The sequence below is a fragment of the Colletes gigas genome, unplaced genomic scaffold (assembly GCF_013123115.1).
Source record: "Colletes gigas isolate AHSC1104 unplaced genomic scaffold, ASM1312311v1 Colletes_gigas_Sc00014, whole genome shotgun sequence".
Taxonomy (NCBI): Eukaryota; Metazoa; Arthropoda; class Insecta; order Hymenoptera; family Colletidae; genus Colletes; species Colletes gigas.
Window position 1 is genome coordinate 6446186 of NW_025106643.1, and position 241855 is coordinate 6688040.

The following is a 241855-nucleotide window of genomic DNA, read 5'->3' on the forward strand; positions in this document are numbered from 1 at the left end:
TCTTGTGTCCTCGGCGCGTCGATATTTTGCGAGAGGACGGCGGAACCTGCGGAAACCAGCGGCACGAGTTCAGCAAGATTTAAGCGCGATCCTTTGTCCGAGGAGTAACGCCCGCGAGTTTCGTGGTCGTGTCGGAGAGTCAGGCGTAGGATCCCCCTTGGCAAGGAAATTCCAAGTCCCCGAATCGCCGTAAGATCGGGACACGTCGTTATGGGTCCGCGCGTTCTCTCTCCCTCTCTCTGTCCCTCTCAGGGTTTGTTTCTCGAGCAGGGACAGAGGCAGGAGCAGCATCAGCATCGGCATCAGCATCGGCATCGGCATCGGTATCGGGGCGGAGGACCCGGTCCACGGGCAGAAGGAGGACGCGGTCGTAAATATTCGGGCGCCAAATAATGCCGGTTCCGAGCGAGAGCAAGCGACCACTACTGCTGCTCGACCCGTAATGAAGGACATCCTCGTTAATTAGTCAATAAATTATCCTTCGCGCTCACGACGTCCGTAGTCTCTCTGCTCTCTCCGTCTCTCTCGGTCGCTCTCGTCCTGTTTGCCCGAGAGAACTCAAGGGCCGCATACTTTACGACACCTATCTCGAGCGACAGCACGATGCATTTCTCACAATCAGGACCCTCGAAGACGGAAACGCGTCTTGTAAGACGATCCACGAGGTGGTCCGCCGTTGGCTTTCAGCCACGATGAATTTTTCAACGACCGTTTCGTCCCGTTTCCTCTCCGTTCCTCGTCCACCCCGTCCACCTCTACTCTTCCACCTCTCTTACCCCCTTAACCGCGCGTCTGATATCGCGGAGCAATAGGAAACGACCAACAAGGTACACGCCGAGAGATTAGCGCGCTTGTTTCCGTTCGATCGTCCCGAAACGCCGACCCTAGGTAACACCGGATGGTTAGCATTTTTATATGAAACCGATCATCCCCCGCCCACTCGTACCTCCGAATCGATCCTTACAAATAGCCATATTCGTATTCGCGGCGAATCGTTGGTGGCCGTTGGTACCGTTCAAAAACCAAAAGGTGTCTCTAAATCGTTGATCGACCGTGTATAAATCGGAACGGCAGGTGGACGCATACGTTGGAATGATCGTCGCCGGAACGTTGTGCACAGGACATAAAGATTCGATGGTATACGCGTTGAAAGTACGTACCGTGCCACGTGACCGTACATCACCTTAACTATTTCCTGACGCAGTACAGGCCTACCGGTTCGCACGACCACGAAGGACGGGGTACCCGACACCGTCGCCATCGACGTCCAAGGCTAACGCATCCGTGCGCTATGTCGTGAGCCCGATGCATCGGAGATAATTCAAGAACGCTCTCACGACCGGCCGTCCCCGTCGATCCGAGGAATATTCGAAAGATGTTGTTACTCTTCGGAGCGAACCAGGTTCCAGGCCTGGATTCCTGGTCGCCGTTCCGACAATTTTAACGCGGACGCGCGCCGTAAATTTGCACTCGCCGGGGCCCCGAGGTAGACGTTCCACGGTCCGGAATCGCGAGGCGAACGGGACGACCAAGAGAGGAAGAAACAATCTCGCGCGAGTTAACTGGCCTTGTCGATGAAAACCGACGGGACGCGCTGAACCTCGAAGATCTTGGAGATGTAGTCGATCGCGTGTCTCGGCGCCGGGAAAACGTCCGGGTGAGTTTCCAACAGATGGGCCCGCAACTCCTTCGAGAAATTCGTACAGAACGGGTTCGCGTTCTTTTCATGGCACACGTCGCACTCGTAGATAGTCTTCCCCGGATGCAGGCTGGTGGACAGGACGTGCTTCCGGAGATTTTCCTGTAACAACCAGAAAAACGACGTCTATAGATTAGTCGAGTCTGTTTACTCTGGTAGGCATAAGGACAATTACGTGTACTGTTTGCGGCTGGAAAGTTGGTTATTCCCCACTATCGAAGCTCTAGGAACGCACAGCTTTTTAGGGATTTTTTTTTTATAAACGAAAGGTATAAGTTTCTTAATTTCGACATCTTGCTGTTTATTTATGTTTCAGGAATGTTCACAATTTTTTTCAAGTAAAAATAATCAAAACTGACTGAAAAGTGCTCTAAGTGTAAAGATATTTTTTTATATTCTGAGGAGCATAGAAAGAAGTTTCATTGGATTAGTAAAAAAGGGGCCGTGTAAGGAAAAGGTTAAGAACCACCGAAGTAGTACAGTTTCTCGAGCTATCAAGCGTTAGACTGTGATCTTTTAGGTTTGCTATTGCATTACAGGAGTATTCAGCACTCAAAGGGTTAGAATGCCCCAATAAAATGAATTTAAAGAGTGTAAACATAATTTTTACATTCTAAGGAACATAGAAAGGAGTATCAGTAGATTGATAAAGGGGGTCGTGTAAGAAAAAGGTTAAGGATCCCCGAAATAACACACTCCCTTGAGCTACCACGCGTCAGACTGTGATTTTTTAGGTTTGCTATTCTATTACAGGAGTATTCAGTACTCAAAGGGTTAAAATATTCGAATAAAATGAATTTAAAAACTGTAAACATAATTTTTATATTCTGAAGAGCATGGAAAGAAGTTTTAGGGGGTTCGTGTAAGAAAAAGGTTAAGAACTACCGAAATAGCACAGTTCCTCGAGGTACCAAGCGACAGACCGTGATCTTTTAGGTTTGGTATTAGTTTTGGTGGTAGAATTATTACTAGATATCGCGTCGGGACGTTCAAGACTGTTGCGAGTTTGTGTTGCAGCGGCCGGGACAGTCGGAATGGGGTTTCGTTGGCATCGCCGGTGAATACCTGCGAGCAGAATCGGTCTGCCGCAAACCGGACGCGTTCATTGGCTATGCCATGGAGCATTTAAAGGCGCTTTACCCTCTCGGGCTAAGTAGCTGGCCGTAGTCGTAAACATCTTCCTACCAGGCGGGCTTATACGAGCCGTTGATGGCAACGGCAACATCAAATTTAATTTCCCATAAGTAAATCTTTCGACGGGCAGTGCTCCGTGACGGTCTCGGAATAAAGACCCGTTCACACCGTGGTCGAACGCGGATCCACGGAAAGCGTACACCGTCACGCGAGTACCGCATTAAACGTTTCGCGGATCCAATCGATTCCGATTTCTTTGGATATAATTTCTCCATACGCATCCCGGGTGTACACTGTGCCCGTGGCGTACGCTACTAGGCCGTGGAATATTCCGTTTTACGAGAGCCTTCATTCTAGGATCTCGAGCCTCGCCGCTTTATCTTCATTCTCGTTTATTTCTTTCCACGGATTCCACTCGGTTAATATTAATTTCTTTCTACCTACCTGTAGGCTACCGTGTCGTAACTTAAACGTAAATGTCCCTCGTAACATGTGTATGAAAATTATCGAAAGCAGCAATAAGTCCGATATTCTCGTACTCGGCCGCGGGGCCGTTGCCGGTTATAAAATTATAAACGCGAAACCGCCTGGGATCCTTAACCCAGATCAAGATTTTATCGATGGGATACCGAATGGGCGAGCGTTTCCACTTTTTACACGATACCGAATAAATTGTCGTGAACGGTCGCTACGCGAGGCATCTCTCAAAAAGTAAATTTCAATTAAAGAAACGAACGTAGAAGTCGAACGTGTATCGACTCCATTCGATCGTACCGCCGCGCACTGGAGACCGGTCGGCAGCCGGAAATTATTAAATCCCTTATTACTGTGACCCGCGAATACTTTACCGCCGATCCGGCCTGGGAAAAAATTGAAGAGGCGGATAAAAAGCGGCAACAGGCAGACGGAAGGGGGAGGGGGGAGGGGGAGAAGGAGAAGATGCGTGGAAACGCGAAGCAGATCCGAAAGTAACTAGCGTTGCCTTCGAGAATTACCGCCAACCTCCAAGAACCGAAGCGTAAGTTTTCCACCCGAGGGGGGCGAGGGGCGGGGGGTAGGCGAGATACCGAGACGGAGAAAGAAAAAAGGCCGAACGGGTAAAAGAAAGAAGCGTGTAACCATCCGAGGTAAATCATAACCTGGATGGAGGAAGGAAGGAAGGAAGAAAGGTGGCGTATGTAATCTCGTTGACGCAAGGCGAGCCGCTCCGCTACGTGGGAGGGAATTTCGTCGTTAAATCGCCTCCGAGGTTGCACGCGCGATCCACCCTTATTAAAGTCTTACCGAGTAAAACGATCGGCTATCGTCGATCCCGATATCCTGTCGGATCAGACCGATACCCGTCCGCCTCGTCGTTTCTTATACCTCTTCCTTACTTTTCTTTTCGCCCCCTGGCGTTACGTACCCTCCCCGAATCGCGAATACGCGATCGTAATCGTTATCTCGGCCGATTGCACGATCGCGTCCGCCGCGGGACGAGGGAAAACGATTAAAGCGAGGCCTGGTAAGGTGTGCGGCGGCGTTTTTCGCCCAGTCTCAATACGGCCTCGGTACGGTTCAGAAGTGCCTACCGTTGTATCATTACCGATGCAAGACGTAACATTCGCAATTCCCCGTGCCGCGAGATTACCACGGCTCAACTTATCCACGGCTGAGAGCCACTGGAATGAGTTTATGTCGCTATCAAAGAGACACGGAGCCCTCGTATGCGAGTCGCATCCTAACTAAAGCTTCAAAGGGCATTAGCATACCGGCCGCTCGGTATGACTGGCCCGTGCGTGTGTGGGCATCCAGTGAGCACAATTAACTCGTTATCTTATCGCGCCTCGGTGGCGGCAGAGGCGGCGGCATGGTCCAAACATTAAGGTGTACTTTGCTTAATTTACGCCACCAAGTCACCGCGGGGACAAAAATTGAACTGCGAGTCAACCTCTGCTCCTGCCGCGTGTGCACGCGGCGATAGAGAAAACGCACCGCACCGATCCTTTCGCGCCGCTAATACTCTCCTAACCTCCTCCTTTCTTTTCCCTCAGTTTTCTTTCGCGACAATCTACCGTCCGAAAACCGACCACGGCAACGTGAATTTTTAATCTTACTTACCAAGTTGTTACTTGCGTAAGGGCAATGCCGGCACTTGTACGGTTTCGTTCCCGTGTGCAACCGCACGTGCCGCTTCAAATGAGAGTTGATTTTCGTTTTAAAATGGCAGCCAGAATGGGGGCAGACGCGCACCTTCGACTTCATGGCTCTCAATGCGTTCTCGTGTTGCCAGCGATGCCTGCAACGAACAAATTACGCTTTTTTTCAGGGAGGAGCAATTGTTGTACAGAGTGTTTTTTTTTTAATGTAAGGGCGCCATTTTTCTCTATAACGTTCGCTGTCGATTGCATTTTGTCTGCCGTGTAACTTGGATATTGACAACTCATTGTTGGGAGGTTGACATCTTCGATAACGTGCTTTAGCGATTAAAACATTTTATAATAACAGATCAATAATAATTCTTTTGCTGAGCCTGCTTGATGACAACGCTGCAAAACAGAAATATGCTTAAATGTTACGAAGTACGTAATCGAAATAGAATACTGTACTCCATAAATAATGCCATTAATTAAACAAACGATACGTAAAAGCAAAATAAATTAAAAATGTTTCGTTTAAAAATTATCCTAAAACAAAGTAATGCCCTTACACGAAAAGACACCCTGTAGTTAAATTAATTTAGCAACCCATGAATTACGTCGTGTGATAAAAATTAGCACGTAGACTTGTTAAAAAATACCTGCTGGTCCACGCGAATTCTACCATTCTTACAATAATTATAATACATTTATTCTTAAGTATACACGATTATCCAACAATAATACGAATAGTCAAGGACAATTTGTCATTTACGACGTGTAATTAAAAAAGTGAAGTTCTTGCGTGTGATCCTAATTCGACGACCATGGACTGTAGAGCGCATTGGTGTTGCAAATTGCTTTTCGTATACAGTAGAACGTCGATTATTGGTATCCCGATTATCCGAATGTTGACTATGCGAACAACCGATTATCGGTATACAAATGGAACACACGTGTGTACCACCACAAGCCCAACTCTAATACCGTTTGTACTTTAAAATCTGTATTTGTCTCGCAAATATTAGACGTAAACAGATAGGTAAGATTACTTGTTTCACTTAGGCTATGCGTAAGACGGAAAAGAATGATGTTGAAATTGGAAAAGAAATTTTGGAGAGAGTCTCTGATTTAGGCGTGTATAATATTCAAAATTATTAAATTATTAGAACTTGGAAAAAAGGTGATCGAAGTAAATAACCATTCCCGGAAGAATGTAAAGGAAGCATGCGTTCTTTCGTCCAATAAACATGACGTTTTACTGCATATCTATACGAAATGATGTTAAAAAGCTACAAAATAAATATAAGAAAATAGAAAGAAAGGAGTCAAGAAGCAAACATACGAGGAACCATAAATAACGAGCAAAAAGAAAAACGTATAACTTGTAAGTCATGTATGGAAGTGTTCGCCGAACGTTTAAATAACGGAAAAGGATCACAAGAAAGTGGACGGTATTACGAAACGAATTAGCGATCCATAAAGATTCGACCTAAATAATTAAATTTGCCATAAAGCGTTCAATTATCTTTACGAGAAAGAGAGTTTTCTGAAATTTTTAGTCGGAATACGAAAGTCCATTTCATGTAGAATATCGGGGCAGGTAATCTACTTATTTATTACTTTATATAACAAGTAGGTCAGCTATACGATGTTGCTCAAGAGTCAATAACCCGTGATCTGTTTGCATGAGATCACAATTATGGCATCATTGTACCATAATTTATAGTTAAAACCTCTCAACATTCTTATGAATTAATCAGTAGAAACTTAGTAACGTAAGACGATTAAATCCAACAGAAATAAATACTAAAATTAATTTGATTCTCAGTATCCACGATAATAACGATGTTTCAATTTTAAACAATTATCTTTTTACAGGATTTATATTATATGATTACAAATTGCGAACGAAGTAAAATTGACTAAAAAACTGGATATGTTTTTATCTATATAATTTTGTTCATAAAATTTTGATTTGTAAAGGTTGTTTTTCATAGTCTTTCAGAACGATTTATTCAAAGCCAAGTTGATACAAACTTTTACAAACTTTCTAACCAGAAATGCTAGTACCTAGATAGAAAGCATTTTCCCAAATATCATTGCTGTTCTTTTATTATTTGTAACGTCAGGATTTGTTGTGTTTTAGCCCATTGTACAACATGGGGCGCATACGTCCCACGCAACGTGGCTGGAAAGCCGCTGAAAATGGTCGGACGGGGAACGCCGTTAACGGTGAATTCGCGGTATGGTAATTGTCGCGCATAATCTGGGCGCAAACAACTGGAAATCAAGCAGCTTTTCGTGAAATCGAGGAAAAAGAAGGGGACCGACAACCAAATATTTCTGCAAGGTAGAAGACGCGGCGGCGACTCTCGGGCGAGTTCATCGTCGCAGCGGGATCGGTGATTATGAACGATGCGATATGCGTGCGCGATATTACGAGGAAGCCATTGGCCATGGCTACGTGTATATCAGGTTCGAAATGCGTGACACGTTTAATTAAAATCCCGCGTGATTTACTCCGCCGCACAGAGTGTAAACGATAGAGACGGAACGAGATACAATGCTGGGAGAAAGAGGGATCGGCGACAGTGCCGTGGACCGATGAAAAAGAGAGCTGAACAGAGATGAAAAGGGGGAAGGAACGAGATAGTCGGAGGGTGCTGGATAGTGGGAGATGTTGGACCCGGGTTGATGGAGGGAGAAAGAGCGCGGAGGCGGGAGAGAAAGAGAACCCCGTGACACTGTGGCTGCGTTGAGTTCGACTCACGTAGTAAGTACTCAATTCGCGATGAAATATCGTGCCGACCATCGCCATGCGGACGATCATAACGGGTTGCCCGCACTTGGCCGGCTGCTGCACGCAACTTCCGCTTTCGACGTACTCTTTCTCTGTTTCACTTTCTCTCTATCGTTCTGTTCCACCCAGCACTCCCGCGCAGTTTGTTTCCCTTTCTCTCTGTCTCTCTCTCTCTCTCTCTCTCTCTATCCCCCTCCCCTCTCCCCTTACGGTCGCACGCGTGGCCGTAATAAAAAACAAAGAAAAAAAAGAAACAACAAACACGCACACGGAACCAAACAAACAAAACAACAAACAGAAAAATGGAAACAGAACGAGGAAAAACAAAACAAAGCGAAACGACAAATCAAACGAGATGAAATTTATTAGCGACCTTCCACGGTACAATGCCTTTAATAAGGCACGATTTAAATCGAACCTCTCGCTTTCGTGCGTGCCGCGCGACAAACGGCCGCTGCATATTTTCCGGTATTAACGTTCCCGTACTCCGCCCGTAACCCCGCCCCTCCCCCCTCTTCACCGCCACACCCCCCCCCTTTTTCCTCTATAGATAATTAAGAATCAATCCATTCGCGGATAAGAAATCCCCGCGCGCGTAATCACTGCGCGGATTCCTCGATTAAAGGAATCGCGCGAGCACTTTCCCATTAAGCACGGTCAACGATTTATCGCTCGGACGAAACAAATTATATCGATAATACTCGAGATTCTTTGACCATTCGCGTCCGAGCGATCGCTTACGCGCGCACCGACTAGCCGCGGCCAACGCAATTAATTCTCTACTTCCTCGAAGACATCGATCATGCATCCTACATACGCGAGCCACGAGCACGATTAATGGCGTAGGATCGTGGCGTTCCCGTCGGGAATCTCGATTAGAATTAATGTCAATAATATCGGTGGTACGGGCAGTCGAGGCCAGAATCAACGTTCCTCCGAGTCGACGCGATCGGGATCGCGTTCGAGCGTAATGCGTTTCACCTTGCTCGACTTTGCCTAACGATCGCGAGACCACACAGTGCACAGTGGTCTGGGCAACCGATAATTTCTAACTAAAATTCAATTTTTCTGTTTAAAAAAAAAACACTTTTTTTAAATATTAATGCGCTTACTGCCGGGTGAAAACAATACAATTCACTGCAAGAGTAAAATTTTGATTTTGGACTATTGTAAACTACACAACCTGAAATTTGTTTTACTTATTTTTGTAAGCTTGCAAAAATTCACAAATCTTATTTAAATTTATTTCCCTCGACGTCTCAACTTGAGAATTAATTTTTCTAATTCCTCCAAGATTTTGTCGTCTCTATATGGATTGACATCAAGCATAAATCGTATGTTTCTAATTTTTTTAATATCAGTGTATCATTTAATCTCTGAAGAACAATTTCCTACGGTTGATATTTAATTTCTACTAATTCGATTCTCAACGAGTTTCTTAGGATCACTGGTATTAATAATGCATAATATTTATATTACAGAAAACAATATTATTGCATTTCATTCCGGATCTACCGGTTGAACGTATCGGTAACGCGTATCTAACAAATCCTATCTTAGACGCGACGCTATTAATCTAATCAAAAGTCTCTAATTACTCGATAGTTTATTAGTATACAATTAGTTCGAACAGACTATTTAAACGATTAATAGCATCGTGTCCAAAGCAGGATGCGCTAAATAAATGTTATCGATGATTCTAACTAGCAGACGTGACAAACTTCAACGTTATTACTGTTTCTGTTCATCTAAACAACAATTAAGTCGCACGAGACTACTCTTTAAAATTTTTAAACAAATAACAAAATACAATAATGCAATAAATGCTTTCAAATGTTCGTCCAAAGAATCAGCATGGTTTTGAATGCGGTTTAAAGGATAGAAAGGATAGAAATTTCGTAACTATATTTCTATTGTAAATTTATGACCCTTGCAAGTAAATTACCTGCGTAATTGTGTTTTCGTTTTGGCCGAGTAGGAGCAATCGGAACACTGGTACTGTCTGTCGGGCGCTTGTTTCTCATGCACCAAGCTTCTGTGCGATTTCAATTCGGAGGCTGTTCGAAGCACCGTTGGACACCCCGGAAGTCCGCACTTGAACTTCTTCCCGGCATGCCGTAACATGTGCTGTCGCAAGGAGTGTCTGAAACGAAAGAGAAGTAAACTAAAGTCACTAAAAATACAAAGTGCATAACCATTTCAACGCACGTAATTCGATATTAAAATTTTCAAGGTTCACAGGCAATATCCTTAAATCGGTGCATTCGCAACGTTCGAACGAATGCAAATTATCTTAAAGAATAGATAAAAATAAATTACAAATTTAAATTAACTGAAATAATAAAGAAAACAACGTCACAATCCTGAAATAAGGATAGCAATTCGTTTACTAATTTTTCTTTTACGTTACATGTGCATTTAACGTTTACTGATTGCAGCACACTCTGTCGAGCGTAGATACAAGTACGAATTCCCAAGGTTTATCCGCCATTTTGTCGGATAATATGAGCAACGCGTTAACTTAATCAGAGTCGGCACTCTTTTAATAGTAAACATTTACGTTTTACCTATTAAATCGAATCACACTTTTTGAAATGCGAAATTATAAAAATCAAATTTTGATAGAATTGCTTTTAAGGTTTAATTATTGTACAAGAAACGAATAATTATTTTTTGTAATTTTAAGTAAAATGAAATATTCGTTCGATTAAAATTGTATATTTATATCTATATTTAAACAATGAAAGCAAGTATTCCTTACATGAAAGCATGGTGGCAAAACTATTTTCTTGCATTTGACTCATTGGAACAAAGCGTTTTGGATACTTATGTAGATATCCCAGTTACTGAACAACCTTAAGTATTTTAATTATTAACATACAGGTTAACAAAGCTTCAAATAGCCTATGTTTATATAACATTTTTTTCTCATTTAGTCTTATAAAATATAGTGATAAGGTTTGACCACCAACACCTTGTATACTTAACGAGTTTCGAGTAAACGAATTGGTCGGTCCCAACGTCCGCATGCTGAAAATACATCACGAGATTCGTCTGATTTTTTGAATACCGGTGTCCGCGGTTCGACGCGCGGTATCGAGAATAATGATTTTGCGGCTTAAAGAACCGCGTTTTCGTTAAATTCAGCGCATAATAAGACAGCACAATGGTCCCACGAATGTATGGTACGCGTGTGACCATCGGCTGTTCGCACGCCGTACGATCCGATCGCAGCTGTTGCATCCTATATCAACCTGCCGGCGAACGCACACAAGAGCTGTACTTTAAATAGTTTCTGTCAAGAGGTGACGATCTATACGGTTACTGAACCCGCTGTTGGCGCGTCGATCTGCTCTCCGAGATCCCCGGCGCTTGCGTTCCTGTTCCACGGTACCGATCTCCTGACTTTTTGCGAAACGTAAGAACTTCGAGGGCGTGACGTGGCGGCGGCTTATGGTCGAACGCGGAAAACTGCTGGTAGGTTGCTCGATTACGAGGAGTAGATGACGCGCGTAACGAGCATGGAAACGGCAGCAAGGACGTCGTACAACGGCCGGCATCCTTCGGCGTGCCTAGTATAAAACTAAACGAAAGCTCGTCGATGTTATCGAAATCGGCAGCAAATTTCCGAGCGTGGTAGCCACGATCTTCGCGTACGTATCTCCCCGGCCCTGTCTTGAGATCTTAGCGTGCTGGTCACCGTGCGGGAAACCTACCGCGGTAGCAGAACCGAAGGACACGGATCGGGATTTTTCGAGATGGCAGCTCGACGATACCGACAGACTCCACGAGCGCGCAACAGACCGGACGAAGAAGTAACCGAGCGAGAACGAAGGACAGGAAATCGAAGAAAAAGAGGATAGAAAAGAAACGAAGGGAAAGGAAAGGACAGAGAGAAGGAACACCGGGACCAGAAGAGGCTACGAGATCTGGGCCGTCCTAGAGGGAGTCCCGGCCTACCCAATTGGCTACGCAAGTGTAACGGCAACTTTTACAATGTCAGGATATACACGCCCTCGCACGAGCTTAGGACGTACCATCTCGTACACCTGCGTCCAGGTAGTCTCTAAGAGTGCACGTTTCCCCGAGTCACCCGTAGACCGTGATACTCGATGATCGTTACTCTCGTTCGAATCCCTCCGCGTCCGTGCGTGGATTTTTTCTGAGCGGGTCAAGAGTAAGATATTTGACCGGGAACTATCATGAAACCACTTTGGATCAGCGTCTCTCAACCTATGGAACCGCGACCTAACAGTGGACCTTGTTAAAAAATTTAAAAAATCATTTTTCAAGTGATTTAACTTATTGGAAAAATATTAACAAATTCAAATTAATCTTCTGAGCAAATATTCCTGAAGATTATTTGAGTAATTAAAACAAATCTGTGCTTGGGCTGCAACCCCCTTAGCCTCACCCTTTCGTTTCTTCTTTAGTATTGGAACTGTTCCCAAATATAAATGTAGTACCGATTTTGAAGGTTTAAATCACATTCTTGCAATGTTATTTATCATGATACCAGTCTAGATCAGCGTCTCTTAACCCAATGGTCCCGCAGACTGATACTCGATCTCGTTAAAAAATAAAAAAAATCATATTTTAAGTGTATCAACTTATTGTAAAAACATTAACAAATCGAAAATAATTTCCTCAGCAAATATTCATGAAGATTGTTTGAGTATTTAAAAAAAATCAAGCCTTGGGTTGCAGCCCCCTTAGCCTCCTCATTTGGCTTCTTCTTTAGCTCGCATTATAATAGTTTCTAAATCCCAATATGGTAACGATTCTGAAGATTTGAATCACGTTTTGTAGCAATGATCAATCAACTTTCTGGTATCTTTAGGCTTCCAATTGCCAATAAGCGTTTATTTACAAACCCAACACAGGGGCTTGTAAAGAATATAAATTACAAATTTAAGAATTTCGTTGCACATGAACCTATATGTATGGTTTCAATTGCTTAATAAAAGAACAAAACATTTAATAACAACGATCCGACTAACGTCACGGCGTGAAACTGTCTGTTTATCAACGGTGACGTTGAAAAATCACGGACTTGAATCGCGGCTATAAAAATCGTGGCTCCGTATCGCGTGCAAATGGGGCTTAATATACGGTCGGTTTCGCGATCGTTCGCACAGGACGAATTCGTGGAAAAACGAGGCTCGTGCACACGTGGGGATATCGAACGCTAATTTGCCTAAAAATCTATCGCGACCACGACGTCGGGCCGTACGGTCAGGAACGCGTCACCGCGGTGAATTATGGCATCGAGAGATCCCGTGTCGGCGTCCCATTCCGAGGGATTGGAATTCCGATAGAACAATATTAATATGGCGGGCCGCAAAAGCGCGTCTCGCGGTCACGACATTGACGAAAGAGAGACGAAACGAAGGAGAGGGACGTGGGAAGAGGAGCGTTCTCCAGTCGTGTGTTTCGGTGGAATGTCGCAGGCGTGACAAGAGACCGTTAAGAAGAGTCTCGGGCCGATTGGGCAAGCGGATGCGGTCACTCCGGATGATTTAGCGCGACGTTCACCGTCATCTCGTGAAATATGTGTCGGAGCCGGGGTTCGGTGTCATTTAAAAGTCTAATCCGCGTCGGTACGATAGTCGTTATAGTCGTCGATAACGGAGGCGATTCGTCGCGACGCGATTTTTTCCGATCAAGCTCGAACGGTCCCGATAACCGATCGAGATTTCCTGCGGGTTTGCCCGCGGGTTTGATGGGCTGTCCTACTCGCGAAAAAAGAATATCGAGAAAGACGATCGACCAGTCTCGCGGGTAAACCTTTGGTAAACATTATTTTTTATCAAGGAGCTATCAAAATTAAGTTCCAAGATTAGATGCTAAAGAAAATAATTCGGAAAGTTTCGTTTTCGTGAACAACGCGTTAAGGGTAGATAGGAATCTGTAAAGCTGTAGAATATTACACTCTCAGGACATACGCAAGTTGTAGATTGCAAAATGGTAATATAGAAGGAATTAATTTAAAAGTACAATTGCACCTTATGAGTGCATCGATGCATTTAAGAAAGAAGTCGTCTCACAGTCTTCGTTTAAGTCATGGCTATAGAAGGATGGAAGATAAACAATGAAAACGTTTAGATTGCAACGAAGAAACGTTCGAATATGTACTTATCGTTATATTAAAAGTAAAATAAAATATCTCTCCGTTATTAATGTCGATTGGAAACGCTTATCGGATAAAACTGGTTTCTTACCAGATTTCACGTATTTTGCCTTTAAGAATGTCGTTTTGCAGGGATAAGTAACGTCAAATAATTAAATTAAATCTCGTAAATTATCCATTCTCAACAATACGAATAAAATGGCTGAGTCACATTAATACTTCTTTATGGATAGCAAAACAACGATTTCAATAGATTCGTGAGGTCTTTCGATGAGTACGAACTCGACCTTCTTCGAATTACTTTTAATTATATTAGTTGAAGCTGTTTGTGAGACATTTCCAAGTATACTCGATTTAAAAAAACCTGGTCGTATTACTATAGATGTACCGGTTGTCGACAGAGAAGTGGATGCAATATTTAAAAATACACTGCTTTTAGGACAGAAATGTCAACCAGTCCACTGGATATTCACAGGTTTATGTATATAAATAGAAACGAAGAAAAAGAAAGAATTCATTTTACTTCTGTCTTTTCGGTTATTTCGTAAAATTACACGGAAAAACATCAAATATTCAGAACCTTGAATACCAAATAAATCACACTATTTTAAATTCTGTTATTGATATTCTTCATCTTGGAGTCACCTTTTCGGATAATCTCTCGTTCGATAAATACATTATCGATATCAGTAGTGTCACATTTAACGCTTTGGACTTTCTAAGCAGAACTTCTACATACTTCAGATCGCCAACGCAATTAAGTATTTCTATGTTTCTCTAATTCTTTCTCAACTTGAAGCTCGGCTATTTGGTCCCTCTGCCGTCTTTATCTATGTATTAAGTAGGTACTTCCACTGAAACACTGAGAGTGAGTGAAATAGAGAGAAACAATCTAATTTTGAGAATTAATTTCTTTAGCACCTTATTAAGTCTAGTTATTAATACAGCGGATACTTTGAATTGGTTGATTTTTGTAGCTCTCTATTTAGAAGCAATCTATTGAATATTTTGTCAAACCTCGTTTAAGTTGTATTTTATTTGCTCGAAAGGATAATTTCTTAACTCGTAAATAAATAAATAATAATAATCGTTTGAACGAGCTGCCTAACGAAGGTGAAATAAACGCCCGGAAGGTAGGATGAAAAGAAGACGCCAGCCGTGGTTAGTTTTCGATGGCGGCTGAAGAACGTCGGTTGTTGGCGATCGACGGGTATAAATCTCGGCGATGATGGCTGATCGACGCGCAGATAAGACACGCAGTCCCCGGCAATCACGAGGCGAAAATTGGTATAATTAAAACGGAGGAGTTAACGGTGGCGGGACTCGTAGTTGGGATAAAATTCGCGATCGAGCGGGGGCAGCGTCGGTCATAGATCGAGCCAGGGAGTATGCGTTCGAAGGTAAAGTCAACCGGAATACAGCGACGTACAGGTTAATATAGCCTCGATCGTTCTGGGATGGGAATGGCGGAGCCGTTGGTGAAGCGATCGTGTACTATCCGAGAGGAGGGAAGCGGATGGGAGCGAGCGAGCACGGGCATTAATTAAAAAGGTTGCGCATTAAAATGATTTGTTTTAATTGGCTGAACGCGCTGAGGTATTTATGGCCTCGCGGTCCTTCGCTCGCTCGGTCGGTCCGTCGGTCTGCGGCCTCTACAACGAACGACGACTCGGACTTCTTCTTCGTCCGTCTCTCCTTCTCTTCGTCCTCCTCCGCCTCGACTTTCCCCCCTTCCTCGGCTTTCTCGTCTCCGTCGTTCTCGTCTCGTCTTCTTCTCCTCGCCTTTCTCGCCTTCCACCGGCCGACATCTTTCCTGCCCCGCGCGCGCTAAGTCCTCTCCGCGCCCTAGTCCCCTCCGCCCCTGACCTCTTCGATTATCTCGAAATCGGACGATCGTTCATTCCGACTAGCCACGAGAGAGCTAAAAGCCGATTCTCTTCTGGCGCGGAGCGACCGAGGGCGATTCATAAATATCGGGCCACGACAAGTGGATCTTTATTACCGCGAATGATTTACAAGCGACTTTGCCGTGCTCTTTCTTCGACTCTGTCACCGACGTATCCTCGTGACTAGCCTCCTTCTCATCCCGAAACAAACAAACTGCTGTTCCCCCATAATTTCACGATTTTTCGTTTTCCACGAGAAATCTACCGTCCACGATCCACGCGAAACCGATCGAAATCTTCCATGCCCAGTAAAGTTTGGCGTCGATCCGGAGAACCGCGGAGGAGCGCGAAAGCGGATTCGAGGCGATACGGAGTCGACCTGGAACGGTTAAAAGGCAAATACTCGGAGAGTCCGAGGCTCGAGTTCATGTAGCCGCGGTGGGTGGAATCAACGTTTCCAGCGGACGATGGCCAAGGTGGGATCGTGATGGGCCGTGATGGTGGTGTGGTCGTGGAACGATGCCAAAGAGGAGGCTGGACCAGAGTGAACCGAAGGTGATGCATGGCCGACGGTTCCTACGGCGGGGCCGCAGACGAAGAAATAAAGAATAAGAAGAATATCCGCTTCGTCGGGTCCAGAGCCGGCCCCCTGGAGCAAACGCTGTCATAACTCAATCCCACCTTCGTCCGTTCGTACGTCCGTACGTCCGTACGTCCTTCCCGCACCGGTGCAGGTTGCACCTGCGTCCCTCTCGCTTTCTCCAGGAGTCTCTTCTCTTACCAACGATTTTCCTTCTCTATCCGTCTTACTCGGAACCCGATCTTGATCATGGCGAAGCACCCTCTCGATCTAGAGTCATCGAGATCTTCTTGCTCGTTAGATTCCATCGAGATTTACCTCTGTTCAACGTTCGAACCCTTTCGCTATTTACGCTGTACGACTCGCGGCAATTTTTTAACTATACTCTCGACGGTTTCGTTAAGCACCGAAAGGGTTGACTCGTGCAACGTCTCGAAGAAAAAAATGGCGACGCGTGTTAATTGAGTCGGGACGCGCCGGTGTTTACGTCAAATTATATCGTACGATCGGAACGAGCGGTCCTCCGCTCGACCCATCGATCGAAATTCCAGGTTTGATTCGATTCCAGTAAACAGCTTTTTGCTCTCACCACGCGAGCACAAGGACGCGCACGGAATCGGGGACCACCGACGTTCCGACCTGTCGCACGGACCAAATTATAATATTATTATACATTTATTTACGGGCAAAGAAATTATCCTTTCGAACAAATGCAGTAGAACGTTAAACGAGGTTTAAATATCCGGTAAATTGCTTCTAAATAGAGAGCTACAAAAGTCAACCGTTTCACAGTATTTGTTTATATTAATAATTAGACGATCGACTCAGTTCAGAGGAAATAGATAAAATTAATTTTCAAAATTACAAGTTGAACAAAATATATCTAAATAGCACTTTTGAATTTTAACGAGGCTGCAAAAATAAGTTCTATGACAAATTATCAGTACACTAGTTTCCAATTATCTAAAAGCAAAGTTTCGTTTTCGTGGACAATTTGAGGGGCTTGGTCCGATAGTCGACGTGTTACATGTCAAAGTATACTTAATTTAAAGAGTTGCAAAATCTCATGGAAGATTACAATATCTAATAAGTATTTGAATCAATCTTTAAAATTGAGCTACCATACGATTATCGCACAATTTTTAAAAGGAACTACATTTAATTTCTACATTTAAATTCACAGAATAAACAAACGTTGAACGTTTCTCTCTATTTCACTCACACTCAGTGTTTCTCATTTTATCGGAGATAAGAGTGGACGATTTCTGGAATAGTACTTCCCTCGATAACGTTCGCGTCACGGGCCCGAGCCAACGAACATTAACGAAGGATCGCTGTAATTATGTTCGTGGAGTGACATTAGACGACCAATTCGATGGGCAACTATACGAAGGAAATGATGTTGCACACTTCCTAACGTATTACAAAGATAAAGATGGTAGAGCTACCAAACAGCCGAGCTTCAAGTTGAAAAAGAACTAGAGAAACATATAAATACTTAATTATACTGGTGTTCTAAAGTAACGATAAATTTTGTCTATTCCAAAAATCTTAAACGCAACAATATTGATATCGATAATGTGTTTTGCGAACAATACAACGACAAACAAAATTATAAGAGGAATATTCACAGCCGTTTCTGACAGAGTTTGATCATTTTTGACATTTTCATAGTTCTGGCGAACAAGGAATGCAAAACCAAGGAATAAAGTATAGCATCGCGTCTTCCAGTTACGTGGATTAAATAAATAATCGTTGGCGATAAAAACCTGTGTCAGGTTTTCTTTTCTGACTCGCGCAGCGCGCCCATAAATATCGAAAGATCTCCCGAACAGTGTCGTGAGCTTAATAAGATTAAAAACTACTGACCCAGATAGTTAAAATAAAATCGAGCATCGTGAATCGTCGCGTTAACGTCGAATTTCGAGTGGAATACGAATTCCGAGCGTGGTTCTTTCGTCAACGATACCGAGATCGTGGCGAGAAAACCGGTTCAACGAATGATTCACGCGTCGTTTAAACGGTATAAATTGCCCGATTCCAACCGAGATAAAAGCTCGAAAGACGAATTCGCGCGTTTAATTATAGATTTCTCCCGATTTTCGGAAAGCAAAGGATAAATCTGGGGAGGGGGAGTGCGCGCGCGATCGGCCATCGAAGAAGTTTGACGCGAGCTGAGAAATCGCGTTCCACGGACTGATCGGCGGCGTTTCCGATCCTCCCGACCCTTCGAGCGATAAATCTTCTCGACGAGAGACCGGGCTCGATCGGCGGGCATCGTTTGGATTGGGCGCGAACGAGAACGCAAATCGGGACAAACGATCGGATGACCGAAAACGTCAGACACTCTAGACCCCGAAAAGCCGGGGGTTTGATTAGTTTGTACGTGACCGCGCGTCAAAATAAGTTGAAATTAACGCGCGAATCCCAATCAAAGGGGGCACTGGCGGGGGCAAACAAAACGGAATTTCGTTTCTGGCCATCTCTGGGGAGTGGTTTGTTAGTCCCGCATTTGGCGCTGATGCTGTAAGTCGGTGGGAGCAAAAGAGAGAGAGAGAGAGAGAGAGAGAGAGAGAGAGAGAGAGAGAGAGAGAGAGAGAGAGTGTTTGTGTGTGCGTGTGGGAGAGAGAGAAAGAGAGGGAGAAACGTCGCGGGTAGCGGAAACGGGAAAGAGCGAGAGATTCTAGCTGCCGCGTCAGGGAGATTAGGGGATCGCAGGGTTGGTTGTTGCCAGTAAAACCAGCGCGGGCGGGGAGCGGGGAGGGGTGGTTAACGCTTCGCAGCCGAGGCTCAGAATAAACAACAATATTATAACGCGAGCTTAATTGCGCCAGAGGGCTCGGTAACGGGCGCATAAATCGGAGCAGCGAGCGCGCGCGCCCTCCAAACTACCCTCACCCGGTCCTTCTCTCTCTTTACCTCCGTCTTCGTCTCTCCGATCCGCCACCCCTGGAACATGTACCAGTCTTCCACGAGCCGTTCCCGGAGTAGGATTCATTTACAATAAACATGTCCTCCGCTAATTTCGTCGGCGGAAAAGGAGGAATCTCCAGAACGGAGGAGCGTCTTAACCGTAACGTACGTCGACGTTTCTGCCTTCTCGTTCAGCGAAGACGATCATTCGTTAGGGGAAGATCGCGAGTTCTTCGTTATCGGGATATCCTCCGCAGGCGGCCGTGCACGGTTACGTACCGAATTTCTGCGCAGAATAGCCGCGCTCGTCCACGGCCATTCGTTACCCTTTCGGGCGCGCGTTTCGCGAGCAGCGCCAGTGACGGCGGGAAAAAATTTTTAATTAAATAAAACAACGTCGGGACTCGCGAGCGCGGCGTCGTATTTTTTATTTCGTTCGCCCTGGGATCCGGCAGCTTTCTTCCCTCGTTACCGCATTCGCCCCGGTGGTGCGGCGCCGTGGACGAGCTTTCCGCTCGCTCGCGAGCGATCGTCTATACACGTACACGTACGCGTACGCGTGTTTCGCGCGTTCCTCGTATCGAGGACGGATTCCAGGAACGCGGCCTGGCCAATAGAAGCGCGCTAGGCGGCGAAAAATTTCACCGAGAGATCTCGAACCGCGCCGCGCGGTTCACGGTGTCTGCGGTTTGGCGACGTTTCAGCGTACGGGAACGGGGGAACTGGAACGGGGCGACCAGGGAACGACGGTAAAGAAACTCGTCGCCGCGAAGAAGGAACGGAGAGACGGTACGGTACGATGCGATACGATACGAGGAGGAACGTGGACCGGGGGATAAAGAGTCGATGATGCGATGCAGGCTAGGTCGGGTTAGGCGGGCGGACACGGAGCCGAAGCAAAAGGTCGGAAAAGAAGATTGCGGAGGGGCAGGGGCGCCGTTGGATGGAAGCAGGGGCTTCGGGGGATACTGGGTTTCGAAAAGAGCCGGTAAAGGGATAGAGAGAAAAGGAGTGGCAGAGAGATATGGGGGGCCGAGGGGGGGTGATGGCGGCCGGGTTAGGTCTGGGTTAGCGGCCGGCGGCTATATCTACGCGTCCTCGACCGCAGGCCTGTTTTATTTTATGAATCGCAATATTTCACGCGACAACTGGACTCGCGGGGCGGTCACCGCTAAACTGTCTGCATACGGGGCCGTGCTTACCGCGTGCCACCATACCAAACCATACCACACCGCGTACCGTCGCTACCGACCACCATTGCCACCACCACCACGGTACGAAGAAAACCCATGGCCGCGTAAGTACGGTTCGAACACACGCGCGTTCTTGCGACACAATGCGCGCACCGGGGAGGACGCCTCACCAATACATTTCAATGCGACGAATGCGGTGCAACAGCGTCGCATTGTTCCTACGGGGCGAGGGGCACGGGACATGCAGAAATCTTTCTTTTCCCCTACGACCAGGCCAGAACAGACCGGAGAGCCCAGGCCGTTTTGCTCTCGGTAGCGCGGACAATCCCCCGCGGGATTCGCCGCTCGGATGTTTAAGGGTGCCTACGGGGTGATCCGTAAAGACGACACCGTGCCTCATTAGCAGCGCCGACCGGAGGTGAGAGAAAACGATACACTCGCGCTGGCTCACACGCACACCGTCCAAGACAATGGCGGCCCGAGACGCGAACGGTCCTACGAACTACCGACGGGCCCCTAAATTTACGATGATCGGAGATTTATGTACCGCTTCAATCCCGTACATGCCTCGCGGTCGAATTAATTGCACCACGGACCCGTATGGTTTTCTCGTTATCTCGAGCCTAGTAGCTCGATTCTTAAAACTGTGTTGCTAGTCTCGAACGTTTCCATCGACGGTCGATCAAAACTTTCGATCTCGATTTCTCCTCGCCGCGATACACCTTTCCTTTCCAAAGAAACGACCGTCGACCTGGCTGCGTTCGATCCAACCTGAGCACCATTTTTCCGATGCTTGACCTCGAATCACCGATCTACGAATACATTTTTATCGAGGATAAACTTCGATAATTCCGTTCGGATAGATGGCACATGCTCGCGGTCTCTATACATATACGCGTGAGAAGACTCTGGAAGGTCCTTGTTATCAGTCTTGTTCACACAACCGTAGCGAGTGGCCATAAAACTAATCGTTTCAGTAAAATTGATTATCTGATTATTCGTTTATATATTAATGTTCTTTTTCTTTGTTGTTTAACTAATCGTTATAAGAGGTGTGTCTCCACTTATTTTTTGAACACATACCCACTAAGAACCTAACAATTTTATTTACTAAATTAGTTTCACATGGGTTTAGCTCCGAATAAATATAAGCAGAACCGACACAGTTGAATCCGAGAATTTTAGTAGCTTCGATAAAGATGGCAAGAACACGTTTACCAAAGAAATTCTTAAACATTGTGTCAGCATGGGTTGAATGTTTTTGTTATTTTCTATATTATTGTCCAGTGCGCTTACAATACACTATATTAGCAACTGAGAGACATATGTTTACGTGGATTCTACTTGAAATCAAATTAAACAGTGAGTCATACTCTGGACAAGGTGAAGAGGGACAATGTTTATCGACACAAAGACTAATTATATCGTTAGATATCGTTACTCTTTTCCTAACGATAACGTCAACAATTTTAATTCTGAACCCAAGATTCAGTACGCTGTTCCAAGACTTAAACTTCGGTTTTATAAATCTGGAATAACGATTTACAGATTCGTACGTCCACTGTAACATATTTCATTCTATAATTAAAATTCTAATTTCTTATTCGATATACGAGGAGAGGTGATAAAAGGCAACGGGGGAAAATAAACGTAAATATTAATTTTTTGGGCTGATACTCAGCATCAGGAGACATCACCTATGGGATAACTTAACGTTTAATAACAATAGAAAAATTGAAACGGTCAAATTTAAGCGATCGGTACTCGGTGGGCAGCTGTTCAGCGGAAAAAGGAGGTTTGCTCGCGGGATGATCGAATAGTATAGGGTACCGTGATCCCGGTCGGATGTCACCGAGCGGCGCGGTAACGCCAATCTCACCCAGTATGCCTATCTTTACGGCGTTTACCTGACCAGCTACGGAGGAGGTGGTCGCGCCATTACTGCTATGGAAGATAAAAGATAGGCGCGCGCCACGCCGCGGTCCATATATGTAAATACCTCTGGGGAACTCGCGTACACATCGTCAGGCAGGAACGAGAGGGTTGCCGGTGAGTAGAACGCTGGAAGGGACCAAGCGGAGGCAGGACGATGAGGAGGAGGAACGAAGGGGCCGGGGGTGGAACGAACGAAACGTACGGTCAGTAGCTCGCGTATGTAACATACTATCTTGAATATGCGCATACATCGAGAATTGCCTGCTTATTCTGAGAATTGGTTAGGCAATCGAATGCGCGGGAGCTGCCCGTCTTCTCGTAATTACCTCCCTTTTCTCTCCTTCCGTCCTTCCTTCCTTTCTTTCTTCTTCTCCCCCCTCCCCCCTGCCGATATCCGTTCTTCTTTTTCGACCGCTCGCATTCCCTACCATTTTTCGACCTTTTCTTCTCCTCTGTCGCCGGGTATCTGCCCAACGTCACGTTTTCGCTCTGTTCTCCATCGAAACGCTGCAGAGGCGTGCGAGCAAAACGGTCCGCACAACGGTCAATGACGAAGGAACGATGTTACGATCAAAGATTAACGAATTTGCAGATACAAACATTGCTACGGTAAACTCAACTTTGGCAGGTGCATGTCTGCCAGAATATTTAATGTATGTACAGTACAGTAGAAAAATCCAAATTAAGGTAGAGATATAATTTTAATAGAAGAGGAGTTAAAATAGTATCTTTTCTATCGCATTTATTGCTTCTCTTAACACGTAACAACCAACGTACACGCGTAGATACTAAAAAGCTCATTATTTGAAGCCACACGGAATTATTAACTCATAAATTCTACTTCTGAAGTGGACCGAAACCGAACGTTCGAAACGTATAACGTTATAAATAACGTAATAACGTTACGTATGCTGTTGCTCTAATTGGCCAATAAAATAAAGAACATTCGTCTCGACTGTTATCTATCGATGTTAAAGAGTAAACAAATCTACAATTACTCGTTTTTACGTTGTTTATTCGATGCATTTACCGTTGCGCCATTCGTTTCGCCTTCGACGATCGGATACGCGAAAATTCGAGAAAAAAAAAACCTCGAAACCGCATCGTCTTCGTTGATTCGGCGAGAAAACGAACCGGAGTTCGAGAACTTCGACATTGTCGACAACTGACGCGCAACCGTGGCCTTCGGTATTTGACGAAAATGGAGCCGGAGAAAGGCCTAATCAAGGTGGCCCGCCAGAAGTTTAAACTGCCTGCGGTCGAAAGATGACGCAGACTTCCAGGTATCTACTTACGTCGGTACGGAGTCATCGGGACAGGAAAGCGAGCGAGTGCTCGTCCTAGACACGGTTATGGAAACTTCGAGGACGGAGGAAACCCGCGGATGAAAATCGAGACAGTCGGTTAGCCACTAAAAGCACGGCTTTTTACACTTTTCCGGCAGCCCGTCGATTTTTCTTCTGAGCCACGAGTTGGCAAACATTCGTGCAAACAGAGCGAAACCTCCGTATTAACCCTTGCATCGATATCCAAAATACAGTAAAAGTACGAATATCCGGCATACTCGGGACTGGGGCAATGCCGGAAAATCAAATATGCCAGATAATTGGGCTATACCTACATATTAAGTGATAAAAACGAAGAATATAATCACAGACGAGGTATACGTGTAGACCTTACATCCAATGTATTTTTTCGGCCCAAACATTATTAACAGGTTACAGAAGTCAATACAAGGGGAAGTGAGACAGAAAATGAAATTACAGAAACATTTCTGGTCACACATCATATTTTCGGTATAGAATTTTTTTCTCGAAACTGGGTGGGATTTCGTGGCTATGTCTATTCACCAAAAATGATTGTAATTGACCCCTGCAACCAAAAATAATTTTTTTAGAACGATTTAAAATTTTTTAATTTTGTCGAAAAATTTCACACATTCTCGAATTTTTTTCTCGAAAGTGGGTAGGATTTCGGTGGTATGTCTATTCACCAAAAATGATTGTAATTGACCCCTGCAATCGAAAATAATTTTTCTAGAACGATTTGAAATTTTTGTGTTTTACCAAAAAATTGAGGCCCGATTTTTCTTAAAAATTTGTTTTTGATTTTTAATTCATTTGTTTGGCGCTGTACGGAAATGTTGTCTAATACTTTTTTGTAGGTATCTATGCGCACTATTTCAGGAAAAAATTTCATTGAAATATATTCACTATTGTAAGAGTTATTGCCGTTTGAAAATTGGACCATTTTTATGGGGTTTTTCTCATTTTCCGGGGTCAAGGAACAATTTTTCGGATATTTTTTACATTTCTACACATTTTTCACCAAATCACGCGTTGTTTACCGTTTGAAACATTGAAATCCTCCAATCCGTTCAGAAGTTATGACATTTTGAAGATAAGCATGAAATTTTTGAGAGACATTTCTGGCTTGAATTTATATTTTTGGTAAGGCATTTTTTTCTCGAAAATGGTTAAGATGACCGGGGGTATGTCTATTCACCAGAAATGATTGTAATCGACCCCTGCAACCGAAAATAATTTTTTCAGAACGATATGAATTTTTTTTTCGCCGAAAAAATTTAGTCACCTACCCGTGTCGATTTTTCTTGAAAATTCGTTTTTCATGTTTAATAAACACAATCAGGGGCTATGTAGTAATACAATTTATTAATAAAAAATAAAATATATAAAACTTCTTTTTTATGTGAAATATAATCCGTAACATTTATCGAAGAATAGTCGAGTTAAATCGGAACTTTACTGTACTCATGGGGTGTTCAAAAACCGGCATAATTGTTTTCTTTCTATATCTTATTGACAACATGAAATTTTTTTGTTTAAATAGAAAGGAAAGTATTTATTGTACTGCTTGCCGAATTCGTCTAAATATTCATCGAACGATACGTGTAAAAAATCTTTTATAAGAAAGCAGTGATCCTAAAAATTTAATATACTCGTCTTGAATATATCCACATTCTCCGAACCATGTTACCCCGACAAAAAACATTTTTAACGGATCGCTGGTAACAGAACAAGTTGAGTTGATTGAGTCAAGTGGTTCGTCCTGTACGTAGCGCGTACGTCAATGGGGTTAATCTCCGACGAATGGAGCAACTACCGAGAATAGTTGGTTTTAGCTAGCGTTCGGATCGAATTTGAAAATCGCGCGTGCGATCGCGGGTGCCCCGGTCGTCTCTGTATCGAAACGTTATCTGGTGGACTGCAGAAAGGATCGTAAGGGTCGGCGGGAACGACGATAGCGGAGCCTAATCCTTCGAAACGGTCGAAATCGTGACATTAAGCGAAACCCTCGGTCGTTTCGGAGCGACGTCGAGACTTCTGACCGGCCATTCGGCTCGAAGACTCCGGTAGTCTGACGTCGAATAGGTAGTGTTACAGAATGTAATGCGTGTACGAGACGGGTAGCTGGAACGGCGGGCGGTTGGGCAGAGAAGGGAAGCGAAAAAGGGAGGAGAAAATCGAGCCGAGCCGGGTCGGGGCCGCGTGGAGGGCGAGCATAGGTGTTAACATTTACTTTACAGTGATCGCTCTCTACGCCCGGGCGATGGTTTAATACTTGAGTCGACGACGTGCTTGGTCGACACGCGAGAGAAACGCCGCGCGTTCTGCCGTGGCGCCTATTTAGTTGCGGGCACCCACGTATGCTCGCCTCCAGTCGGGCGTATTCGCGCCAGAGGAAGCACGGAATACGTATTTCCGTGGCTCGTTTCGAGCATCCGTTAAACGGTTTACCGATCGTTGGCGCCGTTTCGCGATTCCCTCCTCGTCCTCGCTTCGAGAACCTTGGTCGTCGCGCGCGCTGGCCAGCCCTCGGATCAGCGTCGGCGCAGATTCTTTTAAAAAGGACCGAAAACATCGGGACCACGCTGGTAATTTCGACCGTTATATCGGACCATTAGCGCTTGCAGGTTTCTATTTACATACGTTAGTATTAGAGACCTGTAGGACGTATAGTTACACCGGCCATAATGCAGGCCCGTTAAATACTAGAATGACCCGTGGGCTTACAGGCCGCTATGAGATGTTAATACGACCGGCGGAAAACACCGAGGCGACTTCCTCCTCGGTTTACCCGCTCTCTCTAACCCTCTACCTACCGTATCTATCTTTCTCCGTCTATCGTGCAACGCCATCAGGCACCGGTCCATCGAGTTTTCCGTTCCATCTCCGTACTTTCCTCGGACATTCGGTACGAACGAGCTCCTCTTTCTGGCTCTCTCTGCCCCCTCCGACCGGCCCACAGACACGGTCTTTTATTTTATAGTTATGCAGCGAGGACACATTTACTACGGCCGCGGCGAACGTTTCGTGGTTTCAGCCCACGACGCCCGGGCTTTTATTGTCTTACGCTTTTTATCCCTCGAACGCGCCACCCTTTACTTAGGCTGGACGTACAATTCGCAGGATGACGCAACGCACCCCGAGTGTTCTCAGCGCCACGGCGCAACGTGCTTCTAATTGTCCTTGGCGTCCTTTCTAATTCATTTGTACTTAATTCCCGTAAAATGGACGATACGATCCACGATAACTTCTCGTACATAAATTTCACGCGACGCTAATCGATTCCGTATCTTACGCATCTGATCTCGACTTTCCTCACGGCGAATTCTTTTTTTATTTTCCCATATAAATTTACAGTCTGCCTACGAGCAATAAGGAAATTATCTGGTGGTTAATTCGCATCGATTCCATTAATTACGGAATCTGGAGTTTGGAACTTGGCCATTTCAGATTTCACTGTTGGAATTCTCAAGTCCTCTCTTACAATTTCGTTTCGTTCCGAGTAAAAATGGCATAGGTTTGACGCGCTCCGAGCAACGACTCGAGTAGAGATAAACAGGGCCGAGGAAAGGCGCGGAGGCACGAAAAGATCTCCACTTTGTACGCGCGGTCACGGTTCATTCGATGTACCCCGATCCAACGATCGATGCAATATAATTGTACTTACCTAACTGGAAATCCCATGATAAATACGATCCTTTTGTTGGGCCGTATAACGCGGCAAGTTTTCTATGTTAAACCCATTGTCGTCACGATACAATGTTTGCTATACATCAGGCGGCCTATCGAGGGGGCTCCGTACACGAAGAACGTGCCCGGGCAATTACTTTTACGCGCCATTCTCCGGACCGATCGTTTAAAATTATTAATCGCCCGATAATTTTGCTGGAAACTGCTCGCGAGAGAGACAGGGACGGAGCGGTTTCTGTTGGATGCAAGCAATATCGACGGTAGGAATCGTAAAGCCGTAGAACAAATGGTACTCACTTTGTGTAGAAAGCGTGGTTGCACTCGGAACAGGCGAAGTTGCGTTTCCGGCCAGACTCGTCCGACCATACCGACGGAGGCGAACCGCTGCACTCTTTCTGATGGGCGTTCAGGGCTGCTCTTCTCGTGAAAGACAAGAAGCATTTGGCGCACGGAAACGGACGCTCGCCGGTGTGACTTCTGATGTGATTCCGCAACGATACTTTCGCCAGGGTCTTCTTGCAAACGGGACAGGAATATTTCGGCACCGATTTCCCGCCGTTACCCGGTTCGTCGTTATCCCCTCGAACGGCCCCCGAGTGAAGAGCCTCGTGAAAGATGAACTCCGCCCGCGAATCCGTTGAGAAACTACAGCTGCCGCATTTCCATCCGTCTTTGACGCCTGCCGTTTTCGCCGTTTTTAATTTATTATCGCCGCGACAGTTGTTCTCCCTCGTGTGTCTCGTCACGTCTTGCGAGAGGGCGAACAGCATGCCGCACCTCGGACATCTGATGCGAAAAACAAAGAGGAGACCGATTAACCCTAACCCGACCGATATCAGGTCACTCTTCGCCCGACGCTCTAGCCTAGTACAGCAGCAGCACCGTCTATTTATTCTTATCAGTGTAGCATAAGCAACCAAACAAAGTTTACTGAATTAATATTATTACTGTGTTAATATGTTTTACTACAGATGAAATAATTCACTAGTACAAGTATCTTTAACCCCTTGCTATACAATGACGAGTCTGACACAAGTTCTTGATGTCAAGTTTCACAATCACTCGTCATCGTGTCTTACATATGTATTAAAATCAATACATTTTTACATTCACGAGGTATTCGTAAAACAAATCTGTTCTTTCTCATTGTCATTTTTTGTACAAATTATTTAAAATTAAATCGTACGTCAAGGGATTAGTATTATACGTACTGTAACACGTGTATTTAAATATAACAAGAACTATTAGATAATATTTGATTCGTAAAATGTAAATCTGTACATAGTTCCGGTACGGGTGAAACGTGAACCGATATTGGGCCCACCGAGGCCTGTTCGTCGAGTATTAACCAAGGAACCACCTACCTGTGACAAAGCTCCGGGTGACGTTGAAGAAGATGGTTCTTGTATTCCGACAAATTCGATTGCTTCTTCTCGCAATGAGGACACTCCCGAACTGTGCTCACCGACAGACCCTCTGCGCTGCGCTTGCGAGCCTTCACGATTTCCTTGTGACTGGACGTTCTCCGATGCAGGACAGCATCCCGCGCCGTTGCGAACTTCATCGAACAAAACGAGCAGAAATAGGGGACCGTCTGATTCGAGTCGTTTGTCTCTTCTTTGTCGTCGTTTCTCGCCCCGTGACAAGTGAACTGGTGACGCTGAAGGGCAACCAAAGACCTAACAATTTGGGAGCACAGATTGCATTCGATTCGCTGCTGATACGCATCCGTGGCGGTCGGGCTCTCCTTGTGACCGGTTTCCTTGACGTGCAATCGAAGTTGTAAATTATATTGAAATCGGCGATCGCAGCTACCGCAGAGTAACGCCCGTTGACGACCGACCACCACGGGCACCGAACCGTTCATCATCGAGACGACGTCGCGATGGCTCGTACTCGTCAAATGGGAATCCATCCTCTCGTTGTCCTCGCACCAAAAATCGCAAGGGGTGCATTTGTAACTGCCGGCGATCTGGTAAGAAGGATCGATGATAAAAATTCTATGAAAATGTAATACCAACCCTTTGAGTCGTAACGCTTTTTATGCTATTACATTTTATTACGGCACATTTATATGTTTTGCTTTTTATATTCGTACAAGATGCCCAAATTGTAACGATATCCTTCGTATAAATGTTATTTTTTAATTTCATGTCTTCCTGGTGAAAAATGAATGTATGTGTATCTTATAATCTAAAAGAATCGTATGTAAACCTATGATCAAAGATGTTAATGCGACTTAACACTGGAACTACCGACATTTATGGTATATGTATTTGTAACAAAGAAATTGAAACGATAGATACTTGAAAATAAATGTTTATTCGTTCTCTTATAGAAAACCACGGTAAATGTGAAAACATCCAGTCAAGTAAATTTTGTACAATTTTTATTAGAAATGGGTTATTTTGTACACTTCGATAGTTCTAGTGTTGAACGAACAAAGAAGAAAAAGAAGATTTCGCGATTTCTACTCGTTTAATTTTCTTTTTTTTTGATAAGTAGAATAGAAAAATTCGTGACTCAAAAGGTTAATCGAAAGGAACGATACGTGAAATGCAAGGTGTAAGTTTGGCAAAAACAATGATATTCAAAATTGTAAATTTACGGATTTGAGCGATCCGAAACTATTCAATCGCGTCATGTGTGCGTACCTTTTCGAGTGTCTTCGCGTGATGCTCGGAACGCCAATGAAGCAGAAACGATTCCTCCGTGTTGCAATAAAAACGACACGAGGAACACTGAAAAGGGCACTGCCGAACCACATTCGCCATATTTTCCAGTAAAAAGCGACGCGCCCGTGGCCCGTGAGGATTTACGCCCGCGATGCGGCAGTGATAATGAGAGAGCAAATGCTTCCCCATTTGTGCCCTTCTCACTCGTGCATGGCACATTTCGCAACAGAGAATCTCCTTCTCCCTTCTGCGTAAACCCTTCTTGACTTCCTTCGTCTCTGGTGCTTCTTTCGCTCCCTACCGATCACACGATTATCAGTTCTATCGAAGCGAAGAATAACGTTCGAAAATTATTAATATCTGATACTCCGCGAAAAAGAAAACTTTGTAGAACATACGAATCAAAATTGTGCAAAAAATTAAGAAGACTGTGATCTTTACGTGATTGCGGGCCGACATCTTTTTTCCGAGGTGCAGATTCGCGGCACGCGGCAGGCAAAGGACGCCATCGATTTCACGGATGCTCCTCCTGGCGTGCAAATCGGAGAGAAGATGCCTGTTGTAGACCAATCGAGAGGCTAGTTTCCTGCCGCAAGGACTGCACCAATATCCTGACTCGATATCCGTTCGCGCGCCCGGTACCCATTTCCCTCGCGTGTGTCCTGGCGGTGGTTGTCCGGCGTTGCTCTTGGCCTCGTACTCCTCGATTTTCTGCGAAAGAGCCAGACATTTTCGGTTGTTCCTCGACGAACGAAAAGCTGTCTGGACGACTTACCTGCGAGGTCTCAGCGGGCCGCCATTTCCCACCCGTATAAGTCGGCGGCGGATGTTCTTGATGTTCGTCTTCGGGGTCCGCGTCGTCGTCGTCGTGAAGTTGAGACATATTTTGAGGGAGATCCTCCAATTCTGGTTTCCATTTGCCACCGGTATGACCGTGCGGCGGACCTTCCAGATCCTCGGCGTCGTCCGACTCCGAATAGGAGTCTTCATCTCCCAGATCTTCCTCCAATATATCGTCGTCCTCGTCCTCGTCCTGCTGGTATTCGAACTCGTATCTGGGTAAGTCTTTATTTTCGTTGTTCGCCACCAGTTCGGCCAGTATGGTGTCCTCCAGCCACGTCTGGTGAACCTGGTCTATCCTCTGCGCCTCCTCCTGGCGTTTCCTCTCCGTTTGCTTGGACTCGTGAGACGTCATCAGACTCTCCAAAGAGTTTTCCGGTTCGTGCTTCACGGGGAACGCGCTGCTCTCGATGCTGGTCGCGACGTGGCCCATCGATTGGCTTAATTTGTTCCGAGTGGCCGCGACCGAGGGCTTGCTGGACGCGGAAGACACAATATCGGGAAACCCGACCAGGGACGGGATGCAGAGGTCCTCCAACTCCGAATCACCGGGCAGCATACCGTGCAACTTCTCCTTGGACGTTGATTCCTCGCCGTCCGCCTGCGTCTTCTGGCCCTTCTTCCTTTTCTCCTCCTTCTTGAACTTTCTGCTGTCCTCCAGTAACGTGGCCGACCTACGCGGATTCGATTGAAGCTCCAACGAACTGAAAAACGCGTCCGCGTTCAGTATTTCGGGATAGGTGACGGTGGTCGGAGTCGTGGGCGACACGCGAACCACTACGTTCTTGTCGTCCGGTGGCCGACATCCGGACTGACGATGCCGTACGTAGTTCTCGAGACCATGCACCGTCAGGTGACATTTGATGCAGAAGTGAGTGTCGTCGTCGTCCTCGTAACTTTCCATCGATCATTCGTCGTCGGTGACACGACCTGAAAACACGCATGCCGACGCATCTTTCGATCGATGTTGATCTGTTCGAGCGAGCAAAGAAAGATGATAACAGAGGCACGTCGACGTTCTTTGCAAGCGTTGTTATCTCGTAACTGAACTCTGAGGTACACGCAATTTGATCACTCTTGTCTCTCTTTATCAGGAATTTGCTCGTTTTCGAGGAGAAGAACAAATATAATAGCTTCTAAAGAACAAATACTATATTATATTTGTAATATAATTTATTTGAACCTAACCCAGACTCTTATCCGAGGTTCTCTTCAGAAATTTCAGCGAGTACGAACGAACAGTAACGTGTGGAATTTGAGAAATTTAAATACAATAACATTCCGAAGTTAGATTGTGCTCAAAGAGGATAAATTAAGCGTTCATGGTTATTTGTTGCGTTTAGCTATTGTTTTGTGTTTCAGAATATGATAAACGAAAACCAACGCAGCAGCTGAATACAACAAATAATTACGAATACTTATTCATTATTTATTTATTAATTCAGTCACTCGAGTCTTTACATAATGATGTATATATATATGAGTAGAATGGCATAATCTAGGTGCAACTCCGGGGTGGATCAAATAAAACTAATGTATCAAGATAAAATGGTTTTAGTTTTATTAACACTAGATTTACAGATATTCGTTGCACATATTTCTATTGTCGTTGCGTTGACATTCACGTTAAAATGCAGTTTTTCTTTTAATTAGGATCTATAGTCGTATCCTTAATAAATAAATAATGAATCCTCGAATCGATGCGTTCAGTACACACCTAGTGTTAAAATATGTGGAATTGAAAATTCTCCGTACTCATACCATAGAAAAAAATTATTAACGTTATAAAAAGTATTTGTGCGGCGTTGGCTCGACGAGTAGGACGACTGGTCAGTGATCCGAAGATCGCGGGTTCGAAACCCAGCATCACTGGATTATTTTTTACTCAATTCCTACCAAAAGAACACCCTTCCACTACAATTATACAGAAAATGAAAAAAAAACGACTAATTGATAATGGAGATGCAACATCATGGGTGAAACCATGGCTTTTTAAAGGTAAATATCCTCCCTCCGTTCGATGTCAAACTTTCTTAAATTAGTGTATCCGCAAATCGGTTTAATGTCAGATTGAAAAGTTACGTTTAAAATTCGCAACTATCTTTTAATTAGCTATTTTACTCGCAAATATTTTTCTTTCATGAAGATTAAAAAGCTGTATATTAACTTTTGTTTCAGTGGTAAATCAACGAAGATGCATTTCTCCATAATTAATTAGTGTTTCTTTCTTTTTTCATAAATGCAAAAAAAGTGTTCCTTTCGAACTAAACAAGATTATTTTATTCTGGTGTAAAGTTTTTCTTCGATCTCACGAGTTCTACCTAGACTCATAATTCTATTAAAAAGCAACCCCATTGTTGGACGAAATCATATTAGGTATCGTCTGCATCGCGAAAACCCGATCGACGCAAAGTAATTTTCTAACGAAAAAGCAACGGTAGAAAAATTTTACATTTCCACCTCGGTGACCGATCAGTAATTAATGACCGATAACAAAGTGTTGGGGAGAGCTGCGCGACACTGGGAGAAAGAAATATCGCGACACTCGAAAGAATACACTGTACCAAGGTCGAAGCCTTCGACGCGTCTCCGCGAGAATTTTGGCCGCCGCGTCGCGACGGAGAGGAAGGCGGGCCCCATCCGCTTCGGACGGGTTCCTCGCGAAAAAGTTGGCCCGGAACGGGGATCACGGACAACCGTGATCGAAGAAACGATTGACGGGCCGCGGGTATGGATTGCGCGGAAAAGGGCAGTGTACCGCATTAGCGAACCGCACCGGGCAAATTGAAGGTCCGATATTCGCGGAACAGAAGGGAAACAAGTTGACGCTTCGTACGAACTAGGGGTAGGAAGATCGGTCGATGCCGCTTGGCCGTTATTCGGACGACGACACTTCGCCTCCCAGTCCTGGCCGACCCTCCGCCGTCCTCCCCAGCCCGTTACCCACCCCTGCTTACTTCCAACCATCCACCGCCGCCCTCCACCCCTCGACCCCGACGCCACCGCCACCGCTCGCCACCTCACCCCTCCCCCAATGCCGCCCGGACGCCCTCCGCTACCTCTACCCCCGGCCTTGTTGCGCCCTTTCCGTTTCCCCTTTCCGAAGTCTGCGAACCGGCAGCGACCTCGTGGCTCCGTCTCCCTACACCCTGTCTCTCGTCTTTCCTCTCTCCTCTCTTGTCTACCTCTCGTCTTATTAAACGGAGAAAACTACCAAATGAGATTTCCATCCGGCTCGAAACACGCTAACCCGCGACCCGATCGCTTCACGCGCGGATCGTTTACTTTTGACGTGACTCGAAAAGTCGATTCCCAACGAGATAGCGGAACTCGGGAATTATCAGGCAAAATCTGGCCCTTTGACGGAAGCCTTGCCCTTCCTCTTGCCGTTCTCTTCCGTTTCCCCTCCCGTGCTAACTTACAGAAAAAAACGCGGCTATTGCCCCGGACGCTATCTATTCTTCGTACACTTTTAATATCGCCCGAAATTCTTTTCGTAACTGTTGATAATATTATAATTCTCGTTACTGCTCTGTCGTACGCGTCGCGTACCAGACTAGAATCTGATACGTTTCGAGAGTCACCCTTGTCAGGGAACTAACGAAACTAGATTTCATGAAGTTTATTCAAATCTAACGCTTAATTTAATTTTTAAGTTTAAGAAGAGAAATAGTAGAAAATAACTCAAAGAAAATTACTCTTGCATTCAACACATTTGCACAATAATTTTACGAAGTGAGAAAATTTACAAACTTGGGTGTGACTGGCTTAATCCTCGTACAATATATAAATATTTTTCCCTAGTCAGTGACTTAATCTATACGCGTCAGCCATCGTCTCGTTGGTGCTTTTATAGATTTAATATTTATAAATTGATCATTTACTGCACCCCGAACGAAGCGATGCCTGACATCGATATGTTTCTATTCTCCTGTAACGCGTGTGATTAATTACAATTATGTCTGCACTTTCAGTCGGTTCTTCCAACAATCTTCACAAGTACATTGCTTCTCGGCTTCCAATAGGGTCGTGTTCTTTGCTTTCTGGGCTCTCGCCGCTATCATAGTTTGCATTAACCCTTTTTATATTTGAGACAAGGTTCTGTTGTACCACCCAGGTATCTCAACACTATTTTGGCCTCCGTCCAATGATCTCCGTAGCATGAGTCGAATTGGCCAAGCACACTAGCAGCCTAGGCTAAGTCAAGTCGTGTGCAAACTGTTAGGTGCATTAGATAGCCTACCAGTTGTTCGTAAAGTAACCTCGACGACTTATCGCTATCATTTTTGCTCAGTTTCTTTAACGTCTGTGTCCTTCTATTATCTCAAGCTTTCGACAATTCTGTTTGTAACGCGGTGGCAAGTTACGATACATATAGTATTCTCATCCTGGCTAGCACCTTTATTCCATTCGCGATCTTTATTTCCGATGGCGAATGCTGACTCGCCAGGCAATGCCCGCATCCCTTAAATCAGTTTGTAGCAGCTTGGATTTTACCATTTCTCTGGTAAGCTCTATATTTATTTCACGTAACGTCACGACGAGTGGGCCGTATTCCGGAGGCAGACCGCTCAGCATTATCGCTGATAACAATTTATCATCGTGACGCTTTTTTAATATATATTAATTGACACGCGTGGTCACAATATTTTAGAACGATCGATTTCAAGTTGCTCAACTTCGTATTAGAGAGTCGAATCGATAGCTGCAACATCCTCCCGAGACTCTTATCTTGGGAAAGCCTTCTCTAGATTTTCCCAAGCGATACGCGAGGCATCTGCGCTTCGAGCACGCGGGAAAACCTCCTTGACACTGAGACATATTTTTGCCAGTTCCTTCCGTCCCCTCGTCGCGTATAAGATGCGTATTTCCGCGATGAATTTCCAGTCATTGCGATTATTAACATTATCTAGTTTTTCACGTGGTAGCAATTGGAGTATCTATAACACCTCTTTGTATTGGGAACCATTGCTTCGCGAACAAAAATAATGTTTGTTGGTTATAATTGAATCAAATAAGTATAAAAATTTCTTCCCGTTCCGTCTTGGCGGTCAAGCAGACGATTGCTAGGGGGCTCAACGCGTGTATCGTCGGGTATCGACGTATCACGCAAACGGAGTGTTTGTTACGAGCGAGCAAACAAACAGGGACGGTGCTAGACAAACGCGACCCAATTACGCGTAGGACGGTCCCGTAGTAAATTAAATATTTGCGTAGCAGGGACAATCGGTCGGAGCGGCGATATTAATTGTATCGTTTTGTAGGACATGACGGAGGGGGGAACGACGACAAAGGCACGGACGAGCAACGAATAGGAAGAAGAGGACTAAATCGAGCGGACAGATCCGTCGAGATTTACGAGTGTTTGTAGTAAAAACAAGAAAGCCCGTTAATTGGCCAGCAGGCCGTGGACAGCGTCGAGACGTCGATACGTCAATATAATATCCAACTCTGACGTATCGCGGCCGGAGACTTCCAGCTAACCGATGGTCGCGTTAACGTTGATCGACGATCACCGACGACTAATCCCTTATTACCCATCGTGCCACGGAAAAACTATGGCGCACCTGCTACCGTGGTGACCACGTTCTGGCCTATCCCTCCGTTCTCGATCACGAAAAATAACCGGACGACCAAGCGGTAAGCGGCGCGAGGTCACTTCGCGATCTAGCCGCGGTTACGACGAGGAAGGAGAACCGCCGAAGGAAGAGGAGGGACGGCCGGGATACTTGTTGAACGCATGAACTAGACGAATTCCCTCTGTTCCGATGCCATGCGAGGCTAAAACGCGAGAGCGTACGCTGCGAGTAAACCGGACGATGCTCGACAAAAGGATCGATCGTGTCTAAAAAAAAACGAAAAGACTAGAACCAAAGTTTTTAAAATTTCGATCAAACACGCGAATGATATCGCGAAATATTTTTGATCGTCGAAATTGTTTGTACACGTTAGAATTTTGTACGACCGGGATGCTCGTATCCACGACCCTCGATCTCGGAGCGGGATGTTCTCGTCCGCGACAGCCCCGATCAGTGTCGCTAATCCGATCGGAATATGGTCGAGGGTCTCGCGTCCCCTTCGCTCCTCCATATCAACCGCAATTAACGATAATCAGCGCTCTGACCCTCGCGGACGAATTCGAGGTACACCTCCTCTTTGTTCGTGGCTCCCGTCAGAATCAGCTTTCGTTCGAGGAGCAACAACAAATCCGGTTTTAAAGCGAACGATCGACTGACCGAACCCAACGACGACTACGTATTTATTACGATCTCTGGTCCGGATTGCTAGCAATAACGCGCGAGATTACTGTAGCCCCGGCGATCGAGCATCGAACGACGAAGGAACGCGGAAGGATAAGAGGACGATAGCGGAGAGCCGGGAAGTCGAAGACGAGGGGCAAAGAAAAGATTTTTACGAGACTCATCGAACGAAATTAGACGATCCCGATCGAAGGCCGTAAGCACCCACGACTCAATCCCCGTCGTGCTTCTTGACCCGCTTCTCGACCGTTCGGTTCCCGCGAGACCAAGAACGTATACGGGGGTTTGGCTACGGCTCTGCCCGAAATCGAGCGATTCTTTCGAGCAGTAATTTCTTCGGATCGTTTGTTTTTATAATAGCTGGCAGCGATCGAGGACACCTTGGCGGAGCAATTCGAAACGCGCGTAGGTAGGAAAAAGATGGTCGTAGGTGCGTCGCCGGACTTTCGCGAATCGAAGGGTCCGAAGAACCCGTAGGAAGACACGGTGGCCACGGGGCGAGCGTCCGAGATAGGTAGAGCGCGAAGAGGTGGAGGACGGTCTAGAAGGGAGATGGACCGAAGGTAGACGCAGGGGATGCAAGGTCCGGGGAATATTGAGCCGCTCCGTTAATGTTTATAACGACGTTAGACGTTGGTGTCCCCGAGAGTGTGTGTGCGTGTGTAGGTGTGTAGGTGCCACGGGATAGCTAGGTGGCTTCGCCTACCCTCTATCGTAGCCTCTGCTTCCTCCCTTCTCACCCTTTACATCTACGTCTCTCATTCCCCCTTATTATCCCTCGCGCTCGGCCTCTCGGTTCGTCCTTTCGTATCGCCTCCTTTTCCTTCTCGTTCTCTCTTTCTAAGCGGCGTCCCCGTGTGCTCACGCCTCTTTCCCTTTCCGTCTGGCCGTCTGTTTCTGTCCCTCGCTCTCTTTCCCAGCGGTGGCACACAACGGTAGTATGTAGTAACAACGGTAGCAGCAGAGGCAGAAGGAACGACAGGACAGGAACTGACATAAGCGCACGAGTGTGTATGTAGAGCACGTACTCGGGGGCTCTCCAGTTCGACGGAGTAGGTGGAGGCGGGTGGTTGGGTGGTCGTGGGGACCTCTCGGTCGAGAGTATGGGTTGTGGGTGGTGGTCGGGTGGATATAGCGCGGAGGGTGAGTATGTCGGTGGGTCGAGGAAGAGGAGAAGGGGGGAGGGCTGCATCCTAGCAATGGGACGAGGGAGCCTCTGTCTAATCGATGCCGCGGTGGTGCGCGCTCGCCCCGCTGGCTATTACGCACCTTAATGTCCTTTTCCCTCGCCTCCTCCCCGCCCCAACCACCCTCGCCTCTTCCTCCTCTTCCACCTTCGACGCCCGCTATCCCCTCGACTGGTTCGCTCGCCTTGCCACCTTCCTCGTCTCGCACGCCTTTCTTCCTTTTATGCCTCTCTTTCTTACCATGAAACCTCCGCCGCGCGCCCTCCTTCCTTTTCTCCTTTCCACCGCCTTCCTCTCGGCCACGGCCTCCCTCTTTCTCCCGCTACCTCGTTCACTCGAACACCGAGAGGCGGCCATGACACGTGTCAATCTACCGCAGACGCCCGATCGATACCGACGGACCTCGGCTTCTCTCTGCGCTCCTCCACCTCTTTCTTCGCCCTATCGTCGACAACCACCCCATCCTCGTTCGCCTAACCACCCCATACCACCACCTCCCGACACCCCTAGCCACCCACACGGCCCTCCCCTCGCACCGTACCGCGCTCCCTACTTACACCGAACCTTCTACGAATGCTGCCGCTGCTATACGCATTGACGCCAACCCTCGACCCATACTCGTCTCTCCGCCACCCGTGCCGAAACAATCGCGCCTATTCCAACTTCGAAGGAGGTTTCGTTTTCGTGGCTCGGACAGCCGCCCGCCGTACGTCGCGTCCGGCGACGAGTTGCCTCGCGAACGCGTTTTCTCGGACGCTCCGCTGTCTCCGTTAACCGTGCCCCGGCCACCTTATCCTCCGCCTCTAGCTTCTCTGCAACTTTTCACAACCCTTCGCTACCCTTACGCCAAGTACAAATCCAACAGAACAGACAGAACTTATTCCCTGCACGAATTTTAATTTTACTCGGAAACGAAATATGTATCTTTAACGATGCCAATACACGATTTTCATCGTTTCCGAGGTTTTGCATTTAGGACGAACGCCCTAAAGTGTCAAATATCGGGACTAACGCACACTATAATACACGGTATCTAACATTTCCAGAGCATTTAGGTTTTTGATCAAATATTGCCAGAATAAGTTAAAAGTGCATACGTTAACCCAGACGTAATCCAGACCTAACATTTTTAACATAAACATCGTTGTAACATAGTGAAATATATTCGATATTGTGTATATTATCAAACGGTTGAAATTGTTGTCGATAACATGCCCAGAGACAATGAAAACAAATGGAAACGACAACGAATTAATAATTAACACAGTGACTGCCACGTTAGTTTTCCTTCTCTATCCTCGACATTCTACGATACCGAAACAAAATCAAAAACTGAAAAATGTCTTCGCGGTGAAGCATATTCTGGTTGGCCATGGTGACTAATGAAAAGAGAAGCTAATATAATTCGCCGTGAAACAAAAAAGGGGTCCAAGAATGTCGGTTTCAAAACTTGCTGGAGTGGTTGCTGATAGTTTTGGGAAACGAGTAAATCCTAAATTATGTCGAAGAATTCTCCAAGAAAGTGTCCCTCGGGATCAAATTATAGAGTAAACCAGTGAACAGAATAAAATTTTGTCCTAAAAGTGTGATATTTCTTGCAATGGATGTAAATCTAATATTGGGTCAGACGAACGTAATATAATTTAAAAGAAAGTGAATATAGAATTCGGAAGTGTATTGGAGCCGATGACATTTTGAATCGCGTAATTATTCATTGGATTTTATATAAATTCAAAATACATTCGTGTTTGAAGTAGGTTGTAAAATAGCCTCATTCACCGAACCTTACCCTTTCATCTTACTTCACGTACTTCCTTTGTGTTCGTTGCTTTGTTTCATTTAGCGAGTAAAGTCGTTAAATAAAAATAAAAAATAAATATAGATGTCTATTTACTTTGAGCACAAAGTAAGAAAGAGGAAATATCGAACCACCGTGCTCGCTAAAAATACAAAGGTAAAGAAAACTCGGAAACATACAATCTCTGCGCAATACATATCTGTTCGTCATAAATTTACTTTTGTACCGATTTAAAATATTTATTCGATCATTGTGAAATATTTTTCTATACTTCAAATTTTAATTTTCATATAACGATCAACGTCGTTCGAAATTTTTATTTAAATCAGAATTTTGCTCGTCAAATACAGTTTTCTCGTATTCCATTTTTCTTTTCATTGAGCAATACGTATTGTGCAGAGACGGTAAGATACTACTTCTAGATCACATCCACAAGTAAATCGTGTGACGACGAAGCACGGAACCAGTGTGGTCGCTAAAAAATTAAAGGTGGGGATGTCTGGAAGGGATTAGGCGAAGTAAGTGACTTCTTACCTCTGTACCGAAAAGTTTGTGGATACTCGACAACTTACGATCTCTGCTCGGTACATATTATGAAACTTCCTAGGAAATTGACATGGCTTCTATAAATTTTTCATTAAAAAGGAAAAGGAATTATCGAATATTGTTCGCAACAATTTAGTAGAATCAATTACGCTGGCTCAGTTTCTGATGAATTACAAAATTTAAAAAATGGTTACAAGTTGGAAACAAGCTCAAACAGAACGCATGGTTGTAGGAATTTTTTTCATTCCTTTTGTATAACCAAACCACGGCGGTTCTCCCACATTATGGTGCACCCTGTATGCATTATAAATGTCCTGCGAAAATGCTGGCACACGCGAAGTCGCTAGTTTGTTTCCCCGATGCACGATCTTCCGCATGATTCGCTGTTAATTCCTGCCGAGTACACTAAAGCTAGCCACAAGTTTCTCTGTCGATGCTGGGATAAAATTCGTACCGCGAAAATTAGTCGAACGTTGTACAAGCTGAAAGCAAACATTTTCTTCGAACCGATAAAACACGTACGACGAAATAGCGTTGACGTCTCTGTCAAAGAGAAATAATTTATTTCGACTAATATGGCGGCACTATACACTGCGCGTAATATAGCCTAATAAAACGAGATATATCGTCGGAAAATTTATGTTCCTAAGGTTGTACTTGTCGTTGTGAAAATGCGCCGCGTAAAACTGCGAACGCGTGGCGTACTTTTGGAACGACGACCATGGACGCTCGATCACCAAAATTATCAAATGATTTCAAACCGTGCTTTTAAATGCGGCGCGCGATTTCGATCGTTTCCGTTTGTTCCCGAGACTAACAGAGATTACGAACTCGAGGATTCGTTACAGTGTCCCAGATAATATTGCACAGTTTTAGTCGCGTTGCTTCCTGGTATTTTTTGTTAGAATCGAGTCGGAGACGGAATAGGCCGAACGCCGAATTTGTTGTGTTTATATACAATCTGTAGATCATACTCTCTCTCTCGTTCTCGGGCTGGGCCCCCTCCTTTCAAACACGTATATACATCGTACGCATAGGTATAACGCTTGCTACATTTTAAACTGTCTATCGCAGGATAGTACACGTATTGATACATTATTAAGAAGTTTGTTCCGTACTGATTACGAAAACGTATCTTGCACGTGTTTCCGTTCTCAATGATCGATTCGTTTATTTTAAAAATACAACATGGAAAAATCAAGGTTCTGTACCGAAAGCAACCGATAAAAATATTATTACAGGCCGAGTATAGTAATTTTTAGTTTTCATTTTCATTTTCGAAACGTGTCGATGCGTTTCTATTTGTACTTCAGCGGCTATCAACGTCGCGATTCTTGTAGCAGATGCGGAACCTAGCAGGTACGATAGTAAACGAGGATTTTTTGCGGACGTTATGGTCGGGCAGGTTACCTGCCATGACCCGCGCAATAGTGACCGCGCAGGTAAACCTTACCCTGACAAAGCTAAGCCGTGACGACAGGCGAGCGACGCCATATTGAAAAGATTGGGAGGCCCGGAGTTAGCGATCGTGGGATTATCTAGATGACGGTAAATCCTGTCACCGATCTCGATCGAATAGCAAAAAGAAGAAGGTACTGTTGGTACCAGCAGTTGTTTAGAAAAAGGACTACGAGATTCCCCTTGTAATGTCGTCTCTGGAGACGAGGAAATCCCTCGTTAAAATTACTAAGTGTGGATGTTATTCGAATAAAATTGTCTCCATCTCTGCCTATACCACGCATTATTATCATTTTATTAATCAAGAAGTGTGAGACCTTATAAGGTTATGAAACGTACAAGTAAAATAGAAAAATTAAATATATCCTTGAAATTAATAACGTTGACGAAGGTACGATTTAGAGCGATGGAAATGCGTGCTATGAAGACGTATTATATTTATTATATTGTCTAAGAAACAAAGTTTGTGGTCGCTGTAGAAGGTTCGGGAGATTTGACGGTTACGTGGGCGTTCGTCGAGGGAATCCCGACGCCTTCGATATCCGATAATTCACGAATCGCGCCAAAATCATTTCGTTATGTTAGAAACGCGGGAAGTTTATCGAGGTCGTAAAGTTTGAACAAGCGCGAAAATATGCGAGCGGTACGAGGAAAGAACGTTAAAGTACGATCGCGCAAGAACGCGCCCCGCGACGCCAGACGTTGATGGTTTAGATCAGAGATACCGACTGATGTATCCCCCGCGCTCGAAATATAATGCATCGGCGGCCATCACGGGTCCGTGGACTTTGATCGGTATGAAAAAACCAGGTCCTGGTAAACGCGCGATAATTCGATAAACCGCGGGGGGTCGTCTGCTATTCGTCCACGCCAAAACGCCGGAGAAATTCTTTTCAAACAAGTACGAGTCTGTTTGGCGGGACTTCTCATCCGGTCTCGAATTCTAGTCGTCGACTACCGAGGCTCGAGCTATTTTTGAGACCGCAAAGGCTACATCGAAAACTCCAAAATTGAATATACATCGGTTATATAGCCAGCCAACCTAATCAAACATAAACAGACGATAGAAAGTATACAAAAGAAATTCCTCCGTTTTATTGCATTTAAAGAACATTCTAAACTTACTATCACTGATTTATTTTTCTGTACTATATTATACGTATACTTGAACGAGGTTAACCGTACAATAGATTATCATTATCGTTATCATCATCGTTAAAATTCTTTTAGAAGTTCTATTAACAGGGCCTTTACATACGATGACTCTCGGGAACGTTATAATGTTCATTTCCCATATCGTTCGCTTTCATTAAGATTTAGCTCCATGTTTTAGTTTTAGTCTTGGTTTTAATGTTCGCTTTAATAATTAGTGTATTATTCTCGTACCTACATCTTGTACATTCTTGTGTACAATTGAGCTCTCGTACAAACCGTACAATAATAATAAAAATGTAAAGTTATCGAGCATCCCTTTTACGTGGGATTTTGGTCGTCTCTTTACCCTCCCTGTCACTAAAAATATAATTCTTCCCTTTTATAATATTGCCCTTTATTCTAAGACATTAGTAATGCACGTATAAAATTTCACGGTTGTTCCTTAAGCGGTGAGTTTTGGCCAAGTTTACCCCATTTTAGTGGATTGTGCGTCATCTCGAGCTGGGCTCGTCCCGAATTACATCCTCGAACGCAGATCTCCCCTGTCCATTCTCCCTACCCTTTTGCTCGAATCTTTCTTGCCAATCGACGTACGCGCGGAATCAGAATTTCCGGATAGAATCTCTACCGACCATCATTTTTTATTCGTCGCTCGAAATCTTAGTCGCTGGTCATCCAACTTGTTTCGAAAATGAGCGAAAACCGATGAACCAGCGAAGCTCCGTGATGGAGGGAAACAGTAATGGCGCACCGATGAAACAATAAATGCAAAAAGCCACCCGGGCACCGTACGGCTGCAGACGCGATTCAATTCGACAGTGAACGAGAAATATTTAACGAAAGCCAATCGATGCTCGAAAAACTATTTTGTATACGCGATTTTTCGTTACGAATTTATGGGAACACGAACGCGGGAAACGAAACGTCGATAGTGGATCTATTTTCAAGCGTCTGCATTTCGCTTGCCCGTTGTAGCAAATGTTCCGCGCGTAGCCTTACGATCGACCGTTTTTATCCAGATACGCGATTTCGAGTGTAAAAAATCAGTTGAACAATTTCTTTTTTTTTCGCTTCGTCAATGTTTCGTTACGAATTTTATGCTCGGTCTTCGATTGCGTGGGCGGCGATATGAACTCTGCGTCTTGCAAATTCGACTCACAGATTTTTTCCATGATTTTTACGCTTCACGGAAATAACGCTTTTCGCGAGGAATTCTAAACTTGGAAATACGAAACGTAGGAAGGGAAGAGTCGCTTTTATATTTCTTGTTAATTTTGGAAGAAATGACAGACACTTTTTATTAAGAGCAAATTAATCCGTCGTAAATATTTTAACGACGCTGTCTGGTTATTTAATTTGTTCGTCGTTTTGAAGACGGTTTAGGCATACCCAACTCTCGGCAGCTCTCCCCTATTTAAATTACAAGTCTCCGTAACCGAATGTAGTATGATAATCTCTCGAATAGGGGTTCACAAACTTTTGAAACGTTGTACCCCATAAATAAAGTTGAAGATTTTATGCACCGTCGTAAAAATGTTTCGTGGAATCTGTGTAGTCGATGTAACACGTTTATAGTCTTGGATAAAACAGAATCAATCACTTTATATTAAAACAGTACGATTTGTATTCAAGTAATACATAATAAATTAAAAATTGTTAAAAGCATTTAATATCAATGGGGAAGGGGTTAAATAATTAAAAGTATACAAAAATATACTTTTAAACCTTCTTTTGCGTTTATGGATCGTAATGTAATATTAACAATAAATATATTCATTTTAGATTCGATAACTGTTGGTGGAAGGGGCCACCTTCCTTGAATCTACCTCTGATGGATGGGGTTGATTCGTTGGGACTAACTTTGATGCATCGTTACTTTTACGCGTAAGTGAAACTCAGATTGCAAACGTTTCCTATATTTATATCTAATTCCTAACATGCTTAAAAACGTAGCCTTTACTTAGCATACCGTTTCCTCGTTACCGATCATTTAAGACTAATCTAATCAACCGAGATCCCCTTGCAAGAATTTGTAAGCAAGCAAACTCTATACGCCGTACCATTAACTCTTTCGAAGTAGTTATTCATTTAAACGTTCTGTAATCTCAGCACTCCGTTTATTGCAAAACTTCATGTACGTTATCTTCTTCCTGACTCCCATTTTGCTCTTTCTTATAATTAGAATTTATCATTGACCGTCACTGTGTTACGTAAATCAAATAAAAACTAAATTTTTCTCCGAAACAAACGAGGAATTTACTTTTTCATTTTACGCGCGTATAAATTAGAGCATCGTAATTTTGATAATTATTAACCCGTAACGTTACGATTTAATTTGCGACTCCATGTCGTATTTACTTAATACGCGCTTAATTTCACGTACACCGAAACGAACATCCAAACCGTCATTGGCGGTTTGCTCACAAGATCGCGGAATTGTGACGAGAAAGTTTAAAAAATTAATTGTTTTAAAGGAACACCAAGCGGCGAGCAATAAAACAGCATGCAATTAATTTTACTACGAGGTTGCTCATTTTCATCCTGTCCGGGTCATAATTTATATCACGAATGCAACTCGTGTTTGCCATGTTTGACCGGTAGTATGCACGAGACTGACTCGATATTATCAGGCAAGGAATTAATATAAACGGTAGCCTTTGATAGGGTAAGAAACAATGTTAAAATAAAGAAAAAAAAAAAAAATAATAACGGAGCACACTATGACGAAAGATACAAGCCAAGGAATAAATGTTGGGAGGCGGTCGTATAACCAAATTAGAGTAAACGGTGTTAACGACAGATGGTCTGAAAGGGTCGTAGGAAGGATCGATGTAGTTAGAAAATTTGTTACCATTAATACAGAAACCGGTCTGGCAAATATTTATTCATAACTAACGAATACAAATTTTAGATTGACTCGTTAACTGGCTTTCCTCGTAACTTCGCTCGCCTGAATTTCAATTTAAAATAACCGCTAATGGATTCTAATTTGCGAATTAATTTACAAACGTTCGATATAAAATACGAGAAATATGTAAGTTTCCGATTAGAACATAGAACTTAATGTATTCTGAAATATCGGGACACGTAATATGGTAGTTAATTAATTTGTAGAGTGCCACTAGTGTTACGTGCAAGTCGTAGAGATCCTGTTCCGGAGCGTACGCAAAAAACTAATTTCATAAGGCGATGTTTAGAAAGGAACCGATGGTTACTGCGACAACGTTACGCGGAAAAGGGGGAGACGTGCGTTTTGGCGGACGTATAAGCAAATTTTTGAACGTCATGGAATCGTACGTAAGATCGATGGTGGCACCGCAATAGATAGCCGGGAAAAGCGGTGTGCAGTACTTTATTTTACGAGCTGCACTTATTTCGGGTTCCGCGGGGAGCTGACGGTACAAAACGAGCAAACGTACACAGTGGACTTGTGCACTGACCCACATTGTCGTTGCATAACGGGACGTCTTTCGAAATATTCGCAAGTTTAATGCCTCCGGTCTCGTCCGCCGACGACGGGAACGCTCGTAAAAGGAACCCCCGCAGTTACCCAGAGACACAAACGCAACTGACGCGTACCACGCGCGTGCAACGCCGTTTTTCGATTCTTTTAACTCTCCCCGATGGCTCTTCCTTCGTGGAAAAAAGTTATTTTCCGACAACCGTTCGGCCAGCATCGCCAAAAAATAGGGAACGCGCCGAATCGATCGGAACCGTCGCGAGAAATCCGAGATTATTTAATCCATGATCTCTTTTAAATCACCGATCCGATCGTTTATCTCGATCAGAATAAAGCGTAACCGACGAGGAATTCCATTAGTTTCGGTGTAATTAATTCGTGTACGGTAAAGTTGTCGGTCCACTTTCGTTTTTCGCGTTCTTAATTAATGCAATATTTTATAGGCACACTTTGTGACGGAACGTTTTCTTTGATCCGCAACCGCGACGCCAAAATTCTGTCGAAACCTCCGCGATGTAACGTTCTCGATGGCGCGTCGCGATAAGTTGGAATCATCTTTAACGTGGTTTCTAGAAAAGGGGAGAAGATCCAGCTCCCGGCAAAACCACTCGATGGGAACGTCACCTAATAAACGATCTCGTAAACGTCGGGCCGCGAATGTCGCCGACGTTGAATTGGCCTGACGCGCGTAGAAACGACACGATCACTTCGCGACCCCAGAACAAAAACGGCACCGCAATCGTCGAAATAAAATACTCTTTATGACAGTCGCCTCCGCCGCTACGAATCCCCAGCACCATTGGCGTAAAACTCGGGCGTGACGATCGCCAAGGATACGGCCCGGCGTACCGTAGAAATTTCTTTCGAAGGAGACGTTCCTCGTCGACTCGAAATTGAAAGACGAACGAAAATAATGGCTGTCTTCGGTCGTGTCCGAGAATTAAAAATATGCAAATGAAAGATCGTCTCGTCGATAACTGGTCGCCACCCAGTAGTCGATCGTTTTCACAAAAATATTTTCAAAACACGAACAGTTGCGTTTCTAGTGAGCAATTTTTCTTATAGGATTTAAATTGTTATATTATTGTACAATAATGGTAGCTAAAGGACTTTAAAAGATGTCCCGATCCTGTTGCGTTCGAGCGAGAAATCTGTGGTAAAATATAGAATGTAATGTATTCGTATCTTTCTTCGACATTTATCATTCGTCCCGCTCGCGAAGAGCGTAAACGTTGGAATAATTGAAACGATAAATAAAGTACAACTAGATTTAAAAACTACATCGTGTTTGTTCACCGATGTCCTACAGTCCAGTGAGTTATCCAATCCGATGAATCATCGGCGTGTCTGAACGAATCAACTACTATCCATTGGTCTTTACAAATTGAATCATTTATTTCAACGATTTGATGGCAGACGTTGCTGAAGCCGATCCGCTGGCGCGTCGGAAACGGATCATTGTTTTTCGACGAAAACGGACAGATGCGTTTTAATCGATGCTTCTTTGAACTTTGTTCGACAGATTTGCCGCGCGATGTGACCTTATAGAATCCACGAACGAAATAATTTATTGTACGATAATCGTGTTTCGAGTCGAAACGATAATCGCCAGCACCATATTGCAACCCAACACGATAATTATTATATTTGTGATTTCCATTATGGATCAAAGAAATAACGAAATTCAAACTAATTTAACGCATTCGTTGTCACGCAGGTCACGAGATTTCCTGATACTCTATTTTTTTTTACAAATAAATCTTCAATTTTCTAGTACCTAAATACTGATTTTTGCTCGTAACGATCGATAGTAACACGTTAATCGAACGAAGAGATTAAGTCGAGATCGAATGTGGTCCAATGCCAGGCGTTGTTACGCGTTGACTACCGCCTACGTGTTAACTCGATGCTGACAACCTGTCACCTGATGCCGCCTACGAGTTATCTCGCGAAATCGGACTTATTTCTAGCCCGCATATAACCGTGATAAATAGGGGTGAGCAATAGATAGTGGAAGAGAAATAAAAGTCGGTATGCAACAGAGAACTAGGCGTTTATTCGTAAAAAGGTCAACAAAAACTGATCGAAAAATAGAATTAAACCTTCGCAAATAATGTAACTAGTGTAATATAATAACCAAAACACGTTGAACAATGATAATATCTCTCACGACAATTTCTATCTTTTGGATACACTCGATGTGGTTTTTAGACATATTTATTGATATTAAAAATATTTATGTTTTTGAAAACGGAATAAGGGAAATTCAAACGAGGAGCACTTGACTCATTACCAAGAGAATTGCAGTGTCTGATGTGTCGGTTATCTAAATCGTACGCCTTCAATTTCTCTATTGCTACCGACCAGGTTGATCGTAGAAAATTTTAAATTATAAATTGTAATTATTATCAAGATTAAATAGATATATTTTGCAACGGATATCACAATTTTTAAATTGTACTCCCACAAGATATCTCAAATAGTACAAGCACAATTTATGAACCCGTACTTAACACGTCCGTTGCCACGCATCTACCGTCGTATCATTTAAATTATGCGACACGCGTTTAGCTTATCATATTATTTATGCAACAATTTGCTTCTCGTTTCAATCCGCCGTCACGGATGCGTAACAACGATAAAGTGTCGTTCTCTATGAGCGATTGGAATCTATTTAATACTGCAAAATAAAAAAAATACATCATTTTTAGCGAGAAGAAGCTTCGACTATAAAAAGAAACATGCCTATCGATAAAATACCCAAAAAAAGGCCCGACTATTGTTTCGAGCGTCTTACGTTCAAGATATTTCGTAGACAGCGATCGTAGGAGGTTTTGCGACGGTCAAACGTGTTAATCTAAAAGCGTATCGAACCTTGAGCCGCGAGTTCGGTGAAACTTGAGAAAAAAGTAGAGAGCAAAACGTTTCCACGAGGCCATTAATATCGGAGCTGCAAAATCCACCGGGGGAGGGATCTCACGAAGGACGAACAGTGAGCTGGCAGTAAATCGGGCGTCGGTGCAGTTTTAATTGACAGGAATGTTTAGCGGTAATGAACGCAAGGTGGAAGGAGCCGGATAAGTACGAGGTAGGAGTAGAACAGCCACGGCGACCACGATGCCAACGCCAACGACAACGGCGACCGACAACGGTAGCGGCGGCGGCGGCGGCGGCGGTGGCAGCATCGGTAGCAGCAACGGCAGAAGAGGAACAGCGCAGCGCCGGGGCCGCGACTAGATAGAGACACAGCGGCAAAAGCATAAACATCCCGGCGGCGGCAGTGGTGGTGGCGGCGGCGGCGGTGGCGACAGTGGCGGGCGGTGGTGACGGAGGCAGCGACGGCGGGGGCAGCGCGCACGTTCCACACCGTGGGCGTCGCCACCGAGTTCCTACTACGACGGCAGGGGTGTTCTATGACGCTATAGATCATGCGGGCTCCGCCTGGTAGGCGGGCACAACCTGGTAGTTGGTACGCCAGTGCTCTTTTCCCCTCGACTCCACCAGCCTTGCCAGCGCCGCCACCGGTGCCCGCCAAAACGAGCTCCGTTCACCGACTACCTACGCCGAACTGGCAAACTCGTATCCTTCGACCTCTATCCGATTCTTTTCCGACTCGAATCTCCGGCCCGAATTCTCGTAAAACAGTCTGTCCCCCCCTGGCCACGAAGACGAACCAAAAAATCTGCCGCTAGAGGTTTGGATGTTTTCGAAATCGCTGACAGATCCTCGTCGTCGATGCTCGGACCTTCGACTTTTCGAAGCATGATGTACTTTTAAATTACGAATCGGAGTCATTGAAGACGATGTAAAAGACTACTCTGAACGTCTGTTCGCGAAGATAATCGTGTGTTTCGAATCGATACGACGGGGAATCCCTTTTGGCGCTTACGACCTCGTCCTCTGAGGAATTCAAGAGTTTCTTCATTTCAGAGAGCAAGAGCGGAACAGAAATCGAGAGAGCGAACCTATTCTTCGGAAAGATACGATCGCAATCACGGATACGACGTGTACTGCGAGCGCACCGTTACTGGGTTCGGCTTAGAAAGGAATTACAACGCGTACGTTAAGATCGCATTGCGTAAAGGATATCTACCGTACCTAGGCTCTTTCTATCGTTCGTCGATTCAATAGTTACTGTAGAAGGAGTCGTTGGAAGGAAAGCTTCCGTAAACGGTGCGAAAGAATGTAAGAAAAGTTGCAACAACGAAAACACGAATTTTGAGGTTATCTTCTAATTTCGCTCGATATCGAGCCCGTTGAGTGCACGGGCGTGTTCACAACGATGCCACGCGTTTCTCGATGAGAGACAAGTTCGATGGTTGACTTACCCAAGCTCGTGGGACGTTGGTTGGCCTTGCAGGAGTGAAAATGTCGAGAAACTCGTAGATGTAGCTCCGTGACGCCGTAGTACGGTGGAACGATATCGCCGTGCGGCAGCGCTCCACGCGGCGGAAAGTAGAGTTAGTCGAACGGAGCGACTTCCCCCTTCATGCTCGATGAAGCTGGGCCGATGTGGTTAGGGGCCCCGCCTCCTTTTTCGACCACCTCTTGCGCTCGCGAGAGCAATGTCAGTCCCTCGGGCCCATCGGCGAACTTTCGTCGCACTTTTTCGGCCTCGTTGCTCTTCGCGGTTCATTCTTTTTTACGAGATCTAGCAGCGGCGCGAGCGACGATGAAGGGTAACGCGTGCGCGCGTACCACGATGCAATCGCGTTGAAACGGGCAGTGGAGTGGCTGGCATTGCGCCGCCGCTATCTTCGCTACCAACCCCCTCGAATACTCGAAGAAAACCGACAGTCGCGGAGAACGGTTCTCTGACGCGCGAATTCGTCCATGCCTCTACCTCGCTTGTTCCCGTTTCGCCCGGTGACACCCTACCTCCTCTCCCCCCGCCCATATTCCGTCGCGTTCGCTGTCCGCTCCCCACCCGCGATTTTCGGGGACCGATTCGCTTCGTTTTCGCCAAGTGACCGGCTCTCGGTACGCGTCGGGAACGCGTACGCGAACGCGAGTGGAAGAAGGAACGGGCCGAGAAGATAGAAAGAGCGCGGTAGAGGCAGAGCGGAGCAAGGAAGAAGCGGACAAGCGAGGAAACGAGAACGAGCGGAGGAGTCGAGAGGGAAAGAGGACTACTACTCCTGGGTCCCCCCACCACGCGGCCTGCCGCCGCGACGCCAGTCCGTAGTCAGTCAGCGCTGGACCGCCGCCCGCTCGATTTCGCGATCCACGAACGACGGTAGCCACCACTTCCACCTCCACCTCCTCCTCCATCTCCGCTTCTTTTCTCTATACCTTGTTCAAGTTCTCGTTCTCTCGGCCCCTGCCCCAACCTTTATTTTTTCTCTTTCTCTCTCTCTTTCTCTCTCTCTCTCTCTCTCTCTCTCTCTCTCTCTCTCTCTCTCTCTCCGTCGCTCCCTCTCTCCCTTCGTATCTATCCGTCTATCGGTCTATCAGCCTCTCTCTTTCTCGATCTCTTTTGTACCAACTCAGTTCCCGTTCACCCTTGCGCGTTTCAATCGGTGTCCCAGGTATACGCGTACATAGACGTGGTCGCGCACCGCTCCCACCCCCCTTCTAACCTCCCTTTTTCACTCGCTTTCTTCCATTTTCCTTCTCTCGAGCGAGCTTTCGGTAGCTCCGTACGTACGCACGTAAGTACGTACGGCGGAGTGTCGTGCGCGCGTCTCGAGTGGATGCAAGGCGTCGTTGAGAGGCACGCGTCCCAGACGGACAAGTTATCGCGCGATTATCGGGATCCTCGATCCTCGGTCCTCGGAAGAGGATCGGATCCTCCAGATCAGCGATTCGTTCCTCCATCTTCGTGGGTATACAATCGAGTGTCGCGTGATCTAGATCCACCGGCCACCACCACGAAAGTGCGCTTCATTTCGTTCGAAAAGTGTCGAGAATCGAGATCCGTGCCGCGGGACTTGGATCATCCAACCCCCCCAGCTTACGCGCGCTAGGAGGAACGAACTGCCTCTGGAGCGTGTCGGTGTCCCCCTCGCGACGCGCGAATTTCATTTAAATAAGAAAAAAATAATACCACGCGGGTACGCGTTTCTCACGTTTTCTCTTGAATCATCCGTAGGTGCAGCATACCCGATGCAAACGATGTTCGTCCGAGCGGGCCTGCGTTTCTACGTTTCCAAACAGTGAAGCGTTCACGCAAACCTGCATACCGTGCCTCGAAAGATACAAAAGTGATACGCATTACGTATATAAATATATATATATAAATATATTGGTGATTATATCGTCCGAGAGTGAGTTGTACACACGACCCGTGCGTGGATCACGAAAACTGGAGAATTCTAGCGACCGTTTAAAGTGCGATCAGTGCGATACCGGCAAAATCTAATCTCGATCGTCGAGAAAACCGCGAAACCTTCTGCCCGATTCTGTATACGATAGCCTGTAATAGTGTTTTCACGGTTAGTTGACGCGCGTGCACCGATGTAGGTGCAGCTCTCCTACCAGAGAAACAAGAACGACGATAACGACGATGGCTGGAACACCGACGACATACCGATCCCCCGTGGTCGCGATGAGGTAGTGCTCGTCGGACACGTGCAAGTGGGTGACTGTTGTGCGCGGAGGTGGGAAACTGCGAAACGGTTTCCCGCGGAAGATCTGACGCAGGATCTTCGACCGAGAATTTTCGACACACGACCGTCACATGTTTCGGATCCGTTCTAAAGCTGCGTCTAAGGAGAGAAGACCTGGAGGCCACACAGATAATCGAGCATCCCCGAAGGACGCAGATGCCCCGAAGGAAACAGCACGCTCCGCAACGTATGAAATGTGAGTCGAAACAAGCAACATTTATCGCTGTTATCGAGGTGAAAATCGTCCTCCGACCGATTTAACGGTAACGTCGCGTTTTAATATTTTCACGCGATAGTCGAAACGAAAAAGAAAAAAAATAGATGTCAAACTGTTTACAATCCTACGCGTTTGGCACCTCGTTGGTACGGGACGTTGACCTTCCATCGTTGTTGTTTTTGCCGACTGCATAACGTGCCGGGACCACGTGTATAGCACGGCGCTCGATGGCCACGCTTCATTTTCCGAATAATTCTAACGAATTTTACGAGTACGCGTCCGTACGACCGACGAAACGGCATTTTCAACGCGCACCAACTTCGCTAAGAGATAAATTTCATCGATTCCCGGACGCGTCTACGCTAGTCTAGTTGCTCGCGATCGACAACAACATTATTTATTCCCGCGACGCGGTTCAAAGGATTTCAGCGGGTACACAAGTTATCCGCGACGCGCCGTGTTAAACTCTCTTACGCGTTGGTTAAACTAACGCAACTTCCATCGAGTTTGTAGGAAATTTCAACGATCTTGCGAAATGCTGTTCGCTGAAATTATCGCGATAAACTGCCTCTCGTATCCGTGGAACAAGGAGGGAGCTTTGGATGTATTTGTGCGGAAACGACATAAATTGTTATCGAACGATGGGGATTGGGAAAAATTGTTGGACACGCGTCTTGAAAATTTTCGACTTTATTTCAAATTTATTAGTTACGCGTTCGAATATTAACGAATATTGCTTGCGCAACAGACGTGATTATTCAATTAATTCGCTGAGATTGTAAAGAAACGAAAGGGAATGTAAAAGAAAAAAAATTGATTGGTTCGTTACGAGATTTTTGACGATCGAAAAACGTTTTGAAACGTTCTGTGGGAAAACGTGGTCGACGGGGAGAATTTCGTGACGGGTAACAGAAAAACAGCCGTCGAACGGCAAGATGATTCGGTGCGTTTGAAAGTTTGATGCGCGCCATGCTGCTTTTCCCACGTGGGGAAGCCATGAGGCGTAAACAAACTCGGCCCTGGTAGAGGACGCCATCTTGGTGAAGTTCTGCCGGAAACATTTACAATTCACTCAACTTGCCCTACCGAAACTCGGCCAAGCGCCGATAAATCTCGTTGTGCGCGCGCGCGGATGCCCGCCGCGTACATAAATCCACGGCAGTCTACGGAGTTTCGGCGCCGTAAACGCCACAGTTTTTCGCCAGCTTCCGCGGTGGTAGACCAGCCGGAGCTTCCGAACGAATTCGGCCTCCACGATCTCGTTTTTACTGCGAAAATCAACGCGAGACTTCGCGTTTCTCGATCGCGCGAACGTTTTCTTCTTCATTTAATTATCCGGAGCACGTCAACGATCGTCGATAGTTACAGAAATTGTCCAAGTACTCTTAAAACTCTAGGCTTTGTTCGGAAAGCGATCGTGACTCGAAAAATTTTCAAGTATTTTGGTATATTTTGTAGGACGTTACATTTACTTCATTCAGGAAATATGTTTACAGTTTGAGCATCTCGATAGTGTACTCATCCGTGTGAGATAAATAGTATTTATCTATGTTTAATTTTTACCGAATACCTACCCATTTTGGTCGATATTTGTTTAAATAGATTGTACAGGGTGTTTTATAATTTTTATACATTTATGGTTGTGTTCCAATTGCGATTGAACTATTATGTGGCCGTCTTGCCATCTCCGCCGGACTTAATTCTATAGAATTGATCCGATTTACCGAGAAAAGAGTACAACAGTGATATTTGTGATATGTCAACCCATTCGTATGAGCAGAATTATGGCTTTGTCGGAGCAAAACTGAGAATCAATACGCTTGGGCACGGAAAAGCAACCTCGGACCTAATCTTTCGATATGTTGGGTCGTCCTATAAGTTTGTGCCGCTCGACCTTCTCAAATTGACGAGAATAAAATTCGTAATTTAGTAGGAAACAAACGAAATTTGTCAGTTCAAGGGATTTCCAATATTTTACACAATTCATAGAAATTTCAAACAAATATAAATATTTTTGTTAACGTATAATAAAACCGAACCTTCCCTAATCTGCTTAATAACTGGAAATAAGAAATGATGCGTATACAACGATCTCCAGGCTTATTAGTGAGTAAAGAATTTGAAAATGTCAGCGTTTTAAGGGCCAGCATTGAACTACATTTTAATACAAAATCAAAGAAGTTTTGTACCGATGTTATAATCATGATATCTTTGCCAAAAGAAAAGGAGAGAGTTATCAAACGAGGAAGACTACTGTTTTTCATCATATTCCATAATATGTTTGAAACATTGCTTCAAATTGTAGTACAAAACTCGGCATGAACATATGGGACGACCAAATATTTCGATTAATTAATCGGTTGTACCTAATTCAATTTTATACACAGCTCCATAATAACACAAATTTAAATTGAATATAGCAAAATATGTACACATGATATTGCGTATATAATCAAGTAATTGTAATATCGAGAAAGAAATAATACGATTAATTGAATCATCGGATCCATACTTTTATAATTTAGACAGTGGAAAATTGAATTTCTTCTAAGGTATCTAAATGGCAACCGAAGATTAACGAGGCTTATTAAAATGTTTAAATGGCAGGGTCATTTGTTCCGAGCTGCTTGGGTAGATTCTTCTTTTATTCCAAGCTATCATAGCGATCTTAGTCGTGATCAAAGCATGGACTTCTTTTCAGTTTCTAAAGCGGAGCATTAATCGAAGTTATTTCTATTAATTGTAATAATAATAACGTTTTCGTGTGTACCAAATTAACCCTTAACTGGTACGATACTTTACTGTGACCTTTCACCCACACACTATAATTGTAACATTATTGCGTAAATTGTACTATTGCAAATAAAATGAAAATTATATTCTCTTCAACATTAGATTTACGGACGTTAATTGGACATATTTTAATTGAAAGCCGTCACGCTGACGGTTAGATTTAAATGTGTGCCTTTTTTTAATTAGCATATAGGTTCGTATCGTTGCATCAATTAAATTCAACGTAAATTGTCAACAAATAATATCTACGGCTTCTGTAACTTTCGAGTATGGAATCTAAACCCCGTCTAAATCTGGCGTTACAACACAAGTTTAATTACAGTAAAATTGGAGTAATCATACGATACCTAAAAATTTATCTCGGGTGAATTTTCATCCCTGGTGCCTATCGACGGTTAAGAAAATTTTACTTACGTACAACGGATGACAAATTTCAGCTTTCGCCCGCGATTTCGTTGGTTTAAAAATCCGCCAGTAAATTCTAGTTTACGAATACATAAAACATACACGCGAATTGGCTCACGAACAATTCTAAAATTTGTATTGGTTGATAAATTTTTCCCCCTGGACTGTAGCATGCGTCGCGTTTCTAAATGAAATAAATATATAAAAGCGACGCGCGATGAAGCCATCAGCGAAAGTAGACGCGAATAGGTCGCGGATCAACAACCTACGCTTTGCGAATCGAGCAGCGCGGCTTGGGCTAATTTCTCTGTTTAATTTATGATGTCTCGGTGAAAGGATCCGAGAAACACGCCGATTCGCACGAATCGATCTCTCGTCTATCGAGGATACGTTCGTGCTGTGATTGCTACCTCGAGGAAGTTAATTAGCAATATATTACCGGGAAAAGATTGCCGTTGGAGGCTGATCCTACCCGTAGCTAAAAAATTCTTGGATAAAACGTCGAATTCGATTCGATCCGTGCGCGAATGGAAAACGTTAACCCGCCGGGATCCCTGGGTAACCGCGCAGCATTAATTTACGTCCTGTTTGGATAACGCGGACCGAACGTGATTCGTCGAAAGAATCGAATTTCGGACGGCGGGAATTATTTATCGTTCGTCCTATCGAGTCGAGGAACGACGGGCGATTTCGAGATCGCGTTAGTCTAACGCGCGGACTATTTATCAGAAAATTCGTAGCCGTGGCGCAACAGGTGCAGTTTGGTGGTATCTTCGCCGGGCCGATATCCGAAAAATCAAACTCGTCTGTAACTCGATCTCGCGTATCTCGTCGATCGGAGGCCGCGGTCGGGGCTGTCGCGTTCCTGCATACGTTCTCCGGCACGATAAGGAGAAAGCAGCGACGCCGTGGCCGCCACGTACGGGCGGGAGATTTGCCTGGTGGATCGTCGATAACACGGACACCGGAACTATAGGTTGCTGTTCGATTACTTTCGAAGGGAAGCGAATTTACTGTTCGAAACGGGACCAGAGAGCTCGATACCGGCGCGCTAATTATAAAACATCGCTGGAATAGCCGCGGAGGACACGATCGGGGGTTGGCCACCGTTTCGCCGTTGCGTTTATCCGCGACTACGTGATCCACGGCTCCATTCATAAACCAGAAAGAGTACTTTGAGCCCGCGCACGCGTGTCCAAATGGTCGTCGTCCGTCTTTGCTACCAGATATTTTCGGCGGTCCGGAATTATAAAGCCAGCGCCTCCGCCGCGTCGCCGCGTCCGCGAACGTCGCGACTATTCGGCAAAACCGGGATAACCGGATGACGGAAATGATTGATTCGTCGACAGACGAGTCTCATTTATTCAATGCCAAAGTTCTCCGGTTTCGATTATATTTAGAACGCGATTTCAGCGCGAGAATCGATGTTTATACCACTCCGTTCTGCGGTTTTATTTATTTGTTCGGGAGGGACGGGTAGTAACCCTATTGTTTCGAAACATTTTAATTAACTGGAGACAAAGATAACTATAATTCCTAGTTTTGTATTAAAACTTATCCCTCTTAACACTAGGGTACGCCTTTTAATACATTCGTTTTTAATTGCTTCGCGTCAAACGTTGACTTGTTTTTATGTAATTTCTATAGGAAAAAGTTCAGCAATGCAATTAAAATAATTTCACAGATATAAATTGGAAAATATAAAAATTTTATTTTTGTCCGTATATTTACATTAGTATTTCATTCTAGGGATGAAAGATTTTTCCTCTTTTGTCCTGGCTAATTGGGTTTGTTCCCGAAGTCATTTGTTTATAAAAGGAATCATCAAAAAAGAATAAAAAATACAATTGTTATACTAGATTGTGTTTTCGAGGGGAATATTGGAACTGTAGTTCATACATTCATGAAGGCTGGTGATAAGAAATATGTTCCTATAAAAATGTTTTCATTTTGATTTTGATTGGTAGCCTTCTCAAATATAAATACGAGTGCAAAGGGTTAATAATGTTACGCCTTTTAATACATTCATTTTTAATTGCTTTGCATCAAAAGATTCAGCAATCCAATTAAAATAATTTTATAGTCATAAATTGGAAAATATAAACATTTTATATTTGTTTAGTCGGTGATTCGTTCGTAATTGCGTCATTATTGATCACAAATTATAGATAATCTCCTCGTCGAAGCAGTTCTAGGAATCCGTAGGAATGACACCGCGAACAATATCGAGGGAAAGAGTAGCGAACATTAGCGAGGGACCACTGTACTTCCGATCCCAGAATAAGCATTACGATATATCCCTTACAGTATAATCTAGATAAGTTAAACAATTTTATCGACAGACATTACTGTAAGTTAGAAGTGTTAAACGTGTTAACATATTTAATTTGTTGTGGGAGCGAAATTATATTCGCGTATTCTAGAACGAGTAAACGTATGGAGGAGTTGTTAAAGCTAAAGGATTTTTTTTAAGTCAAAGCAAAGGTGCTTGATTGAATCGGGTGACGTGATCGAAATGGTAACAATATGTGTAATGTGTAGAGCGATAGAAAATTTATTATCCTAGGTTACGCCTAGATCGTAGATAATGTAGATAAATTTTAATGGTGTATTATTGAATGTATAAGAGTAATTACATGTAGCGTATCGAATGCAAGTGATCCTCGTGGCATTTAGAAATGTTAGGATCGAGCCTATTGATTGCGCACCATATTGCGAATCTATTATTGTCGCATAAAGTGGATGGTTAACACTGACTAGATTACCTAAAAACATCATTTACTTTATAATTCAAATTAGTAAAAACAATGGCGTAAATTGGAGGCCAAATAGTTTAGTCGAACTATTTATCCAATTCCGTTTTGTTTTAAGGTTTCTTGTGAAACAAAAATTTTGCAAATCGAAAAACATCCAGTTGTCGATCAGTTCGTTAAAATAGTTTTCAAAATAAGGTCTGATATCACGTATCAACAGTTAAATAAAAAAAAGAGATGGAGGCATACGATACCACGGATATTAATTAACAATTAATTTCACAATGACCGTACAATACTTTTTAAACTTCTTACACTTCTTGCAGGATCCGTTACATTTATAGTAGTATAGTAGATCGCAATATCGTTGGAACCCTACTAGTTTTAATTTTAAAGATTAATTATTTTTTTTAGACCAACAACGCAAGGATTTGTTTATTGGATATGAGAGGTAGTCGAAATAACTTTCTCCCACAAAATCGTATATCTCAAGCTCTCTGCATGCTCGTGTACAGCCATAAGAGATAATATTATACAACAATAATATTATCCACCCCTTATTTAGTCACAAAAACGTCATTCGGAGTGAAATAAAAGCGTTCGAAAGCATAAGCGCCCAAATCGTTAAAAATTAAAACGAAACCACTATTTAACAGTTTCGCGATCAGTTTCAATGCTACAAAAAATGAAATGTTGTCCAGCTTATCAGCGATTCGGAACACCGTGCGTCATTTCCCGTAAAATTTGCAACTTTTAGGAGACCCTTGACGTCGAGATCGCGAACGATCTGTCAGGGTCCAGGACGCCGAGAAGCATTAAATCGTTCGGTTTAACCGTGACGATTGTTTTCCAAAGAGACCTCGAACGAACACGAAACTGGAAACACGTTTTTTCCTTCGGTTTTACCTGACAGGAGATCCTACAAAAAATTTACAGCTCCTTGCGTCGTTCGAGAAAGGACGCTGCAGGACGCGCAGCCCGATGGATACCTGCTCTACTGGCAAAGAGAAATTTCGCTGGCAATCATAGTAAAAACCTTTTGGTGACCCGTGGCGAGCAAACACCCATTGCGCAAAACTTTCACCTCAAACAATGCCGACGCATTTTTGGGTCTCGAAGGCTCGCTCTCCCACCGCCATAAATCCTTCAACCCCGTGGAAAAAGCGACGCGACCTTCGGACGCAAGCTTCGGGACACGAAACACGGAGTGCCTGAATATGCTCGAACAACGAGAACCGTCCAGGATGGTTCTCACTAGCGAACGATCTCCGAGATGTGCCCCGAGCACGAAAAGAAAATCGTTCTGTCACGGGTGACGGCTGGGAGGAAAAAAAAATATTTCCACGGAACCGGTGATAGATGGACGACAAATGTAAAATCGCCTTCGACGCGTAACAAATTATTCATGCGTGAAAGATTCGGGGCCGAGGTTTCCGCGTTATGCTCGCTGTACATCGAATCAGCTTTCTAATCGGCTTCCATTATTTCCGGTGACCATGATTTACACGCGATATCGCATCGACGAGCAAATATGCCAAAAGCAGTATATCTGAAGATAAATGAGACTTCGCGGACGAACCTCGACGTGTACGTTTTGTAATCTTTTGCCGCAACGATATTTCTCGACTAACATTCGAATTCGCTCGTATGCAAATGGTAAGCATGATAGATGCCGTGGGTCTAGGAGAATACGTATTGCAGAAATAGATATTTTACAAGTTTCATTGCATCGCGCGGCGTAGGGTCACTGGAACGCCGCGGATACTTGACGTTTCTAACGTTCGTCGAGGCTGTCTCACGACCGTGGACGATGGATGGATTTGTTCCAGACCTTTCAATTCCTCGATTATACGTGTGCGTGTATATGGGACAGAGTTGGGCAATTTTTACAAATAAAGAATATAAATTTGAGTCATTAGTAAACTAGCTTTTGCTCCTGGCTCGCTCGCCTGGATATCGATTTTAAAAATCCGCTAATGGATTCTGGTTTACGAACGAAACGTAAAACGAAAGTTTGTTGACGAACGGATCTAACATTTTTATTCATTATCCCGTAAATAAAATTTGCCCAACTCTGATACAGACCATCGAGTACGTACTAGAGTATTTACTGGAGCAAGGACGACCTGGATCTTTAATTACGAGACAAGTAAGTTGGATCTGGTACAAAATACTCTTCCTGTACGTCTTTGTCGTTTGAAATATGTATCTATATCCATGATTAAAGAAACTGCTAAAATCTTAAGGCGAGAGCGGGGAATTTATATCTTTTTAAAAATTGAGGCACTAGCAAACGATATTTTACTCTACGGTTTAACAAGAGGAACGACAACAATGGTCAGATCGGCAAGATTAGTACTTTGAAGCATTTTAACGTGGAACGTTAAAATTTAAAACGTTCAAGCTGCATCGTTGAAATGCTGGAACCGACTTTTACTTCGGCGCAAGCATTAATACTCATAATTTTTAATACTGTGCTTTAAAAATGCCTTTTTAACTTTAACCATTTCCACTCCGAGCACGCCTTTCACGGCCAGTTAATCTTTTACAATTTACGCAAAGTATGCCTGTCATACCCGCCAAAGAGTATACTAATATTGCCAATTTATTTTCTTACACTTTGTAAGAAATGACAGGTATTTATTCGCATTCTAATATCCTTGTAGTTCACATCCGCAGCACAGAAATAAGTAGAAGTCGTTGGTCGACTGTCAAGCAGAAAAGTCAGTGTGCAAATTAATTAAAAGACACGCCGTTTGAGCACCGTGTAGGGAAGTTGAACGAATAATCGGCCATGCCTCGGTGATCTGATGTAAAGTTTTTCCATAATACATATTACGAAGATAGAAGACAGTGTAGCTTCTTCGCGTCCAACCATTGTTTCGTACCCGGAATAAATAGTTTCTATCAAGTTTTCGAGTCTGTCCTTTTAAAAATAAACAAAGTTTACAAAGCGACTCTAATATAATAACATATGATAGAGCTAAATTGTGCAAACGTACGAAATACACCGACAGAACAATTAACTCTGAACTGTGTTAACCTTTAATGGGCACCATGGGTGAAAATTCACCAGAGAGAAATTTCATTTCTTTGTCGTGACGTGAGAAACTTGCATATATTTTTTTAAACTTATGTTTTAATTAAATATTTTTCAATTTAAAAAATTGTTCTATAACCTTATTTTGTATTGTAATTTTAATGAGTACCGTGTATCGTTTTATTGGTTGAATTTTGTTGTCTTCAATTTTTCTACAGATGAAATTGTGTTTTAAATAGAGTATAATTTTCATTTTATTTCCAATATTACATCTATAGAGCGTGGGTGAATATTCGTCTATAGTACCATTAGTTTAACAGTAAAGTACCAGTTATGAGTCAAATACAAACCAGACGCTTCCCGTGCCGGTAATCTGAAAGATTTTTTCAAACTAAAATTTACAGCTGACAAAATGAACGATGCATAATATTTGAAAAAGATAGAATATTTATTGGTACGAAAATCTTGTCGTCTTCCCGGACGTTCGAGTAGTATTCGTAATTCGAAATACAGTCGACGCGTTAACATCAAAATATACATCAATGCCAGAGAAAATAAACAAGTGCAGGGGTTCAAAAAGATAAAATAGAATCGTGCAACAAAGTGTCCACTAAAATGTAGCACGAATGGAAACATCGATCTACGCTAAAATAATCTACGTATATTTATTAAAAACAGAGGGGCATTCAAAAATAGTATTTGTCACTGTACAACTGGTGGTTGCGCAAAGTGGTCCCAGTAGCAACGCGCGAATTGCAACAATATGAATAAATTGCTGTTGAAAAGAGAAAGTGAACACGGCGAGGAATAATGCTCGAAAGATTGCTGCCTCGGAGACGAATCATCGGTCGAATATTTCAGTGACTCAGAATTAACGGAAAGACTGGTCGACAACCTACGACGACGAAAAGAATCAGGTTTTTTCAACGATTCCTCTTTAATGTTCGCTGGTTCAGGATCCGCGACGCGAACATTATCGAGGGAGGCACTGTTTCCGAAATCTTTTCATTTCGTTTCACACATTTCCTTAAGAGTCTCTCTCGAGGTTTTAATAGATTATTATTATGGAAAATAACGTTATGAATTTTTTGTATACAACCATTTTTTATATTTGTATTATAGTATTAACTTTTGTTTCCTTTTATTGGTATTTCTAGCGAGTGTATGTATGGGACTCGTTTGGTATCATTTTGCAGGAAGTTTGGTTAGTCTTATGTAGGAACATTTAATCACCAGACCAAAATAAGAATGGCGATTTCTTAACACTTTGCACTGGTATGCCGCCATATAGTCGCCATCCTACATTTTATTATTATATACATATTTACATTAGTATTTCATTCTAGGGGTGAAAGATTTTTGCTCCTTTGTCCTGGCTAAATGGTTTTGTTCCCGAAGTCATTTGTTTATAAAAGAAATCATCAAAAAAGAATAAAAAATACAATTGTTATACAAGATTGTGTTTTCGAGGAGAATATTGGAACTGTATTTCATACATTCATGAAGGCTGGTAATAACAAATATACTGAAGCCTCATATTTTATGTAGAACAGTTCCTGTGTGTCCTATGTATTCCTTCAAATTTAGAAATCAGTTTTATTTATTTTGTAAATGTTTCGAAAAATCAAAATTTATATACGCATATTATATAGATTTTCACTGTCCAAGAGGGGGTGAGATGCAGAGTAAATTTGTGTATTTTTCTAATTTTTTCTACTAAACCGTCAAGTTAAATTGTAATATGTTCCTATAAAAATGTTTTCATTTTGATTTTGATTGGTAGCCTTCTCAAATATAAATACGAGTACAAAGGGTTAATAATGTTACGCCTTTTAATACATTCATTTTTAATTGCTTTGCATCAAACGTCTTGTTTGGTACAATTTCTCTTGGAAAAAATTCAGCGATCCGATTAAAATAAATTTATAGTCATAAATAGGAAAATATAAACATTTTATTTTTGTTTAGTCGGTGATTCGTTCGTAATTGCATCCTTAATGATCACGAATTATAGATAATTGCCTCGTCGAAGCAGTTTTTGGAATTGGGGACGTAGATCGGGGACGACTCCGCGAACGTTATCGAGGGACCCGGTGTGACCGGAGGTGGGATCGCGTCGATTTAGCGGAAACGTCAAAGCATCGTCGAGTACGCGGGCCTCGTATTCGCATATTCGCGCACGAAATGAATGATTTAACGGGAAGGGAGTACATAGTTTTCATCGCGTTAGAGGCGAGCACGGGCGCGCATCGCTCGACTCCGCGTCCTCTCACCCTATTTTCGATGCTCGTAAAACCGGCGTCGCTGTATCCGACTGATCCGTCTCCCGATTTATACACGGGAGACGAGGCGGCCCGTCGGTGCACGGAACCTAGCGCCTGCTGCCGGATCTTTCTCCGCGCCATTCTCTAAGCGGCGCTAATAAATTAACCGGGGAAAAAGACAGCGGGTACGACAGATGCCCGATGGCTGCCATAAAGGAACAGGCTAGAGAGGTTAGCGGGCGGTGGCAGCACATCAAAGCGTATCCGTACCGTCTACTCGATGCGGTACCGTTGTTTTATGTTTACCAGGACCCGTCGGAAGGGGGGGAATTTGTTGCTCCACGGCGCGTTCGGCTGACAAACAGTCGAGTGAGATATATATCGCGGGTCCATACTCCGAAATAAATCCGCGCCGCGCGGCTATTCTTATAGAGAGATACCGCTGACTCGATGCTCGCTGGCGAAATAAATCAGCCGAAATAGCAGCTAAGACGGTTGTTCGCGTCGAGCGTGTGGCGATCCCCGAATATCGACGCGGATCCGCCCGGATTTATATTCCCCGCGGGCAGGGTTGGCGGCGAGAGGCTGTGGTTAAAGGGAGAAAAGAAGCGTCGTCGTTGCGGACTCGCGGGGGCTGCGAGACGAGATCGGAATCGTTCGCCGCGGTGGAAGAGCCGGGTGGCTTTTTTTTACGAATTCCTTTTTCGATTTTCTTTCCGCCACGGCGTTGATCGGGCCGTTGGAGAACGCGCAACGGCGTGTCCTCGCGGCGGCGACACGTCGTGCCACTCGAAAACGAACTACCGCCGCGCCGCGCGGCGTCGAACGTGCCGGCACGCTTAAGTGACTTTCGGTGTTTGGCCTTTGCGCGCGGCGAGAGCCTTTTGCCTTTGCGACAACGCTCGCTTTGCGGCCACGCTCGCGGGACAACCGGGCGGAGGCGGTAGTGCGTTTGACCTCTTCCTCCTCCTCCTCCTCCCACGAACGTTCTCTATCTCTCTCTCCCTCTCTCTTTCTCTCTCGACCATTCCCTGCACGCACCGGGCAAACCCCGACCGTCCTACGCCGGGTCTTGCTTTTCTTCCCTTCCACGGACCTCCTTCGGGATATCTGCTTACCTGTGTAACCGCCGCGAGTTCTCCGACCGTGCGGATAACTAAATCGCTAACACGAACGCGACGCCAAAGCACGAAACGCGAACGACGCAAACCTCGGGGTCGGCCGGGTGAAAGGGCGAAGATAGGTTCGCCCGAGGGTGCGGCGAACGAAGACGTACTCGAAGAAGGAAGGTGGGGGAGGCGGACGACACAGTCCGTGGCTCGCTCTAAGCGGGAGCCGCGAACGCCGCTGTTCGTCGCTGGCCGCCGCGAGGTAAACTCGATGGACCGGGCACGATGGCCACCTCGCATTGGATTTCACCCACGATACGACGCGCACCGACCAAACACGGTCCCTACGTTTCTTTCCGGAATGTTTTTTCGTCCGGAGGACTCGCGACGTGTTGAATATTCATGAGGAAAGGATTGTCCCGCGCATCGAAGCCGGAGGTTGTCCATCGCGACACGCTCCGTGCGTCAAAAGTGACGCACGGGGAATAAGAACAATTTACGGTGGAACGAGATAACGGAACGCGTTATTGTACAGTCGATATGGGAGAAAAATTGGGGCTAGAAGTTCCGATTTTGAGAAAACATAAAAAATGACTAGGAAATAATGTAATTACTTTTTTCATTCCTGACTAATAAATTGTTTAAACTTAATATATTGCGACAAGCTTTTCATAGAAACTCGTTTTTTTGTGATTAGTCGAAGCAGAACTTCTTACCCCGTCTTGGGGCAAATTGTTACTAAGCAATAAGTGTTAGTTTCTAATGAGACATTTCATTCTACCGGAGATGGTCAAAATGAATTATAATTTTGAATAAAAATAGTAAAAAATTTATTCGACAGGATTTTTGAAAATTTACCATAGTTTTGCATGAGGGAACGAATAAACATTTATTTCCATTGCATTATACATTTCTTCAAGTATCTATCCTTCTAATATTTTTGGTACAAATAAATACACCATAATTATCGGTAGTTTTACTGTTAACGAACGTAGAATAAAAATGACAGAAATTATAAAATTCATGAATTCTATTTAAATTTATTGCCTTTAACATTTCGAGTCGAGATTTAATTGCTTTGATTCAATAATGAAAAAAACTGTAGCACTCAAAGTGTTAATATTTCGATTGAAATTTAGCGATCCATGACTCCGTCAATGAAATGCAAAGAACCCACTCCAGCTGCACTCGTGCAACCCCACTCTAATACGAAGTTTCCGCCGTGTTTCACCGTGCGTCGCAAATTCTCCTTTTTTCCCCAAATTATAAAATGTCAATAAACGTTGTTTTTAATGCCGAATAGTTGGAAAATACTTCCGTCCGTAAAAATTACTTTTTAATCTATTCTTCAAACTCCCAAGAATTCGATTAATTCATCGTCTTTTTGTGTTAAAATTGACTGCTGAACAAATATACAATGTTTTCTTTCAAATTCGAATACTTTCTACATCGACTGCACATTCACTAGTTTATCAGTCGAAGTGTACGCATAAGTAAATTGAGCTTAAAAATTTAAAAGCAAAAATTTAACTTATAGTATTGGTATCGTGTTACAAAATCAAAAAAAATATTATTTTATTCTTTTAACCGTAGCACACGTTATGGAAAATAAAATATTTTATTCGAATTACTGACATTAAAAAGAAGGGTCGGAAGTAAAAATTATAAAACGAAATTCTTTGGATCGCGTCTTATAAACAGACGATATTTTAGTTTCATGATTTGTGTTTGAAATTAACGCAAGTTAGACAATATACTTTATTGCTTCGTAAACATTCGGTGTTTACACTTCTGCCGTGTTTTATAGCTCCTTTAGTACTGCGTTAAAGCGACATATTTACATAGGAAGAAGCAGATCTTATACGTGCTAATTTTCTGGAATCGTTTCGTACTGTATTGGTTAATTTATATATCATCCAATCAATTACAAAATCTCATTTGTAGAGTACAGTTTAATATTGGGTTCTTCAATAAGTTCATACCGTCTATTAATATCAACGAATTATGTATTATTTTAAAAAATGAGGTACAAGTATGAATTATATAGTCCTTTTTGCCGTTTCCAACCCCTTTTCAACTTAATTCACGGGTTGTTTGACGAAGATCCTGTAAAATTAATGCTTGCAACTAATCTTCGTTAAACGCGGACGGTCGTCCTGAACGTGGCTCGTCAGAGACATCAAAACTGCCGTCCTGGAAACGCGCAAACCATTTTCGAGCTGTTCTCTTTGCAATGGAATCTTCTCCATAAACGGTACATATGTTTCGAGTAGCTTGGGGCGCGGTACAACCTCGATTAAACTTGCATAACAGAAGGTATCGAGAATGTTTGCGTTTATAAACCAGGCATTCCATAGTTTTGAATTTAAAAAAAAATCTAAAGAAAATTCAAACTTACAGGATTTATAATAAAACGAACATTCAATTTTTTTCTGACTTCAACTATCCATGAGAAAAGAAATTGCAAAAACTTATTCAACAACCCATCAGTAACTGTATCGCACGTTCGGTTACAAATTATGTCCAAACTTCTGTAAGCCTCAAGTACAAGGTATCAATAAGCTCCTTCAGAGATTAATTTGCTAACGTTAATCTTCGATAAACTGATCGAGCAATGGATGATTGCGCTGGTTTTCAGTTTTTTCAAAATAAACAAACATTTTTATTCGTTAATTTTATACTCGTTCGATCTTTTGCACACAACGATTTCGTATTGAAATATAAATCGTTATTAACCCCTTTCCGTTGCACGATAGTCTGATGATGTATGAAAGTAAATTTTTTATTAAATACACAAATAGAAAGTATAGTGGTCTGATCTCATGTCCGATATATTATTGAACAGTTGTGTGCTTGAGGGTTAATAAATAAATGAAGGTGGTAGCGAGCATTGTCGTATCGAGGATCGGTTGACCAGGTTTGGACGCTTCGATATAGGCCCATGGCTTTAACCACCTTGAAACTGTCGTGTGACGGAAAGTCGATGGTACGTCGCAGGCTGCGAGGGAGAGTCTCGAAAAATGTCAGACCGATCGTAACGGTCCGAATCGTCGGAACGGACGAACGCGTCTCTCATTAAGAAGAATAATCGTCCTCGTAAAAGTTGTCCAAAGCACCGTGAGTTCCGGGTTGCAAGACAGAAGTTTGCCTAGTCTTCGATAGAAGGTTGGACGGAGCAGCGAGCCAAAACTCGTAAACGCACACGCGTGCATAACCGCGTTCGAAGGGTGAGACGGACGAGGGCGAAGCATAAGACGCACACGAGCGCGTCGTTCCACGTATAGGAGCAGCCACACGGATGTGCGAAAAGTACGGCAGTAGGAAGGGAAGCACGGTATCGCGGTACAGTGGCCAAGCTATTCGGCCGTGCACGTACAATCTAGGTACTGTTTCGCAACGAGAGGGCCCCGGAGGGGAAGTAAGCAGTATCTCTCGAGTTTCCCTCGTGGCCCCTCGGACCACCGTCCTCCGTCCTCCGGTCGCCGCGATCTTCCTACATCCTCTCCCCCGAGTCTACTACAGCTCGCCGCTTCATCCACCCCGACGCCGCGACCCTCCACGAGACTCCTGGGTAGAAGGGAAGTTCGGAGAGTGGGGTCTTCTCCGTTCGTCTGTCCGTCTGTCCGCCCGACCGTTTCGTCTCGTCTCGTCTCGTCTCGTCTCGACTCGACTCGTCTCGCGTGACGGCCTCGTCAGCCGTCAGCCAAGCTCCGTCCGGATCGATACGCTTGCCACCCTTACGACCCCAACTTCCTCCACCTTCTCCTGTGAAAAGCAATGCACCTACCATCCGCACCCCTCGCCATCGCCATCACCTACCCACCCTGCTCTCTATCCCTGCCTCTCGTCTCCTCCGCGAACCTTCCTTTTCCCCTGACCCCCGCGCGTCCCTCCCCGAGCCACCCACCTTCTCCTCCTCTTGCTCCTTCTCCGGCTGCTGCCTCCTGCCAGCAACCAGAGTCTAGTTGAGTCGAGTAGAGCCACCGGCCGGGTCAGAAGACGTCTGCTGCCCGGGCGAGCGACAGCTACCACCCACCCCATTCAAACACCCACCTCCAACCTCCCCCATTTTACCACCTCTTCCACCTTCGACCGTCCACCCACCCCTCGACCTACTCCACGACTCCATTCTACCGCGACGTGCCGCGAGATGGACAGCTTCGCCTCACCGTCGAATCCGCACTCCAAACTCGCTCACCCCTCTGTATCGTTCACGTAAACGGTCCCGCTGGCTGTATTGGTGAACGCCACCGTCCTCTTCGTCACCACTACCAGTTCTTGGCTACTACCACCGATGCCAACTCCACCTCCTCCTCCTTCCTTCTCCTTCTCCATCTCTCGTGCTTGTATTGCTGCTGCCTCCGCCGCCGCCGCCGCCGCTGCTGCTGCACCATATCCTACCCCTTCGCGACACCGTATCTCCAGTCCACACTTTTCGTGAGTATTCTCCCGCATCGAACGACAGGGACCGTCCTCCTGTCATCAATAAGTATACACCGTACGCTGGACACCAACGAGACACCGTCTGTCTCCCATTTCTGCGACGAAACGCTGTCTCTGCTCTACCCCTAACGGCTCTCGTGCTTCCTACGTTTGTCCACCAGAAGAGAGAAATCGAAAAATAATTTGTACTTTCGTCCGAATAAGCACCCATTATCGAGCAGCCCTGCTCGAACCTCGCGGACGTAACAAGTCACGACGATTACCTGGCTCTATCCTTCTCCCTTATTCGCGTCGAGTGCCTCTCCGGCGTACGCGGCCGAAGATCCTCGGTAATGAATCATTAGTAGTCGAGAGTCAATCGAAGATTAATTAATCGTTTGGATTCGAGAACCAATTAAAGTTTCCTCGACAACAAATCCGTCTGGCCGCGAGCACCGTTAAAGATTCCGATTTGTTTTCTCTCTGATTTCCTCGAATCTCGGCGTTCGAGAAGCGTCGTTCGCGTCCGCGTCGTTTGCTTCGTTACCGAATTCGAGCACGAGTTTCCGCCCCGCCGCCATTCTTTGTCCATCTTTCGTTTGTTCCATCGCCTGGCGCGGATCTTTGTCCAACGACACCGTGTTTTCGTGTCTCGAATCTGTCGAACGACACCGATCGGTCGCCATTTAATTTTTCAAAACGAATCTGGTCTCTGTCAGTTTATAATTGTCACCATAATTCGTCTCTTCGAATCGTTTAGTCTCGATTTGGTTTGCAATGTTCATAATTTAATTGAAGAAAAAAATCCGCGTTGTCGAAGAACCTAGTGTACTTAGAGTTCGTTTTGTTTCTTAGTCAAGACTTAATTTTCCTTATTAAGCGTTTGAAACCATAAGTACATGTGCTTTACAACGGGGGGAAAAACGAAGCTCTTAAATTTATAATTTACATTCTTCGAGAAGGGAGAAAATAATTTTACAAGCCTTTATGTTACGTTTTTAAATTTACTTTTCTCTCAAATTGAAAATTAATTTTCCTAGTTCCATAATGGAAAATTCTGTCACCCACATATGGTTCGCGTGGCAGTCAAAGTGTTAATCAATTCTTTTGTCACGACTACGAATAAGATCGAAACTAAAAGAACGTTTCGACGGTAGGGGCGCATTTTAGATCGAGGCCTCGATATCGAGAGGATCGATACGGGCGAGCAGAGTCGCGTAATAAAATAAACAAGCAAACGCAAAAGTTTGGCGCGTTAGCGCCGCGTAAGTTTGATGGCCTGGTGACTCACAATCAACCTAGGAGAAGCGAATAAGCGAGCGAGCAAAACTAGCGAACCGCGGAGGACGGAAAGAAGGACAGCCATAGGGAAGAATGGAAGATATTTGGCACGGTGTCAGTTCGCCGCGCTCGTCGCTCTTCTTGTTAGAACGAAAGTGGACGCTCCGGGATGAACGAAGAAAAGGGGAAGGAAAAAGGAAGGAAACGGGAAGTGGTGGATCAGCGAGTGTCTGGGACGACGATAACGACAGGTCGACGTCGTGATCCGGTCTGCATAGGTGCGTACGTGTACCCACGATCGTTCTGATTGCGCGTTGATTATCGCGCCGGACGCGGAGGATCAACGATCGACGGTCGATCGTCGCAAGTTCTACGAGATTTCCCGCGTTACGTCGGTTGGACTAAAGTTTCGCCGTCCAGGGAGTTTGCTCGTCGTTTCTCGGGAGTCGCGTTGATTTCCCGGCGATTTAAGGGAAGACGAAGCCACGCTGGTCCAGGCTGGAGCTCGATTCTCGATCTTGGTTCGCGTTTTCGACGCGTTCGAAACGCGAGCGGAAGAGAACGGCAGGGTCAACAGGAATGTTCTCGCGATCCTTCGGAACCGTGCCCAGTTTTTTTTTCTTCTCCCGTCGTGACATACGGTGAAAATTATTGCCGTCGTCCATGCTCCCCTCTGGTCCTCCTCCTTTCTCTCTCTCTTTTGCTCGGTTCGTCCGTCTCGCTCCCCCGCCTTCTTGCGCATCGGACGAGTCGGAGTCGGAGGCGATCCCTGCCTCCCACGATACGGCACTGACGCCATCGTAGATGGGTGCCAGCTATCTAAGGGGTGATTTCTAATTTATGAGACTGGGGCGATGTGATGAACAGACGTCATAAAGCATGTCGCGCCCCGCGTCTGCAGCCTGCCACTCCTCCTCTGCTTCCTACCTATGCCTCTGCCTCTGCTTCTGCCTCCACCTCTTACTTCGCCCCCGTTCCCAACCCGGTTACGCCACCCTGCCCCGTCACCCGACCAACCGTCCACCCGTCCACCCGTCCACCCCCCTGTTATCGCTGCCTCCGACCTCTCCGGCCCTCTTCCACCTTCCGACGAACCCTACTTCCAACGCCCCACACTACCGTTCCGTGATTTGTGGCCTCTCGAATTCTCTTCGCGGGCTTCTCCTTCCCGAAACTTTGCCCCTCTCTCTATCTTTCTCTCTCGTTCTCACGTACACCGACGCACACACGCTACTCGACGCCCCTTTTCTCTTCTTTGCCTCTCGCTTCCCCCCACAGGTCTATTATCTCTCGCTTTCCATCTATCTATCTCTCTATCCGAGGCTCCAGCGTCGCTCGTCTATCCACAACTTCGTTGAATTCTTCATAAGGGTAGACAACACGAACGTTCTTGGAAACGATTCTATCGTCCCTGTACAATGGTCGAGTTATTAATTAGTTTTGTACGCTCGTGCATCGGTTCCTCTGTACTTCTTTACGGGCCCGAACGCTGAAAGCGAGAGAACGCCTCTTTGCGTGATGCGCGTTTCGTACACGGGACATACATACTACTTAAAACGAATTCTAGAAATTTTATTTTCCGTGTCTCGAATGCACGACTCGTACACACTCGTCCTAAGGGACACTTAACTTTATTTGTAGATTATAAACTAAATATCAACTCGCGGTAAACTCCCCAAAAACGTTTATTTTCAATTCGAAAAACACCACTGTCCCATAAATGGCGATACCTGTCGCGCAACTATGGTTGCAACTTGCAGTACGACTCGTCGTCGAATAAATCATGATATCCATGGACCTTGTAACAAGTTAAAATCATAAAGCGAGGAAATAAGTCCTCGTAATCTCCGATAATCCCCTGTTTTCCTACCGCAAGCAGCGAATAGACGCGGACGGATAACTTACACTAACGAAACAGAAAATCTGTGTTTACTTTGAAAGGATTTATCCGAGGACTAATGTTGACCGAGCGTTTAGTATGCAATAAAACACGCGTTACAGCGACCGCGGAAAGATGTAATTCGCTGTTCAACGACACACCGTGTATGTCGTTTGAAAGTTGATCGTGGATATGGATGATTATTTTTTTTTTTAAAGCAACCTTTTTTGGATAAACGCCAGACGTCGTTTCATTTCTCGTCTCAATTCTCCGTCGATTTGTCACGCCGCGGATATTTCTACCGATTGACCTTAATATGCTTCGCTTCGTATATAGATGCACCGATACACCGTCGATCACCGTTGACCCGCGATCAAAAACTGCTGCATCTCATAAATCCGTAATCGGCGCGGGGCAGAAGCTAAACATGTCTAACCATTCAGACAGTCTGGAAATTATTATCCGCGAACTTAAATAGACTACAGATGGACACAAACAAACGAACCGTCTTGCAAATGTTTAAACGGTTGCACGGTACAATTATAACAGCGTTCCAGGATGTGAGTTCCGAAGAAAAGAAAGAAATCGCGGGGTCGGGGGGGATTAAAGGGCGGAACCTTGGAAAGCTTTCCAAAAGACAAATTCAATTGGAACTTCAACGTCAAAGGGTACATTACATTTGCTCGATTCTTGGACAACGTTCTTTCGTTTCGAACGTTTGAAAGAGTATCGAGGATTTCGAGCACCAGGGATGCGATCGGACGATCGGGTTACATGCACGGAATTATTGTAGAAACTGGGACAAGCTCGTTGGAAAGAGTGGATAAAAAAACAATTTATTAACGATTCGATAGGAACTATTAATTACAAATTGGAATTTTTTATAAAGCGTATGTTTATATATAATATTTTGACACGAGAACTATACTTTGTCTTGAGACAATTAGAAACTAGCCTCGGTAAAAAGCCGTGTCGCTCAAACGTGACAGTCAATGCATGTGGTTGTTAATATTAAAGCTGATTCTATCGGAAAAAAATTTGCAGCAACGATGCACAGTTATTTTGTCGTTACGTGTTTCGCGTATCGTAGCGTCGTTTATTTATTTTTCGTATAGGTATCAATGGGTAAATCTCGTAATTCGTTGTTTTCGTGCGACGCGCGTTTGTTTTTCGAACGAGCCATGAATTTCCTTTTTGTTTTGCAGTTTTTCCATAAATTGACCGACTCTGGGTTTGGACTATTTTTATATTTTCTCGTGTCTTTGGTGGAAAGGGAGCCACTCATTGTCCCAGTTTCTAGAATCACCCTGTATATATTGGCAGGTTGGCTTCGATCGAGGCAGGTAGTTGCCGAAGTGAATGACGGTCGAATACGTGCGGCGTAGCGCGCTCGTCTCGTCTCGTCTCGACTCAGCTCGGTTCGGCTCGGTGCGGCCCACGGAACCTTTGTGAAAAATCGTGTTATAACCCTAATTTAATTTTATGGCCGGCATTACGGCGGATTGTGTTGTATATCGAGGCCTGGGCATAATGGCCGTATATGGCCGAGTATAATAATGGAGAAAGAGAAGGAGCGAAAGAACCGTGGAATAGGTAGGAGGAAGGACGACTAATAATCAGTTGTAACGCGAACCATCGTAAACCGCAAAACAACTAGAATCCAGCATCAAACGGGATACGGAAAGGAGAAAAAAGTAGCGGTTGCAAGAGCACAACTCGGCCAGGACCGAGAGGCGCGGACCAACGAGGGCGTGTATTTATATTTAAAGGGGGTGGACGAGCTAGAGTATCATTATCCCTGGCATCGAAGGGAGAGAGGTCATTTTCATTTCGTCCCACAGCTCGTCCGTCCCGCGACCTTAGAGTTCGGCGTCAACGATTTCTTCAAACTTGTATATGTATACGAACGAACCGTAGAGAACGATTTTCTCTACTTCCTGCGGCTGCTTCGTAGGACTTGCAATCGCTCATAACACGTAACACGACACAATTAAGTATTTATATGTTTCCCTAGTTCTTCCTCAGCTATTTACTCGACCATCTTTAGCTTTGTAATATGTTAGAGAGTGTAAACCATCGTTTTCTTCGTATAGCTGCTCATCGAATTGGTCACCCAATGTCACTACACGAGTATAATTACAGTGATCCCTCGTTAATGTTCGCTGAAGGTACTATTAAATTGTCGATTGTCGTCTCTGTTAGGCTTGACCGCATTGCAAGCAAAAATGAGAAACATCTAATCTCGAAAATTAATTTTTTTAGCATCTTAGTGAAAAATCACGTCACTCATACGTGTCTAATTATTAACGTAAACAAATACTTTGGAACGGTTGATCTTTTTAGCTATCTATCCGCCTTTAGAAGTAATCTGTCGAATATTTTGTCAAACCTTGCCTCTATTTGTACCAAAGGGTGATTTCTCTACCCGTGAATAAATAATAGTAGTAACGACCGTCGAGTTTCCATACGGCCTAGGTAACGTCACAGCATGATAAATCGTTTGAAAAGCCCACACCCAGATCTATTAAGCGAAATCGTACTATTTCTCGTACGAAAAGTCGTAACGCGTATAGCAACTATTAAACGGCCCATGCACGTTACGATTTCTCGTATAATAAAAGAAACGGCACGAGAAGCCGCGACGACAGTTATACCGAGTTTCTGTATGATCTACAGCAACGGTCACTCAAAGTACTTTCTGGTCGAATCATGCGCGAATTAGGTAATTCTTTTTTAAAGAATACAATTCGAAATAATTAATCTTATGATACTCGCAGAATAGAGTTTGTTGGCATTTGATTATTTCTAAATATAAACAAACGCTTAATACGTGCACATACAAAATATTGATCCATTATTCGATTAATTGTACGAATAGGACCTGCTTTGCAGCGTTTTCAGTGAGCTTTACGCATTGTTTAAGGCGTTCTCACAGATCTTCGAAACCGGTCGATCTCACGATCGTTTTATTTTATTTGTCGGTATTTCTTTCTCCACCCTTGTCGTTTCACCGTCGACGATGTCGGCGCGACCGATCGTCGAAACTACGAAAATTAAATGGGAAACGCGAATAAATATCACTGGACGTAAAAGCTTCGAAGGAGGGTTGGAAGGGGGTAAGGGGGAGGAGGGTTGGGGTTTCACGATTTCTCGATCCCCCCGAAAAGTTTACCGTATTTCTCCTAGCGTTCGGGCCGGGCAGTGGGCCAAAGTGCGCAAGGGAGAGGGGGCAGAAATCGCGGCACGAAATTACTATAATACATCGGGTATATCGAGGTCGGGACAAGAGCCGCGTATTCCGTTATTATTATTGATCGGCGGGGAACGATATTAAAGTGGCCAGAAGGCATTCTCTATATTTACTGGTGGTTCTTCCGAAAACCGTGAAATTACTGATAATCACCGTGAGCCGGGAAGTAACGCGGCTAGACTCACCCTTAACAATAACCGCGACGCTATAATCACCGATCCCTTTCCCCCTCCGAATCCCGGGACCCTTTCCTTTTCCCCTTTGTCTCCCAGTTCTGCTTGTTCTCGGAACAAAGTCGCGGTCCCAACTTCGCCTTCGTCCTTCGCGTTCGAAAAATTCGACAGCGTCTTTCAACGTGATTCGTAATAGGTAATTCGTAATACAGCGGTCCAGTGTCTTTCATTTTAACGCTAAAAGGACCTCAGGAAGGAGATTTTACTTTACGAAACAAGTCGAGACGGACAAAACTATCGTGACTGTACCACGAATAGATACACGATACGATAGATTAAACAAATTGCCGTTTATGTATGATAGCAGATATTTACAACAACTTTGTAATAGAAGGACGCATTGGTACGATACACAGAGAGATCCAAATAAGATTCTGCCACAGTCACATGAGGGTTTTATTTACCCCGAGTGCCCCCTTTAATTGGACGAAGTAAAGTAGTTTTTGAAGTTAAGCAGGGTCTCGTGGTACTTCTTTATACCATAAATTATAATACATTCTGTACCTTGTTAGTACGATATTGTCTAAATTTTGTTTGTTATTCTATATAAATTATGTTTAGACTTTAGTTGTGAATCCCTAACATGACAGTTATTAAGATTTGTGACAGAAGTGGAAAGGACCTGGTAGACACCGGGACATTTGATAATCCCTCGAGGAGCATATACAGGGTGTTCGGCCAACCTTGGAGAAAATTTTAATGGAAGATTCTGGAGACTAAAATAAGACGAAAGTCAAGTATACCAATTTGTTGATCGAGGCTTTGTTAAAAAGTTATTAACGTTTAAAGTTCCGCCTGTAGAACGGCAATCTGCGAACAGCTGCTAGTGAACTTTAAACGTTAGTAACTTTTTAACGAAGCCTCGATCAACAAATCGGTATTCTTGATTTTCGTCTTATTTTGGCCTCTAGAATCTCTCATTAAAATTTTTCCTAGGGGTGGCCGAATACTCTGTATATAGGAATAGGTCGAGTACTTGCAAGAGAGCGTAGCCCTCTGTTGGCGAGCGTGGGAAGTGTCGCCTCGGATTATAACATGCAGAGGAATTAGAAGCTCTCTCAGCTGATAATATAGAAGAGAAAGTATTACAGATAATAGTATACAATGCGTCGCGTAATAATCGTACGAGGCGAGGAAAACATTCGATGGAGGACGCAGCTTTGAAACGATCAAAGCGAATATGGGGCGAGGAAAGATCCGCGAAGAGCTCGAGCATAACGAAAGCGCGACAAAACGGCTTACGTGTCTCCGTTCATCGACGTCGACGAGTTCCTTCGCGCGTATTCGAGCCGAGTGGAGCCGAGACGAGCGAAGAAACGAGCCGGAGCGGAGCGGGGTCAGCCGTCGAGCGGGTAGGCAGCAGTTCGACTTCGGCTGCCGGCCGCCGTAAAAACGTCAATTAAAGTGTTTTATTTGATCCTTCGTTAGAACGTTGAAATGGAATTTTGATTTATGACTGCACCGTTCGGTCGCGTGTGCGTATGCGAGACCGTCGGTGCGCCCGCGCGCATACGCGCAAAATAAAATAAATAGGAGGCTATAATTAGTCGGTGGGTATGGTCGAGCAGTCGGTCGATCGCCATACACGACCGGTTCGCGAGAGCTCGATACACTCCGACGAGCAAATACTTGGAGTCGTTTTACGCCGATCCGTGGAAAATAATATGTGCCCGTGCCATTGGTACACGCGAGCAGTCAAAATGCTTTTTCGCAAACCGCCGAACGCTCCGTCGAGCTCCAAGATTGGCAGCGACTAGAAAGACCGGAAATTGCACGATCTGGGTCCAGGGAGCCCTACGAGCAATCAACGGAAATGCAAATTGTCTGCGAAACACATTTCTTTAGGAAAATAATTAACGAAAATAAAATTTAATTACAAGCTTATATTCTGTGTTGATCGCAACGTAAGGATATTAATTTTATAGGCTATTGAAAATGTTATATAATAGAAAATAAAAATAAAAATGGAAAGTAAAACTGTCAATGAAAATGCAGTCTTTCGTTCGGAGCCACCCTGCGGTGAAAATTAATATAAAAATAAACGATTTCCTTTCATGCTAGATGGCTTTGGTCTCTTGGAAATAAGAATATATGCTACAATTGCTAGACTTTTCAATTATACGAGCACACTAAGATTACTTTACTGCACACTGGTTAGACCAATTTTGAAATATGGCTCGCTTATCTGGTCCCCTTACTACAATATCTACATTCACGCTCTTGAAGGAACGTAACAAAAATTTTTACGTTTGGCTGCTTATCATAGTGGTGATAATGCATAGATATTCTCATAATTACGATTTCGTCTAACCAAATTAAATTTGAACACGCTTGAACACCGAAGAAAGTAGCTAATGGTCTGATCTCGTGCCCGAATATCATTGAAATGTTTAGATTTAATGTACCTTCCAGAATATTACGTTGTTCTGATTTATTTCACATAGAATACCGTCGAACACTTTATGGCTTCTGTAACCCTTAAAATCGTATGTTTATTCACGCGAATACTGCACATGGTTTGATCAATGTTTTTAACCATTCAATTCCATCATTTAAACGTTCTTTACTTGGCATTTCCGTGTAATTATCCACAGTCAGTCTCGTACTTCATATCATTCAATTTTGTTATCCTATTTATCTTTGTTATGTATTTAATCCCGTGAATAAATAAAGAAATAAACAAATAAGTAGACTCATTTTCATAATGTGTTCCATTCTTGGATGACAGGATGAAAACAGGCTGTGCAAACGTGGGCTCGGAAATTCTTCCTTTCCGAGATATAAGTATGTTTCGTTTCGAAAATTTGTTGCCAAAAACTGTCGCGCGTAGAATTACAAGCACTGTCGACAGATTTTTCTGTCGAAAGCGAATAATTTAGTGGACCATCGAAAACAGTGTACGTAGTAGCAAATTACTCCGTGTCCAAAACATTTCATAGTTAAGATGGCGTATCGGCGAACCGACCGAGGAAGCAGACGGGATTAAAACTATGAATACGTACGCAAATAGAATTAAAGTAAGGGAAAGGGTAGAATCAATGCGAAAGACGAGTAAAAACGAAGTGGCGGACACGCAAATATTCAAACCAATTTCTTTTTTGGTAGATTTGTTAATCCTAGCTGTTGCACCGAAACGTTTCAAATCAAAGCACCGACAATTATGGTGTATTTGTTTGTACCAAAGGAATTGAAACCATAGATACTCGAAGAAGCGTATAATGCAAATAAGTACACCAGTAAATTTTTTACAATTTTTATTAGAAATCACGAATGGGTCGTAATTAATAGGATCATTTCGGTAGTTCTAGCGTTATAAACATTTCTTGGAAAGGAAAGGAAATTAAAAATTAACCCTTTGCAGTCGTATGTCGCCATCTTACATTTCATTATTGTACATATATTTACATTAGTATTTCATTCTAGGAACCCTTTTTACAATGTTTTTTTTTAGTTTCTACTTAAATGTGCGTGCATATATAAAATAAAATATATAAATAAAAAATAAAAGTTTTTGCCTATTTTGCTCTGGCTAATTGATTTTGTTCACGGGATGGGATAAGATGACAAGTTAAATTGTAATATGTGCCCACAAAAATGTTTTCATTTTGATCGAATACGACAGAAAATTCCGATTTGATAGGCTTCTCAAATATAAATACGAGCGCAAAGGGTTGAAATTGAACCGTTTCGTTGGATCGGCCGGGCAAAAAAGCAGCGAAATTTTCAATCGAAATTCGCGACGGTTACAACGTGGATATCGGCGCAAAGGGTTAATAGCGTGGTTATCGCGATAAAGGAAAAGAGAAAAAGGGAGGCGAAGTTGAACGACAGGTCTCGACAGAGATGCCCACGCGCTCGTCGATGTCCTCGCGGGACGATTTATTATCGAAAACCGGGTGCGTTCGGGAGCTCGTCGAGGCCGAGGAAATAACACGTGCGATCGGAGCGTGCGCTGAAGCGAGCGAATGACCGAGTTAAGTGAAGAAGAGTCGCACCAGCCGTCCCGCCAGCCGGCCGTCCAAATGTTATTGTTTATTGTGGCCCAACGACAGCTTGATTTATCATGCGAGCCGGCCATAGCCATGCGTGAAATAGTGGCATAATCCCGTTGATTTGTGGCTACCATTGTTCACGCTACCACTCCACTGAAAGTATTTCTTTTTTTTTCCGATCCCTTTTTTTTTGTTTTTTTTTCCTTTTTTTTTGTTTTAACACCCGATTATTGTCTTTCCCGTTCGATTCGGCGCTTTTCTGCGCGTTTCGTGCGTCATCGGGACGATTCGTTTAAAGGACCTGCCAAAACCGAATCGAGCTGTTATCCGTTCCCGCCTGCGAGCTCTAATTTCGTACAACCTCTCTCGTTAAACGTCGCGGTTGCTCTTTCCGTGTTTTCGCGCCGCGGACGGAAATTCGCCGCCACGCGGCCCCGTGAAACGCATCCGCCGTGTGCGATCTTTGATCTCTCGATCGGCTGGCTCGCGGCTATCGATAAATTCCCAAGATGACGCGATAACGACGGGGCGAAGCCGAGCAGAGGCGAGCACGTAATTTGTCGAGGATAACTATAGTCCTTAGGACGGCGATGTCGATTTTCTTGTCGATAATGCAAACCCCGTGAGTTGCCGCGGAAATCGCTTTCTTTGGAGGTGGAAGCTTTACGGCACGCGTCGACGCGTTAATTCGCAATTAACTGCCACGAGGGTTTATCAACCGGTCGTCGTCGCTCGTCAAATAAAGATATCAACGTGTCATCCGAAAAAAAATAATTTATTTCTTACTTATCCAAAGATAAGGTTGAGAGAAAACTTTTCCTGTTTGGCATATAGGATGTTCTCGAATAACATGTACAAACGGGCGGGAGGTGGTTTCTTATGGAAGAATAAAAGAAACAAAAAAAATAAAATTCTTTTTATTTCATTCTGTGTTATGTGCACTGTTATAGTGTATACCGTGTTTATAAACAATGTTCTACGGTTTTTGTAAAGTATTTTAATTATAAAGACAATTGATCCAGAAATTCTATCGTTCAAAGAATATATGTCATCGTTATATTTATGTATTGTAAAATAGAAATAAACATGGCTGAGAAGATCTAGTTTTCTTACCAGTATGGAAAAGTATTCCGATTAAGCTTTTCTGCAATTTCCATTAAGTCGTCCATACGTAAAATGAATACCTGCCCACTCGATATTAAAATAAGCTATCCTAATAAGACTGTGTTAACTATGGAATGATATGATAGAAACTGGTTTACCGTAAGTTGCCTTGGATATCAGGTTGACTTACTTTACTACAATATATACTTGTATTTTCTTTGCTGTGAAAGATAATATGCGAAAAACAGTATATTTTTTGGAATTAATGAACAAAACAAGAACGTATTATTTTGTTTTACTTGAAAAACGACCAGAATATTCTGGTATGCTTGGTAAGTCATTTCTGTTTTATAACAACATCAATGGTTATCCTAAAGACTAAAGAATATCGAATTTCTAAACTTATATAATTAGTTATTTATTAAATTGGGTAAATCATCGTTCAAAATAAGACGAACGAAAAGAGCGAAGAATGCAGAAAATATAGATCAAACTTTAGTTCTACTATACGAAGAAAATAAAATGAAAATGTTATATAAATGCGGTTCGAAAACTGCTTCGTCCGAAAGTTATGATAAAAGTATTCGCGTGCAATTAATTCTCAGTGCAAGCTTGGCACCGTTGAAAAATTGAATTAAGCGCTGTACGAATTTCATTGACAATCGCGTTTAATTTCTGCGAGTGCAATATTGATTCTATTGATCACATTCGTGTTGCATATTTATTATTGTTAGATACACTTTGTCTTTAACATTAACGCGTAAACGTGCAGGATGTCGCGGATATAAAATGCAAAACTTTGTTAGTAGATTCTACGAACGTGGAAAAGAAAAAAAATGTTTCATAAGCATGGGTTGTTTGTCGCTTAATTAAAAAGCTGTAAACAAAAATGCGAAATTCAATGGAAACGGTAAGAGACACGACACTAATCCGGTACTGGAATAGATCAGTAATATTTATTTTTGACTAGTATTCACGAATCATGTTCTCTACCTGAGGTCAATGAAACTATCGATATTAATTTCTACCAAAACTATTAGTCTTTACGCAACAAATGCTCGTCGATGGTTAATCGTTTCCATAAAAGATGGACAGGTCGAGGAGGCCGAGATCGTTCGATCTTACGCCATTTGACTTTTATCTGCAAAGAACTTTGAAGGAAGAAGTTTACTAAACGGCAATAAATACGCATGATGAACTGGTACAAAAAATTGAGGATGCATTTACAGAAACGAAACAAAGTACAAACGATAAATTACACTTTTAATCTTTGCGAATCTTCCATCGCTAACGGTGATGATCGTTTCGAAACAGATTATTAGAATCTACCGATTGCACTGGGACAGTTTGTATATGCCCGTTAGTATAAAAAAGGTTAAAGACGAATGAACTCGTCAGTAACGTTCGGACAGCGAAATAACGAGGCGATACGTGAACGGTCAAGAAGGTGTTAATAATTTGGTGTTTCGAAATGGGGTCACGAGTAAAAAAAAGTTTCGGAAGCGACGGTCTCGATATAGCGTGCGGATCGATCGACAGTATTTAAATATGAATGACGGTAACCTTGTCGTCGAGGCACGAGTGACAAACAACTTGCGAGAGTTTGAACCCGGTAACTGGCTTGTTCTCTCGCAGGTAAGTAGCGGGTCCGGTCATCGATAAGCCGACCTACTGTGTTTCTTACGCGGAAGCGTATTACGGCGCGAAACGGCGGGCGGTCCCTTCCGTTTGACGAGAGCCATTCATCCTCATCCACCTACGTTGATACCCACACGCTACGAGCCAGTAACGCACACGCAGTCACGCGTGTTCTTCCATTGTGCGCCCATCTATCACGCGTCAGAAGTAACGTGGCTCCGGTGCCTCGATCGGGGACGAAGCTAGAGCCGCTTTATAGCTTCGAAACGGTTTCATTTGTTTCTTTCGAAGGGAACGGAACGGTTTCGTTCGACGTCGGTGGCTGGTTCCTTCGCGTTGGATCCGGTCGTTCGGGGAGGGACGCGCGGTTGGAAGGGATGGCGGAACGTTTAGGGGATGATGACGTTACGGACAAACTTGGGTTGAGGTCCCTGTGGTGGAAGGGCCTCTAGCGGCTCGAAACACAGGCCCTTTGGCGATGACCTGCCAACGGTTCGCGCATTAGCTCGACAGATAGCGCTGCCTAATCGGGCCTCATAAATTACCAAATTAATATCCCGCGTTGCCGACGCCAGGCTATCCGTCAGGTGTCAGCCGCGGTGCAGATAGCAGCCGCTGCTCCCAGTTTCCCTTCAGTGTACTTGATCGTCCGTCGCGTCGGCTCGCTTCCCACCGACGACGGACGTTCCTCGCCCTTTGGCGATTCTCTCTCGCCCCCGGGGCTTCCTCTCGTCGCGTCGTCCACGCGTCCTTCGACGCTTCCTCGGCTCACCTTTTATCCCAGCCGGTGGGGGATTTCCCGGACATCGTGGACCGCGAACGTTAGCTCGTGCTCGATGTAACGTACACGTCGATCGAACAGAAATATCGGAAGACGAGAAACGGACGGTTCGCGAGCCGCGTATACGCAACCTGGAGAAACGAACGCAAGAGGACCACCCAGAGCGTCTCGTTGTCCTATACCAGGCTAGCGGTGGTCGAGCTCATAGGTATGCAACGGAGGACACATCGCTCTGTTGGCTCACCGCCTCCTTTCCTCTCCCTCTCTCTGTCCCGCTCGCAGCGTTGGTTCTCTCTTTCTCGTTCGTTTCGACGCTCTCGCTGTCAGGTTGTCCATTCCGTTTAACTCACCCACGCGCGACGCGTAAACGCATAAATGGAAGTAGAGCCGAAAGGTGTTCGGCGGAGGGACGCACGGGCGTAAAACGAAAGCGCGAAATTCGGAACGCGGGGATATTTGGGTGGACGGGAGAAGCCAAAAGGCGGTGGCAGAACCGGAGGAGGAGGAGGAGGAGAGAAAGGATGACGAAGGGAAGATAGGTCGGGAGAGAGGGAGCGTCCGTGAAAGAAGGGGCAAGAACCGCTTACGAATTACGCGACGAGCAGCCAGCTACACAAACCGGCTTCGAGCTACCTCTATGCGACACGGCTGCCAATTAGCGGGCTGACATCGACCTGACTGACCACCGTGCGCTGCCAACCACTCGTTTCTTTGGCTCCTTCCTCGCCTCTTCTTCGCCTTCCTTCTACCAGCATCTTCGTCATTGATCTCGACGGACCTCTCGCCAGAAAATCGGGCTTCTTCCGAAATCGGTTACACCTTTCGCGGCCTCTTTTTTTCCTTCTCCTTGTTGCGATACTTCAAATTTACCATGGTGCGTGCCCGTTCATCCATTCGTTTCAATCATCATGTAAATAACTAAAATGTTGAAAGGAAACATAAATACAGACGTTTCTAGCTGTCCTCCTGCTCCTTGCAATATATTAAAATTACATTACGACCAGAAAATATAAACGAAGATTGCACATGACCTTGGGGGTCGTAGATTCACAGTTCGTGGTGTAGGCGACAGTCGGTGGATCGATCGGTTGTTCGCGCTCGGACTAACGGTTTCGGGATCTTATTAATCGCGTCGCGGTACAGAGCGTTTCGAGAGTGGATTCAGCCTCGAGCACCCGGCCACGCTTTTACCCCGTTTGCGTTTCGTCGGCGGACGAGGCGCGTGGGATTCAACAAGGTTCCGGCGGTCGAAACGAGAAGAGGGGAATTAATTCGCGGCTGACGCGAGTCCCTCCGTGCAGGAGAACCGCACGTGGGTAGTCGGGGGACTCGTGTAACGACGGAATCTTGGACAAGTTCCGGCGCATCGGTGTTGGTAATTAATCGATCGTTACTTGTATAATTTTCAATGCACCGGTAATCGAAGGCCATTCGTATAAAGTTCCAGGAGGGACGGCCGCGAGTCGGCGGACGGCTTAAACTCGCCCGATCGATGTCGTTTTCTCCCGCGGAGTACCGGTCGCGGGGAATCGTTCCATGTATTACCGATCGGTAGCGCGAGCAAGGCAATAATTATTACGCATGTCGGCCGGTATTATTCGGGCACCTTTTAAAATGTCAATAAAAAGCTTGAACGGACCCGCTATCTTTGTCGTTTCCTCTTTCACGCTCCCTTCCCCCCTCCGCCTGTCTGCCCCGCGGCCCTCGAGCGTCGCTTTCTTCTACCCTTTTTTTTAATGCCGATGCAGCTGCACTCTTTTCAGAGGAGGCCCCGTCACGTTGCATTACGGAATGATATTTGCTAATTGGGCACGAAGATAAAACGACAACGGCGTGGCAACTAATAACCGTCCCTGCATCCTACGCCTCTCCTCCGTCCTTCTATTCCTCCACCTCGTGCTTGCTGCTCTGCTGCTGCTGGTGCTGCTCCTCTGCCGCCACACTTCGCGCCCCTTTCGCGCAACACCTCCACCGCCACCTCCGCGTAGTTTCTCTGCTACCGCCCTCGGCCCCCAGGGGAACGGATAATCATACGTTGAACCGTGTCGCAACTAGCCGCAACACTTGGGGACGATACGTCGTTCCCGTATCAGCCGCGTATCTCTTCGTTTTATCGGTTCGCTGCCTCGCCAACTACCTTCCGAACGGTTCGCGGCCGGTGCAGTTAGCGCCGGACAAATTCCCGCTTCTCTTTCTCTCTCTCTCTCACTCTCTCGTCCCGTGCGTTATTCGACTTTCCGCGAACTTCGGGTCATCGAAAGCCGCGTACAGTTCGAAGGGTCGTGGCAATCGAAAAAAAATGGCTCTTTTTTGTCTTCTTTATCGTCGGTCGTTGTCGTTGGTACCCCTCATCAAACGTCTGACCCCAAGTGTAAGTGTCGAAGAAAAGAGGTACCCAAAGCTCGAGCTTTCGTTAATGATCCACCGTTATTACTATTGTGTTACTATATTCTGGCGGTTTGTTTCGTTCTGGACCTGCCATAGACGCCAGGACGTTTGATGGTCAGTCGAGGAGCGTAGCGTGGAGTACTTGCGAGAGAGCGTGACTCTCTGCTGGTGCGCGCAGGTACCGTCGCCGCGATACATAGTTTCGCCACGAATTCTATTAATGATTTCACCTCGTGTAGCAAAGAAACATAAATCCATTAACTCTTGGAAGACCTGGAAGCTTGTCGAGCACGCTAGTTAAAAATTATTAAGAATACGGCTATCTATACCACCTATTCCAAAATGCATATATTTAAAGAGCCAAAGACTTTCATAGCCCAACTAAAAACGCATCCATATTTTTCTGCGGCGAATGCACGTCGAGATGCCTTCGATTGGGTCGGCTGTTCGGCCGGATCGCGACTGAACGGACGCTCGGTGACGCGGATCAAGAGAGAAGCTGTTCGAATCGCGAGCTAGAGACGCGTGGAAGACGAGGAGACGCTTTACTTAATCGCGTTATTCCGTGGGTTATTAAGTCTGCGAGGCGGCGAGAGTAGGTACGGCCCTGGGGCGGTAATAAAAATGAGGGGAGCGCGAAGCTGTGGCTCGATCTGACGGCTGATGGAGACGTCTTCGTTCCAGACAGACGCTTCGGACGTTCGCGACGTTTGATCGACGGTTCTTTCTTGCTTTCGCATACGTTGCTCCCGATCGAGCTAGCTCGTTCGCTCCTCCCGTCTCGCCGCCGCGCGTCCCTGCTTCATCCCGTCGCGTCTCGTTTCGTCTCTTGCTACTCGCTCCTCGCTTCCTCGCTTTTCGCTTCACGCTTCTCGCATCTTGCTTCCCGCTACCAGCGCGTCACGTCCCTTTTCGCCTGTCTCGCTTTCCTCGTTCCTTCGTCCTCCCTCGCTCTTTCCTCGGCCATCTACGCCGCCTCCTTTTCTACTCGATTCTCCAGTCACTCCGTCCTGGTTCAGAGAAGGCACTTCGCTGCCCGCCGTCATCGTTCGTGTTTTTGCCGGGCTGCTTATAAATAGGATAGCCTCTCGCGCGGTACCTCTCTTCTGCTTCGAACCGGAACGCTTTCTCGCGTCACGAGCTCGTCATCGTACTCAAGGTCACGTCGCTGACAAAACCGAATTCGCCCTTTGTCCCTTGCCTCGGACACTTCGCCGCTCGAAGCGCAGAAATCGAGAGATCTCGCTACGAACTCGATTATTTGCTCGACAAATTAACACGGAAGGTGTGTCAATGTCAATTACCCATATTCTGTTTTTGTCGTCGATCACTGCGATTCATAGATCGGTTATATTATCGGTGTCGTGTTGGAAACTCGGAGTCTGAGAAAATGACTTTTCTACTATACATTGCTGAGAAGATGTCGCTTGGTGGCGGCACCATGTAACAAGAAAGCGAAGATCGCTGTCTCGACTAACATCTTCCTAGCAATGTACAGTAGGGTACGAGAACATAAATTACTGTAGTTGGTATTGTTAGAAGAAACAAAACTTTATTTAACATAAAAAATAATCCACATAAAGATATAATGTTTCGCTTAGAATTTTTGTTTACTGAAAACACAATAGGTGCTTGTATTTTACATAAATCATAGCAAAGGAATGTAAACGTGTGGTGTTATTGAGTACGCTATGCTATGGCCCCGATGATTGGCACGATGATAAGAAAAAACTAAGACCAAAGCAGGTTGACTGTGATCAGTGATTCATTGAATCAGTCAATCGTTAATTATTCATGTAAACGTAAATCAAAACAGTGGCCGGTTGCTTTGCTCTCCAATATGCTAGACTTATCTGCATATAATAGCCGCGTCTTATATAGCTCGAAATAAATAAAACATGAAATGCAAATAAATACTTCAAAAGATGACTTTATCTGCGCGAATTGGGAAATACGTCGGTGAAGCCTCATTTTTCAAGTAAAAAAGACAACAGACTTCATTTATTTGAAAATGAAGAAACAAAATAATAGACATATTGCATGAAAGATTGAACAATTTCGAAAGATTTTGACGAACCCGTAGTAGACGAGGCAAATCATTCTCCATCAACGGGCGGGCCGAGCGGAAAGAGGTAAAATCTACTGTGCAGAGTTTGAAAGATAATTAGGGGGGCGGCACAGGGGCACAAAGGGTTCCCCGCATGCTCCACCTTCGATGCTCCTCTAACCACCGCTATTCGGCGTTCGGTGGCACACGTTGACGTAGAAAAGTAGGCCTGGATTTCGTACATTCAGCCAATAACAAACGACGACTGAAAATCTGTGGGTGTAGCGATATGACAAATCCACTATGACCAATCCTATACGCATTTCTTCCACTCGTTGTTTTCTTCGCAGTATGTACTTCCAATCCACAACTCTTATCAGACGTCGAAGGATAAACTTTAGCAAATTTTAATCTTTGCATTAAAATACGCAGATTTACGAAATATAAATTTATAGAAAAGTATTCGGTACAAATATAACTACAATAGTAGCCATCTAAGTAGTCGGGCATGCGTTCTATAGTTTCTTTTATAATATTAAGAGATTGTATACGATATCGGTGAGTTTTACAGGACGATATAATATCATCGTGAGTCGCTTGATCTTCGCGCAGGTGAGACCATTCGTTCGTCGATCTGAGATCGAGGAGTCTAGCATCGAGAGAGAGGGTGGTAGACGCGCTCCAGGCGCGCGTTCGCTACGGCCTCGTAGTTAAGTAAACAACGTCGGAGGTTCGTTCTCATAACGGGAAGTTCCGAAACGCGGAGTTACGAATAGAGTTGCACGAACCGCTGCAAGATGAGGTGGGAGGAAAACGGGCTGACGGGGCGAGGCGGAGGGGGCGAGTCCGCCGTTTTATAGTCGAAGATACGGTCGTCCCGGGCGCATCGGGCGGAAGAAAGTCGACACGAAGCGTAGGAGTCCGTCGGCCACGATGGGGTGGAGGGGGTGAGAAGAGGAGCGAGCAGAGGGCCGGGGAACAACCCGAGGAACGAGCGCAGACTGCACAACTTGATAATAATAAACTGAAAAAGGAGTAGAGGGCCTTATTTTAAAAGGGAAATGCAGCGCCGCATTTTTATGTCTTCGCCAGAACTTTTCATCTCCCGCGACCCCTTCGGTGAAAAGGGGTCGGAGGTGGCAGTAGGAGGCGTCAAGGAACGATGCGGCTATCCGTGGAAACCTCGTGGAAAACTAAAACGAACGGGGGACAAAGAAGAGACACGAACGAGCCAAAGGATCGGTGGAACGAGGACGGGGCGCGGAGGCAAAAAGACGGCGCTGAATGGGGGCGCGAGAGACGACTGTTTAGGGATGGGGCTGAGGCTGGGGCGGAGGGAAGGGGTCGAATAGGAGGCTAAAACGCGGAATGAAACGGCAGACTGCCGCTGATGAAATTCATAATTTAGATCCAATGCGTTCTCTGTACCTCGTTTAGAATACACTACTATTTATAGTCGAAATTTTCCTTCGGCGCGATCCACCCTTCCCGACCGCCGTCTCCGCCGCCGCCGCCGTGCACGAGAAAGAACGCGAAACCGCCTCCTTTCGATCTGTCGTCTCCTCAACTTTTCGCCTCGAGTAGCGAACATAGCCACCCCCCGCTCGTACGCGATCCTAATCGAGGCAGCTCGTTCGTACGCGTTTGGGGAAGCTGGTATTATTGCATCCACATTATGCGTAGAAATCTATTAATTTTGTTCCAACTTCATTCAAACGGTCGAGAACTATTTCCCGAGTTACGTTTAATGATTGTTCTACAAGGTTTTTCTGCTTCCGCGGTGAATCTTAATGATGCAGTAGTTGCAAATCATTCGTTTCTATTTCCTGACACGGTTCAAAGCGATCATGGTCGCCGATCTCGATATATCATCGGTTCGAAACCGTTCGAATCATTTTCTGCGCGTAAAATTTATTGATAAACTATCGTCGAGATAAACCTACTTCGCGGAAATAATATTTTTCCAAATCGAATGATCGATACAGAGGAGACGAGAGGATCGATTCGGTGATCGGAACGATCGGAAACGTTTACGTCGCTATTTGTTTAGGTTAGAATAGATTTCGTATCACGTGATATAATAATTCATCGCATTGCTATCATGAAAGCGTATTTTATGGGCGAATAGACAGATTTCTCTCACCTCGTGACATCCCTCCGGAGCAATCTTTATAGCTCCGTGCAGTAGAAGTTTTATTGGTTCCGACCTTCTTTTTATGTCTGATTAAGGCAGAGACTCGTTCCTACCGTTCGACGATGAGGGTAAACGGGATACATCGAGATCGAGCGGGACAGAGCAATAGCAAATGAGTTAGCTAGCTTCATACGCGATTATTACGCAGCAATCGCTTTTAACAATCTAATTACGAAGGTACGAGAAACTTTTCTTAAATAAACGTTTATGATAAATGTTTAAAACGCATTCGTTTTTAAGCACACCTTTTCGAGTTTGTTATCGTTGTTCTAAATGTCTCAATCAATTTTCATTAGGTTGAAGAATTCCTTTTCTCCGCCGTTAAAACCTATCGTAAATGATTATCAAGTTAGACTGATTTGTAACAAGGCGTAACGTATTTCACCTTTCAAAGTCTCTTTATACGTTACTGCCAAACAGTGAAATTAATCTATGACAATTTGCAAACGAACGAGCATAGATCTGCCACATTAATACTACTCTATGACTAGTAAAGTAGCAATTTCCTGATTCTGTCATGAAATTCATTTCACTATCATTCTAACTTCGCGGACCGTACAAGAATAGACGACGGGTCAGATCTAAATCACGAGCCGTAATTTGCTGACCCCTGATCTAGGTGGGCAATATTATAAATACATTTTCTTGGAATAGCTGCGGAGCACGTTACACGTTATTCGAATCGTAAAAAAAAAACTACGATTAATAAATAAATTCTTACATTTAGATATTTTTACAAATAGATAAAAATTTATTAATAAACGAGCGAATAAAATTCGATAAGAGCTGCACTGAATCATGAAACGAATTTTTATTTGCTTGGTCGTTGACCGTGAGGGTCGACCGGTCGTTCGCGCTGATTAAATGGAAACGGTAGTGGGGATGGATCCGTTGCTTCTAAGCGGGGAAAAATCCTTGATATACAAGCGGAGGTTACTGTTGATTGTACCGTTCTCCCCGGCGACCGATACTCCTGCGAGCGGGAACACGCTCGAACGCGATGTTCGGCGAACGTAGCGATCGGGATCGGATCGTAGATCAGCGCGGAACGTCGCATTATTCCGAGTGGATTTCGAGACGATCGACTAACACGCATCTCGAGTAGTCGGCTTCTTCCCCGCGTTGATCGTTCGCTGTCGCGTTTCATCCGGCAGTTATTCTTACTCTAATAGGATGTAATATTATACGATGAGTCGCGTCCAGTCGAATTCGCAGGCTCTAATGGCGAACTAGCACGAAACGTTAAAGGATCCTCGCCCCTCGTACGAATCTTTTTCCTCTCACGGCGTACGAGTCTGCACCTCGCGAAAAACCTGCCAGCTAGAAACGGGCAAATTTCTATTTTCACTTATATTATTAAGCGGTAATATCGCAAGTGAAAGTATCGCGAAGAGTTTTATTTTAATCAAAACTCAGAAACGGGTTGCAGAATTTTGTCCCGTAGGATCGATATCGAACGCTTCGCGCCGCCTCCGCGCGACCGATCGGTTTGAGCCTGCCTGAAAAGTTTATGGATCGGTCGCGGCGTCGATAATCGAGCATATTTCCGAAATGATCGATACTACGCGGTCGTATTCCTCCACCTACGGGGCTATTACTGGAACGGGAGGGAGACGGCAGTAACCGAGAAGCATCGTAAATTGACCGTAATTGCGTTCAATGTTACGCGCGCACGAACGGATCAAAGTCAATTGCTCGAAGTGACAGAATCGCGAGGAAGACAACGAAACCAATTGCTACTCTTCTCGACCAAGTCCATTCGCGCGTTATCCGCACCACCGTTCGATACGTGCCCGATTAAAATTTACACGCTCCTATCAAGGACCGATTACCACTTAGGGTTAAAAGACGCGATTTTCATGGTCGACGAAAAATACTGTAACGTTGCTTTTGGTCGTGAGTACAAATTAAAGGAATATTTCAGCAGCGTTCTTATTATCTTTAACGAGTTTCAAAATTTCACAAAGAATACCATTCTGTATATTCTTTTCTTCTAAATTAGGTTTGCATCATTAGAACCAGATCCGTTCGCGTTTCTTGGCAAGAATGCTGTCAATTTTATAGAATTTCATTTGTTTGAACAAGAATATATATTTTTATGTTTAAATTTACTTGTAACGAAGAGTTTATATTTCATTAATTCTTTCATGCAAGACTTCGATTAAAAGCCTGATATATACAGATGACTAATAACTTAATAAATAAAATAGAAATAATTGTATAGATAAAATACATCTCTGGTTGGAAATAGATGAAATTGACAAGTAGTCGAAGGGTAAACGTGTTCTTAAAAAGTTTGCTTCCGAATTTGGAATCTGGAGCACGAATCACCCTCCGTGGAGGTCGTTTTCGGACCCTGCGTTCCCGGCGTCGCGTGAATTTCGTTGATAAAATAAGTCGCGTTAACGCCGCGATGCGAAGCACCGCGCGCTCCGAGCGAATGACGAGGAGGACAAAGACGAGCGCGTACAAACAATAAACGTTAAACTCGAATGGGTCGGCATACAAAGCCGCATGCTCGTAGAAGAAAATCTAGGATATGGGAAGAGAGAAAGAGACGGTCTTGACAGGGAGACGACGCGTCGATCAAGCCGGCCCACAGAATCGGCATTCAAAGCTTCCTTTTTCTCCGACAGGCCTGGCCGATCGTTAGGAAGCCGAGTGTCAAACTGTCCGCGCTTGTCACTGCGTGCACAACGCCGCGGCTATCGCGCGGCCGTTTACACGCTCGAAAGGGGAATGCGAGATTCGCGCTGTCTCCGGAAGATGAACTCGTGCTCGTCGATGATAGCAGGTGTCCGTGACGCTGACCAACGGACAGAGAACGGATCCGTCGACCCGGGGAACTTTTGTAATCGCCGAAACCCTTCCGATCGCGATCCAAACCACCGGCTTGACCCACCAAACATCTTCCTGCTTTCGTTTTTTTTCGAGTTACAGGGGGGACGAATCACGCGCGATTACACAAAATCGACGAACCCGCCACCGTTCGAACGACCGTTTTTTAAATTTTGAGACTTGTGATTTAATGGCTTTTGAACGAGGAAATTTTAATGACAAACAATTCAAGCCTTCCACTAGCGTGAAAATCCTGTTAATCGGGTCAGCAGAGAGGAAGATGGAATGTTTTTAAATGAAAGGAACTATATTTTCTTGAGTATTAAAATTGTTATTTGACCGGTCATGGTACGAATGGGTGTACACGAAGCGTTGGCAGGTTTAGTGTTAACGTGTAAATTTCGCGCAACGCGTCTCCCCGAACGGGCCACAGCCCGCGCACTATTACAAGCGGTTAACCTTCTTCACCGGCACGTCGTGGCGAGGCGTCGGCTCGTGCCTGCATATAAACACGCGTATTAGGCCTGCTACGAAACATAATAGGGCTCTACTTATTCTATTATATAAGAATTCCTTTTACAATTTTACTAAAAATCTACACTATTAAAATAATTCAAATCAGATCCGTTTTCATTATTATTTAGAATCTGTCTAATTTGATTACAATCTAATCCAACACAAAGTTATATGAAACGTAATTTCATCATATTCCTAGAGACTTTAACATCTAGAGAAAATAGTGGTGCTAAATAAAAGGTAATGTCACCTAAATTTGTGTTTCCTCTTCCCTTGAACAATATGGTCACCGTAAGCATACAATCATAAGAGTCAGTAAAGCATAAGAAATTATCCTTTATGATTTTGTTCTATCTTCACTTTGTAGCCTATTCCAGTTACTAGAATCATCGTGTACCATCAGAAAACTCACCATGGTGTAGCTCAATTACGACACAGAAATATCCACTACAATATGATTTACTATTCGTTTCAGTTCTTTATAATTATTAAACTCAGATTAAAGAATGTTCGGTAGCATTTTTGTCAGGTGTTTTACTAATTTCGTATATTATCAGTAATTGTGTATGTTTCGTCTCGTAATAAAGTATCGTAACGGAAACAAATCTTTTAAATTTGAAAAATACTGCGTATTGTTTTACAGTCAAGTTGTGAGGCATAATTCGAGCGCGAATTGCAATATTGATAGACTTTCAAGTACCCCTTGACTTAAGGAACAATACGATCGTAAATCGTTACCCTTCAATTAGCGAGAAACTGTCCGTGTATATTTTGTCCTGGAGGAAGCACCGTTCATTTTGGTCAGAATATAATAACCAATTAAATTGGAGAAATTCTCTAAAATTTTATATTTATTAGACTTTTTGTTCGGTCTCGTCGGAAGTTTGATAAATTAAATTTAAAGTTTAAATTCAATTTGAAATTGAAATTTCAATTTTTATTTCCCCGTACTACATCCGCTAACGAAAATTAAGATGGAGAAGACGTCGAATAGAAATACACGCGAGAGTACTTTTCAAAGTGAAAACTTGAAGATTATTCTGTATTTTCGGATCATTTGAATGCACAAGGAGTAGATTTATACAATTTCCAGTTTAATGAACCTTACAAATACTGTACAAAACGTGTTAAGAATGATGACAGCATTATTCTTATGTCGAGGCACGTATTCACGTCAAGTTCGTTACTGCGAACATAAAACGCGGTACGAATTAAACGTTATATCTCGTAAATCATATATTGCTCCAACACCCTACTTATGTCATCCGAAATAGCGTTGCACAAAATATAATTGCGATAGTCTTTCATCACAATCAGTTGATATATATATATTTTCCCCCCTATAATGGATAGTATGAATTTTTTGTGATCGAATAAATCGTAAAACTGGATATAAATCATTTAAAATAACGGTAAACCGTATGAACCGTATATCGCCTGAAACCATTGACGTTTCTCTATTTTTTAACGCAAGTCGGATTAAATTATCTTCGATCACTCAAAAGTTATGCGTTTACTCTAACTTTCGTCGAACGCCATTTTTCCCTTTCCCGTCAACTGTGGGAATAATTATTAATACGAGTTCATAATGGTCACATGAATCTACGAATATGCAAAAGTTGTAGCAAACCCAGGAGAAGGGAGGGATTTCGTCGATTTTAAATTGGATCTTTTCCAACAGAAGAATACGTATTATAATTTCGTTGAATGATGCATGTTGTGAAACTGGTATTATAATATAAGGATTAAAGGTTTCTAGATGAATCTAGCTCTAAAAATCCTTTTAGTCCAAACATTTTAATTCAATAATTAATACCATTTTTACACGCTGCATGCATTTTCAAATTAATTAACCGACTTGAAACAGCTTTCTGATTTGACTGACGTTTATGAACCAGAATGAGATACCCGAGGAAACTAGAACTATGATTAGAAGAAACTGTTAACGCAGACCTGAATAAACTTATTTAATATGTGGAGCAGGTGATAACATGGCGATCGAAATAATAAGATCAGGTACACGTGACACCAATCGTCTATCATATTAAAAATTTCCATCTTTTTATTTAATAATAACGCGACTATTTTCCATGAGTTACTTATAACATGTATCTTACAAGCGTTTCCTATCAATATTTTTAAACTATACTTTTTCCTGTCAGAATGTTTGGAAATAGACAGAGTTTATTTGCAATATTTTGTTTCAATCGTTTACATAGAAGCTAAAATTAAATGATACTCGACATTTTATCTGGCATAATTCTATCAGCGAAGGAACAGAACCTTTTCATTAATTTTTTTCTCAGTTTGTAAACTCGCGGAGCACGAAGCCCGCGGCGAACCGAAGCACCACCTGCGCGATAATCCGCCGTCGAGACCATCGATCAAGGATTCTAAGATCGCGATCCTAACGTTTTAGTCGAAACAGTTAACGAAAGGTTACCGATTCGCGCTGAGAGACCGTGAGTTGAAATCAGAGCGGCCGTCTGGCGGAACGAGCTCAATTGCCTACTTCGCGTAAACCTGTTTCCTCGCAGCATGCGCGTAACGCGTTCACGCGCACCTCGATGATTCTGATCTTTCCTCTCGACCGACTGTATTCGATCGAAGGTGATCCACGGCACGGTCGTATCACCCATTTTCACCATTTTGCGTAAACGATGCGAAACAATCGACTCGCTGCGTCTCGCAACAATGTGCGACTCGTAACTGTTTTGTAGTAAATGTTTATTACGAACAAATTTTTTTATTTTTCGGACAACATGGTAGAACGTCGATAATTGCAAAAAAAATTTAATCTGATCCGATCATGTATGATACTGCTAAGGAGAAAACAATTACAGTATACTGTTTGCTACATTTTCAACTTTTATACTATGCGTTCGTGAGAAGTTGGCACAGGGGCGGGGCACTACTTCGCTTGCTCCACCTATCCCCATTTGCGAAGGACACAAATTAGAGTGAGGAACCATTCATACCCGCATTTCTTTCGCTAACCAACTTCTCGCGGATGCACAGTATAGGACGAGGCTCTTAAACAGCTTAACCAAATAATTAGCTTGCTTGTAATCATAGAAAATAGAAAGATTTCGGGGGCCATACAAAGCAATGTCAATAATTCTTTGGTAAATTTCTACGCAACTCAGACCTAATCGTCAATCTATTCGTCATATTCCTAGATATTACAAATAACCCGAATCTTCATGCCAGCAAATTCTTCACCCCCCTACGTTAGACTTTCTTTTCAAATTCATAACAAACTTGTGAACCTTATTATAAGCCATATTATTTGTAATTCTTCTTCTTTTATTTTTCTGTACTGTACTACGTGTATACTCAAATGGGCTTGTACAACGAATTACCAGTATCATTATCGTTACAACCCATTGTACGTCGTTTATATAAACCGTTGCAGCGGCCTGCGACGTCTACGGTCCGATGCGCAGCGTCGCGGATCGCGAAAAACAGGCGATCGTGGGCGGAGCTATCGTGGTGGTCGATCGGGGGCGCTCGTTTCGACTCCCTCGATACTACGGATCGACGGAAAGCGCGTCTAAACGATCGCGACGCGAGTCCTTCTAATTATCTTTCTGCTGAACCCTGGGGACCACTCGTTGCGTCGCTGTCGACGCCCCGCTCGATGGACGAACAGAAAAAAAAAGAAGAATAAAAAGAATAAGTCGGCGAGTTTACCCACGATAAATCTCGCGGTACTCAGGTATAAGGAGGGCTGTGGGTTCGTTCGACGATAATATTTTCCTTCTCCCTCGTTCTTGAATCGGGGGTCCTCCCGGTCTCTCCGTCGTATCCTCCGGGAACGCGTGTGTGTCCTGCTCTATCGAATCTACCGAGAAACGGACCCGGGGCAAAGAGAAAGACGAAACGAAGAAAGAGGAGCACCACGAAGGAGGCAAAAAGGGTTGAGAGATCGGGCGAAGGATAAGACTCATAATGAAAGGCATTCATTCCACCGCGAACCCGACATAGTGAACTTGAGTGACGTGGCTGCAGACAGCTGCTCAAACCTGATCGGTCCGTACGCACCTCCATCCGTCCGTCCATCCGTCTGTCCATCCGTCCGTCCATCCGTGCGTTCCTTCTCACATGGTTTCCTTTCTACATATAATATCGTATAACCAGCTAAACCGGAGGCGCGGACGCTCCCTCGAATCGATTCGATACGAAAACGCTCAACGGGATGCTGCGAAGCGGACGCGTCTTCCTCGATCGCGATTTTATCTCCAGGCAGAAGGCGCGGCTACGCATTGTTTAGCTATCGGTCTTCGAGATGGTTAACGCGCCAGTAACTTTTACGCGATTGTCTGTGAGGCGCCGCGCCGTGGCTTAAACTATTGCGTGGCGACAGAAATAATACTGTGCGTCGTCGAATTCCGGAACGGGGGCGTTCAGTGTCGATTCGACGTTGACGGAACGATCACGGAATAGAAATGTAAACGACTCTTGGACTTGCTACACAGCTACGCGACCGAGCACCGAGAGACGCGGTTCAGCGTTATTTCGATCGTTCTGCCAGGTTGTAAAACGCCGAGTCCTCCGATGATCGCATCAACGATTTTCTCCAGGAGAGAATTATGCTCGATACTGCGTCTCGCGTCATTCCAAAATTGCGTCGTCTCGTACAGTTAGCTGGAACATCACTTTCAATCCTTCGAGTGCTGAATACTTTTAGCCAAAGTGACAATTCTTTTAACGAAGCGTATTAAATTTATTTTTAAAATACTCATAATTGTCCTGCAGTAGGATGCATACTCGAAGGGTTAGTTTTAGAATATCTAGGCTCGCGATACTGCCGCGTACCACCTTGTGTATAAACAAGATATCGATATCATTTTCAATTCCTCGAGAGCCATTCAACCGTAAACGAGACAACATGAATTTGTAATTATGACATGTTGCTGGAATACGAATGCGCGTAAAGACCAATACTACGAAGGAATTTGCGTTGCACTTTCTCAATAAGATAGCTTTTCTTACACTTTTTAATCGTAGTTACATACGTGTATCACTAGATAAAAACATTAAGATGGCCCTTAAACATTTGATCGACTCTGGGTCGTTCCTTTACAATAAACGTTCAAGTTTCAAACCTCTATCTCGATCAAGAGGACAGTCGAAATTCGGATCAACCATTTTCTACTTATTTTTGTGCATTGTCATTACCGAGGCACGCGTAAAAGAATTTTTTCAAATTTTTCCATTGGAAATCTTAGTCGTGAACAATTAAAAATGCAGATCTCTTGTCGGAGTATACCTTTCCCCCGCCTTCTTCTTGAGTTGTCACAGCTAGATCGCGAGTTTCTGACAGCACGTAACCTAGTATCGTTCGTTTCGTCGCGGAGAATTCAGTCATTCCATCGTTCCGTCGAGTCACCCACGATGTAAAACTCGGCTTTCGGACTTATTATAAGTAAGGAGCGATAAATCTCTCAACTTCGTGGACCTCCTCGAAGTACGAAGCTGGGTAGTTCGTAGTCCAAACAGCATCATCTCGACGAGACCGCGAGAGTTTTTTTTCTAGGGGATCGATGATAGGTTTACATTGTCGCGAAAGCTGTTCGGTTTACCTGAAAATTCTATCTACGCGGCTCGAGCTAAACCTGCCAAAAATGTTTGTAGACAAACGATTAACACGATCGGAAATTGTTTGTCGAGTGACACATAACTGCTATCCAGTCTCCCTTGACGTTAAAAATGGCTCTTTCTCTGCCGAGCTACGAAGGACACCGTCTGCTCCGAACACGTAATCTTCGCGCGCTAATTAAATTTGTGCGACCGGTCGACGTATTTATGGTATAAACGATTTGGAAAATTAGCGCTGCTGGAACTAATTGTACCAGAAAATACGCGCGTTTAAAAAAAGCGGATACTCGATACTTTATGCTTGAAAATTTGCAGCGCGTTTGAATGTTAGTTCGACACTTGATATGGAAGCAATTTGAATCTTTTGATCGAGTTTACGCCTGCGCTTGTTTCTTAAATAGAGAAATTGAGAATTTCCAGAATTGAGTCGCGGACAAGTAAATTTTGTATCGCTTCGCCGACGATGAAAATAAATATGATGGATAAATTATGCGATTCTCTTCGGATACCTACCGTAAAATATAACGAGACTCGATAATCATTTATGGCATTGATATTTGCTGTTCGAGAAAGTATGTATCGTGCGTTGGAATACCGACAGAACATTCCGATAAATCTAATATTACCTTCGTCTCTTTTACTGATCTTTTACCGTCGCTATCGAGTATCAATGCTTCCTACGCGAGATTTTGCGGCCATACGCAAGAGATGAGATCGCGTTTACGAGGGAAAACAGGTTGAGGGGGAAACAGAGACTCTCGCGAGGGATTCCAGACACTGAGGAGTTAATTTAAGGGTGTAGCCTGGAAGCACAAAAAAATAGGGCACGTTTGGAATGCTTTGGAAGACAAACTGATTTGACAAAACGATTTGTTAGCGTAAATAGTTTAATAGGATATCAAGGTGCATCGACCGATGCGACAAAAAATATATGATTACAATTGAAAAAACATTAATGACCTCCGTATGTTATCTACACGTCCATTTACAAGAAAACTAGTATCCTCGAAATGTGCCCCTCTCGAAACTATTCAATTTAGATGGTAATACAGTCAACTTACGATTACCCGACATACTTGGGACTGGGGCAATGCTGGAAAATTAAACATGTCGGATAATTGGACTATACCTACATATGAAGCGATCAAAACGAGGAATATAATCACAGACGAGGTATACGAGTAGACCTTACATCGAATGTACTTTTTCGGCCCATTTTTCTGAGCCTCTAGAGCCGCATTACCAGCAGGTTACAGAAATGAACACAAGAGGAAATAAGACAGACAATGAGATTAAAGAAACATTTCTGACCATACAGTATATTTTTGGCAATGAATTTTTTTCTCGAAAGTGCGTGGGATTTCGGGAGTATGTCTATCAAAAATGATTGTAAGTAACCCCTACAGCTGAAAATAATTTTTTCAGAACGAATTGAAATTTTTTTTTTCGTCAAAAAATTTAGGCACCTACCCCTGTCGATTTTTCTTAAAAATTAATTCTTTATTTTTACTAAATTTTGTTGACACTGTACGGAAATGTTTAATACTTTTTAGTATATACCCACGAGCACTACTTCAGAAAAAACTTTCATTGAAATATATGTATTCACTATTGTAGGAGTTATGGCCGTTTGAAAATTGGACCATTTTTATAGGGGTTTTCTAACTTTACGGGGTTAAGGAACAACTTTTCGATTATTTTTGGTATTTCTACATATTCTTCACCAAAATACACATTGTTTGCCGTTTGAAACATTAAAACCGTCCAATCCGTTCAGGAGTTATGATGTTTTAAACAAACATACGAAATTTCAGGGTAACATTTCTAGCCGGAAATTATATTTTCAGTAAGGAATTTTTTTTTCGAAAATGCGTAGGATTTCAGGGGTATGTCTATTCACAAAAAAAATGATTGTAATTAACCCCTGCAGCCAAAAATATTTTTTTTAGAAAGATGTGAAATTTTTTAATTTTGCCGAAAATAACCGAATGTCGAATAATCGGAACTCTACTGTATATGATAACCCACCCAGTTTAACGATGAGAATGATCGATTTATATGTAGGAATACAATATTGCGCGAATAAAAAAGTAATATCCAAAGATGATTCTGCATGGGGTTCTTTCAAAGATCGACTGCTCTGAAAGCGTGCGACGACAAGGGAAAGCGTCGTGAATTGGCAAGGTGGTAGGACGAATCGCGTCGGTGGATGATAACCTTGACCGGTAATGCAAGAGGTCGGCGTTACGTTGTCTCAGCAAGAGGCAATTTCACGTTTGCTACCGCCACGGGGATATATCGTTGGAAACGTTCCAGTGACTCTTTTTTTTCTTTTTCTTTTCTTGGTCGCGTCTTACCCCCGTCCGCGTCCTGGCTGTTCCTTCTGTTACTTCTTCGCAGGCTCCGTCGAGGTCGAGCCTGGCCCGAGAGCGTGACGCTGACAGAATTACGCCGGGGCCCTGTTTCTGCTCTCGCCGTGTAGCGAGACCCGGAGTAGTCGAACCCCTCGGCTCTATGGCTCGCCATAAATATCGCCGGTGACGTTTGGGGAGAAGAAAGAATCTGGCGGCTGGGAACCGTGGATGACCTCCGTTTACGAAACGGTAGGCGAGCTACCGGTCGTGTCCCCAGTCCCTTGCCACTCATGCTAGAAACACCGAACGGACTTTGCCCGTTCCGCTCCGATCTACGCGTTTTCTCTCGATCAGTGGTGCAAGCTCGTCGAACGAATATAACGATCCGCTCGATTCGGGCTCGAGTAGTCTGTCAACGCTTCGACAGGACTTTTCGCTATGGGGCTAAAACAATTCTCGAGTCGAAACGTTGAAAGTATTAAATTTGTACCGAGTGAAATTTTAAGTTGTGCAGTAAGCAGTTGTCTAAAATCAAAGTTTTGGACTCGTAAAAAATTGTACGGTTTCATTCCGGCAGTCAACGTGCGATACTATGAACGACAAAAATAACGATTTACCAATTAGAGAACAGTAACAGTAACCAATTCATGGGTAATATCGATATCGAGTAAAAAAATATAAAATATAGTGGAAACTATTGAGATGTATGTATTACATTCCGCAAAAATGTATTCCAATTAACCACTTTCAACGTCACATAGTTATTATGCATAAAACGCGTTCAACGATCAAGCGTTAACTGTATCTAACTCGTTCTCTCTGTTTCCTACTCGCTCCAACTGTTTCTCGTTCGCTGTATCCATTTCCCATTCGCACTCGCAGTTTTCTCACAGCCTTTTTTCATTTGCTCAAACTGTTTTGCATTCTCGCGAGGAAGATCAGAAAGATAATATTTCGCGTCCTTGTCCGTCGAGTTGCCATGGTGTAGCAGTGTTGTGCAAAATTTCACCCTTAACTGGGTACGATACTCTACTATTACACTATTATTGCTTAAGTTGTAGTATTGGAAATAAAATGGAAACTATATTCTCTTTAGAACACATGTTTATCTTATAATTCAATCAACAAAACAATATATCATTAAAATAAAGCTGGGGTAAATTTTCACCTATGGTACTCGTTAAAATTGCAATAAAATTGTTCATGATAATTAACGCTTAAATTAACGAGGTTATAAAAGAGTTTTTAAAATTGAAAAATATTTCACTCTTTGCACTTTACGATTCAGTTCAAGATTAATTTCAAACAACGTAATGAAGAAATGAAATATAAATTATAATCGTTTTTAAATTTATGTAAGAAAAAGGAACACTTAATTTTCTAATCTATGTTTAAACGTTATTCTGATAAAAAGTAAATACTTTCTAAATAAATACAAAAATGTTCCGGTTGGGGCGACGTTTCCGGTTTCGAAGATAACGTCGAAAACTTGTTCGGCACAAAGTAGCCTCGAGACGCGGTAGGGGTAACTTTGCGTCAACCCGTGCGACAAAATTTGTCCCAATTCGAGGGACATTACTCCATATGTCTTCGAGATGAAACTCGTTGGTCGTTCTCCCGCGACCCGCGACCCGCGACCGTCGATACGGATTCTCGATGACGTATCGACGCGAGCCACGCGCGACCGACGAACAAACCTTGTCACGCTGATTCTCCGAATCATTAAGAGCCGACTCCGGTCGTGTAGCCCTCGTCTCGTATAACTCTTTCTCCTATCGATCGCATCATCGTCGCTCCGAAGTTTGCAACGAGTCTGCTTATCAGGGATCTCACCGCGGCGGATTTATCGGACAAATACAAGAACGGTGCCGTCACCGCCGCCAAACATCGTTTAAATTCGCACGAACCACCTCTCGCGAGCGTGGGACGCGATCGAGAGTCTTGCTCTTTACTCTGGATGCCCAATCGAGAGCTTTACTTACGAGAATAATCATCGTCTGTAAAAAAGCTACGTGTGTACTTTGGAATAAACAAACGTTGAACATTCCTCTCTATTTCGACAATTAAATAATACTCCCCTCGATGTCACAATAAACGTAAGAATATAAAAAAGTGCACTCGTTGGTTTAAGCCTGTCCAATATGGCGTCCCGGGGCAATCCGCGATGCTTCTGTTCGCAATCTTGGCCCTTGCCGTCGTTCCAGTCTCCGCGATCGCGTTGGTAATTGCATTTCGAGCGAGTCGTTGGGATCGCGAACGCAGAGCGTATCGTCGATTCCGTGCAGCTTTTCATCGTACGTGCTCGCGTTTCCAGGAAGGGCCCGATCTCTCTGAAAAGGCGTACCGACGTTGTTTCCGTGCTACCGGCTCCGTAGGCTGTGTACATCCTCGCCGAGGATCGTCGCTGAATAAGCGACAATTTGTATGACAATTCCTCTCGATGGTCCGGTGCATTGTGTCGGCATGTGAAAGTATGAACGTGGGCACGTTGTTGTATCCCATCGTGCTCGTTGTCTCTTTGCCTCCGATTCTCTCTCCTTCCCACTTCTGGTTTCGATCTCTTCTTCGGTGCCACGGGTGGACCCCGAAGAGCAGTCCTACGAGGCATGAAAGCGAGTGAGAAGGAACACAAAAGAAAGGCGAACGGAAAAGTGAAAAAGGATGAAGAGAGAAGGAGGTATGGTTCCGACGGGGAGAAGTAAGAAAGCGAGAGGCAGAAACGTAGAGTCGGAGAGAGACGGATCCGTGGTTGCTCGAGAGATCACGATCCATGGAGCAAAAGCAAAGGTCGATCCGTGCTGCACGACTATATGTACCACGACGGTAGGACGAACGTTTATTAGAAGCAGAGGAAGCGCCTCTGTGACAAATGGCGTAGTTTCATTGTTACACGAGGACCCCCGGGCCCACCGGCAGGGCCACCGGGGGCCCCTCTGCGACGTCGTAAATCTGACCAACGCTGACGGATAGAAATCAGAACGAACGGTGGCGCGGTTTTCACGGTTAAACGAAACGAAAGGAATGCCGGAGACACGCGAGCTTAACAGCCTGCAAGGAAACCGAGTCACGGTTAAACTCGTATATACGCCTTCCAGTCTCGTCGACAATCGTTCTAGTTTTTCTAAACTCGTAGATCGAGTTCCGTCGATCAACGTTTGCGCGTTTAATTCGCTGTCACGGTGTTGTTTCTCTTTTTGCCCGCGCGCGTTAAAGACAAAACGACGCGACGTTTTGCGACTGTACGGAACGGTCTCAGGATCTTTGGTTCCAGGGAGTTTAGCGGGAACGAGGGATTTTCCACGTCCGGGACATAAAAGCGAAACGAGAGGAAAAGGAAAGAGAAAGGCCACGCGAGCGGTGAAGCCATAAAATGTCAGAAGTGTCGCGAAGGAGAGGAGAGGTTCGTTAAGCAGCGATCGAGCACAGGTCTGTCAATCGATCCAAGTCCTCGGAGAAGCGAAGGGACCCCAAGATGGCTGCCCGGGAACGTACACGCGGGCCCCTGCATCACCAGCATCAGCGACTTAGCATAAATCACTCCCGCTCCGCTCCAATCGCCGTCTTGCTCGCTCGTTCGGCCGATATCCGGCCGTAGAAACGCGACCGCTCCGTGCACACAGCCACGTCTCCTTTTCCAAAGAAACGATTCGTTTTGTCGCGTTCACGATTCTCGCGATCGCGAATTTTTTCGCGGTACGACGCGACGGTTTAAAATGGATCGATCCGCGACGGTGCCGCTAATTCGCCACGCTGCCGTGCGATCACTCGACGATCGTTCCACGTACACGGAGGAGAACCGATCGCGCAAATTTTAACGCCATTTTCTTATGGAAATTTTCCGTCTCGAACGATAATAGTTCCGGAGCTCGTGCGTTTAGCGGGGACGTAAAATATGTACACTAACCTCCATAAGTCACCGGGCACTCAACGAACGTGGAATAAAAATGAATTAACACCGTGATTGTAAATTATACAATGCAACTAACACTTATTTATTCATCGAAGGAAACGTAACTCGTATTGTATCTCGTGAATTTTACCAAAATTTTCGTTTTATGAGCGTATCAGTTTCGAAGACAAATGTACATCGAATTTTCAATTTTGATATGAACATTTCCGAATAAAAGGGATAAGCGGCTTATTTCGCAATTTTATTTGCAATAGAACCGCGATTATTACAGGAGAGGCTCGTTCGTTACAATGTATTGACAAATGGAAGTAATGGTCACTAAGCACCGAGTGAAGTTGGAGAGTGGATGGATGTAGCTGGTAGTAATGACAATGGGTAGTAAAGATATAACGGGTAGGTAAGTGGGTCTCCCTCTTATTGGATTGGTTACCTTGATTATTTCATGAATCTCGATCATTGCAGAAATTTTCAACCCCGTTTCCCTGCAATAATCAAGGCCCTGTTTAAATTCATTATCTTTACAAATTGAAAGTCTCTGAATCGAATTTTCGTCATATCATGACTGATCAATTTTCTTTCTCTGTTTACATCCTTATATTGACTAGAAAAATTAATTCTTAAGTTGAGACGACGAGGGAAATAAATTTTAAATAAATTACAAGCAAGATTACAAAAATAAGTATCGAAACAAATGTTGATCTAGAATCAAAATTTTAATCTTAGAGAATATAATACAGTTTTGATTTGGCAAAGAACACGTTGAATAAAGAAATGTTGTCGGTGGCTTGCAGAGGACAGGCAACGCGACAGATTCGGTGAATCGGTATAGAATCGAGATCCTGATAGCGCAGAGCAGTCACCATCGAGCGTATTGCTCGCGCCTTTACTCCGACACGAGTTCCGTATTGCATACGGTGTCCACGCGAGCACGCGAGGTAATTCGTTATCAAGTTCGACGTCGGAACGGCGAAGGAGGACGAAGAGAAAGGTCCGTGTTTCACCCTTCTCCGTGCTTCCTCGTGGAAGTAGATTCTTTGGCGACTAGCTCGGTACGCACGACCTCGATATTACGAACCGAAAGAAATTCGGGGGTAAGACGGAGAAAGGTGGAGGAAACGGCACGGCGGGAAAGAGAAGAGCGGAAAGATTTGCAAGAGGTTGGGTGAACAGAACAAACGGACAGGTCGCTTATTTATGGCAGCCATACTTCAGATATATGAACTGGTTCCCGTCGAAAGTTCGGGACGCCGCGTCTTTCCAGTTCAAAATGTATAGAGAGGTGTCCCGTCGCTCGCCTTCAGCGGCAAGATTTGCGAGGGGTCACCCCAACGTGATGTCACGCGAGCTTAATTCTTTCTTTCCTTCGTTCGACGAAAACCAACGTATCCGCTACCTAAACCAGCTCCTGGGACTTATCGTGCAACGACTCGACAGCGTCGGCCAACATTTTTTCTTCATCGTCATATTCGAGCTCGAGAAAATATTTCCTTGTTTCTTTATTAGAGACGACAAAGAACGGGCTAAAGAAATTTTAGAAAAGCTGTGAAACAGGATCTAATCGTGTCAGAAATTAGAAATATCGCAGAGATCACAGAGAGCGTTTAAATACAGAATATTTTTTTAATTTTATATTTACAATGGACATTTTTAACACGATAGGCAACGTGTGTACATATAATTTAGAAAATTCTGCGTCAGCCTGCGCTCGATGCGTGGTCAGCTTAAATGTGAATGGAATCGTGGCGCGAAACGGTACTGCAACCGCGTGGCCACGTGTTTTCGGGGCAGCCGAGGACACTCAAAGATCGTCTTCCTCGATCGTGTTCGATCGGTATTTTGGTTTGTTAGTTTCGGATATTCTGCGAACGACGGAGAAACTTGCTAGAGCCAGCAGTGACCAAGGAAGCGAGAAGAGGTAGGACGGAGGGGGGTTATAGGGGGGCGGGCCAGAGCGTTGGGGAGAAGAGAGGCGATGGAGTAGATAAATAGATGGATGGGCAATATTATAACTCACCGGCTGTCATCCTGTACGGAGAGTCAGGCTGCTAATCAGACCCTGGCTCGCTCTCGCCCCTCGACGGACCCTTCACGAAAAATGGATTTATTGCCGTTCGCCTCGACTTCGGCACGCTATCGAACCCTCTGATCCGTAGAATGTAACCATCGTCGTACTATTCGCGTCGAGCCTCCTACTTCGAAAGTTGGCCCCTTCTCTCCGCCCGGTCTCTCTTCGTCCCTGCCACGCTCCATTCCGTTTTCGTTCTCTTCCGTCGACTTCCCTTTTCTCCTCTTCGATCGTCCTTGGAACATCGAGGGTTCCAGAGTTTCCGGTTTTTATCGGTGGTGGAGTTTTCGGCCACGATCCCCGGACAGGACTCGCGAGAGGATCAGGCCCCGGTGCTCGCGCGTGGTCGAGGATCGATCACCCGCGAGACCTCGAGGCTTTCACCGACATCCGTGGCGTCGAGACAAAGAGGAAAAGGCGGAGGTGAACAGCGATCCTCGATCCCGCGATCCGCGATCCGCGGGGCTGACAGAGGGGATAGATCGGAGGCTCGGCCAAGGAACGACGCCGGGGGGAGGGCTCAGGTGAGGACCAATGCATCAAGCAAACGGTGACACTCGCCTCCTCTGCACGGCGTGCATAGATCATGCCGACCTCGTTGCCGTCGGACGCGGTGCTCCGCGACGAAGAGACGGGGGAAGATCTAAAGCTTTGAAGGGGTATGACCCCCCCGCCTCCCGCCATCCAACGGCTCTTCTTTACGCTACGCTAGCTTTTCTCTTTCTCGCGCTCGTCGTACTCGAAGAGCACAGATGTACGGACCGAACGAGATAGACGCGACGAAGAGAGTGGAACTGTCTGAGACCCCAGCTCGAGTGTACGTGTACACGCGCACCGAGCAAAGACGCTCGTCTACGTGTCTATACGTGCGCGCGTGTGTTTTTTCAACGAGATTTATTACCAAACTCCTAATGCTCCGGGGCACGAGGAGAGGGTGTTGCCGCTCTTCCCACCCAGCGACTCTCACCCTGCGCACCGCTGGCACCGCCACCACCGTCGCCAACGTCGTCGCCGTCGTCGCCCTCGACGTCATCGTCGTCGTCGTTGGTCGTTGTCGTTGTCGTCGTCATGGTCGTCGGTCTTGCCTCGCCGGCATTTCGTATCTTCTCGCCGTGGCGTAGTTCGTCTTCGCGCGCCGCTTAATCCCCGGCTGCCACGCTATTACGAGTTGATTTACATTCCTGCGTTAACAAGGGCCAGTGGAACGCGCCTCCAATTCGGCGCTCGTCGACCCGCAATTTCGCCACGGACGCTCGAGATCGCTCCGATGAAGATTTTCCAACCGGAACGGACAAAGAATCCACGAAGCGAACCAATGATCGCGACCCGGTACTCGAACCCCGCTGCTTCTCGTCGAGTTATTCGTTTATCGAATACCATAACGATACAGACGTTCGCGAGTCTTTAATGCATAACGTTCGAAATACTATTTGCATACTCGATCGCTCGATCGATATCATTATTAGTCTTATTTACAAGTTTATCGCCATTGGAAATATGAAAATTTTAATTTAAACGCTATTCGAGTTTTCAATTATGGATATTACACTACCAGAAAGTATTATTACGCGTCGATAGGAAGATTGTTTCGAAGAACAAATCGAACGAATAAACGCATAGTAAGGAATCTGGCCGCCAGCGAAGACGCTATAAGTCGATACGGGGGGGGTGTATGGGCGTCAGGCCCGAAGGGTTAATCCATCTAGGTAACAAAATCTGGCCACCGAAACTTTGGCTAAGAAATCTTCGAAACACGAAAAGCTGCGCGCGTCGGCTCGCGTTACACCGAAGCAATAAATGTCTTCGTCGAAATATTTACGACTACAAACGGTATCGTAAGCATGTAATAAATCATTATTAAGCAAATCGTATTAACGTTTATAAATTCTACTCTTAAGGAAAGCAACTTTAACGAGATCGTCGCAGGGGATTACGTAATTTCGACCGCGACTGTGTCACCGTGACTTTTTCGATGGTCGAGCGTCTCACCTAGAAATAGCAATTCTTCATCCTCGCGGACGCGCGCCGTTTACTATTTACAGTGTTGTCTCGTTATGAGTCGTCCACTCGGGGGACAGCCACCACTCGTAACAAAATAGTCGTCCATTTTACGATCCCTCTGTTGTTTGCCAGAGGGCACGCGACGAGTTTCATCCCCGTATACCATCGTGGTCAAAGCAAGATAAAACATTGCCGCATTTTATACTTCGAAATAGGATATCATAATCGAAGACACGAGCGAACTTTATGGTTTGCCGCCGTATGCCTTCTCGGTCACGCGCAGTGTGTCGCGCTCGCCTCGGCATCTACGAAACCAGTGGAGGGGATCCAGGGACTTATAGCGGGACACAAAGCGGCGGCTTATAACGAGACAATACTGTAATAGAAATTCTTGTGGCTCTTTTTCTCTCTGCCCAGCTACCTGGTGGTATTTACGTTGTAAAGGAGGTTAGAAGTTCCGCGAAAACGAGTCGACGGATGGACGGACGGACGGAATAGAGTTAGGCGAACGGGTTGTAGCGAGACGATGCTCTGTTTCGCTGTTGAGCAGGCGCGAAGCAGGACTCTAGAATGCAGAAAGAAATAAGATTAGAAGGAAAGAGTGCGTGGACGTATCAGAGAATAAGAGAGGGAAAGGAAAAGGTATCGAGGGTGAGGGTGGAAACGAAGAAAGGAGAGACACGGAGAAGTCGCGAGTCCAAGGAAGAGAGTCTCTACGTGAAACTGGGAAGAGTGGGATGGGGGCGTGGGTGGAATGAGGCGCTAGTGGGGAGAGAAATACGTCGGGCCGGTGCGTGTGCGGTGGGGATAGGTCAGGGCCGCGGGTGGAGGGGCAGCGGCTGTGGCGTTGACGAGGGGTCAGGCGGGGAGGGATGGTCCGTTTGGCGCGGGGCTCGGAATGGCCCATGAGGGGCAGCGGGGGAAGGGATACGTAGTAAAGGAGCGGCTCTGCGCGAAACGGAACGAAGCGCGGTGTGGCGGGGAAGATTCAGTGGATAAAGCGTGGCAGGGGCGCGGGATCTGTGGGGGGGGGGCAGCGAACGGAACGAAACGGGAGAGGGGGGTCGTTGTGCCGCGGAGAGGTGCATCGGTGGCGGCGGCGGCGGAACAGTGGAGGGGGCAGAGACGGGGAAGATGACCGCGGAGCCGTCAGTGCGCCACGTGCTGTCGTCGTGGGAGGGTCTTTGTTTTCGCTCCGTTCCGTCGACGAGTCATGCATCGCGTTACCGCGAAATCGTGACTCGTCCATTCGGGGCATCGGTTCCCATTGTTTCGCGGTCGCGAGATACCTGGCCCGTTCGTACCGTGAAAATCGCCAGCGATGCGAGATTACGGTCGGTGACGTGCGCGAAACCCAAAGGAAAGGAAACGTTTCCCACGAGAAAGGAAAGAGGAGTGATACACGAGGCGGTTATCGAAACGCCGAATACCAGTTAAGTGAGTGGTGCGTCTTTGCCGTCATTGCGTGGGTGGAAGATCCTTGGAGAATGACGCGGTGATACGATGCCGAGAGAATCACGGAGGACACGCGCGTCCCGATGCTCGTCGTCCAAGTGCTGCGTCGCTCCTGCCGTACACGCTACGAGGATAATCGCTCCTGACGTAGCACCACCGGTGCCGACGATTCATCGGGACTGACGTTTCCTGCGCTTTGGAACCACTACTTCGCGGTGAGTTCGCTTTCGCGAGTGTTGCGACCAAACGTGGACGTCGACGGTCACCGGACGCTACGTGGAAAACTGTCGCTGGTTCGTCATCGAGAACTCGCGTTTTCTCCAGTGGCTGTCGTAAACACAGATGCCACGGGCTCGAGATAAAATAGTGAAACGCGCGATCGAAATTCACGGATCGAATCGATTCGCGTTGTGTTTCAATTTTCTATTTCGGTCCACGCGCCCCGTTCAGATTTCCCCTTCTTTTCCGCGTTTACACTTTCTCCCCCTCTCTTTCCGTCGCACATACACGCGCGCGTACACACGCACGCCGTAACCTTTCCTCCGCGACAGATGATACGCAGAGCAGCGCCGAGTGATTCAATTTGTCTTGAGCATAGGTTAACTACCGGTTTTCCGCAGTTTCCGACCGATCTTTCTCGCCGCGGCTCCGTATTCGCATCCGTCACCGGCCGCGATCGCGTCTACGTTCGAAGGCTCGTAGTTCGCAAAGGGGAATCGTCGCGGCAGTGGTCAGACAGCCAAAGTAACTCCGGTCAAACAGTGTCCAGCCTGTGGCGTGACAGAAGTGTCGTCGTAGTTACGAGACGGTTGACGCACTGCCACGTGGCGTGTACCGTGATTCGCGATGTAGAAAACTGTCAACGCGTCTAGCACTTGCCTTCGCGAAATTACCATTCGGACGAAAGAACTGTTTCGAGAACCGACTCGAGCCGCGCGGTACGTTTGTGCAGGCAGAGTATCGTTCTACTTGAACCGTGCACGGAGCACTGCTCGAAACAGCGCTAAGTCGTATACCTTACTTATAGCTGAATTACTCGGTGTTGGTTGAAATAACTAGAGCACAATCTAGATTATTATAGATGCCAGTGTCCGTGGCTTCGTTCGATAAAAAAAGAAAAAAAGTGAATCATGGAACGGTGAACGTTAGGTTGAACTTGAACGAAACGCCTGTGCATAACGTGTATGTCAATCTGTATCTTGTCGTTGTATCGTGTAGAAACTTATAATAGTTGTGTGTAAATGATATTTCTAGTTTTTACTTGTTTCGGTACGAAGCTACAAACAAAGCTTTCGAAGTTAAAAAATATTTAGTTGTAAATAATTTTGTACGATAGAACAAGAAGTAATATATAACAGTTTTTGTGTAGAATAAATGTAGAATAAATTTATTATAGTAAAAGTGAAATGCTTGCCTGTGACAGAAGTAAAAGTTTTTGAAACCGCTATATAGTGTATAAAACAATTAACTCGCCATGTTATAAAATATTATATTTGGAAGAGAGGATAGAAAATTATGTAATACCCAAGAGAATGTTGGTTATTAATTTAATTATGTCTTGTATATTGATGCGCGTATCGATACGCAGAAATGCATGTTTCAGTATGAACCATCGCCGTTACTGTATAAATTCTATTAAAACCGGTGCCGTCTATTCTATTTTTCTTCACAGTCGATACACGAACAACTATTAGTATTTTTATCTTAATAACCATCGTAACGAGTAACGTTCGATCATTAATTATTGATTAATTTTTTTTATCCGCGCGAAAAGGTGACGAAAACAAAAGTACGGTCAGAAATTCGTACACCGATCGAAATGAAAATAGAACCGACCCGTTGTAAATATACATTTACATATTTCCAATCGATTCGGTCAGTTAAAATTCATTGACTTACGACAACATACAGAGGAGACTGACGTCATTGAACGCTATTAAATCCGTCCTGTCACCGCGAGTCGCTTACTATACACGTGTGACGCGTCGTCGCGAATTCTTGGGAAGGATAGAATGAAAGGCACGACATTTTTTGCGTCGCCAATCTGGCTTTCGAGGATCGCGACAGACTGAAGTTTATTTGTTGCCGTTAGTCTCGTAAACAAGGATTCTTGGACAGCTGTGTACCGCGTGCACCTACGCTTTACCAACGGTTATGCTAACTGTTATTAATTACACGCTGACTTCCAGGATTCCCAGAACAATATACTCGGTAAAAAGCTGTAAAACTTCCCTTTTTTTCGAGAAGCAAAGATCAGGACAACACGTCGACGAGATGCTCGATCGGCGAGAATAGATCTTAGCATTATGGGAAATCAGTAAATCACCGATAAAAGGCATTATTTACTATCGTGGACGTCATCGTCGACGCACTCGTGTAAAGCATGCTTAGAGATTCTCGACAGCAGTTATTCTATAATTACCAACCGTCTCGATATCTTTGCAATTAATACGTCTGCCCGTTTTGGAGCACTAAAAGTTTTTCAGCGGTTACCAGTTATGGATCTGCACGATACTCGTGTTCAACGCGCGGCTGACACTACTGACGTCATCGTGTCCGGAAAAACCAGTCGTTCCAAAGACCGATTAAATACGTATTTTTGTACCGTCGCGACTTTTGTCATTTTCGCGGATCGAAACCAGATCCATCGCGCGTTCGACGACGATCGCAAAAAATAAGAATGGCTTGTCGCGGTAAAAACAATGTCCAAGGAATTTGTTGCCGCGGGCGCTCGACACGGGAATTTCCCTTCCACAGCGGTTCGCGAACCGAGCGAATGATTAATCGACTCGTCGAAGGTTGGGCCAACGAAACGCTCGCGACCATTCTCGAATTCCTTGCGTTCGTGTCTCCAAATATTTTCGACGATTTCGTCGACCATCGGACGCCGGAAAGTGCGACGGTATAGTGTAAGGCGGAACCGGGTCATTTTTGACCCATGATAAAATTCTTTATCTATAGCTTACCCTTTAAAGACTGGAGCAACATTTAAATTGCTGTCGTTAGAAATTTTTTGATCGAGTAACGATTGTTAATAAATGGTAATATACAGAGGGTGTATCACGAACTCTTTCACGCGAGAATTAAATAGCTTCGAGGGTCGATGCAGCTCGTCATTTTTTATGGAAAAGCCATCAGTTTAAAAAAATATTTCAATTTGATGATTTAAAAGTTTCGATATGCACAGTTGACATATCTTCGAAAGTAATTACTTTTAATCATAAATTGCTTAATAGTTTTCCACAGGAAATGACTAATTACATCAAATGATGTATTAAAAAATATATGATTCCATTTAAGGAAAACATTAATAACTTCCGTACGTCGTTCACGCATTTAATTACGAAAGAAAAAATTACAGCAAATTATGCACCCCTCGAAACCATTTAATATTTGCCTGAAACATTTTTCGATATCATCAACACTCTTGAAGATATTTTGAATAGACATAGTTCGTGAGACACACATCGGTTGAATCATTCTTTCAAACTGTCACAAAAGTGATATTAAAATTAACGAATACTTTGGTTTACTTTGTTAGCTTATTAGAATTATATTTAGAGTGTATTCGGGCGCTTCATAGTTTTATTTAATAATTTTAAGATAAACTTTTAAATCATTGAATCATCGCAGTTTTAGGTAGCACGTTCTGTATATTTGTGTTTATCACAGAGGTGACGTAAAAGAGTACGGGTCAAAAGTGACCGAGCTTCAGAGGCGGACGATTAAAAAGGACCTGCGTCGGGCGAGAAACAATTAATTTTGGTATCCGGTCGGTGTAACGTTCCCCGTGGATCCCCGTGGATAAGTGCACAGCGGTAAACAAACGCGCAGACACCGTCCGAAGCAGCCAGACGCGCGAGCGCGAGCGCGAACGCGAACGCGAGCCTCGAACTCGAGTTCTAACGCGTCAATAGCACACACCCCCGCGATTCAGTAGCGCCTATTGAAGTCTGCGATGACGGGCCCCGTCTGTCAGCAGATCAAAGCCGAAGTAAGCTCTCTTTGTGATGCTCCGCCGGGTCGGTATTTAATTATGTATGAGATCGATATTCGGGCCTTCGGGGGCTCTCTTTCAACTTCCCAGTCTCTCCGGTCTCTTGATCTCTCTGTCTCGGTTTCGCGTTCTCCCTTTTCGCCCTGTCGCGAACCTCCACCTCTCCTCCAGCCTCTTTCCACTCGCTATCCCAGTATTTTCTCGTTACGAATAAACTCGAAACCATGCCAAGTAAATCCTCGCTTTTGCCGGCGCTCCGTCTTTTCTGGACGAACGGCGAAACAGACGCCGCTTTCGCGACCTATCGACGTTAGCCTGACGATCAGACCGATTCGTCGATTCCGTTATCTCGCGTTTATCTTCGCCGTTCGAGGAGAAATCGCCGCGAAAAGGTGCGTCGCCGCGACTTCGATGCCAGGAGAAAATGTCGATCGTCTCGCGGCCCCCGGAGGAACGGTTCGAGGATACGTTTACGATCTTCTGCCGTACGCGTCCCGCAGTGGCCCGATGCCGTGGAGGCGCTGCCGCGAGCGCGAACTTAACGCGCGCATTTAAATCTCGCGCGATCGTAAAGATCTCGTAAACGGCGAGCATCCATCCGTCGAAAGGTACGAAGGATCGTGGGAAGAAAGACGAGATTATTAACGAGGTAAACGAACGCGGTCGGTGGCTGTAAACTGTCGAGGGACGCCACTTCCGAACCACGGTGTACGTAACGTTTCAATGAACGAACGCGACCGTACGCGGGACTTCACAGTCCTGGACCTACCTTCGAGCTCACCTCCGTTTCCCTTCCTGTTTCTTCTCTCCATCCGACACGTTCCGCTCCCACCTCTCGGTTGTTTCTTTTAACCGGCCAACTACGCGTCACCGTAACCACCAATCCCTCGGGATGCCTACGTTCTTACCGAGAATCGTCCCTCGACTCTTCGCGGCGCAAGAATTTTAACTGTTTCGACGTATTTCGTGCGAATGAAGGCCAACAAATACTATCGACGAGACGTTCAAACGTCATCCACGAACTGAGCGACGTGAAGAGCAAATTGATCGACCGCTTCATCCAATTCCTTCCAATTTTCAGATTCTTACGAGACGACATGAACTATATGTAAAATATTAGATGTAGATACTCGATACTGTGTAAGACTCGATTAATAAATAATTAAACCCCAACGAGTATTCGCAGGATGTCTCGTAAAATTTGATATTAATTCAGTTCGTAAGTTTCTGCATGTATTATACAATAGATTGATTTGTTTGTAAGTGTCGTGCAGTCTACACCAGACCGCAACACTTACGTATGATTCAATACGTGTTTGTACTAAGTGAGCGTCATTAAACCCTGATGACGGTAATTCTACTAATTGCTATAGTATTGCAACACGAATACACTCCTACTTCTTTCAAATGTCTATAAATCCGTGATGTTGCTATGTTAAAAATTTTTTGACGTCTCCTGGACCGGTAAAAAAAGTTACGAATTATATTCTCTCTAAAAAGAAATTTTAATTTAATATGTGAAGTAATTTTTAACAGACGGGGAAATCTTTGTATCCCACTGGCACTTGAATAGAGACAGTCAGTACCGTTGTCAGTTAACGCCTCGTCGAAGTAGGCACATATGTATGTAGCAACGTCAACGTCGACGTCGACGCTTGCGTGGCAGCATCCTGACGATCAGTACACCTCCACGCAGGAATAGCGCGGGAAACGTCGGCGAACGGATCGTTTCGAATATTTATTCGTTAAATTTCACGATGGAAAACTCTTTGATCAAAATCATGCCTCTCGATGAACGCACTATCGGTTTTATCGCGATACATACGTCACACAAGAAACGAATTCAAACAAACAAACAAACAAACAAACATGAAAAAAAAGCGAGTCACCCTTCGTGAACGCAAAAAAATATTAGCGAGCCACGATGGCGCTAATTTGCTGCGACCCGTGGCGATTCGGTTGTTCTTTTTTCTCCCTGTCACTGTTCTCCCTCTGCCTCTCCGTCCATCTATCCACCCATCCGTCCATCCTCTCGTCTCTGTCTCTCCTCTTGGTCTCGTGTTTTCTCGTTCGCTCGCTTTTCCGATCGAACGAATCCATTTCGCTCGATTTCCATTTTCACGCATCGATTGCGCGTGTGTGCAATCGTGTACCGCACGACGAATGACCACGAAAGGTTATCGTTGCACTTCGAATTACGATCAGTGCGTACTTTCGATTTGACGTTTCTGCTTCTGGTTCTGCCTCGGGCTTTTCGTCGACGCTTTCCATCGAAACGAAAGGTGTCGTCGACTTTGGATTTTCCTCGTTTCCGTTCAAAACAAAATAATCAAACGTTATGTAGAAATGTTTTAAGCAAGACTTACTTTGTTCTTAGAATACTTTTTCATTTGTTGAAAAGTAAGATTTTTAGGGAATTTAAACTTGTCTGTTGGAGAAATAATTAGTTTCAAGTGCGGATTCTGCTAGGGTAATCGATGCCTCGTGTACGCCATTTTTCATGGCCGGTGACACTCGCGACGTTACGAAGCTACCACTGTTACACGTGCTCGCCGTTTAAGAGTTACTCTCATTGTGTTTAATTAGCGTTGTATTAATCCCGACGACTCTGAATTGAAATTAATGCAAAGTAATTGTAATTATCATCGTAACATCTGCATTCGTAATTCTTTTACAATTAATGTAATTGGCAGTGGCAGATCGCTGCGCGGCAATCGACCGCATCTCAAGTCTTATTATAAGAACGAAGAATGCAAGTAACCAATAACATTACTTGTCTTACTATTTCACATAATTATACGACTCGTTAGCGATTCGTTCTAATTAAATGTGTATTTTTCGCGGCGTTACCATCTTTAACATCTGTCTTGATAATTTTCCTATACAGTCCGTTCGAACAATTTTTCGTTTCGTTCTCGAACAGAGTCAGATACGGTTAATATACAATCGTTGGTGAATTATTAGCAATTTGTGTTATTTTTGGTCGTTTGTTGAAAGTAACGCCGAGGGTTGTTCCGTGCGTATATGTGAGACAATCGAAAGGTAAAAAATTGTGATATAATAGAAGCGTTTACTGTATTCGTTAATCCGATAGAAGCTTTTGGTAATCAGAGTTTCCTCTCGCGTCAGTACCCTCGACTTTCACCCTTGGCCTTTCGAGAATTTTTGAAATGCGCTTTCATTCGCGTTGTCGGCAATTAAACGCGCGCGAGGACAGCCCAAAGACGAGAGGGAAAACGAAACGCTGGAGGCTCGTCGGCCATGCGTATATAGAGGGGCCGAGTAATAGGCGAAGAGAGGAAAGGGGTTGTCGGGGGGGGAGGGGGATGGGAGGAACCCGGTTTTGATCGGTCGCACAGAAAATTGTATTTTCGAAATCAATTAATATCCAGAGAATAATAATATACTGGCTAATGATCGCGCAGCGTGGTATAGCCGACTTGTTCCTCTTTCCCCGTCCCTCTCCTCCCTTTTCCCTTGGTTCAGCCGCGATCACCCTCGGGCTACTTCGAGTTGGATTCCGCGCGGCTTGTGATGCGTCGACTCCGACCAATGTGCGTTTGACAATTTTTAATTATCGATAACGAGTTTGACCGCGAAGATAGGTCGACCGAAACGCGAGTGTGCATCGACGAATAATCGAAAAGCCGGTCTGGTCGTTCGCCGATACGGTATCGTTTCCGTTGTAAGCACCGAGTTCATAAATTTTCTATTTAACGCGAACGGCAGTTTGTCTCTTTACCGCGCCGATAGAACCGATCCCCCGGCTAATGGTTTATCAAATGGAGACGCCTGAAATACGATTATTTCGAGCGTGTAAGCGTTTTTATTCGCCGCGAACTGCAATAATTCCTCGCTTAATGTTGAAATTTCCGTTAGGGATACGCGATCAGCAGTCGCCGCAACCGTTGTTTATGTTTCTTCGGTTCGACCGACCGGCAGCTGGTGGATTTAAAAAAACCGGCTGGCTAAACTTCAAAGTCGACGCCGCGCGGTTATCGGCTTCTCACTATCGATGCAGATTAAACATTTTTATATTTCTCATTGTGTCCTTTCGTGACTATCGCTAATAAGGTAATGAGCTTTCCCCCATGAAAATACGTCTGAACGTGACTGTTTGTTATTTCATTTTACTAGATTTATCTACACAAATCCTTTGATAAAAGAATGAAAAACAGAGGAAACGTATGAGAAAAGAGAGAGGAAAAGTTATGATAAGTCGTATACAGCAGCGAATGACGAACGTTTCAATATTACAAAAATGAATTCGTAATAAGCGTACGATCCAAAGGAGTGTTTTTCACCTTTCCACGAACTCCCTCGATGAGGGAATACTTTTAACGTACATCCTAGAGTAAAATTAAATACTCGTACGTTTGATGTAACGAAAAACTGTCTATCGAAAACTGTATTTAAGCGGCACGTTAAGTTTCAAATGTCGTTACGTGCTTTCTACGCGTTTACAACTAGAATAAAATCTTGACTATCTCAGGGAATCCAATGAGAAATGGTATCGCACAGCATTTACTTGTGTTCTATGCGGAGCGTTCCCAACTTTACCTGTTGCTTCGCAACCGATCCCCTCCCTTTATCGATATCATACAACGAGCGTGTATCTCGCGCAATAATCGAGGTTTTATAGCGAAAACTAAACTTTGGTGCAAATTTTTTGACTCGAACCCCGTCGTAGACATTGGCGCGACGGCGTTTCAGGCGCCAGATCGATCAAAGAAGTCTGCCAACTTGACGCAAACCACTCGTAATTCACTTGCCACGAGTCCATCTAAATATGTATCCAGTCCCGGACGCGATCAGCGTCGTCTTACTGCTCGACGGTGTCACCGATTTTAACGTTCGAGCGATTTTTTCCTTCGTCGTTTCTTCGATCTGGACTATCCGTCGCGGCGAGATACGTATGTACAACGCGACTCGAACAGATAATATCTCGCGTTTAGTGCCCGAGGAAGCCCGGAAACGCGAGCGACGTACTTTATGTATTCGCGATAGACGATAAATTCTCTCTCGCCTCCGCACGGAGAAAAATTCCTCCGTGAATCACCGGCTAGATTACTCGCGTCGTTGCTCTCCGGATTTCGCAGGACAGAAGTATTCCGCTATGCGAGGGCCGAGGAATCGCGTTGGCAACGCGCGCGTGTCTCCGCGTCCCGTCGACTCCGCTCCGTAAATCATTCGTGATCTTCGCGCGTACTTTGTTTCGCGATTCCTCAACGATTCGATCGTCTTTGATTTCGAGAGCCCGAGCGACTCGGTCGGGCCGCTGTCCTCCAAGTTGTCGCCTAGTTGTTCCCACTGCTCGTTGTTTCTCGATCTCTCCTCAGGGCAAATCGAGGGTAAATCGATCCTCTATATTAACTTCGAAATTCTTCATTGTATTATAATAAATTTTATCGAGTAAACGAGGGAGAAAACACGAATCAATTATATTGCCCATATTGGGTGAAGTTAACTGTTTCCACCGCAGCCACGGTTTTCTGGCTTTGTTTACTTTATCGTAGACACGTAATATACAAGGTGCAGTTGAGAACCGTTTGCCTCACCTCGTGGTATTTCTCAGGACAGACTTTTACAGCTTTCGACTTTACATACTTGCAGCCGACCACGTCACTCTGAGCTACGTGTCGTTCGATGAATCATTTCAGTCGAGATCGTGCGTTCGACGAAAATACAACGGACTATCCACTTGCCTGGGGATACTAATTAGGATACGCGGTTAGAACTGCCCCGAAAACTATACCTCTTTAACTACTGGAATCGGTGAAATTAGTAAACTTAAAAAAGTCTTTACACGGTGTACAAGGGTTGCTATTAATAATAATTTCATTTGGTATATAACCCTTAAATGGATTATTGGGGCTAGTTTAAACTAATAATTGCTTAATATATGTCAATCTAATTATTTGAAAATTTATATAATCCTCCATTAGTTTATTATTTCTTAAATGCTTTAAGGGAAAGTTTATTTCCATTTACCAATTTGGTAAAAATCAACATTAAGTAAAATAATTCAATTAAGATTTAGAGTCCACTTAAGAAACTATTTTAAAGAAGAAATTATCGTACAATATAAGTTATAAATTGTCGAGAACAGTAGAAATGAAAATATAATATTCGTAACTACTACATGAGATATCTCTCGAATAACTAAAGGATTAATAATTTATGAAACGAACCTGTTTCTTAGTTAGATAAAGACTCCGTTGCGAAATCGTTAATTGCAGCAGCAGTTTTCGTTCATTTTTTCGTCCCGTCTAATTTGACAGAGTATAGCCAAAGACGGTGCAATACTTCGGAAGGAATTTTACGTAACGCGAACTCGGCAGTCGCGAACCGTAAAATTTCTGGTGCGAGGGAGGGCAAGAGCGGCGCGGCGTCGTTCATTCACGGACTTTCCAACGTAAGGTCGCGGCAAGAAGTCATTCCGGTGCCTCGACGACGACGACCAGCGCGTAAACGTGCGCATGTTATAGGCGACACACGGTTCTGCCGGTGATAACAGTGAATAATAATTGTGCATGTTACGTCAGCGCGATGCATACGTGCCGGGAGTGCCACCCACTTGCGCGTAGATCACTCTGTTGGTCGTTCCTCTCTGTCTATCCGCGGCCGCTTCTATCCCACCACCCGACTCCTTGCCCCCTTTTGACACGACGGGCTGCATTCCGAGGAGAAGCTACGATCTCGCAACGACAACCGACCGCCGTGCCGTAACGCGCGGTTCTATTGTCGGCAAGACCACGGCGTAACCTGGACGCGCGCCTACACGCGTCTAACAGTATCGAAGTCGCGTGTAAACCGGTGAATCATGATTTCGCCGAGGCGCTTCGCGTCGCGTGGGAAGAAAGTGGTAGGAGCGGGCCAAGCCGAAGAGGAACGGTCACGGCACCGCCATCGGAGGACACTGATCCTTAGTATACGTATGGTGGATCGAGCCACGTGTGACACGACGTTTGTCGTTGACGGTGACGTGACAGGGTGGAGCCGTCGACGCCACGAAGCGGTTGCCCTTTCGAGAAAACAGGTTACACCGTCGTTCGTGGGTTCGGGAAATGCGAAATAGGCGCAACCAGAAGAGTTACCGTCGCGAGACATCCTCGCTACACCGATTAATTCTAACGAGGGTGGCGCAACACCTTTCGTCGTCATCGATTTAGGGAGGGGGGGGGGCTCATGTAAGATGGTGAAACGAGAAGCGATATTTGACAATTTTTTTACAGCGTAAGGGTTGAAACTCAATCATGAAACTTTTCGCCACTTTCCACATATATTCTTTAACGTTTCAAGATGGAAATATATTTTTTTCGTTACGTTTTGTCGACTTTGGATGAAATAATAAATGTTATTTCTTATGTGCAGTCCAGCATTTTTTTTTCTTTGATCTAGAATAAAAAATCGAACAACATTTTGTTCGTAATAGTACTACGCGTCGTATGAACTAACATCCTCCATAATAATAATTATTTAAACTATGTGTATTGCATAATTAAATGAGAAATTTATTGCAAGAATCATCTTTTTGTGTTCAGAGCCGTGTATCTTCGACAATTTTCCTTTTTTTAAAGAGGATTTTATGTAGTACGTACGACGCGTAGTACAATTACGAACAAAATGTCCTTCGATTTTTTATTGTCAGACTGCTAGACATAAAATATGCCACGCAAAGTGATTTATTTTCGGCGAACAGATTTTATCTCGCGACAATAATACCACCGAGAAGCAATGCAATTTTTAGGAAACGACGAACATACGCGACGTCCACTGCAAAGCATGCTACTTGGCACTGCGTCACCCTGTGTCACCCCGCAACCAATGTACGTCTAACCTTAGGTGGAATCTCGCATTTTCGGGCTGCACAAATTCCGCAAACTGTGCTCATTTTGCACGGCTCGGACAAGCTTGCATCGTACGATGAAACGAGAAATTGTGACCGATCGATCCTGTTGAAAGTTCGCATTAACCCTGAGAAGACTTACTAGCGTTGTGTGCGCCCCACATTGTCGAACTTAACAGTTTTTCTCACAACGCGTACTGTAAAGAAAGAAAATAAATTTATTTCAAGTGTTTTTAACGATTTAATTATCACGGGAAAACCAAGAGTAACCAACGACAAGGAAAGGACCCCGCACAGATCTTATGGAAAATGGCCCCCGGTTAAATTAGCTGAACTTTTGATATGATGTAGTTCATGATGTCTTGATGAAAAGTTCCAATGGGCCCAAGCTCGTAAATTAAACAGTTTTCGAGATGCGGGGGATCAAAAGTCAATAATAGTGCGCCTTATTCTAGACTACCACGTTTGACCATATTTGAGTGTAAGAAGCACTGTTGTACGCTGTCCATTTATTTGACCCCTTAAAACTCAGTAGTTGTACTGTGGGCCCTTAAATATTACTCCTTGACCCTCTGACCCTCTGACTCCTCTTCAGGAGTCAAAATAAAAAAACGACAAAAAGGTAAAAAATGGTTCTTTTTTTCATTGTAAAAACATGAAGCACCGTCGATATTAACATTACCCAGTGTGCACCACGAGAAGGTTGCTCGTTCGGATTTTGCACACCATGTAGCCCTGAAAAGGATCGTTTTTATAGTTCTCTCTATTTATCCATAACAATCTCAACATTCATATTGTCTTGATGCCCTCTATTAGCGGCATCTCTGGTCGTATATAGAAGATTGCCATCCGAATATTTGGCATGCCTTTGATGACAAGCAAATCCTAAAAACCTTAAAACACTTGCAATATGTGCGCATGTACCCAATGTTTTGGCACCAGATGGACAGATGCAGTAGTGACCATTTATTACTTCCTCTTCTAGTTCCAGTTCATTTTTGGGAATGTGAGAAATAAGAACCTGATGTTTGGTACGATTCCGAAATCGTGAATAGACTTTTAGTCTTCTAAGACTGTTATCTACCAACGAAGTGTCAATTTGCGCTAATAGAGGGCATCAAAACAATATGAATGTTGAGATTGTTATGGGTAAATAGAGAGAACTATAAAAACGACCCTTTTCAGGGCTACATGGTGTGTAAAATTCGATCGAGCAACCTCTTCATGGTGCACACTGGGTAATGCTAATGTTGACGGTGCTTCATGTTTGTACATTGAAGAAGAGAACCATTATTTACCTTTTTGGTGTTTTTTTTATTTTGATTCCTGAAGGGGAGTCAGAGGATCAGGTGGACAAGAGGTAATATTTAAGGGCTCACAGTACAACTACTGAGTTTTAAGGGGTCAAATAAATGGACAGTGTACAACAGTGCTTCTTACACTCAAATATGGTCAAACGTGGTAGTCTAGAATAAGGCGCACTATTATTGACTTTTGACCCCCTGTATCTCGGAAACTGTTCAATTTACGAGCTTGGGCCCATTGGAACTTTTCATCAAGACATCATGAACTACATCATATCAAAAGTTCAACTAATTTAACCGGGGGCCATTTTCTATAAGATCTGTGCGGGGTCCTTTCATCTTGCTTACGTTCAAGGATATCGAGTAATCCCGAGCGTTGTCATCGTTCAAGTTCCTTCGCGTCGAATCGAAAGTTTACCGGTCGACGTTCGTAGATCGCGGCGTACGAATAATTTTCGTCGACAAATTCACGATCGACGATCGTCGCGCGGTTCCGAAACATCGACTCCGGCGACCGTGTAACCCAATTTCTCGTCGAGAAATTTCGACGGTCTCGCGGCCTCGTCACGAAATGTCATTCGTCACAATTTTATCGATTAACGTGCGAGACGGAGAAAGGAAACGCGGGAGACGGACGGGTCTTCGCGTCGTATCGATATGATCGATTCGCGTCGATCGCGCGAGTACGATTCCAATTAACCCGCTTCCACGCATCGGTGATCGAGAACGATTCAAGGACCCCGTGCATTCGAACGTATCGATCAAAAGACTATCGATAATTGCGATCGAAGAATATCGTTTTCTGTCACCGAACAACGAGAACGGGAGAGAATAATCGTGTCGCGCGAGCGAACGGGACCCGAATCGCGGATGAGATAAATCGCGACGAGTCGCACAGCTTTTTTTTACCATCTGAAAAAATCGAAACGTTGACTTTTCAGCGTGTTTCCGTCGCTTCGACTGTTATTTTTACTCTGGAGCGAAGTGTAATTAAACGTTTGACTAATTTACAGTCGAAGGAAATATAATTGATATAGGTACATGTACTCGAGTGCAATGATGAAAATTGAAGAATATATCTACATCAAATAGTGTTAAATTATTTTGGAAGCTTACACAAAATGCTTATATACTCACAAATAGGACAATATTAAAGATAACTAAACAATATATTGAATTTGATCATTCTCCAAGGATACAAAGAGCCAAGAATAAATCATACTTGTTAAAATCGGGTGAACCCATATAACCTCGATATCTTGATTTACTCCATGGTATTGAAAACCGAAATCGCTTAGAGTTAGGATTAAAATGGTTGCTTAGGAGGCAGCTGCCATCGCTGTTGCGGGTTGCTCGTGTGAAAGAACTCGTATTCTCGATAGCAACTGAAGTGAAACTCTCGAGTTGGACAGGAGCAGATACATATTACGAACACCTCGCGCGACGAATCACCGCGTTCTCGATCCCCTGGCAACACGATCGCTCGATCGTGACGAAAGGAGGACACGCACGGAGGAAGGATCCTAGGGAACGAACGTGATTTCGCTCGAGGAGGTCGATTCAGCGGGAATTAGCCCACGGGCGTAGCTCGGCAGGCGCGAGGAACGCGTAATCCAGCGTTCGACCACGTGGCGGGTATAAAAAGACTCGTTGCCGACGATGCATTACATAATCGGTATGCCCATTCATAAACAGCGCCGCTTAACTATGAATGAAGCAGAGGCCCGTGCCCGTTCGCCCACTTCCACGCATACCTACTACACGCGTTCGCGTACCCGGTCTTGACCTGCCTCAAATCATGTAAATCCTAATCCGTTTGCGCGCGATCGTTAACTCTGACCGTCCGCGCGATCGCATTTTCAATAATTAAAATATTAACGAATAACAGCGACACACCTGCCGCGCTCACTCGTTGGTTAATTATCGACGGTCGATTCGCCGTATTATGCCGCATTAACAATCAACGGGCATGCAACTAGGAAAACAATTTATTTCACTCGAAATCTCACGATGGGAATTCAATTCGTTTCGTTATCGCGATCGATCGTCGTCGTAAAAATTCCGAATCAGAAACGCCGGACGATTACGTACACATAAAAAACGTGGTATTTAGGTTAATCAATGTAGACCAATTCATTGATTTTCTGAGAGTTGTAGAAAAAAAAAGTAGGAGAATATATAGAGAAACTAAGATTAACTTCTTCGATGAGATTCGAATATGTAGATCAGTGTATTTATAATCGTGGATTAAACTCGTGTAGTATTCGACGTGTTAAACGAGGAAGCCTGTGCTTTTCCTGTCGCAGACTTTGATCGTTGTCGATCGCCGATGGCGGTTTAATCTGGGAACAGGAAGTGTTAAAGGAGGCAGTGTCCAAAATTGTAACCAAAAAAGGGTCTAGCCGAATAAGCATGGTAAAAGTGCCCCCAAACCAAATTGAACGTAGTTAATATCACTCGATAGGTGGTTTGAAAAAATCCCTTTTCACAGAGTTTCAACCCGGTATTTCTACTACAAGGGTAATTACGGGGTGAAAATCATTTTTTGGTTTATTTTTAATATCTCCCGTTCTGTTGAATTAAAAATTATGAAAAAAATCATGGTTATTCTACCGATTGATGTACATAGTCGAGAATTTTTTTAGAATTTTTGGTTGCAAACTCGATTTTTTGAAAAATTCCAAAATATTTTAACCGGCGATTTTTTGTCGAAGTTATCAAGTGACTACGTTTCTTTTCATACAGTATAAAGCTCTCAAAAGAATTAGTAATCTCTAATTTTTTTCAGATTTTTCGAAGGGATGGAACGTAGTCAAAAAAATAAAAAATGGTGAAAAAGCTTTATATTACCTTAATTACTTACGTGACCATGTTCATATTTTTACAGCTATAGCGTAACATTATGACTATTAATGCGTAATTTTTTCAGATTTTCTGGAAAAGTGTTTTTGGAAAAATTGTTAAAGAATTATTAAGTCATATTTGCTAATTTTTTATACGGCAAAAGGCTGCACATGCTTTTAAAATAGATATAATTAAAATATATTTGTTTACATACTTTGTTAATTAGTCGCTATATGTAGTTTCAAATACGTGTGGTACCGGACTCCTGTTGATTAAAACTGCCACGGCGCGTGCGTTGATCATTTTGGTAAAGTATCCGCGACATTGCCAACATTTTGTCTGAATCTGAATAATACTATGTACATGAAATTTTTTAAACATTCCTTAAATATTTTTGCTTTAATTAAAATAAATGATCTAAAGAAGGTTAACCTGCAATTATTTTTATTGGCAGCATTAATAACTTGGTTTGTTCTTCAAACTTCATCGTTATCATCATTTATTACAGGATTTACTTTTTCATTCTCAAATAATTTACTCAGTATTTCTGCAGGTATTATTATTTTTGAAGTATATCCGGCATGCGATAGATAATAAATTATCACAGCTATATGGAAGCAGCCATAGAATAACCATGATTTTTTTCATAATTTTTAATTGAGCAGAACGGAAGATATTAAGAATAAACCAAAAAATGATTTTCACCCCGTAATTACCCGTGTAGTAGTAATACCGGGTTGAAACTCTGTGAAAAGGGGTTTTTTCAAACCACCTATCGAGTGGTATTAACTTCGTTCAATTTGATTTGGGGGCACTTTTACCATGCTTATTCGGCTGGACCCTTTGAATTCGGAAATCGGGTTAAAATAAACGAGGTAGAGATTTCCAAAAGGTTTAACGTGTAATTAAATTCAAAAGTAACTCCTACGTACAACGACAATTTTCACAAACTACTTTAATGCAAAGTGCACAATAGCGACATGCGAAAAATAAAAAATTCTTTTTCACTGCATTTATTTTACTAACATCAATGCCAAAAAGACTTTCCATTATTATTCAGAATGTACATTACATTCTTCCATCGCGTTCACCCAAGTTATATACAGGGTGCCCCGTAACTGGTGGTATAAGCTAGTAGAGGGTGATTATACGTTAAAAATTGAATCGAAAATGTAAAATACAATTTTTTCATATGACTCTTTATTTTCGAAAAAAATAAGTTTGAAAATTCGTCGAGTACGCGTGCACTTGGACCAGCTTCTGCTCAACGGATTTCATTGTAGATCACCTCCACTCTTGTTCGTAAACGTTGTCAATGGATCGATGAACAGATTTTCAGAATTCGTCTAATTTATGAACTGTTGGAACTGATGTCCACGTTATTGCAAACATAACTGTGCTCTCCTTATTAAATTGCATCGTACGTGTTCTAATGTATTGTTGTGCAATTTTAATTGTTTAAACGCTGTAATAATTGTTTGTTTTAATTGTTCAACGCTCGTCATGTTATCACTGTACACAATCACTGAAGCTAAATCAAGTACACACGTACTCGACAAATTTTCAAAAATAAAGAGTCATGACAAAATTTTATTCTATATTTTCGATTCAATTTATCACGTAGAATCACCCCTTACTCGTTTGTACCACCAGTTACGGGACACCCTGTATACCAGTATCAAGAATAATATTTTTACAGCCTGATGGTGATCTTGTTAATTAACCACATTTTATTTAATGATACCGAAAATTTTTCCGATGTAATGAAATACCCAAGGGTAATAAAATAGATGACGAGGGAAGCGAATACTGCATTGTAACGAGCTTTGTACGATGCAAAGCAAGCTGCACCGCGTCACCTTGCGTCCCTCCACGCTCAATGTGCGTCTCGCTTATCGTCGTCGCGAAATTTTGCCACGTCGAATCCGCTTCTTTTCTTCCCAAGAGCGCGGGTACGCAACCTGTTCGGCACTCTCGAGGAGGGTGAGGGGGGAGGGACAATGAAAAAAAAACCATCTAAGAGGCTCAGGTGCAGGTATCTCCGGCGTCCGGCTCGAGAGATCGAGTTGCTCGATGTCTTCTCAAATGCCTCGAGAAATTTAAAACGTCTAAGCCGTCGACTTTTCCGCCCCTGTTGCTTGATGCGCCCACCTTCCCTTTTCGCGTTTCACCTCGTCCCGCGTCGTTCTTTTAACGCGCGCTCCTTTACTCCTCGCTTTCCTGGGAACCGACGCGACGTCGCGAGCCTGTTCAAGCAGCTTCGGCGCAATACTTTCTTTTTTTACATTTCGTGCGGAGATCCGGATCGTTATGGATTCGTTTGCCGGACGTCGTTTCCCCCGGAAATAGAAAATTAAACGATAGAAGAGACACCGTTTCGAACACTCGAAAGGTGATCAACGGTCTCGAGTGCGACGAGTATACTTAAAATTGGTACGCCATATTGTTTCTGACGAAACTAACTTGATTCTACCGGGGTCAGACATGGAAAAAAATGTTATATAAATATGAGTTGTTTAACCTTTTGCCGTACAATGACAAGTCTGACACGTCACAAGTTCTTTATGTCAAGTGTCACAATTATGAGGCTACTCACTTATCATCACAAATCTATTCTTTCTTGTGGTTATTCCTTGTACGAACAGATTTCAACAAAATTAAATAGCATGCATTTAAAAAATTATTTGGAATTAAATCGCACGCCAAGGGATTAATGTTTTAATTGTTTAATGGAACAATAGTGGAATAGATCGGTAATATTTATGTCTGTTTCGTATTCGCGAATCGTATTTATTATCGGGAGCAAACTTATACCGAGCAACGTTCGGATTCGACGGGATAAAAAAGTAAAGTTTTTGGTCGTCGAAAGGACAAAACGGTCTGTTGGATCGAGGCGAGCCGCATGCAGCTGACTCGAAACCGTCGAACCAAGGACGAGCCGCTTTCTGGAAGGATTGACAGCTGCAAAGAGTCATCTTCACCGCGTCATCGTGATCGTCGTCCTTACGGACGGCACACCACGATGATTGGCTGAAAGCGCATTTGTTTCATGACGCAGCAGGGGTGAGCGTAAGACTCGCTCGTCCTGCGAGTGTGTTTGTAAAGGAGGAACGGGGGCGGCGATACGCGGCTCTCTCTTTTGTCGTATCGCGCGGGGCACACGTTGATAAATAGCTTTTGCAACGCGTAAAAAAGAATGGAATCGATTCGAAATCCAACACCGAGGTTGGAAGAGGAGTCTTGGAATGGTCGCGCGACCGGCGAGTGCGTACAAACCGTGGAGGACACAGTCTGCCAAACTGCATCGTGGACGCCCGGTGCATCCTGGAACGTTGCTTCGTCACTGGCCTTTGGGGCCTCGCCGATGCCGTCGAGGAAGAAACGCTTGGAACGAATAGGAGCAAGAGAGAAAACACGGTGTACCTGAAGCAAAGTATCTGTGGCGGCAAGGATAATAAATAATAAAGGTATAGGTACGGGAGATTGATGGCTGCACCATGACTGACGTTCCATCAATCATCTCTTCGCCCTTCTCACGCAGGATCGACCGACCGGCTACGTTCCAACTATCTCAAACTCCGTTTTCTTCTTCGTTCGTCTTACGACACGATTCCTTCTCTCTTTTACTCCCAAGTTCCTTACTTGCTCGCTATTATCGTACCGATCCTTATTAGCTCGATGCCTTTCGCGTTCCTCGATTCATCCAGGAAGGGACTACCTACCGCGCTCGATGCTTTCCGCCTCGCTGTCCCACGATGACTTTGCTCTTTCCGAATCCTCGCGCTACGGCGTCCATCTATTAAAAAACCAGGCTATTCTTTGGGGCCGGCTTTGGTCTTTCGCCTCCAAATTCCTCGAAACAGACGGACGATCGTTCTTTGATAGCTTTCATTTTTTTACGCCCTCTCGACCGGATATCGCATCAGGCTGATTTCGGACAGTCATACTAGGAAATTGTATCAGAATTTTCAGAAAAGATTATTTCACCGTTGATTAAGATTTTTTGTAAACTAACGATCGATTATGTACATTTCCACTGACTGGAAATATGAATTTTTCTTATTTGCTCGACATCGTTCAGGGACAATCTTTATAGCTCCGTACAACCTATTGCTTTTTCAATTACACGAGTACTTTAACGATTCTTCTCGAAGACGTTATTAATGTCAGTAATTGTATTCGTTATAATCATACGGCGGTATACTTTTAGAATTCATAAACTGTTTCGTACTTTGCTCCGACAGTTCTTAACTCTAGTTTCATTCGATTATTGAGCGTGAACTCGTACATTGCCAGAAGAATTGTATTTGTATACAAGATTCTTAAGGGGCCTTTCTACTTTGTGGGATTAAAAAATCGAATTTTTTTTTGCGTTTTCTTTTATTGTAGTATGTAGTCCCGAAAATATATCTGTCAAATATTAAATTGAAATTCGGAAAACTAACGAAGTCATAGCATGCTGAAATGTACCACGCGCAACTACATATAACAACTGGACGTAAAACTTTAAAGCTGTTTTTCTCGAAACTACATTTTTCGGCACTCCGTAGACAATAACACGAAAACTATTCAAGATACCAACATTAAATTTATGCAGTATCTTTAGAACTGGTCTCTCTATCGCATGAACTAGGTTAATTGCGATATATGCGATACTTTTTCTTTTATTAACAAAAAAGTTTTGTCTAAATAAAGTCTTTTATTACGCAGTCGGGTACCGTTTATAAAAATTGTTGTTCGTTGATCAACAAAAATTGCGTAATCAATAGATATGATGCGTTGCAAAAATGCGTAAATATAGTTAAATATATAATAAATATATCCACAAAACTCGGAATTAATCGCTCTTTGGTAGCCCGCAAAAAAAATCACACAGAAACATGTATTTTTCTTGCCTACAAAGTAGAATGATCCCTTAACCCTTTGCACTCCGAGAGTCTTTATTAATACCGAATAACTAGCAACACCAATTCCAATTTTGCAATTTGATTTCTAAAAATAAAAAAATCTTTCTTATAAGTAAAATCCGAACCGAGCCACGGTACTTATTATGTTTGTCGGCATGGCGGCGTCAGCGGAGTGCAAAGGGTTAACTATGAAATAATACGTCCACCTTTACTGAATTAGTTTCTCCGCGCGAACACGAATCTTCGTACTTCTTTCTCCCGATACCGAATGTGCCTAAAATGAATTAACGATGCATACGATCGATAACGATCGCGTGAAAACTTTACGAGAAAACAAAAAAACTGGAAATGTCGAGTCCGTGACTAGCGAAAGACACCTAGAAAGTTGTATCCATACATGGTGCGACGTGCAATTAGGATGGGTTATACAACGAATTTGAAATTCCGGTTTAAACTAAAATTTTAGTAATCGTTTGCTTTACGGAGATATTAGAACTAAATAGCCTTGTTATACAACATTGTTTAAACCGTTATCGTACAATGACGAGTCTGACTCGTGACAAGTTCTTGATGTCAAGTTTTACTATCATAAGGCTACTCATTCGTAGCCAGCACCAGCTTAGACGTTGCTGGTAGCATTAAACGTTTCCCTGTACAATATTTTTTTCTATCTGACCAAATTCGAGATGCATAGAGAGAGGGGAGAGAGAGCTCCCTGCATAACCTAATAGTCGCAGATGGGTAAGAACATGCCACCCCGCGCCTCATTACCGCCGGTTGGCCTGGATGTGTGCGCGTGTTCCATTACGCGGATGGTCGTTTGAGCGATCGACTCGGATCGTGGCGAAGCTTTCCTTCGGATGAGATTGGGCTAGTCGAAGAAACTCCTAGCTGGCAGGAACGCCAAGAAGAAGAAACGATCGAAGGGGAAAAGGGAGAAGAGAGGACGTGATGGAAAAGAGAGAGAGAGAGGGTGGGTGGGTGGGAGGGAGGGAGAAAGTGGCATAGGGTGGGGGCAAGGTAAGTAGGTATAAAGGAGCGTGACTGGACGCGAGTTCAATACGTGGCCCTCGAGCACAGCTGTCACTGACATCGCCGCAATTCGAAACTGACCACGACAGCTAACCTCGGTACTGGCGGACCACAGCGGCGGAAACTTATACCAGCCTTCCGATTGATACGTCCCGGCCACTCACCATACGCCGAAGGGGACGGATTAGTCGGCGGGTGGCAGCCTTCTCCGTACTCTGTGCTCGCCCCTCTCTGCTTCCACCCCCGCTCTGATCCCCCGATCGCCGACGACCGGACCAAAACGACGCGACGTTCGTTTCTTTTCCATCCTTCCAGACATACGTGCTCGTTCGTCGCGATTCTCTTCACCGTCTCAGAGAGCGACGATACGACCAAGTTTCCGCGCGAACTACCGAATCGCTTCGAGACATCTTCGATTTCCAGTCCCGTTCCTTCCCAGGTACGGGGCGGAAAAAATGCTTTCGTCCTCCATTCAGCGCGAGGAACAAAAGTCTCGAAGGACGCTGTATTATCATTGCGATCGTACGAATCGCATCGGAGCCTATTTACACGCAAAAAGATGCAAGATCAACGAGAATAATGTACCAATGACTGAAGTCAACATTGAAACTGAGACTAAAACTGAAACTCAAACTTGGAACAAAATGGGAAAAAAATGTTTTGTCATCTATTTAGCATGAGAAACACACGTCTGAAAGGAAATATATTGTTGTTATTATACGGGCTGCATGAGTGCTCATTTGCACGCAAAAAGATGCAAGATCAATGAGAATAATTTACCAATGACTGAAGTCAACATTGAAACTAGGGCTAAATCTAAATCTTATCTTGGCCCATTATTATTTATCATGTTTAAAAGATTGTTTACCTGATCTCAAAATTTTTGAAAGGATACGTTAAAAGAGCTAACGGAAACAGAGTATTTGTTAACAGTAATTACTCGTCGAATGTCTTTATGGTTCGACGAGCTGTAATTTACCAAGAACGTAGAAGGAATATTCGGAGTTAGGGATACGTGAATCGTTCGCGAGAACGAAAAGACAAAGAACGAAAGAACGTCGAAATCAAGAGCGAATCCTTTGGACTACCTCCTCGTTCTCCTTAATTAAAGCTCTCGGACCCCTCGAGAAATTTCCGCGCCGGTGGTAGTATTCAAGAGAGTTCAGAAGGCGAGAAATCCGACCGTATCGAAGTCTTCTTCGACCGGGCGTATTCCCCGCGAAAAGAGGATATGCCAGAAGGTAACGTCGAGGCACAAAGTGAAGAAAGTAACGACGGGGAGCCCGGGCGAGGTGCATGTCGGAGGGCTGTTTAACTTGCCAATTACTAGAAACACTGGGCCATCTAGGGGAGTATTAAACGGGCTACCCACCCACGGGTTTAGCCCGTCTCTCGGGCTTCCCCTCGCGAATACTATCCCTGACAAAGGAGGAACGGGGGAACAGGATCGGCTAGCCGAGGATTTCGCGAGGACGTTCCCTTCGTCCTGTTCCGCGTCTATAGACACCAAACTCGGCATAACGGCGGTAGGAAGAGCAGGCGCGATATTGCGTCAGACTCGACGATGCTCCGGAGAACGAGACCGGTGGTCGTTACGACCTACAGAGGGAGGAGGGGTGGTTTCAGAGCAGGAACGTCGGGACGTTTCGGGACGTTCCAGGACGGCCGCCCAGGGACGTTTCCACGCAACGAGCGTGCCTTATCTTCGCTATACTTTCTGCAATGAAACGCAGGGGGGCCAGGTAGTCGCTGTCTTTCTTCTATGGGTTACAGTTCTGTTCGCCTTCGACCCTGCTATAGACTTATTTCGTAGCAAATACTGTAGCGTTGGTCAATCGAAAAGAGACGGCCCTAGGCCCTGGGTTTAAACGAGAGCAGTTCTCTTTTTATTAAATACAGGGTGCATTTTCAATGGTTCAAAAGCTTGCTGTTGTAGGAAGAAAGGGAGAAGGGAACGTTTCGTCGAGTACTTGCGAGAGAGCGTAGCCCTCTACTGGCGAGCGCGGGAAGTGTCACCAGATGTAAAAAGCATAGACTAGCAATGGAAGATTTTGTACTTATCCAACTTCAATCTCTCTTCGTGAGAGTAATACAAAGAAAGAAGAATGTTTTAGTTAATTTCTTGGGGCAGCAGAACACTTTGTTTTCTCTTAATCGTTCGATCAGAGGTCGATACAAGTAATCGAACTAATTCCACCTAGCTATTTACAAACTGAACTCAGTATCTGACGTTGGACCTTGTATTCTAATTCTGTAGACACGTCGTGTGGTAAGTTTCTCTAATCAAGAAACGGCAGATATGCGTTTAATTTAAGTTTCAAGCTTGCGTTCGGATGCAAGGATGTTATTTCGAACAACTCTTGCGAAGGTGCATGGATGCGTTAAAGACTCGCTATAACTCGAAAACAAGGTCAAACGGGATAGTTTAAATAAATACTATTCTTACTTTTAGTGGTGTAACCGAGCTTGCACTGATCCAAGCATCATAAAACTCGGACACGATATCAATGAAAGATAGATTTCACGACAATAACAGTTTCTTTTACTCCGAAGAAGTTAGTTTACTTTTCCAATCGCCTGTGTAAACGTTAATCGTTCGTAAATGTGGCGCGGTACAATAATGATTAGGAAACATCGATGAAGTCCAACCTCGATTCATGAGACTTAATTTATGATATTACTAATATTTATGTCTCGATAACGAATTTACAGAAAAATGAAGAAATTACGGCCGCGCCCGTTATCGAACGACGCGCGTGTGATCGAGTTGGTCGCTCGGAGCGAGCAGGAAAGAAGGAACGTGGCAAAAACTAGGGGAGACTTGACGATTTATAATCGGTGAAGAATGAGCGCGATCGCTGGGAGCCCTCGACTCTCCCGTGTTTTATAAATGTCGCGAGGCAATAAAGACGCTCGATGGATTAGCCGTGAGCCCGGCATTCCGAGGCAGCGGATTCTATTCTGGTGATTTGAAACCAGGCACGCGCGTCCAATGAATCAATCGAAGCCTCGGCTCTTTCCCCCGTGTCTCGGAGCTTTGATCTCCCGAAGACGTTTAACGTCCGCGAAGGACACACGTTTCCGAGCAGACACGTCCAATTCGCCCCTCCAACGCCTGCCTTGGGGCCCCAATTTTCGGCCATTTGCCGAACCATCGTTTACAAAAGTTTGATAAAATCCCAGTCGAATAGCAAGGCTCCTCCATTCGTCAGTAATATGCTAGATAAAACTAAAGAGCGTAACTACGTTACAAGGGCAACGATGCGAATAGTAATTAGAGAAGATAGCGGAACGTTTATTATTATGAAAATCTCCTCGTCTCGCTGGGCGTTGGAGTCTTCGGCCACGGACCGCCAACGCGATAAATTTCGGAAGAGAAAATCTACGTACGGGCGAGAAAGAATGCTTTTAACCAACTTGCTCGGAACGGTCGACCCGTTGAAATTTGTTTTTTTTTCTTTCGCGCGATCGAAAAATTGGACCACAACGAGAGCTCCAAGTACTGTCGGCTTCGGTTTTACGATACCACCCTGGGCCGCCGCGGCGTAGCCGCCCCCAGAGTCCCTCGGTGAACCTCGATCGTTCGTTTTCTTCGGCAACGGCGTGACACGAACACGCCGTATCCCCGTTGTTCCAAGAATTCACGTACGCGTCATAAATAGTGCCCTGCTCGCACTCTGCCCGGGTTTCTCTTGCCCCTCTGCCCCTTCGATTTCTCGCACGATCCGACGTTTTCCAATATTCCAAACTGCACCGATTCCATCTGGGGTCCCTCCGAAGCTTCTTCAACGTCTCCCTCTTTTTCTGTCGCGCCTCCTCTTCGACTGCTCTTTCCCCGTTCTCGCCTTCCTGCTTCCCCGAGTATCGATCCACCTGTACGCGCGAGCTTTTCAACTTTTTAGTCGCTCGACCGGCGAATCGACGACGAAATCGATCGAACGAAAGCTCAGTACGAACCGTGGCGCTCGAATTTTCACGAAACTTTCCAGGCGAACAGGGATCCGAAATTATATACATACGTACAATAAATATATTCTTCTTTTAATATATAAAACGTGATCAGGGTATTTTTACGTTTTTCCATAATAATAATTTTTCAGAGCCTCGAACGCAATTTCATCGTTGTTCGTTTTTATCTTGTTTTGACCTTTAGAAACGCCCCTGTAAAATATTTGTCACCAGTGGATACTCACCCTGCATACGTAAAGGCTTATTAGAGAACCCTGTACCTAAGCTCTTGAGGGGTGAAGAAGATAGCCTTTGGGTTCAATTAAGTTGTAACAAGTCGCGCGATATTATTCAAATTTTCGTCTGCTTCAACCACGTAATTAAAGGAACTTATTTTGAAATTAAGTACTTCCAAATATACTTGTCGGTAAAAGTTATCGAAAATATTTAAATTAAAGCTGAGGGTTGTATATTTGAAAATGTAAAAATGAAATCAGTAGTCAATACCGGACAGACTTGCTATACATACTATTTTTATGGCTTGATTGCCAAATTGCCTGGAATCGAACGTGCATCGAAATATTAAGTATTACAGACGCGTTTATCTAATATCTAAGACTGTAGGAAACATCCTCTCCCAATTGTACTCTGTCTGTTTGATTATGCGAATACTGTCTCTGCCTGACCAAGCTGTCTCGTCCCGCGTGCAATATCCACGGAATTCGTGTCTTGGGTTCTCTTTTACCGTTCGTAACTACGACCACATCACCCCACTTCTCATCGAATCCGGCTGGCTCAACATGACACAAAGGTGGATCTTACACCTCCATTGTCTCGTGCATAAAGTCCACGAGTCAGGCAGACTTTAAATTCTACGCAGGATAATACACTACACCTCCAAATTTCATAAAAAAAATGACGTTCGATATACTGCATGCTGATCAACGCCATCGATATATGGAATAACATTTATTATTTCATCCAAAGTCGATAAAACGTAACGAAAAAAAAGTATTTGTGTCTTGAAATGTTAAAGTTTCATTAAACCCTTATGCTGTAAAAAAATTGACAAACATTACTTCTCGTTTTACCATTTTACACGAGCCTCTCTCCTTAAGTTGTTGCAATTAGCTAACACCCTATATAATCGAAGAAGCGGTTGTTTATTATACTCTGATCTCGTATTCGTTATTTAAAACGTTTATTTATATAAGAATGTTAAGCATTTCCGGTCCCGGAGGTAACGGGAAGAGGTTATCGCGGCTGATAGAATTGGCGCGAAACATTTTACGAGCATGCGCAACGTCCTCTTTGGTCGTTTCTCGTTCACGGCGTGGTTTTGTTGTGCGTCGACCTTTACCTAACGGATCCCTCCGAGTCGTAGCTATCCCCCTTAACTTCGCTCGGCTCCCTCGACCTCCCTCGGAAACCGCCACCGCGCAGCCACCCCCGTCGCCAACCCTGACCTGATTTATGGGATTCTCCAAGTGTCTACCCTGCCGACGCGCGTTTTCGAGCCTCCCTTCCCCACGCTTTCTCTACGGTCTGGGTTGTTCGAGCGTAGACAGCTGGCCGGCGTTTCCACGAACCCGCGCGCGTTCACTTTTCGACGTATCCGTTCCGTTCTCTGTTCCGGCGCGTCTCGCGTCGTACCGCGCGGAATTTAAACGATACGCGCGCTCTAATACGGTTCACGCGCGTTTCTCCGGCCCCCGCGTTCCGACGAAATGGCGCGACCAGAGGACCGTCGAGTAAATCTTGGACGTTGAAAGACGTCGGGGAGCGAAGGCCGAGCGATTCGCGCGTCGTTCGGCCATTCCTCTGACAACGTTACTCTTCGCACCCCTGTCGCCCGCTTCTCCACCCCCTCCGTTTTCCTGGGTAGATACGGCCAAGTAATATACGAGCCCTGCATCTGTTCCCCGAGTGACGCAACGTCCCGCCATAGATCACACCCAGGCTTTTAGAGAGTGAAGGCTGTTAAGGAGAGCGGAACAGAGAAAGAGAAACAAAGAGAGCGAGAAAGCTTGGCATGGCAAAGGGAACAAAGAGCAGGAGGAACAAGGACGGGCATGAAAATTCTACGACGCGCGAGCGAAACGACGCGACGGGGACGATAAAGGCGAAGGAAACGAAGACCAAGGGACGAGAGAGTACCCACCACGGAAAGAGAGACGAGGAGAAAGAGAGGCTGACAGAGTGACGTACTGTTACCGTTAAACTCGGCTGCAACGTAAAGAACACGAACGGGAGTGCGGCTGCGTCTCCGGTGTGTCGTGAGACGACGCCGTGTGCCGGGTGCGGGACGATAGAGGTAAAACGTAAGAGCGGTTGCTGCCAGTCAGAGCTCTCTGCTAGACCAGGCCTCGCCGAACTATGGCCCGCGGGGCAAACCTGCTCTGTATAAATGGCTCATCTACGTTTAACGCTAGATTTACGGAATCAGTCCGTTTCAACGGGTACCATTCTTCGAGCCACGGAACTCGTAAATATCATTTCTTAGTAATTCGCGTTGAGCTCGATCGATCTGACACTGTAGCGCCCGTTTAAATGACCACAAATCTGTCCGCTCAAACGTCCACGAGTTATCCCCGTCGTTCCTTGGAATTCCTAGCTCGGTGTTATCTACGACCTGCATCGATGGACTGCTGTATTTACGTATCACTGTCTGCACTATAGGCGACCGATTCCTGAAATAAACCTCACCGCGTAAATGGCCGCTTCCGGTACCGATCGTTGGCCATTTAACGCGTTCACTGCCAGATAAAAGCTTGTAAAATTTGTTTCGGTACTTATTTTCGTAACATTGTATATTTTATTCATCGTGTAGTAATTACGAAAGCATCAGCAGTCCCCCGTCTAGCTATCTCGCTTGGTTCATTCTACAACAAACCGCCATGTTATTATAAGCGGTATCCGTTTCGTGGATCACCGAGTAAAACGTTCCAAAGCATATTTCCGCGTGAATTCGGGAAATGAACCGATTCGCCGATAGGTTTCCAAGAAATGTAGGTTAAGGAGAGTATCTCGTGCAAAAGAGAGCCCGAGAACGGCGGTATGGTGGCTCCGAAGGCTAGGGAAAACGAAAGGGAAGGGCGTCGTGTCGCGTCGCGTCGGTGCGATACAGCGCGACGTAGAAACCATTCAGCCAAGATATACGAGCGAGAGTTTGTTTGCGCTTATGGCCTGCGTCTGGAAGGTGGTACGAGAGGGACGAAAGGGACGGAGCGGGGTTGCCGCTTTATCGGAGCACCCTTATGCCTATTATGCCTCCTCATCCCCCATCCCCCCGGTGGTGGTAGCGCTTTAACGCGGCCATCCCCTTACCGCACGCTCACGGCATTTCGTCGTTCGTCGTTCGGTTGACCCGCGCGCCTCCCCCCCGACCCCCCGTCACCCCGACACCGACACCGACACCGACGCCGACGCCGACGCCGACGCCGACGCCGACGCCGACCGACGTCCACCGACGTTCACCGATGGCCGGGTGACGCGGCGCGCGAATTAAAACGCCTCATAAATATCTAAAACAAAGGCGGCCGTTTTCGAGGGCGTACGCTGAAAAGATATACGGCCGGTTAGGACGGCTGTTAACGGCCGGATAAGAGTGGGATCGAGACGCACGAGCGGGGAGGAAAATTGGTCGTGGATGCACGATTCTCTAGCCACCCTTTGGAAAAACGCTTTCAAGAGGGTGGAGATCTTTTTGCGGGTCGAAACGGTCCGGACGCAAAAAGGAAGAGCAACGTTCGGAATGGCCCCGTTTCGGTCGATGGAAAAGAAAAATTTTTACTGGGAACAAGTATCCGTATGTTGATCTAACCGTTCGCGGTTCGAAATATTTTTGATACTCCGTTTTAGCAGGACCGTGCACGACTCAATTATTTTTGCGTAGAAGTTTTCCCGTAAAACGAGAATCCGTTTCCTAAAGTTACTGATAAAGTTCAATTTACTGGAAAATATTTAATACAAACGGAGCGATAAATTAGAAAAGTATATTTAACTGTCATTAGAATTTTAGATTAGTATATCTTCTTACAGATTTATGAAGCAACCAAAAGCGAGATGCGTGTATTTTGTTTTAACAGTGGTAGCTCGTATTTAAGGAGTAATCTTTAAAAATGTTATATTCTTGAAAATAATAATCAAATTCTTATGCATGTAACGAAACATAGGCTGTAATACTTTTCGGAGGTAGCGTGTATCTACAAATTTTTCATGTATCATTTAAGTAAATGGATTTTTTAATCGCCGTTTACGTGGCTGATTTTGTGGTTTAAAAATACATTTCCCAATGGAAAAAGTTGACTTTGGAACTTTTTTCCGTGAGAACGCGCAATCATATGGAATTTTCTTCCAAGAACCGTCCCTCGGGGGAAGTCGCCAAGTGGCGACTTTCTCACGGAAAATCGAGCTATTAAAGAATGATGGGTATCAATTTTGAAGTATCGATTTTTACCAAACAGAGGACGTTATATTTCTGATATTTATTTTACTATTCTATTTTTAAATTTCTCTTGTCTCGTTTCTCTTGTATTACCAAAGGAACATATTATTATTATTCTTAGTTGGAGAATCCTTTGGCACAAAATGCATAATGTACAGGTATAATTATAATACAAGAATAGAAAAAGAAAACTATATCGTTTGCTCGACAATATTATATGTGTCATAACATCTATACTTCACCCCAACCCATCGATAGTTGTATAATTCATATTTAACTTGAAATTATTCAAATACTATTATGTATGACACATAAAATCAGTTCGTGGTATTCAAATACGCGTACAATTAATACATTTCATAATTTTCGAAAATACCATCGAGCACGCGATATCAACATTAATGTAAATTACGAAAATATTACACTGTTTCTGTAAGTTGGTCTTGGTAAATCGTACAAACCGTCCAGGGTTATTCGCCAGAACACGGCCTCATTCTTAGCATAATGCAACCCGCCATACATCACCAGTGACACTTTGAATTATTGAAAAATATTCTTGAATATGTATTCTTTTCATTAAAGGAAACTGCTAAGATCTTTCGTTCAATAGTTCGTTTTCGTAGAATCTCTTATTGTTAGATATACGTAACATCGTTGCGTGAACCGTAACATGGAAATTAGCAAAATTTTATTCGAATAATAAACAAAACCTATAACACCAACGTGTAGCAATTTATTCATCGTGTTCATTCGATCGAAAAGATATAACTTTTATTTTTTATTCTAAAATATAACATTCTATTATTTAAATTTTTACTTTTATTTACTAAAGAATTTACAAATACAAGAATCAGAAACCTTGTACTGGAATGTGGAATAATAAAATTCAGGTTCGGATAAGAATGGACCCAGAGTCCGTCAGTGCGAGGGCTAATTAGGTGTCGCGTTTACTATGATATTTAAATGTTCGACGTATTTGTTGCATCTTCCCGTCGCGTGTCGATTAAATAACTATTGTTTAGAATGTTAAAATGCATGGTACGTGAAAAAAATGTCAGTTTCTCGAATGTCGTTGAATCGCGGTTGATTGACGCGGGCGGGGCTCGAACCAATTCTTGGATCGATCGTCGACGATCGCGGTCGGAATAGGACATTTCTCTGACCGTTCTGACTTTTTCTCTTTCAGGTAAGTAGTGGTCTCCGATCGTTTGAAAAGCGAGCGGCTAGCAGCCGCCGCAACGGACGGGAGACATGCGCAGCAAGCAGCAGCCAAGGCCTTCCTTTCGGTGGCCGCAGCAACGCGGCGATAATCTTACCGGTAAATATCTATTCTCCAACGCAACATATCGACACGCACGAACCACGCATGCGTGTATGTTACGCACGCATTTTTATTTTGTATCTTGTTGCGCTTCCCGCGTCACGACGCGATCCACGAGTCGTCTCCGCGTACCTTTCTTTATTCCTCTTTTCAGTGTCGTTGTTCTCGCATGGAATCGTAACTCGCGGTCCGGATCAACGATCTATAACCGGGGGCCACAGACGTAACGGGTTTTCGTACGATAGATCAGACGACGGGTAAAAATTTTGGATTCGCCGCACGTTAATTAAATATAAAATATCTCAACTATAGAATAGCGTTTTGCGAACGAATACGTAAACATCTGACTGTTCGATCGAATAAATTGCTATGCGTTGGTCTTATTTTTGGTTGTAATTAGAAGAAAGTTCTGTCCATCTTAGCAACAGGATAAACGTAATTAAAAGAAAATGCAAGATCGTATTAAAATTAGTTTAGTTCCAACAAAATCATCCGTTGAAGATTTTTTAATTTCTTTTTTTTTGTTAATCTATGTGTAATCAGTGACGTTGGTTGCTATTGAATGCATCAATTATTTATTTTCACTTGTCGTTGATACGACTGTTTAAACGAGAATTATGAAGTATGTGGGGTTATTGTACAGTGTTGCGGTCGTGTTGGATACATAGAACGCTGCCATAAAATCTGGCGCACTGCAGGTTTGATGAATGACAGAGTGGAACGTATGGAGCTGCTCGGCGGCCAGTTGGAAAGATTCTCTTCATGATTTCAGCCTCGAAACAGAAGCATAGATACGAAAGTGTTTCTTCTTAAGGTTAGTTGAACTACTTTTTGGTAGGAATCATCGAACAACAGGTCGTTACGTCTGTGGGGGAAAAATAACGTGATGTCGGTACAAAGTTGCACTGAACGTACAATAATCGTTGCGTCTGTGCCCCTTTAGACGAGAACTCGTCGAAACGTCAAGCGGTCGACAAATTCAATGAACGTCATTCTTGAATTGTTCAACGATTCCGATGTTCACGCGTATCCTTGCAACGGACAAGGACGAGAATATTTCACGACGCGAGCTTCATTGACCTACATCAGTGATTCTTAAGCACTGCGCCCCCAACGCAATGCCACGAAAGATAGGCGAAACAAATTTTTTCCATTACGGAGTTTTACAAGCAATTTATTATTACATTCTTCTGATGTTGATTATTCAAGATTAATAATTACGTCAGGTTTCGTTTTTAAAAATATTAAGAGACACTGATGTTCTGGATGTTTGCGCCAATTCCTGCACGCACTTGTTTGTCGCTGTGTCGTTATTTATAATCGTTTTCAACTATTATTACCGGTCACGCTATCGAACGCAACCGTAGTGTTTGTGAGAAAATTTACGTAGCAGTAACTTGGGCAATTATTTACACTAGCGAAAACCTTGTCGATGATTTTAACCTTACCGATTAATTTTTGTTGGTAGTTTTACTTATTCTAATTAATGATTATCTCAGGAAAGAAATCTTGAATCGATCCATTTTAATCTGGATGATCAGGATGATGTACCCCCTCAACCTTTAGCTGGTATAATCGATCGCGTAATTGGTTTTGTTGATGTTTTCTAAGGAATAGAAAGTACAAAGAACTCTTAAACTTTATTGTCTTTAGTGTCGATCCTGAGCGACTCTATGAGTCTGTGGCTCTTATTTTCGAGAAAAAATAAAAAATGTGGGGATCCTGGTTCTGTCGTACAGTGGTCGCAGGACAACGAAATACTCGATCCACCTGCGACTGGATCGACGTACGCGAGCACGTAATCGGCGCAACTGGTTCTGGTCTTTTGGACTCACGAAACGATAATCGTCGAACCGAGCCGCCGCGCCGTTTCCTTCGCTCGCTTTCCATTCGAAGCGACCCTGCCGCGCGTTCTTATGTGCCCGCGACTGATTTACGACTTCTCCGTCGCAGATATCCAGCGAAACGTTTTGATGGGAAATCGTTGTTCGGTTCGACGTGATAATCTATATTCGCGTATGTTCGGTACCTGGTCGCGCGATAGCTGTCCAGGGTCTAACAACAAGAACCGACGCAGACGGTACGCGGCTCGAGCTTTCACTTTGTCGACAAGGAGCGCAAGATTTACGTTGCCGATGGACAAGTTCGATTCGCGGACTCACGTCGGACGAAAGTCGACGATGGTTCGACTTCGATCGAAATCGGACGGAAGATCGTTCGTCGAAAGGTGCGGTTTCATTAGCGGTTTATCTAGTCCAGCGATGGCTAAACTTTTTTAGGAGTGAAAAAAAAATCTTTGTGGTCTGGTATAATTTATCGTAAAGAGCAACAAAGACTCGAAAGAATTTCTGAAAGTTCCTCATAATCTGCGAGTTCCATTTTTTGTTGCAGATTCTTTTCGAGGGTCGCTAGCGATGCATTAAAAAGATCTATTTCATCCGTACGTGATTTATACGATGACATAAATATGTATAAATAATTAGAAGCGTTTAAAAGTAGAAATCAGAATTTATTATTTAATATTTTTGCAAACTCTCTTTCAAACGTAAAGTTGGTCATTCTTAACACTTTGGACAATAATAGCATGTTTCAAAACATTTTTAAAATCTTTTGTACCGAACCGGGAGTACTGTTCGAAATATTTATTATCATTGAAAATATTTTTATGTATAGAAATAAAACGTAAAACAGATCAAGGTAATCGTAAGCAATGTACGCCAAGTTTATTACCGAACGGATTGGAACGCACTGCCTGATATATAATGTAAACCTTCATTGACATTTTGTCTGTGTTTTAAGTTTGTTTTACTTTTTTGCCAAGTTTAGTGTTTCGACTGTTGTTTCTCGAGTTTTGCGAAAAATCATCATCATTTTTTCGGCGGGGAAGCGATAACGACATATTTGGGAGACACTCCGAAGAAAGATCCCGCATGAATTTTTAATTTCCAGGCTATGCAAAAAATGGGAATGTTTTCAACATCCTTCTCTGTTACGTGGTCGAGTATTTTTCGCGATGTCCAATCGGGAGAGAGTTGACCGGCGCGACGCGGCGGTTGGCGAATCGAAGAAAACGAAAAGTCGCGTGAGCGGGCAAGCAGAAACGAGGGGGTGGAACGATCGAGGGAGTCGGGGATCGAAGGGAGCGTGGACGTCGAGGACAAAATACGGGATCGAACGTATCCGCGACAGAGATCGGACGTCAGCCAAGAAGAGTGTATAGATATATAACGCGCTCAGGTAGACAGGTAGTACGCGTGCACCCGTAGGATGGAACGGTAATAGAAAGAGGGAAGGGGAAACTGGGTGGAGGGAAAAAGGGGGAACGGAGAACGCGCGAAGGGCACATAAGTCCGCCGCTGACATCGCCGCAATCCTCGCGTCGGGCTCGAGTATCGACAGATATTTAAATGAATATTCCTCCGCTGTTAGGGGCCCGCTCTTTGAAATCAAAGCAGAAAGTACAACGGTTCATTTAGACGTCCGCCGATATTCCGCGGCTGCCTGGACCCTGGCATACAGGATTTCGCTTGTCACGTCATTCGTGGGTTATCGTCGAGACCGGCACGACCCTCTGCTAGGGGCTATCGGAGACGGGAGTCGCGTGTCCCTCGACGACCGCGTTTGTCCGGTGCACGCACCCAGACTTGTACCTTGTCGACGGTTATCCGCTTGCTCGCGACGATCGCTCGATATCCTTCGCCCGTCTCGAGTACGACCTCCAAACTTCTCCCGATCACGATCTTCCTTTCGATTTTCATATATTTCACCTACTAGTACCTCGATAAGCCCGACACACGAGCACTCTGCAGGGTTAATAGCTAATTTTTACGAGTATATTCATCGTGATGAAATGGCAACGTTTTCTGTTACGACGAGTATACTCGTCATGAAGAAATGGCAACGTTTTACAGTTTGCTGTATAAATTGTAGTTTTAGCAAAAGCTCAAATATATATGTTTAAGTTAAGTAAATAAATAATAGTAATTTCATTGCAACGTAATTTTGTATGACAACAGTCACGCGTACTCTGTGTCCGACGAGTATACTCGTCATCGCTTAATTTAGATCGCAACGACTAACTGGTTAAAAAGATAACGAGCGAACCGAAAGGAAACCCACCGTTTAAGCTTTCGAGAGTATGTCGTGTCTTTATAGAAGAAGAATTCCAACGTTTCCCCAACATTCCAGCTAATTTCATCGGGAGGTCAAGCGACACGTTCGTCAAGCTCGCGTTCTGTATCATTGTTCGCCAATAGTAGTTATTCAGGTTCCGGTTCATTGCCCACCAATAAAATTGCTTTTCAATTGATCAGCCGAGCAATTAAAAAACTAGCAGATGGAAGCTCCAAATTGAGTTCATCCGGTGGCCTGTATCTCAATGGCCTCTCTGTACTCCCTGGGAAAATAGCCTCTTTTCTAGCATCGTGTCATTGAAATGTATTCGTCACAATAATGTGAGCACGTGGAAAAATACTAGAGTATTATCATACTATTTTGCGCGTTCTACACAGAACTTGTACCTTCTCTTTCGTTTTAGATCGTTCACTGGTGGGCCCCGAGAAATAACAGCGTGGTCCACTAGAGGTAGGATTACTAATCGGGCTCTTTTAAGGGTACTTCTACTCTTCTCGAGATGGTAAACCGACTTATTAGACGCTTTCCTTTTGGCCCTTCTCAAATCATTATCTTCTTCTAAAGAACGCCTTTCGTACTTTTTTCTTACAAGACAGAGGTGGTAATCCTAACTGGGAGGCCATATTGCCACCGTCGAAAATTGTTTTTCGACCCTTAATAGGTACCATGAGTGAAAATTCAATTGACAGAAATTTTGATGTTTCGTTTTATTAGTTAAATTTTATCTAATTTTCCTACAGATAAATTTGTGTCTTAAAGAGAATATAGTTTTATTTTTAATATTACAATTTAACACTTTCACTATGGAACTAAAACAATTAATTCCCAAGTTGAAACGTTAAAGAAAATAAATTTGAATGGGACCGATGAATTTCAAGTTATGTAGTTTATAATTGTCTTAAATCTTGATCTCGTAAATAATTTTATGATTTTGGTCTGGCGGTTAACGCATTGAACGATAATATTATAATTATAGCGTGTGGGTGAAAATTCATCCATAGTAACGTACCAGTAAAGGGTTGATGAATCGATTCTGGTCACATTGATTGAAAATCGATTCTTTTAGAAAAATCGAAAATCTGTTTGCGGTGAAGTTACTGGTCGTAGAGTGTGAAACACCTTTCCCGGCGTGGTATACGTGGGTGGGTCAGTAGGGTTGGCGTAGAGGTTACGCGAGACACACGCACGCATGGACATTGAAGAGGAGAGGGAAGGGAGCAGTTTGCGTGAGTCGTTAAGCGATGCTTAATGCCGCCGTAAAACGCACCAACGGCAGCCTCTCGGCCCATCTTCGCCTTTCACGAGCTTCCGACGTACTTTGGCTCCCGGAACCGACCTCCTCGTCGCGCGATACCGCGTCTTCGTCGGCAATAATCGCCCGTCCTTTTCGCCAACAGTTTTCAATTTACGTTCGTTCGCCTTTCGACGCGATAAAGTACAGTGAATTCTGACCAAGTGTCAGTGTCATCGAGCGTACATGTTACAGTTACAATGTAATTTTAGCGAAAGTATACGCTAAAACGTACTGCGTTCGCTTTTCAACGAAACCAATCGGATTATCAATTTTTCAAAATCTTCGTCGATCCTATCAAACTGGTTTTACGACTAGCTATAACAATTTATATTATACAAGGTGTTCGGCCACCCCTGGGAAAAATTTTAATGGAATTTATTAAAATTTTAATAAATTTTAAAAAGTTATTAACGTTTAAAATTCCGCCCGTACTGAATGTTTTTCTAGAATGTGGGTAGGATTTCGGGGATAGGTCTATTCACCAAAAATGATTGTAATTGAGCCCCACAACCGAAAATAGTTTTTCCAGAACGATTTGAAATTTTTTAATTTTGTTGAAAAATTTCACACATTCTCGAATTTTTTTCTTGAAAGTGGGTAGGATTTCGAGGGTATGTCTAATGACTAAAAATGATTGTAATTGACCCCGCAACCGAAAATAATTTTTCCAGAATAATTTGTAATTTTTTTTTTCGCCGAAAAATTTAAGCACCTTACTACCCCTTGTCGATTTTTCTGAAAAATTTGTTTGACGCTCTTTGATACTTTTACTATTGTAGGAGTTATGGCCGTTTGAAAATTGGACCATTTTTATGGGGGTTTTCTCACTTTACGGTGTCAAGGAACAACTTTTTCAATATTGTTAGAATTTCTACATATTCCCCAATAAAATACGCGTTGTTTGCATTTTGAAAAATTAAAATCCTCCAATCCGTTCAGAAGTTATGCCATTTTAAAGATACACATTTTCAGGGTAGCATTTCTGACCTTACATTAGATTTTCGGTGAGGAATTTTTTTCTCGAAAATGCGTAGGATTGCCGGGGGTACGTGTAATGACCAAAAAGGATTGTAATCGATCCCTGAAACCGAAAATAATTTTTTTAGAACAATTTGAAAAATTTCGCACCTTTCCGAATTTTTTTCTCGAAAATAGGTAGGATTTCGGGGGTATGTCTATTCACCAAAACGATTGTAATTGAGCTCCACAACCAAAAATAATTTTTTCAGAATGATTTGAAATTTTGTAATTTAATTTTTTAATAACTTTTTAATGAAACTTCAATCAACAAATTACTATTCTTGATTTTCGTCTTATTTTGGCCTCTAGAATCTCCCATTAAAATTTTTCCCAGGGGTGGCCGAACACCCTGTACACTAACGTGGAGAGGACGTAAAAAAGTAAATAAAATTCTATTAATATTTTATTCCACGCGAGCGCGTATATTCTGTATGTTTCTCATATTCGTAAACGTCGTAAATACTAAATACATAAAATCAGCAGTCCTCTCATTAGATATTCGAGTCACTGCCGGCCACGTATCGGAGATAACGCCGAGGCTCGTTCCGAGCTAGCAATTCCAGGAAGTGGTAGGGATAACTTAGCGACACCGTGGAAGAGAAAAATGGTGACAGTTTGAAAGGATTCACTGTACCAGAGCGTACGATCGGCGTTGATTTTACGAGAGTGGTCTTGTTTCGTTCTGAAGAGGAAGAGAAGGCGGAAAGGAAAAGCTGAGATCGTTATCCCGTGCGCGTACAAGTCGAGATATACAAATGAACGGATAATTTCAAAGTACAATGCGCCGAGCATAATTTATTTCTCTCCGCGATTCAGAGAACGATCGATTCGGATTAACCTTTCGCTTGGCGCTTCCGCGAGCGGTCTTGGACGATAAGCCGGAGCCGCGTCTATTGTGTGCGTGGCGCGAAACGATCGTATTGTATTCGTAAACGCGATGGGAATGAGGTTAACGACGAAATGACTCGCTGTACGAACGCGCGCGTGCACGCATTTCCACCAACACGCTCGCCTCGCCGTCTTCTCTTCTGTGGTTGCCAAACTCTATTCAACCAAGGTACCAATATCGCTCGACGAATAACAAATCATAGAAGAAACATATAAATTTCTTAGATTTACCTCTTATAAACTGGGTGGTCCTGTAATAATAATAAGGGCAAACATAAACGATTCAACGTAGCCATTTTTACTCTAAAAAATTTCATAATATATTTAGCTCTTCTTTTTTAAGCGACAGTCATAATATCTAGTTAAAGTGGTCAAGTTACTTTGTATTTTCATCTATAGTGGACGAAACTTTAATCCTGTTTAATTGAGAAACAAGTTTAATGAATTAAAAGGCATCAAAGTCATTTTGAAATACGAAAGTTCCTTTGCTACACCGTGTCTCTTTAGCGATCTTACAGTTTGAACAAGTATTTGAAATAAGACTAGGCAAATGATCCGAAGGAGCTGTAGGGAAGTTATAGTTTGTAACGAAAGTGCAAAGTTTTTGTTCTGGTGCAGCAGCTTCGTGTAAATAGGTAGGAGATTAGTCGCACGTGCACTGCACGTTTCTCGCAACAAGTTCGATTAGATCGTAAAACTGCTAATCTCGTCGATCGCACCACGCGTACCGAACTGATTTGTCTCGCGAGTAGTCTCGTCGGGAAGACTGACATCTATTTTATGCGATAAAGAATTTAACTATAATATATTTGATAATATTTACGTTATATTCACTGATATAATTTAAATTTAGTATAGCTGAACTGGGCTTCTTTTGTTACGACGAAGAATGCTCGCCATTACACATTTTTAGATTCAGAAAAATTTAAATATTTTATTAAATTGGTATTCACACGTGTTATTTATAGTATTTCTTTGAAATAATTTTAAACATTCCCCAAATTAATTTCGTTGTGGTTTTCCTTATCACAGTATGACTCCATAACTAAAAAAAAGACCATTATTATTTGATACGTCTTCTCGATATCAATTTTATTTTCATGATGTTCCAAGATTACACAGTTTACCTTCCTCAAACTATTTTCTTACGCAAAAACACGTGTTTCCATTTCATATGTAACAGAAATCTTTATATAAATATAAAAGAGTTTATAATTAGAAGCTATTGTACATTTATGCATACGTCTCCAAGTAGTATAGCCAGATATTTTAACACCGGGAGTACATAGTCTCCACGTTTTTTTCTGTGACAGTGATGTCAATAAGGTTTGAAAAGACTCCGCATTGCCACTACAAAACCACATAGCGTACTCGACATCTATTGATTTCGCCTATTCTATCATTTTAATTAATCTTTCATGATAATTGTCGCGAGATCCATCTAACGCAAACTTTTCTGTAACTCTGCGTTTCCGTGTGCTAGACTCTCTCTCTTGAATGTCCAATTAGACAACAATTTTCCTTAATCTACCGATTTCCTTGAGTAAGTTGTACAAATTAAGTAATTAATTTAGAAGTTGAACTCGAAAGTGGCACTGTTACACAACGACGTTCCACGATAAACCAACGATTTGTACGATAACCATGCAGGTAAAAACTTATTTTTATGGAAGACCGTAGATATTACTCAACCCTCGTAGAAAAAGATTAACTTTCTGTAAATTTAATAACGTGTCACAATTACGATAACATTCTTAGAATGTCAGGGTCGTGTACTCTGGATTCAGTCACACTTTAGATCAGGGACGTGTCATCTAATACTTCCATGCAAAAGGATTCGTTAAATAAACAAAGATTAAACTTCAAGTTACTCGAATAACGGACAAAGCCTGACACGTAGGATAGTCTCGATCGGAAAAGTCGAGACCGTTTCGCGTTCCACGAGAGAAACCCGCTCATCCGCGAACCGGGTACTTCGTAAACGAAACGCGGGAACGAAGAAAGAGAATATCGCGCGCGAGTGAAAACGCGATGGAAGGAATGATGCGAGGGTGAACGGGAGTGAAGGAGGAAGGAAGGAATGAAGGAAGATGCAACTTTACTCCCCGAGGGTAACATTTCGCGTGCTCTCTCTCCTGTTCCGTCGGTGCTCTCTCCCCCCTTGGTGTTTCCGCGTGTAGTCCTACTAGCAGCATTTTAATCCAGCGAACCGACGTCACTCCACCGCCCCGAATAATCAGCCCGAAATTCGTTGCGAGCGTAGGCAGGCGAATTGTCGCGAAACGCAACAAAAGAACGAGATATTAGCCGGCTGTGGCTGCTGGCCGAACTGCGCGGCCGGGGACAGACGGGGAAAATGTGTACGACCGACTGCGGGGAACTACTAGGGCTGACATTCCTCGACCGCAGTTGATTTCGTCCTTCCGGGCTTTCCACCGACGACCACGACCGCGCGAACGACCACGACCAAGAAGACGACCAAGTAATTAGGCCACGCGTTGGTGGAGAACTGGATGTCCTTGCACTTTTTCCCCCGCGATCTCTCTTCTCCTGTTTTATCACGATCGAGATCTCGCGCGCTCACCGATCGATTAATAATCTCGTTTTCTAGTCGATACGTTTGCATACACCACCGCGCGACTTTGATTAATCGTCGATTCATTCCGGTACGAGAAATATCAAGTTTTTCCTTTTTCGCCTTTTCAATTACGCGTCGTCACCGTGGTAAGATATGCAAATCGAAAATTAACACTTTGCGTTCGGCCGACGGCACCGGAGCGTCGCAATATTATTGTGCGCTTGGCGTGTCCACTGGGAGAGTGTTGCTCTCTGTGGTGGTGGCTTGTTGTTGTAGGAAGAAGTAAACGAGAAGGAAAAAAAAAAGGAAAGATGAGGCGTTTCGTCCTGGGCCTGTTAGATGCTCAGGACATTCGATTGTCGGTCGAGGAGTGTATACATATACAGGAATAGGTGGACGATCGTGTATTTGAGAGAGTGCGTAACCCTCTGCTGGCGAGTGCAAGAGGTGTCGCCACACTTTCGATACGAGTCTTTTCAATTTGTCTTCGATACCGACTTTCAAGATGAAGGTTTAGTCGATGAACCTTTTGCGTCCTTCGAAACTTCGACAAAATTCTATATTTTAACGCGTTTGCATACAATTCCACGAAGAACAAATTAACAACTAACGCAAGCATACAAAGAATACGATTTCGAGTTTCCAAGCGATTGTCTCCTGATTCGTTCTTGCCCAAGGATGGAACGAAAGCGATCAGAAGAACTAAAAGCGAGATGCATCATCTGTCTTGTACCGTTATTCCCTCGTTTTTAGTACCTTTGACTCGTTCCTACTTTATCTTGCCCTTGTCTTCGCAGGACTGAAGCGAATCAGAAATGTGTGGAGAGAGGGCCGAGTTCTTATAGCGTAAATCGAGTTGGATTTTTAACGAATAAATACTGTGTGTCGTTGCACTCGATACTCTACCACCTAAGATAATTTTGCGCATCAGCTTTGATATACAACCGATGACTATTAACGAATGATTTTTTATCAACGCATCGTCGTTGGTGGTACTGCATAAAGCTGAAAAGTTGCCACCTGAAAAAATCGCCAACTCGATTGGTTCTAGCGTAAACCCTTCCCTATAGACCTACTTCCCTTGTTCTTATTGGTCGAATAGCATGACGAACAAACGAAATAAGAAGCGAGTGGTCAAGAACCTAAAGGTGGGGGCTGTCGAAGAGTCAGATACGAGGTTAGGCGGAGCAAATGGAGGCTCTGGTTGCTGTGACAATCCAAGTTGCAACTTTTTAGCTTCGCGCAGTACACTTTGTTCGGTTCTTTTCGAGCCGGGAGCGCGGTTGGACCTAGCTCGGTCCGTCGACGTGCATATAAATGGACCTTAAGTCGCGTTTCCGTCGGTGGGTATCGGTTTGGCTCGAAGGAACGAAGTGGAAGGAGCGCGGAACGGTGCGGCGAGTGTAATAAGGAGAGCGGAATGAATCGCTGCCACTCAAGGAGCAGTCGACGGACGTGCCGGACGGGTTGACAAGGCCGCGCTCATTCCTCTGCTTCGTAGCTTGGCCGATGCTGCGCCATCCAAGCACGCTTCCAACCAACCGCGTCGATATAACTGTCCACTACCGATAACCACGACGAGTTACGGTTGCTAAGCGCGCCATCGTTGCCGCGATCGCGATCGCGACGAGAGAAGAGAGCCTTCCCTGTTTCCGCGACACTCTCTGTGTCTTTCCGTCTTCGTCGTGTCTCAAACACCGCGTCTCCTCCCCGCCACGAGCGCCTTCGCGGTCGCGACAGCGGTGTACATTCGACCGTCCATCCATCTACGTGTCTCTCATACATAACGCGTATCCCACTCACTCGGACGCGGCTTAATTATAATACGGAGATATTTATTACCGCGGGTATCGTCTATTTCTGTCGACGGACCGTACGAGGACCGGGTAAGCACGGGTAACCGATATCGCGAAAGCGACCAAAATGGCTCTGTCCTGCGACCGGATTCAGGGAACGGACAACTTTTTTCAAGAACGGACCGAACGATAATGATTTTCGATCTCGCGGGACGAGATCTGATCACACAGGAAATTATTCGTAATATTACCTTAATATTAACGATTCGTATATACAAATACTCCCACTCGTATTCGTACATTATAATGGTGGTACACTACAAATAAAAAAAAACTTATTTCTTATAAAGACATTGTTTCTGAAACTGGCATTGTAGATATTTAAGGGTTTGTGTTCGATTTATAGTAAATGATCGTTATAGTATACGAATACGAGTAACTGTATACGTATGTATATCTTCGATGAAATATTTCTTTCAAAATGAATATCTTTCGTCATGAAAATTGATTGCAAAGGCACATTGGGCGAGACTGACTTGTAACGAAATTTCGCGTTTGTCGTCTTTGAAAATGACTTTTGATACGAATAGGTAGTGCCAAATATTGAGGTTGATCGACGTAAATGCATCCACGGTACGACGCAAACGAATGGGCATAGCTGCGCGACATTAATACTACTCTGTAGATACTGAAACAGCAATTTCACGACTCTGACGTGAAATTCGTTTAATAATTAATTTTATTTTGCGGTCTGCGAAAAAAAAAATAGATGACGTGCCAGATCCGATCCGCGGGTCATAGTTTGCCGCTTCTGGGCTAGATGATCGACGAACCGACAGATCGATCGATCCGATCCGTTCGTCGAGCGATTGGCAGCTAATCTGTTCGTTAAACAGGCCAAAGGCGTAACGATTCATCGCACGACGACAAGGTACCACGATAACGTTGTGACGCAAATCAGCCGATGACCTCGGCGACGTCGAAAAGTATTTTGTTGGCGATAACGTTGTAACACCGACACGTTTTGTAACATTTGGCAAGCAAACTCGATCGGAAACGAGCGAAAACGAGAAAACGTATCGATTTGTTTTACGATAAGTCGTAAAAAATTTTTCTTTTCATATACAACTGCTGGAACGATAATTGTAATCTGTATGAAGTTGTTGTACATCATGGCGTATGACATATTCATGTTACCATATTACGGACTATCGTTGCAACTCGACGTGCAATTCATCATATGATAAATCGTCGTGCTCGTGTCTCTTGTATAACGTTAAAGATATCTTTTCAAAAGGTATAGATTGTCCGTCTTGTATTTTGCAGCACTCAACGCTTTTGTTTCGAATCTTAAACTGAAAATAATGTTTTCAATTGATCGCTAAACGTTTGAAGCACCTTCCCATCCTTATGGAAACAAAGTTGCACACTAACATTATACTCTTTCGCGTTAAAAGGATATCTGTAGATTTATAATATAAGATGAAAATTGCATATCGTTAAATATTTTCTAAAAAAGCACGGAAAGTTTACAAATTATTTTGTTTTTCTATTTTGTAGTCGAATGACAGTGACTACCATAGAGAATTATCTCAACAAACTTATGTGCACTTTAAACGTGAGTAGTGTATTTATGAAAATTATTTTTTATTTACTATACTTAAGTCACGAAAGGAACTTGTTTCGTTTATGAAAAATGTATGTAAGTAAGATTATTCGACCGTTTGAAACACTTTCACGTGTTTGAATAGATTTCCAAACGTGCTTCTTGTTTCTTAAATTGACAAATATTGTTTCTTGCCGGCCAATGCTGATTTTCGATGGAAAATAATATTCGTATAATCGAATGAAATTCGTTATCGCGCGTGGAAACTGCTGAACAGTTCCCATTGTTTCTTTTCCGCAGTGCCGATGGTTTGATGCGAAGGTCTAAATTAATGAATTTAAACTTTCATTATTATTTTATGTACAGTACCGGACAAATGTATTCTGACAAACAATTTTAAACAGAATACTTCTGTCACTCATGTTTTGCGCGTTATTAAAAAATCTATATTTTTGTTCAAATTTATTCGCCCATTCATGCGCGCCACGTTATTTTGGATATACATCAGTTATATTGTCATTACAATATTAACTGTATGCTTCCATTTTATAGATTATTTTATAATGTTGGTGGATTACTTGTAATCGTATTGTGCACCATTTTTAAATAAAATTGTAAAACAATTGTGAAAGCACTCTGCATTATACTTAATATCAATTCTTTGTGCAGTTTTATTCCATTTGTTCGTTAGTAACAAAAAAAATCATGTTCACTGCATGTATATACATACGTCGTTATTTCTTATTCCCCCCTAAACCTATTTTCTTGATTCAGTGACAGCTAAACATCAATTCAAAGTATTGCAACATAAGTATCTGCCCGTATACATTCGTCTTGCAGTGAATACGCGTCTAAGAATCTTTCTAATACATCTTCATATATTGGTCGAATGATGTCGTAACTTTTATTAGTCGGCATACGTTGTAAAATTTCTAGTTCTTGCAAACTTTTCTAGCCGTGCATCGTTCTATTCAAATCTTTACAACTTCATTATTTTTTGTTGACTCTGGTATAATATTTTGGAAGTACATTTTTGAAAGGTTGAACTCCTAGAAATCGTCATTGAAAATAATATTGATTTTGTTATCACCCTTAATATATATAAGGAAAATATTTTCAGCGAATCGTTCGCGTATTTATGCAAATAGATTAATTTATTTAAAAAATCCGAGCGTGCTCCAAACTTTTGAGCGGCAGTGTACCTTTCATCCTGTCGTTCGTCATATTTGCAGTACGTCAGTTTTTATAGCAGCATTATACCGCCAACCAACACAATCGCGTCATACGACAGGTACAACAACCCCACGCACGTTACAATTTATTTATTTATTTAATGCATGTTCCCTTTAGCATAGGCATGTGATTATGAAATTGTGATCAGCTTTTCCTCCGAGTGTTCGTTTAACTTTTATAATTATAAAAATACGTGTTAAGTTTGAATCGAAATCGACGTAAAGGTTCCTTGTTAGCATAATTGGTTTAATTAATAAAAATGTAGAAAATGTCTCATAGAATCGTCAAAGAAAATGTGGCTTTGTAGAAAAAGACAGTCAATAATCAAGTACAATTAATTATATAGCTTGTATAAATGTAATTGTGCAGTTTTATTTTGCACGATTACGTTTTTATAAACGTAGGTTCGTAGAAAATATTTTACATTTATTTCACGCACGTGTTACAATTATTATGAGGATTAAATCGACAGTTTTGTAAAAGTTATCGTGACTCCTACATCGCATCATGATTTCTTTAACCGTATCAGTACGATCATAAATCATCATCGTTCCTCTTAATAAACGAGACTAGTTTTACTTCCTCTGTGATGAAGCACGTATAGAAAATATGATTCAGAGCATAACATGTAAAGTACGGGTTCGTGAAAGTTATGGAGTAAGAAGAAAACATACAATCTATTATTGCCAAACTAAATCCATTATTTCAAAATTATGAGCATATTATTTTTATTATTCCACCTTTGTTTCACCTCAGAAAAGGCTGCGAACATCAAGATTTAAAGATATCAACATATAAATCTGCTAGAGGCTATAAACAAACATCTACTTTATATGTACATGAAATTTTAGATCGATCGTTTCAGTAATTCCGTAGATATCATGTTACAGTTCTGAGAAACAACGTTTTCCTTAAAACGCGTCGAAACTTCATAGGTTTGACTATCGAAAATATTACAAACCTTCCACATCTTTTAAATTTCAAAATAAAATTTTAACATTTCACTTTTGCAAAAATAAGTGCCTAAATTTTTCGGCGAAATTAAAAAATTTCAAATCGATCCAAAGGAATTATTTCCGGTTGTGAGAGTCAATTACAATCATTTTCGATGAATAAACATATCCCCGAATTCATGCCCACTTTTGAGAAAAAAATTGAGAAGGTGTGTTGCAGGGGTCAATTGTGATCATTCTTGGTCAATAGACATACCCTCGAAATCCTAACCATTTTCGAGAAAAAAATTCCTTATCGGTAATATAATTTCTGGTTAGAAATGTTACCCTGAAATTTCGTGCATTTGTTTAAAATATCATAACTCCTGAACGGATTGGACGATTTTATGGTTTCAAAAGGCAAACGACGCGTATTTTGGTGAAGAATATGTAAAAATACCAAAAATATCCGAAAAGTTGTTCCTTGACCCCGGAAAATGAGAAAAGCCCCATAAAAATGGTCCAATTTTCGAACGGCCATAACTTCCACAGTAGTGAACGTATCTCATTGAAATTTTTTTCTGAAGTAGTGCTCATGGGTACCTGCAAAAAAAGTATTAGACAACATTTCCGTACAGCGCCAAACAAATTTATTAAAAATGAAAAACGAATTTTAAAAAAAAATCGACAAAGGTAGTTATATTTTGCGGCGAAATTGAAAAGTTTCAAATCATTCTGGAAAAATTATTTTTGGTTGCGGGGGTCAATTTCAATCATTTTTGATGAACAGACATACCCTTCAAAATCCTACCCACTTTCGAGAAAAAAATTCAGTAGCTGGACACATTTTTCGTGATTCTTAGCGAGGTTGCGAAAAGATAGATTTTTACAAATTTTTCGGTTTCTATATACGTTTCGATGTTCGATGGAACGTTGAATTATCATTGGAACGCTATCGGCCGCAGCTGCGTAATTCCGCTTATGATGAATCGAAGCTTTACGGCCAAGAGAGAGAGAAAATCGTGATCGGCGGGCGTCTGTCGTGGGTCGAAGAATCGTCCGTCCTCTGTTACGGAAGAAAAATTTCCAACGAGACGGGTGAAAGTAGCAGGACGATGCACGACGACGCGGGATACTCGTGAAACGAGCTGCAGCAACACACCCGTGAATCGTGGATCGCGATCCACAGGCAGGCCGTGGCAGGGACTCGCGTGTTGTTTCGGTTGGATTTATGCGAGGACGAGTGATAAGACCGCGCCGAATAATACGGTTCTCCTCCACCTGCCAGCGGGCGGCAGGAGCCTCCTTCATTTTTAATTCCCCGTGGCCCATCTCGCTAGATGCTATCGCGACCAACGATTCCAGGTGAGCCTTTCAAACCAAGGCACAATAGGCTTTCCTAGCTTCGCGTCAAAAGCTTCCAGATACTTTTGCTCTTGCTTTCGCGTTTCCTTCTTCGGTTCTCGTTCGTCCCTTCCCTTTCTCGAGTGGAACGAAGCCTCTTGTGGCAGGGAACGGTTCGCCATACGACGATTAATTACTAGGTTAAATTACTATAGAGGAAGCGCATCAAACTCGACGCCTCCGATTCGTTTTTTCCATCTGCCTTTTTTATTATTGACCCTATCTATACTGAATGTATTTATTAACAGTAGCGATAAGGCGCACAAAGTTAAGTTTGTCGTCTCCACTTAAGGTCTGATTAATACATGCAGAGTATTTTAAGTATTGGGTCAAAAGTGACCCGTTAAGAGATCGCGACCGTTTCGACTATCGAATACGTTAGTCGATACTGACGGTATTTCGTCGATCGTTCGACGCGTTTCCATCGACGTCAATTATTCCGATTACACGCAGTCTGCTTATGCTTGTCGGAATCAATCGGCGCAACACGATGGGAATAAGAAGAAGCCATCGAAGAGACCTCGCTTTCGCCTCTCCCGTACGCGTCGCATCGCAATTAATATCCTCGCCGCGACGACCTCGATCCGTCTCGATGCACCTGGCTCTCGTCTCGTCCCGCGCACTCGGACGATGACTCGAGACGACGGGACTGGAATTAATATTCGGAAACGAACACCGCGTTGGACCCGCTCGGATTTCTCGACCGGGTCTCGATTCGGAATCGCGCCTTTCCCCTCTGTCTATGTACATATTTTCTTCCTCGAAGCATCTCTGTTCTCGCCTCCGATCGAGCAGAAACACGCGCGCCGCCAGCAACCATGACACTTTATTCTTTTCCACTTGCGATTTCCGACGTTTCACGAGTCGAAGGGTCCTACCCGTAACAATATTAACCGCAGATAGTCATAGTTTTTTGTCTAATTCGATTCATCGGGAATGCTTACCAACTTTTGTGATCGTGGTTTGAATGCCGTTTGTAAATCTTGGTGAAAAAGGAACGCTTCGACCTGGGTTTGGGATAGGTGGTCGGTCGAAAGCTTACGAGAGAATGTAGCCCTCTGCTGGGGAGCGCGGGAAGAGTCGCTACAATGCATGATCCAGTTAATAGCCAGTATCGGTTAGAAAAGAAAATGGAAACTGATACATTGGATAAGGTGCTTGGTAATTAGTCATTTATTCGAAAACTATCCATCTAAAAATCGTTCGTCTAGCAATCCACTTATTTTCACCCATAGCGAGATATTTGTTTTCGGTAAGCTATGTTTGAGCATCCTCTTAACCCTGGTTACTCGGGAGTCCTGGAACGGTAAATTTTTTTGGCGGTGTCCAAAGGACACGTTACACACCCCGTCCCAAACCCATTAGCGCGCGTTTCGGGTCGTCGTTGCGTCGATCGCGACACGGAAGAGCGATCGACGCGTATCGGCTGTCGCGATCTCGCCGTAGCTGTCGGAGAAGAGAAAAACGGTGAGAAGAGAGTTAGATAGAGACAGAGAGGAAAGAGAAGACCAAGTGGACGCGAAGTGGACGGTACGTCCCGTCCCGTCAGTCACGTTGCAGCCGTCAGATTATCGTTCTGACACTTTCAGAGTTATTCCGGCCGCGTGCCTTCTCACGGCGTTCAGACTTCGCTTCTCTCCCAACGAGTGGGGATCTCGTCGCTGCCGTCGCTCTTCTCTCTGCTCCTGCTTCTGCTTATGTTCGTCTTCCAACGTCCACCTACCTACGAGACGCGCGGGCCTCGTCCGACAGATCGAGACACGAAACGAGACGGGGACGCGATGAAATGGACGCGCGAACGGATAAAACCCGTGGAGAAACGGAAAGAGACGGAAAGAGAATAACACGAGAAGAGAAACCGCGCTTGTACCTGTGTATTTGAAGTCCGGTCGACCCGTTTGACCGGTGTCGATCAAATTTCCGAGGACGAGATTATTCAAGGCCGTCGACGATCGAGACAAAGCTCCTTTCGTGGCCGTGCGTATCCCTCCTCGTCGTCGACTCTTACTTTTCGTATCTCTTCTTCTCCTCTCTCTTTCGTTCTTTTTCCTTACCTCTCTCTCTCTCTCTCTCTCTCTCTCTCGCGCGCGGTTCACTCGCGTCTTCCACCTCTTTCGAACCTTCCTTCGACTCGGAGACGAGCTCGCCTTAATTTCATCATCGACTGCGAGAAAGCTTTCCGCGTGTATCTTCATCGATCGGACGGAATCGGTGCTCTTGCGTCGTCGCTGGTTACTCGTCGACTTTCACGGAGGCACGACCGGTCGAGATACATACGCGACGTCGCGACGCATCGAACCGTCCACCGTCATTTTGGAATTATTTTCGACGCTCTGACGAATTCGTTCTGCCCGATGAAAGCCCGCCGGAGACCCAGATTTTCTTCTCGCTGGTTCCTTTCGATCGACCGTTCGAGTTTCTTGAGGTGCAAATCGAGGGTTACGAACTTCCTACGAAATTGTACATGTTGCTGTATTAGTATCCTAATTTGTTTCCGTTACAAATATTCAAGTACATTTCACGTTTCCTCGTTTAGATGGGGTTTTCCAAAGGATCGTTTTTATAAAGATAACATTTTTATTCGTAATTCAGAAATAAAATTGGCTCGGCTCTGTTCCTAATCTTATCGAAAGACGCTGGTCGTCGAATAAATCACGAGAGGCTGCCGCCTCGTCTGGTCGGGAGGCGGAGGTGCCGCGTATGCAAAAACGCGCGTGCGACCTCGACCACGCGCGTCATTCGATTAATAATTCAATCCAATCATCGTTCTCGATTGGATTACCTTTCGAACGAAAAAAAAAAATGAAAGGGGAACAAAAATAAAAGCGGGTGGAGAACGAAACAGCAGGAGCAACGAGTGCGAGAGGATGTTGTTACACGCACGCGCCTATACGTTCATCGAATTATTTCGGTTTTATTCGAACCTATCGACCGACAACACGTCGAAACTTGGACTACTTTCGACGCGTTTACGCAATTGTCCAACGCGGTGCCCGTCGATTATTTTCGTCTCCTTGGACGAAATTCGCCGCGAACGACCGAGCTGGAAAAACTAATTATACGATTACGAACGCGATTGCTTCGAGAGACAATGCACTCGCGACGCGATGCGCGAAAAATACCGATCGACGACCGCGAGTACCGCGTTTTCCGACTGCTAATTATTGGGCGTTAATTGATGCAGCGTCGCGCTCGTTACGCGCCTATCATTAGGCAGCGCAAAAGTGTACGCGAACGGAGAACATCAGCGGCGCGTATTAAAATGCAAACATTCGACTCCGGGCTCGGACGGTTTAATGCTTCGATCGATTCGAGCGCGCTGACCAGGTAATTAAATCGAATGAAATTACGAACGATTAATGCTCTGGACGCGTTCATGGGTCACGAATCAGCGCGAAATCACCGAGTTCCCGGTAAAAAATATATTCCAAAAACAGTTATTTCATTGTCTGCGTCTGCTATTACTCCCCGCTCGCCTCTTCCTCTCTGTTCCTCTGTTCTCCAACGCTGTGTCTGGTCATAATATTTGCGAATTAATGATTTAAAACAATTTCTTTTATTCAAGGAGATGCATAATACAGGAAACATATAACAAATGTTCCAAAATGTACTGTATATATTTTCTCCCCATCGTTAGGCTGTAATTTCATAAATTTAATTTACATGTCGATTTCACTAATATACTCCCGAGAAAACGTGCGCGCGTCGAAGGGCCGTCGAATAAGTAATTAGGTTATTAAAAACGCGGGTCCTATTGTACTATATTCGAGTAAAAAGAAGACACTGACTATTCGAGTTTCCGAAATTTTGATCCGCAAGATCGTCGGGGAGCACCTAATGGTAAAAAAGAACGAAAGAAAGAATTTAAAAAATGGAGATGCGGTATTATATTTTTGCGGTGTATTATGTTGTACGAGACGGAACGGGTTCCATCCCCACCACGTACCGGAGGCCATTATCGCGAAATACTGCAGATGCATCTACGCACACCGGGGCATTTTTGGAGATTAGCATAGCTGCGTGGCTTGCACGAACGCAAGGGTGGTCCGATGTGTGCGTTAGTTAATGCCGCCGCGCCGGCCGAGAGAGCGACGCGACATTTCCCTGATGAAGTTGAGCTGCGACGCGTAATAAGGGTCGCGAGAGACGGACGGACGTTGCTAAAAAGAGAGGAGGGGCTGGTAAGCACAGTCCCTAACGCTCCAGGAAACTCCTCTTGCGCGCTTCGATGGATTTCAACTAGCCAAATCGGTGGTCTGAGTCAGCGGTTCTTAAACTTTTTCCACTCGCGACCCATTTTCCTAAGACGAAATTATTAATCCTCTACGCCTATGCGCGACTCCGAGCACGCGTTGATTTAATCCTGTTATCGATAGGTACCGTTATTACGATTTTAAAGCATTCGTATGGCTGGAAACGATCTCTTTACAATTCCTAACCCTTAACGCGTTCAGTGCCAGGTCGAAACCGTACAATTGACCATCGTAAACTACATAACCTAACTCATGACAAACGTCATACGTGCAAGGAATTAAAATTTGTTTCGGCACTTATTTTTGTAATCTTGCTACAATTCAATAAAAAATTCAAACAAAAATAAAAATAAAGTTTTACAGTGGGAAAACCCTGTCATCTATATATGGGTGGTAGTCAAAGTGTTGGGGGTACCATGGATGAACATTCACCCGAGAGACATTTTGATGCATCGTTTTATTAATTAAATTTTGCAGATAAACTTGTGTTTTGAAGAGATGGAGTTTCCATTTTATTTCCCAATATTATTAAATTTAGCGTGTGTGCAAGTTCACCCATCGTGATCAGTTAAGGGTTAAAACAGTTCCGAGAATAACGGATTGAAATAGTTATATGCCATTTCTAAATCGAAACGGTTAGAGTGACCGTAATCGACGCTATAGCTGTTTTCAACCCTTGGTTATGGGGAATCGGTAAATCGGGACGCGGACGTCGAGTGAAAGAAGGGTTTCCGGTTGCGATTTAGGCGAAAAATGTTGAGGAAACAAGCTCGCGATAGAAACGGATAAACGCTCGGACGACGAAACACGAACGCTACGTAAGGTCCCCGAGTAGTTGCGCGCGCTACGGTATCGAACGTCCGGACGGTAGCTAAACTCAAGGTGGTCCACTACATCCCTAGGTGAAGTTGACGCGCGGGGTGGACCTGTCGAGGAGAAGGGTCGAGGCTGGAAGCGGACGTGACATGGCCGTCTTGTGACCCGTACCGTTCCACCGACACCGCTCTTTCCCCGTCCAACCCTCTCCCGGTCCAGGACTCACGACCCCCGCTTCCCCAGTCCACATGCCACCACGCCGCGCCGACCGACCGCCGCTAGTCCAGCTCTATTGTTGTTATTATTAAAGGGGAGTCGTTGGGGGTGACTGCCGCTCGGGTGAGAGGGACGATGACGGAAAGGAAGGCGGCGTCTGCAGGTGACAGATGAAACAGCTACCCTCTCCCTCTTACCCTCTTTAGATCCCTCGTGGTTCTCTGTTTCGCTCCTTCTTTCGCCACTCCTCTGTTCTGTTCTTCTCGCACGCACGGACAACCTCCAACGGGAAACGGGACAGAGAGAGAGAGAAAGAGAGAAACGATAGAACCGAGCACGGGAGAAAGAGGATCGAAGCCTTTCTCTCTTTACGTCGTTACGAGCTCGCGTTCGCGATTCGCGTACCACACCCCGCCGTCTTTTTGGTACGTCGATCCACGTCGAAACTTCTCCACCCTTCTTCGGACAATCGAGTCGAATTTGTAGACGATGTCCGGACGATCTGGACCGCGAGGAGTCGTTTAATCCACGCTTCGCAGGAGGGATCGGCACAGCCCAGCCCAGCCCTTTCTCCCTCTACCGAAAAATCTATTCTTGCGAAAGAACTTCGGGAATTTGGAAATTTATAAAATCTTTGTAACATTCTGCGAGGTAGAATAGCACTTTGGTAACGTAAAATCATTTTTTGAAAGGTAGGGATGCCTCTCTGACCGTGAAATATCTGCAGAACGGCTGGAGATATCGAATTGAAGTTTACGTAAAAATTGAATACCAAACCTTGCAAACAAAAAAGAAACGTATGTCTACCGAGGAAAATAAATAACAGGTAAAAAGAACCATTTATTCGTATTTTTATAAAATTATTCCGTGCATCCCAGCGATTTTACAAAATAATTCAAGTGTTTATTTCATACCTCGTGTAGAAACGCATAATTTAAATACAATGTATTGATTTGCCGCATATAAATTTGATTGGATTCAATTTATTTATTTATTTATAGAAATATTTCCAATACTAACGGAAGGATACGGTACAAAATACAGTATCGTTGAATGATAAATTATAATTATAAAGGGGAATCAAAGAATATAAGAAAAACAAATATCGCTGTCAAAAAGCAATTTACTTACGGTTGGATCTTCTTTAACACGATAAATGACGAATTAAATAATTCTCCTTTCGTATAAAATAAATATATACTTTCTCGATATTGTTAGAAAGCGTCAACAAAAATTTGTAAGTGATAAATCTGAATTCCAAGTGAAGAATATGTAGAATTGTATTTGTTACATAAAAAATGTATGCACGAATACAATATTATTAGCAGCTGTGAGAAACGGCTTCGAGAGGTAGACTCGGTTTAAATGATTCTGTCCATAGATATCGGGTAAGGTAGTGGCATGGGTGGAATTAATTAGGAAAAAAAAACCATGGAAGACGAACGGGAGTTGAAATTTGAAAGCAACGACCGCGAAAAGAAGTGGTGCAGGTTTCGGTGGAGGTTAGTTCCATCACGGTCCGTGTACTCGAGTCTGCCGACAGAATGGACACGCGAGGAATGCGCGTTTCGCGTTCTCTTGGTCGTACCGGCGAAGAAAGGAGCCCGGTAGCTACATACGTTTACTACGAATTCTCTCGTTTCACCGCGGGGACCCGCACACCGTTCCAGTTCGCTCCGAAATAACTCGACGTCACGGATCGTCACCCCCTTTAATCGCAACCGGCACCCTAACACGGATAGGACGCTCCGGCATCCCGCTATCGTCGTCCGGCTCGGCGAGATTCGAGAATCCACCGGAGGTTCATGAGAGACAAAACCAATAAACCGCTCCGGGAACGATATTCGGAAGTCTCCTGGAAGGGACACGGACTGACTGCTTCTATGAACCACCGACACTCGTCCTGCCTCCCCTCCGCCGATCCTGCGTTCCATCTCACGCGTTTTCCAGCCTTTCGACCTTTCGTCCCGCCGACTCAAAGACAAAATCCTCCTCACTGAATATGCAATGAAGCTTACGGGTGTGGTTTCGTCCGTCTATCTGTCAGTTTACGAAGCTTTGCTTTCTCCACCCTTTTCCGCGAGTACCGCGACCCGTCGTTTTTCCTTTAAGTAATTCGCGTTATCTTCACCCCTTTCGCGAACCGTCGAATCGACCAACCGCATCCGACGATCGCAAACTGCGAGGCAAACATCTTGGGACAAGTCCGGCCGCGTTCGTCAACCGGAATCCGTCCGAAGAGCGGACGACGATGGACGCCCAGGCGTCGTCGCCGCTCACGGCATTGATCTGTTGGACGGCTGTCTTGATATCGACGGTGGGGGTCCGGAGAGGCGGCAAGGCGGCTGCTAGACGGCTGCCTACTCCGTCGCTTCGCGGAATTCCTCGTCACGAACGCGAACACAAATGCACGCGCGTCTCGCGAACGCAGTTACCCCATTTGCATTATCAGTGTGCACGCGCTGGCCGGGAATAATCACTAAATATTAAGTTTCTAATAGTATTAAAAATATTTTCGTTAGCTTCACTAATTATTCGTAGAACGTTATCCTATATTTTCAATTAACTACCCCTCTGGATAGAAATTTCGCGGTACTATACTCTAGCCATTCTCTCATGATAGTAAAGAAATTTACACAAGCTTCTTTTTCAATTGTTTAGTACTTGGCCCCTGTTTAACTCGTTCACCGCCAGATCAAAACCATATAATGTTCCGCAAGACTAAAACTTCGATCTTAGACCATCGATAACTACATAACCGAAAATTTTTTTTTAAATCTATTTCCTTCTACATGTCCACTTGAGAATACATTTTTCTAGTAAAAGCGTTAATAGATGTGCGACGATAAATAAGAAAAATATGGTTTAATCAAATTTCAGCATAAAATTTTGCAATTACTGACGAATTAACAATTTTATTTATATAGATGTTTGATCTCACGCTTTTTTTCGGTGCTACACATGTATATGACACGACAGAAGATAGTTCACTGTAAAGGAGACACTGATAAAAGTGGCAAATTGTTGGTGTTGTGAAATGACAGGTCATCGAGCCGTCATTTAGGAAGATTCATCAGCGTTAATTCCAGTTTCTTCTCACCTTCCAAGACACGCTATGGATCAGGTTTCTCTCTCGCTCTCTCTCTCTTAATTCGGTTGTGCGCTCGAGTTCGCCCTCGATGGCAGGTCACCGAGCAAACGTTAATCGAGGCAAATTGAACGTCGCGCGATTCCCGACGCTCAATCGAGCACCCCTCGGCGATCTTCTACCCTTCCATCGATAGAAGGATTTCACTGATCCACGCGACTCGCAGTCGGCAGTCATTTCTCCCGTTGGTTCTGAGCGTAGTCGTTGCACTTGTTGAGCGTCGTTAGGGCAACTTGGTAGTGTCTCGTGCACTGGCATAACTACGCTTTCTCTATCGCAAATTAATATTATAGGTTTGGAAGGAAGCGAATTGGACTCGCAAGAATGAGTCGTAGCGTCTGTGTAGGTTTGCACAAACTACTTGCAAAACACGATGCACCTAGAATTCTGACGTACCAAGTATTAGCTTTTCGTTAATGAACGATCGGTTTGTTTATGTACCGTATACTTATCGGCGTACTTACCTACACAAATACTTAAATTATACACAATGGCCGAATAACCAATAAAGAATAACTGTGATCGAGTTTTCGCGTGTTATATGAGATATAATCGAATTCTGATGTGTGTTTTACGTGAACTTTGCGCTAAACTATTAAGCGATAAAGGTACACACGGTGGATGATTGGCAGTTACATTTTTCGTGGAAATTTATGAAAAGAGGAAGAAAATTAACTCTCCCTCCCTCGTATCGTTCCAAGATTTTAAATTCCCACGTTCCAGTTCGAAGTCAAAGAAATCGTACTCTTTTTTTCCTAAGTCGTTCACGAGCAGTCCTAATTTTCGACCTCCTCGAGCTACCGGCAACGAGAACCGAGGAGAAACCGAAAAGCGCGTCGATGATGGTTCGACTGGTGTTAGGTCTCAGCACCGCGTGGCAACTCGTTCTAATCTTCGGACGTTGCCAAGACGCTGGTCCTTTCCTTCCTTATCGATATCGTCAAAAATAGAAACGGACCGTGGACAATGAAAGGATACGCGAATCGTCTGGCGACAGAGGGACGAAGAAAGTTGACCTGGACGGTGGAGGGGTCAAAAATGTTTCGTGCAGAGTTCAGACGGATACGTAGGCGAGTAGCAGGACGAGAAGGAGGATAGGAGGAGTTGGGTTAGGTTGGTCTCCTGACCCGGTTGACAATCGATTGACGGCTGTCGCCAAGACTCTCTCCACCCTTTCCACCTTCTAACCCGGCAAAACTCCCCGATCGAGTCGATTCCGTCAGCCTCGTTCGCGCGCAACGCCCGCCCGGCCGCCCGGCCGCCCGGCCGCCCGGCCGCCCGTTTCCGTCGCCTCGGCCCGTATAAGTTTCCTTAATTATCCTCCGTTCGTGAAACGAAAAAGAACGCCAACGGTCAGTCACGGTGCGATGCGTTCGATTTCGGCGTATTAACGCTTTGCTCGTTACCGTTGTCGTTCGTCCGTTCCGCCCCGTTAATGGGAACGCCCGAGACACGAGAGCGTGCGTCGCGTCATACGGAAAGCGAATGTCGCGCGTTGAAAATTACCGAGGCGCGGCGAGCATATTTAATTTTCACACGATCGTGAAACTCGTCGGCTGCAGAGCCGAGGCCAGCCGCGCGCGTTCAGCCCATGATGATGCAGACCGGTACAATATACTGTCGACTTAAACCGAAACGGCCTACCACCGAGTGCTCCTTTCTTTAGATTCTACCTTTAAATTTGACGTCATTGAGATTCGAACGTTCTTTACGATTAATATTTTGTTGGCGATAGACAATTGACCGGTTCGTTAAGGGCCCAAGGGTGTCGCCACTTTCCATTCTCTATACTCGACAAAGCTGATAAAAAAAATGGAAAAGAATCGATTTTTTAAAACCCCTGTTGTAGAGGGATCCGACGAGTGCTAGAAAGGAACGTTCGTACAGAGTTTACAAGAAATTAGGATCGTGCGTCTAGCATGGTTCGGACCGTGAAGTTGTCCGATTTCGTTGTCGATTCCGAATTTAATTAACGACGCAGCGGTCTCCTCCGATAAACCACAGTTTCTTTCGCCCTTCGCTCGGTCATCCATCGGACCGTAAAACCGGAGAAAAAGAGACCTACGAGGATCGAAAACGAAAGGGCGAAGAGTGACGAAGACAGGAGGGAACGCGGAGGGCGAGAAGAGGGTCAACGAGCGGAAAGAAAAGGATCGTAGGCGGAGGAGTGCGTTGAACAGGAAAATGTACACCGAAAGACCATCCCTCGTAGACGGTGCACGACCGATTATACGCGTGTACGGCTGCACACACGTACGCGTGCGCGCGAGCATGTGGATGCGGTATGCACACACGTTGCCGCGTGCTCGTCCGTACGAGAGCCTCTTTTTCACGCTCGGCTGTGCACACCGAGAAAGCTTCGTGGAGGTAATAGAATGGGTATACACCGGGCGGTGTTGGATATTATTTGCTGAGGACAGTGACAAACGCCCGTCAACGTCATTTCCACTCGCAACGTCGGCTTCCTCCGACAGCACCGACACCGCGCGATATCACCCTCTCCACGAGACACCTTCGCCTCTTCCACCACCACCACCACCAACACCACTGCCGCCGCCACCGCCGCCGCCACCACCTCTTTCTCCTTCCGTCGTTTCTCCTTGCTCGCTCCTCTCGCGGGAGCCGAGCTAGAAACGTGACGAGCATATCTAGTTATGGACCGACTCGTCGTCTCTGCCAGCCATCAAGAGACGCCTCTGGTGACTGGGACTGCACCGCTACCGCCGCGCCGTCTCGACCACATCCCGCGCGTACGTCTCCTACGCGCGATATCGCGACTCGCCCCCGTTTTGCTCGACCCTGTCCCTCTGGGTCGTGCCGGGACGAGCGTCGTCTCGAGATACGTCCCGCGGGAGGATGGCGGGACGCGGCTCGAAAAGGCGCAAATCGTCGAAAGCACGGCTAGAGGTCGGCGGATTCGAGACGCGAGCGAAGAAATCGTCCGAGCGCTCGGGAAGAGTGGGGGTTAGTTAGGCAGAAGGGTGTACGGCGAACCGAGGCAGGAAGGGGGTACGACGACTGGAACAGGCGGGAGGAGTCGGGGAGGAGGGCGTAGGTAGTCATTATGTGGAGGGAGGTGACGTCACTGACGGTGACGGATGGCTACACGTCAGGCAAGTATAAACCCCATGGTACCCAATAAATTATTGCAACTATAAATTACTTCTGTGCTCACGATATAATGCCACGGCTACCGCTGCGACGACGGTGTGCGTGCACATATACAGGCGCGCGCGTGCTGTCACGTCGGTGACGAAGGTGGGGCGTGCAAACAAAGGTGGTGCGATCCCGACCTAACTAGCCTCAGCATGGGCACAGGCTAACCCCGCGCGAGACCGTACCTTCTTTTTCTTCCCTCCTTCTGTCCTCGGTTTTCCCTCTCTTGATTTTCTTTGCCTCCGGTTCGGCCGGCCATTTTTCACCGACTTTTTTCACGCTCGCGACGAACCGCTGCGCTCCCTCGGTTATGAGAACCACTGACGCAACGTAATCCCGACCAATTCGTAATAAATATCGTTGCGTCGGGTTGGTTCGGCGGTATTGGTGTATCTGTCTCTCATCTCGATGCCTTTGGGGGGCTAAGAAGCGAGGCGAAGCGGCGGTCGTGGGGGCCGGGGGAAGATATTATGGGCGAGCGAGTGAGTTATACGCCTTGCCGCATGTGTGTCGCATAAATCTGCCCCGACCTCGGTACTGGCCCTCTTTCGACCGTGCTGGAACAGTTTCTAGACTTTCCTTCGGCACCAACGGCCGCTCGATTCGACTCGACGACTGATTGACTGACCGAACGACTGATTGACTGACTGACTGCTGCTCTGACCGACCGGTTAACTGGCTGGCCGACTGTAACAGACTGACCGGTCGATACCAAACTGTATATGCAGTCGCCGTTCCACGTTCCTAGAACGGCCAACGCATTCTTTCGTTTCCCGCGAAACACTTTGAACGCCAAACTCGATCGGGCGTCGGATCGATAGTCGTCATCGATATGCTGTTTCTCGCGAGCCACGCTAGAGTGGCGGTAAATTTATGAGATGACTATATTTATGAAAATTCTGAATTACCAATTAGGATCAGAGAGACTTGTTTTATCGAGCGTGAAGATTTTCTGTAATAACATGGGAGAACGAAACTCTTATTGTTAAAAATAAAAAATTAGAAGTTAACGGAAGAAGTTAATAGGAGCATTATAATTCATCGAAATTTCAAGTTTGAAATTGTGGAACAACTATTTACTCTGTAGCAATGTTAGTGTTTTGTATATATGTGATACGCTTTTTTAGAGTGTCGTAAAGAGTACTAAACCATGTGAAAATAAATCCTGACTCTTAAAGCTCTTTAACTCATCGCTTCAAAGTTCTCTCTCTTCTCGAGTTGTAACTCTCTCGTCGCTACTGGCTAAAATTTTCTCAAAGACTCTTTTAAAGACTGACGCGTCCGTTCTCTTGCAGTCAAAATCTCCACGTGCATTCTTAGAATTCGTTTACTCTCTTCTCGCAAACCGATACCGTGCTATAAACACTTGCCTGATCTTTTTTGCTCGGTCCCAAACACTTGTCGTTCGCACTCGCGCGTTTGGGCAAACGCAAGTTCAAAGATGAAGTTATTACGAATGTCTAGACCAGCGATTTATTATTCGTTGAACCCCGCGTCTACTTGGTATATTTCTTCCATGTACGATTACGTTGTTTCACCGAACGAATAGATAAGAATAAAAAAAAAAGCAAAGACGGCGATTTTGAATTTCAAGTGGCATCGACCACTACCGGTTACTATTAACTAGAGGAATAATAAGGCGACTGACGCGGACCGCGATGTTTTCTTTGAGTAATATTACGTTATCGCGAGCAAATCGAGTCGTTTAAGACTGTCAAACTTAACGACTTTGCGAGCCTGCTTGGACCGACTCGACCCACCATCGGGTTGATTTGCTTGAAAGTTCGCGAGCAACTTCGAGTCCCAACGTTAGCCACGAGTAGCAAAGACACGCCGTGTGTAGGGTTACTCTTCTCAGTATTGGTTACCTTGATTATCGCAAGGAATCGTAATTCCCTGGAATAATTGCGGATCTACCGGTGGTGCGTTCCCAGCGTCGGTATGATTATTTATACGCTAAAGAATTCTTTGGTCGCGACAATTGCCTGCGCGGCGAGAATCGCTAGAAGAGAGACGAGAGCGGCGAGGAGGATGAAGAGATCGAGAGCTGCGCGCACCTGTCCTTCCGTACATCAGCCGTCCGTCATCCGGAGGACGGATCGTTCCCTGTCCGTTCCGTGCGTCGTCTTCTCCCGAACCGTTCGCTCGTTCGTTGAACGCACTCAGCCGGCCTTCCCTCGCGGCATCGCACTTATTTACGTTGACACAATATTTATTAGGACGGATCGGTGAGGCGGTCGTTCGCTCGTTCGTACGAGGCGGCAGCCTATTTCGGGAACCGCTTCTCTCGCGGCAAAGTCTGGCCAGTCGGTCGTTTCTCGCAGGATATCCACTCTTCTTCGGGATTAAGATACAAACCGGTCACGCGCCATATTTTTTGACGGCTGTCACGATGACCGACGGCACCGTCGCGGCGTACACCAGCGGGACGGGTCGTTATTCTCGACGCTCCGGGTTTCGCGGGCATCGAATCGGACGGGGTTCGATCGCGCGGGAGAGGACCGGGGAACGCGTTGGGAAATTTTCAGCGAAAGAATCCGCGCGGCGGGAAACGTAGCGATTCCCGATTCTCGCGACCACTTCGCGAGGGGTACGACACACAGAGGCTGTGTAAACGAAACGATAACCGGACGGATCGACACCAGCTGCTCCGTGTTTGTTGCCGGTTCTATAAATAGAGTGGACCGCCTCGCTCTTTCTCGCGTACGCGCGCCATCCGTCCCGCGATCGTTTCGCTCTTTCTGCCTCCCTTCCACCCCCGTGTCTTTTCGCTTCTCGGCCCTCACCGCTGTGCCACCCTTCCGTACACTTTTTCGCTAGTTCCGTCTTCGTCTTGCGGCCGCGGTTTACTCAATCCTATCTTCTAGACAACCAACAGTCTTCCATTATTAAACAACAGCTTGTATTGTATGTAATGCAATGCCCGAATACAAATATAATTATAATATTCATGTTTTTAACAGTCATGTACGTCTAGCGTTTCGATAATTTCGTTCGTTTCATTATGCGAGATTGAGAAACTGTTTTCAGATATATCATAAAATATATTCATTATGTTCATCGTCCCTGCAAACAGGTATGCACGTAACACTGTGAACAGTTGTCGCATGAATAATATTTAGTAAATGAAAAACTTGATTTCATTATTGCAATGAATAATCATAGGAACGATAGGTACTGATAAAGTTTTGAACCGACGCAATTCCACCGTCTGACCACATACGCGTGCGGAATGCACGTACACTGGGCACGATACGCTAACGTAGTGCCAGCAGCGCACACAGAGTATTATTATTATTATAAATCATCCAGACTAAGTCACCGTGACCATTGCCTTCGCTCACGCAAGCAGCACCTGGGCACGTGAATGACATCAGGAAATGGACGCGGAAAGATTATACTGAAATTCTTCGACTAAGATATCAGATCAAGGTTCAACTCCCCAATTATTTATTGCCGTGACACCTTTCCAGTGCCAGATAGTCTATGCGTCTGTCTTTCCACGTTACTCGAGGATTTAGACCCCGACGTAACACGCGACTCGCAAGTCATCGACGAACAAAATTCTTATCTCGATACAATTTTCAAACGACGAACGAAAGACGCCACGTGTTACTTAAAAATTTGAATTTTAGGTATATGTAGTAATAAACTCTCGAGATTTTGATTATTCCTAACTCGAAAATTAAAGAGCATAGGACGTTCTTGATATCTGTTAGCGCGTAATACGTATACCTATAACCAATATTACAATTTATCGTCCGCTACTGTTTTCGGATATCCCTGTTGCTGAGCGAACGTGGCCATTGTTGGTCAGGCAAAGGTTGAACCCAGATCGCGGGAGAAAAGCATCGATTTTCCATGAGGTTGATACCTCAATTTTTGTGACGCAAACTTCCGTGAAGACATTAGGTCTGTCTAGTACCCCGTCTGTGACGTTACTTCGCTGACAATTATTGTTGTCACGGCCTCTGCACCGGCAGTCGGTAACAGGAGTGACACTTCGAAAGGCGGCGTGACGCAGAGTGGAAGAAAGAGACGCGTCGGATGAGGAGATTCGGTGGTTACGGGGCGAGGAACGAGGACGGAGAAGGGGAGAAGACTGACGGATATCGTGATGAAGGCGTCCTCCTGTCATCTCTCCTCTTCCACCTCGCCAGGCCGTCGCCCCGCGGCATCTCGACCCTCCGCCGACACCCTTTCCACGCTTCCGTCAGTATCCACGCTTCCAATGCTTCTTCGCGAGCCGCGTCCGGTTCCAGATGCTCTCGCGGAAATGCCTTCCAGACGCGCGCAAATCGCCCGGCCGCCGACGTTACCCGGTGACGACATCGCCGAGCATACAACGAGACAAAATGGGCACCAAACGGGTTCTGTGGATTTTCGCTTTTTAAGCGGGAGCAATGGCAGCAACGGCAGTAACGGCAGCACCTTACGGCAGCCACGCATCGATCATCACTGTCGCCTGTTGCGCGATCGGGCGAACGGACGGACGGACGGACGGACGGACGAACGAACGAACGAGCGGACGAACAAACGAAGGAATGGACGAACGGTTGGTCTTACCGGACGTGTACCCTATCATCCATCATCCAGTCGTCCTACCTGCATCAACGGACGCACCTACGGCGCGACCGTGCGCGCTCGATCATTAATACCATTCGGTCAAGTACGCCGTGACGCGACTCGGTAGATCGCCTTAACCGTGCTACGGCTCCTATCGAGGACGGTGTCGCGAAAGACCACCGGCGGCAGCACTGTTAAAGCGCAATTTACGCGCGCCGTTTCTCTAAATGGACACCGAACCCAGGCCAGCAAACATTTTTTATAATAGAATAGATCTCGAAAATCTCGGTTATATAATTACAGATCATGTCATCGTCGAAGAAACGAATCGAGGGTCAAACTTAATTAAATTTAACTTGATCATGATCACGATCGTACTTGTGTTATGTCTCTCGATAAAAAATAAGAAAGAATAAAACAACGAGCTACGCGTTTGAAATTCCTAGAGGAGGTATACGAGTAGATGGGACATGTTCCATCGAATGGGAGAGAGTTATACTGGATAGTAGATAAACACATCAGAAAAGGAGTCTCGAAATTTAATAGTACAAGTACGAGCAAGATCGGACAAAACCTGATGATTGGAGCATCATCGGTACGCGAATAGTAAATTAAACAGGTTAATCGAATACTTTGAGACAAGGACTTGGCGAACAAGGCAGCAAAGATGAAGAATCCAACCTTGCCGCATATGTAGTCATCCAACCAGAACGTTGAAACAGAGGAGTAATGTGATGGAATTTACGAGTATAGTAAAACGGCCCATACACGTTACGATTTCCCATACGAGAAGTAGTATGAGAAGTTGCAACGATGGTTGTATCGAGTTACTTACGATCTAAGTACGTAGCATCGTAGGACAAGTGAGTACGGAAGGCCCACACACGTTACGATTTTTGCTCAAACGATAAAAAAAAAATATACTCCCACCCCTAGAACATAAGCCCCCATTTTGAAAACGAATTCGATTCAAAGTCCTGCAACATTGCCAGTTACCGTATTAATTCTTTTATTATATCTGTAAGAGTCTTGAAACTATGCGAATCCATTAAATTTCTACTTTGACTGGTCGAGTCAGGAAATCGACTGCCAAAATTTCGAGAGTTAGTAAAACACGAGGCGTCGGACGTTCGCGTTGCTATTCGCGTTAATCTGAACGATAATTAATCGCGTGTAACTATGTTTACTTAGCGAGCGTTTCTGACCGACCCGGCGACACTTTTCTCGCGAGATTCGGCTTTTGCGTCGCCAAGTTGCAGCAGTCCATCATTCACCGTCGGCTGTGCGAAACTGTCGCTTCGTCATCTTCCACTTTCGCGTCTCTCCCTTCGCCAACGTGGTTCAACGCGTCTCTCTCTTTCCTCGCTTCTCGTTTCTTCGCCGTCCTCGTCGGTTTCTCGCTATCCGTGCCGAAATGATTCTCTTTCGATGCATTTTGTCGCTTGCGTCCCGCGCGGAACCCCGTCGTCGTTATCTTGGCGCGACGAGTTCGTTCACTCGCTCCTAGCCAAATCGTAGACACAGAAGCTGCCAAACCTAACACAGTACGGCAGTTGAAAAAATAGAGAAAAATAAAAGCGTCACGAATAAATTTATATCTAAGTTTCGTTCTTATCAGTTGTCTTTTAATCAAATTATACCTCACTCGAAATACCGAAGGCTCCAAAAAAATACATACGTTTGGATTCAGATTTGATGACCAACATTTTTGCAAAAGGTTATTTCACTATTGATTAGGATTTTTGCAGAGTAAATTACTAGATTCTCAAAGGTGTGCAAAATTCAACAAACAATAAAAAATAACACTAGAAGCAAAAGTATTCTCAAGTAAAAATTAGGCTGACAATGTGGTAGATATAGTATATAGTAAATAAGTATAAAATGAGAAGGTAAAGGATCGGTCAGAACAGAGAGAGGGGAGAAGAGAGAGAGAAAGATATAGCGGTTGTCAGCACGTTTGCGCGAACAGATAATAGGTAGAACGATGGGGTAGGTTCTCAGTGGCCTTGACCGACCAGTTGATTTTGTTCCAAATATAGTATTGTTCGACCGAAGCGTCGAGAAAAACTCTGGGCTGAACGCGATGTTTGGAAACTTCCATGACCCAGAATAGCAAACAGAAACAGTTAAATGTATTTAATGTGTATGTATATGGCATTTATGAGACGAACATGCGTTGTATAGTATACTGTATGTGTATGACGCATGGGTATTATTTTTTAGATAATTTTGCAATTTACCGATTTTTCTCAATGTTGATTATTCGGTTGTTTTAGAAAATCCAATGTTTAATATTTAAAAAAATAAACTTATTGAATATTAAATAGAAGAGCGAACAAGAATTATTACAACTTGATACAAAGTAAGGTTTTAAAGCGTGCAATACTTTCTGAAACAGTCCAATAAAATCAGTATCGAACCAATACCGAGAACCGACAACAGCATCGTAACCGGAACCGATCTGTATCATTTCTGGAACCTCTTCTGCCCATAACAGTCGTAAGATTATTTTGGTTCGTCATAACTTTTTCATCGGGAACGTTTATATAACAGTTTGAAACAGTTATTTTTGGAAGAGTTTCAATTCCTAGTTTACGGGTACGGTGAAATCACGGCTGAACGGAACGAAAGGTGCGGACGGAGCTACCTAGATTTCGCTGCGTAATATTCTTGCGTAGCGCGACTTTGTTACGATACGGAGTGACAATTTTGGAACCGAAACATCAGCCACGGAAATCTCGTGGCTTGGCGTTCCGGAAGAAGGACGTAGTGAACACGGAGCTACGGAGCGGGAGAGGTCGAGAACAGGAAAACCCTAGAAGGAAGACAAATACGTGCGCGCGAGCGCGAGTCAAGGAGGCAAAAATAAAGACAGAGTGTGGATGTAAACGGAGGGAAGACGATGGTAGCGGAGAAAAGCAATCGTGTGACGCGGATTCAAAGTTTTCACAGGCCTTGTCGATCGTGCGAGATTGAACGAGGCGTGTCCAAGTGCCGCGACTTTGGAATATCCGTGGAAAATTGAAGAAGATGGCGCCTCGCGTCGAACGGTTCGACGTCGTTTATCGTCGATTGTTTTTGGTACCCCTTTGGCTTGGGGGGAGGGGGAGGGACGGTGTTTCTCATCCTTCGGAACGTGTTGGAGAACGCGTGGCGCGACCGATCGAACGTCTTAATCGGAGGAAGAAAGTTCGACGAGCAAGAAGGGGACGAAAAGACAGTGGTTTGGGCATTCGCGAGACGAACGACGTGTTTTTTATACAAGAGGTGGAATCGTGACGCGTAGGCTGAGGCCCGGTTCGGACGAGAATGAAAGAACGCGGCGCGGCCAGAGGACGAAGGGAAACGATTCGACAGGCTGATGGAGTGAGTGTTGACTTAGGATAACAGTCGCCTCATCGGTCAATCAGTCAGGTAGACTACCGTAGGTCGGTGCTCCGTCTTCGGTTCGGGCCTGTCGTCTCGTTCGGACGGCTAAGTGACTCACGAATACGACCACCCGACGATCCGGTTGGAAAGACAAAGCGATTCGAAAAAGACCACGACGAATAAGAAGAAGACCCTGCGAGAGGGGTGAAGAGGGAGAGAGAGAGAGAGAGAGGGTTAGGCCGAATCGTAAACATTTGCATCAACGCCCGAACGCGGGTCCCCGTAGGGGGACGAGACGCGAATACATTAGAGATCGGTGTTAGGCGAACCGGTGGACCGCGACGATGCCCACCACCCCCGACCCAAAGACGGAAAGGTCGAAACGCGAGAATTATTGGCGATGGCGCAAACAAACGCGTTGCAGGCCTCGCGGTGTTGGTGAAACGAGAGTACGTCCTGAACGGGCTTTGAGGTCGAGCGAGGATTCGAGAGCCGGTTGCTTCGAGAGGAAGAAGCGTCGGATGGAAGATGGCGAGAACGAGCGAAAGGCAGAAAGAAGGACAGAGGAAGGAGAGTGGATTCACCCGTCAGTCACTCTCTGGCAGACCGCGAGAGAATCACAATGCGGAGCCTCCCTTTGCTCTTCGTCTCTGTTCGTCGTGCCCACCCGCCCGCTCGTCCGTTCGTCCGTCTGTCTGCCCGCCTGTCCATCCGCTCGTCTCTTCGTCTGCCTCCTGTCACTCTCCTCGCCAGCCTCCCGACGGTTCTCGCATCAGGAATTCATCTCCTCTCCTGTCCTGCCTGGCCTGCCTTGTCCTCCTCCGTTGTTCCTTTTGTTCCCTCCCGCACTCCTTCGCTCTTTCCTTCCACCCCGCTCTTCGGCTTCATCGTTTGCCCGCTTTGCCCCGCCACGGCGTCGACACCCTCACCCCTCCCGCCACGCCGGTTACTCGTTATTACGCGCCGTTTTATTTCCGGTACGTTGCTCGAGAGCTTGCTCGATCGACCAGACCCACGACGCTGCTCGCGCCTATCGTGCTTTTCAAGAATTTTGATCGGTAAGGTTAGAGATGGCTGAACCCAATGTGTTTCCGATGCTGGTCTCTGTCGAGGAGATAACGCGACCGGCCGAATAGCACCTATCCGTGACGAACCATTCTCTAACACATTCGCCGCCACGTCATTTATGGATCACACGATTCTTCGCTAAAAAAATTAATTCTCGAGATTGGAAAAGAAAATTTAGATAAGACTCGTGAATTTTAACGAGGCTGTACAAATTAATTCTATGACAAATTGTGGGTGTGCTAGATTTTCAATTGTCTGATTTGAAGGGTTTGATCTGACAGTTAACGCGTAAACTCTTTCCAGTCATGATACGCGCTATAACTCGATTCAAGTTTCGTTTATGATAACACAAATTGAATCATACATGGGAAAGGGGAAAAAACCATTTACAGTATAATTCTACTAAAAAATGTAAATAAATATCCTTGATTAGGACTAGGTTTACGTAACGTATCAATTTAACAGGTTTCAGATTCCATGCTTAACTTTACGAAACTCATAAATATTATTTGTCAGCAATTTATGTTGAATTTAATTGATGTATCGATACGAACGTAGGTCCTAATAGAAAGAAAAAGTGGGGTTAGCGAGAACGGAGAAGGGTAAGAGAAACAAGAGAGGAGACGAAAAGCGAAAAGGCGATTTTACCACGGCGGAGGATCGTTTCTGGTCGACGAAAATTTTCCGAAAAATCGGTTTACTCGATTCGAGCACTCGAGAGGATTGCTCCCTTGAAATCGCAGGAGGTCGGGCCAAGGTGAGCGGCCGTCAACGTCAAAAGATCAAGACGAAGATAGCGCGCCAAGCAGACGCGCGACGAAAAACTTGTTATCTCGGTTTGCCCGGCAAACAATTAAGCTTGCCGCGGGTCCGTCTGAAATTTTCGCAACGCGCGATGTTTTAACAACCGGTTTAATTGCTGGCAAACGCAGCTGATTTAACGCGCGTCGATGGCGCATAAATTTAGAACGGACGGCAGTCGACGCTACTGTAAAGCTCGGCCGTATTAAAATTTACGGTCCTGATCGTCTTCGCCGCGTTTGTAGCGCGACGAGGATCCGCGAGTAATTTTTTCTCTCTCGCGACTGGGGCGCCGACGAGATCCGAGGAGATTTCTTGCAATGTGACGTCAAAGAAGAATCTAGAAGCGTAGGATAATTTCGCGACACTAACTCGCCTCTTTGCTACGATTTTTCGAAAATTAACGTCTGGAATGGCGAACTGTTCTTTCCAATCCAAAATCTTGCACTTTGATAGATAAAAATCTGACCGATCGTGGATATAAATATGAATAAGTTGCGTTGAAAATATAGTACGACGATAACCGGTCCCTGTGATATTAATACCCTTAAGAAAGCCTCGAAATATATTCAGTTTAATAAAAGATTACGACCGAAACAAAAATGGAATAGTCAGTCGTGTTGTCGACCCAGTTAACGTCGCATTGCCGATTATTAGTACACAGAGTGATGTACTGTCTCGAAGCCAGACGTGTCAACAAATTGAGGCGATGCTAAAAATGTCAGCATTTTAACGCGTTCGTTTCGGTACGACATATGTATACATACACTGCATGTATAGTTCTGCGCGAGCATGGAACCTTCGTTACACGTCGATAGAATGTATTTGTAATTTTTCGACTATTTTTGTCAAAATTTGCATTGTATAACAAAAACGTTTACCGTACCGCCAGGTATGCAAATATAGTACAAATAACTGTAACTGGTCTACGCCTTCGAACACGAAGGTCCATGAAAAATGCCATTGCAGCAAACGTATTAAATACCAAATATATAAATGAATTTAACTATTGCCACACCGAATAACTTATTAAAAAGAAATATCAGCCAATAGCAACTTTCGTTTGAAATGGGGATTTGGGACGAACGTATTGTCACAGCTCGATTCCGAGTGTGTGTCAACTTCTGGGATCGTTTCGTAACCTCGAGAGCGACTGAAATACCAATCATTTTGCTGTTGTACACACGATTCAGTGGGTACGTCGAGGCGAGCTAACTTCTTGGCAATTAAAAAGCATCGATCTTTGCGTCCCATCGTCCGAGGGAGTCGCAAGCGTGACCAATGTGGCTGTCGAGCGGCTCGGGGGCACCGCTGGTACCGAGCACGAGTATGTGATACCAGTTAACCGGTACCATGTACTGACACGTGTACGTACGCGTACGGTGGATCGCCATATTCAGACCTCTGAAGATGCGTAAGAGGAATGCACAATACGTCTGATAAATAACCCGGAATGACGTTGTAAAAAATGGAGCAACGGTCGTACAGTAGTACCTCGATTATTGCATGAAATTTGGTACCAGTTAATCGCACGAACGTGTTTTCCGGTACCTAATAGTTGTTTAATGCGTTGGAAAGTAGAATGCCCAAACTGCAAAATGTGTATTTGTTCATAAAAATCAGACGAAGTTATAGCAGCTGTAAGATTAAGTAAACTTTGCGATAGTCCGGCTTTTCCGGGCAAATACCGCACTGTGCGTCGTTCAAATCCCATCGGTCGTCTCTGAAGCGTTCTTACTCCTCAAATACTCGTCTACTGGACTGCTGAAGTCTCGTTTCGAGTAAAGGTTCGTAAGGCCGTCCGACACAGACGTTTCCATTTATAATTAAATAATGAAGAGTCGCGTTGAGAGATGAATTACGTGCTTAAGATATCGTATCGCCATATCGTTGTTTATCCCGTCTTTATCGACTCCTTTGTATTCGAGTACGAGGATTTCCGATCTCGTGTGACTTTATTCAAATAGTAGATGTCTATAAATATTTATAATTAGTGATAAAACTCTAAGAAATATAGTTCCTGACGATCTATGACGATCCTTGTGATCCAACTTGTACGTTTCTGTTAAAATTTTCCACTAGTATAATAGATAACGGTTAAAATACCGTTAACAGAAGTTCGGTCCACTTATTTATCGAAAGAAGTATGTGCGATCGGACGGTTAGCGGAAGCCCGACAGGAAGGGAAGAAAAGATCGCAGGGTCGAGGGGTTGGAGAATGCGAGCGGGGGAGGAAAAGGAACGGCGAGGAGTGGAAAAAGTCGAGCAAGGAAGGTAAGAGGAAGAGAAGGAGAGGATTCGCCGATAAGACTAATTATTGTTGTGCATCGTGTACCGATGGTGTATTGGCACGGCGGAGGAGGACGATCGAAAGAAACACGGCTAAGATTGTGGTGGGCAGAGGGTTAAGGCTAGAAGGAGAGATGAGGTTTGTACGCGCGCGTGCACGTAGTAGAGTCCGGTTTCACGGGCAAAGCGCCGATACGTAGCTAATATATCCCAGTGATTGGTAAGGCGCAACGTTTGGCCAAACCGAGAGCACGGGAGGAGCGGATATCGTGCAGCAGCGATCTTCGAGTCGGTGTCAGGGACTGGCCGCTTTCAACCTCGGTACGCCACGCTCCTTATTCCTCTCGTATCTATCTCGAGGTCTGAATATGCAACCCTGCGCTGCTAGCCTCCTCGTTAACAGTCCGCCAATGGGGATACGCGATCTTAGGCTTGCGCCAAGCCACTCGCATTCTATTCCATCAGTAGCCATCCGGAGGCCTCTCTTTGGTTCGTTTCGCCACCGTTTCTCCGATCTCTAGCCGCCTCCGGACGCTCGCGGACCAAGAGGCCAATGTCAGGAAATTCGAGAAATCCGCGATCGCTTTCCTAAAAGAAGACGCGTTGGTTGCGATCGAATAGGCACGTTTGAAAATCGACGGTACTATACAGATCCAAGAGGTTATCAGTTAACCCCTTTTAACCCCGTGTATCTATGAAATCGTATGCCCATTACTCGACGTTCTAAAGTCTGATTTAAATCTGCTATTAATATCTGCTACAATTTCTCTATTAAAATGTTAATTTGTCAGTTGTGCAGACTCGCGTATGGTCCCAAAGTATAAATCTTTTGAGAAAAATCTAATTTGCGTTGCAAGGGGTTGGTAATTAATATTTTTGTATCGAAGGGCTCGATGAATGCTACTTACGATATAAATAAAAAGATAAAAGCAAAAAGGGGAAAGGGTGGAGGTGGTAGAAAGTGGAAGGTGCAAAGAGTACACGTCTGTTTTTACGCGGAGCGAAGCGAAACGAGAGGAAACGGAAGGGAAAAGAGATCGAGGATGTTCGAAGCGGGCGGAGCTGTCCGCCGGTGGTCCGCCCTGGTCTCTCGACTTCTTGCGTATCCCTTCTCGGTACGAGCTCGGTTCCAGACCATTCTCGAGCTCTTCCTTTTGTCCAGGTTTGTTGTCGTCTTCCTCGTTCTCGGCGTCGACGTGGTCGTCTTCGTGGTCGTTGGTCGTTCCTGGTCGGAGCACCTCCCGTTCCCGGGCTGGATCGCTGGGCAGCGGCAGGCAGCAGCAGCTCTTCCATCGAATCGTTCACGGTCGCGCAGGGCTTCGGAGGGCCGCTCCGGATGAGAGACAATGGACAATGGGGACATAAATCTGCGTAATTAGTTGCCGATGCCTCCGCGGATCAATGCGCGATCTCCTTTCCCTCCTTCTTCCGCGGCCCATCGGTGAACAAACGATCGTTTGGTTGGCCAGTCGGCAAAGTAGGACGGTGCTCTTCGTCCTGGTTGTCCCCACCCTCTCAAAAGGGAGGTGTGCAGGCTCCTTTCCGCCTCTTTCGCTTTCTTCGGTCCTAAGATCGGCATCCTCGGCTTCTCGAACGAGAACGCGTGACTTCTGAACAAGATGGCGATCCTCCTCGCGTATCGGAACCATCCTCGCGCGGCTCGACAAGTTAACCCTTTCGCCGAAACGCGCTTCGATCGAAACATCCGTCCCATACGCGGAAACATTTTTCCTCGTCGCTCGCTGAAACCGAATACCCGAAGCTGAACTCTGTTTTCTATTTGCTAAGATGTTAAATTTGGCCCCTGCACTGTATCTAAACACAATTGTCTAATAGCCAGAGGTGGATTGGGCGTACAAAAAGTAATGAAAATAGTAAGACTATGGAAGAATGGTAACCGATGTCGAAGAGAGTCTGACAGCAGCGTTATCCGGGTGCGACGAAGACCAAAAAGAGCGCAACCTACTTCGACAAAACGCTACGACGGCGAGGACGATACGATGGCCGACTCCGGTGCCTTGTTATCGTAGGTTCAAATGTAGAAACGATTTGATTAAGAGTCATAATACGAGGAACGGAAGTCTCTGGCTGGCTCGACAATGGCCCACCGTGATCTCGCTCGACGCATCCAATGCAGCCTCGCCATCGACGCGTCGTTCGCAACATCGACACAGCCGCCGTCGTCGTCGTCGTCGTCGTCGTCGTCGTCGTCGTCGTCGGCGTCGTCGGCGTCGTCGGCGTCGTCGTTACCGCCACCGCGAAAGGCTGATAAATGAACAGATAGCGCTATTGTTTTGCTCGGCATCCGTGGCTCTTTGCGTCGTTCCTCTATTCTTGACGGCGTCGTTTCCAAATTCTCCCTCTCAGACCCCATGGCTTCGTTCCCACTCTTCCTTCTTCGTTTCTCCCTGTTTTGTCGCGCACCCGTTTTCATCCGCTCGATCGTCCGTCTGTTCGATGATTGGTCGTCAGTTTGCTTTTCATTGCTTCTAGCGGTCCCAGACTCAACACGATCGATCGTAAAATAAATTATAAAGTAGCCAGCAAAGTAAAGGGGTGTAAATAATTTTTATAGGGTAGACCTTCGTATATGTAACTGGATTTCACATAGTTGGAGTTCACTAACACATCTCACTCGAGCTATGCTACGCAAAATGTAAAATAGATAGTTCCATTGGAATTGGGCATGTTTGATTTTCAATTAGAGAATTATTTTATACAAAAAGGAAAACTTGTCAAGTGACAATTAAATTACATTCGACAACGTAATTTAGCGGCAAAAGCTTGCTCACGCTAATGATTTTCGATAAATGAGTTATTAAAATACGTAAAAGTAATGTTTTAATTATCGTTGTTGTACCCTTGTAAACAATATTTGATAGTTAATCGTTTAACAAACTCGAACATTTAGTAACTCTATGCTTTTCAATCGTGCAGTACATGCAGTACATAATTAACATTAAATATCTTCCACCTATTTTAACAATTATCAAAAGCATCATAATTTAAATCTAGAGCTAATACGTGCATGCAAGCAATAATTCCTTGCACTCCATTATTCTGCTACGATAACATAAAATATAATAGATTACATGGAAAATTATTGGGAAATTATTCTTACTAAATTCACAATAATGATTTTGTATATTTTCTAGTTAACTTTATACTGGCACATTAAAGGCGAATGCAGAGTCTGAAATTTATTTATAATCTCGGTATATCGTATAAATTATATTTAGAACTGTGATTGTAATTGATTATAACTATTTAAGTATCAAAATGTTATGTTAACGTTACATCTATGGCATCTATTATTTTTGTAGAAAAACATTGTACGATAAATTAACCCTTTAACACCAAAGGTGCATTATTGACAAAAAAAAAAAATAAGTAGCTAACTTAAAAATCTTCTAAAAAGATACGAGCCAAAAAATTCATGGTAACTAAACTGGTTTGTATACCTAATTTATCAATTATCGATCTTCCGCGAAGGCTTCTAAATTAGTGGACAAAAATGTCCTATCGGGTGCTAAAGGGTTAACGTTCGGTTAACTGCCAATTTGGATAAATTTTCTTACAAACTTAAAGGATCGTTGGATTTTTCGTTCCAGGGGAGGACGGAGTCGAAGGCTCAGGGCCTGGCACGGACCTCCAAGGGGAGGAAGGCGATTGCGTGGAGGATGACGGCCCAATTAGCCCTAGCGAGCGGGGTTGTGCGGCTGCAACCAAAGAAGAAGAGGATGGCGACGCAACCGATGAAGAGGACGACGAGGATGCAACGCCGCCTACGCCACCGCCTTCCGCTACCGCGAGATTGAATCCCACGATTTTGAGGGACACGGGACCTCCGGACAGGTAAAAATTGTTCTTAACTCTTAATTAGACGCATCCCGTTTTTTAAACAATTGTTCGCATGGAGTTAAATACGACGATACGAAATTTGATTTAGAATTAACTGTTTATTAAAGTAATCGAGTGTTTTGTTCTGTAAATCGTTAATGTTGCATCAAAGGGTATAGCCGAATAAGGGGGTCAAATGTGCCCCCAAACCGAATGGAACGAGCCCGGGGTCATTCGATAGCAAAAAAAAAATAACCCATGTGTGCAAATTTTTAACTTGAAATCTCGACCGTGGGGGTAGTAATGGGGTGAAAACGAAAATCATGTTTTTGAATTATTTCTCTTGACCTATTGAGTAAAAAAATGTAAAAAAATTCAGAGACATTTCGGGTACCGGGGCACATACTTTGGGAGATTTTCAGATTTTTTGATTGAAGAACCAGGTAGTGAAAAATAAAAAACAGCAAAAAATGCCGAAAAATGCCGATTACGTATTGAAGGAGGCCCGGAACTACTTTTATACTTTTATAGTAAACAGGTATTACTATTACTATTACTCTCAATTTTTTTCAGATTTTTCATTTTGGTGCGCCGCAGTGAAAAAAAATAAAAACCGAATTTTTCCTCATTTTCTGCGTATTAGAGTAACTTACACGTTGAATTTTTATGCGTCCTTCAATATATAAGTGTTTTGTAGACTGTTTAATGTTTCTACACTAAGCAGAATTACATAACAATTGAAACAAATAAAATAAAGCCAACCGTTGAGCGCAATATATCCTAGAAAATCAACGATATTTTCAACGGTGTCGATGGCGCAGTTGTTAGAGTGTCCGACTGCTGAACCGCTGCAAGTTTTTTTACCATAGGTTCGAGTCTCTCTTCTGGACTTAGGATTTTTTTTCCTTCATTATTTTTTTTTTCAAATTCTAACTATATAACAATGCTTTATATTTATTTATAAATGTTCTGAAAGCATTTTACAAATATTTTAACCTGAAATATGTATAAATATAGTTTTGGAGTGTTTTTTGCGTTTTTATTTTTTTTGTCAACCACGATTATTGTTTAACATCTCTTACACTGAAATTAATGTGAAATGTTAGTTTTCAAATCTCTTACCTTTGACTATTGTGAATGGATCGGCGCAGAAGATTGTATATTGGCTTACTATTACTTCTTCTCGCCCTTCGATCAAGCAGATCTTTCCTTCTTTTTCTCTTTCTTTGATAAATATGAATGTTTGCTACGGCTTCAGTATCTAACGTAGACATGTAAGGGCCATTCCACGCCAAATCTATTAACCCACTCTCTGCCAATGATATTTTTTTCTAATAAACCCATTTTTAAGTACCAGTTTGATCGTTTCATGCTTATTTTTGAATGAAGTATCATTGCTCGATGGAAACCACGGGCAAAAATGATTAATTGTCCTACCTGCGTTACGAAGGAAATAAAGATTCGTTGGGTGAGGGCCCAGACCGTTCAGGTCAATGGGTGATTGTCGCGTTCGGGTTTCACAATGTATTTTTTAATTACTCAGTTCATGCTACTGTATGCGATGGGATTTATACATAATTACTTGGCATGGTCCGTAGAGGTTGGTCCTGCAATTGTTTCCATTATCTTTAAAACCAGCAGTAAGGAAAGGATAATAACCCTTACATGTCTACGTTAGATACTAAAGCCGTAGCAAACATTCATATTTATCACAGAAAGAGAAAAAGAAGGAAAGATCTGCTTGATCGAAGGGCGAGAAGAAGTAATAGTAAGCCAATATACAATCTTCTGCTCCGATCCATTCACAATAGTCAAAGGTAAGAGATTTGAAAACTAACATTTCACATTAATTTCAGTGTAAGAGATGTTAAACAATAATCGTGGTTGACAAAAAAAATAAAAACGCAAAAAACACTCCAAGACTATATTTATACATATTTCAGGTTAAAATATTTGTAAAATGCTATCAGAACATTTATAAATAAATATAAAGCATTGTTATATAGTTAGAATTTGAAAAAAAAAATAATGAAGGAAAAAAAATCCTAAGTCCAGAAGAGAGACTCGAACCTATGGTAAAAAAACTTGCAGCGGTTCAGCAGTCGGACACTCTAACAACTGCGCCATCGACGCCGTTGAAAATATCGTTGATTTTCTAGGATATATTGCGCTCACGGTTGGCTTTATTTTATTTGTTTCAATTGTTATGTAATTCTGCTTAGTGTAGAAACATTAAACAGTCTACAAAACACTTATATATTGAAGGATGCATAAAAATTCAACGTGTAAGTTACTCTAATACGCAGAAAATGAGGAAAAACTCGGTTTTTATTTTTTTTCACTGCGGCGCACCAAAATGAAAAATCTGAAAAAAATTGAGAGTAATAGTAATAGTAATACCTGTTTACTGTAAAAGTATAAAAGTAGTTCCGGGTCTCCTTCAATACGTAATCGGCATTTTTCGGCATTTTTTGCTGTTTTTTATTTTTCACTACCTGGTTCTTCAATCAAAAAATCTGAAAATCTCCCAAAGTATGTGCCCCGGTACCCGAAATGTCTCTGAATTTTTTTACATTTTTTTACTCAATAGGTCAAGAGAAATAATTCAAAAACATGATTTTCGTTTTCACCCCATTACTACCCCCACGGTCGAGATTTCAAGTTAAAAATTTGCACACATGGGTTATTTTTTTTTTGCTATCGAATGACCCCGGGCTCGTTCCATTCGGTTTGGGGGCACATTTGACCCCCTTATTCGGCTATACCCTTTAGGAAATCCCTTAAACTGAGAAATTGTGTAAGTTCTCTACTATATTACAAATTTCCACGTCGTCAATTTGAGCTAATAGTACTGAATCTCGTAGAGGGAGATCGGTTTAGGCAGCCACACCGGAAAACGATATTAGCGAGCACGATTTGCACGTACAATAGAAGCAATTGCAACGACCCCATGCGAGTAATTAAAGATTAAAGGTTAAGCAAACTAGCGTTCGAAATACGCTGCACTGGCTCTACTTTGGGTTTATCGTCCCTTTCGCTGTCGGCCATCAAGTTTCGTTCCGATGGGCCAGCGATGCCAATCGTAGGAAGCTGAAAAAATTGCGTTCGAGTTGTGATTCGTAGAAGCGTTTTGCGCGTAGACGCGAAACGGGGAGAGGCGCGAACGTCGGAAAGTATGGGCGTATATTTCGACGAATGCGGTCCGCTTCAAACTCATTAGCCGGTGCTTTACCCAGGGCGCTCGTCGTAAACCTCCTAAATCAACGAGAACGATGCTGCTGTTTCGTTTTGAAGTCGCCGACCTCGGGCGTCCCTCGTGTACACACACGGGTATTCTCGTTGTTTGAGCGCAACGAATCGTCAGGGATCCGTGGCGGGCGAGCGAGAGACGCGACGAAACGCTATTAAACTGGCCGCGAAAGGAAACACGCGGGACGCAGCGGAGGGAGGAGAAGGACGGGGGGAAGGGAAGCGCAAAGGGAGAGAACGCGAGTAATAGAGAGGCGTACGAGGGGGTGGGAGTGTACGAAGGGATAAATAAGCCGGTGCCAGACTGATATCGGCGACTGCCGTGCGACGTCACAGAGCTAATAGAGATAGGCACGTGTTACGCGTCGGGCTGCGCGGCCGATCTCGCTAACGCCGTCGGTGACACCGCTCCGGTACCGTTTTGCCGCATCACCGCTTGCCACGGGGGTGGCCGCGGCCGCGGCAGCAGCGGCCGTGCCGGTGGCGGGCTGCGTCGACGGCGCCTCCGTGACCCCCGCGCCCCGCTACGCCCCCCCAGCCCCCGAAAACTTCCCCTGCATGCGTGCCGGTGCTCCCCTTTCATCTCGCGGCACGCATTCGGCATTCAGTCAGAGGCAGTCAGTTACGAGCGAGCCGTCGACAAGCCTGCAACCTCTCGCTCGTTCTCTCGCGCCCGATTTCAAATTCGCGTCTCGTGTTTGTGTTCGAGTCCGCACCCGCGCCCGTGACCCCCGTGCCCATGCCCGTGCCCGCGCACGCACTCACGCCACCGATTTGTCACCCATGGATGGAAGGATCTCGCCGATCCACGCGCTCCTAGGCCTCCGCTCGCGACGAGTACGCGTTAACGAGCTTTCGACAGGTATCGATTCCACGCGGTTTTTCCACCGCTATTATCCAAGATCGGCTTTTCCGATTATCGCCGGATGACTGACGGCCGCAGTGACACAGTGCCCGTGCAAATTGTTCGTCGCGATCGACACGCAGTTTCGACGTTCCGCGCTCAGGCGTCGACCGTTCTCGCAGAAACGGGCTGTCAATTAACATTTTCACTGTATACCGACCGGTCGCTCCATTTTGCGAGCGAAGCGACTCGCACGAACCAACGACGATAGTTTTGTAAAAAAAGGTAGAAGATTTGGTCTTTTCTCTTGAGTCAACGACACGCAGTGAATGTAAAATTAACGTTCTCGCCGAATGATCGCAGGATCGATGGCAATCCGGGCCCAATCTTCAACCCTTTTGTTGCGAACGAGCTGCTGGTCAAGCAACCTAACTTGGACAACGTCAAAACAAACGCGACAAGCGACAAACTGGCGCCAAGTCGCTCGTCGGGTGCCAAAGAAACCGCTATCGAGCTTGAAATTTCTGTACGTTGGAGCATCCTCTTCGCATCTGCCGTGCGAGCTTAAACACACCTAAACGCGCTTCTCCTTTGGGTTCGACGCTAAAGGAAACGATTTACGACGAGGGCACCGAGCCTACGACCGTAACATCTTCTTTTTATACTGCACTCGGTATTGTCTCCAAGACTAAAGAATATTGTATTTGTAAAGACTCTTCTATAGGTTAGTAAGCGTTCAAATAGATTTCTCAAGTATGCTTCGTATTAAATCATGAATAGGCTTAGAATTATTAGGCCACGTCGGTAGAAGAATTTTAGCAGAGTTAATTGTTCTGTACAAAATTTTAATTGCACAGATTATTCGGCAGAATTTAGTTGAACGCTCTAAAAAGGAAAGTCAAATACTTTTCGTTATTCTTTGCTTGTCTCATCAACAGAATATGCTACCACCTTTAGATTTAGCTATAGAGCCATTTTAATATAACATTGTAACATTCGTAACTTAATATGTATTAAAGGGTAGTTCCCGTTTATTTAAACAGATCGATAAGGAAAATGAATGTATGAAAATAACGCAATCGATTAACAGAAAACGAGTATATCGGTGCACGGTAGCAAAGGGGTTCGCGACTAAATATAATCGAGCGTTCTTGTTTGCATCACGTAACGATCTCTTCTCTTGTATGATTTCAGAGAACCAATGAGTCCGCGCTGTCCCTCGAGAGATTCTCGGGAATCGTCCGGACCGGCGACTGGTAGTCCACCGCCGCCCGCAACGAGGAGCAGCGCGAGTCCTGTGAGCCCGAGCGGCATCGTGCCCCTTCCGCTCGGCGGTCATCCTCTTTTACCGCCTCATTCCGCGGCGATGATGGCGGCGTATCTGCAACAGACCCACCAGAGGTTGCTGCTCGGTCACTCGCCTCTGTCCCGGGGCTCGGTGTCGCCGTTGGTCTCCTCTTCGTGTTCGCCGCCAGCCGCTACGCCTGGCCTGCTGGTTTCCCCGAGCAGCGTGGGCGAGGTATCTCCGTCAGCGACACCTTTGCCCGCGGTCCTCGACTTCAGCACGAGGAAGGCTTCGTCGATCGAGGACGACGAAGACGAGCAAATACTCAACCTGAGCAAACCACCGACCCCGTCGTCTTCGACGGAAACGAACAACGGGCCGCTGGACCTGTCGGTGCCGAGCAGAAAGCGACCGGGCCCGGAAGATTCCCCGCCGCCTCCTGTGCGGAAATCCTCCAGGTTAGCAGGGACCGCGGCGACTGCGACGGTCCACCAGGATCCCGCGCAGGCTGTGACGGCCGTCGGTTTCGGCAGACCGCCTGTCGTGTCGCCGTGGACGTCGCCCGTGGTAGCCTCGCACTTTCCCTACTTCGCCGCCGCGGTCGCGGCAGCGGCCACTAGTCAGCAGCAGCTCTCGCCGAAGAGCACCGCCGGCGTGATGGATCACCATCAGCTCTGGAACGGCAAGATGAAGCCGCCGTCCGCGCTGGAGAAATCGTACCAACCGAGCGAGGCGACCAAGGCGTTGGAGAAGATGAGCGAATTGAGCAAACTAGGCGGAGAGGATCTGTTCAGGTCGTCGTCGGGCGCGACGGCCGGTGGACCGGGCGGAGTCGTGGCCGCCGCTAGCAACGCGACCGGTTCGACGTCGACCGGCAGCCGACACAACGCCTGGCAGTCGCACTGGCAAAACAAGGGAGCCGATCAGGCGAAAGACGTGCTCAAGTGCGTATGGTGCAAGCAGAGTTTTCCGACGCTGGCGGCGTTGACGACGCACATGAGGGAGGCGAAACACTGCGGCGTCAACATGCCAGTACCGCCTGCTGGTTCCGCGCTTCATCCCCAGCAGACGAACGTTCCGACCATTCCGACGGCCCAGCAGTCCCATCAACCTCAGACGACGTCGTCGGGCAACAGCGGGTCCAGCGGTGGCGGCGGCGGCAGCGGTGGTTCCGCGACTCCTAGCAGCAAGCAAAGTCCATCCGAACTGAATTTGCTGATCAAGGAGACGATGCCCCTGCCGCGGAAGCTGGTACGCGGGCAGGACGTGTGGCTGGGCAAAGGGGCCGAACAAACCAGGCAGATTCTCAAGTGCATGTGGTGCGGACAGAGCTTTCGTTCCTTGGCCGAGATGACATCGCACATGCAGCAAACGCAACATTACACCAACATCATCTCGCAGGAGCAGATCATCTCTTGGAAATCCTCGGACGAGAGCAAGGGTGGCGGCGGTGGAAGCGGCGGTAGCGGTGCAGGGGCTGTGACTGGAGCCGGTGGGGGGAGTGGAACGACGGTCCCTGGTGGGGGTGGCACCACGGGCCCCCACGGCGGGAACACCGCGGGTCCGGGTTCCGGGACGACCAGCAGCCACGTGAGCGCGGTACTGACCTGCAAGGTTTGCGACCAGGCGTTCAGTTCGTTGAAGGAGCTCAGCAACCACATGGTGAAGAACTCGCATTATAAAGAGCACATAATGCGTTCGATCACCGAGAGCGGCGGACGGCGTCGACAAACGCGAGAGAAACGTAAGAAGTCGCTGCCGGTGAGGAAGTTGCTGGAGTTGGAGCGGGCGCAGAACGAGTTCAAAAACGGCGACGCCGCGGCGGGTCTGAGCCACAGCCTTGGGAAACACGCCGGTAGAATAACCTGCGAGAAATGCGGCGAAAAGATCGAGACAACCATCTTCGTGGATCATATACGTCAGTGTATCGGCGCGGGGACGGTGAGCGCGAATCAACGGAACTTTCTGAAGAACGCGCTGATGTCGAACCATTTGCCCGCGACGTTACCGCCGTCCGAAAGCGGTCGTAAAAGCGTAAACGAGGACAGTTCGCCAGTGTCGTCTAGGCATCATCGGTCGCCGTCTTCGGCCAGTGACGCGACCACTCCGGGCAAGGACACTCCGACACCGACCACCAATGAAACCACTGGTAGCTCTTCGCCTTCCGTTTTAAACGCCATCGAGAAACTGATCGAGAAGAGCTTCGACTCCCGCGTCAGGCACGGCACGCCAGGCTTGCATCACGCTCAACCCGGCGCACCGATGGGAACCAGCATCTTGAAGCGATTAGGTATCGACGAGAGCGTCGACTACACGAAACCGTTGGTGGATCCTCAAACGATGAACCTCCTGCGATCGTACCAGCAGCAGCAGCACCACCAACAGCAGCACTACACCGCGAGCACGGCGGTGCGCCGGGAACGCAGCGGAAGCGAGTCCAGTTCCGTATCGGAACGGGGCAGCGGCGGTAGAACCGATTCCATGACACCCGAGAGGCGTCTGGAACTGTCCTCGGTCGGGCATTCGGAGAGGCATTCCCATCACCATCGCGCCACGCCCGACAAGCAACAGCCACCGCAAGGTTTGACGTCGGGACGTCACCACCCGACCGCGGAAGAATCCGGCGACGAGGAGTCGATCGCGTCCGCAACGGCTGCCGCCGCGTCAGCGACGGTGGCAGCGGGAGGGTCGACGTCGGTGGTCGTAAAAAAGGAGCCCAGGGACGAGGAGAGCGAGGAACGAGGCGCCAACGACGAGGAACAACCGCCGCAGTCGCAGTCTCAGTCGAACCGAGACGTGTTCGTGAAGAAAGAGATCATGGAGGACTGTAGAGAGGAGGACGATCAGGGATCGTTCAACCATCGGCGGAGTAGTTTGCACGAAGGTTCGGAAGAGGGCCGGGAGGTTATGTCGCCGCGCGTGAATCCACCGACTCCTAGGTCGACCGGGCAAATGGAACAGTTGGCACGCAGTCCGTGTAGAAACAGTACGAGCAGTCCGACGAGCAGCGACCGATCGGTGACCCCGCGCGGAACGCCGGACACTAAGGGATCGAGCAGTCTAGGCGCGCTATCCTCCATGTTCGACAGTTTATCGGGCGGCGGTAGCGGCGGGGGCGGCGGCGGTGGAGGTGGAGGCGGCACGGGCAGCGCGGTCGATTCGCAGGGGCGCAAGACCAGTAGTCATCCGCTGGCCGCGTTGCAAAAGCTCTGCGACAAGACGGAGACAAGAGGTCCAAGCGGCAGCGCTGCCAGGTCTGGCGGTGGTCCCGGGTCGACGTCGAGCCACGGTACGGCCACCGGGAGCGGGGTTGGCTCGGGTGGTGGACCTGGATCCGGAACTGCCCCAGGCGCGATTCTGGCGTTCAGCTGGGCCTGCAACGACGCCGTCGTCACCGCGGATTCGATCATGAAATGCGCCTTCTGCGACACGCCGTTCATTTCGAAGGGCGCGTACAGGCACCACCTGTCGAAAATGCACTTCGTCAAAGACGGCGTGATCCCGGACCCCTTGACCATCGGCCGATCGGCTGCGGCCGCCGCTGCTGCTGCGGCTGCTGCGGCCGCGGTCTCTCAAAACGCCACCGCGGGACCGCCGACCGGTCACAGTTCTTCCTCGCCCCCCACGTCCCAGCGCAACAAGTCGCCGCCGCTTCCGCAGGCGAACGGCAGCCCGTCTCAGTCAGCGGCCTCTCCCCTCGAGGAGAGCCCGCACTCGAAATTTCTCAAGTATACGGAGCTGGCCAAACAATTGTCCAGCAAATACGTATAGTCCGAGCCCCGTAAGTAGCGGTGCCACTTGTACATAAGTGTATCTATACTGTAACGACTGTAAAACTAGCGACCACCGGTTCGAGAAAACCTTTCGACCTTCGAACCTCCGCCTCGACTGTCTATCTGTTCGTTCGCGAATTTTCGTTATCCGGGCAAGGCTTCCGCGTCGTGGCCGCGTCGTGGCCGCGTCTCACCCGTCTTCTTCCTATATCGACACTCTTCGTCTCTCTCCTAGCCGATCCTTGTCCTCGCGCCTTCGAATCTTAGAATCTCATTTCGCTTCGTCATCGCTCGGTTCTCATCCTCAGGCCGCCGCACACCATGATAACGGAACTTGTCGCTGGATAGTCGAGCAACGCGGGCGTAGAAAGATAGCCGATACATCCGACGAGGAGGTGGATGTCGAACGTGCGTTAATTAAATTGTGATGCCACCATATCTCGCGGCACTGCTGAGTCAAGGGGCTCGGCGCGCGGCCAAGTTTGTGATTTTATAAATATTTAAGGACATTTACGACCGGCGATGAGAGGCGTTATGAACGAGAGAGAGAGAGAGAGAGAGAGAGAGAGAGAGAGAGAGAGAGAGAGAGAGAGAGAGAGAGAGAGTACGGGAGAGACTGATGAGAATGCAATTTGGGGTTAGGGTGGGGGTAGAGGGTATGAGAAGAAGGGAGAGAAAAAGAACGGAGAATAATTGGGAGTTTTCTTACGCGAAAGAGAGGAAAGCTTACCCTATCACGGCTGTCGTAAGGTCGGATCATCATGTATACCTCTAGAACGTAAGAGCGTAGTTGATTAGCGCATAGGTTAGGCTAGGGTCTGCCCCTGTATAGGAATCTCTTTGTTGATACTTATTGCTACGAAACCGGTGAGATCGTTCGAGGTCGAACCTCCTCGAAATTCTACGATTACCGAACGAATGGGTTAACGAGCGTTAAAGAATCGGGCGTAGAGAACGCGGAGAAGCAATTACGAGATACGGTGCAATAGCGAGGCTCGCGGTTGCTCGAAACGCGCGCGGGACGAGTACGAGAGAGAGAGAGAGAGAGAGAGAGAGTGCGCTCGCTACGCGGCGACGTCCTCGATAAAAAAAAAATATCGTTTTCCTTCACTCGTAGCGTGCGAGTAGACCATTGTAAATTTTCTTTGTTCAAAATACTATTTATTGCGCCGTGCGAGCAAACGCGACATTTTAAGTGTAAAAATAACTATCATTATTATCGCTCGAATTATCGCGAGTACCATGTATATTGATTACAATTACGATTATTCTATATTATAAAAGAGAGCAGACGAAAAAGTGCGAGCGACAAATTTTTGGAATGGCGGCGCGTGTCGGAAAACCGATCGTGTTCCAGCGTGCGAGCGTGCGTGTCGGGGCCCCGAACAATCATCGGACCGAATAATCTTGTATCTGCGTGCGTGCGTACGTCCGTCCGTCCGTCCGTGTGTGTACGTGTGTGCGTCGTTTGACCGTGTGTGCGTGTGCGAGTGCATGTGACGATCGAAAGTATGATTAAGAGTTGTTGTTGTCGAGCGATAGCGTAGAAGAGACACGACGCAGGAACGAGAATGAAGGAAAAAAGATGCGCATGGAGCGAATGCACGGGGCGAGGATCTGTTGCACGAGGGAATGGATCGGAAGTGCGAGAGCGCGAACAGAAAGCGTCGGGAGTCGAGCGAGAGGAAATAGGTCGAAGGGACGATGACTGCGCGCGTTCGAGGACGAGGAACCCCTGAAATCTGGAGCGGAACACACTTGTATACGTATTTCTTGTAAACTCTAATTCTTCCATCGCGGACTTTAAAAGTATTTATCGATATAACGATAATATTAATATTATTATTGTAATTATATACGATTGCTGAGAGTGGGGCGAAGGCGGGACACACGAGGTCCACGTGGACGCGAAGAACGACATTACGCGCACAAGATAAACGCGGCATGTGTACACACTCGCGGAAACGAGAGAAAACGAAAAAAAAAAAAATAAATAAAGATACGAAAACGTGGATGGCCAACCGTGCGAAAAATACGCTCGAAAAGTACCTACCTACTTACAAATGCGCAACCACAAAGATATGCATCATGTATACGCGACTCTTGAAACCATTTTACCAGATTTGTCATTATTTAATTATTTCGGTTGTATTTTAAAATGCAATTAAAGCTCAAATAAATATATATGTTATAAAGTATAACAGTGTGCGTTCGTTCACTTTACCCGAACTAAAGTACCGGTCGATCGTATGTCAAGAAAAGGGGTGGCGTTGTTAACTCGATAGGGCTCGGTATCGGTTCGAATATACGTACGTGACGGTATCGTGGTCACTGGCTCGCGTAGAATATCGTCGAAGAATAGTCAGGACTAGCGGATAAACTAGATAAACCGGGAACTGCATTACGCGAGATACGATCTCCACCAAGGCCGTCTCCCGTCTCCCATCTTCTGTCCCTTGTTCCCGATCCTCTATTTGCGCCTCTGCACTATCTTGGTTACCAGCGATTCTGCGATCATTCCGTCTCGGTCACAAAATTTCCAATTTCGCGTATCGAATTTTTTCTTCCTCTTCACTTTGTTCGCCGCAAATAATTAAGTATTAATAACAACTTCGAGTCGTCGGATTCTGTTCGCAAACCAGGGAATCGTAACTATACCCATCTATGGATGAACGAGTACGCGAGTCAACGATCCAACGAATAGATCGCTAATCTGGACAAGCTGAAGGTAATGATTTTTTACTTTTTCAAAAGAGAATTTTCATTTCTTTCTTTTACTTGACGCGAGGAATAGATGTATGAATATATTTATTTTTTTCACGCCTCTTTGAACGTTTTTAAAACTGTAATTCTACAAATGATATACGAATAAAATATAAAATTAAATAACACGTTGATAGGGGGAATTAATGAGGGGATTATCCATTGCACAGGTATGTACTCAGAGATATAATTTTTGTTTGCTATGGGTTAAGTTGTAAAACAGTATTAGTTTGTTGAACCTTGTCCCTGTTAGGTATTTGTCAAGATATAATAGTAAATGTGTCAACAGTAACAAACTAAAGAATCGATCTGTGCTTTTGTGCACTCAGGACGATTTTAAGAACAGAATAGAACCGTTGAACACAGTAGACGAAACTTAGACAAGAGTTTTGCATTACACATTAGCGAGTATCGTGAAAGAAACGATTTCCTAACTTTCTGCGTAATCAAATCCGTATTATTCAACTGCCACGTTAACGTTACACAAATGTTTCCAACCATTTGCTGGTCACCTTCAGGCGTGCATAATATAACCAATGTACAAATTGAAGTAAAAAGCTTTATAAATTGTTGTAATCATACAGGCGAGACTGCGTTACCACGACAGGTCGAAAAGGCAACAGGAGCAAAGCAACGTTGGATACCGGAAAACGGACGCTGGAGGATGGACGTATCCAAGGGGGGAGGAGAAACGCGCGACAGATGGGACAGGAAGAGCAAAGAAGCGGGATGACGAAGAGGGGCGAAAGGAAAGAAGGAAGGAAAGAGGACTTACGAACCTCACCTACCTATTGCCCGGGGCTGGTAATGAATTCGTCTAATGGGTCGTAAAGAATGCGATCTTATGGAGCGGAGAGGATAAAATAAAGCATCGGCGAGGAGGCTACCGATTCTCGAATGGTCCTGAAAGTAACCCTCGCTTTAAAGAAACGAGCCCTTGTCTTCTTCTCTCCTCGTCTATCCCTCCTTTTTTTCGCGTTCTCCATTGGCCCGTGGCTTACCCTCTGTCCGTCGCTTTTCTCTTTTCCCTCTTGCGCTCGTTTCCTCGTCCGTTGACTCGCGCACAGTGTGAAAACGCTTTCGTCCGCGTGGATTCACGACAACGCGATGCCGAGCAAAAAACGTTCGACGCTCGAAATAAACGGGTTCAGGTCCCCGTAAACTTATCGCGATCTCAGGACTCGCGGGCGTCGAAAGTCGTTCGAGCGTGGCTTGTTGTTTGAACACGGGTCAGGGATAATTTCTAGATGAGAACCGCTGTGGACCAAGCCGTGAGCTTTGACGACACCGACGGACTTTCGAAATCCGTGATACTTCGGGGATCCCACCCACCCTTCGACGAACTCGACCCCGTGTAAATCCTTCTGGTCGTCCCGTTCCTTTCGTCCGCGGCTCGAATTCCTCTTGCTTCTTTTTTTTACAAATGGCTTCCCCTCTAGTTGACCGCTTTTCGTAGCTCTCTGTCTCTCTCTTTCTCTTCCTTCGGCAAATTCGAGTTCGCGTAAGCATTCCGGCGTTTTCCGTTCTTTATCTGCGCCGAGGCAAGATATAAAGACTTTTAGCCACTATCTACGCCAACGACGGGATCGCTTCCTTTTACCCTCGCGCTCGTTCCTTCCAGCGACTGTGTACCTCTACTACCACTGATCTCTTTATGTCCTCGATACCTTCGCCAGCGAGCATTCCCGCTGGACTCGAACAGCGGTATCCTTCTGGGGTCTCCACTTTAGTAATTTTTCCTATAGTTCGCTATTCGAGCACTCGCGTCGACCTATCTTTCGAAAACGAGAGCTAACGCAACGGAGTAGACATTTGTACCGGACCCAGCCCCACTCGATAGCAAATCTGTTTTATTCCTTCTATGCAATAATTGTGGTGGGGCTAGCTATTGTAGGAAGATGTAGGGGAGCGTTTTGTCCTGTGTCTGCTAGTGGACTCCATCGATAAAGCAACCCTAGCAGGACATTCAATGGTCGGTTGAGGAGTGTACACAGTAATGATTCTTAAAACGAACCCCAGACGTGAACCTTAATTTGAACATTTCTGCCCCTCCAAATCGGGGGAATCCCCCTTTGGAGCCAGTGAAGCATGAAAGACGACATTTAAAAAACAATACGAGCAAAAACCACTGTACAAAAGATGAGCATGCCAATCCCGGGACGATGTTCATTTTGAGAATCATTATTAGAAATGGATGATCTGTCGAGTATTTGTGAGATAGGTACAGGTTGAGCGTATCCTCCTGTTAACGAGCGCGGGAGGCACGACACGTAATAATAATCCGGATGAAGCTATTGAAAAAATTACAAAAGATGTGGATCGTATCGAGGAATAGGTCTAGAATAGACCGTGTAATCAATTGTATTAAGACGCGACGCGTGAAACGACCGTGTAGTCCTGTTCTTAAACAGTCTCGTTCCGTCTTGGCGGCGTTGAAATTCGCGCGAGAATGCGTCCGGATACGGGAGAATCGAGTGGCTTCCAAAAAGTTGAGGGAAGCCGCTCCAGGAGCTGGCGCGGTTGGTAGGCGAGAATTTTAATTCCGTTACTACGCGAGTCCGACCGGTGGATGATGAAGATGTCAGTTGGCCGAGAATGCGTGGGAGAGCCAGCTGGATACGCCGCGCCTGGCCGGTGGGTGGGTTCGCACTCTCCTCGCGCGTTCCGTGCGCCGACTTTCTGTCCTCCTCTCTCCAACCCCCTGGCACGTTTCTCGTCCTCTTTCCGCGGATTTCCCTCGTCGCTATGCCGGCTCGCCTCTCGTCCCGCTGGACGCCATCGTCCCTTTCCATCCTCGCCGTTTCAACCTTTTTTCCTCGTCCCGCTCGTCTCGTTCCAATTTAGTTTCGTAAGATACGCGCGATCTGTACGTTTACTTTACGGCGGTCGCGCGTGCATACTAAGAGACCACCGCAAAAAAAAGGAAAAGAAAAAGAAAAGGAAGTTCCCGCTTAAGGGTGAGGGTAAGGCGCGCCTGATCAGGTAAGCTACTATCCGGGTAAGACGCGACTGCCTCGTTACATTTGTTCTTCACTTTACAACGAGGCCCGTGCACCGTGAACAACAGGCTTAAGTCTGCGTTGGAATAATAAAAATTCCGTGTGCGCGCGCGAGCGCGCTCTGCGAAATCTCGCGCGCCATTTGCATTGCAAATTAGAACTTCGCGATACCTTACGTCTTGTCATACGAAGAGCAATCGCCGTCAGACGGGGAAACGGTGGGTCACGTGGGGTTAGACGGACCAGTCGAAGGAAAAGAAGTGTATCGAAGCGTGTTATTTCCGATTTACGGCTTCTACAACTTATATTTATAGTACATTACTAGGTACGTAACTTCAGTTAATTATATCTTTAGTTTCATTGAGTATCGATGTCTAACTTAAAATTATTCAGCCCGAAGCACTTTATTTATTATTGGTTGGGTTTAGACTGTAGATATCGGTAAAAGATATCGGATTTCTGGTGTTTTAACGAATGTTGCTCTATTAAGCAATATTTGGAATATTTTATTTCAGCTGTTTCCGTACTCTCTGCTCGTGGTTCTTCCATCCTAACTGTAAATTCGGATGATTTTAGAACAGAACTCACTAAATCACGTCGGTTCTCCACGTAAGTTTGAACGTAAACAAATATTCCTCACGTCACATTAAGCAGCGGTCATATTTATAATATCAGATCTACTTCAGCGGGAATTCAAATTCCTGCAGTCTTAATTAATGCTCGTACAAATGTTATTCTATTTTATTTTATCTATTTACTAAACCAAGTAGCGGCGGATGACCTTTCGAAAAAGAGTTGCAAATGGATTTGCAAAATTCTCAGCATCGTCTGTGGACGCCATGGATAAACGTACGTAGATATCCTTTTACGTCTTCGGTTCGTTGGTACTAGCATCTGCGTCGATATTTGGGTTATCTCGGGTTGTAAAAATTTCGCGATCAAACGGCGCCGTGTCTTTGATTTCTTGTCGCGTCCGCTTCGGGCGCGCTTCTGCGAAAATTGCCGCGACAGCGCGAGTCACCTCAGGTGGGTGGTGTGTGGAAGGCTAGCGGTGGAGGGGGCGGCGATAGACGAAAAGAAAAACGAGGACGGAGCAAAGATGTTTCTCGGCGGAACAAACAGCGCGAAGCGGAGTGGCGAAGCATACTTGGGCTGCAGGTAGCGCTGATACGGATGTGGGTGCGGGCTCTAGCCGTGAGACGAGTGTGCGACCGCGGGAAGAAGAGAAGAGGTGGGGCAAGAATCTGTCAGAGCAGGCACACTCGGGCACAGATTTACAAGGCTGCCGCTGTTTTACGACCTCACAAAGTGCCGCTCGTTCGCTCGTTCGCTCTCTCTCTCTCTCTCTCTCTCTCTCTCTCTCTCTCTCTCTCTCTCTCTCTCTCTCTCTCTCTCTCTCTCTCTCACTCTTTCTCTGCACTTACGCGTCTGTATGGCCACTCGTCAAGGGCAAGTACGATTCGAGAGGGGCGCACGCAAGTCGTCTTCTATGCACCTACGCGTTCAAATGTTTCGTTCTAAGCGACCCGTCAACGCCCCAAGCTTTGCCAAAACGGTCGTACACCGGAGGATTCAGTCGATTCGTCTACTGTTCGGTAGCCTAGTTCCTGGATGAAGGAATTCTCGGACCAGGAAGAAAAGACGAGAGAAAACGTCCTTACTCGCAGGGGTACAGTTGACCCTTGCTAATGTTTTCTGAGTTTTTTGGGTAATAATTGGAAAAAGTTGTATTCTATGTAAATATAAAAAAATGACTATACTTAAAAGATACATAACATTATATTTGATACTAATAATCTATTAGAACTTTGAAAGAAACTCGTAAGAACGGGAAACGTAGGAAATGAAATGAACAAATTCACATAATAATGTAGACAACAAAATACAGTAGAATCACGCAGGTTTGTTGAACTTGAAAAAGAAGGTAGAAAATATGTATAATGATGTTGCATACGCTAAAAAGATGCGAAGCAATTAAAAATGAACGCATTAAGAGGCATAACGTTATTGGCAAATCAGCCTTCCTATGTTAAACTTGAGCTGCAAAACGAAAATCGTGTAATTTGTAAAAAAAACTACATAATTTAACATAACAGTTCACTCACTTTCGTTTCTAATGCGATTGAGCCGATCAGAGATAAGAGTCATCGATTCCCGAAGCAGTACCCCCCTCGATAACGTTCGCGTCGCGGAACCAAGCCAGCGAACATTACCGAGGGATTACCGTACTTGTAATAACACTATTCTTCTCCTATTCTTATAAATGAAATTGTCTAAAGCAATAGTAAATAAAAATAGTAATGAGGAACTTGTTAACGCGTCCTATTTTATTTTCCACGGGAATCTACGCTCTTGAACGTTCGGAGTTTCATGACGATTCGCACAAACGGACGTGAACTTTGCTCGCGCGCAGTTGTCTTTGTCGCGACACAGAGACGGCTTTGTGGATTCGTTATCGAGGAGAGAAGACGGCGGTCTCTGTTAAGCCCGCAGGTGTCGGGTTTGTGTTTTATTGCGCCGTAATCGAGCCGGCAAAGACGCCGGAAGTGGCCGCAGATAATCGACGCGGCAGGAAGCAGTCGCGAAATGTGCTCGAACGTTCAAAACGGGGTGGTATCGTGGGAATAATCTTTCAGCGGTTTTCGTCGAAATCGACCGTCCATATCGAGTTACAGGGCAATGAATTGCTCGATAAAATTCGTTTCTGCGCGCATGCAATAAGATCCGGGGCAAACGCTTAATTGAAAAACTTGCCGATCCATCGTTTGAACATCAAGCTGCTATTTTCGTCGTTTATTTTTTGAGATAACTTTATTTCGTGTGTTAATTCGTACATACGTATAATGTATAGAAGGACGTAAATGGGACACAACCGCGTATTTACGAATCTGCGTAACTCGAGAACTCACTGAATCCGCGATGTTTTATGCATCTACATAGTGTATATCTAAATTTCTACGCCTTGCCGTGTATAAATTAGGGAGGTCTATGCACAGAACTTGTCACAACTGTAATCCAACCTTGGCTTCTCACGGCATCTTCTCGTTAGAGCAACGTCCTGTTGTCTCGACCATGATGCTTGTGTACAAAATCTGAAATACTTTATCGATCGTTCGAAAATGTTTCTACGAGAATCAAATTAAACAACAATAAATCTTTCGATTTAAAATTCTGAAGTTACTATTATATACTCCTTGTCCCGGCACGATCCTGTTAACCAGTACCCGGTAAGTTCACTAATTTCCTATTCGTCGTAACTATTAATCGACATAACGATTCCTCGAAACTGTTTCGAGAACCGGAATCGATACATTATCGCTTTTCACCCACCTCCCCTTCCTCCCCCCGATGGGAATTCGCCGACGACGATAAAAACTATAAACTAGACGCAAAAGCGAACGACGAGTGTCGAAAGACGGGGCTGCTAGGCGGAGGGTGGCTGGACGACGCGACGAAGGGAGCGGGGGTGAAGTGAAATTGGCGTACGGGGGACGAGGGGCAGAGAGGCGAGAGGAAAAAGAGAAAAGATTAGACTACTATTTTGCAGTTTCTTATAAATATTCATTTCTCCTTCTCGATGAATCGGGGGACTGGAAGGCTTTCGCTCCGGGCGGTAAGTCGCGTTAAGAGCGCTAACGAGCGACCCCTCCAACTAGAAGGGAGTTTCCCCTTGGTTTCCTACTTCTCCCCGTCGCCCCGCCCGAGCAACGGTGAGGATTTCTCTCTCCCCGTTTCTTTGCTCGGGGCAATTCCACGAGGCAACCGCGCGGCGCGCTGAGTTGTGCGAATTTGTTTAATTAGAAGTTAGGCTGGCGATACATTAGCAATGTAAATACCCCTCTCGCCTTCTTCTGCTTTCACCGTGCTCCTCCTCTTTCTCTACTCTTTCTTGGCCTTCTTGTTGTTCCCGGAGCTGTCGGATCCTCCCGTATCGATACCGCGAAGCCTAACCTTGCCGGCAGTCGAAGGCACTTCCAGGAGTACCTTCCGCTGCCGGAAACGCGACGGGACGCGAACAACCACTTCTCTGTCGAGTTTTTTTTTTTGCCAAGTTAGAGATTAGGTTGTATCAAATTAGCGTCGACGGATGGGACGCTTCGAACGAGTACGCAAACGTTACAAAAGATATTGAAGAAGCAGAGAAATTTCAAAATACACTAAATCTGAATTTATTCGATATTATTCTGAAGGGATGAAATGATATCGATATTAATTGGTGCATCCGGCTTATATGCACTGAGCCACGAACATGCGTCCAAGTTATTAAACAAAAAGGTAAATTAACAAAATATTAACTGCAGTTATCGTAAACATGTACGGAATATAATTATTATTGCCATTATCACTTAAACAGAAATGGTACATTAATATCAAGTTACGTTCGTATTTATTTTCGCGTTCAAAATATACACCACTTATTTCTAAATTAATTTTATTATGTTATATAAGCAAATATGCTTGAAATTAAGAAAATTTTAAATAATATTACGTCCAATATGTATGTAATGGCGTAGACAATATTTTATTTTAGAATTTACCGTGTTAAAAGATTGTGTCGAGTAAAAAATTGCTCAGCAGTGAAAGGCAAACCTATCGTTGGACCAAAAGAATTAATCTCTTGAAGTACACTGATCCTAAGGGCGAATCGTACAATACGGAGGTTGAGAACCGCGTTCTAACTTTGACGAAAGAAAAACACCGTCGCTTCGGACGAGCGTCATCTAATTATGTTTTACACGGGATAGTGTAATAACTTCCAAGTCTGCAGTCGTTCTCTTTTTTGCCACATAAGCTTGTGCACGCGAGCATACGATTTTCTTCGACTATCGCGGAGGTGGGGGCAGCATTGTACCGCGCGGAATATGGTTTCGAGTCGAAACCTTTCTAGGTGGATTCTTTATTGTTAAGGTCTGTTTTTACATAACATAAGGTCAGGACTCTTAACATTGTGATGTTGAACGTCACGTTTGTCACCGTGAAAACCTAAACGTCACGTTGTTGCGATATTTTATCCCCTGAATGACAGTTAGTGCGTAACGTAGACCCAACCAACTGTCTTGTATAGCATTAAAATATAAATTGTTACCTATACTTTTTACCGAATATTATTATAGCTGCCATCGAGACACGTTCAAATCTTTGTCCTTTGCATAAACCATTTACGAGATATGAATTCTCAACGTTGACATGCCGCCGGCACCAGCATTATCAGATACACGGTAATGCGGCCGAGTATTTGGACATTTACTAACTTAAGGACCTTAGAAACACTGTTATACATACGCAATCGGCTCTTTTTAGGACTACCGTGATGTACATAGTCCGGAGCAACCGTCTCGTAGTGTACATATAACGGGTAATTCTAAACGCTGGAGGCATGTGAACTTTGAGGATTCATATTTTGAAAATAGCTTACGTGAAAGACAAAAGTAAGTACTGCTTCAAAATGTCTCGACGTGATGCAAGAATATGTAGCGAATAGATGCTGATTTTAATTTTGACGATGAAATTCTTGGGGCTGTCGAAGGTCATCGCAAGGTCAAATAAATATCAACATAATCTGTGAGCGTGAATACATAGTTGCTTTTATCGAATGACTGTGAATTAGGCTGACTATACGATCGAGAACGAGTAATATAACATCTGTGAGTGAAAGTGAAAGTGTAGAAAAAGGAATATGGCGGCATGTATGTCCACGCAGGGTTAGTTGCAATAAAGATGGCCGCGAGCGAAAAATTTTTATAAAGAGTTCCACAGAGTATCATATCGATACTATTTTTTTCTATCAAACTTAGGTATAATTAAAAGGGTGTATTTATTAGTTCTCTTGATACGGTTTCTCGTAGAAACTATGGCACCGATCGTGCACCTAACAATAGGGGTTAACCAACGAGAATCGGTCAAAAGATCGTATCGCGCGAACGATGAATTACCCCGTGCGGTGCCGAGAAGTCCAGAAGCGATTAGAAATTCGAAATTTGAGATCTCTGTTTGAAATCGAGGTCTCAAGTATGTATATACAACTATCGGCTTATGCAAAATGCACGTGCAAGTAGTGTTTTGAAAATGTTAGGTACTAGATAATGCGATAAAAAGTATAGGGCCCCGTTGAAAAAACTACACGCGAATTTCGCGGGGCATTTCAGAGTGGTCTCAAGATCAAGTACCTATTACCATAATACTGTACGCTATAAGTGTTCTCTACAACATTTTTTTTATAAAAGTTTATCGAAATTTCGCACTTGTCAAGTATCTAACTGCTTTGAGATAAACCAGACACAGTGTAGATATATCGCTGCGACGTCGTTCAGACGCGACACGTCGAAAAGGCGTCCGTGACCCTACGTTATCGGGCGCGCGGAGCATTAAAGATCGTTAATATTTTGGACGTTCGGCGTAGCGGCTTGGCGACTACCCAAATGTCCTTGCGCAGCCTCGACCGATCGGGTGTCGGCGGATTAGGAGGATGGCACGATCGTTCGTGCGTCGACTGTCAATGTCTTCTTTTTCTGTCGATCAAAGGAGGACGAGGAACGCGGTGAAACGGGAGGACGCAAGAAAGATAGAGACCCGTTGCAGAGAGGAAGAATCGTGACGGTAGAAAGCACGACGGGCACGAAACGAGCCGAACGGTCGTCGACGTAACCGTCGAAGGGACGCCCTTCATTGGTTTTCCCGAGATTAACACCCATAACTCATTCCGGACACGCAGCCGTGCGTCACTCCTAGCTGCGCTATAATTGCCGACATAAATCAATCGGCCGATGAGATCATAAACCCGGGGCGATACACTGCGCCAACAGATCCATATAACGGCAAGTGCGTGGCTGCATGTTAAATGTCAATTGACGTCGGCCTGACGTATCGGATTACCACGAACACGGCCGCGAGATGGCACGACACGCGTCGATACGAATTCGTAAGCTAATATCCTTCGTTGTGCAATGACGATATCGCTGTCATTCGTTTTTCCAGATGTCGCGTTCACTTCTCGTCGAACATTCCCTCGATCGTGCATCAGAGGAAGAATTTTATTCGTTCCTTTTTATTCTGTCCGACCTGTGTTTCTAGACTTTGTCGTTGCGATGCTTTCCACCTCGATCGGTGGTCTACTGTCTTGATCGTGTTCCCAGAAAGAGCGATACTTCCTGCACTCGCCATCAGAGGGCTACGCTCTCTCTCTCAAGTACTCTAGTGAGGAAATATATACATTTTCAACATTCTTACGTTTAGAAGACTGAATAATTGGGCCTGCTTTAGCAACGTCTGTTAGAGTTGCCTTACCGATCAAGTCCACTAGCAGGTCCAATGTACGAAACTTTTCTTTCCTCCTGCTATCTTATTTACTTCTTTCTACGGCAGCAAGTCACCCCACAGGGTGTTTGATGAAGTTAGCGCTTGATACTCGGACGGTTAGGTAAATACGTCAAGCGTGATCGAGAACGAGTCGCGACGATTCTTGGCGTCCCAGAGGCCGACAAAACGAACTAGAGCGATTAACCTCCGTTGAATTTGCTAACTGACCGAGAGCACAGAGACACAGGAGCCTCTCGAGCACGGTTCTGATCCGGACCCCGTTTCCTTCCTGCTCTTTCTCTACCTTCGACCCTGAACCCTGTTTAATCGAAGGTAAAGGTATACTCGTACGTACGGCAGCTCTCGGCAAGGCGGTTCGCGGGCCTAAATATTGAGACGGTGTTTATTTAGCAGGGAGATATATGATATGACGCGGACAATATAATGCATTGTATTCAAATACGGGAGCCCGCGAGTCGTGACCGGGAGCACCGTAGAGGCTTGGTCGTCGCGATCGCCGCACCGGCACCGACGACACAACCGCCATCGGTTACCTTTCGGCCACCGGTCACAGTTGCCCGTCCCACCGTCCTGGCCAGGCATCCGCTACTCCGCCCGTATAAATAATATCCTGCGGTTGGATTCTCAGGATTAGACGCGACTCGCGACTATACCCACGTACTTGCTTCGAATGCCTAGGTCGAGGCCGAGTTTCGTAGAACCGATGTCGACGTACCGTGAACCACAGAGCTGCCAAAGTCATTTATTATTATTATTATTATTATTATTTATACCGAGCTTTTTAGTTAACAACAAGACCAACACGCTACGAGAGTAGTTAATTAAGTAAAGAGACAAACGCTCTTGGTTCGGATAATTTTCAAACGAGGATTCTTATACTTTTCGAATTATTAGTTGACATCCCCATTATGAACGTACGTCAATTATTTCAATTTGACGAGCCTCAGATTTCATATTTAAAGTTACGAAACTCGTAAATATTATTTGTTAGCAATTTATGTTGAACTCGATCGATGCAATGATATGAATATACACGGTAGAGTTCCGATTATCCAGAATGGAATAAATAAATTTTTCGGCGAAAAAAAAATTTCGAATCGTTCTGGAAAATATATTTTTGGCTTTGGAGATCAATTATAATCATTTTTGGTCAATAATACCCCCGAAATTCTACGCTCTTTCGTGAAAAAAATTCTTTATCGAAAATATAATGTGTGACCAGAAATGTTTCTGTAATTTCATTTTCTGTCTCACTTCCTTTTTTGTTCATTTCTGTAACCTGTTGGTAATGTTGCGAGTGACACGAAAATGGTAATAGGGCACTAGAATCCCAGAAAAATGGCCTGAAAAAATACATTGGATGTAAACTCTACTCGTATACCTCGTCTGTGATTATATTCCTTATTTTTATCACTTCATATGTAGGTACAGTCCAATTATCCGGCATATTTGATATTCTGGCATTGCTGCAGCAATTTTACTGTATGATAAATTTAAAAAAACGAATTTGAATGAAATTTTACTGAAAATATATCGTTAGATCAGGGCTCCATTGGTTAGAAGCCCGGGCGGTCTCTCGAGAGATCTCATGATCCGGTTATAACTTATGTATATTTACTCTATGGCTTAACGATCTGGAATTTTCGCGAGCAATGTAACGGCTACTGTCGTTCCAACCGTCACGTCGCGTCGTTGCGTACACGTGATAGAGTCATTGCGCTGCTATTTTTATATCGTTTCGTCGTTGGTTGAACATAGTTTTGTTGTAAATCCCAAAAATGTGAGTGCAGTAGAGCTAAAACATTGCACTTTTACTGTAGAGCATAATTTACTAATACCTCTTTTCGATCATTTGTTTGATCTTACTTCAAATACTTTGATATTTCAAAATGCCCTTCTTATTTCAATTATTTTATTTTTCTATTAATTGTGGATGAAACTACCGATGTATCAACGATTTAAAAACTTGCTCTCTTATTTAAATAACAGTTAGCGAACATTTCATTCTGTTAAAAAATAATAATTGCACAGCAAAACGAAATTTTAACACAATTTAATACTGAATTTATTGAATTTCAAGTTTAAGCTTTGAATGTTCATATAGGTTTCACAAAACAGACACTTTTATATGTTTTTACACATGAATTGGTTGCAAGCCTAGAACTCCCTGATTGTTGCTATTGGAGTAAGCGCGTACTGAACATTCTTGCGCTCACGGGACCAATCGAGCTGCAGACCGATTTCCAATGGTAATTATTTTAAAAGACGATTATGCAGTTAGTAGGTATTACTTCGCGTTTCGACGCTTTGGTGTTCCCGAGTCTCGATCAGCCTCTACCATCATGATCCGAAGATCACAGGCATCAATCTATCCCCTAGCCGCTCCACGCCACGGGTAATGACCCACAATTATCAGCCCTCTCAACGCTCTCCGTATCACTGAGGAAGGGTACTTGAACGACCCAATCTTGACTCCGAGCACTATCGCAAGTAAGGACGTTTTCTCTTGGGTCTCTTCTATCTGGTTGAGTCTATAATTTATCAGCAACTCAACCAGGAACAAGACCCAAAGACGATCGTACATGGTGTTCCGGGGTTAAATGGGCAAACTTGAAATACAAATTTAGAACTACCTTTTCAATAATTTTGTCTTTATAAATATGTAAGTCTTCTATTTTACAATCCGATTAATACGTAAACTAGTCTTATTTTTTTAAATTGTGACACGAGGAACGATAAATAATTTTTCAAAAGTATTTTACGCGTGAGAAATGGCAGGTTTTTAGGGTTTCCCGCCCGTTGGGTCTCGACAAGCCCCCACCCTGCTTAGTCTTTCTAGGGTTAAGCGCGCACCGAACGTTTCTGCGTTCTCGAGGTCGATCAAGCAGCGGACCGACGTCGTTTCGAGCCATATATACAACGGACAGCTCGTAGGCAGGTATGTAGCTGCATGAGAGGGAGTCCGCGCCCGGCGTACGTTACCAGTTATCTACGGTCCATATCAAATGCGACCGTGTCCTTCCATCGCGCTCCGTTTACGCTCCGTCTCCAACTTTGTCCCAGCCTGCGCCAACCTTCCCTTTCTTTTTCTCGTCTCTTCCTTCCTCTGTTCTCGGTCTCTCGTGCCGTGGTCCTTCGAACCGATGCGTTTCGCGTCTTATCGGACCGTTCCCATACAAAACCGTCCCTTTGTTTTCGCGACAGAAAACGAATTCCTGCCGAGAGCAATTAAACCGTCTAACCGACGATCGACTCACCCGAACAATCCCTTCTTTTTCCCAGGGGTGTGCCAGAACTCGAAAATGTCGGTTCGAGAATTCTTCTTGCGATCTTTCTTTTTCAATATTATAGTTTGCAAGGTAATATAATATTGTTAATACAAAAAGTGTTTTAATTTTATTTATTCCTTGGGGTAAAAAATAAACGATTATTACGTATCTCTTTTGTTTAAGTTTACTGCATCCAAAGACTAGGTTCGTTCGAGTTCGATCATCGGTAAAATGTGAATTTCAGGAGCCCGATCACTGAAACGTCTTGGGTACCGAAAGTTAAAACGTTACGAGTTTCTCCGACCATTCAATTTGATACGCAACATCGAATCGATGGCTATCTAAACGTACTAAAAATAAGAAACAAATTACCATCGGTGCCTGGTCGACGAGATGGAGACGATCAGCGACGAAAGGTCGGAAGGGTCGAAGAAAAACGGATCGAACGGAGAGAAGAGCAACGGAAGAATGCGACGTTCTACCTTCGATGAGAGGACGAATAAGAAAGCAACGATGCAGAGGCGGTGGAGGCAGCAGATTCGAAGTTAGAGTCGGAGGATGAGGGGGTGGTGTCGGGGTAGAAGGAACGGAAGAACGAGGGAAGGAGCGAATTCGGGGTAAAGTTTCGTCATTGCGAAATGACACGAGTGGTCTTTATAGCTGCAACGCCGGCTGAGAGAGATCGTCTCTTTCGGCGATTGTCTTTCTCCTTCGTTCCGCGTGTATTGACAAAAGTGTCGGTCGGCTTCTCCGCCTCTCGTAGTTTCGTCGCGCCATTCTCCGATATTACCGCCCCGTCGAGGGTTCTGGCACCGGGTAGGATGAGGGTGATTGCGACGAAATCATTGCGAGGAATAGAAGAGGTGCCGCAGTTGGGAACTCATAAGACGTAAAGCCATCTTACCGACGGAGGCAGGCACGGCTACAGGCAACGGGAACGGCAACGACGGGAGCCAACGACGGAGGCAACGGCTGCGGCTGCGGCTCCAAACGGACGTCGGAAACTCTAATCGAGACGCGAGCAAAAAGACGAGCAGCGGAAAAGTCGCGAGCAACCTCCCCGACCGATCACTGGCTGCGTCTTCGTACTCGGAACAATTACATCGTTATAATTGTAAATTTATATGCTCCGATGCAGTTCGATAGTCCGACGCGATGCTCTTGCCAAACGTGGCTACGCTCGAGGAACATCAGCATTAGGTCCTTCGAGGCCTTCGAGGGGTACAATCTTTCATTTCATCCTCTTCCTTTACTCTATCCCATACTTATTCTGTCGTCATCCATTAAGGTTTTATGCTTCAAATAATACATGCATTTTACATTTTCGTTTTTTTTTTAAATCAAACTTTACTCCACTCTTCCTCCCTGCTAATACATATCTCTTAAGGGATTCCCTGGGGAATTAGATTAACTTGATACTAGAGATCCTTTAGTTTATATTTTAAATTAATATTATACATATATTTTAGGTTTTGCTTCCCTTGGATTTGAGGTTCTCAATAATATCAAGACCAGGCCACACAACTGGGTTACGATTTTAGTTCAGACGATCGTATCGAGCAGAATCGCGACGCGTATGACCCCTGTTGGACGAAAAGTCTTTCTCGGAAGAATCGCGCGAGAAACGCGACGTTTTCGATCCTCTGGACGTCGATTCGTCGGCTCGTTCTTTCGCCCTAGGTCCTATCTAGACGCTTGGCCGACGGAGTTGATGCTAGTCGACTCGACGATGATAAAGCAAATAGATAGTGTCCGAACTTTAATTAAAACTGGACGGCTGAGTGACATATTTGATTACCCGAGAATTTAATTAATCGCTTCAGGAACTTCTACCGGTGGAACGCGAAGGAAGGACGCTCGTTGCGAGCGGAGCGTCAGGGCCGATAAGTCGCGGATTTGTATTGCGAAATTATCTCCTTTTTACGTTCCCGCTTGTAGGACGGGCGCGTTCGCTAACGAGAGACTAATTAGTCGCGCGAAATTACTCGCATTCACGGACACGATAAGCACCGACATGGCCGCACGGCTGGACACACGCATACGCGCCACTGAAAACGCCGTATCGTTTTCCTTCGAATCGCGTCGCGTCCCGCTCGTATCTCCCTCATCCTTCCTCGAAGATCGCTATATCCTGGTGTCAGTTTTGCCTCGTTTGCTCTCTATGCTCAAACGATTAACGCTTCGCGTCACCAATCCTCGTTCGACGACGTCTCTTTGTCACCATCGACTGTTCACCAATTCACGCCGCGATACTTCTTTCCTCCTCCCCCAATAGATTTTCATTTCACGTGCGACGTCGCGTTTCGTCGAACGGGTTTGAAGAAAGGTATTACTGGGAGATTGAGTGTCTTTCCGCGAGAGCACCGAAGCGGGAAAGGGAAACGCTTCACGATTACGCTCGACACTTGGTGACGGCCTGGCTCAGTGACGAACAAATGTACATATTCAAACGCAAACCTTCTTACTTTGTCAAGCGTTTTCGGTATCGAAAGGTTCGTCGTCCCGGATCCACGATTATCGTTTACCACCGACACAACAGCGGTGTCAAACACTCTTATTCGGTACCAAACGTGCACCAACGCGCGAGAAATCTTTCTTTTATTTTACGACATGCGGCTCGCGCGCATTTGCTTTCGCGATTCTGGATGCGATGGACGTTGCGGGAGGTAATTTCGTCGCGGGCAAACACGACAGGGCGAGTATCCTTTTCGCGGAATTATCGTTCCAATTACGATGCAAAGATTATCCGAGACTCTAATAAAATGGACCGAAACGTCGTTATCCGTGCCGTTGTCGGTTAACTCGCGCAACGGTCGAGAGTTTCGCCTCGCCTCGCCTCGCACCGCGAGATCGTTAGCCACGGCCACGAACCGGCGTACCGTGGCGTGGTGATTTACATTAATGATTCGTCTCGTCGAGAGGCACGCAGGCAGCGGTCGGGTTAGGAGACTCGAGTCCTTCTCGGGCCGCGTAACGCATTACGCTCCTAGGAGCAGCCAGAAGAACGTGCGCCGTCCAGCTAATCGAGCAAAATAATTACGTTTCGTTTTGACGGCACGGTGGTTCCAGAGGCGCTAGCCACGGATGCTCGTCACGCGAGGATAGCACAACTCGCGACTCTCCAACAAAACAACGATCATGGATGGACTGGTGTCAATGGCGACGTTAGCGTTTGTACCTTTGACAAGGACTAGAATAGACATAATTTTCCTGATATATCATTTTGGAAAATTTTACAAGAAAATTAAAGCAGTATGCATAGCGAGCATTAAGAACAGATTTATTTTCATAGGAAACTTTAAAAAATTGTGCGGAATATTAGTGACACATTTTGTATAAAGTACTTATCATCGATCTACCATGCGTATCCACAGGCTATCGTCTACTACGAGTACCTGCAGGTTGCTCAACAACGACCACCTCAAACGATACGTACACTACATGTACCGACAACGTTGTCCCGTTGGTTCGAAGATCAAACCTGTTCCAGACATCCATCTGCCACCAATGAAGACTCGCTGTGCACTGCCGTCAAACGTAGGCTACTTTTCCGCGAATCGTCAATGATTCCTACACGCTCCAACGTGGTCATCCAGAAGTTCTGACGAAAAGTTCTATCGACTTGGATCTCTTGCCAACTCATATATTCGAACAAGGACTCACGCGTGTGGATCTGTCAGTCCCTTCTTGGCCACCCCGGTAGAAAGGACTTTTTGAGGAACATCGTCACTTGGGACGAGAGCTAGGTACTATATGTCAACCACACTCGCACGCGCCACTGGCTGTCCCGCGACGAACCGCCTTCACACACGCTCGATGTAGGTCTACACGAAAAGAAGATTCACCTCTGTTGCTGGTGGGATTCGCAGGAAATGCTCTATTTCGAGCTGCTTCCAACTGACACTACCGTGACAGCCGCCATGTACACTGCTCAACTCCAAAAGTTGGCCGAGGCAATCCGCGAAAAGCGCCCGAAACGCAACCGTGTCTGTCTCCTCCACGACAACGCGACACGACAACACACGCAAATGCGGTTCGCGCACAAAAATATTTCAACGCTTGCAATCTACATTGTTAACGAACACAGTACATACTTGAGGTTTGTGTTTTCAAAATCGGATAGTAAGATTGATTTCGTAAACTACAAGTTGCGCTTTCTAAGCTGACCAAGTAGCGTTCGGCAACTTATAAACTCTTCTTGTAATATTAAAAAAGTTCACATCGAGCGTTGGCAAACCTGCCCATTCGATTACCGGTTTGGGATGCAAAAGTGTGGTTTTGCGCGCTGGTTGCAGCCCTTTGGGCGAGATTTTGTACACGCAAACCTACACGTGTTCTTGCCGTGTTGTTACGTGCTTGAACACGGTTAAGAAAGACGAGCTCCGTGGTAGGGGAAGGAAAAGCGTACGCGAGGACGAGGAAGACGGGACGAACACAAGAAACATCGGTAGAGTGGGAACGTGAAACGTACCTAGTAGGTACCAGCTACGTACGACAGCGAGGAATCGCGAACACGAGGATCGAGACAGACTGCAGCAGAGGGTACTCACTCCGAGTTCTTGCGGCGAGCCACACAAGGAGAAACCGAGGCGGATCCCCATCACAGCTCGTCACGCTGGCTCAAAATACCGACGCTCGCAATATTCACGACCGTATCGTCCGACCGCGCACCGCGACCGTCAACCTGTTCTTTCTCTCCTGTCCTCTACCTCACCCCCCATCTTCTGTTCTTTCTCTTCTGGTAAATTCGTGATGCGCGCATTCCCTGGTTCGTTTCCCGTTTCTCGGCCGATCGCGAGCGAAACCCGCGGTCTGAGCCGCGGTCATGGTCCCGGAGGACTCTGAGTGCTAAAAGTTGCAAGCACGCGTGGCGACAACGACGACGACGACGACGACGACGACGACGACGACGACGACGACGACAACGACGACAACGACGATGACGATCACGAGGCGCAAGACGCGATTCGTTGGGCCGGAACAAGAAAAAGAACTGCCGTCAGGCTTTCAGCGCCATGGTTCGCCAGGCGACTGCCGATCGTAAATATCGCGTGGCGCATCAGATATTTCGGAGGGAGCAACCGAGAGTTATGGCGGCCAGTCTGCCAGACGTAGCACCAAGTCATAGACAGGGAGAAACGGAGACCGAAAGAAAGGGAGGGACTCGGTGAGCAAGAGAGACGGATCAGGAAGAGGAGAATGCGGATGAAAATGCAGAAAGGGAGAAAACGAGACGGATAAAGCGAACGGAGAAAGGGGACGAAAGGATCAAAGAGAGAAAAACAACTGTGGAGGGAGTACGCGCAAGAACCCTTTGCTCTATCGCTCGACACTGGCGAAAACCGAGGTTGGAAGAAGAGAGAAGAACGGCCAACCAAACGAAGAGGTGCAACGGCAGCTTCGGTATAGCATAACTTCAGGTATATCCAGTGCCAGTAAATTATACGCAAAGTGTACGCGAAAGCCCCCTTCGTCCCTCCGCGTCACCGCCAGCTAGCCCCCGCCTTCCTCCTCTTCCCCGTTTCTCATCCTTTTCGTTTCCCTTCTCCTCGACGCTGCTTCCCACCCTCGACACCCCAGAGGCCGCGCCTGCCTCACGTACATCATTATGATTGATCGCTTCACCTTACTTTGTAATTAAAACTAGTTGCCATTGTGCCCGGCTCCGTGTGCTCGTTCGCTCGCTCCGGCTCTCCCTCTCCCCCCCCCCTCCCCCTCTCATCCCCACCCCCTCACTCCCACACCCACCCCCCATCCTTCGACTTCGTCCTTCGTCCTCTCACGTCCACATTTACATACACAGCAACGAACCGAGAGCAACAGTAGCACCGTGCACCCACCGTTGGTTATCGTACAACCACCCATTTAGCCATCCAGCTATTCAGACAGCCAACCGGCCGACCAGCCGAACCAGCGACAGCAACGGCGAACCAGCAACAGCCAGGTCCTCCAGCTAGCGAGGAACAGAAGCACGCTAGTTCGTCTCCGCTTCTTCTGCCGCTTCTGTCCGTTACCTTCGCTGCAAAACGGATTCCCATGTCCCTTCTTCCTCTCCATATCCGTTTCCCCTTTTCCCTCCTTTTACCGTTCAACCCGTTCCGTCGACTTCAATCTCCGTTTCGATTCCTTCGAATCCCCTTTTCGTACTTGAACCACCTCCCCTTACAACTCCTGTATCCCCCTACTTGCCCTGTCTCTTTCGTTCTCTATCCCGCTCCCTCCGTTTCTGCCCGTCCGAACCAAGTCACCAGCGCGCCACAATCCAGTGAGCGCACCCCTGTCTCTTCCGGGGGGCCATGCGTCATAGTTATCTATGCTTTTTGCAACGGAGACTGATTTAGAGCCGTCTAAGGACCCGGAGCCCTACGAAAATTAAATAATTGCTAATTTATGGCGCGCATCGAGCGGCTCGTTACCTCTCCTTCGAATCTCTCTCGCCCCTCCCCCTCATCCTGTACCATTCGTTCCTTTATGCAGACACACATTTCTATCCATACTCTGTCTCTCTCGACGTCTATCCGCCGTTCCATCTTTTTTCAAACACCGTGCGATCCTCGATCTCGCTCTTACCTCTTTTTGTCTTTTCTCGAATTTACTACCGTAAGATTGCTATAGTCGGTGGTGCAAAAACACTATTCGAAAAATTGCCAATCTTCGAACTATCTTTATTTCAAGAAATAGTATACAGACGAACCTCCGTCTATTTTAAATCTTGAAGCCTCCATTTTGTCCACCCTGAATTAAATATTTTCGATGACGAGGTTTCGCATGATTTGAGTTATCGCACTTGAAACGAAAAGCTGTAGTTTACTTATAAATACCTCGACAACTTTGATACGCGAAAACGATGATTCGACGCGGTACAATCTGATAGATTGCTATATTTGTTCCGACAACTATAACCGATCGTCGGTGACTTCCATGCGCGGGTCAGAGGAGCGTGGATCAAAAGATTTAGCGCGCTATCGTTTCGACGCGCGCGTAACAACGACGGAACGACGTCTTCGCGAGAAATTATCACGCGCGAAAATACGAATCGTGACGTACCGAGCGATTAAGAATCGTCAAGCGACAGGGAATTTCAGACGGCCGTTGACGTTCCTTTACGATCGTGCCGTGCGCGGTATGCAAATTAATGGTGACGCGCTTTAATTCGGCAATAAATAGGGGTCACCCTTGCGGCGACCATCGGGCCATCGCTCAGCCCCGTTCCCTTTTTGTGCCCGTTACATGGGAAAGCTTCGGATTTATTTGATGCGTTTCGATGATATTTATAGGTCTGGTTCCCTCCGATCACGCATAAGCGACCGTCGACGCGTCTCCACGAAACCGCTTCTTCTTTCTTTTCCCTTCCACCGATCTTGTCTGTTGTTCGAACAAGAGGGCAACCGAACGTTTTCAAAACTCGCAACTTTATTTTTTTTTTAAATATACATTTTTGAGGTTTATAAGAATGCTCTCTGGGAAGTTCTAAAATGATACTTTGAAAATTGACCGAGTTACAGAATTATAAGCAGGGAGAGATCGATCCTAACGCGTGTGCACCGAAGGACGAAAGTACAGCAAAAATGTGGAAATACGAACGACTGTATTCGTTAAGGTGGATCGAAAACTGTTTAAAAAATTTGAAACGTTAATTTTCTTGAAGAAGAACTCGCGTAGGAAGACAATAGCCTATTGCGTCAGGTATTGTATTTAATGGTCGTAAATAGATCAATTGAATACTGATTTTATTTTGTCTAAAATTGGCGTTTCCGTCTTCAAATATAAAATCCACCGTGTAAACCGTGGGTAAAGAACGTCGAGGGTACCCGTCTGCCATCGAGAAACTTTCTTCCGCGTGATGTTTCGTTCTGCTAGTCGATCGATCGACTTTGACGAAACTTTGGAGAAATTAGACGTTCGCGGCTGTTGCCTCGTATCAAAGATACCTCGATATCTTTACGAGATGTTCGGTGGACGTCGGCGTCACGGAGGCCGTTCATCGGCCGACAGTTTGCTAATCGACGGCAAAAAAGGATAGAAGGCGATGAAATTTATCGCTAAAAAGAAAAGGGGGGCACGGATATAAATCTTGGGTATTATAATGGGATCTGTCTATTATTAAAGAATGAGTGATTTAAAGGGGGGTGGAGCTGAACCGTGCTTCTCCGTCGAAGTGGGTGGGTTACCAAAGGATCGTGAATTTGATCGGCAATTCGGGCGGTTAAGGGCATCTTCTCCGTGAGAGTTCGTTACCAACGCGTTCTTCGTCGCGAAATTTGCTTCGAATCGAACGATCCACGCTATTGCTCGCGAGCATTACAGGAAAATAGTTTCGTACTCGCGGCGACCGCATAGAGAATTTATTTTAATTTGCTACCAAAAGATTTCAACTTCTTCTTTGCTGGTTCTTTTCGATATAATTTTGAAAATATACCTGTTTGCTCGCGTTTATTAATTTTTCTAAAAGAATGTTAAATACTTGAAAGTTTCGGGTGGTCCAAAATCGATGACCAGACATTGTATAACCCATCGAACGAAGCGAACGTCATACTGGGGTACATTCTTAGTATAATTTATCCTACGTGAATTAACTGTGTTACAGGAGGATAACACGAACTTCTCCCCCACTTTCGGATATGCAATGGACCGTAAATGCTTATTGGAAGGTAATCGAGGAGCACGGTAGGCGCTTGGAGCCAAGGATTGTTCGCACTCGATCTCGATATCAAATCGCGGAGAACCAGGATCGCGACAGCTCGCTAGGAAAACGAGGCTATTGAGGAAACCGCGGCGAGAAAAGAAAATAGCTCGAAGCTAATTCCACCGGTGTGAAACGATATTTCGGCGTGGGCGGCAATTCGCCAACGACACGGAGCGTGTGTCGGGCATTCGGACCATTCGTGCCATCGGGCCGTCCTCCGCGTTCGTCCATCCGTCCGCCGAGTAAGAGTCTGCTAGGATATTTACGACTGACCGACTCATTGCCACGGTGAGTCGAGCGAGCAGTCGTCACAAATCACGCCAGAGAAAGCCGGCCTTTCTCTGCTCTGGGAAACGTCTGGCATTTTTCTCTGCCGGGGATAACTTTGACTTATTGGTGACGGCAGCCAGAGGAGGTAGATAGATAAATAGATAGGCGAATAGATGGGAAGAAAAGAGGGAGTGGACTGGGATGGCAGAAAAAGATGGGTCGTCGATGGGAGCACATGCCGAGTTCGTGACGTCGTGAAGAAAAAAGCGCGGAACGCGTGGAAGTAAGAGTGGAACTAGAGGGAGGAAACCGTAGGGTAAACAGTACCAGTATCTAATTGACAACCACACTGTGATCGATGCTTTCTCCGACTTCAATTAAATGTTAAGCTCCAGGGTCAGTTTTATTGTTTTACGAACGTCACACGCTGAAAACCTGATACCTGGCTAAAAATCCGCTTAACGCTTCAAACAATGTCTAAATCAAATGCACGAATTTGTCGAAATGTCATATAAAGGTTAACGAAACTAAATCGGTACATGAGAATTTCACGATAAAAAAAACTATTTGTCCGTTGGTTCTTAAACAACGAACCCCTACCAAGCTACAGTTAAATACTTTGGCTTAAATATAGATAAAAGGGAACATCACCTTTAGCAAACGAGGCAGCAGATGAAAATAAAATTCTATTAAAACTTACGATTGAAAATAAACTACTTCCGTAGAAAATTATTCTTAAACTTGTCTGAACTTACAGAAAATTTAACCCCGAAAACGTGCTAAGTAAATTTAGTAGAAAAATTTCGAAAACATTACGTTCCACATTAAAAACACCATGTTTCATCAACAACTACACGATCCACAAAGATTTTGTTCCGTCATCCTACCGTGGCAACACTTTCTGCGCTCATCAACAGAGGATATGCTCAACTTGCACGAAAGTGGGGATAGGTGGAGCGAGCGAAGTACTCCCCTGTCACCTGTACCGTCCCGCTAGTCAACTTCTCGCGGACGCACAGTATGTAGTTCGAGAACGAAACAGGTTGAGTATGGCTGGTCTCAACCTATAACCTGTAGCATTAGAAATATTTTTGGGTGGATCTGTGAAACTAAGGCCAAGCAGCGGATACATTTGGGGGAGAAAGTAGCCAAGAATGTTGACCTTGAGAAGATAGTTCAAGGGCACTGAAATCGGCGGCGCGCCACCTTTTGTATATAATTACCAAACTTCATAGGAGAGATTTGTTCGCGCCTGGGACGAGCAAGGATCGGTTGGAAGGAATCGCGCGGAGGTACGAAAGGGTGATGGTCGTCCGGTTGCAAGACGATACAGGGAGAGTCGTTGCCGAGGTTCGGCGGTGGTCGTCGGTGCGGTGCGGCCGGGAAGCTCGATGCGCTCGGTAGATGTCCCTGCCACATAAATCACTGCCGGTATCTTCTGGCACGGCGGCTCGCTCATCACGGCGGAGTTCTTGTCGCGCCTTAATAATGGCCGAGCGTCTCGCCCGCGCCTCCGCTTCGTGCCCCACGAAGCCCACTCCCTAACCTATCGTGACTCTCGTTCTTCTCTGGAACCCGTCGTACGGACGACTCTGGTCCGGATGCTCTCTGCACCGTACTGCCGCCGCGGCTCTGTGCCTCGCTACAAATCCTGATTATACTCTGCCACTGACGTTATACCGTAAGGGGACGATGCCACGTTCGAGTCTGGTTTTTGTATTTCTCCGCGTCGCTTCTTCCCTTTTCGTCTCGACCCGATGCCTGCCTCCCCGCCCTTTGGCTCTTCCGCGTTCAACCACCACCGCCGCGGTGTCGACGTCGCGTTTCCCCCATGTAGGTACCCTGTTCCGCGCCCCTGCAGACACGCCATCCGTACGCTGTTGCTGTCCATCGTTTCGTCCCTTCTCCCGGTCTTTCTCCATAGCTCGTTCCATTCATCGCCGGAGTCAGCAGCATCGGCAGCGTGAGGTGCACACCAGCAGCTACCCTCGCGAGACCGAGCGGAGCTCATCCGGCCGTCTTTGCTCGCTCGACTGACAGCCTGGACCGCGTAAATCAATTTTCAATTACGGCGCAGGCAGCCAGGGGAAGCAAGCAAGACGGCGTAACGGACCGCCGAGGTAAGGCAAAACAAAGCACAGCAACGCGAGCCATCGCGCGGCGCAGGTTGATGCTTGGTCGATGGTTGATCGATCATCGATCGGTCCCGGGTTAGCTGTTCCTATGCTTCGCCGAGAAACAGTAAAGTCCCGTCGATCGGCTCTCTTCTTTGCTCTTTACGGGACACCGATGGACGGACAGGGCGAAAATGTTGAACGATGATAGCGAAGGAACGGAGAACGAGAGGATCCGCGGCTCGGTGGATGCGTACGTATTATTATACTTCGCTACAGTCATATTTATAAATCAACGATATAGCACGACGAGGGGAGGGACGCGGAGGGACGGAATTTATAGCTTCGTTCTCTTTCCTCTAGTGCCAGTTCTTACCGCCCTTCTCCGCCGGTAAGCGTTGCCCCTCGCCCACTCCACCCTCCGACACCGCTCATTCTGCTAGCCACCCCTTCCGATATCCTAGCGAGCTCGCTCTTCAGGGACTCTTTCTCCGTCACTCCAGCCGTTGTCCGCCTCTCTCGCTAGATTCGTAGTCTTTCTGGACGGAGAGTGCGCGGGCATACAAACTGCCAAGCCTGTACGTATGAGCTTAGGTCGACATTTTCCCTCCTCTCTTTGGCAATAAATCTGCGAGTCTTTTGAGCCGACGGCACGGTTCGGGGACGTGGCACGAACAGGGGGAGGGAGGGTTTCCAGAGGTCGCCTTCTCTTTCTCCGTCTTTCTCCCTTTCGACCTCTCACTGGCTAACCCCTTCCGCCCCCTGCTCCACCCCGGGCCGTTCTCCGCGTCCCTTTCCCTCCCTCGCGTCACGGGAATGTATATAATTAGCAGCATTGTGCTTCCTCGGACAGATTTACGGGTCGTATCGCTACCGCGGCTGCATGCATAAGCGCGTTAAATAAGTATTTATCCGCCCCGTGGGGGATGCGATGCCGAGGCACCCGCCTGATGGATTTGCCGCTCGAACGCCCGAAACTACGTTAAACGGATACCCCGACCACCCTTTTGGCCCTCGTGCCGTCGTCGACCGACCGGAGATACGCGTTTCGATCTTCACGCGCCAATTTTACCCTTGTTACGTTCGAGTATTTTTCATCGTTAGTCGGCAGCCTTTCCCAGCTCCCGAAACGATCGTGTTTAGCAACCGCGTCAAACGCGCGGCAACCACGTGACTATTTCATTATTTTACATTCTTATTCTTTTCATTATGCCAAGTTTTTTCTCATTCAAGTACTATCTATGTTTAGAAATATATTTAACGTCTTTTGAATATTTTCTAATAGATTTTTACTTTAGGACATATTAGGACGACATAATGTTTTGAAATAATGTTATTTAATGCGTTCGCTGCAGCCATTTAATCGAAATCTCTACATTTGTAGTAGTTTTATTTACCATATACACGCTATTAGCTATGTATAAATTAAATGTGTTTAATAGGTCAACCGAATACTCTAATTAATGTGTCTCACGTAATGTAAATCTAAAGTCAAGCGAGTTCAACGTAAAAGCGTTCAAATTTCGCTTACCCGTCTCTCAGGCCGCATCTCGGACCTGAACCTGACAACCTTGTATTTCATCATATCGTTTGTTTTATGAAATCGTTAAACTTAAAATCTGGCCCGCTGTGTTTTGTCTCCGTACAAAGCCAAGCGAGTTCAATACAAAACCGTTCAAATTTCACCTACCCGTCTCTCAGGCCGCATCTCGGCCCTGAACCTGACAACCTTATAGGCAATACTATATATCGAGTCGTGTTCGTAGCAGTATCTCGAGAATGATTTTGCGAATTGGAGGCGTTCCAGGCTCCGTGAACAGAAAGCGGTCTAGCTCGAAGTCGCTAGTTATACGCGAGCAACGTATTAAATTTGACATCTACGCGGGGACCTCGACGCCGATGAGCTTCGGAAAGAGAAACACGAAAAGCATTAGGCAGGCAGGAGCTTCCGATTCCATCGTATGTTTCATCTTTCGTTTCGCAGTTTCGAATCTGAGGGCGATCGATCGCGGCTCCACGTTTCTCCGAAATCGCGAATCGGTCGGGCCGCGAGTTCCTCGAGAACATAATCGTACAACGACGGCCCTTCCGGACGCAGTGGTGAATCCTCCGGCTCGACCCCATTATTTTGGCGGTAAAGTTGGATAGTCGCGAATAGATAGAAGCGGGAGAGGCGGTGATAGTAAACGAACCGAACGAACGATCGAGGGAGAGTCGGTGGCGCAGAGGGCGGAGAAAGGGAGTATAGAGTAGATTCATCGTTGGATAACGACTATCGAACCGAGTACCGAGCATTTCCATCCGTTGCACCGTTTTAGACAGAGGTTTGCAGCTCCATAGGTTTGTCTCATTTCCGGGATCGACTCGACGGCGGGTGCCAAGCTCCAGGTTCCCCGGTTCTCTCGGTACAGACGACCAAAGCTCTCGACTGTATTCCGTTGGAAGAGAAATTTCGTTTTGTCATGAATCTTTCGCCGATCTCGTGCTACTTTAAACATGTTTTCCTTCCGTCACCGCGAGACGCGAGAGAGGCTCTCGTCGTCGTTGCTTGAAAAACCGTCGGTCCGACAAGAACTACGGCCAGTAATCGGATCGTCGCGAATTTATGTCGGTCAAACTGCAGAGGGTTGAAAGTACATCGTAGAGAGGACGGCAGTAATACGGGGACCGCGTGGAAAATGGAACGGATAGGCAAAAGGCTGGCGATTTTGCTCGTCCCGTTGCGTCTAGTTGGGGTCGAGTCGAGTCAGGCTTCGTTTGGGTTACGGCCGCGCTGAAACTTTGTCCATTTCCATTTCGAGAGAATTCCGTCCAACCGCCTTATCTCAGCCAGCACCGAGACATTTTGCGGACGATTCTAACGAAGACGACGATGAAGGATAAAATCCGTTCTGCGAGCGGTAATCAAAAATTCGTTTGGTAATTACCGAACAAAAAAGATGCTGGACGGCGAACGAACGAACAGATAGATATTTTATTAATTCGTAGTTTTAGGAATACCGGGAATAATTGTATGAGGAGGGCGACACGCACGGAAAGGTACGACCAATGGCAGCGACGTTTTTCGAAAATCACGAGAACGTTACGGAATTATCCATATTTTTTCGCGGTGCTCGTCACGATACGCAAATGTCAGCGAGCGGTGCGAGCGGATTCAATGGACCGGCGTGGTCAGCCCCGTTAAAATCGATGAATTACGAGACAACGCATTAGTGCAGTCCGCACGATACTAATCAGCGAAATTTCCGTGCGATAAATAAACGAATGAAAGCGCGTAACCAGATACGCGCGGTAATGTCGATGCGATGGAAACGGTTCCCCTCGTAAATCGACAGATTTTTCGGTAAAAAGGGAAAAACAAATAAATGGACAAAGAACGAAAATCAAAACCTCGGGCCGCGCCAGGAAATGTATACGAGGTCGCGGCTTATTGGTGGTTTCGAGGTGAATTTGCTCGTAAATATGTATTCGTAATATTGATTCGACATAGACGCATAAAGATAGACTAAACGGGATTTAAGCGCGGAATTGTAATTTGTGTAAATATTATGTTTGCACGTCGGCCGATCGGTTGGCCGGCTGGCCGACCAGCCGGGATGTCGTTCGACGAAATCATTTTTTAAATCTGGACGTAGATTTACGCCGATTTTATACGCGATCGAATAATTTCTACCCGCGCGGAACGTAGACCTATCGGTGACTCGATCGCGTGACATCGAATTCGGTAACAAAAAAAAAAAAAATAAATAAAAATGCACTCGCCGCCAAGCTCGATCGGTCAAGATTTCCAGATTCGAAAAAGCCCCGAAGAAGTATCGTAACGCCCGCTCGAAGCTAGAGGAGAACTAACAGCGAGGTCGCGTACCTGGCCAAATGTAACGAGCTCGGTGCTCTTATCTCTTTGCCATTATCTCCGCCCGGTCGCGTTACCTTACCTAGCCTGTGCAAGAGCATTATTGCGATATTCGAGATGTCAGGTCAACTATCACCGATCCGAACAACAATGCAAGCTACAATACGTCTCGTCATCTTCGCGAGACGTCGCCATGCACCCGTCACAGTTCTTGCGCGACCGGTACCGCTTTCTCTCTTCCGCTACGCGACTGACTTTACATTTATATTTAAAATAATGATTCGTTTATGGCTTTACCAAAACCATTCGCTACAAAAAGAAGTAATATGTAAGGAACAATAAAATAAAGATTATATAAAGAAAATATCGCTTATAAAATTTTGCAAAATAATTAATGTACAATAACGTTGCAAGGATAGTGTTAGACTTTCTAAGGATCGTTCAATTATATCTGTTTTTGTGTATACACGAGTGATTCTATTTGTACAATTTTGAGATCCATATATTGCGTGGTGGCTTACAGTGCACGATTTAATTTCGTCAAGCGAGTGATGCGTTAATTTCCATTTTTGTGACTCGTAACATTGTTTCATCGTGACTTTTCTTCGATACAATTTCATTTCCTCTTATCGGACAGAGTTGAAACAGTTAAATTCAAAAACAATTACTCGAGAGAGATAAACGCTACCTCTGGTGTCTCGTATATTGTGTATTATTCTGCGTAAATAAATAAATAGATAAATAATAGACTCTGTCGCATCCTGGAATCTCGAACGGCGCGGTTCTGTGAAGCTGCTCTGTCGTCGATGATCGACGGATTATGTAGCCGCGGTCGTTCGATTGTTCTCGAAAATGAAACGCATTGATTTCCATCGGTCAGAGCCACGGACTCTCTCTTCTAATCGGTTCACGCATCTGCCACGATCAATTCCTTTCTTCGATCCCGTGCAACGAACGGACAACGACCGTGATGAAAGACAAGACGGATAGAAGGGAAAAGAAAAGGAAACAGAGACACGTAACGAGAAGCAGAAATAAAAGAAAGCGATGTACGTATCCGATAATGCTCGTTTCGAATGGACCGCCGGTCCTTGAACGGTGCCGCCACGACGAACGGATCGATCGACGAGAATGATCGTGCACGGTGAATCTTGAATGCCCTCGATGACAATGAGCCGTTCAACGGTCACGCTGGCTGCTCCGTCTCCGAGTCTGTGTCCGAGTCGGCCGCGTAGAAGACACTGTGAAAATTGTGTGTGGCTCGTGGCTGTTCGCGTGCGAGAAACGGGCAAAGGCAGAGGAAAAACACGGGAAAACGAGACACGGCCGGTTCGCGGTAACGAGATCAGTCGCGCGTACGACGCAGATGGATTCGATAAAAGAGGGAAAATATTAACGGGCGTGCCTGCGTGGCTCGCGCCGTACGGGAACTGTGGAAAAGTTGGAAAAACTCGTCCGCGCGGACAACGCGCAGGATTATCGGACCTTCAGTCGTGAGATCGGACCGAGTGAGGGATTGCTTCGACAGAGCGATTACTGTGGTCGACGCGTTTCAATGGAAAAAAGAGGGGAAAGAAAGAAAAAAAAAAAATCAGCGATACCAAACAACGGGGTCGAGTCAACGTAGAGCGGGATCCGGTGGGGTCGCGTTTTTCCGGGGTGAACTAATAGACTCCCGCTCGCTGGTTCGTTCGCTCAACTCGGCGTGCACCCTTTCTCCCTCACCCTCCTTTCTAGTTCCTCTTTCACCCTACTTCTCCACCCCTTCCTGCCTCGTTCCCTCTCTTTTCCTCGTCCTGTTCCTCTCACGGGTTCCCTCGCTCGCGCGCTCAAATAAAAGTTTCCCGTGACCCACCGCCACGACACCTGTTGAACCGCTGGCCAGAACTGGCTCGTCCAAAAAATAAAAAAAAAACCAGCCAATTAGCGTATGAAGTTTGTCCATCAAGGTCAAACTGAAAAAGATTTACGACGACGAACCGACAGACCGAATCGAATCGGTGCATTCGAGAGTTGCCAAAGCGGCCGGTTCGGAATTCGACCGTAGATTCTACGGCGACATTCTCGTATCACGATCAAAATAGTCGTTTTCGAGAATCTTTGTCGATCTGAGATACTAATTCCGCCAAGACTGCGAGCCTCGACGTTTTTTTCTTGAATCGATAGCTGCGCGGCCCAACCTTTGTTTATTCGTCGTATAAATTGTCGCGAAACGTTTTATTGTCGCAGAGTGTACCTAACCCCCCCCGTTCTCCGATAACTCTGATCAGCCAAAAGACTCGAGTATAATAGCGCAAGTTGGACCACCGCGATCCATCGCGACGTTTCACACTTTGCTGCTTCGTTCCCGACGATCACCCCCGAAAACGCGTCGTCGAACCCCGACAGCGATTCGCCAAGAACGAAGGTCGAAATGGAAATTTACGAGGCAGATTTCAGAATAAATGCTGTACGGTACCAAACAGCTTTTAGGGCAATGGGTCGTGCGTTCGTCCGTGCTGGGTTGCCCGTGACCGCATTCTGCGATTAACGTAGCGTTCGTACGATTCCCCCAAGTCGCTTCAACGACGACGGAATCGCAATTTTGCTACCCCTGATACTCCCTCTTCGTCTTCTCGTTCTTATCTTCGCGGAGGCTGCAGCGTTCGCTACTCCGTGGAGCAAACTGCACGCAGACGTCTCGTACGAATCTACCGACGAGAATAAAGAAACGGTTCGTCCGTTCGCGAGTTTCGAGACTTTATCGGACCGAATCGGTGCAACTCACCCCCTCGGGCCTGCCGCCCGTCTGGTCTGGAAGCGACTCGAGTCGCCGGAGAATCGAAGGCGTGTCACGGGGATGCCGAGGGTGGTATGTTTATTGCTCGGAGCTATCTCTTCTGGCGAGGGTGGTTGCCGCGTCACACGGGACCATTTTCATAATTCGGCCGTTCGTATTCTCCGCAACCGCGCGGCCCGAATCGAACAACAGCGCGCCGCGAACACCGCGAGCTCTCTTCTATTCGCCTTCTCTCTTCGCCCGTCTCTCCCTCGCTCCCGCTCCCGATCCCTAACTTCACCCCTGCCGTTTGCCTCCTTCTTCGACGCTTCCTCCCCTCTCCTCTGCCCCTTTTTTCTTCGAGTTCTCTCTACCCTTCGCGCTTGCATACTGTCGCACCACCTACGTAACCGTTCGGTTGTCCTTCTCGACGCTCCTCTTCGTTCCACCCCCCGGTCGGTTCTCCTCTTTCATTTCTTTCCACCTCCGCCCCGTCATTTGCGCGCTACGCGCCCTTCTATTTTCCTCCGACTTTTCGCGACTCTTCCGTTCACCGTCGAACACACAATCTCGACCCCCGGGCGAAGCGACGTCCGTGTACGTTCGAAACATCGCGAAGCTGCCCCATCTTCTTTTCGCTTCTCGCCGACCGTTGTCGTTTTTGTTCGCGCTCGCTCGTCACGAGCGGCGGGAAGGACAAAGGAGCGGAAGGAACGCGAATGGCCGAATGGAAGAGAGAAAGAAAAACGAAATGGGAGAGAACCGAGGCCAGCATGGCGGCAGTGTCTTCCGTTGATCTATTGCTCCCAGCACGGCGGATCGATGCGAGCCAATCAACTGACGCCGCTGGTCCTTCGTATTGTCCCCGATGACCAACCGGACCGGACCGATCTTCGACTCCGGCGGACTCAGCAGGTTCGTCTTCGAGTTCCGCACGCCTGGGGAGGGGCAACGACGTATCCACGATCGAGTTTGACCCTTCGATCCAATCGACTTTAATCGTTTTCGCGCGTTTACCGTTAATTCGCGTAAACCTTCCTCCAAAGCTGACGCGTGCTCAAAGTGCCGCAGGATCCACCCTCGAGTCAGGGTCCAAACCGTAATATACGATGCATACGGAAACAAACAAGGAAACGGATATAACACAAAAGTGTAAATTTTACCAAATTTAACTGAGCAATATAATATATAGACTATTTTCTTCAATTCCTTCTCTTACAATATCAAGTTGTGTTAGTTCAGCATCCAAAACCGCCTGGGGATACACCTCTGAGGGTCATTTAGATTTTCGGGTTTGACCCCCGCGATCGAAGACTATCAAAAAAATTGAAGAAAATTGGCACGCTGACTTATGAAATTCTATCTTCCATGGTCGTCCTAACTTCGCCCGTGACTCGGATAATCGCAGAGAGCGAGGGTACAAGGGAGAGACTTGTGACGAGGCAGGGAAAGACCCCAAGCGCTATATTAACCTTAATGGTTCGCGAAGACATAAAGCACATCCCGGGCATACACTAACTCGTTATTATTACCGCATAAATAACGCGATAATCCCGTCGCGGCGACGAAGGTACGAGGATTCGGGCGTATCCGCTGACCCTCTGCGGTTTCTGGCCTTAGGACGCTAGACGTCGGAAGCTGATCGGCCCCGAGGAACGCGTCCGTGTTCGTTGGGACTCGTCAGAAGAGACAACCGCGACGGAGACGATTCACCGATGGCGGGCAGGTTCGTGACGGGGTTGCAGAGAGCAACACTGGGTACGGTCTAAAGCCGCGCGACGTTTTCCCGCCATTACCGCATAGAGGCGAAAGTGGTCCTGTCCGTGGGGCTTCCGTGTGTGGGACAGTGGTGTAAAAGAGGGTTTGTACCGAGTTCTCCGGTACGGAGAGAGAGAGAAAGAGGGAGAGAGACGGAGCGAGGAAGAGTGAGAAACTCTCAATCGGGGAATCCTAGAGGGCTTGCCTGAGGCTCTGGCTCGGTTGCTGGCAGGGCGCACGTCAATAAGCGTCCATCAGCCGTAATGGCAGCGAGCGCCACCTCGGATGCATTTAGATGGCTGTTTAGCCCCGGTTGTCTCGATGTGGCTTGAAATTCTCTTCTCCGCAACCTCCTTACCGCTACTCGAGTCTCGAGTATTTCTCGGTTCCTGCGGAAGCTAACGCCATCGACCCTACCGACCCTCACGGTTTTCCCAACTTTTGTAGTTGCACCAAACGAGGCTACTCACCCGCACTGGTAATTAGACGGTCCGGTTCGTTTTACACGACCTTTTAATTAATTTGTATACGTTCTTCGCGGAATAGAAGCCTCCGTTCTTTTCGTTTTCGCGCCCCCTGTCCATTTTATACCCGCGAAGGATTCCGCGTCTCGCATCGTTTTCCGTTTCTTGGACAGCGGCCTTCGACCCTGTCGAGAACGAAGGGCGACTGTAACGCGTAGACGACGCCCAAACCTATAGCTTGTCAAGTATCTACAGTTGTCTACCGTAAACTACGTTCGCGTTAAATAAAAGATTCATTAATTTTTGTATCGGTAGTAGGATTTTGAAAAAGGTGAGCCATCAAGAAATAAGTTTGCGATGTACAAAACAGAGTTAATACTGCATAACTTTCTGTTATTTCTATTCGATTGTTCTCTATTTTGTACGATCAAGTGTGTTTCGCATACACCTTGAGAAAGTAAATAGTTCACGTGCCGAAAGGAATACGCATCGTAAGAATGTGAGCGTCACACTTTGGTCTTTTTTACCGGTTTCAACATGTTTCGGACGTACCGTGTCACACCGAAGGGGTTAATCGTATACCGTTTTAGATTCGCGGCTCTCGTCGAACACGACGTACGTCGTTCCCCTTTTCTTTCCGTCGTATATTGTACCGAGTCGATAATTCGAACGGACGTTTTTCCCGTTCGTGCGTACGTATATCATCGCGGTCGATGGTAATCTGGACGCGCGGCAATCGTTTCTGTTTGTTGGGGGTTGGAAGAGGGGGGGGAGGGGTCGGTGTATATAGCGGGGGAGGGGCGACAGAGGCGACGGGATCGCGGTGTCGCACCGATCGAAACGGTCGTAAAGTAGACGTCGCGTATCGTCGAAAAAGCTCCTCGAAAAACGAGAATTCGGTCGGTTCTCGGTGTACGCTCGGCCGCGATATATGCAAAAAAGCTCGTCGGTGGTGGGAGGATCGCCGCAGAGCTTCGACTCGGGGCTCGGGGCTCGGGCTCGAGCTGGAGCTCGAGGATTAAGGACATTATTAACGGGTGTACCAGGGACCGACATACTTACGTCCGGCCGGAATGCCCCGCGATAAATACACCGGTGGCTACGAAACTGGACGAGAACGAAGAGGAAACGGGCTGGCCGAGGGGAGGTGTGGGGTGGGCTGGCGTTTAAATAAAATCAGCATTTTATGTTACAAGGGCCGCTCTTCGATAGCGGCTGGCCAGCGTGGTACACGTCGCTGCGAATCGCAACGAGGATCGTCCAATAGACCGATCGACCGGCGCCGATTCAATCGCATAGGCGTAGACGGGTGATTCGACAGCCCGATTTCACGACGATTTTCATTCGTCGGGGCGCACGGATCGGAATGTTCTGACTTGGAACGGAATCCTTCCTCGTCCGTCTTCCACTCGACCGGGAAATCGATTCTAGATTTCGCGTCGACCCTCTGTGCGGCCGAAAGGACAGACCGATTAAACTAAACGCGGTTTTACTTTGCAACAATTATCAAAATTAATATACGATCCTTCCCCAGTGCCTTACTGCTAAATTTCGAGCGGCATATTTTCATTAATGCAACGATGCAGAAAACTAATTCTTGCGGGACGTTACTTGCCCGAGTGGTTCTAATAACTTTCATAATTTTCGTTTAACGACAGGTTGCTCGAGATTCGAGTGCCTACCGTGGGATTCGAGTTTTAAATGGAGTTTCTCGCGATGCTTGGCAATTACGAGTTGCTGTTACGAAAACACGTATCTGTATTTTGTCGGTGTCGAGGTGCGCAGGCATTGTAAGATACTCGTTGAAAATCTCTCAAGGCTGAACATTGCTGTCGACGCACAGTGGCGTTTTATGACATCGGCTGCATCCAAGTCCAGAGCCATGCGCTGCTCCGGCAATCTCATGTTTTATCCTTAAAATTAGCTAGCCGTTTTATCCGCTACCTGGGTTTACGAAGCAACAAGGGTTATGTGTGGAAACCGGGCGGCGCGGCGGGGCGACTTGATCTGCTCCTTCCGTCGGCAAGACAGCGCGAGCAGAAGAGAAGATAAGGTCCAGGCTAATGAATACGAACGCGTTGTACTGATCGTCCGTCGTTGCGTCGCCAAAAAAGAAGTTCGATGCTCTCTCTCGGGGCTGTCGACGCGGAGCGTGCGTACACACGCGCTGCCCATACGCCGAGGAGTTTGGTCGCTGTAGCTCCGAGTAAATGTGGCTCATAATGTATACCGCTGACGGGGCCCCCCGCTCGACGCCCTCCGCGGTACTAAACAACCCGATGGGTCGCGATATCTTGCCGCCACCAACGTGTCATCGGGACAGATTTACCTCTGCCACGACCGAACCGGATCGAATGCGACCAATCGGAGCCCGGACACGGAGAAACGGGATCGAATTCGTCTAGTCGGGAGTGTCCCGACGAAACGCGTCCTGATCCGTATCTCGTCGACGTGCATCCATCGACGTACCGGCTACAGCTTCCGGGCTGACGCAAAATATCCGTCGAAAGCGGAACTCGATTGACGATCAACGCTCGTCGGTACCGGGATGGAAGAATTTTCCATAGAAACTACAAAAGCATGAACTCGACGACCCGGTCTTTTAGCTTTCCAAAAAGTAAACGTAAAGTCAGTGTTTCTCCCGTCTAGCTTACAGTAATATGTTTATCAAGCAAATGTATTGAATTGTAACACAAATAGGTTCGGCTGTATTTAAAATTCTTTTAAATTTAACAATACACCCTGCGACAATACTATAAGACACTATACAAGACCATGGAAATTTACGTTGTAAAAAGAACATTCTTTTCCTGTGTACAGTAAATAGATAATATTTGTAGGAAGTTCAGAGGTATATGAAAATACGTTCTATTAGCCGTGACTAAATTATAAGACAGTTTCTGTTACTCAGGTAGCGTAAATAGTACAACCTCAAGAAAATTGTGTAGAATGATTAATATTAATCGTGTAGGACTAAAAGCAATAGTGCGACCGTAAAAGTTGTTTTTTCATTTAAAATGCTACGAGGAAGAAGATTAAATAAAATTGAAATTAACATAATTAAAAATTTAAAAGATGGGAATTGTACAATAAGAGAAATTTCTAAGATATTAAAGTGGATTCGCTGTGTTATTTATAATTATTTAAAAAATAGTGAGAATTATTCAAATAAGAATCCAGGAGGTCGTTCAAAATTTACAACATCGCGAGAACGACGAGCCATTTTAAGGAAATCTTCCAACTCTACATTGACAGCATGACAAATTGCAGCAGAACCTGGTGTAGATACAAGTGTAAGAATAGTTCAAAGAATAATAAAAGATTCAAAGAAGCAAAATTAGAGTTTCCCGAACAAAGATCACATTGGTGTAAAAAACGGAAAAGAATAATGTTTTCTGATGAGAAACGATTTAATTTAGATGGTTCTGATACTGATGAAATATTGAGTTTTGTTTGTAAATAACTAGTTGCAATTAATTCAATTACTTGTATCAACTACTAATCGAACGATTAAAAGAAAAGAAAATGTTCTGTTACCCCAATAAATTAACTAAGACAATCTGTTCTCATTGTGTTACACTCGTAAAGAAACATTGAAGTTTGATGAACAGTGCAGAATCTTCCATTGCTCATTTATGCTTTTTACAGGCAACGTAGTGTGGTGACATCTGCTCTCGCCAACAGAGGAACACGTTCAACCTATACCTATCTCACAAGAACTCGATCGACCATCTATTCCTAATGTAATAACTCCTCAATTAACCCTAGAATAAGCCAGGGCCTGCAAGGGTTTGCCTTATCGACGAGTCACACTAGCAGGCCCAGGACGAAACTCCTGCTATTTTGCTCATTTTTTCTACTAAGAACTTACATATATTACTAATCATTTAATACATAGTGAGATATCAATGAATAACAACAATATTAGGTTTTTACGTTCAAGGAACGATAACGCGCTGCGTTAAAGGAGGACCGTTTACGAAATGAACGCAGAGGAAAGAAGAAATAGTTTCGATCGAACGACAGCGTTTTCCTGGTTTCTTTCGCACGGCAACTCGTATCAACCTTTTCTCCGTTTCGATTCTCTGTTCCTGTTTCTTTTTCCCGGTCCTAGTTCGGCTGTTTCTCCTTTCGCCGGCATACGGCATGGTAAAATTTTCATCCTCCAACCTCGATATCGGTACTTGAAATATACAGGCGCGTATAGTAGACCACGCCATAGCAACGAAATATTAGACAAGAGGTCCGCGCGGCTGGGAAGGTATTGGATGGGCAGCGCCGGGCTGGATACAACAAAGTTGTGGCTGCGCCGATGATTTAGTCCCGACCTTAATGGAGCTATAAATACTAGCTTTTCGATAGCGGAGGATGAGGATGCCATGGCTCGTCGTGCACGATACTCGCCAGGATCGTAGCTCTGGATTTCGCGTCAGGGGTAACTTGCCAGTGCGTCGTACATTTCGGAAATCGCTGAAACGCGAGCCAGTCTGCTGCGTCGTCGATATCAACGTCTCGAGAATCGTGGACTCGAAGAAACAGTCCTGTCTCGTTTCAAAGGGCTTTAATCCGTACAATTTCGATGCGTTACGTGCTCAGAGTGTCCGTAGAAACCGTTCAATCGCAAACACTTGACCCTAGGGTAGTGAGTAGATCTCTCATAGGGTTGCTCCAAAATATAAAAATACCAACACGGTTGGAAAGTACTGTGCGTAGCTGATAAGCTGACAATTGAAAAAATCCAGGCCTGATCGGCTGTAGCGAAATTAATAGATCATTGTCTTAAGCGGTCCATTAAATATTTATTTCAGGAATCGATTGGAAACAATTGTTTATTCAATACGGAGAAACCTTATGATAGAACGACTGCGTTTGTGCCGAATGTAGCCATTTAAAGCACTTTCTACAAAGGTAAGTAGCTATACAGTAGCTATAACACGAAAACAAAACCAAGTAAGGTGCACGTTTAAGTGTATGATCTTTATTCATCGTTGTTATGTCTCCCGTGAAATAAATGTTACGAAATATCCTGTGTAGACGATTCGACTGGCCGTAGAACGAATTAAGCTCGTAAGTCGAGGACTTACTGTATGTATAACAATTCCCCCCGTCTCGCTTGCATTCCCCCGAAGTTGTCGACGCTGTGACTGTACGTAAACGTTGCTCATCGAATATTACGCGGCCGTTGATCTCGCTGCGCGCCATACCGATTCCCCGTTCGGGTTCTGGTGCCCCGAACTTTTATCGAACAAACGACCCACCTAATCGCCGTTCCGTCCCATATCGAACGATCTCCCGTTCAGCTTTCCAAGCTTCTCATTGTTTCGGACGCTCTTTGTTCCCGGACGAGGACGTCCGCGTTGGTCGTTAAATCGAAAGAAGTTTGAGAGTCAGCGTTGCTTCTGACGCGGCAGAAAAGGCACATGCTCGCCGCGCACCGAGAAGGCTCTCTCGTCCTATCGGGCTCTATTTAAATACGCGTCAGCTCGGTGAGTTATAGGACGGGCCACGTGATTTGTGACGAACTCGCTCCGCCATTAATTATCGCACAGCATCTTTCCTCGCCTTTGCTCTTCCGTACATGATCACGCGGAATACGTCGAGCAGGCTCGTGTACGCGACGACTCGATTTCCTCGACTTTTCGAACTTTGGCGCAACCGTCTATTCCTCGCTGTTGCTTCCACTCGGGAGGACAATTTTGAAAAATTAACAAAAATATCTGGAAACAACGGTAACTTCGTTATTATTTTAAACACGAATTGATTCTTTAAATACAAAAGTAGCGTGTGACCGAGAAACAAATTTAAATAAACACCTATAGTTGCAATACTATAATTTATTTAACTTACGAATTACAATTGTCTGGGTTCATTTTAAGAACCATTACTATATGTGGAATACATAATGGATTTAGTTGTATAGCGTTTTCCTAGTGTATTAACGAGTTAAATAAGATACACGATTTCTATTACATATTAAAAAAAAAAAAAACAATTAATCGTTACGGATTAATTTAATTTTTGTATGCTATGTTTCGGAACGTTACCGATCCAATTGACCGGGTTCTGGATAAAGTATTGGTCATGTGCCGATCGGTCGTTGCGTTACGGTTCTCAAGAATCAGAAACAACGTTTGCGATAATAGGCTCGTGAGACTCCTTCGCGCGTAAATTGCGAGGTAGGCGACGGCGACGGCGACGGCGACGGCGACGGCGGCATCGAATTCGATAAGCGGCCGATTCACCGCTGAACACAGCGTACGATGAACCGCAAGGAGACGCGAAACGTCCTTGATCGCGAGCTAAGGACCACGAAGACACTTCATATTTTAAAGCCGAGGGATGTTTGCGCGCCGTTTAGATACGAGATTCTCCCATCGTAGCAAGATAACGCGCGTCCCCCTCGGATATATCTCGACAGAGTTAGACGCTACTTTGGTATTAGTCTTTATTGCTACCGGCGTCCTCGAAAACCTGTTTAGTCTTTCAACTCGACTGCCGCGTAAACTATTTTGCAAAGCGACGAGGGGGGAAAAAACTAGTCGGCGTTTTCTTTCGAGATAGATTCGAAACACGCCAATCCGATGTTCTTTCTTTCTCGGTTCTTCGTCGCGTCTTATTTAACTGGCTGCTCGTTAAGACTCTTCGAAATGAAAGCAGTTTATTCAACGAGCAATGGACGAACGTCCAAAAGTGGTGATGATCCGCGGCTACCGCGGCTAGTCGTGCCATTATACGGGTGACCCTCTTATAATAAGATTAAATCGTATCGCGTTACATACGCGTATCAAAATTGTGTGAAACGAACAAGTATTGAATGATACTCTAAAGATACATTTATTTATCTATACGAAAAAGCGAAGGTTCACAAAGCTGTGCATGACTTGTTTTAGAAAGAAAAATTCTTTTCGCATTACATATACCGCCGTCCATAAATTTAACTCATTAGCTGCCATTGGTGCAAAAATGCAACGTTAATTATTTCGTTTCTGCAGCAAATTAATAATTACGATAATACTTTTTTCCGTTCGTCATCGTCTCCATCGTTCTCATCTATTTGTTTGAAAATATTTTATTTTATGATTGAAACTGTATCGTTCATTTAACAAGCAACTAGATACAAATTTTACCCAATGTCCAAGAATACCAATTTACAAGGTTAAGACCAATAAATAAATTCAGAGTCCTTCGAGACTCTCGAATGCTTAATTCGCATAGCGTCACTATAATTACAATTGGGAGCAGAAAAGAGTGGTCCCAGGGGTGCCACGAGGTAAGGGGAATGTTTCTCGATTTATCTTCGGGACTACATTTTTTTCATGGCTGACTAAGTAATCGTGTATTAGAACTCAAGTTAAATTTAACTAAATAAAAATGCTTACGTGTCTCGCATAGCTATGAACGTTTACAAAGGAGTTAACAATCTCATAAATAAGACCTGCGTTTCTATTTCGCGTATTGAGTACTAATGTCTTATCAATTAAGCAATCAAAGGATATATTGTTGAGCTGCGCTTAGAGTGTCACTGATACTAATCCAGTCTTGATCTCTCCAGAGCATAAATCGTGACGAGGAGAAGATGACGTCTCATCCTGAATCTGCTAGTTACTCGTCAGTAAGACTATACCAGCAGATCCTGCCTTTGACACGCTTTATCGTTCAAACAGCCTCCTATTTCGGAGAATTCGGAACAAACTTAACAGCGAAGAAAGTTAGCCATCCAGTGACCTAAATTGAAAATAATTAACGTCAGATGTAGTGACGGGAGCATGAGCATTCTGTCTCGGGACGTATCGCGAAGTAAAGAGAATGCTAACGGACAGTGATGTATCTGTGTATACCTTTCGTACTAGTTGTGTTTCAAGATCGAATTAAAGCGAATGCGCGTCCGCGAGACAAAACGGTACATTCGTCAATAGATGAGACCATTTTTAGATTTCGCTTAAGATGAGACTACTTATCAGCATCAAATGAAAGCGTCTCGTACTTGTCGGATGCCTGTATTCTGATGCAATATAATGCCGCTGCATACTTCTGTTTTCTTAAAAGCATTTTCCAACATACGCGATTGCGTCTGACGTATTGCATCTGACAGACGCCTACTCCAGGAGCAGTCTAGACGCAGACGTGTTGTGATCGGTCAATCAGAACTATACAGCCAAAGGCTGATATGCTCGATCATGTACGCGTTTCATAATGCATGTGTACGTGTGACACGCATATCCGTGAAAATCATTGAAAACGATACGGACTGTTATTTCGCATCTAATATTTTGACATTCAGAGAAATCGCGGAATCCATCTTTAACCTTTAATTACTCGCGTGGGGTTATTGCAATTCCCATCTTCCGGTGTAGCTAAACCGATCACCCTTACGAGATTTAATATTATTTAATCTGTACTTTTTGCGTACGTTTCTCGATATATGTATAAACTATATCGGCGGGACGCTACAATTTTAAAGTTTGTATATCGTGGAAAAAATTAAAAGGAAAG

At 45.0% G+C, this 241855-nt stretch overlaps 2 protein-coding genes across 3 annotated transcripts; one reads left to right on the top strand and one right to left on the bottom strand.

Annotated features, from left to right (window-relative positions):
- Window positions 1–1173: 1173 nt before the first annotated feature.
- On the bottom strand, window positions 1174–51193 carry LOC122399579 (zinc finger protein 624-like). The gene is made up of 9 exons (XM_043400359.1): window positions 51095–51193; window positions 30838–31832; window positions 30504–30773; window positions 30042–30359; window positions 28752–29359; window positions 27685–28173; window positions 9699–9896; window positions 4934–5111; window positions 1174–1801 (listed from the first exon to the last, which is right to left on the bottom strand). Exons 2-9 carry the CDS (start codon window positions 31804–31806, stop codon window positions 1559–1561), a joined length of 3273 nt encoding a protein of 1090 aa, XP_043256294.1. The 5' UTR covers window positions 31807–31832; window positions 51095–51193; the 3' UTR covers window positions 1174–1558.
- A 2214-nt stretch (window positions 51194–53407) lies between these two features.
- LOC122399536 (protein tiptop) lies at window positions 53408–197658 on the top strand. Of its 2 annotated transcripts, none has more exons than XM_043400278.1 (4): window positions 53408–53570; window positions 143419–143550; window positions 187732–187975; window positions 193248–197658. In XM_043400278.1, exons 2-4 carry the CDS (start codon window positions 143484–143486, stop codon window positions 197107–197109), a joined length of 4173 nt encoding a protein of 1390 aa, XP_043256213.1. In that variant the 5' UTR covers window positions 53408–53570; window positions 143419–143483; the 3' UTR covers window positions 197110–197658. The 2 variants fall into 2 exon arrangements, with proteins under 2 accessions (XP_043256213.1, XP_043256212.1); XM_043400277.1 differs by lacking the exon at window positions 53408–53570 and adding an exon at window positions 111619–112119.
- The last annotated feature ends 44197 nt before the right edge of the window (window positions 197659–241855 follow it).

Bases quoted from the DNA above. Each gene is read 5' to 3' on its own strand.
- LOC122399579 (XM_043400359.1), bottom strand. From the start codon at position 31,806: ATGGAAAGTTACGAGGACGACGACGACACTCACTTCTGCATCAAATGT. The intron at 9,897-27,684 runs GTGAGTACCATT...CTTTCGTTTCAG, and splicing joins AACCACGCTTTCTACACAAA to ACACTCCTTGCGACAGCACA. The intron at 5,112-9,698 runs GTAATTTACTTG...TGTTCGTTGCAG, and splicing joins ACGAAAACACAATTACGCAG to GCATCGCTGGCAACACGAGA.
- LOC122399536 (XM_043400278.1), top strand. From the start codon at position 143,484: ATGCGCAGCAAGCAGCAGCCAAGGCCTTCCTTTCGGTGGCCGCAGCAA. The intron at 143,551-187,731 runs GTAAATATCTAT...TTTTCGTTCCAG, and splicing joins ACGCGGCGATAATCTTACCG to GGGAGGACGGAGTCGAAGGC. The intron at 187,976-193,247 runs GTAAAAATTGTT...GTATGATTTCAG, and splicing joins GACACGGGACCTCCGGACAG to AGAACCAATGAGTCCGCGCT.